At 27.9% G+C, this 219,695-nt stretch overlaps 6 protein-coding genes across 9 annotated transcripts; 3 read left to right on the top strand and 3 right to left on the bottom strand.

Annotated features, from left to right (window-relative positions):
• Positions 1 to 32,495: 32,495 nt before the first annotated feature.
• Positions 32,496 to 51,199, top strand: LOC129968705 (protein bunched, class 2/F/G isoform-like). The gene is made up of 3 exons (XM_056082874.1): positions 32,496 to 35,243; positions 41,033 to 41,087; positions 48,031 to 51,199. Exons 1-3 carry the CDS (start codon positions 32,818 to 32,820, stop codon positions 48,316 to 48,318), a joined length of 2,769 nt encoding a protein of 922 aa, XP_055938849.1. The 5' UTR covers positions 32,496 to 32,817; the 3' UTR covers positions 48,319 to 51,199.
• Positions 51,200 to 55,938: 4,739 nt separating this feature from the next.
• LOC129969475 (regulator of nonsense transcripts 3B-like) lies at positions 55,939 to 69,310 on the top strand. The gene is made up of 10 exons (XM_056084060.1): positions 55,939 to 56,113; positions 56,200 to 56,306; positions 56,820 to 56,926; positions 57,015 to 57,116; positions 57,374 to 57,484; positions 58,669 to 58,739; positions 63,432 to 63,653; positions 64,292 to 64,509; positions 66,986 to 67,370; positions 68,986 to 69,310. Exons 1-10 carry the CDS (start codon positions 56,003 to 56,005, stop codon positions 69,169 to 69,171), a joined length of 1,620 nt encoding a protein of 539 aa, XP_055940035.1. The 5' UTR covers positions 55,939 to 56,002; the 3' UTR covers positions 69,172 to 69,310.
• A 1,243-nt stretch (positions 69,311 to 70,553) lies between these two features.
• LOC129969236 (cyclin-C-like) lies at positions 70,554 to 123,175 on the bottom strand. Of its 2 annotated transcripts, none has more exons than XM_056083697.1 (11): positions 123,048 to 123,175; positions 117,304 to 117,410; positions 111,837 to 111,921; positions 107,819 to 107,888; positions 104,730 to 104,781; positions 103,299 to 103,390; positions 103,114 to 103,205; positions 101,163 to 101,230; positions 100,977 to 101,056; positions 99,199 to 99,317; positions 70,554 to 70,992 (listed from the first exon to the last, which is right to left on the bottom strand). In XM_056083697.1, exons 1-11 carry the CDS (start codon positions 123,077 to 123,079, stop codon positions 70,911 to 70,913), a joined length of 879 nt encoding a protein of 292 aa, XP_055939672.1. In that variant the 5' UTR covers positions 123,080 to 123,175; the 3' UTR covers positions 70,554 to 70,910. The 2 variants fall into 2 exon arrangements, with proteins under 2 accessions (XP_055939672.1, XP_055939673.1); XM_056083698.1 differs by lacking the exon at positions 70,554 to 70,992 and adding an exon at positions 80,612 to 80,813.
• Positions 123,176 to 123,601: 426 nt separating this feature from the next.
• Positions 123,602 to 149,892, top strand: LOC129968264 (major facilitator superfamily domain-containing protein 10-like). The gene is made up of 13 exons (XM_056082120.1): positions 123,602 to 123,729; positions 126,300 to 126,501; positions 130,352 to 130,442; positions 131,907 to 132,010; positions 132,686 to 132,844; positions 135,075 to 135,266; positions 136,332 to 136,428; positions 136,649 to 136,760; positions 138,274 to 138,329; positions 138,837 to 138,889; positions 139,637 to 139,727; positions 143,149 to 143,286; positions 149,771 to 149,892. Exons 2-13 carry the CDS (start codon positions 126,322 to 126,324, stop codon positions 149,890 to 149,892), a joined length of 1,395 nt encoding a protein of 464 aa, XP_055938095.1. The 5' UTR covers positions 123,602 to 123,729; positions 126,300 to 126,321.
• Positions 149,893 to 160,078: 10,186 nt separating this feature from the next.
• On the bottom strand, positions 160,079 to 188,117 carry LOC129968624 (guanidinobutyrase-like). 3 transcript variants are annotated; one of them, XM_056082712.1, is made up of 9 exons: positions 187,969 to 188,096; positions 187,712 to 187,847; positions 175,326 to 175,551; positions 171,401 to 171,526; positions 170,220 to 170,404; positions 169,943 to 170,143; positions 168,551 to 168,695; positions 166,248 to 166,342; positions 160,079 to 160,372 (listed from the first exon to the last, which is right to left on the bottom strand). In XM_056082712.1, exons 3-9 carry the CDS (start codon positions 175,480 to 175,482, stop codon positions 160,280 to 160,282), a joined length of 1,002 nt encoding a protein of 333 aa, XP_055938687.1. In that variant the 5' UTR covers positions 175,483 to 175,551; positions 187,712 to 187,847; positions 187,969 to 188,096; the 3' UTR covers positions 160,079 to 160,279. The 3 variants fall into 3 exon arrangements, with proteins under 3 accessions (XP_055938687.1, XP_055938689.1, XP_055938690.1); XM_056082714.1 differs by lacking the exon at positions 187,712 to 187,847 and having other exon boundaries at positions 187,969 to 188,117; XM_056082715.1 differs by lacking the exon at positions 187,712 to 187,847 and having other exon boundaries at positions 187,878 to 187,985.
• Positions 188,118 to 189,727: 1,610 nt separating this feature from the next.
• LOC129968625 (lysosome-associated membrane glycoprotein 1-like) lies at positions 189,728 to 196,029 on the bottom strand. The gene is made up of 6 exons (XM_056082716.1): positions 195,860 to 196,029; positions 195,640 to 195,702; positions 193,611 to 193,879; positions 192,158 to 192,347; positions 191,064 to 191,222; positions 189,728 to 190,240 (listed from the first exon to the last, which is right to left on the bottom strand). Exons 2-6 carry the CDS (start codon positions 195,683 to 195,685, stop codon positions 190,095 to 190,097), a joined length of 810 nt encoding a protein of 269 aa, XP_055938691.1. The 5' UTR covers positions 195,686 to 195,702; positions 195,860 to 196,029; the 3' UTR covers positions 189,728 to 190,094.
• Positions 196,030 to 219,695: the final 23,666 nt, after the last annotated feature.

Genomic DNA, 219,695 nt, shown 5'->3' with positions numbered 1-219,695 from the left:
AATAGATAGTGCCCTATCACCGAAAATGTAAAAAAAGGAAAATAGAATATAGATTAAAATCTTTGCTTTTACGAATACAAATACTAAGGAAATTAAAATTGAGCTTAAATTAATCTTTTAAAAATTCAGCAATGTTATTTTGATATTAAATAAGGACAATGAAATCAAAGTTTACATTTAAAAAATAAAATTAAGAATTCGATAAATAACATTACATGAAAAAAATTTGTGTCAATAAAATATAATTTATCACTAAGTTTAATGAGATTATGTTTTGAAATTGTTAAATTAATTTTTCAATGCCAAACACTGGGCAGAAATTAGGTGATTATTGGTAGTTTGAACTTCTCACACAGAATTAGTAAGTAAAACAGAGCTGTAACTTTGTGAGTTATTAGTTTTCAAGCGCAGTGCTATATGACATATACAAAACGGTCACAAAACTCTAAGTCCAGCACTAAAATTTTGGTCATAGGGTGAAATGTTTTGCTCATAGGGTTTCTAATATTTAGAGAAAATGGAGATATATCAATTTACGTAATTTCTAAGTTAGATTCTTACTCTATATTTCTAATATATGAAGATAATTCGAGATGTCTATTTGGAATTAAAAAACATAGATACTTTTGATTTCAAAGACCGTGTTGTTGAACCGAATTAGCGACAGATTTAAATGCTATTTGTTTGAAATTTATAACATTATTTATAGTAACAGCATGATACTGAAAAAAAAATTTGGCACGACTGAAAAATATGATTTAAACATATCTCCCATGTCAATTAAATCGATAGCTGAATTTTTATCATTTAATTAAATAGCTTAATTAATTTGACAGTATCACTATTTTCTTATTAACACATCCCAGAATAGTATGAGCATATGTCATTTGTTTAGGTAGAGTTTCTGTGACTAACAAATGTGTGTGTGTGTTTTTTTTTTTATTTATCGGTCAGCAATCATTGATTTTTTTTTTTTTTTGTATTTATTCAGAGAAAAATGTGATTTGATTAAAAAGCTGATGTATGACTATATATATATATATATATATATATTATTGTTTCGTATGGCACTTTACAAGCCCTCTCACAAACTGTCAACAATTTAAGTCGAATGTGCCGTAACTTCTGAGGGCAAAGTCCCTGAGCACCCAAGGGCAGAAGTCTGACTTCTAGCTCATATGAAGATGACACACACACATATTCGCTTGCACAACTTCTTTTTACAGGGTGGCTTTTTTACGCACCTCACAGATAGAGCACAGGGTAGAGAACAACCATGCCCGAACCAGGACGCCTAGATCACGGAGAAGAAGCGCTATCCCTAGGCCAGGACGCCGGCATATATGGAATTGGTAACTAGTGCTATTAAATGCATAAATTTATCAATTAAATTATAGGAAGATCTGGAACTCCCATCTCCGTAGATAAAATATAAATTTTTATGTTAAAATATAATTGCAGCTTGCAAAATTATAATTCTCAAAATTGCAATAGTTCTCAATTGCAAAATTCAAATTAATTTATGCCAATTTTGTTGAAATGACATTTTAATTTTTTAAAGTCATTAATACTATTATTAATTTGCAAAAAATAGTAAAATAATATTAAAGAATTCTGAATACACTTATATTTAGCCTTAACATCTATATCATTGAAATATTTAACTTGATTTAACCACATTATTAAATTAATGATAATTCAAGTATTATCAAACTTTGTTTATGAGATGTTACATAACTTTGTTTATCGTGCGATAAGAATGCATTTCGGTCCAAACATATTTTGCTATACTTTTTTTTATTAACTCTTAAATTTGAAGTTTTAAATTGATGTTTTAGATTGACATGAAGAGATTCTAATTCATGTGTTAATGAAAAAAAGAGTTAACAGTCCCATGTCTAAACGGTCTAAATTTGTATATTATTTAATTTCTGAAAATTATCTAATATGATTACTTATTGAAAATGTTAAGTGTACCTACATTAAAAGAATTTTAAAGGACTAGCAATTTGAAATAATAACATCTATGATTCATAATCAAAAAATGATCCCAGCTTTTTTGAGAAGATTCCATTAAATTTTTGTTATTGTTAGCTCAAAGTCTTTTAAGGGTTCTTTTTTATCTGTTAATGTTTATGATTGAAACAAACAAATATTTACTGATATATATATATATATATATATATATATATATATATATATATATATATATATATATATATAATGTAGAGCTGGTTGTGTGTATTTAAGCCAAGGAAAGATGCTTTCTTGTCTTTTCTTATTTATTTTGCACACACACACATATAACAACACATGGACGATGACTTCACATATGTAAGGTAACACATAATACTATAAACAATTAAAGTAGAAATTGCCGCTAACAAAGAGCGAACGAATAGTTCTTTTTGCCGCTAACAAAAGAGCGAGCGGTGCCTACTTGCACCAGTTTCACACCAACTCTCAGGGAGAAGTGTTTACAAAAACAGCTTAAGTGCGCTTCCCCCACATTCCAAACATACATATGGGTTAGCGCATACTGCGCCATCTATGTTCAGTATTAATCTTTACTGTATGAATACATATACAAAGAAACAAAAATACAAATAAAGTAATTAAATAAAAACAAAATATTATAAATAATAAAATCACATAAACATACTCCCACCCATCAAGAAGTCATTCTTGATGCACAGGTAAGATACACAGTTTAACTATAGGCCTTTTAAAAAGCCCTTTCAAAGTTTTTAATGTAACTACTCTTATGGCCCCATCCTTACCAGGATGTATAGCTACAACCTTACCAAGAGGCCATGTTGCTGGGGGAATATTGTCTTCTTTAATAATTGCAATATCTCCGATTTTTTTTGTTTTGACATATTACTTCTAAATCTACAACATACAACACAATTTAATACACATTTTTTAACTATTCTTTTAACATTTAATATCCAAAATGTTTGGCGTAAAATACCCATTAACAAATTACCACATGCATGCAAATTTAAAATATGAAAATATTGTACAATCAGAATACTTAATTTATGCTGGTTAGGTAATATGATAGGATGTTTTGCATTATACTGCAAAGATGCATTTTGAAGACGCCCTCCCACTCTGAGCAACCCGTCCTTATCAATGAATGGACAAAGTGCTGATAGTGGGCTTTTCTTTGGCATTCGTTGGTTTGACCTTATACAATTGATTTCAGCATCAAAAAATACAGTTTGAACATATTTTACAATAATATTACGAGCAAAAATTCTTTCCTTTGAAGTTATAGGTTCAATTATACCTGTAGAATTATTAACTTTACCAGTTTTACAATTATTTATAAATTTAATACAAAAACATAATACATTAATTAACTTAGTATATGACGAATATTTTTCAATTAATGAATCTATTAAGTCATTTTTCAAAATTGCAGCAAATACACATGCAGTTTTTTTCTTTTCCTTAAGGACAGAGTCATTGTTTTTGAATACTGGTTGCTTTGGCCAGTCAGCCTCTGATGATGTTAGGAAAGTAGGGCCCTCCCACCATAGACGACAGTCTGGCAGATCCTTTGGAGACAAACCTCTGGATCCTATATCTGCTGGATTTTCCTTTGACGGTACATACCTCCATCTATTTTGAGGGATGAGGTCCAAGATCTCTGCCGTCCTGTTGGCAACAAAGGGCTTCCAATTTCGAGGAGGCGAAGACAACCAGGAAAGAACAACTTGAGAATCTGTCCAAGCATATATATTAATAACATGATCATTAAAAGTTTTAATTAGAACAGATAATAATCGGGCTAACAGGAGAGCTCCATTTAACTCTAGCCGTGGAATGGATACAGGCTTTAGCGGAGCTACCTTGCTTTTAGCTGCTAAAATAGTGACTTCAGTAACACCATTATCAGCTCTTTGAACCGCATAAATTACACAGGCATATGCTGATTCCGATGCATCCGAAAATCCATGAAGAGTAATTTCCTTTTCTGTAGTTAGAAGCCATCTCGGAATAAAAATGTGACATATTTGCTGAAATTCCTTTTTGAATTTACGCCACTTAACTGCAAAATGTTCCGGTAAGGCACTGTCCCAATCAAGTTTCAGCAACCATAACTGCTGATAAAAGATTTTTATTAATATTGTGCAGGGTGAAAGAAAACCCAAAGGATCAAACAGCCTTGCTGATTGTGACAGAAAAGATCTTTTGGTGATTTCATTCTCAAAATTAAAGTCAATTTTAAAAACAAAGCAATCAGTAGAAGAGTTCCAAATAAGTCCCAGAGTTTTAGAACAGTTTTCGGGATGAATTTCCACATTAGATTCATTAGCACTCAGGCATTCAGCTAAATTATTTAAGACATGTGGAGAATTAGAACGCCACTTTCTTAAGTGAAATCCTCGGGCATCTAGAATTTCCGACAATTTTTGAATTAACGCGATTGCTTCTTCATTAGATTTTGCTCCAGCCATCAAGTCATCCATATAAAAGGAATTTTGAATTATTTTAGATATTTCAGGATTTATAATTTGAGAATCCAAGCCTATTTGATGTAAACATCTAGTAGCTAAAAATGGAGCGGATGAAGTTCCATAAGTTACAGTAGAAAGTTTGTATTCCTTAATAGTGGAATCAGGTGAATTTCTCCACACTATTTTTTGCAAATTTTGATCTTCTGAATCAATTAAAATTTGTCTATACATTTGCTTTATATCGGAAGTGAAAGCAACTTTATTTAGTCTGAATCTGACAAGAATAGTAAATATATCTGGTTGCAATAATTTTCCTACCCCCAAAACTGAATTCAACGAATTAAAATTAGGCGGTTTGCAGGATCCATCAAACACAACTCGAAATTTGGTTGTAATGCTGTCTTTCTTTTGCACAGCATGATGAGGAAGAAAGCAATCCGGTTTAGAAGAATCAAAATCTTTATTAGGTGACATATGCCCCAATTCTTCATATTCTCTCATAAAACTCTTGTATTCCATTTCAAATTCTGAGTCAAACTTAAATTTCTTTTCCATAGCTAGAAGCCTAGAAATAGCCATTCCCTTTGTATCTCCTAACTGATTAATGTCCTTATAAACAGGTAATCTTACAACAAATCGACCCTGATCATTTATTCTGTAAGTCGATTTAAAATGATTTTCACAAAATTCTTCTTCAACTGACATAAGAAACTTTTTATCCGGCAACTCTTCCATTTGCCAAAACTTTTGCAAAACAGAATCAATGTTACAATCACTTTCAACGGAAATCAGATGCGATTGTGTGTACGATGATGAAATAGAATCTCTTCGAATCTGACCTGCGACAACCCATCCAAATATTGTGCTTTGCGCAATTGGTTGTCCTTCAGACCCACTAATTTTTCCATTACGCAGGATTGAGAAAAAGCAATCAGAACCTAAAATTATATCACATACTGATGGCCTTGAAAAATCTTCATCTGATAGAGGGATCCCCTTCAAATAATCTAACTCTTTAATGTTAATATTCTCAACTGGGATTTGAGAAGTAACCTTATTTAAAATAAAAGCATTAACTGTCAAACATTCTTCACTAAATCTTGACCCAATTTTTAAATTAACTGAGCCACGTGTGGTTCCTGCTTGAACCCCACTTATCCCACTTAGAGACACTCTAGCATTCTTTCTTTTTAGTCCTAAAATATTTATTACATTTTCACTGACAAAACTGGACTCCGAACCACTATCTAGTAAAGCTCTGAATAAGAAAGAATCACCCCCACTATTATACAGTAAAACCTTTGCCGTGGGAAGGAATGTTATAAATTTGGAGTTGTTTAGACATGTGCTAGAACTAACAGGCCTTTGAGGTTCCACTGATTTATTGCGTTGCGTTTCTCCCCCTGGGCGGATGTCGTCTTCGGAGGGGTGTTTTGGGGTTTGATCGTTAGGTTCGGGTTCGGATTCTGAAACACGTGCACTATTTACTACCCTTTTAACATCTTCATGCAAGAGTGAATTATGGTTTCCTTTACATACGGTACACTTTAAATGGCTATTAGTGCAATCCTTAATTTTATGAGAATTCAAACATAAAAAGCAAAGATAGTTTCGCTTTACAAAATTCTTCCGAGCATTCAAATGCATATTTCTAAATTTAATACACTTAAACAATTTATGCATTCCCGAACATTTCAAACAATTTTTATCACTTTTATTTCTTTGAATACTTTCACATGCAACAAAATTAGACTTAGTAGGAATTTTAGCATCAGATTCATTATAAACCATTAATTCAAGAGATGAACATCTGGTATTTAAAAATTCCAAGAATTCTTCCCACGTAGGAAATTCTATTTCTGACGTTTTCACGGACCAAAGTCTTCTTGTTTCAGGATCTAATTTTTGCAATAACAAATTAATCAGCCATGGATCTCTGCTAGATGCCTCTTCTCCTAAAGATTTTAACCCTCTCAAAACCTCATCACTCGTGTCAACTATATTTCGCAAATTCGTTGAATTGGCTTGAGAGATGCCTTTTTGTTCCAAAAATGTTTTGATTAATGCATTAATAATTTTCTTCTTCTTATCATACCTGTCCATTAATTTTCCCCATGCTTCTTCATAGGAATCATTGGACAACGGTATGTGCTTAATTAAAGAAGCGGGTTCATCAGACAACAAACCCTTTAAATACTGAAATTTTTGGCTATTGCTTAGTGAAAGCTGCGAATGAACTGTGGATACAAATAAATCTTTAAAGTTCATCCAATCTTCAAATTTACCAGAAAACACTGGAATAGTAAGTTTTGGTAAACGAAAATTCGAAATAGATTGAACTGAAGAATTTTGTGTTTGAGCAGAAGTAAATTGAGATGTATTAAAGACATCAATTTTATTTTGAAACTTTAATTTCAAGGAAAAATATCTATTTTCGAATTCCTCTATTTCAGAATCCTCAATAGTTAATTCTGAATCTAATTTTTCGAATTCTTTCAAAAGTTCTTCTAACCTCTGCAAACGAATCACTACTTCATTTTTTGATTCTAATTCATCTGCAGAATGTTCTAATCTTGTCAAGGAGGCCTTAACCTTGCCTCTTGCGACTTTAATTTGCGTTATGTGTTCCTTATATCTTTTCGGATCGTCCATGTTGAAAAGAAATTATAGAACAAATCGTTTGCGAACCGACACCAAAACTAAAGAAAATTACGTTCGCTCGCAATTGAAAACTTCTTATTAACTCTTCGGATGTTCTTCTCTTTAAAAACATCAAACTAATAATCAATAATAATAAGAAACAAATGAAAGAAACTTATCTGTTTCTCATGCTGACATCTCGCCGGTGCCTCCAATTTTATTGTAGAGCTGGTTGTGTGTATTTAAGCCAAGGAAAGATGCTTTCTTGTCTTTTCTTATTTATTTTGCACACACACACATATAACAACACATGGACGATGACTTCACATATGTAAGGTAACACATAATACTATAAACAATTAAAGTAGAAATTGCCGCTAACAAAGAGCGAACGAATAGTTCTTTTTGCCGCTAACAAAAGAGCGAGCGGTGCCTACTTGCACCAGTTTCACACCAACTCTCAGGGAGAAGTGTTTACAAAAACAGCTTAAGTGCGCTTCCCCCACATTCCAAACATACATATGGGTTAGCGCATACTGCGCCATCTATGTTCAGTATTAATCTTTACTGTATGAATACATATACAAAGAAACAAAAATACAAATAAAGTAATTAAATAAAAACAAAATATTATAAATAATAAAATCACTTAAACATATAACAGTGAAATTTTATGTTTTGAAAGGGAAATGTTAATTTTTATCAATGATAATAATTTTCAATATTTTTATTTGCTGATGAAATTTATAAATCTGGAAGCTTATGTGATGTTTTAGAATCCTAAAATATTGATAAGAATTTGATTATTATATAATTTAACATATCTATAAATGTTAGCTGAATTGTTTGAAGTCAAAATACAAATGCTAGAAAGAGTAATTTTGTTCATCAATGTTTTAGTACAGAAATATAAAATAAATAAAAAGAGAGTTATGTGTTAAAATTTTAAATTGATCAATTTTATTATTTAATAACCATCTTTGGCAGCCAGCTGATTTGTCAAAATATTGGTTGTAATTAAATTTTAATTAAATTTCTTAGACATAACATTATGTCCATGATTTATGTCATGACAAAATATTTTTAAGCGCCTGATTGTCACAGAATGGGTTCTTCGTGTTCGTGGTGTACATGAACTTCCTGCACGGAGATTAAGCCCAAGACATTATGCTATTAAAACATGGTTTTCTGGGACATGAGGATTACATAGTCAGCAACTGTTTAGAGCGCATATCAGAAATTAGGATTCGGATCAGGAAATAAGAGAAAATTCTTTCCTTCTCTCTCTCTCTCTCACTCACATACACACATACATATATATGCATATAAGGCTTTGCCAATGTTAACTTGTTAAATTAACTCGTTAGTGAGATAAATTTTTATTAAGTGTGTTGTTAAGATGTAAGTCGATCTGCAAAGACTAATGCATTATGTTTGATCAAATTTTGAATGCAATCCATTCAGAGAAAATCTGACAGCTAAGATGTCTAAATATTAGTTAATATGACAGCTAGAAATGAAGAAAGATAGATGGAAAAAATTTGGTACGCAGATTTAGCATATGAAGTATAGATATTGGAGACGAATCGATCTAAGAGTTGATCACTTGTTGGTCTGTACTTTCGCGAGCGTATACTAAGCATAGTAGCTCGACGCTAGAACTCGAAAACGCACTGACTTGATTATATGAAATCTCTCTGTGGTTTTGACTACATTTTAGATGTTATCAGATTGATTTCTATCGATCGAGAGCAAAGATTCACCTCTAAATCCTGACCGTCGAGAACGTTCAAGATGCTTATGCATTTTTAGTATCTCAATCCTTCGTCTCCCTTCTCCCTAAGAATAAGAGGCTCTATACATCCCTGATGTAGATTTCAAATGAGAATGTAATTCTTAGCAGAATATCTTCAATTTTAATTTAATATTATGAGAGGACAAAACGTTAGGATGGTTGTTATCCTCGAAAATGAGAAAGGTCCTCAAGAAACTAAGGTTCTAAGCTGTAGCTTGTGTACCTAACATGTAAATTCAGCCCTGGGAGGTGCCATAGCAACAAGTGGTTAGCGTGATTGTTATTGTATAAAGAGCAATGTCATCTAGGGACAAAACTTGTTATTTTAAGAGAAATATCATTAAGAGATAAATGTTAGTGTCAGTGTGTTTTAACTTTTTTTAAAAAAAGAATTAGCGAATTTGTAATTTTTTTTAAATAAATATTTTGAGAGGACGAATATTTAATTCGATCCTTTCATTACGCCATTGTGTCCGTGTGTATGTGAACACGTCAAGTAAAAATTCCTGTCGGAAAGCCGGAAGGCGGTGTTAGATTCCGTTGGTCTCGAAATAAAAGGAAAAGAAGATTTTATAATTTCCGCCATTTCCTCTTTTAATTTCATAAAAGAGATTTATGAAAATAAAACAGAGTTGCAAGAGAGTGAAAGCATTTACACACAAAATTTGGAAATTTGCAGAACCTAATTTTTGATTCGAAACACTATAGCATGATAATGTCTCATTTGTCTTTATAGTTTTCATATAAATTTGCAATTTATTGAAACAACGATAGTAAACAAAAAGAATTGTGTATAATATCATCCCAAGATGCGGTTATATATACGCAACAAGAAAAACAATGAAAAGTATTGTTGTAAAATATACTTATAGATATTTTTCTAAATTTATTAATATTAGAGAAACATTTATATGGAAATGAAATTGTTATCATGAAAACGCTATTTTTCTTTAAAATGGTATAAAAATTAATAATATACTCTGAAGTTAGTGAGGAAAACGTAAATCGTCCAATAAACTTTTAATAAGAACCATTTAGTTAAGAAATTTTGATAAGAACCTCGGAAGAACTTTTTTTAGTGAGCACCAGTTATTTAAGGAGTAAATACATATCAAATTTAGTAATTGTATATTTAATGGTTTGCTCCATAGAGCTCTAATGTCCAGCATTTACGAAGTGAATGGTAATTCATTGTCTATTTACTTATTCAAAACTATTGTCATTTTAAACTATCGCAAATTTGTTAATGGAATGCAAGCCAATAAAGACGATTAAGACACATTTTTTTGAGTTTATTATATTTGTAGATAATAATGTCTGCTAATAATAAAGATGAATGTGTGTATGTATTTGCGCTGATGTTCAACAGGTCAGATCGTTAGATTTAGTGCTATCAAATTTGGAATAGATATACTTTGGAAAGAGAAATATGTAATTCAAATCGAATTTTTAGTAGCTTTAATTAGTTAATTAAAAATGAAATGAAATTTTGGCGTTTTCCCACTGTAACTATAGAAAATATTACAGCTTAAAAATTATTTTTAAGTAGTCTTAAACTTCAGAAATTATCGTTTAAATGATACTAATTTAGTAAAATTAATTTTTTTTTCTGAATTTCGGCAATTTTTTTTAAATATTTTTTTTTGTTTTAATTCTTATAATAGATTACATAATCAACCTGATATTCAAATCGTTTTCATTGTTTCATAAAATATTTAATAGCATAATTTTTTTCCGTTGTTGAAAATTAAATAAGAAGGATTCTGTTTTTTTATTAAGGAAATTTACAAGACGAATAAAAAAAGTAAAGTTGCTGTACCACGAAGGTTAGAAACGGATGAATCGGACAATTATGTTTTTAAGCATTATGATGCAATGAACTTGATTCTATTAGGATGTTAATTAACAATGTTTAATTTTAAATGCATCAAACACTAAGAAAATAAACAGAATAATCGTTTAAAAAATCTGTCGAAAACAGGTTTAAAAAAAACTACTTAAAAAACGATGTACTTAAAACTATAAGCATATACAAAAACATATGCATCTAACATAACTACAATTTAATCACAAAAGCATACAACTAATCTAAAAACAATTTAAATCAAGTCCACATCCGTTGATAATAGTTGCCAACAATCAGAATTCAATGCGCATGCGTGCATTTTCAAAGCCAGTTATGGTAACGCAAATGCGTGAATTTTTCTACGCCAGTTGGCGTAACGCTAAGCAAATTAAATTTTTTAAATTTTCTTTATTCTGTTTTATTTTAATTTAAAGGTACTTCAGAATGAATCTGAAATTTCGATTAATTAGCAATGTTTAATTTTAAATGCATCAAACCTTTAAAAAACAAACAGAATCGTTTGAAATAATCGGCCGAAAAATTGTAAGCCTAGCTCATTAGCTTGGGAAAAAAACTGAAGCCTTACTCATTTGGCGGTAGGGAAAATGAAAAGATTTTTTTAGCGGGAAAGTTAGTTTTTTAATTAATAATTAAAATTCTAATTAAAAATTCAAAAGAAGGGACCCTAGGTGCACATTCCCGACCTTCAAGGTATACATGTACCAAATTTGGTAGCTGTAGGTCAAACGGTCTGGCCTGCAGAACGCCAACACACACACACACACACACACACACACACACACACTAACACACACACACACACACACACACACACACACACACACATACACACACACACACACACACTGAGCTTTATATAAGTATAGATTACTACCGATTACTACTTGTGGGCTACTGTTTGTTGTAGTGTGCTGCTGTGTGTTGCCCGTGTTAGTCTCGGGTGCGTATTTATTGTATTATTGTCTTCGTGTTTAAAAAAAGTCGTCGTTCATTATTGAGACCTGCTGATTGTTTTTACACCATACACCCATTACAAACGAGCCTGGTGATTTTACGGACTTAGTGGAATTGAAGATCCATAACAATATTTACTTGTAAATAAATCCAACAAAAATTCCGGAAAAACAGATGGTCAATAAAGCTGGCTAGTGAAAAATAAATCTTATAAGAATATATAAATAACTTTAAAGAAATACCTGATAAACTACGCTTACAGTCTTTCCCTTAAGGTTGGGCAAAGACCAAGCAATATACAATTCACTGGAGAAGCTTTTCATCCAAAATCATTTTTAAATTTTATTTTCCGGCGTTGCTTATTGCCATAGCAGATTTTTATTCCCTACTAATGGAAGTGGTATTTTGATGAAATCAGATGGGTTATCTGATAGAAAGCAGTGTTTCTTCTTTATATATTTTGGCTTAGACTCCCGGGGGCACCTCGAAATGAGGATGAGATGCTTCCGGCATGGTGGTTGGATCTCGCCACCCTGGAGGGTACACTACCTGGAAGTGGGGGATCTGACTCCTCCCATCGATGATGGGACGTACTTCCTTCGGGGAGGGTTGTGCCGTGGCCGGTGATGGCCCTTAGGACTCAACCACAGTTCCTTCCAATGTTGCTGTTGCGGTGGTCCGGTCATTCAGTTTTTATGGTTTAAATCCGTGTGCCTTTGTGGCGGGTCGGAGAGTTAGATGGTTGACTTATATTTTAGCTTATAATAGAATTGCAGGCCAAGGCCTGCAATTCTATTATAAGCTAAAATATAAAATTATAAGCTTAACATTCTCTACTATGTTACGCTAACCCTCTGCACCATGTTATAAAAGCTTAATAAACACCATCATATTAAAATACTGTTCTGTCTGATATTCAACCACTTTTGAACAGACGATTTCCTGGAAGGGGGGGGGGGAGGTTATCTTCGTTGTTGGATAATGAGCTTCCAAATCTTATTTTTTAATAAATACCAGACAAATTTCAAACTCTTGATCTTCATAATCGGACAGTTTTTTGATAAACCAATTAGTGAGCTGCATTTGATATTTCTTTATATAACAACTGATGGGGAAAACATTCAGTATTACCGGATGATATATTTAATAAAAATCAATATAAGAGCTTGTATCTCATTCTCACTTAGATGATCTATTGGGGACTTTCCTTATTCTAGTGTCTTGAGAAAGATTTCGAAGCAAGGAAGTTAGAGCTTTAGATTTTGCGATACTCCTGCACCAGTCCAACTATCTGTACTCCCTACCAAAATTTAAGTTTTAAGGCAATAGCGAGCATTATGTAAGATTTAATATCTCATGAAAATAATAGAACAATACTTAAATAATACATGTATAATAATAAAAATAGAATTTCACAGAAATTTTGTTTACAGATTTAATAAACAATCAATTAATTACAATAAGAAAGTAAAATGCGAAACTGGAAGAGTTATGGAAAAATTTTATAAGTTTGATTACATAATACTAAGAAGGAACAAAAACGTTTCGTTTGAAATTTACTATTTAGAATCCGTATTTAGCGAATGAAATTAAGTATCTCCATCACCAATGCAATACTTATATTCAGGCACATTTCTAAAAGCAATAAACTTAGTTTAACTTTAGAGAATGACACTGTCCTATCGGCAAATTCAAGCATTTTCCTCAACCGTAAAATCATTTCTAACCATTAAGTCCTAACATGCTGGTTGCCATTGTGGTTACCGATGACCGACATCTGATTATTTAAGTAGCTCAAAGTAAGGTAAGTAACAGGCAAAGGAGATTGATCTTTGAGCTATCGTTCAGCGCTGTCGGTCCTACTCTAATTTAATGTACTATATAAAGTGAGCGACGTGGCCTTCTGCATATTACTGCAATTTGACCTAAGAATATTATTTGAAAGAAATGTAATATATGCTCGCTCGTTGTAAAATCTTTCCATCAACGGGATGAGAACTGGTGGCCATACATAAAAAAAATTAAATATAACTTGTTTGGAAAAAAGATTGCTAATTATGCGGTGGAAAAGAAGAAACTTCTCACTTTGCTTGAAACTCTCAGGAACAATTAGAAAAATTAAGAATTAAAGGGGACACAAAATGTTTGCTATATCAAAATTGCAATGGAACCAAAAAAAAAAAAAATTGATGCGGGATAAATTATAATCCATTTATATTGTAAAGGCATAGGGATAAAATAAATTTTTTAAACATTCAAGAAATGAGTTATAATTTTAAATAAATTCTTTTTTCTTATAAAAAGAGCATTGGGTAACATACAATTTGAAAGCCTTTTTGAAGGTGTAATTTTAGCTGTGACCGCAACTTTCTGGTTTATTTTTAGCAAAGATTGTTAGCCCAATGAGATTGAGGCAATTATAAATGGAATTTTGAAACAGAAATTTTTCTACCTAACTCTGTATCTTCTTGGGTTAAATGAATTCTCAAATGTTCAAAATATGCAGATGAATTTTATTTCTTTTTCTTCGGATACTGAAAGTAAATGACATTCTGACAAGGAAGACTAGATACTTGACAACTCATTACTTGATGCTAGTCATATCGTTGATATTGTTTACGAGATCACGTTCTGTAGTTGGTGAAAGGGTATGAGACAACTAAACAACCTTAAAAAAATCGATTTACATTTAAATGTTGCATTAAAAAACGATATCTCAGCACGCCCATGGTATCATTCGAATATCACTCGTAGAAGAAATTGTTGAAACGGATGAAGGGTTACAAACGGGTATCGTAAAAAGTTATTTTTCTGAATACATATCTCCAATCCTGTTATTCAAAAAGGATGCTATGGTATATATAGGTTATGCGTAGATTTCAAGCATTAAATAAAAAAAAGCGATGAAAATTTCTTTTCCTATTGCTCTAATGGAACAAGTGCTGGATCGTTTAGAAGAAGCAAGAGTTTTTTCGATTTTAGAGTTTCGCTTTCCAGTCGAAGAAAAATGTTACTATATATTTGGCAGGTATATTTGAAGTTTAAGGACTTTATTTGATTTGTCTGCAAGTATTTTCAGATGTAATAAAAAACAATACATATGTATGATATGTGGAGGGATTTACCAAGTCTTCCCTAATAAAATTGAAGCTTGGAAAAATTTAAAAGTCTTAAAAGTTGATTCAGAATACGGATTGGATATTAATTTTAAAAAGTTCAAACTTCTAAAAAGGGAAATTTAATTTTTGGGTTATGTGTTTGAAAAAAGTACAGATCATCTCTCCCGAAATAAAACTACTGCAGTTAAAAATTTCCCTGAATCTAAAAATATTAAACAAATGCAAATCTTTTTAGGGCTCTCAGGATATTTTTAAATATTTGTACCAGGATATTCAAAACGTTTTATTGGCATGCTTCGTAGTATTGCGAAATTTGAATTTGGTAAAATTTTAAAAGAGCTTACTACTAAACGATTTACATCGTCTAAACAAATTTCTCTGCCGTAGCCCCATATTTCGCATTATCCAGCAATAAAAATCATTCGAAGTACATACGGATACTAATAGCCTACAGGGGGCCGTTGTCTTCTCCCGACTTTGCCAAAAGTTTTTACAACTTTGGAACGGTAGTGAGGCGAGCTGGATAATAACGAACATGATTAAGAAAAACCCATCTTAAAGTTAATATATTGCAAACAATCTTAAAATCAAAGTAAAGGTTTAAGTATCCAGAATAATTACATTTGAAAAAATAACTGACAAGGGACGACAAGTGAATAGGATATCACATTTCGCCTACTATTTTTCGTTTATCGACTAAGAAATCAATGTGACGGAAGTCAATGATATTAAGGAAAATGGACAGATCGTTCGCAATCTGATTCAATTGTCGTTCATTTAGTTTATAGTTTGCACTACAGTTAGAAGAATTAATCGACAAGGTGACAAATGAATATAATGTTGGCTTTTGCCGACTATTTTTGATCAGTCATGTAAGAAATCAATGCAACGGATGTCGATGACGTTATGTCCACAAATTGTCAGACATCTGATACAATTTATCGTTCATTCAGACTGTAATTTACTCTACACTTGACAGAGAAACCGACGAGGTGACGAGTGAAAATATTGTAGCATTTTTTTCATCTGTTATTGGTTTTCCGTTTAAAATATTATCATTGTTTAAGAAAATTGTTTTATTCACTATTTCAATCACCTGCCGGTAAAAAGCTCCTTTCATCTCAAAAATAAATAAAATCTATATGTTCGCAAAAATTAACTTAGTTATATAGATATTAATTGCTTAGACATATTCATAAATATATAATACTACTACTAATAATAATTTAGCAAGTTGTGAAAATATAATACAGACTGTGATCAAATAAGTACAGAACAAGTGTAAACAGTCTACAGAATACGTTATTGGCAGATCTTTCCTCATTTCAGCTGCAAAAGAAACCTCAGAAAACATACATAGTCGTAGATGGAATGTGACTTTTACATCACATGAATTGACCCCAGTATTAGAATTATTAGAGCTTCTATATTATACGACATGAATAGTAAGATAGAATAGTTTTCTTTAATTCAAATTTTACTGAATAGTTCAAATAAGAAACAACATTCTATTCATCATCTTGTTACTTCCTCGGCAATCAATCATAAAAGACCAATCAATCTTTTTTTAACTTGTTATGTTTTATTTCATTACAATGATTCGCTGACTAAAATCTGGTTAATGATTGAATTCATTTAGTAAAAGAAAAAGAAGCTATAGTCGAAATTCTTTTGTAATGAAGAGTGTTTTGCTATAGCCAAATGATGCGATTTCATTAGATTAATGAAACACATTTGCATTCGGTTTGGGTTTTTTTCTTTTCTTTTCGTTTCTTTCCAGTATTTTTTAGGTAAATAATTATGTTGAAATATCATATATTCTACATTTCTGAAAAGAGAGAGAGAGAGAAAAAAAAAACGTTTGAATTTAATTTCTACATTTATTTTACATAGCCTCCATTACAATAGTACATTTCATCATTGGATGTGAAATAATTTTCAGACGCAATCAATATAAAGTTGAATACATTCTATGTAAGGAACGCCTTGACAATTATTGTGCTACATGCGTAAGAGCATTCTGAATTAGGACTATAAATTTAGTTAGCTGCGATATTATGAAAAGGAGTAAAGAATAGCAAAAATTTCTTGGGCTTAAAGACGATGGAAATTTAAATATTCTTCAAAATACTGATGCCAATGGTAAAAGAATTCTTTCCTTCTTTCTGCATTGGAATAGGTTAAACAAGATTTTTTTTTTCCCCCGCTGTTTCTCTTGTGTTGATAGTGTCTTAGATATTAATTCCATTCATGCAATTATATTTTGTAAGTTTTGTTTACTATCAAGATAATTAAATAATCAAGAGAACTTTTAAGTTAATTAACACTTAATTGCGGTTAATTAAATGTCATTTAACTATTATGTGTTATTTTGATGCTAAATTATGCTAGAAAACCTCACAAAATTTTATAAATAGGTTTATTAAACAATGATTCGTTTACTTTCTATTTTCCATACCGGTGTTAGGCATATAAAATATCAATAATTAGAATAAATTAAAATAAAATAATTAGTAATAATTAAAATAGCAATAATTCAATTGTTCATAAATCTATGAAGACTCACTGCAATTTTCAGACGAAAGAAATCATTATTTAATAGGTTGGAGTGCAAGGAAGCACACGCATTACATCCAAAACGAAAAAAGCATAACTGAACGAAAAGTTGATTGGACGTTTTTACATTACAGAGTTTTAAATTGAAGAATGAATAGTATTAAATCAGGTCAGTATAGGAATCAAAAAATTCCTTATGAAAAGTTTCTGTATTCCATTACTTAAGAGAAAAAGAATTTTCGCAAAAAGACAGAAACGAACACCTTCAAAATGCGAGTGGAAAATTGACACCAATTCAAATGACGCCGTGAAACTTTTCCACTCTATAAAATAAATGACTTAGCAGCAATAAAAAGAATCCAGCAAGGAGAAGGTCTAAATATAAAACCAAAGTTCTTGGGATCCTACAAAATGGTGAAGAGGGGCTTTGGAAGATGAAGAATTGAAGTAGAACCAATTTTCGATAGTACCTGATTCCCAGTCAACTTTCATCCAGAATATAAAATAAATATAATTAAAAACACTTTTTAAAATGCAGGCTTAATAGTTAATAAAGAAATAGAAATTTTAAATCTAAATTGTTTTTCATTTTTTAATCATACATTATTATTACATACGTTATGGGATCTTAATGAAACTTTGTTTTTCAAATTCACTCAAGTAGTATCACTAACAAAGAATCATAATTTAAGTCAATTGATTGATCGATTCATAAATAAATTTCGGAAAAACTAAAACTGTACATAATCAGAGAGAATGCAAATTTGTGAACAATATCCATTACAAAGAAACAATTCATTAATTGCACACATTGAAAATTCTGTTACAAAGTACAGTAGAAAAATAAATAAACAATGTGTATTAAATACGTGATTTATAAATGCAAATATTTTGCAAATTTAAATAAAAATTCTTTTTATCTTGATATTAAAAAAAACTATTTCGAAATTCAATTCAACTTGAATTTTTGTTCTTTATTTTTATGTTTATTTCACTGAACGGGAAAAAAATTCTCTTTCTTCTCATCCTAATATTTTAAAAATCTTAATTTTCTTATTTATTAACTAGCCACCTTTGGCGACCAGCCGGTTCATCAATCTTTATGCACATTAAAATTTTAATAATTAAATATTTTATAGAACTAACATTTTAATTACTTCTTCATTAAAATATTTTAAAACTTCAAATATTAATAGTCATATAATTTACTCATAATGTTATAAAGGCCTTCGGCCATAACGTAATATGTATCTCTCTAATTTTCTGTTAGCTCCCGTAGAATTTATGCTTTAAATTAAAGTGGAAATGATTAAACTGCAATAAATATAATAATATATTTTTTTTACTGAAACGAAGCATTTTTTTTTTTAAATATGAGTACTGAAAACAGAGTCTCTGAGTATTTAAACCTTATGGGCACTAAAGAATATTTTTCTTAATTTATATAATATCTCAAGAAGTTTTCAATAAAATTTTCTCAGATTCATCATGAACAGATCGATTCATTAACAATGTTTAGTTTTAAATGCATCAAATACTAAAAAAATAAACAGAATAGTTTGAAATAATCTGTCGAAAACATATTAACCCTTCAAAACCAAGTCCGTATCCGTTGAAAATAATTGTCAACAATCAGAACACAATACGCATGCTTGAATTTTCAACGCCAATTATGGTAACGCAAATGCGTGAATTTTCTACTCCAGTTGGGGTAACGCTATGCAGATTAGAAATTTGTAATTTCCTTTATTTTAATTCAAAAGTACTTCAGAATGAATCTGAAAGATCGATTAATTAACAATGTTGAATTTTAAAGGCATCAAACATTAAGAAAATAAACAGAATCCTTTGAAATAATCTGCCGAAAATTTCTTAAGCCTATCCTCTTTAGCGTGGGAAAAAAAACTGAAGCCTTACTTATTTGGCGGTCGGGAAATGAAAAGATTTTTTTGGCGGGAAAGTTAGTTTTTAATTAATAATTACAATTATAATTAAAAATTCAAAAAAATGGACCCCAGGTGCACATTCCCGACCTCCAAGGTACACACGTACCAAATTTGGTAGCTGTAGGTCAAATGGTCTTTTCTGTATAGTGCCAACACACACACACACATTGAGCGTTATATAAGTATAGATAGATTTTATCATGAATACCCAATGGTAGTTTATATCTATATAAATTGACAAATTTATCAAATCAATAGCGCTTTTGTAAGCAAGTTATACAAATCAGGAGGAGTGGTCTCTCCACAACCTTCCAGCATATTCTATAATAATCCTTCCATGTCAGAGAGCGTGCACTTTTAGCTTGAATTTAGCATTGTTACTGAATCTATTATGTCTTGGGGATTAATCCCTAGTATGCTTTAACAGTCTCCAAAAATCGAATTTGTATTTTATTCACGTTTTGCTCCACGAAATGAAGCAAAAATTTGACACAAAACTGTACTTGTAGTCACAAAATCCCATACAAAATTTTATATATTTAAAGCAGTGCGTTTTTGAATTATCGCGTGTACATGTTTCTGAAAGTAAAGAACCGACATATGGTCAACCTTTCATTGAATTTGATTCAAAATTTGATGGGTGTCTACTCTATAGATGTTAAATTTGTATGCCGAATCTTATCTATCTAGATCTCTTCGTTTTGTAATAATCGTGTTAACTCATATTCGAACAGCCGGACAGACGGACTTCCTCTGATCAGATTTTAATCAACATTTGTCAGAAATCTGCAAATTTGCTGTGAAGACCGCATTACGAATGTCAACCGTCTAGTTCAAAACGTCATTGAGTTATCTTTGTCACAGACATACAGACGGAAATTTTCTGAAAGTGTGTTTTTCGAACTCAAGGACGTCTGAAAGAGGAGATTCGTCAAAATTTCGAGTTCGAATGTTTATTATTATTATTATTATTATTATTTGACGATTACTTTACTTTCTCTATACTACGTGCAAGAGAAAGTAGAAACAATGCAAAATAGCGATACGAGGGGAATTTTAGTAATTTGAAGCTGCCACAAAATCTCGATTTGTCCAAACATTTGAAGTAAAAATAAAAGCTATTAAAAATTCAGCAAAAGAAAACGATGAATTTTAAACTAAAATGGGCAAAAAGTGATGCTTCCATTTTATTGAACAGTATTAATAAATATCACTTAATGATTAATTGAACAATAAAACTTTAAAGAGTAATAAAATAATATTTGTTAATAAAAACCTTGATAATTTTATAATAATTATAATCAACTTATTTAAATCCTTTTTTTAAAAAATAATTCAGAAATGAAGAAAAAACATTTAATTGGATACTTTAAATAGCAATTAAGTAGAATTAAGAGCCTAAAAATTCTTTTATTTATAATCACTGTGAAATAAAGTACGGTTATATTTATCTGTTGAAAATAACTTAATTTTTTTTTAAAATTATAGTTTGAAGGTTTTATTTTAAACTAAGCAAAATTAATTCTTCTCGAAGATTTTATTTTAATATTATATTGATAAGAAATTCTAAGTATCAGGGGGAAAAAAATTCGAATTGCTGATAAATAAGAATTAGAAACTTTCAGAGTAGCCAAGTTGCCTGGTTTGGCCATACATTTTTTTAGGGTCCTTCTACTTCGAACCTCTTTTCAGCAAATGTTGCAATTCAAAGACATCTTCAAATTACGCCTCACTAGTTTACCAGATTTTCTGACTTTCAAATGGGGCCATACACTTAAGCATGCACTTTACAAATAAGACGCTATGGATCATCCCCTTACAGGTCGTGTATGTGTGTGTGAGAGAAAGAAAAAAAGAGAATTTGTTCTTGCAGAGAATTTCTAGAATTTCCTATGCCTTTTCAGAAACAAATAAGCAAATAGTTACAAATTCTATGTTATTGTACAAACAAACAAATTCTTCTATGCAAGGTTCGCCGAGAAAACCATCCAGATTTTTTTATGTCTGCTGAGGCCCGTGAGTAGGTGAAAGAGAAACTATCTATCTATGCAAGAAATGGTGTTCTCTGCAAGAGATAATCAGGCAATTTGCTATTTTTCTTCTCTCTCTCTCTCATTTTTTTGCAATTTTTAAAAATGATAGCTATAAAAAAAGAATAAATTAGTGAGTATATGAATTTAATAACTTGAAAAATCTTACATTTAATTATCTAAAATTAAACTGGTACTGGTTTTGTTTTGAATAAGTTCAAGAACATTTTTTATAGCGCTCTGGACGGGACGCCATATTCGCTGGGCTATGTAGGAAGCAATTGATCCAATGGGCTAAAGGTGTCCTTGTTTTAATTTAGATTACTTAAAGTGTGCTAGTATTTTTTAATACTATTTCGTTTCCTTTTGCATATATGTGAAATTGTTTTGGAATATTTTTATTAAAAAATGCAATTCATTCCGAAAGGGGAGGAGATACTGGTTTTTATAGGCGTTGCAAATATTTGCTGCTGTGTAATTTATGCGCATGCGTGATTTTACTGGAGTCTTATAACTAGCTTAATGTAAGCCCGCATTGACTTTTTGTGAAATCTTATACCTTCGAAACCTTTTCTTTACTCTTGCATCCAAGGTCGGATTCGTAAGCAAACAAAATAGGCAACTACCTGAGGGACTCGCAGCTCTGGGGACTCGAAAGGAGTTATTCTTACAACAATTCTAATTAATTACTTTTTTGCAAGCTTTACATTGCATTTTTTTAAAAATAATTTTAACAAGAAAATTTAGAAATTTTCCGATTCTATTTAGCATTTAAATATTGTTAAGAGAGTTTTATAATTCTTAACTATATTGTTTAAATTACTTATAAATTTTAAATTTGAATTTTTTAAAAATGAAATAATGAATCCAAATTTCTTGAATACAATCTAAAATTAAATGTTTCTCCTTTCAGATTGTCAAATTTACTATTTAAAACTGCTTATATACTAATTAAAATTAATAAAAATATGTCTGGTTTTGGAATTTGGAGAGGGAATAGGTGACCCTGAGACTTGCATTACTTAAGGGCCCTTAGATTGCTTAATCTGGCCCTACCGATGTCTGTGATTTATTGCCTTGAAGCGGGATAGTATAGCTGATTAGGTGATTAGATAATAGCTGAGTAGATGCATATTTATGTGCAAGAAGCGTTCAATCATTTATTAAACACTTTATTTCTAGCAAGTGTTTTTTGGGGGGTCCCCTTCCTTTTTCCAGCGGTCATCGATATTATTATCCAGCAAAGACCGCATCCAAATGTAATTCCTTTACCCTCTGCTTTTTTTTTCCATCTCTCGTTTTAGCTTTAAACAGAGAAATTTAAATTAAGAGGGATAGGTTGACTTTTTCTGTCTTATGCTATGTATAACCAGGAGTTGAGGTCTCCCCAAAACTTTCTCGCTGTCTAATAAATTTTTCATGTTAGAGGAGGCATTACATAGCACTGGCCTATAATAGATACGAAATATCTATTTTATGTTAATGCCTTCTGTTTACTTCTATTAGGCCGCGGTAGCCTGGTGTTAAGGTCTCGGCTTGTGAGCCGTAGGGTTTCAGGTTCGAAACCCGATTCCACCGAAAAACCGTCGTGTAAGGGGGTCTGTTGCACGTTAAATCCATCATGCCAAACATCCTCCCGCTGGTGTGGTGTGGAGAGAGGAGGGCCAGCTCGTCCGCGTCATCTGACCGCGGTTCAAAATTACGAGGTTTGTCCCAAAATAGCCCTAGTGTTGCTTTACAACATGACGTTTTAATGTAACTAAACTAAACTGAACTGTTTACTTCTATTTATTGTATGCCAGTATCTTCTATTAACTTCCGGCATGCATTTTGGGGCTATTACCCCCCTGGCATGCCGTTAATGGTATCCGAAAATCGAATTTATGTTTTAGACATGTTTTTTCTCAATTGATTGAAACAAAAATTTGACGCAACATTATTCTTATTATCCTAAAATCCGGTGCTAAATTTGATATGTTTAAGTGATTGCATTTTTGAAATATCTCGTTTACTTTTTTTCTGAAAGTATAGACAGACAGAGAATCAAATCCTCTTTGGTTTCGGCTCAGAATTTGACAGATGTCTACAATACAGATGCTAAATCTGTGTACCAAATCTTATCCATCCAGCTCTCTTCCTTTTTGTAGTTATTGTGTTAGCTTATATTCAAACAGCTGGGTCGACGAACTTCCTCTGAACATATTTTACTCAAAATTTGACAGAAATCTATAAATTCGGTGTAAGAATTGTATATCAAATTTCGACTTAGCTAAAAGCGTTTCTGAATTGTGTTTGTCATAGAGAGACGGACATTTTCTAAAAATGTATTTTTCAAACTCAAGGAGATCTAAAACGCAAGATTCGTCAAAATCTCGAGTTCGGATTTTTTTAACAATTACAATAATTTCTTTATACTACGTATACGAGAAAGTAAAAAGGACTCAATACATTATTAACTACTCAGAGAGTGCATTGTATCAGGTTTCACAAGTGAGGAATATAATGTCGAGATCCTTTTCTAGATAATGAAAAGAATTTTCATCCGAGAATAGACTGATGGAGACATTTTTAAATTTACAATATCTTATCTTCATTAAAATAATAGAATCTTATCTAAATAATCCTTTATATAAACAATCTATAATAAATCCTGATGGAGAAATTTTCGCCTGCATTGCATCCTTCTGATGTTAGTTTAGTTACATTAACTTCCCGTTTTAAAGCAATACTAGGGTTATTTTGGGACGGACTTCGTAATTTTAAACCGCGGTTAGATAACGAAGATGACACCTGAGCTGGCACCCTCCTCTCCAAGTTTCTACAACACAGCGGTGGGAGACCATTTGGCCGGGCGAATTTGCTTGCATGACGGTTCTTCAGCGGAATCGGGTCTCGAATCTGAAACCCTGCGATTCTGAAACCGAGACCTTACCACCAGACAACCGCAGCCCCTTTCTGTGTAAGAGATGTTCTGAAAAGGTTTGACATTATTTTAAATACGTATATCTTTGGCACTTCAAAACTATTAAGGAGCAAAAATTAAATATCTAAGATTTGTGCAATTAAAAAATAAATTTGAGAGTGGAAAATTAGTACTTTTCAATTTGAAGACAGATTTCCTTTCATAATCTTTGATCTTTCACTTCAGCGACTGAATGAGCAGTTACAGGAAAAAACTTATACTTTTTTAAAGTCTACCCCTGTTATTATTAGTGATGCCTGTAAAAGATTTTATTTGGCTCATTAAATCCACACAGGATGGGACAATGATGGATCTCAGACGCCTTTTGGACTCGTGTGCATTCTGAGTGGAAGGCCTGTTGCTCTTCCCTTTGAGTATGGCTGGGTGGGTTTGGAGATTTTCAGCCTGTTTGGATTAGCCCGCATGCCCCGTTGACTTATACCGCGTTTTATATCCTTTACGATGAAGGTTTTCCTATCTTCTCAGATGGAAAATTGTCATCTTTATATTGAAAGTAGATTACCAAAGCCAAAAGTTACCAAAAAGTTAAAGTTATCATAAATAAGTAGTTTGAGTAAACCAACTATCGAAAAAAAAAATTATTTTTTTTTGACATAAAAAATAAACTAAAAAGGAATTTACAAATGATATAAAAAGAAATAAATTCCGATCTTAAAATTTATTCCCGAATATCTTGAAAATCCTAGTTGACTCATAAAATACTTGGCTATGATTCTAAATCCACTTCTGCTTTCATGGTCTGAGGCTATATATCGCTTATAATGTTCTCAAAATAATCTGATAATACAAATAAGTAGAACAAGTTTTGTTTCTTATTTAGAACATGGGTCCAGTATTCCCTCAAGCCGAAATCATGAAAAGTAACTCTTTAAATTTCTTTAAAGGCAATTCATTGATGACGAAACTGTGAAGAAAATGCAAAAATATTCCAATGACAGAATAAAAAAGAAGAAAATTCTTCCTTAAACTTTTAGAACTCACTTATTTTAACAAACACAATCATGAGCACTTACCAAGCAGAGAATTTCAGAATACTGAATATGTTATTAATATGGAGATCAAAATAATTGTATTTTTGAAGGTGTAAATATAAATCCAAGTTTTAGATCCATGAAATTAAAAAAAAAATATTGCTGGGTTATTGAAGAGGAAATATTTGAGAGAATATAGATACTGTCGTAACTCTCTTTTTCAGTGGGGATAAAATAACGAAACATGCGCTTGGAAAAAAAATATAAGGAGGAGGCAGAAAATGAAAATGAAAACGACTAGCTTAACAAGAAAGTAAAGAGGAAAGAAGAACATATTTCCTTTATATAAGAAATGTTCTTCAGTACTAGTGAACGATGTTATGAAACTTCAGTACATACACAACAAAATGTTTTCACCTTATATTTCTTACAGTATGGTCAAATCTAATTCTTAAGCCATAAAACCCAAATTAAAATCGTCAAAATGTGTCTATTAAATACAAAGTGTTTCCTTGGTTTCTTATAGTCAGATATGAATTTCAAACGAAAAATTTATTAAATGTAGAACTTTTGGAAAAAGCTCTAAAATGTATTATTTTCTTTAAAAAAAAGATTATTTAAAAACTTCACAGAAAATTTGTATTTTTAATGCAAATAAATAATTATTGTAATAATAAAACAGTCTTAAAAATTTTGTCAAAATTTTACTAACAGAAACCAAATTTCAAATAGTAAAAACTTTAATTTTTTTTAAAAGAAATATATCATTTTCTCATTATAAAAAAATTCTAGATTATTTATTAATAATTATATTTTTAATATAAATCATATTTTTTAGACTGTCAGTGAATATATTATCATGAAGTGTGATTCAACTTTTAACTATTCATTTGTATGACAATTTTCAATAATATTTCTTCAAAAAAAAAAAAAACGGTTGAAAAAGTGATAATGAAAAGGAGAATTAAGTAAAAAGTTTTTTCATGTTTTATGTTGGGAAATATTACTGGACATGGTTATAACAGAAGAGCAATTTTTAAGTTTTTTAATTGCGAGATAATAATTTTTTAACTATTATAATTCAACAAGAATCAGGAAATGGATTTAAAGCTATATAAAAATGTTGCTACGTTTATCCTGATCAAAACGGTTACATTAATCGACATATTTAGTAACAATTTATTTAAATTTTATATTCTTTTACATCTTGACTTCTATATTCTTAACAAACAATTATTAATTTTTTTAAAAAATTATATTCTTAATAAACAGTTATTGAACTAAAAAAAATTCTTCTTTACAAGTATGGTTATAATGTATTAAATTCTTTATATGGGAAATAATTGCGTTTCGAAAGCCCATAAAATTATTTCTACTTATTAGCACAAGATATACGATGTCTTCCCGTTACTATTCACTATTCTGAATGCATCAATATTGTATACAGTATTATTAATACTGCTGGATCCGTGTTCCGACTGTGACTATTTGTTTTAAATATATGTGTGTATATAAAAAGTAAACACGTATATTTCTAAATCATGCAGTTTATATTCAGGACATGAAAAGTTTAAACCTCAATTAAGTAATAACAATTCTAACATATTCGGATAAAAAATATTTTTAGTATCAACATTTGACATATACGTGTAATTCCGCATTAGAATTTGACTACATTTAATTGACCGAGGGTTAAACTTGGAGGTTTAGGTTCATTGTGGTGTTTTTATAAGATCAAATGTTATGTTAAAAGATTAACAATATCATGAAAAAACAATCTAAAGATTTTTTTAGTCTTATTTGGTATTAATATTCCTTGTCCTTAATATAAGTACTGTTTGTTTGAGAATAGTCAGCCTAACACTTTTCAATGATTACAGTTCATAAAAGGGAGGTACGCAGAAATATTAGCAGTTATTACTCCTTCTAATTCTAAGAATAATTTGAGCTTACCCTGTTGTTAAATATAAAAGTCTCTTTCTTTCATCTTTCCTCTCGCTCTTTTTTTTTTTTTTTCTTCTTTCTTGACGAAATGAATAAGCAATCTAGCATGTGACACCACCACGATGCCTTCTCATCAATCTTTCATCGAAACATCGCACCTTAAGAGAGCAATTTTTTTAACATTTTAATTTATTCATAATGAGAGGTGCTCGTTAAGTCAGATATGATTGTACTTGCTGTTTTCATAAGTTTTAATATAATACGAAGTGGGAGTTTCTGGTAATTCGTGATAATACCTTCAATGGTAATCCGTTCATAATATCTGTTCGATTCCATGATCATTTTTATAAGGGAATCTATCTTTTCATTTTATTAAATATTTTAATGTCCCGGATAACTTTCTGATATTGAATTGAATATAAGCAAAAATTTGTTCAAATAAGGTTTTTTTTTTTTTTTTTTTTTTTTAGCTATTCTGTGAATCGGAGATTTGATAGATAAACTTTTCAATGCTTAGAGGACCAAAAAAACTATCTGTTAACGAAATTTCTTCTTTCGAAATTATCAATCGCACGATAGATTTCCAAAGCTTCGATTGTAAAAATAAAATTGGTAGAATGAATTCGTTAATCAAAGTATTTAGTGTTTTTCAGACTTGCGATAGAAGAGATAAATTACGATTTAGATGCATCTTTGGTGATGACAAAATAATCTTGAGAATTTTGGAGTTTCTTCAAAGAGAATTTTGGTGATGGAAGGATGTTATGTGTGCCTGATTTTTGGAATTTGAACTCGGAAAGGAATATCTTGCAAATTCCATTCATATTTACATATATTCGACAATCTGTCTATGCTATTAATAAAAATGAATGTGTATGTGTGCGTTAATGCTCTACAAGCCTGATCGTTTGACCTACTGCTACTAAATTTGGCGCATGTGTACCTTAGAAATTAAAAATGTGCACCTCGGAGCGATTTTTTAAAAAATTGTTGATTGGAATTTTAATTAATTAAAAATTAAGATGAACTTTGGCATTTTTCCGCGATTACTACCGAAAATGTTATCGCAAAAAAAGTATATTTTACACCGCTTCAAAATTTTAAAAAATACCCTTTTCATATTACTAATTTAATAATCGTATAAATTTTTGCTAAAATTTTATAATTTAAAAAATATATTTTTTGCTTGATTTTTAACCACAGATTACAGTGTTGTCCTAAAGTTCGAACCGTTTTTATCGTTTCATCAACTGTCTGATCGCATAATTTTCTTCAATTATTGAAATCTAATGAACAAGGTTTCTGTGTAATAACTATGTTTAATAAGTTTAGGAGACGTATAAAAAATGAAGTTACAATATCGCAAATTTAGCAGATAGATGAATCAGAAATTTACGTTTCTAACCAAGCTATAATGTCATAGAACTGATCTATCTCCATTAGAAAGTTTCATGAACACAATAAACTGAGCATATGTAAAATACAATTAAAATAACACGGCATTAATATCTAACAACTTGGAGGAATCATAGATATGAATTTGTATGCGCACGATTTAGAGAAAATTAAATATAACCAATATTCCCAGTGAACCATCTGGTCGCCAAAGGCGAAGACTTTTAAATAAATGAAAGGTCCATTCTATTGTGATTAAAACGGAGTTGACTATGAAATTTTGAATATTATTTTCTTATAAAAACGCTTGATTTTAGACCAATCCCTCAATCAATCGTTTCAAAGAAGATAGGCCAATCAACGTCCAGAGATTTCCCAAAGTTGATTGGCCTAAGATTATGAAAATGCTCATTGTTTTAAAATTGCAATATTTAAAAGTTCATCATTCGATCCGATTTGACCATAAAAAGATAGATTTTTTTTTTTTTTTTAGTTTAAAAGATGGAGTGTTAAGAATATTTTGCAGAAGGTAAATCTTTAGGTCTAAAAAACTGTATAAAATTTAATAACTTCATAATTTTTTGAAGTATATTTATTATTTTCCGAAAAAATAAAATATTATAATTTACGTCATTTAAATCGTTTTGAAAGTAAAACTAAAAATAAATTTTTATTGAATAATTCTTGGATATATTGCGTAAATTACGGAAATTATTCTGTAGTGTGCTTAAGACTTCAATGCTGAAAGATTTTGATTTTTGTACTAGTATTTTTAAGAAAATATGTTTGGTTTCAGCCAAAAATTAACATTGTAAAATTAAGCATTGTATTAACTGTTTAATCACTTCTATTTTAATTTAAAATTATTCAAACTTTATTAGAGTTGACAGAAATCAGAGAGATACATAGTACAGTGAACAGAACGGCCTAAGACTTCTATAATGGTTTTATTATTATAAAATTTGAAGCTTAAAAAGATTTTTGTTAAAGGACTAAGTTATATAAAATATTTGATTGAAAATTTTAGCAAGCATGAACCCCGACGATCGGCCAAGGTAGCTAGTAAGTAAAATAATAGCGATTTTTGTACCACAGTCGTTAGTGTTTTATATAAATATCGATCCTTTTGAATATATATATATATATTTAAAATTCAAAAACGTGACAAAACTCAGAAAAAAATTTGCATTATTATTAAATTTGTATCATTAAAGAGAAATTTTTAAAATTTTGAAACAGTGTAAAATGAATATTTTTGAAAGTTATTATGGAGAAACTCCAAATTTCAGCTTGATTTTCAATTAAATAGAATTATAATTAAAATGGAAAAAAAAATTTCATCGAGTTGTACATTCTCACTCTCCAAATTATCTATGCACCAAATTTGTTAGCTGTAGGTCAAACGGTCTAGTCTATAGAGCGTTGATACGCTAATATTTCGTATCGACTGAGTAATTGAGTTACTTTTTATTATTAGTAGAGATCATGGAAATATTTTTGTCGGTGTAGATTTTATTATTTACATTCAGATGCATTTAAGAATTTTATAAAATGAGCGTATAAAAATTTTAAAGGCACTGAGAGAAATTATATCAAATAATTAAAGAAATAATGTACTTATCTACACTTATATAAAGCTCAATGTGTGTGTGTGTGTGTTGGCGCTCTACAGGCCAGGTCATTTGACATACAGCTATCAAATTTGGTACATGTATACCTTAGAGGTCGGGAATGTGCACCTGGGATCCCTTTTTTTAAAATTTTTAATTAGAATTTTAATTATTAATTAAAAACTAACTATCTCGTCAAAAAATCTTTTCATTTTCCCCACCGCCAAATGAGTAAGGCTTCAGGTTTATTTCCCACGCTAAAGAGGATAGGCTTAACATATTTTTGGCCAAATATTTCAAACGATTCGGTTTATTTTCTTAGTGTTTGATGCATTTAAAATTAAACATTGTTAATTAAGCGATCTTTCAGGTTCATTCTGAAGTACTTTTGAATTAAAATAAAACAGAATAAAGGAAATTTAAAATTTCTAATCTGCGTAGCGTTACCCCAACTGGCGCAGAAAATTCACGCATTTACGTTACGTAGCGATTCTGTTTATTTTCTTAGAGTTTCATGCATTTAAAACCAAACAGTGTCAATTAATTGATTTGTCCATGATGAATCTGAGAAAATTTTGTAGAACACTTCTTGAGATATTACATAAATTAAGAAAGATATTCTTTAGTGACCATAAGGTTTAAATATTCTGCGACTCTGTTTTCAGTTCTCATATTAAAAAAATGCTTCGTTTCAGTAAAAAATGTTCTTATATTAATTGCAATTTAACCATTTCCACTTTAATTTAAAACATGAATTCTACTGGAGCTAACAGAAAATTAGAGAGATACATATTACGTTATGGCTGAAGGCCCTTGTAATATTATGACTGAATTATATGACTATCAAAATTTGAAGCTTTAAAATATTTTGATGAAGGAGCTATTAAAATAGGAGTTACATAAAATATTTAATTATTAAAATTTTAACGATCATTAAGACTGGCGAACCGGTTGGTTGCCAAAGGCGGCTAGTATCAAATAATTGGAATAGAGAACAGTATTGCTGCACGTGCTTATCAACAGAAACTGCGTAAAATAAATTCAACTCAAATTTTAAAAAAAATAAACAACAACAACAACAACAACAACAAAAAAAAAAAACAGCACTATGTAACAAAAGCTAAAGTCAAACGTGTAAAAAGAATAATTTCAATATTGGTAAAAGCGTTTGAGATAGATGTTATTTAACAATAGAATAAGCTTAATATTTTAAAAGGGGAAAGAGCATTATTATAAATTGTGTTCAAATTCATTCTGAGAAATGGCTTAAATTTAGAGAAATGGTTGTGCAGAAATAAAATTTATGTCACTGAAAAACTGATTTTTTAAATTTTAAGATGTTATATAAATAATTTTCAGAGGTGATTTGATTAGAAATTATAGTGAAAATGTGAAATTCTGTAACCCTGATTTTAATCCCTTTCGAAAGTTATAGAAACTTTTTTAATAGAGCAGTATAATTTTTAGGTACTAAAAAGCATGCGCACTAAATATCGTTCGAATTCGCTACAGATTGTGAAATTATATAAGATTCAAACATTAAAACAGATAAATAAAGAGGATTTAAAACTTTATATGTTATATATATATATTAGAGGATATTTTGAACTGATAGAGTTGCAATCAATTTTCAGCCACTTCCTGATGAATTAAAGATCTGAAATTTTTATATTTTTGCCATTTTCTGCTTCTTCGAAATCCGTTTAAAAAAAATTCGAATCATTTAAATAATTGATTTTGCAATATTTTTGCTCCGTTTTTAAAACTATACATTTCTTTTTACTAGCCACTATGCTATTCGGCCTCTTTATGGACAAAATTACGGTATTGATCAGCTCTGCAAAAATTTTTGATAGAGAAACAGAAGTCTTTTAAATTAATTTTCTATATATTCAATGAGAAAACAAATAAAAAATACTCATTATTTTAATTATTAATAACTATAGTTCAGGAAATCTTTTCTATTGGCAAAATTTGTTCCTGGTGGTTCCATGCAATGTTTTCTGATATTTCCGAAATCTGGAATTTACTAAGACTTTTAACTTATTGCATTATTTTCTGAACAATATAATATATTATAATTTGAAACATTTTGTGAATGAATAGGTTTCGTTTTCTATTTAAAATAAATTCAGAATTTTTGTAATAAATGCGATATTGCCATCCCAAAAATGCTTAAAAATAAAACTATTTTTCAGATTTGTGTTGATATAATTTATAACTGCCATAAATGAATCCTGAAAAGATTTTGAGGCTCATTATACTGATTACTTGTGAAAGTAAATTAGAAGAAAATGTCAAGAAGATTGCTCGTTTGAGGAACGGTAGTGACATCTAGCATCGCATTTATTTGTCGGCTGTCAACTGGCTTCCTGTCGTAATGGAGTTGCGTATTAGACAGAAATTGGGCTTCACACATGGTCGCCATTTTCGAGCTGAAAATCGGTGATTGTGTTTGTTGATGCTCTAATTGAGCCGGCATTTCTTTTGCTGATTAAATAAATTTTAATTGTGTGATCTCATTATGATCAACTACATATGTTGCATCACGATAATTATTATATTTTCTTTGTGAATCTAAGAGCACTGGTAGAATTCCACTGTAAAGTGAAGTGTACAAATTGCATACTTTACGTAAAGTGCATTTCTATCATGGCTGAGAGTGACAAGACGTTAATTGATGATGGTAATCTTAGCAACAATAATCGGAAAAATAGTGCTCCAAATATTGTTCCACATACATCGGGAACTGTGCATCCAGATACACACCCTACACATCATGCTGCAGTTAGTGAACCTTCGACATTAAAAAGAAAACAAACTTCTTTTCAAATTACTAGTGTTACCGTAAAAGGATCGCGTTTAAGTACTGATGGTGGTGAGGATAGTGCTGATGATTTAGATGAGAGTCACACGGAAGATGCAAGTTCAGATATTTTGGATTGTTCAAGAACCACCGATGTTGACAATGACCAGTTGTCGGAAGACACTAACAACACCAACAACGATGAAACGTCATCTCATGCTCCATCCATTCCTGTTAAATGTAAAAAAGAACTGCCAGTCAAACAAGATAAACAAAATGATAATGTTGCTAAATTTCCATCCGAAGCTTCCAAAATTGTAAAATCTAATTTGCCATGTGAGAATACTCAGACTGACTGTGTGAAACCTCCTGCCCTTCCAGATCAATGGCAGCACAGGTTTAGAGTTGTAAAAATTGTACGTAGTGAACCGTTTAAGAGAGGCCGTTGGGTGTGTATGGATTTTATGGATCCACCTGCTCCTGTAACAGAAGCTAAAGTTGAAATTGTAGAAACAGCTGTTAGTGCTAATGTTCAGTTAATAGGTTCTTTATCAGATAATATACCTGCTGATAAAATTGCACATATATACGAAATTTCACCCAGTGAAATGTCGGATAGTGTGTCAGTAGCTGCTGGTTCTGATCGGAATCAACAACCAATGTATGGAATATTTCTTCCCCTTAATAATGGCCAGTATCCACTTATTACAGGTATGCATTCAAGAGTTTTACAACCATTGGAAAGAGAAGTAAAGCCTCAAGAATCAGCACAATCTATTGCATCTGGTGATCGAACACTTCACCAGCAACACAGTACGTCTAAATTGTCTCAACCTCAAAATGTCAGTCCTCAACAATCGCAGAACATAGCTGCCAGCTTGCCACAGTCACAAAGTACGACTGCTTATGTACAGCAATCCCAGAATATTTCAACTAATTTACAGCAATCTCAAAATGTTGCCTGTAATACTCAGCAAACACAAAATGTTATGCAGCAACCACCATGTAGTTCAGCAAGTAGACAGCAATCTCAGAATGTTACTATGAATATGCATCAAGCCCAGAATGTTTCAACTAGTATGCAGCAAGTTCAAAACGTTGCAGGTATGCAGCAATCTCAAAATATTTCAACAAATATTCAGCAATCGCAAAATGTAACTACTAATTTACAACAAATGGGAAATTTACAACATTCTCATGTTCCTGCTAGCATGCAGCAGTCTCAAAATACTACATCTAATTTACAACAGCAACAACAGAATATTGCACCTAATTTGCAACAGCAACAACAGAATATTGCACCTAATTTGCAACAGCAACAACAGAATATTGCGCCTAATTTACAACAGAATATAGTATCTAATTTACAGCAACAGAATATCGCATCTAACTTGCAACAGCAACAACCGAATATTGTATCTAATTTACAGCAACAAAATGTACCTTCTGCTATGCAACAACAGAGTATTCCAAGTACTCATTATTCAACTCAAAATGCTGCTCCTTCATCTATAAATGAGAATCAGCAACCTATATCTTGTCAAACTACTCAAGGAATGCAAGGCATTCCTTCTCAAAATCCTCAATTGCCCCTTCAAACTCCTGCAAGCGTACACACTTTACCACAATCTCAAAATATTACAAAAGATCCAGGAAGTGTTACTGTTCAACAAGTTGCTGTTGGAGATTCAAATGTGAAAAATTTACCAAATTATCCTGCAGTTCATTCTCAATCACAAATGACTCCAGAATCTCAATCTCTCATGCAACAAAATGTGCAGAAACAGACTGTAACTGTTACTCCTCCTCAAAGCATTTCTGAAACTTCTATAAAGGCTCCAAATGAAATTTCTTCCACACCTCAAATAGGTGAAGTATCAGTTAATCAGTCTGTTTCCAAACAGTCTCAAATTCCAGTAGTAAGCGTGGCACAAACTTCCATTCCTGCTACCCAAGTATCGTCTTCTGCAAACATTCCAGAGGTTTCACCAATTAGTATCAAAAATCCAGAGGCAGTTGTTCCTAGTCAAATAATTCAAAATCATATAGAAGCAAAGGAAGTGAGAACTCCTCCGTCTACAAATTTACAAGTTTCTCAAGAAGTTTTGGCTGAAATTCCAGCAGTAAAAAATGATATTAATGGTGAAGAATCTGAAAGGTATGCATGTTTTCATTGCATAGTCTTTACTTAAAAAGTATTTTCTTATTTTACTCCAATGAAAATATATAAAATTTAACCTTCCATCTCGATCTTAATTTGTTTGAATTTTAAATTATGATATGCACTTTTTTTAAAAAATTTAATCCTGAGTGTTGAATGGGAAATGGGTAAATGAAATTAAGTATATTTATTTAAGCACTCTGTATGAGAATAAATAACATGAAACCTAATGGTAGAGATTTTTTTTTTCTTTTCCCCTAGTTAAGATAGATAATAATGCAATCTATTTAATCATGAAGTTTAAATATTTATTCAGATATTTAAGGTAGATTATACTATATATATAAATAAGTAAATGCAATTCATGAAATTGTAATGAAAAATGATGCATCTGATTTTTACATCACAATTTACTAAATTTTTCAAAAAAAAAAATTGATTTAAATAGATTATTATTCTGTATTGAAATAATTTGGAACAGCAATTTCTTGTTTAAAATCTATACCCTAAAAATTTCAATGTATTACGATAATTCTGCATTAATTCTCCATTTTAATTTGTTCTTTATAATTATCTACTTAATATATTTAAAAGCTTCTTATTCTTAGATTAATCTTTTATATATTTATTATTATTTTTTAATTTTAAACATCAAATGAAGAAAAATACTTTAATGTGTAACTTGTGTTTTGGAATCTGAACAGAAAAATTGTGCTTTCCTCATTCATGTATCACCATAAAAATTATCATACATAATTTAAATTTGATTGATTTTGTTTTACTTCAAATAAATTAAGATTTTGTGGTTTTTGAATTCTCTATTTATATCTTAATAATACTGTACAAATTTTGGTAAAAAAAAGAAAATTTCAAATTATTTTGTTAAATGAAAATAATTGCAAACTTTGAGTTTAAAAAAATGTGGTTTTTTATTAATTTGTTCTGTAAATTTAACCTTGTATTCAATTTATTGGATTATTACAACAAAAATGTTATGCTATAATATATACATCACTGAAATTTCTATATTGTATCAGTACTATGCATTTCTGTTTTGAAGTTAGAAGAAAAATTCTATTGATTTATCCAGCTTTAAAAAAATATTCATTTGTTTCTTACATTAGAAAATATGTGTACATGCACATGATAATTCCATTATACATTGAAATGGTTTAAATATATGAATACTATTGAAAATATTTTTATTTAGAATATACATATTAATTTTTTCCTTTTTTTAAAAAAAATGGAATGTATGTATTGATTTTGCAGCAAAAATCTGTTTCATTGAAATTTGGAAAATAATTCAACACTTTTTGTTCAAATATACACATATACATCGGTTTCTATTGGAAGAATTTTTTAAAAAGAGAAAACATTTACTGATAAATAATCTACAAGTTTGAATTCTTTTGGAGCATGTTTTGGTGAATTCTTTTTAATCATGTTTTTAAAAAAATCACATTAGAATTAGACAGTTTATATAGGACAGTTAAATAGTATTGAAGTACAGTCAGTAACAAAAGTATTGAATATTAAAATTTAATATTTTATATTGTACTATGAAATTTTACTGATCCTTTTATGTCAGTTTTAAATTCTTTATATATTTAACTATCAAAAATTTATAGTCTGAAATAATATATGTGCAAATAATATAAATACACAAGGACTGGAAAATGAAAAACATAATAGTGTATAAGGCATGAAAAATAAATATGGAAAGAACATAGAAATTTAAAAAAAGAAAGGATTCAAATAATTTCTCCAATAATTATATTTGTTTATAAAGCGAGCTAAATTCTTTTAAAATGTGTTTTAATCTTTTGGATTATCAATGCATGAATATTCCCTGTTTAGGACATGAGCACTGATAATGGTCAATTTTAGATTTTAAAGGAAAAATATTCCCTTGCACTATTGCTCTCTCCTAATATTGATTGCAATTCGCCTATGGGCAATAAATTTCGATTTTGGTGCTGTGAAAAGAAAATTATTGGAAAATTTCATTTTATTATTAAATGGTTACATGAGAAATATGAAAAATATGTCCATTGTTTATAAATTTTGTTTAAAAAGTTTTGCAATTTAACTTGAGTGAGTATGGAAATGAAATATTCTTGTGCTTTAAATACATTTTCTTGACAAATATCAGACAGAATGTCATCATAAATAAGTAAAACACAACTATTAACCAACAGTTAGTATTATATAAGTTTGATTTGCCTTAAAGAGTAAATTCACAATAAAATAAATAGTAGATATCTTTTAATTCTCAGCATCATATTTATAATAAATCTCCATTAGATTCTTAGAAAAATATTAAAGTTTGAAGCATGTATTCAAGATTCAGCTTTATAGAAAGATATTTGAAAATTATATAGAAACTCTAATTTTAATCAAAATAATTCATCAAATATAAAATTATAAATTATGGAGAATTTTCTTAACTTAAAAAAATTTTGGTTGCTTTATTAAATAAATCATGAAAAAGTATCCTTTTCTCTTTATTCGAGTAACATTATAAAAGGGCACTTACAGCATGCTTTGTGGATTAATAGGTTCTCTCTTAACTAAATTTGATTAAATTCGCCATTGGCTGAATACTAAAGTTTGCTAATGGCATATTATTAATATGTAAGTAGCTATAATAGTTTTAATTACAGTTTCAAATGCATTAAAAAGCTTTTCAAAGAAAGAGTACAAAAATTGGAATTTAAATGACTGTAGTATGTATTGAAATGAAATGTGAAGAATTCAAAGATAATGATGTTGATAAATATTGTTAATTTATCTATTAATCAAATTTATTAAAATCATGAAACTAAATAATTTTATTTTTAGTTTGAAAAATATCAGTTTATGAGAAATTTTATATTGTTTGATGATTAATTTTCTTTTTCTTTTTACCTGTATATAGAGTTAATACTAAAGTTTAATGTTAAAAGTTTAAGTTAATGTTAAAGTTTAAAGTTAATACTAAAGTTTAAAGTTAAAGTTAATTTAATGATGATGGGTAATGTTACTTATCAGAATCATATTATTAATGTTCTAAAACTTTTTCTCCTATATATATTTTTCTTTATATATGGTTTAATCTTACCATGTAAAATTTTTAAATACATAAAATATTTTTATAAATTCCATTTAAAAAACTCAATGTAAGAAAAATTTGATGATAGTGAATAAATATAGTATATGAAAGATTCTTTAATATCTTGAAAATTTAAGCTAAAATATAGTTACAAATATATATATTACTGTGATAAAAAAAACTCTCTAGAATGTTTCATCTAAAATGTAGATATGGGCTCCAAAACTTGTTCAAACATTTTTACAACTTTTATAAACATATGGCTACATTTTGGAATTTATTCCATTTTATCATCTGAAATTAAGTTTGTTTTTAATGGTATACAAATTTTAACTTCGTCAATTTTCATAATAGCTGATATACTTATTTGTAAAACTTTAAAATTTGTTTGTTCATACAAAACATTTCCTGCAACAACTATATTTGAAAAGTTACAAAAAGCTTTTAAATGCAACTGCTTATCGGGGGGGGGGGGGGGGACAGTCATTATATGACATATGTGAGTGTAATAAAATGTTTAAAGAAGTTAAAAAATCTGTTGTAGATGAATCATGCTCTGTAAGACTGTCCTCATTGTCTTATCATCAACATCAATCAAATAAAAAAAATATTTATTGATTATCATTTAACTATTAAATATAATATTAAAGAATTTCTATGTAGAAAGCAACAAACTTTGGGGAAATAACTCATGGGTTTTGCAGAACAATAATGCATTTTTTCATAGTGTCATTATTATTTGTGAATTTTCAACAAAGAAAGTCAGATCTCCATTCTACCTGATATGGCAACTTTTTCTTTTTCCTTGGTTGAAATTAGCTCTTCATGATTATGATTTGAGTCTATTAATGATATAAAAGAAAATGTATTACAACTGTAGTGGGGTTTTTACAAAATGAATTTAAGGCCTATTTTGATGATTGGGGGGGGGGTACATTGGCAAAAGTGCATTGTGGTCGAAGGAGGTATCTTTGAAGGAAATGACTTTTTGGCTAATGAATTGATACTTTTTTTGTGCTGTCATTCTTGATACTTTTTGATCACAGTACTACTTGTATAATTATTTTATATTATAGCTCTAAGATCTCATGTTGAGCTATCTGTCTTATATCATGCTGTTAAATTTTCTTCAGCAGTTAGTTATTTTTCTTAACCTATGATAGATGATTAACTAATCAGCCATATATAATTTATCTTTTGTATAAATAAGATAATTGCATAATAATTTCCTTAATTGATATTGAAAAATACTATGACTTTCACATTTTAAATTATGGGGAGGTGATTCTAAAAACTGGTGGGTACATTAATTCTCTGTTTATATTTAAATGTATAAAAAAACAATTTCATAGTTGTAAAAAAATTAAACAGAAGAATTTTACAGTTTTCAAAAATAAATAGAAGCCAAAATATATATATTATTTAAATTAAATCCTTTGATATTATAGGAGAATTTTAATCATGTAAAGGTTTTAACACAACCAGTAGGATTTTTTTTAATTGCATCTAAGTTGCATATTTAATCTGGTGTTTTATGATGCAAGTGTTGTCTATTATTACTATTGATTTTTCACATTTCTTTGCTTTCAGATTCTAATAGTGTTATTTTCCATATTTTTAAATTTGTGTATTTGAGCAAAACTAGAGATTGTATTTAGTCCCTAAAACATCATATATCCAGTAGCAGATTTTTTTTTAGGCATCTAAGACTTCTGGACTAGGGGTGGGGTCTCTAGCAGATCAGTTAAAGAAATACATAAACCTCGTTACTAAAAAAAATTGTAAAAAATACAAATTCTATGAATTATAAAGACCTAAGATAATATTTACAATATGTCATGTATAATTGTCTAGATTCCTATCACTTTCAGTATTGTATTAAAGTATTTATAATTACCTAGCACTTGGTTAATTGTGCGCAAATGTGAATACTGCTCAGTGATAAGTCATATATTCAAATAAATTATTTGCAGATTTCCATGCAGTTTCTAAAATAAAAATAATTAATCTAAAATAAATCATTGCATAGACCCATAAAATTAAACCTGCCCTTGTATATATCCATGAAATTCTGATACTTCATTTAATTCATAAATATTTACTCTTGATATTTAAAATTTTTTGTTTCTGACTTAAAATGCAGTATGTATAAAATATAATTTTTACAATATAAGAATTAAAAAAATTGCTTTACTGTTAATTAATGTTAACGAAATTATCTAATTAGTATATTTTTGGTATAAAATAATCTTTTCTAATTTTTGTAAGTAAATAAGTAAGCTAAAACTTTAATTATTAATACTTATTCAACTTTATTTAGCCAAAAATACAAATAATTAAAAAAAAATTTAATAATGAAAATTTTTATTATTTATTGTGTTATTAAAAAAATTCTATACAATTTGCATTTTATACTCATGAGCTTTCTTTTGAATCAACTGTAATCTTAACTTCAAATAAACAACTGTCCTAATTTATGAAAAGCACAATCACTTCTACTAGCTTCCCTATCAGTAGACTTTGGACAGTCTTGGAAGATGCATGTATTTGCAATGGCTTCTGAATACCGTAAAGTTTATCAACGGTATATATACAATTTTGGGTGCATTTTTTTGTACTAATGTTCAGTATTAATTTCATGTATCATCTTTTTATCCTTATTCTTTTAAATGTGCTTATTTTGTGTTTTCAGTGTTCCTAGTGGGACCAGTACTGTAGCTATTGATAACAAAATAGAACAGGCAATGGTATGTTTTCATTTCTTACTTTCATACTTACTTTTAAGAAAAGCTATTTTTATTTTTAAGATAATTTTGTAGATCTATTTATTAATTGCATATTAATTTAATATAATATTTTTTATACCAAATTTGTAATCAGATTTTTATTTAAAAAAAGTTTATACTAACGTGAAACTTACTGAACTAACCCATATTCTGTAATTAAGGGGATAAATTGTATTACTATAACTGTTTTATTAAGGAAGAAACATAATTAATTTTTCAAAAGTTCAAAAAAAACTTTTGGTGAGATATTTAATTTTACTTGGCAATCTGAATATTTATATAAATAAAAAAAAAAAACTGCCAAATTTTGTTTATTTTATGATTTGACTTGTCAGTTTTTTTTTTTTTAATAAAAGAAAACAGTATTTGATGTCTGATGAAATTTGCTGTTGCAAAATTATGCAAATCAAATTTTATAAATTGTTTTGGAAATGTTTGAAAGTTGAGAGAAATTTCATAATCAGCATAAAAGCATGTGTTGTAGAAATTAGTCTTTTGAATTCTTATATTTTGGAAATAAAATTACTTGATTCATGGCCGAGTATTTTAATTCAATATATTTTATATACTTATTGCATTTTAAACGACATCAGTTAGTTCCTTTAATAAAGTAATTGTAATAAAAGAATTAATTATTTAGCCAAGTGTAGAAACAATTTTGGATTTATCACATTATTATTTGCAAATCTTGTTGGTATCATAAAACATTGAAGAAGAGTGGCTGGGAATTTGCTAACTTTCTTTTGTCTCCATTTTAAAATTATTTTATAAGTTTTAGGTCTTTTTGTTTTGAATTATTAGAATGTGTTCAATTATAAAATAGTCAAATCAAATATAATGTAAATGATCCAAGTATAAAAGGAAGGAGTTGGGGATTGAATTGAGATTTTCAAGAATATATTGTACATTGATTGTGAACCAGTAATTTTCAAGATTTAACCGATTTTCTTTTAAGAAAGCTGTTAAGTCAGCTGAGCAGGAACATATCAACGGCTAGATAACTTGTCATTAGCCACCATGAAAGGTAATTAGAGAATTTACTGTTTTTATTAAGACCTGTTTCTGCAGGTAGGGTCAGGCATTATTTTCCTGAACAGTTATGAATGATTTATTTAAACCTCTCATCCATAAAGTAAATTGTCATCTAACTGGCTGCCTTTAAGATGTGAATAATCTAAAACAAAAGCAGATTAAATATTAGTTTGAGTAATGAAGTAATAAAATTTGATTATAAGCAATTTAGTCTAGAAATTGGTTAGGGCATTGGAAAGGAGTAACATCAGTTTAAGAAGACACAATATCAAATCCCATTAGTAAAATTCCTTTAAATGGTAAAAGACAATATCAGGGAGCAAGCTACCTGTTTGTACTTTTTATAATGGATCAATAGTTAGATAATCTAGATGAATTGTTATTAGCCACTATAAAAAATAATTGGAGAATTACTATTTTATAAATATTTTCCTGATGGAAAGACTCAATTTATACAAGCACAGTCTCCTTGTTAAAGGAATCTATTCTTCATGAAATTTATACTTTAAAAATTTTTGGACTAGATGTAATGAGTGATCAAATGATTATCAATCTTAGTGATTAAGGAAAACATAAACTACTGAATTTTAATAATTACATTTGCCCTGGTAACACGCTTCTAACTGAATGAATGAAAACTTTATTCATATCCATTATATGCCCTAAAAAAATTTTAATCCTAATTCTTGTAATTTTAAAACAGTGATCTTTATATATGAATTATGTAAAGTCCTCTTGATAACAATTATGATTTTATATAATTTATTTAGTTAAATCTTCCAAAAGAGGAATTTGGTTTTTAGAGGTAGATTTAAAATACTGTGGGCATAGTACTTTATTTTAATCAATATTTAAGACACACACAAAAATGAATCCTGCTTATTGTAGCAATTAAAAAAAAAAATCTTTTAAAGATTTTTTGATAAGGTAGAAAAAGTAGACTGTATAATATAATAAGATGAATGAAATATTTTTTATTATTTGTAAGGTATTTCCAGGGATTATTGACTTCTTACAGCATATAACTTTTAAATTTATAGGCAATATCTGCTTTCTGTGATTTTTATTAAGTATGTATTAAAAGTCATTTAAAATTTGACTTTGGGTTGTATTTTGATCTCGTATTCACTGGGCACATTTAATCATTGTCCAGTTTCTTCTCACAATTTTTACTTCTTTGATAATGAGAAAATTCTGTGATATTCCAGGTATGATATTATATTAGTGAAGAGTGTAATATCATATCTGGAATGATATAATAATGTTCACTTGGTTCTGTACTGTATCCGAATAGCCTCAATGCAGTTCTCTACAGCTGGTACTTAAACCTCCTGTTTAACTTAGGAAAATTACATGGCCAACTTCATCCAAATTTCATACAAATCCTCTCCTGAATATCAGTTTTGATTTCTGAAGAAGAAAGAAAGAAAAAAAACGCAGTTAATATTTTGGATGCTAGGAGAGGAAATGCTGCTGTGATATGAGGGATTTGCATATTTCTTAACATGCATAACATTCTCTATCTGTGAAGGAGTTATGAAGTGCTTTTTTTCACTGAATGAAGACTTTGTAATGAAACTGACTTTACTAAATTGCACATTACTAATTGCAAACAGCAATTTTTATTCCCTTAAAGTATTTTAGTGATAAAATTTCTACATTTAAACTCAATGACAAATGCAATTCTTTGAAAAATGATCTCACATTTTGAAAAGATTGGAGCCTTTATTGTTAAATCTGTATGAAGCCTTAAACCATTTTGACTGGAGGTTGAAATATTGCAATTACAATTGTGAAGTAGGGAGCATCAAGAAGGCACATGGTAGTAATATGGCACTTGTGATATGGCAATTGTAAATGTCATCTACAATAGTGTGAAGAGTTATGAAAAATGTCTTGAAGTTTTATCCATTGAAAATACACCATACTCGGGAGTTGCTTTCTGATGATAATGAAGTATGGAAAACATTGATTTGATGTTCATTGCTTAGATAACATTAGATGATGATTAGTATTTGCAGGTACTATGGAATGATGAGGTTTATTTTTTACTTGAATAGCACTGTAAACACATATAACTGCCATATTTATTTGATTTGATAGAAATACTTACATTTATCAATAAATTCCATTGCTTGCTTCAAAGTTGAAAGTTAACATGTTGTCACCTCATCTTTTATCATTGTCTTATTTCTTTGAAGAAAGCATGTCTCAATGCCGATTACAAGTTCTGTAGTACTCTGAAACTTCCTCGCTCCATCACTTCAATAAAGAAATTGTTTACCCATTATAATCTTCATGCAAAATGGCGTACCCTTGCACATTATTATTTTTTTAAATATTATGATAACTTTTTTTTTTATGGCAGAATGAGCTGGTCAATTTCAACATTTCACCTGATCAAAACCCTTATAACTTTTAGTCATGAAAATATTAAAAGAGCTGCATTTATAAAATTAATGTTCTGAGCTTAGCTGTCTTAAAATAAAGAGGTTTGTGATGTGCATTCTACCTTAGTGCAATGAATGGTGTAGGTTCTTTTTGTCAAATGCGATTTCTAGAGTAAAGAGATAGGGATATATTGAACTGTGGTTATAACATATGTGATAACAATAAAGTTATTGTAATAACATTATATTGTTATAACAATAAAGTTATTGTAATAACATTATATTGTTATAACAATAAAGTTATTGTAGTCTTATTATCTAATTTATAGTTGATTTTATGTTATTACAATAAAAGTTATTGCATCTTTCTGTTGTTGATATTAATGATTGTAGTTTGGCATATTAAGAAATCTGTAAATTGCCCGTCGCAACATCATTTCCTCCCTTAGTGACCAAAATATGAGCTAAATTTCACAGGGAACTTGTATACAAAGCTTGGGTAAATTGGCCAAATAATTTTCCCTGCAGAGATCTAAACATCTGCTTAACTTGGTGTACCTTGTATATCTTTGGATGAGACTGGAGTATTATTGCAGTTTTTAAGATAGTATCTTAAAAAATTTATTTTGTAATATTGTCTGCAGATTTTTGTATTGGAATCAAATGTAAAGAAAGTTTATTTGGATGCAGTATGCATTATAATTAATCTTTAGAGAAATTTTCAAAAATTATTGCTCTTTATGAGGTTGATCATAAGACCAGAAGACATACTACCCTTATAAAATATTTAGGGAGAATTATCGTTTTTTGTTGTTAAAATTGCATCGCCAGATTATCTGATAGTCAAAACAATCAAAATTTAAAAAAGATAATATACTTTTGATGCGATTTTTTTTCTCATAATTTTACATAAAAAAAATCCTTTTCAATAAATGGAATTCATGGAATAATTGGCTTAAGAAGTCTTTAATGGAATTCTTGTTGAAAAAAAAATTAAGTTTATGACAGTTATAGTAAAAATGTTATATAGCCATAAGCGTACTTTAATAACTCTTTTTTTAGTATATCATTAAACTCAAAATAAAGAATCTGGATGAGTTTTTTGTTTTTAAATTTGACAATGGATAAGGACCATGCGACTCCCTCCTTTGTTTTTTTGTAAAATTATTGGGATTCAGGGTTAATATGCATTTTGAAAATAGATGAACTGACCATACTAGATAATTTACATTTTCATGTTGCATAAAAAAGTTTCACAGTAATTGTGCTAGACTGTATTCTGTCTTACCTAAAGAATTATGTAAATACAATTATTATAAAGCTTGTGTATTGGTTCTGAGATTTTTTGAGGACATTTGATTTGATAAGCTTAATAATATGTATTTGCCTCATTTGGAAAAGTAAGGATGAATTATCAAGATTTATAGCTTATTGAAATACATTTGGATCATCGAGTTTTTTTCTGATGTTTTAAATTCCTCAGATGTGGCTTTCCAAGCATATTCAATCCAAGCGTATTTACATTTTTTTTTTTTTTAATGAGGCTATACAGTATTTATGTCATTGGCAAACTTTTGGTTGAACTACATGAAACTTCTTGAAATTAGACAAGCATAGTCAACAGATTAATTTAACTCGTTGCACTTGGAAATTTGATGCATTATTATTTACTTAATACATAAACAGAACTCTTTGCACTTGGAAATTTGATGCATAATTATTTACTTAATACATGGACCTGTTTATTGCATCAAAAAATAAATGCATGTAATTATTTTGAGTTGAGTTTCCTTGAAAAATAAATCGACAGCTTTTTAACAATTTGACTTAAAATTTTAATTAATTAAATTTTAAAAATGAAAGTTAAAAAAATAAAATAAAATGTCAGAATGATGCATTGTCTTGAATGGTGACTCAAAGAAGACATTTGAGTTCAAAGTGTTAACATCTTCATGATTTTTTTAGCATTTAATCACTGGCATGCAGTTAATACACAAGTACTAGTTGTTATGAAATACTTCTAAAATTAAAGTTAAAAGATAAATTTATGTATATAGAAGCTTAAATATTATATGCAGATGTAATTATCTATTAATAATGTTATATTAAATTCAGCATAAAGAAAGGCAATAATATGTAGAGAGAATGTAACACATTCGATTTGTTGCATTTTTAGCACTTGGTCTTTTTAATATTCAGAAAACTAAAATACATATTGACCAAAATTAATAATTTTACTTTGAATGCATTTTATATTTATTTTACAAAACCCGGCTTAAATTGGGATATCTGGCATTCACATAAAAGTGCATGCTTGAAATAAAAGTTGGAAAAAGTAAATAAAAAAACCTTCAGTACAGTAATGTTCAAAGATTCTTATAAAAAAACCACCTTCAAATCTATTTTTAAAAAGATTTTTTTAACTCACCGCCTCCCTCTTCCTTAAAAAAAAGAAGAAAAACTGGCATTTTTGTATGTGCATAAAAGTAAGCCAACTAACTTATGAATACAGAAATTACTGTTATTAAATCATAATTATATATAAAGCCACCTATTGTAAATAAAAATTGTTTAAAAACATTTTTTATTGATTTCTTATTTTTAGCCATTTTTTTATCTCAGAACGTACATATCTGTGATAATCTACCAACTTGTACTACAAATTGTCAAGAGTGTGTTTATTTCTTTTTCTGCACTAATCTTATTATATATCTGTGATAGTCTATCAACTTGTGCTACAAATTGTCGAGTGTGCTTATTTCTTTTTTTGCACAAATCTTATATTGTTAGTTATATAATTAAGATTTTTGCTATAGTGTTAGAGTCCTTTCAGAATAATTCAGTATATTCAGGATAAAGTGAATGAGTGGTTGATTATCCAATACCATTCTTTATATTTGATTGCTTTGAGAGGAAGGATATTTAGACCAAATATATATTTTGATCAATTGACGCTCTCACTAAATACTTTCTTATTTAATAATAAAGTTTTGTATGAATATAAACATATTATTTTTTTTAAGACTGTTTTACTTACCTTTTATTTTTGGATGTATCTTTTTATTAGTGACACTTGCAAATAATTCCCCATTAATTTACTTTTAAAGGTGTACTGTATTTTATGAAACACAATTAATTGTTGTTAACTGAAATTGAAAAATTAAAAGGATATATAATATTGAGTTAGGTTCCATTTACAATTTATAAATTATTTTAAGATATTTTTTTTTTTTAAAAATTGATGATTAAATGAATATTAGAAAGTTGTTAGTGAATTAGACATGAAAAGGTGTTCTTAGACATGAATTAGTCAATTAGACTTGAAAAGGTATTCTTAGAAATGAACCTTTGTTTTAGAAATTATCAGATTTTCAACAAAACACTTGCATTATAAAAATCTAAGTATTCTTTATTCTTTTGTAGATTTTTAAAATTTTGTTGTCCTGATATTTTTTTATAATTTATCTTTTTTTAAAAAATAGGATTTGGTGAAGAGTCATTTAATGTTTGCTGTGAGAGAAGAAGTGGATGTTTTGAAAGAAAAAATTACTGAATTGATGGAAAGGATATCGCAACTCGAATATGAAAATAATTACTTAAGAGCAAATGCAACTCAACAAACTCTTGAACAACTTAACCAGTCGCAACTTCTTCAACAGCAGCAACAAAATCAGCCTTCTACAGTTTCTATGAACTCACTTCCTCAAGTTTCGCAACAGACCACTCAGCAACATCAAATGAATATTCAAAATCAACAACCTACTTCATAACAGTCAATAAAATTTTCCGTATTAGTGTACTAATTGTATTGGAAGAAATTTTGGTAGTCCTGCAACTGTGGTCAGTTTTAGAACTACAAAAACGTTAACTTGGAAAATAAGTATTTATTGTATTTGCATTTCGTGCCTATTTCTATTACTTAACAGTTTCCTGCTTTGGAAAGCCTTATGAAACTCAAAATGGTGTAAGGAAAAATTTGGAATTTGTGTAAATATATATATATTCTTTTTCTATCAGTAACATTTTTTTTTGTTGCTAAAATTGAAGCTTGCAGGTACATAAAACTGCTTTTCTCTATATTTGACATGAATGTTTTTAAACAGTTAATTTAATATGTATTAGTCATTAAAAAAAATCATCCTTTTTATTTTTAACATTAACAATTAGCATCCATTATCAACATTGAATAAATAATGTGAAATGTATATTTATGCATACATACATATATATATATATTTACTGTTACTTAATTTCATTTCAAATTTGTTAAGGTGTTTAATTGGATTGGTCATTTGTTCTGTATCATTTAAGAAGTACTTATATAAACTGTCACTATGTGCAGCACTACCAGACAAATTCATTATGCATAGTATGTTCTATAGTAACTGATTGAATTTGATTGATTGTAAAGTAGTTTATTGGATTATGGAAATTAAAATATAATATTAGACTTGCTGCATACAGATTAAGACAATGGAATATTCGCTTGAGTATAAGAAATTTTAGAAATTCCTAATTTATTCCATTTTCTGTATAGTGTGACTTATTTCAGTAGATGAGTTTTTAAAATTAAGGAATATTTTAAAGTCTTTTTAAAATATTTTTAGATTTGCCATTTCTTTTGTATTTTTCTCATCAAAAGATGCTTGTCTCCAATAACTGTAATTCCAACCAGTTTTTAAATTTTGTGTTTCAAGTGCCTGCTCTGGAATTGTTTATAGGATAAATTAATTGTAACTTATTTTACAATCAGTATTAAGTGCTTCAATTTATTATGCTTAAAATATTAGGTGTATGCTTACACAAAGTGCTTCAATGAGATATAAAAAACCATTCCTTAAATGTGAACGAACAATGTGCCACAATTTATGTCTGTGTCATGTCTTTTGAACGAATGCGTGCAAGGGGGAAAATGTGTTGCTTTCGCTGGACCAATGCAAGATGTACAGAAGACTTTTGTATATCTTTGGAAAAAACAAAAAAACTGTGTAGCAAAGTGAAATGTGTCAAATTCTTACACTCTTTGGATTGTTATAATGAGTGCTGTTGGATTTGATGCAATTGATCTGTACAGAAACTTTTTCTCACAAGAAAAACAGTTCTGTCATAATACGCCTTATAGGTTGCAAATTGTGATAAAATTAAATACTGTAGAGGTTGTGGTATTGTATATTGTAACCTTTAAAAAATTGCCAAGGGAAATTCAAAGAGAACCACTTTATAAAATGTGATAAGTGTATTTAATTCTCAGAGACGTTCTTCTCTTTTTCAATTACCTTTCTTTTTTTCTTTTTAGTTTCTTTCTTTCTTCTTTTTTTTTCCCCCCCCTAAGTCACTTAAAAATAGTACATTCCTTACAACTTACGTTGGTGCTCAGTTTATGGGTGCACTTTTTTTTTTTTTTTCTTTCAACCTGTTAGGTGCTATTGTGATCATCAGTTTTACCGTTCCTAATCACAAGTATTTTCTACTGTGATGTATCATATGTAGCTCATGCTTTATGTAGAACTGACGATTGAAAGGGCTTATAATGTATATTAGTATGTAAATTAATATTGCATTGGGGCAAAGGAGCTGGGGCCAGTTGTTTATCTTAGAAAGGGAAGGAAAAAACCAGAAAAACATCTATAGATAAATGATAGACATTTTAGCTTGGAATTTCTGTGGAACTTTGACTCCTCTGCTTCAATGCTTTAACATTGCCACTGTTTATTTCTCTTACAGTGTGATATAGTCATCAGCTTGTATAAAAAAAATTCTGTAATTCTGGCTTAAATACTAAAGTTCATTTTTTAAAGGGAAAAACGACTTTTATGTAAAAAAATTATGTTTTAAACCTTATTTTGCAGCAATGTGATTGTGTTAAAATTTTAAAATTATGTTTAATTGTGAATTCTCTTCTATTGTCTTTATTTTTTTTCTATGCTGAATAATGTTTTTAAAAAAGCTATGAAGTAGATGAATTTTCAAAATTCTTGGCAACAATCCCTATTTTTTTAATTAACTTGCAATATAATTATAACCATTCTATAAACGATGCAATAAATATGCTTTCAAAAATAGTGCAATAATTTATTTAATAAGAATGTGTATTGTATATGAACATAATTAATTTTAATTCATTTATCTTACATTGGCATTTTCATATATAAGATCTTTTTTAAACTATTAGGAACAGAATTAATTATTTAGGAATTTTTTAAAAATGAAAATTGTAATAGGGTAAAATTTTAGAAATTCCATATTTATCATAAGGAAATTAAAAAAAAATTATAGCCCAATTATCCTGATCAATGTGTAAGTTGAACACTTTTTTCCCCACCATTTATACACTAAATTACTTTTTTTAGATTTTAATTTTGTATGCAAGTTGCCAATGAAAAACTATAGGTATAATAAGTAGTTGATTGTGAAAAACAGAAAATAATGAAGGAAAGAAAATCATATTGATTGTAAAAAAAATAATAATAAAATTAGAAATCTGGTATCAATTTAAATGTAATTAATTTTGGAGAAAATAAAAGGTTCTAATATGACTTATACAAAATAATAATAATGGTAGATTGTTTTGAAAAATTGAAGTTATGATTCAAGTTAATTTTTTAAATAAACAAATAAACCTAGTATATTTGAACAAGCAGTAATGTAATTTGTGCATTTGCATTATTCTTATCAGAGAAACAAAATAAAAATTCAGTTATTACTCATTGAAAATGCCTTTTCTCTTTCCACATCATTTTAATCACTCTCTAAAATTTGAAATGCTCTTCATATAATAAGTTCAAATTTGTTATATTTTAATGCTCTAAATTCTCAGTTACTTTATTTTTGATGAAGTTCTGATAAAGAATGCTTTATGAAACCTTGAAAATTATTTAATTTCAACCAACCTTTTTTCATCATTTAATAAAAATTTTAAAAGATTAAGTAAATATCATATAAAAAAAGTCATATTTTTTATACTTGAATTAATTTTTCATTTCACTAATTTTTTGTACTATTCAAGTTTATTGACTTTTGTAAGTGCAGACAAAAGTTTTCATTCAAAGCAGTTATCTGAATTAAATATAAATAATGCTTATTCTCTAACTCTGAAACCTCTTGCTTTTGCACATGCGTCAGGATGTGTTTAACTCAAAATAGGGGTGAAAGAAAAGATGAAAATAGGAGATGTTTACATTTAGCAATAAGGTTAACTCCAATTCTGCATGAGCTTAGAGGTATAACTGCTGATAACTCGTAATATTGCCGGAAAAAGATACTAATTCACTATAAAATACTTTAGAGCAATTTTTATTTACTGTAAGAGATCTAAACATTAAATTATAATGAATAATTAAGATTTCTGTTTTTTAAATTTGACAATTTACTTTTTACAAAATAAAAATTTTTTGGGTTAAAACACTTTTTTTTTGTTGAATTTTTTTTAATATTAACAACAATAGATAATCTTGGTCACATTTAATGATATTATATAAAATATTTTTCATGCCAGCTCTGAACGTTTTGCAATTTGAACTAGTCATATATACAATCAATATGCAGTTTTGAGTTATAAAAAAATAGTGTGATATGATCGGTATTAACAATGAATAAAAAAGATTCGAAATGACATGACATTCACATACATATGGAATAAAACAGAATGAAAAAGTATCTAATGGTGTGAAAATTAAGGGCAAAGTATGAAGAAATCCAGAAATAGGCTCTTCTTTCCGCATCTTAACCCTTAGCGAGATAGAATTATTAGAAAGTGGTAATCTCGAGATGCTGAAATAAACAGTACCTTACATTTTGATCTCTAGACCAGGTCAGTATGCTACCATTATACTGATGAATGTGAAAGTTGTATTCAAAATATCAATGCTTTTTTGGAAGTAGCTGTTCTTAACTCTGCATTTTATCAAGGCACATGTGTAAAGAATCATTCTGAACATTTTCCTTGCATTAATTGATTCATTTGAAGAAAAGAATTGATTTTTCTGGCTACAGTGAATTATTCAATACTCGATGCAGGAAAACCATATCTGATCCCATTTTTAAGAGCTGATAAATAGAAGGATATTAAATTTCTGATCTTAAATTCAATATGGGAAGCTGTTTCAATTGTTGAGGCTTTCCTAGCTTTCAATGCATTATGCATGGTCTTAATCGTAAAAGCATACATATTCTTAATCATAAACGTAAAAATCATCAACTGTTCTATCTTTTTTTTAAAAAAAGGCAATTATATTATAGACATATAAATAATTATTCATTTCAATAACAATGATATATTTCTTTATTTCAGATTACAAAAATGTTAAAAATGAATTTAACTTAAAATAATATGCATTTTAAATCATAAAAGTCAGTTTGCAAAAAAAAAAAAAAAAAAAAAATAGTAACAAGAACAAATTTACAAATTTCATGACAAGTTTTAGAAATTTCTCTTGCAAATATTAAAAATTGGTATTAATTTGGATAGTCTCTTGTCTTAATGCTTTCATTCTCGAATTCCCTTAACTTGGATGGTGAAAAATATTTTCTGATATTCCCCTAGAGCAACTTTACTGAAATAATTCTAATTCTCTAATTTGCTGATCCAGATAGTCTCAAAAATTCCCTTAGTCAATATATATTTTGAACAAGACAATTTCATTATTTTGTTGAAAGCTGTATATGTCTGCTAATATGGAGACACTTTGATTAGCACCATTTTTTGAATTAGCCTAGGTAACTATGTCAGTTCATTATTCTGTTTATTATAACTAAATGGACTTCTCTTGAAGCTACCTTACTTTAACCCTACAACCGTTGCATAACAGTTTCTGTCATATTTATTGATTTATGTTCTGAAATTACTTATCTACATTTGAGCTATACATGTATTATTCTAATCTAAAAAGAAAAAAAAGGCTAGATAGACGTAAGAGTAATGAACGGTCTTCAGAGTTGAATTATTTTGGGATGCTGTCTTTTCAAATGTAATCACAACAATTTTTAATTCAACTTTGAAGGTCACTTGTTACCATTTCTGATGTCCATCAAAGAGGGCAGACTTTTGGCAAGTTTTTGGATATGCTTGGCTAAAAACTGTGCATTTATCGTACCAAGGGAAAAGAAAGAAAAAAAGGACTATTTTTATGTTCTTTTTGATGATCAATTCTTTTTTTACAATTAATATCTTTTACGATCGAGCCCCCCCCCCCCCCCAATAATTCTAAGCTGAACCTATATTTTGTAACACAAGACGAAATGTTTCTGGACAACATGACTTTTCATGTTTTTTACATATGGATGTTAATGTTTGACATGTTGATTTAAGACGTTTCTTTTACTTTTTGTACAAGAATCTGACTTTTTTAGATTGTGCGCCCTTTTTGATTGGTTTCGAATGATCATTTTGGATTTTTTTTTCTTTGCTTACGCAGAATTTCTCCTGGCTATTACATGCATATGATTAGAAATGAGTCATATTAGACTTAGCGTGTCTAATATGACGAGTAATACTATTTATTCTCGTCATATTAGACATACAGTTCGAATTAGTCTTCATACAGTTCTATAATGAATTTATTTTTATAAACATCCGTTTATTTAATTTAATGATTCCCCCCCACCCCAACAACAATATGAGTTGTTCATAGATTTCCTTATAGAATAGGAATTTCAAAGATGTTTGGAGTACAAGTAGCGAATCTGCATTTCCACATCAGAATCTTGAAAGTTTCCTTTTAAGAATGAATGGTCAACGGAGTCAAAGTTTTGGTTTACTACTGATGCAGTGAGAACCAGCGGCAAGTTTAGATATTTTATAACCCTAGGCAGCGTATATTACGAGGACCTTTTGATAAACTGATCAGTTTAATTCACTTTTGCACGCATTTTCAACTTATTAATGATTTATTTTAGATTGATCATTTTTATTTTATTACCTTTGGGAAAAATGTATTGGTTTTTATTAATCTTAAAGGCTTCAGATTGACCAATATCCAAGTTTGTACACAATATTATTGAAGCAGAGTTTCGATGTTTCTAACTATTCTAATAACAAAGTGAACGCATATAAGAACCTGATAAATTGTATTTGATAAAGCATTATCTTAATATTTTATAATTAATAGAATTTGTATTTTTTTAACACATTTATTTATTCGCCAACAAGAAAAAAGAGTTCTTTAATTAATTTCTAGTGGTCTCTTTTCTGTTTAGCGGCTCTATGCAGCTCCCTAGTCAGAAATGCTCTATTATTGGGAACTTTGCTCGGTCGCATTAGAATCAAATGAATAAAAATGCAATTTTTAATTTTACTTTTAAAGAAAACAAAAGGGTATAAGGCTTAAGACAGTGGCTGGCTTCGCGATAAAATCATGCCAACTATTTCAAACCATCATGTATTTCTCACTGGGAAGTGGATTGTGTTATTTCTAAAAAAATGGTAACAAAGGCTTTGGGGGTTGCAGTAAAAAGTCAATTGCCACATATGGCAAGATATCGCCCAAAAATCCTGTTATCTACAGTTCACGACGAACAGTGAAAAGTAATTAAAAATTCGCGTAAATGAATAGGTACACACAACGCAGCGCGTTTTAAGTATGTTGAAAATAATTCAGAAAAATTATAAAAAGCTACTGAGATTTGCAATTCAATTTAGAAAATGTTCAATAACAAGTAAGAGACCGTTTTTGAGAATTTGAAATTGTAGGATTATAAACAGGGAGATCGTGAAAAAGTTAATTAGGAATCTGAGGCTTTTTTTGGGGGAAAAAAAAATGACTGAGGAATCTTTGATATGGTCCAGAAAAGATGTACGTTATGCAAGATCTTTATGTCTAATCTAACACGGGGTATTAATGATTCATTGACGGTTACTTTCATTGCTATTAATTGCTGGTTTTGAAGCATTTGAAATTTCCTTAATTTCATAATGACTTTTGATCCTCTTTTATCATAGTGTAAGATTGATTGAGTGATAGATTTGTAAAAGCTTGTGCTTGATTCCTAGTTTGCTTTTTCAAGCCACGAATTGACTGAAATACTACGTGTTTCCATTCATAAATTTATGAATCAGCATTCTTTACCATCATTAATTTTTTTATCATTTTAAATTGTACATTTGTTATAGCATTAAGGATCATAAAGGTCTAATTCGCAATTTTCTCTAACCAGACATTCCAAATTAAGAGAAAATATGCTTTTTATGAGCAGCGTTCACGGAAGGCCAACTATTGTCCGCAATAGCAGACCACACTTACTTCAGGACAATCACGTGTCTGAACTGGGACAATGGCAGATAGAAAACCAATCGCTATTGTCCCAATAGAGTCACGTGATTTTTCAAAGGTAGGCATGATCTTTTATTGTGCGCAATAGTTGGCGTCGTGTGAAGGCTGCTTTACGATGAACAAATATTAGGCTCCAGTAGGCTGAAAACAACTAAACAGATTATAGAAAGAAAAGAAAGTTAAAATAATGTCAACAATCGGTAATAAAGCGAGGGATAATTCTACTCTGAAAATTAAGTGTTTGTCGTCGGATGACTATAAGTCTAAAATGAAACGCGATAAAACTTTTCAAACAAAAGTAAAATATTTACTAATAATTTTGTCTATTCTTAAATTAAGTTTCATTCCTTAAGATAAACATATTTTTATGTATTTTTTTAATAGGTCGTTATTAGACGTCTTCCTCCAACTATGAGTGAAGAACAATTCCTTGAGCAGATATCCCCAGTTCCAGAACACGATTATATGTATTTCGTGAAGGCAGATATGAGGTGATAATATATTTTAGTATTATTCTTCTGAATATCACCACCTCTATACCCATTCTCTAATTATTATGACGGAAAAGCGCCAACTTTTGTATCATTTAATAAATAAATTGTCAGGAGATTGAGTGAGTATAAATTAGGAGAGTTTTAAAACATTGTCGTGTATATTAAGACAAAATAAATGCACGATAATTTTCAGTCAGTGTAATTTTACATGAAATTATTTTAAGAATCAGCAGACATTGCTTTCAATAACCAAGTATATTCATCTGCATATAAAAATTAATTTTCTATTAATAAATAATCATTTTATGTTTAGTAAAGAACGTTATTTAACTGTGCATTATTTTAAAGCTTGACTCTTGGCATAGTTATATAATTTTAAAACATTAGCTTTATTTGTTTACAGCAATTCCTTTTATTCAATATAGTTTTTATTCTATTTGTTATGTGTTACCAGAACTTACCTCATTATTTATTGTTAAAAACTTTTTTTTTTTTAATTTCCATTTCCAGTTTAGGGCCTCATGCATTTTCAAGGGCATATATTAATTTTCTTATACCTGGAGACATTTTTTTATTCAAAGACAAATTTGATGGATATGTGTTTCTTGATAGCAAAGGTAAAATTATTTGGAATATTAAATGTTTAGAAGTACCATTATATAATTTGCAAATATAAATTAAAATAATTTTATTGAATCATTCCAGGCAATGAATATCCTGCTATTGTTGAATTTGCACCTTTTCAAAAAATTCCCAAGAAAAGAAATCCAAAGAAAAGAGATACTAAATGTGGAACAATTGATAACGGTTTGATTTTTGTTTCTTGGAACTCTGGAATATTTAGAATATTATGCATTCTTTGAAACACTTGGTATTTTTGCACAATTTTCCCCCCAATGTTTTTTAAAATTTTGTTTTACTAACTGGTTTGTTTTATAGTAATACTTTATACTTTGTTGTTGAATAGCAATTTTTAAAAGATAATTGCAGATTTCTTTTTATTAAAAACCATTGCAGAAAGGTTTATTTTATTAATTTGTATATCTTTTAATTTTTTTTATTAGATCCTGACTATCTGAAATTTCTAGAAAGTCTAAAAAATCCAGATGAAGTAGCATTACCTTCTGCTGAAGTTTATTTAGAAGAAATAGAATGTAGAGAAAAAGAATTAAAAGGTATATTTTCTTTCAAACATTCCTAAACAATATAAATTCTACATGGTGATCAAAAATGTTTGTTTGCATTCATAATAAAATGTATGATTTTTTCTTTGGCATTCTCTAACATGACTTGATTAAAAATCAGCAATCTTTAATAACATTCCAATTTTCTATTTCTGAAATTGGTACCGTTTTGAAGTTAAGAAAGCAAATACTTAATTAAAATATGTTTGATTTTTATTAGAAATTAACTTGCATAAATTTGTGAACTGAAGTAAATGTAAAATAATTGTTTAAAAAGTTAGTTTATATATTCTAATTTTCTATTTAGTACATATATTTTCTCAAGGTAATTCCAATTCTTTGAAGTAGTGGAATGATTTATATCAATAATGACCGGTATAATAAAAAAGTTTGGATATATATTTAAAGATATATGTCTAAAGATACAGCTTAAATATCAAAATATTTAATTTGAGTTAAATAAATGTAGGATAGTGTTCTGGCTTTCCAAATGCATCATTGTTAATTAGATTTTAAAAATTATTGTATTGACAATAACTTTGTACTCGCACACAAACAATACACCAACTGAATCACCAATATATTATAAGCAACTTAACATTTAAAAAAAAATAGTTGTGCATTATATTTTAAAAATAATTCTGTTATATTCTTTTTTATAATTCTTTACTATTTTCTTAATTTTTAATTTGTGGAGTAAAAGCTTAAAACATTGACTTTTATTTGCAGTATATTTTTTGTGTGCTAAGAAATCAGTATCATACAAATGTTATGATTTGCTGATGCTGCTTATGTAGGATGTCAGAAATTGTTTATCTTTATAGTTTATAATATCTTAATCTTAATATCTTTATAATATCTTAAAACCTAGTTCTAGTTAAAGTGTAAATAGTATTTATGTTTGCTCATCATTAAAATGTTTTATTTTAACAATTTGTGACTCACATAGGTTTGATTTATTTATCAAATTTAATATAAAAATTTTAAATCTTCTGATGTAAAGATATTTATTAATGACTAATTAATTAATGTTTATTAGTATAATTATGCTATATATATATATATTTCAGTTTTTAAAAACCACTTTGAAATTTTTATCATTAAAATTGATGATAATTCAATCAATTATATACATTGGTGTGAGGTGTGATCTAAACACTGTTTCACTTTTTTAGCTAATAATGGTGTACCAAAAGTTACTACTCCTTTGATTGAATATCTAACAGCTAAGAAAATTGAGCAACAGGTATGTATGCAAGGGGGGGGGGGTATGTATGCATTTTAATTTCTGTAGACATAAAAATTGAGCAAATGTAGTGAAAGTCTCATGGTAATTTTGCTATTGTGATGAATTTGTGATGTATTATCATCAAGTTAAAAGTACAATCATTTCTATTTTGAGAAAGTGAAACTGAAGAAAGATTTTATCAAAACATGTTTAGCCTGTAACAAAGAAAAACCTATTTCTCTGTTTCTCCAATAATTATGAGCAGTTGAACTTTTCAAATGACTTTCAGTAGAGTAAAGTGAAGTGTCCCTTGTTCTCAAGAATGTTCCTCAATAAAATACTTTGATGAGAGCATAGAATTTATTAGACATTTTTATAATTTTTCAAATTATCAATTCTAAAAATTGCTGTATTCTATAAAGTACAGATTTTTGTTATACATTTGACAATACATAGGCAAAAAGAGTAACAGTTCGTAATAAAAAGGAAAAAGAAATAAAAAGCCTTATTATATTTTTAATGATCTTTATAGTATTTTACTCTTATTTTTTTATGAGAAGTCAGTTATAATAAAATTTTTATTGCAATTAAGCATTGTTATTACTATAAGATTTTCTTTGCATACTAAAATAAAGACACATTTCATTGTTTGCTAAAAGAGAACTTGATTATTAAAAAATTATCTATATATTTTTTTGCATTTGGCATTGATAAACAAGATATATTAAGTACAAATCTGTAAAGTGCTGTTATGCATTGTGTACTGAATAGTTTTCTTAAAAATAAATTTTTTTATTTTCCTAAAAAATTATCCAGATCTTTATCTAGATTCCATTATGACGGGAATTAGAATTTAGCATTGAATTACATGAAATGTTTATTAAAACTATCCTAGACTCTTAATTATCTTTGGTTTGTTTACCAATGCTTCTTATTCCAATTTATTAATTATAAAATTGTATGAGATAGTTGGGTTAAAATTGTTAGTATGCAAAGAGCATGCATTGAAGTATTTCATTCCTTAATCTTGGAAACTATCACAGTGCATATAGGCAAATGGGTTTGTTGGTTGTCAATAATAAAGTTAATTTAAGTTACAGCCAATTTAAAATTCAGCAATGAGTCTTTGTAAATAGAAACTAAAATCTAGTTATTGTGAATTGCAAATTTTGCTATATGATTTTGAAGACTTCAATTTGCTAAATAGTGAGCGGATTTCTAGTATGAGTTACTTTAATTTTAGAATTGAATTAAGATAAGTATATTTTAAGTTGCTATTTAATTTTTTTATTTGAAATAATTTTAGTATTCTCTGAAAGGTTTGTTGAGAAATTGAGCCTATCTGCATCAATATATTCTGGAAAAGTTATTTGTCTGTAGAACTTATTTTGTATTGCTAGAAATTATTTTAAATGTTCTTTTTTGTTATTTGTCATGATTTGCCTGAATTAACCTCTTCTGTCCCGAGGTACACATATGTGTACCTGCAATTTTTTTCATTTTCCTTATCCGGTAAAGTTAAATTTTGACGAAATAATGCATGCATTTCAAACTTTATGAATTTAGCTTCCATTTTGCCTCAATAAATAACACTACAGTTCGATATTTTTTTCATATGCATCGCTATTAATTAGAGACATAACGAAAATGGCGTTGAACAGAAAACGCAACAAATATAAGTACATTTTTTAATATTTATTATTAAAATAAACGCTTGTATATTTTTTTTATAAAAACTAAATGCCTGGTTAAAGTCATTACCAAATTATATCTTGTTATCTATAATAGAATCGGTGAAAATACAAATTTAACTAAGGTACACATGTGTACCTCGGGCATTTTCGTGCCCGTTTGCTGACTGCTTGCGATTCATTGCGCTGCTTATCTTTTGAGCTCTTGTTTTCAAATTGTCATTTCTTGCCCTTGAATATATTGTATAACTTTTTATAATAAATAATTCTTATGATCTGTAATGTAAAAAAATATAAATTTAAAAATATTTATTTTTTAACTTTAGTAAGAAATTTAATTTTATAGCTGTCTTGAAGTTAGTAATTGATATTTCAAACTGACATGTATAGAATATACAGAATTTTATAAGCTAATAATATTTTTTTTACGTCAAGTGGCTTTAACTCAACAGGAGGTTTTTGAACTTTTAGGAAAAAGAGATTTTAGGGGAAACAATAGAATTTATCATGTATCAAAAATAATGAAACCTGTCAAATAGGATGAATGGTTTAAGACGATAGTCAAATATGCCTTGTCAAGTAGAAAGATAATAAATCTGTGACTATTATTCACATGTATAGGTAATGAGTCAATTGGAATAGGCAGAAAATAGACAAAATAATTGAAACAAAAAGCTGATATAAAAATAATCTGCTTTTATAAAAACATATAATATTGGAGGCATCGACCATTATTTTGCATATTACTGGTATGCAGTAATTACAAAAAATGACGATTCACACATTTTGTCGATTTAGTAGTTGTCAATTGCTTGATATACTATAAAATGGTGGCAAAGCGACAAGCTGAGCTGTCAGGAATGAAAGTGAAAATCTTATGACCTTATTGCAATTTCAAATGCATATAATTCGGTCCCTGTTGAAATATGAGGGAATTCTCATCATCAGCAAGAAAGGAAGCCAAGAACAAGTAAAAAAATCATCTTTCAATGAAGACAAATTAATAGAAGAAGGGTCATCAAATGATGGAAATGCAACTACAAGACCATTGGAGATTTCATTACCTCCATCTGGTTAAAATACCTCTAAAAGAGCAAGAAAAATTGTCCCTTCCCAATTAAAAAGAAATAAGACTAGATATGTCAAGCCATCTACAACATTACATGGACAATAAGTATGTATCGAAATGCAGGTACCCAGGATGTAACTCTAGGAGAAGAGTCAAGTGCTCAAAATGCAGTATCTACTTATGCAATATATATATATATATATATATATATATATATATATATATATATATATATATATATATATATATATATATATATATATATATATATATATATATAAATAATTCTTTCAAAATAAGGTTTAATAGATTATTAATATAATAGTTTTTGTATTTTTTTCCTTTATAAGGCCTTAGAATAAGAAAAGTATAGCTATTAAGTAACCAGGAAAATTAAATATTTTTTTGTTGAGGATGCTTTGACTTACTTAAGACCCGAGGTACACATATGTGTACCTTAAAATTATGGGACTTAAGATTGTTTGATCAGCAAAATTTTTTTTTCTCCACATACTATTGAGATGTAACAAAGGTAAAAGATCTTGAAATCAAATTTTTAAACCAGTTGAAAAAAAATCAGGACTGAAGAGGTTAATTGTAAGTTACAGTTAAATTTGCAAAATTCAAGTTTGGAATAGTTAAATGCCTTGAAAAGAAATTTGTGTTAATTTAAATTGTAAAATATACTGTCCTTTCAAAGCTATACAGAGATCCTCTATATCATTTATAATGACAACATTTTTTCCCAACCAATATAAAACCAATATCAGCAATGAATAAGGTATTATTAAATAGGAATTTTTATAGACTTTTTACATAACATCTCAATTTATTTTAAATCAAACCAGTTGTTTGAAACTTAACTTAAAAAATATTTTAAAATGTCAATAAACATTTGATTTAATATATAATATCTTGAAACAATCTACATATAAAATGGGGTATAGGTAGAATTAAAATTAAATCTACACTTTTGGAGATCATTATGTTTACTAATTTGATTTGAATATTTTTAGATTATTTTTAAAAGAAAAAAGACATTAATTACACTTCTTATTAAATTTATCATTGGTTAGTTGACATAGTTTACTAATTATTCTTCAAAATAGCAAATATTACTTTGTTTTGTCATTTAAGAATAAAAGTTGAAGTTTTTCTTAAGATACTTATGCATGACTGCTGAATTTTTGGAAAGAATGGATAAAAGTTTATATGAAAATGTAATTTTTATACAGAATTCAGTTAATATGTGAATTATACTTATCTTCATTTTTCTAAAAAATAAATTCAAAATTTTTGCATGATAGAATAAATATCAGTTTTTTGTAGCATATTTGACCTCTTTAGCTTTAAGAATGAATCTTCAGTGGTAAATATTATGAATTATTAGTTATTAGAGATCATAAGACAACTTCTCCATCATCAACTGAACCAGCTGATTAATTTGTTATTTGCAATTATTTATTTTTAGTGTTTAATTGCAATTGAATTTGAACTTTTATTGCCATGAAGTTTTCATATTAAATTATTGATTGCTGAAATTGTTTTTTTGTTATGCAAGCTAGTATTGTATCTTATAAAGGATTTAAAAAAAAAAAATCTTTTTGACAATTAATAATTTTTATGTTTAAACATATCATTCCAAGTTTTATGATACATTCTTATAAATAAGTAAAGTTGAAAAATTAAATAAACTTTTTTTAATTCCTAATTTTAGAATTTTTTTTTAATTAGTATCTTCCAGCTTTGGGATGTTTCATGAGCAAATATTGAATTATAATTTGAATATATATGAATCAAAATTTGAAATTGATATATTTACTAAATAAAAATCATGCCTTAACTTTAAAAAAATTGTTATTAAAAATTATTTTAAGAAATATTATACATAAAATGCAATAGTATTTATGTTGATTACCTAAATATTAAAAAAAAAAAATCTTTTAAAAGAAAATTCGTGAAGAAAAAAGGGAGGAACGTAAACGGAAGGAATTGGAGAAGAAACGCATTAGAGAAGAAGAAAGAAGAAGGCGTAAAGCTGAAAAAGATAAAGAAAGGGTGAAAGAAAAATATAAGGATAAAGAAAGCTTGTCTGAAAAGGAAGCGACTGATGAGCCTGAAGAATCATCACCTGTGCTTGATGCATCTAAACAAGCTGAACCTATAGTGCAGGTATTTAACTCAACTTATTTAAAAAATTAATTATAGTAAACAAGTTAATCATTTATTTTAAAAATTGTTAATATATATATATGTAACAATAATGTAAAATCTAATTTAAATCTTAATTAATTTTCTAATTTTTTTCTTAATTTAGCCCATATTAACTTTATTCTAAAATGTTCTCTTATTTCCTGATCTAATTCCACTTTTATTTATTTAATTAATGCTACATGCACTCTATAAAACTGCTAGTCTCGGCATTTTCTCATGCTCGTGAAGGGATAAAAATCCTTAATGCTTGCAACATTCTTTTAAAGGTACCTAAATTTCCTTTTTTCCAATCCTACATGTGTCGGAGAAATCCCCATGAAAATCTAATAGTAAAACCATTGAAGGAAAAAATGTGGTCTTTTGCACTTGTATTGCAGTGTAAATGGATGTCAGTTTTATTATCGCTTCTTGTACATAATGTGCCTCCTGTGATGAAATAAATTAAAGTTTAAAAATTCCAGAAGTTTCTTCTTAGCCACACATCACATCTACTAATATATATATCTTCATAACATTTTCAAAGTAAAATAAACATTAAATTGAAAAAGTTCTTGGATTAATATTGAAAAATTTATGCAGTTGTGGAAATATTTTAGGTATTGAAAAACCCCGAGAGAGAAAAAGACCAGAAAGAGGTTACTGCAACTACCCCCCAAAAGTCAAAAGAATATTTTGTTTCATCTAGAGTAAGTAAGGATAAAGACAGGAATAAGAAAGAATGGGAAAGAATACGAACAAAAGAGAGGCAGAAAGCATCTGCAAGAAGTTATTTTAGTGACAAAGACAGAAGTCGCAGAGACAAAACTGATTACAAGTTTGTATTTCTATATTTTATCCAATGTTTGAGCAAAAATTTTTTAATTTTTATGTATTTATTATTCTGTGTATATTTTTAGCATGAGGTTTTAAAATCATTTCCTTACTCACCATTTTAAGGATTAAATGATATGAAAGCATGCTTGTAATATCTTAAATTTTCATGAATAATATTTAAAATAGAATATTAAAATTGAAATTGCATTTTTAATATAATTGTAAAATATTTTGTGTACATATAATAGTAATAAAAAAAAATGTATATATTAAAATGATGAAAAATCCTCAAGCTTTTGTTGGTTTTCTGTTGAATATAATCAGAATCAAAATAAATAGTTTATTGTAGTTGTAATTTTTTAAAATGTACAACAGTTACAATAAATTTAAAATGGAGAATATTTAGGAAATCACTCATCTAAAATCATCAATTTCTTTTGACTAGTTGCCCTTATCACTTAAAGTACCTCTTGAAGTATCTGCAAAATTCCAAATTACTCTACATGGCTAAAATAATTAATTACTTGTTTTGTTCCATTAGCTTATTTATAAATTCTTAGAGATGGTCATAAATTTCTTATTAGAGAAATTTTAAATGACATAAAGAACTATATTTATGCATGTTCGAATTAATATACTATTAGTCATATGTAGAATAACACTCTTAACACTAAATTAAATTAAATTAAATGCTAAAGTTAAAATGTTGCACTCTTTAGTGACTGAAATCAATCAAGTTAAGAAGTTTTGAATATGCATTTTAAATGATTATAGACTATCCCACTGGTCATTTCAAAGAAGTTTCTACTACCAGTAAATGATTGTAACTTCAGGTGTTTACGAATTGGTTTAAAATCTTCAAATTCAAAGATTTATTTATCAATTTTAATTGCAGAAAAATTGAACTATTTTTGTCTGATATGATGGTATATCACATACAAATTTTTTTAAATGTGCCTAGTAAGACCAGAAGACTGTATAAAAATATTATTTTTTCAGTTGTATATTTATTTATTTAAATAACACAAAATATAATTCTTTGCATCATTTCAAGATTTCTCCTGTAAGAAGCGCATGCTTATCTTTAACAATTTATAAATTATCTATAGGGCAAAATCAAAATGCACACTGTATATAGTGAAAATAGTTCCTCAAAAAATTATATTTTTGTATATATTCTAAGGATTCACTTATTTAATTTAACGATTTTCACTATCCATATATTTAAATTAGAGTTTTTGGTTTGGATTTCTGTTTTATTTTAGTGAAATTTAAACATTATTTTTATAATATATATTAAGTTATTTACATAAATGCAGAGACTTTACAGTTAATTCTCTGCCATTTTTTTAATGTTCATTATTTTTTAATTAAAAATGAAAAACCTTCACCAAGAAGAATGTTTATTAGGGCCTGAGTATGAATTTGTTTAATACTGAATTGAGGTATTATACTCTCTTAACTCAGATAATGTCTGAGAATAATAATAAAACGGATGCTAATGCCTAACACAAGGAAAAAAATGGCTTTGCATCAAAATAGTTGCAATTTGTAGATTTTTTTTGTCTTAAACATATATTAAATTTCAAAAATTGAAAGAAAGGAATCTCTGTGTTAAAATAAACTTAATACTTTTCTTATTTGACTTTTATAATTTTCGAGCTAATGCAAATGAAAAAGAATTGAGTTTTTCTTGCTTTTGTAAAATGTAATAGTGTTTATTTTTTAAATGGGGAACTAGATGTTCTTGTGTATTTAAAAAGGTTATTTTTGTTTCGGAGCATTAATGAACTTGCTTAAGTGAGACATGACATACAGAGTTTATCTTAAAAGATTCTTTGTCTTTGCAGTTGAACATTAGTTAGTAATTTTTTGAAGGTGCTATTTCAAAAGCTATTAAATAATGATAAAAATAAAGAAATAAAATAAAATACAGTTAGAAACTACACATTTTGTGCTGATTTTATCATAATAAACGTAGATAATAAGTAAAAATGTAATCAAATTTTGCAATTCCAAAAAATTACAATTCTAACAAAAACAAACAAACAACAACAACAAAAAGAACTGAACAAGCATTCATACCTATATATGATTTAATTAAGCCATTTTATGATCTTCTCGAGAAAAAAAAACAAATTTTAAATAATCTTTTTAGAGTAAATTTAGGTATAATGTTAATGGAAGATGGCTATTATATCCTTTTGTTAACAGAAAATACATTTAAAATTAAAAAAAAAAAAAAAAAAGAAACATTTTATAATGTTTTTTGCAGTATATATATTGTTAAAATTTAATTCAATTGCTCCTGATATTATTTTGTAGAAAACAAAATGTATAATTTCATTTTGCTTTATATAATAATTTTTAAAAAGTCCAAAAGTTAAAACAAAAATATATATATTTTTTAGTAAATGTATGAAGTGTTTCAGATTGCTTTACACAACTAAGACAAGTCATATGTTTTTAAATTTTAGATTATATGGCAATAAAAAGTCATCTAGTGATAGCTCTTCTCAGAAACAGAAAGAAGAAACTAAAGAATCAGAACTCAATTCTGAGGAGTTATCAAAATCTGTAGAAGAATCAAAAGAAGATAGCAAAATTGACTTAAATGTTTCCACAAATAGTCAGTGGTCTTCAAAAGATAAGAGAGATAATAGTTGTCCTGGAAATGTTGAAACTCCTGGTAGTCAAAAGGATAAGAGCGAACTATCATGCAAATCATTTAAAAATTCATCAAAAAGTGTATCTGGAGATGAGGTTTCTAATATGAATGAAATCTCAAAAAGTGATAGTAATGCTAGTGATCAGAAAGACCGAGGAAAGGATCCTAGGACAGAAAGACGAATTAGAAATAAGGTAAGTTGATCTGAATTTCGTTTGTAAAAAAACATCCAAATAATTAGTAAAGAATGGCAGGGGGATAGCTATTTTATAATAGTTAAATAATATGTGTTTATATTTGAAAGGTATGAAACAGTAATTGCTCTGGAAATGCTATAAGCAATTCATTTTCTAGTGTGTAAAAAATAGTTTTATTTTTGCATTTTATACAATGAATGCAATTTATTTAGTACTGTTTAAATTAAAAAATATTTTGATAGTTAAAATAGAAAGAACTGCATGAAAATTCCATGCTTTAGAGAAAATGACAATATTATTATAGTATAGTTTACTCATATGTCATGAAAATTCACATTGTAAAAGGTTTACATTATCTGCGATTTGGATGGATGAAAAGAAATTGCCGTTGGAATAACTGATTTAAGCAATATTTTTATTTCAATAATTGTTATTTGCATCCTATTAAAACCTGTAAATCTTCATTTGTATATCCTTTTAATTCATTGACCAAAAACATTCCTCCCCTCACTTTCATTTGGAACTCATTTCTTTTGCAAAAATGACTTCTTTCTGTATGCTTGATCTTTCTTAAGTGATGCAAAAGCCCCATATACTGTAACGGGTTTGTTATACAGAAAATATAGGTACTCATCTACTAAAAGGAAATATTTATAAATATTTTTTCTAGAAGAAATGAAATGCATATTATAAATTATGATTTTCTAATCTAATGACAATCAAGTGATTAGTTTACTGTTTTCTGTTATTATTAACTATTTTGCAGTTTATCTGGTGTTCTTGATATTTTAGATTTTTAAAAGCATTTTTATATTCTTAGTATTTTAAAATTTAAATATAGTGTGATTTTAATTAAATTTGGTTATTTTAGAAATTGTAAAATGAATTTGATGCTAAATCATGATTCTCGCCCATATGAGAATACACTAAATATTATGTAAGAAAATTGTTTATGTTGATAAATGTATTTACAAAAAAAAAAAAAAAAGTGTTATTTCATTAATTGTTTATTTAGTAATTTTTATTACATTAATCAAATATCATAGTGTTTTTTATTTTTTCAAATCCTAAATTAACAATAAAATCATAGAAGAATAAATATTATTGAACATGACTGGGTAGTTAACAGAATAATATTTGACAAATTTAAAATTGATTCAGATTTATTGTTCTAATATGCTTTAGTTATGAAGATATCATAAACTAAACATTATTTAAAATCAGCAAAATTGTAATGCTAGTGTACATAATTTCTTGAACAAACTGATGAAAATTAATTGAAAAAATATATTGTGATTAAAATTCTTAAGTATAATCTTTATTAAAAATGTAAGCAAATGTTTGTCAATCTGCTGGCATGCTACACTGAAGATTGTTTGATATAGAGTTACCAAATTGGATACAAATATTCTTTAAAAATAGGATTATGCACTTCAGGACAATTAATGAAAGACGAAATAAAACTTCTTGAGTATTTTGGCAAAAACTTATAAAAAATGTTATTGCATAAAAATTATTTTAATTGCTCTGCTTAAAATGCAAAAAAAAAAAAAAAAGTTTTTGATACCAATATTTGTACAGTTTTCTGTCGTAAAAGAATTTTGTTTTCTAGGATCGACCATCCATAGAAATATATAGACCTGGGATGCGACGTTTCAGTGCCCAAAGAAGTAGTCCACAAAAAGAGATATCAACATCTGCAAGTAATTCTTCAAGTCCTAGTCCTACACCTCCCTTAATAGGAGCTGTGCAAGGTCAAGTAAAAAAAGAAGCTGATAATAAAACTAGTTCTGCCTAACATCAGTGTTTGAGGTATTGAGACTTAAGTGGTTTATCATACCATCAAACATGGAGGTAATGTTGTGTGCTTGTTTGAGTTTCTCCTGTACCATATTTTTTAAATTTTATTTTTAAAAAATAAAATTTAATCAATTTGATCTATAGTTATTAATTTACTTCAGAATAGAAAAAATATCCAACATGGCACATATTTTATTACATAATATATCTAGTGAATATTTTAAATTGGAATGTGCAATTCAATACAATTTTTTGCTTAATTTTTTTCAGCACTTAATTGATAATATTATAGAAATTATTCACAGTTAAAATATATATTGTATTAATATTTTTGCTTAGTTTAATTTTTGTTTTTTGGAAAATATCTGGTTGAAATTTTTTTCAATGTGCAGATTTTATGTTCATGAAAAAAAAAAAAAAAGAAAAGAGAGGGGAAAAAGAAACAAAAAGTGTATTTCTTTTGATATTCTTTATTTACTGCATGCATGTTGAGTTCTTCATGAGAGAACTCCATAAGAATTGGAATAGTGGTTCAGTTTGGTGTCTTGTTTCAATTTTCATAGCAATACACAATGCAATATCATTTTTATGTAGATGTATGTATTTGAAATACTAGAATACTAGTATTTTTTTCCCCAATGCTTTAATTTTTTTTTAAAAAAAAGGTAAATTGATTCTGGTTATTCATTTGAAATGACATAAACAATTATGAAGTATTATTTAAAAATCCTTTCTTATTGTGGATCCTTTGATATTAAAATTGCTGCAACCATATATATATATATAACAGGTACAGTAGTATGCCAAACAAATTAAGCATATATATATATATATACAAAAAAAAAATTACAAAAAGAAATTACTTTAGTCAGTTCATAAAATATCTATCAAAGGTATTTAAATACCATAGAGCATGCCAAATTTTCAGTGAAAATGAATACTTCAACAATAGTTTTTAAATTCATTCTTTATTGCACATTCTTATTAGTATAGAAAGATGCATATAAATTTGATTTGTAAAATTTGTAATTAAAACATCACCAGTATGACACATGATCAGATAAAAGATGAGCAATTCACCGAGACAAGACATCTATGCAGTGTTCTTAATTGATATTATTTTTTGATAACACTCTACATTTCTATTTATAAAATATATTTTACTTTTTATTAATAAAAAACAGAGTAACAAATTAATTTATGATAAAACAAAAAAGTATGTTTCAGTAGCATTAGTTATGTCTTTAAAATGTATTGATGTTTATTAATATATATATTTGCTAATTCATATAATTCATTTATTAAATAAAATATTTTAAGTATTTTGATTTTTCTAAAATTTTGTTGTTAAATTTCAATAATTTTTATACATTTGATTGTAGTGCTATATTTTTAAAATTCTCCAAGAGCAGATAATTTTATTCATGAGAGATATAGAAACCTAATTTTTAAATTAAATACTTAATTTTTGCAAATATCTTAAATTTTCACATTTTTGTATTATTGAATATGTACCTTAAGCTTGCATTTAATGAGCAAAATATTTCTAAGTTTTGTGATATTAAAAACCTATAAATACACCTTTTAATATAATTTCTGTGATTTGGAGAGAACACTGCTAGAAAAAAAGTATTTTTACTTTAAAATACTGCTTTTCACTTTTACCATCCCATGCTAGTTTAAAACAATATACATATTTACAAAATTCAGTAAAACTGAGACTTCTTCAATGTCAATCTAACCTCTAACTGCAGAAGGCTGGCAAGTAACTGGATTATTTGGGTCATTGGTTGTCCCACCAGGACCTTGAGATGGGGGCCTGAAAAAAAAAAAAAAAAGCATAACTTACTTCAGAACTAGTGTTTATATAAAAAGTAAGGCATAAAAATAAATTAAAAAATAATATAAAAGAATTAAATAAAAATTTATTTATTTGTTGACAAAAAGCTGCGAGTTGTTTAAATTTACTAATTAAAAATTTAATAAGATTAAACATACAAAATTTTTGTAATTTATTCAATATATTGTTCTTTATCTTGTCTGAAACTAATTTTTAATGTGTTAGTTGTATTATATTTTGAAAGTAAAATTCTAATCTTTAACCAAGCTTACTTTTATAAAAAAAATTTTCCCATAAAAGGAAATAAAATAAAAATTTTGTTCTATAAATATTATTTGATGGCATAATTTGGTTAATTTTGAACAACAATAAGAAAAGCATTTTAATGTTGCCTAACTTTATTCTTAACAATCTTTATATTTAAAAAATTAGTATGCTTCATTCAGTATTTCAGAGCTGTAGATTGACTGTTTTTATGATTTGCACTTTTTTACTAAACAAAAATAGATGGGGAAGAAGCCATTCAGAAACATATATATTTATATATATTAATATATTGCAATCAATAACTGTCAACTAAGTTTTTACTACACAATGTATATTGAAAGACTCAGAAAGCAAAAATAACAATTGAATTGCTTTAATTATAAACTATAGTAATCAAATTCTAAAACTGTTTAACATATTAAGTAAACAGTGGAACAGGAAAAGGGTCATACATTTTTATCAGATACTATATATATGAGTTCAAAGCAAGTAAAGAAAGGTACAAATTGAACAAATCTACAGTTAAATTAAATAAATGAGTGCTAGTAATAATAAAAAAAATGCTCTTTTTGAAAGTGAAACTAAATAATTTACTAATTGCACAATTAATTATGCATCTATCTAAGAATGTTACCATTTTATTTTGCATTAATAGAAATTAGTTTCAACTAATAAGGATAGGGCACAGGTTGGGAAATTTAATTTGGGACGAGATGTGTAATATTGTTAATATACTTTCAAGGTATTCACTCATTTAAATCTTCGTAATTCTGGGGGAGGAAGACAATTTTTCTCTTATTTTATATAATGAGATGTTACAGTTATTCAGCAGTGAAACATTGCTAACAGTTCAGGATGATACATTTGAACAGCATGTATAATAAAATACTTGCTTACAGATTGGGAAATCAAGGATGCAATTTCTTAAAATTTTTTATTCAAATTAATAAATAGTTTACAGATACTTTAAAAAAAATGTATTACTCAAGTTTTTTTTTATGTGAAAATAAATGTGTACTCACATGATATCTGAATTATTATTAAAATTTAATTTTTAGGAAGTAATATATATATATATATATATAAACTTTAAAAGTGATAAATATTAATTACAATTATTCATATAATTTTTATTCACTAATTCTAGAATTTATTTTACATTTATTAATTTGCAGTTATATATTAAAATTAGAATAATCATTATTTATCATTACTAAGGTATACTTGTAATTATTTTACTATCTAAGAATTAAATTTTAATTCAAATATTATAGTGATTTTGCATAAAACTGACTACATGTTAATCAAAATATTTGTATATTAATTTTATTGAAAAGGGTTTAGAAAAAAAATCGCATTCAAAATCAAACTTTGGCCTTGTGATATGAAAGAAAATGTTTTACTACCACATTATTTCACTGCTGCACAACTATAACATCTTACTAGTATATAAGTTATTGGGAATGTTAGAATGTTATTTTTTCAGAACTAGTTGGTTATTATGCATTAATTACTTCAATGAGTAAATACCCTGAAGGTATATTATCAACATACCAAATTTCTTCCCGAACTGAATCTTCCAACTAGCATTCACTGCTTTGGATTTGACTAGAAGCTAAGCCAAATTATATAAAATAAAAAATTGTTATAATTCATCAATATTTATAATAAATATTTAAAATGCTTCAAAATGTTGACATTTAACACATCTAAGAGAAAGGAAGTGTAACTCCTCCTGCTGATAATTCTAATGTTAGTTATTTTATGTTATTTAACAAAATAATCATACATCTGTCTTTATTGTTGACATACATTATTTAATATAATCTTATGCGATTTAATTGCAGACACAGAATATTTTTAATTTAAGTAAATTAAATAACATATTAATGATTAATATGTCAATCAAGGTTATTTCTCATCACCTTAGTTTGTTTTAATTATAGATATTACATAAAATTGTTTTTTATGCATTTTTCAAAGACTGAATATTTTTCATTTAATAGTTATAAAATAAGCAAAAGGTTTAATGTTTTTTTCCCTTTAAAAATGTATCATAAAAGCATACTAAGTCTGATTAATTATTAATGATAAACTTATATGGAAATATACTAATTTTAACTTCAAATTTGATGTCAAATAATTAAACCAATCATAATTTCAATAGACTTTGATTTATATCCAAAAATTGTACTTAGAAACTTAACTTTTGAATAAATATATAATAAATATTAGAGTATTTTACTTGATACATATAATTTTGAGCAAAAACATCATACAATAATTTTTAAAAAATTATTTGTCTGTAAAATTCTTTATATAATTGATGGAAAATTTTTTACTCATTGCAAAAGAATTCTCAGTCCTAATATCAAATTCTGTTCCCTGGAATAGATTTACTATGAGCATGGTATTGAATGCGTTTAAAAAATTTAAAATGTAATCACCAAAATAAAACAATTTTTAAAATTAAAGTATTTAAAAGTTGCAGAATTATTAAAATTGTAAATTTTTCAGTTATGGAATCTTTTTCATCGCCCTTTTTGAGGTAATCATTAATGCTCGATATTTAATGTTTTATGCTTCATTTTCAAAAATAATTTATTTATAGTTTTTATAATAAAATGATATTGCAAATATCATTTATAATAATAATTGCAACAACTTTTCTTAATTATTAATTAAGGCTTTCAATTTATTGAATTTGTCCCTAAATTCTGTTTTTATAAAATTATAAGTCATCTAGAAAGATTCCAAAAATTTTTCTTTAGAAAAATTGTTTATGATGAGTGCCAATCAGATACAAATTTTATTAAAAATATTTGCTGATTGCTCTGAAACTGATTCCATATTCTCAACTTTTACAGGAAAAACTCCCAACTAATATTTTTTCTTTTATTAAATTATCAAAAAAAGGGGGGGGGGTGGAGGATATTTGTTTTGAAATTTATTACTTATTAATTTTGGTAATTTCTGCTAGAAAAAAGCCCTATTGAATTTATATAAAAATCAAGAAGTTGCAAGATCAGTAGTGATAATTGTAAATTAAAGCCAACTGCATAATTTAACCTTATTTGAAGGCAACTAATAGCATGCATAGAATTGAAAAATTTGCTATAGTGCAATAATTATATCCAATTGAACAAGACAATAAGTATCGCTATAATATTATAGTTAATAATATATCTTGATTTATTAGTTGGAAGTTATAAGATCTCAGTTGGGAGGAAACTTCCAAGTTCAATTAAGGGAGGGGGAAAAAAAAAAGAAAAAAAAAGAGAACTTGGAAAAGGGAACTTGATGAATATAAACTCCAAAAAGGATTGACAGAACATTGTCCCTGTATGTGAACATCAAATAGGAAAAATCTAGGTTATTCTTTAGGTTTTTATTTGACAATTGACAATTCAAGAATGTCATTAAGGAACCTCACTATCCGCTTAAACATTCACATAGACTAATTGCAGGAATACAATACAAAATTTTGATAAGATATTGCTCTATTAAATTCTATTAGTGAGTAAAATCAATTACCCCATTGCCAGGCAAATTCAAAGCGTCTTGTTCTGGGTGCCGTCAAACTAAAATTGCAGCATACACGCTTACTATCAGATATCTTGTAGTTGACAATTAATGGGTTAAAAATATATATGTTATGAGACATTTTATTAAAAATAGCCAAATAACTGAATTTTATTTTAATTAATATAATTTAGTTGAGATACATTTAATATTGCCAAGAGGAAAGTTTGAAATTCTGAGATGAAATATATTTGTCATTTTTAGAGATAATTGTTTATACTATATGAATTTGTATGGGAAAGATAATTCTTTATGAAATTTATTATTTAGTATAATTTATACTATTTTTATTATAATGCAGTTGATACTTGCCGTGGGCTGTGAATCGCCATTTATTGAATTAATTTATGTGTTACAAAATGCAGAATAATTTTATCATGCAAATTGTGAGAAGAATAGCAATAATAAAAAGTTCATTATTTAATTAAATATCTTGTTTTAATGGGCTATCATTACAGAATCATTGAATTGGGACCACATTTTAAGATAACTAGCTGAGTGCAAGGAATTAATCATATTAAATCCATCTGGATCAAATGACCTCTCGCGTATGATGTGGAACTTTGAAGGGCACGCTCTTTTAGATGATACTCCTGCCATCTAATCAAAGTTTGTAAGATTTATCTTAAAATGCCCTAATTGAACCTATATAGGAATCGATTTACGTAATATTTTTCAAAAAATCACGTGTAAAAATTTTATATTATGTATTTTACCTCTACCTTTTATATATTGTTTTTAAAAGCCTATTTTTGCAAATTTAATGCAATGTAATGTAGTTTCTTAGAGATGCATAATTATTTATTTTTATGTGTTATGTTATAGGAAGTTAGAATAGGCGTATATTTATTTCATTATATATTTCAATAGTTTATTAAATTGTTAAACAGGATAGCAGAGGATAAAAGCATCAGAAATTCTGAAGAAAGAAAGAATTATAAATCTTATAATTGAGAAAACTGAACATCACAGAGTAAAAATTGTGTATTATTAAAGAAGAGAGAGAAAAAAAAAATTACTATAATATTAGATATTTTAGTTTTTTTAAAAAAATTTCCAAATTAAGTTTTTAAGGTTGTACAATTCTTAATTAAATGCTAAGAAAACTCATTTTTAAATTATTCTATTATAACAGATTCTATAAAACAATTATAATAGATATTAAAAAACCTCTATTACAAACAGAAAATACTTTTTAAAGTATACTGTTTTAAAATACACTGTAAGTAAATATAAAGTAAGATAAAAATATCAAATCAAAAAGTTTTAAAACATAAATAAATGTGGAATAGATTAAAAGTTTAAATAATTATACACAGAGTAGAAAGTACAGAAAACAATACAATGCTGAATTTGCCTTAAAATTTTTTTTATCAAATTCTATTAATAGATAAAACATTAAAAAAAAACCCCACAAGAATTTAAAATTTAGTTAAATAAGAATAACATCCGATTCTGTAGTTTGTAAATATTAATTTTGTAGCAATTCATGAGAATAATAAATAAGATACAATGATGATAGTACTGAAAAGTTATGTGGAAGGGCATATTATATAATTATTTAATTATGACATCTGGCATAAAACATTGTTCAGTGAGAAATTAAATATTTTAATCATTGAAGTGTATAATATAAAATTAAAAACATTCTATAAAGCCAATTTAGAGTTCACATGCTGAATTTTATATTCCTTTATAAAGAAAATTCCAGGAAAAGCATCTTAACCTAAATGAAAATAGAACTTTTATATAAAAAATATTCTTTGTATTTACTTTTATTTTGTGAAAGTAAACTGTATTTCAAACAAGATTTGACGAAAGAAAGATGTTTGATAAATGAAATAAAATGATTGCAAGAATTCAAATTATGTGTACCTTAAAGCATTAACTTGGAAGCTTAGATCAAGAGGATAGTCTTTGGATGTTTCAAAATATCTCTGATGTTAGATTTTTTGATACTGTATCTTTTAAAATAACATTTGTTGCAATTTTTCAGTTTCAGTTTTTTGCAGTTTGTCATTTTCTAAAATTCTTTTTGTTTACTGTTCACTAAAGTGAAATTTGTTATGATCTTTAATTGAACCTTACTTTTTATATTAAAGGGCTGAAAAGTATAAAAGCCAGAATTATATTTGAATGCTTCACATCATTTGAGAAGTACAAATTAAAAATATTTATACTTTGTTCTTAACCTCAGTTTTACTTACAAACCATCTCTGATATAATTATTTTGGTATGAAAAGTCTTTCCCAAAATTTTAAATATTTATTTTATAAAAATAATCTATGATGTATTTAATTAAGTATTCATCTTATTTTCTAATAACAATGCTATAACCGAACTTTATTTTTGTACATCAAGAAGCATCATCTGAAGAATTTTTTTTTCTTCCCTCAAAATATAATTCATTTTAAGTAATAATCATAATATTATTTTTTCATAGAAATCAACTAATTATTTATTTTAAATTCTTACAGCAATTTTCAACTCTCACTTAAAAACTAAAGCTTCTATTTTTTTACTTATTTAAATGCATTATGTGTTTTAAATCATATGTAATAAATCTTCCCCAAACTGGAAATATTGTAATTGTTCTCATTTTTGAAACATTAATTAAATATTTGCCACAATGGTAGGACTGGATACATTTTGAAATTCCCACTTGAAAAATATTAAAAAATAAGTTAATTGGTAAATTATTCAGAATTTTTTAGAAAAAAAACTAGCTTTTTTAAGAAGTTTTGAATTATTAGTGATTCATTTATTTATTTATTTGAAGGAAATATTAAAAATCACAACTAAAACAATTCTGAGCTTTTTTTAATAAAAACTGTTGAAATGCATTTCATGTTTACTTAATTATTTTATTGAATAACTCATGTCTATAATTATCTTTTGTGACATGTTAAATTGAATAAAATAGTGCAGGAATCTTAATTATCCCTTTTAGATTAATTGTTCCTTGTGAACTTTTCCCTCTGCCGTACCAACAATCTGATTATTTTACTGAGCTTTAAATGTAGATAAATTATAAATACAATGCACATATATTTTTTTTCAGTATATGTTTATATCTATATTAACAATGAAGATGAATGTGTGTGTGTTGCCATAACTCTACAGGTCTGATCGTTGGACCTGCAGCTACAAAATTTGGTGTATGCATACCTTAGAAGGTGGCAATTATAACTCAAAGTGAATTTTTAAAGATTTTAATTAATTAAAAATTTATCCGGATTTTGGCATTCTCCTTCAACGACTTCAAAAAATATTACTGCACAAAAATAAATTTTACACCGTCTCAAAATTTAAAAAATTGTCGTTGTAATGAAATTGCCGTCCCCCCCCCCTAATTTTCAACGATATATTTCATTGTTATTCTAAAGTTGAAACTATTCTCATTGTTTCATCAAATATTTAACTGTGTGATTTTCTTCCATTGTTGAAAGCTAAAGAAGAAGTATTCTACTTAAATCTATATAGTTTGCTGCAGGACAAAAAAAAGTGGAGCTACAACATAGCAAAATTTAAAAAATAGATGAACCAGATATTTATGCTTTTCATAGTGCTATGATGTTAATGAAAGTATTTTGATTAGAAAAGTTCATGCACATGAGAAACGGAACTCATCTAAAGATAATTAAAATAACATAGCTTTAACGTCAGACAATCTGGCGGAATCGCAAACAAAAAATAATTTTTGAAGTGAAATATAATCAATATTCATGTCGAACCAGTCATCTGAGGTGACTAGTATACAGTATAATTTTTTTTTTGTAGCATATACATGTGAAATTAACATTTTAAAGTAAATTAAAAAAAGCTAAGAATTAATTGTGCTTTTATATGTTGAGTCTTATTTTAACATGAAAGATAAAATTTCTCATATAAACTACAGTTTTACTAATGAAAAATCTGTAGAATGTTACTAGCTATTTCTAAATATTAAAGAGAGAATTTTCATCATATTAGAAAATTCTGAACAAAACATATGGTGCTGAATTTTTAAAACTAATTAAGATATATTATGTAGATAAATAAATGATTGACTGAATTTTCAGATCAAAGCACTCTTTCTTTTGTTCAGTTTTCCATTCACAATATAAATTATTCCTTCTTATTTTTATAATTAATTTTTAGCCTTCATTTCTTTTAAACTGCTAATTTATTTTTATTCATAACTGTAGCTTTTATGAATTGCAAAGTCTTACATACAAGAACCTCATTTTAAGGTAAATGCTTTTTTTTTTTTGTATTACTACTCAATCTTGATCTGAAAAGTTAATGACAGAGTAAGCTAATTGCAAAGAGACTATTAGCATCTTTATAAAAATGTTAATATTTTTTCATTACATAATGGGGGGGAAAACAATAACTATGATTAAGATATTGTACCACAATATATATCTTTATAAAAATTCCCATGTGAAAAAATTAATGGATTTTGATGGGTGCCGATCTAACTAAATGTGTATGGCCAGATATAAAAGTGCACCTCTATCTTATTGCTGCTTATTTACGTATTACTGATATGCACAAACTTGTGATAAAATTTCATATTTTGATAGCCACATTTCTTTAGAACGTTATTATTATTTTTTAAATTTTGAAATGCACTAATGTACTAAAACAAGATTCCAGCAGTAAAGTTTTATTTACTTAATTTTATTATTTAATTATCAGCCAATAAATTTTACTTTTTTCTTAAATGACTGATGAAAGATTTCCCCCCCCCCATTTGATAGAGAGTATAAAATGAATACGCTGTTGCATTTAAATTCAAAATTTGGATCTGAGAATAGATAATGCTGTATTCATTTTCATTTGTGTGGGTTCTTAGTACTGACATCAGACCCATAGAATACTTTAATTAATTTTTCAACAATTTAATATAATTTAGAATTATAATTATTAAATTTAAAATTATTTAAATTAATGTATTATTCTTTAAATAGTTGATGCTTTAGATACTTTTATTTGGCAAAGTTCTAAAAAAATATTATATAAGTTAAAAAAAAATGAAGTATTTTTTTATAGTAATTCTTATAATGATAAGAATAAAATTGCAGAATGGTCTTAGTTCTCTGTAGGTTTTCTTTTTCATCGAATTGCTGATAATTCAAATATCATTGGTAAAGTTAAATGGCATCAACAAAAATATGATTCAAATATAAATCCAATATAAACAGCTTTATATGTATAAATGTCTATAAAGGTTTGAGGATTTAAAATGTAAATCAAAACTATTACACATGCAGCTATTAAACCATATTATTTAGTTTAACTTACTATATATTGCATATTTTTTGATTTTGACATTAAAGTATTATATTGTTTAGGATTGAGGTAAATTTTTTTCTTTGCAATATATAATTCTTTTAAGATAATTTTTTGTGGCTTTTTCGAATAACAACTACTCCTAAAGACAGGCACTGCCTGAATTTTCTTCCAGATAAAGGTAAAATACTATTACGCTTTTTTTTTTTTTTTTTTTTTTTGCAGTAATGCAAAATAAACTGAACATATATTGTTCAACATTAAGAAGAACATAATCATTCTAAAATATATGATCTGCTACTAATATATGCATATCACTAAGATAAAAATCCACAATGTTTAAAATTAAGGGAAGTAAACTACATAAGTAGCACCTTAATAAGTATTTCAAATCAACATTAACGCTTCTAACTGAAGCTGCAACTGTGCCTATGGAATAAAAAGTACACGGATTTCAAAGAGCATGACAAACTAGTGTAAATAATACTTTATTGTTCACAAATATGGCACAGCTGAATGGAAATTCTGTATCACAGAACATGTGGAAATAAAGTGACTACAAACAAGCACCAGTTTAAGGCTGTTGAGACGCAGATGATTTCTTACTGCTTTCTGCAAGGATGGCAACTTTGATAATTGGACAAATTACTTAAGATGGGGCAAGTTAAGCATACCTGTAACATTTTTTTAAATTACAAAATATATAATAATCTACTATCAATAAATATTAGTGGGTATAAAATAACATTTTTTTTTGCATAAAATATGTTTCCATTCTTTGAATATAGATAGCATAAATTTTAGCAGGGAAAAGGTACTTATGTTCTAATTTTATTTAAATGAAAAAAAATTCAAAGTACTTATAAATTATATAAAAATATTAGATTTGTCATTCTGTATCGTGGCTGACATTTATGTTAGATGTGCAATTTTTTTCAATTTTTATGAAGCTCTGCAATTTAAATTTTTGTTTCTTAAAAATTAAATCAAAATATTTTTATTTTAAAATTTAATAGCTTTTTATCACAATCATAGAAATAAAATAACATATATCAAAACTATTTTAATATTATATAACATTATGTATTTTTCAACAATAAATAAATTAGGTAATGAAGATTTCTTAAAATAGTGTAGAATAAAGACAATAAAGCATCTTTGAAGACAGATGTATTGTCCCATATTATAAGATTTTTCAGACACAACAGAAAAAAAAAAAATGCAAAAATTAGATATATTTATACATATGCTTCATCTGTTCAGATTCAGAAATTTTCTAATTAGTTGAAATAGATACAATATACAATTAAAAATACATACATGTGTATAAAGCATAAGCGGTGACAAAACATATCTTTGGTCAATGATAAATTAAACTGACAATACACAGAAAGTTAAGAGTAATTATAATTGGTGAATAACATGTTTCTACACATTCTCGTACAATAGAGTCCCTTGAGTTTAAACAACATTCATGTTACAAAAGTTTTAATCTATAGGATATTGATCATCAATGTATCAAAAAAATTCTGTCCAACTGTAGGTGGATAATATTTAGAAGTATTAAAACAAGTACAATCGTGCATCCTGTAGCTTTCAATCTCTCATAGAAAAAACTGTTACCATCAGCAAACAATGCATGGTAGCAATTTGAGAGGTAAAATGCTAGGGATAATAAATGCCTTAATGATGCATTGAAATACAAAGACAAAATAAAATATGTCTTATGATAAATTTGAAAAGCATCTACAAAAGGTGTCTAATGCTATCAACCTTGGGATTGATTTGTATAGAGTGAGATGGAAGTGGAATTTTATGAACAGTATCTGCTAATGTGAAAATCTGGCAACAAAAGTCTTATAAGAATAAAGCATGGCTGTCATTTTTTGTTTAAGTTCATTCCATGGGAAAAAGTCATGATTTTTGCCACCTTGTCTCCATATCCATCTACATAAGTGAGTAAATTGAAATCTTTTTGTTTTATTTTTATACAAATGTGAAGAATATCAAATATAAAAATAGTATTCATGATATTAATGGATTTTGTTCCGAATTTAATAGTCTAGAAATTCTGTAAATACCTCATGCTAAATTTTATCTATTTAGTTTATTATATTTTTTAAAATTATGTTCATGTGTACTTAAAGGTAGAGAAGCTTTTGGATAAATACCAAAAGATGTGAACTCTATTCGTAAAATTACTAAACTCTAAGATTAATAGCTAAATAAAGTAAATCATATTTTTTGTACACAGCTCATAGTCCTTTTTCTATTCTGCACCATGATGAAATATAGATTTATTAGCTCTTATGGTATTCCAAAAGATCAGTCTTTAAAGTAAAGACTAAATTTCATCTATATATGTCATCTAGTTTTTGAGATCATATTCATGTATGGAATATACGGTATGAATGGAATGTATGGAATATACGGACTTGAAGGTCTAAAATTTGAAGATCCATAAAAATCGCAAGTTCAAACTTTTTGAAGATAAAACTTTACTTTTGTATACGAGAAAATAAAAATCAAGGCATGAAATATTGTTATTCTGATTAATCTAATCCATGCTATAATAAAGTGACGCATGTTCAGATTTATATTTAACAAAGCTCAATAATACTAATAAGATTTCTTTTAAAGAGGGAATGGAAGGGGGTAGCTATTGCATCCATGCATCTTGGTAGAAGGATATGATCAAATGGACACTCATATTTCTGGCCCAATTAATTACTTAAAAATGTTGTTTGTATGAATGTGGATTACTGGGTGTGCAGAATGTTCAAATATGATAATTGAAAATATTAAAAAAATCCACTCTGGGTAAAGATGCATTTGCTAGTGAAAAAGATACCAAAATCAAGCTGCATTGTAATTTGTTGAAAATATCACTGTTCAAATTCAACACAAAGCTAATAATTTGCAAATGCAAAGTCTTCAAACTTTCTGCTCATTAAATGTGCAATCTTTTGCCCTGAAGAGCTTGCCAACTAATGAATGTGAAATGTTGACAATGTGGAAAGTTATTGCATGATAAATTCAAAACAATTTTAGATCATCCTCATAATTTAATCTGTGTTAACAAATCTTATATCAAGCAAAAGACTTACAAATAAAATGAATATTTTACAGACATACAGTACAAATGCTAGAATGTTCCACAATCTGGTAGACATCCATGGCATATATTTTTGGATTATTTTGCATTTCTTTGTAATGTGGATTAATCTTTTCTTTAGGTTTGAATCTTTATGCTTTATCTTCATTAATGCATAGTCAGGCTAGTAGTGGACAATTTACTAACGTTTTTATTACATTCACTGCTTGAGTTAATATTTTAATTGGTAAAGTTGTAGTAAAAATATTTTGGATGCACATACTACATAGGAATTGAATAATTTATTTTATTAGTTCTTAGAAATTTAATTTAGTTATTATTCGGAAATAAACTATGTAAGAACGTATGCTTACAATACTAACATAAAATGTTTGGATTTGTAGATCTCTCTTAAGAGCCAACAAAAACATATTGCTTCTGAGCAACCAAGCCAAATAAAGGTTAAAACACTGGTATAAGGTGATTTGAAATATTTGCATTGATAATTTACTGTACAAATAAGAGCTCTTACATTTCCAAGAAAAATTAACATCTACAGTAATCTTGTCAGAGAATCTTCATGCAACTTAGTATTTAATGATTATGAATTTGAGATTTAATACCATAAAGGTATTAAATCTCATATAATGATATAATGAAAGGTATAAAATGATTTCACTATGTGTTTAACCTAGAGAAAGTTACATCTCCTATAGGTCAAATGATATTCTATTGGTATGGCATGGGATATTTATTGAACATAGAAAGCAATTTTCATCATCTAACCTCAAAACATATGTAGTTTCAAAAGGAGTCAATAATAAATTAAATTCCTGTAGTAGATATAGTTACAAAACTTATAAATGTATAAATCTAAATTTTTTGCTTAGAATGATTATTATTATTTTTTTTTTTTTTTTTTTTTTTTTTTTACGAAATCACAGATTATGTGAGATTATTGGTTTTACTAATGTTATTCAAACGGTATATTGTTACATAATATAGAACTGCTAAGGAACAACAACTTAATACTAAGTGAATGCTTGTAGCCAAATTATCAAATGCTTACCCCCCCCTCCCCCCAAGCCTTTTTTCCCCAAGAGTTTCAAAAAACAGAATTCAGACTGTGTTAAAAAGGTTTGGTCATTTTTTTTAAAAAAAAACTAAAATCACTTAAACATTTTTTTTTAATGCACAATGAAAAGAGAACCCCGAGATTTCCATTTGATAAAGGCTGGTAGAAGTATTTATCTAGCTCTGCATTGTTGTTAAAAAAATTTGTAATTTAATTATGCCATTTAATAATGAAGTAGAATTTTATAAAAAGATGCCAATGAAAATCATGGGGTTTCTGGAACACAAAAGTGAAAAAAAAAATAATGAATAAATAAAAACAAAAGGATGTAATTTAATACAAAGCACATAGAAGTCAAGATTTAAATTATTTGTTTTAATTTTTTTAATATGGATCCATTTTAAATACTTAAATATTTTTTACTAATATTTCATTTATTTGTGAAACTTTTTGTAGCCTGCATTCTATTTCATTTAACTTTGAAAATAAATTCTGTCTAAATTCTTTTAAATTATGATTATGATCAAATCGGATATGATTGACAGAAATAAAATAATATAAATATTTATTATTTTTAATGTACTCCCTCCCCCCCCATCTTTTGGAAATACGATGCTTCAACATCCTAGGTAATTTATCATCCAAATAAATTATATTCCGCAATTACATTCAATCATTAGTAGCAAAAATTATGTGAAGTAATAATTTCTTTACACATATATTTTGCTTCCTGAATTTAACTCTAAAATCTTTTCAAAATACAGAATAATATCTTGCGACATTTCCGATAAAAAGCGAAATTTTCAATGCTTATTGAATAATTATAAAACCAGTGGGAGTAGGGAGTCTTTGACAAATTTTATTTCATACACTCTAATAAAGGTTTTATTACCTCCTCCTACATAAAATTGTGGACTTTGGTTTGAGACTGCGAATGTCTTGCAGGGCATTGGTTTACAATAGTTAAATAAGGATCTTTGGCATGAATGTAGTATTTTCATTGAATCTGAAGTGTGATCTTTGGCATATAACTGTAGGTATCAATTTCATTTTGTAGTTTTAACTTAGGTTAGGACAACCGGCCTTCCTAAAAATGGACTTTGCACAAAATTTGATAGAAATCTATAAATTCAGTGTAAAAGACCATATACCAAATTTTATTAATCTTGCCCGAAGGCTTTTTGAGTTATCTTTGTCACAGGCAGATAGGCAGACATAATATCAAACCAGCGGGACTGATCTCAAAATTTTCCCGCGTACTCTCTAATGAGCATGTTATCCCAAAGAACACCTTGTAAGGCATTGGCGTACAGTAGTTAACTTTGGCGCAAATTTAGCAATTTGAGATTCTATCATGTTCTTTTTGGTGATTAATCGTAGCATGGAGTTAATATAATCCAAAATTTGAATTTGTGCTTTTCTCAATCAATTGTACCTAAATTTTTACACAGAATGCATTTATAACCAAATCGCATATCAAATCTAATACAGACCGACAGAAGGTCAACCCCTTGTTGGATTTGGCTCAAAATTTGATAGATATCTATTCTATAGATGTTAAATCTGTGTGCCGAATTTTATCTGTCTAGCTTTCTTTGTTTTGTAGTTATCGTGTTAACGTATATTCAGTCAGCCGGTGACAGACTTCCGCTGGACGAATTTTATTCAAAATTTCATAGAAATCTACAAATTTGGTGTAAAGACCATATATTAAATGTCATCCATCCAATTCAAAACATTTTTGAATTATTATATTTACAGATAGACATTTTCCAAAAACGGTTTTTCGAACTGTGGGAGGTCTGCAACACGAAGAATCGTCAAAATTTCTAGACGATTACAATGTTTTCTCCATATTTCGTATAATAAAAAGTAAAAATGTATAGCAACTTTACTTATTGTCTGACTAATTTAGCAAACTTTTGTAGTTAAGGAATTTTTACCATTCAAAATTCGCCAAAGTTCTGTAAAAAAGCATTCAAGGTGCAACCTAAGTTTTCTGCTGTTGTAGTACGACGATATGTAATAATCTGGTGCAAGATCCTTTCGTAAGATAAACTGCGCCGAGCTTAAGCCATTATTGTAATTTTATTCAGAATATAAAATTAGGAATAGGTAGAAGTTAAAAATGTATAAATGATTAAAATCAAATAACATGTAAAATACCCATTTCCTTTCTAAAATGCAAAGACACTGATATGTGATTTTTGTTCAATTAAAAATGATAAATCACAATGATGGAATCAAAAGTTTGAATCGTAACGAAGTCAGGGTTGAACTATCCATTAAAACATAACTTAAGAGTTAAAATGGTCTCGCAAAGACTGCCAGTTGGTGGAGGTTCTGAAAAAAGTAAATATTTGCGAATAAGTCATGAACGACCAATCCTTAACTGGCTTAAGACGATATTATATCTGCAGTTGAGAGAAGAAATTCTTGGTGTTTCAGATAGTTAACATTGTACAATTTATTTTCTATGCTTAAATTCTGTTAATTTTTGAATACATGCCTGTACCTCAATATGAGGAAGAAGGTTTTGATACATTTGGCTGTACGTCAACAAGCATGCAAATGCGATAACTCAAAAGTGCAATGATTTAAATATATGAAATTTTTATGCGATTTTGTAATTGTAATTGATTGTCAAATTTTTTTCATCTATCGGTTGAAAAGCAACACAGCTAAAACACAAATTTGATTTTCGATTCCTATTGTTAAATGCCAGGGATTAATCCCCAAGATCACACGACAATTTCAATAAAAATGTTAAATTCACGTTAAGGTTAATATTTTGTAACTGTTATTCGCCAATGCCATGGAATGCATATGCGGCTTTATCAAAAATTCAAAATTTCATGACGATTAGGAGGATAACACCTTAATGGAAAGACCACACATGTTGGTTTTAGTATAAGGTATATTTTTAATAAAATTCTTGAAATTTTGTTGTTTTTGCAATTTGTCCAAGATTTAATTTCAGAATGGCAATTTTTTTAAGCGCTCCCATATGTATGCACTGCTACTCCTTCTTGTGATATAATTAAATGTATAAAAGTATGAGTAAAAAATTAGGGAAATGCATAGCACTATGAACAGAACGGTGTAAGACTTCTAAAATAGTGCGAGTTTCATGTCTATAAAAATGTGAAATATTTTTCAGAGGAAGACAATAATACACTATCTGGTCAAAAGTATCTGGACATCCAGTGATATGGACCTAGAGCGTACTGAGGCATATATTAATATGATGTTGATTCTCCTTTTGCGTCGATGACAGTCTGCACACGTCTGGGAAGACTTTCCAACAGTTTTTGATAGATGGCTATAGGAATTGACTTCCAGGTGTCCATCAGAGCTGAAGTGAGTGCTTGCAGTGAGGTTGGTCGATTAGTCTGGCTACGTAATCTGCACTCTAATTCGTCCCAAAGGTGTTCTATGGGATTTAGATCGGGGCTCTGAGAAGGCCAGTCCAGTTTTTGAATACCCATTTCGTCAAACCACGTCTGTGCAAGCCTCGAGTGAGAATGGAGCAGTTATCCTGCTGGAAGAGAAATGGGCATTCCCCAAAATATTGCCATACAATTGGGAGTGCAGAATTATCCACATAGATCTCAGAGTTCATGTTTCCAACCACAGGAACTAACGGACCCAGGCCAAACCACGAGAAACATCCCCACACCATTATGCTTCCAAGACCAAACTTAACAGTTGGTACAATGCAGTCGCCAAAGAAACGTTCGCCGGGCATTCGCCAGACCCAGACGAGTCCATCCGACTGCCAGACTGTAAAGCGAGGTTCATTACTCCAAAGAACAGTTTTTCACGTGTCAACAGTCCAATGACGGTGAGCTCTGCACCATTCCAATCGATGCTACGCATTCTGTGGTGTGATGTTCGGCTTGTGCACGGCTGCACGACCATGAAATCCCAAGTTTCTTTAACTCTCGATGAACAGTCCTACTCTAACCCTAACGCCTGAGGAGCTTTGGAACTTCTGAGAAATTGCGATTTTTTTTATCACTACCCTTTTCAGAGTTCTGCGGCTGCGTTCAGCAAGTTTTTTCTGCCTACCAGTTCGTTTTTCTGCAGTTTCACTGCCTCGAAGTTTCCACTTCACAATTGCATCATTCACAGTAGATTTAGGCTTCTGTCGAATATCTGCAATCTCACGAACTGATTTCCCATAAAGGTGGCATCTCACTATACTGCCACGATCAAACTCACTAAGCTCCTTTGACTTACTCATTGCCTCACAAACGCATAAATAGAACCTGACAAACCACTACTAACGCTTTTATAGCTTTCGATTACGCATCAAATTGCGTCACCCGCCAGAACCACTTTTTTAAGGGGTGTTCGGATACTTTTGGCCAGATAGTGTACCAAGTTACACAAAATATTTAATTTAAATTTTTAACAATTATTCATTCTAGCGAATCAAATGACCGTCAAGGATAGCTAGTTATAAATGTAAATTTCATGATGAAAAATATTAATAACTCACTCTAAAAATATTTCTGATTACTTTTAGAAATTTATTCTGCGTTTATTAATTTTGAATTACATACGAGAACTAGAATAATAATTACCCTAAAAATATTGGAAACAAAATATTTTGACATTTTGCACTATTAAACCAGCGGCAATGGTCTCCTTAAAATTTTCCCGCATACTCTCATATAAAGGTATTATCCCATAGAATGCCTTGCATGGAATTAATAGTTACGAAATATTAATCTTTCACGTGAATTTTGCATTTTTACTGTATCTATCGGATGATATTTGTCGATTAATCCTTGGCATGCGATTACTAATATCCGAACATAGAATTTATGTTTTAGATGCATTTCCCCCCAATCGACAGAAAAAAAAAAAAAAATTGACACAAAATGACTCTTGCAGTCACAAAGTCCCATATAAAATTTAATACATTTAAGTTATTGCATTTATATGTTTCTGATAGTGCAGACCAACAAACGATCAACTCTTCAATAAATTTGGCTCAAAATTTAAAAGGTATCTAAACTATAGATGTTAAATATAAGAAGCAAATTTTATACATCTAGCTTTCTTCATTTTGTACTTATCATATTAACATATATTTGAACCCCGCACAGACAGACTTCCTCAAAATTTGACAGAAATCTATAAATTTGGTGTAAAGGATTGCATACAAAATTGCACCCGTTTAGCTTAGCGTTTTTTACTTATCTTTGTCACAGACAGATGGTCATTTTCCAAAAATATGTTTTTTGAATTCAGAAAAGTCTAAAACGTGAAGATTAATCAAAATCTCAAGTTCGTGTTTTTTGACGATTTCCATGCTTTCTGTAAAAATTATAATTATTCATAAGAGCAAAGTTTCTTTAGGAGATATATTGAAAAAAAAAATCACTTATAATCAAAATATTTCTTTTGCATTCAGAAAATAGGAACAGAACATCATGCTTTTTCGGATTATCTTATTAAAATTTCGCAATAACATACGATGAACATTATATTTTAATGCTGTCTTCGCGAGAATTTATGTTCATTCAAATAAAAATTCGAGATAAAGATTTTTTTTTTAATCTGTCTATAAAAAAATAAACATTTTGAAGTTATTAAAAAAAGTTTCTAAAAAAGCATGCAAATAAGTTTCTATTGCAAAATGGTGCTGGATTGTATTCCCAGAATTAGAATACAAATTAGTGAGGGAAACTTAGGCAAGAAAAATTAAATAATGCATACTAATTCAATTAAAAAAAAAAAGAATAGTACACTAGGAATTCACATGTTTTAATGTCTATTTGCTAACAGATGTAAATTATTCAATCCATTTTAAAAATTAATATAAAAGTTTCATAATTTGATTTATAATAATAACAAAGCATTTCCCCCTATCATAATATACAAATGTGCAAAATTTAAGCATTTATATTCAGCAGATAAATTTTTTAAGTAATTCTACAAATTACCTAACAGACATGAAAATCTGTAATACAAATATAAATCAGAGCTATTTATATTAAAGACACAAGAGTAAAAATAAGCTTTATTGAAGGAGTGGCATTGGTACAAATGAATATCTGTCCAGAGAAAAAGTGGAATTCCTGATATTTTGGCCACTTTTAGTAAAAATATCTCTTATACTGTAATAGTAAGCTCCATCATTAAATTACTGGAGTCTTGTTGAAATTAAAAGTTCTCATTTTTCATTGAGTGTCCTTTCTTTCTTCTCAAGTAGATTTGATACCCTCCCAAAACATGTAATATCTGTTTTACGAAATTCTCAGATAACATGCTCTTCTGAAAAAAATGACCCATTCTTTTCAGTAGCTCCAATATAATCCAAGTTCAATATGGTCAAGCAAGGAAAAAATCTACATAAATTGCATCTCAGAATACATGCATGTGGTCAATGACTGTTTTGGTGAAAGCAATCTTTGTGAACGAGGCATTAATCAAAAATGTTAAGCTTAGTTGACCCTCTCCAGATTGTCCTTTGACACGGACATTCTATGATCCCTGTCAAGTCTGTTTCCTAAATTTTACAGGAAAGAAATAACCTATCCCACTCTTTGTATCATCTTGCATTCTGTATTATTTATGAAACCAAAATCATGCACTTAAAAGGACTTTGTGATCCTAATTTTATATTTACATAAGACAGAATGACACCATCAACAACAATGGCAAAATTCAGTATGATGGATCAATAAATCATTTCAATGAATACATTTGATTGCTGTGAACTATAAAATGGCATGATATTAAGCTATAAGGTAAAATTCCTACATGAAGGGTGGGTGTTATTCTCTTTCCTATAACAGGTTGATAGTTAATATGTCCTATAATTTTTCTTGATCACTCACTATCAACTTTGTTAACCTAATGAAATGACATTGATCAATACTTAAGTCTTGACAACATTCAACCTTTCATCAATATTTCTAATCACTTTTCAAATACAATTTTTTCCCCTTCCAAATTGTCTTACTCATATTACTTGTTTGTACTTGCAACACAAGTCTTTAAAATAGCTTGTCATTGTTCTTATGCCACTCTTTCCATAAAGTTTTTTTTTCCCCTTTCTATTTTCTAAACTATAAGTATCCCATTCATTTTTCTCCCTGTAATATAACAATGCAAAGACAAAGGTATATATAAATGCCCTGCATGTTATAACAAAACATTAGCATGTTTGTGTAACTTTTCAAAAACCAAATATGATAAGGAGGCAAAAAATAATAGCATACACTAAGTTCTATTTACATTTGTTATGCCACTGATTTTAAAAAAATAAATAATAAAAAAAAGCCCTAGTAGCCATTGTTTTTTCCCATTTCTGAAGAACAAAAAATATTTCTAAATTCTAAATTTTATAACTCCTCAGCAATTTTTCATAGAATTTTAGAAAAAAATTGAGTTTTGTTCACCAAAGTATTATTTAATTCATGTTACAAATCTATACAAATGCATGCTTTTTCTTAAAAAAGAACAAAACTATTTTTAATTAATATTAAAAAAATTTTTGAGTTCATGAGGAAATTGGTTGATTTTTAATTTAGAATTAAATTATGAATAAAGAATAATGTATATAAATGAATTCATCAATATTTATAGTTATATGAAAGACCACAAAATGGCAAGTAAACAGAATTATTAGTGCTTTCAGAAAATGCATGAAATAGACTTTTCATATGAATTTAGCATATCAGTACTCAAAATTTTATTTAATTCAGCTTGAAAATTAAAATTAGATGTATGTAAAGATATTTGACACTTTTTAATTTTAATTGTAGCAAATCATATTTAACTGAAGAAATAATTTTTCATTTTTTTTATTTGAGATCTAATGTATTACAATTACTTGTTGTATTGTACTTTAAAGAATTTAGGTGCATTTCTAATAAATGTTTGAATCACAAATAAATTTAAATCAATAATGCCTTTTCTTAATGAGAAAATAAATATAAGAGACATTTTTAGCTAAATATACAATTTTAGTTTGGTTATAAAATTATACAGCTAATTGCCATAGTAAGTGATTAAAGAATTTTAATTACTATCATATAAAATATTGGGTTGACAAATAATCTCAGTATTTTATATTTATAAAATGTTAATATTTAATTATCTTGAAAGATCCGAGATTTAATTTTCACTAAATAAAATAAAACTGGATGAATTTTTTAAAAAAAGTAGATAGTGCAATTATATGATTTTCATAATTCCCAGGAGGGGGGGGGAATCTGATTTAGAAGATTTAGACAGATGCAGATAATAAATATATTAAACTCTAAAAATACTATGGTAAACCATGGAGAAAAGGAGTTACTATGGGTGACTACTTAACATTTTAAACTGATTGACATATTGCCTTTTTTTAATTGGAATATCATTCAGATGTTAGAGTTACATTTTAGTTATTAGTTCTACAAAAGATAAAAGCCTTCTTAAAATTATTTTAATGCTTCTAAAAAAATTTGTGGTACTTTTCAAAGACTTATATATATTGAAATATTTCCAGTTCCAAGTTAGATCATTGAATAATTCAGAATTTATTTCTCAGAATATTAAAATTATAGATTTGAATGAATTATTTAAAAGATGAGGAAGGGGGAAAAAAACACTTCATTTGTATATTATTCTGCTATATTTAATAAAAATCTCTAATTTTTATTGTGGTTCACCATATTATATCGTTTAAATAAGCAGTTAAGGTCTGCACAATTATTTTAGATGTTGTTACAATTAATATTTTAAATTAAATTTTATTTTTGTGGCACAAAATTCTTTAATGGACAGATTGGTCCCAAATTAAGAATATGCATTAGAACTAAGTGTACGAATGTACTAATAATTAAAACTGAAACAAACAGTACAAAAAATAAAACTATAATAATGTTATTAAATTTTGACATCCCTTTCTATATTTGGTATACTCCGCATTTCATTAATTCATCATATGTTTTGTCATATTTAGAATTATGCTTACATTGGATAATTTTTAAATATTCATTATTTAAATATTCAAAAAATATACACAGAATTAAAAAAAAATTGTTTGGCATATATATTTTACAAAAGTAAATCGCTTTCTTAACTGAGATATAGTTCAAATTCATGTAAGGCACAAATAATTGCTATTTTATATCACTAATAAAGGGCTGATTTTTCCGGTGGTGTTAACACATGCAATTTTTAATATTTAAGAAGGAATAATATTTGATTTTTGTAATTATGGTATGGACAATGACTTCCATTAGACCACCAACTAAATAACATTTAAGACGATATGCAACCCACAATCTCAAAACTTCCATATCACATTAAAATGGTAGGACTATAACCAGATTTACTAATAAAACTGATCCTTGTAATCATACATTTCCCTCATTAGCTTATTCTTTAAAATTTATTTTGGAATAAAAAAAATGGGTAGGGTAAATTACAAGTTCTCTGAATGAGTGTTGGTTTGTTTTATAGTTGAAAGAATCAGTTGAGAAGAAAAAGAAAAGAAAAAATTATCCATCTCCATCCCCCTAAAAAAGAATGTTGTAGCAGCATAACCATAGCAGAGCATGTAATGATAGCATTCTCTCATTTACTATAAAAATGGCATTTCATCAACAGTGATGCATACTAAATGTTACAGCCATAAATGGCGAAATAACTACAATTTCTAATTTCTTGCACCGATTGACCTGTTCATGATTATATTCAAGACACGTCTCAATTGCAAATATGTTTATAACAACTAATTCCAAATTTTCCTCATGCATGTAATCAAGAACATTTGAGCAAAGACCACATTATTGTATACCAACTCCTTAAACATGAAAGTCTTTTCTGAGAAACCAAGATTCAAACTCATTTAGTTTGGTTATATTTACAACCTATTTTAAAACAACAAAACGGATTACTGTTTGGGACAGATCTTGTAATTTTGAATTGTGGTCAGATGACAAGGGTAACTGAGATAGCACTCCCTCCAAATTTCCATGTCACATCAGAGACAAACTATTTGCCCTCAACGGCTCTCTTGCACATCAATTCTTTAAAGGAATCGGATTTCAAATTTGGAACCCTTTAACTCTGAAGCCAAGAACTTGGCATTGTGGCACCAATTTAAACTTACAATCTACTATTTATATTTTTGAAATAATATGATTTATATATGTAAATTGATTAAATACATATGACAAAGTTTGAATAATTAAAATTTGAATAATTTAATAAAAATAAAATATTAGAGATACGAAAAACTACTTTATATAAGACTATCTCAAGTCCTCATTCTTTACACATAAGAAACTGATTTTTGTTGTTTTCTGAAATTTTAACTACAATCACATTGTTTGGCTTTCAAATAATTTCAAAAACTTAAAATACTGAGCTCAAGAATGGCATATTCTAACAAAGGACAACAAATATACATTGTGAGAAATATTGCAACAGTCGGAAAAATTTACCATATTTGGGATACATTAAAATACACTTCTATTTTGCAAACCATATTTAAACAGAATCAGAATCTACACTTCTCTGAATATTAATAGCATCTTTTTGTTACATTTACTAAAATTAAAATTGCTGTTCTTGCTTTGCAGAAATACTAAAAACATAAATTCATTCATCTCAGAAATACAAAACAAACAAGATTCTTTTTTTTTATTAAAATTTATTTTTATCCCCCAGTCATACACATAAGGGAAATAGAAAATTTTCATATTTAAAAAATATACAGCCACTTACAACTTTTGGCATATTATAACAATAATAATAAATAATTATTTTTAAGTCAGCATCATTTAAATAAAAATAATAATAAATTTGCCTTACTTTTTATAAAAAAATGTAAAATAAAATTATGGATATGGGAATATGAATATTAAAACTGGAAAAGATTTTGTCACGATTTTATACTATATAACTATTTTAACTTTTATACTATAGGTTCAACTAATTGTAGCAAAAATGAAATGCATTTTTTTTTTAAAGTTTAGTTTAGTTCAAATTTCAGTTAGTGTATTCTAAAAATAATGAATGCATATTAAAAAAAAACTTTTATTATGCTGCATGCATTCACTAAATTTTTAAAGCTATTTTAAATTAATGTGATAAAATACATTAATTTAAGATGGCTTTAAAAGCATAGCCCATGAAAACATTCTTTATCACTGCAATGACTTATTAAAAATGTAATTGAAATGAAGCTAACATTCATATTCTTTTAAGAACAAATTAAAAAATATCATGTAACCGATTAAGAAATGATTTCACTTGACTTGAATACCCTTTTCTAATAAAACATTGATAAAAGAAATTATAAGAATGTTGAAATCTAGAATTCAATGCTCTCTCTCTGGGGAGTGTTTCACAAATTGTCTCACTGAGAGCACAATTACATTAGTAACCATTTGGTTTCTTTGCACTGCAGTAACAATGAGCCACTTTAACAATCCTGAACACAGTAAATGTGTGAAATTCTAGATTTCAATTAACAACCTTCACTATTGTAGCATCTTGAAACTGTTTTCATTAGTAATGCTTATATCTTTCATATTACTGTTTACCAATTTCAAGATATCTACAATATAGGATGTTCCAAAAAGTATAGCCCAAATATGAATAAGATGTCAGAATACTCAGTGTCTAAAAATATTCTACATAAAATATGCTAACAATATGAAGTCAGAAATCAGATGCAATCACAGTGTAATGTTAATTGCAATGTGTTATAACAATAAATCAAGAAACAGCATTTTAAAAGTCATATGGGTAGTGCAATTGCAAAGTAAAGATTAATAACTAATAAGCTAAAAAAATGTTGAGCGTGCCAAGCTCAAGACAATTCTATAAATCTCTTCAGAAGGCTCCAGAGAAAAACTTAGGCAAAAATGTTTAGCTAGTTTTAGGAAAAAATTGTTCATTCAACTTGCGTATATAAGTTTGTATTAAAAGCATATGCACAGCTGTGCTGAAATAAGCAAGCATCCTATGATTCTATAATTACACACAGGCATGGTTTGTAGCTAGTTCTGCAAAACTGATGAAAATATAACACATGCTTCTCCAGGCAATATATAGGATTCGGTTTGGTAGTAATAGATAATAATCTTCATCTATATATTTCGAAAAAAGAGATGCTGGTACATATATGAAAAGATATCGAGCAAGGTCTGCTCATCAATGTCTCCATATGTAAATGTAGCTTCATCTATAAATAGCAGAAGTGTTTGAAAATCGCACGTGGATGCAGACTTCCCTCACCAAATTGTTTAGATGCACTTACAGGTACCAGCCAACAACTAGTATTAATTTGTAACACTCCACATATGACAAACTACCCATCTCAGGTCTCCTGATGCAGAAAAGACCTATTCTTAGCAACTGATGCACAGTCATTTGTGAGGCAGTATAAGGTGCATTGGAAGGAACTTGGAAGTTAATACATTACACCTCTCTTCAATTGTACATAGATATGCTATATATCAGATATCTATAGTTTTTTCAGAGCTTGTTAATTAACTTTATATATTATTAAGATTACAAATACTGGGCTTTGAAGCACTCAAGCATTATTAATCTATTTAAAACTAGTCCCTATAGTAGTATCAGTTAATTTTTGTGACCATATATTTTAGACAGTACCTTCTTTGTTGTTTTATACAATTTCCTCACATTTGGGTCTTAAATTCTGAGACAAACAGTAATATACATTAAAAAAAAAAAAATCAGCCATCAAGTTGAAATAAATGTATGCAAAAGGTAATTTCAATATTTTAAAAATAATTTATTTTGTATTTCAGTTTAAAAAAAAATTGTATTTTCTTTATCTAATATTTATATTGTAGTTTCTTAATGCTAAAAATAAAGCAAATATCAACTGACTTAAAAGTTCTAGATTAATATCATTAGTAGCTATTTCCACGTCATTATTATTTTGATAGAAAACTTCATAGATCACATTAAAGGAATTTCACATAGTTAGGTTTATTAAACCACTTTTTAATACTTTTGATAACTTTGCCATGTTTCGCTTTCTAATGTTTCTATTTTCTATTTGCTTGAAAGATTTTTACCCATTAAGATATTAGTAGGTGTTCTAATTTTTTTATAGATAGCTAGTGATAATATGGGAGTTCATTTTTGTCTTTTCTAACCACCATTTTTGAGTGACATATTTTATTTATAAAATAATACTAAATACTTAAAATTTTTTTACTAATAACTAGTATTTTAAAATCAAACATTCAAATGTTGCCATTGTTCCTAAAATGTTTCTTTATAATTCCCTCTAACACATCAATTATTTACTCCCAAAAAATCTGTGTAAAACATTAAATCCAATTCGCTTAAATTAAAAAACTTTATACAGGGATGTGTTTGATCGTTACACTAAAATTAGTGCCAATATTAAACTCCATCACTATGAATTAAATTCCAATTTTTTATTTTAAAAGGATGGTTTCACTCTTTCCTTTAAAAATTGACTTGAGATCTTTCTTAGCTATATTGAAAAACAGATTAGTCTAATTCAATACAGGAAAGGGAATTTGCCATTTTAAAATGCCTAATTTGAAAACGAGTGTGAAAGAATGAAACAAATTTAATCTGAAGTGAATAAAATATTGTATTTTAAATAATGTTATAATGCTAATTATATTCTTCTCATCAACACAGAACATGTAAGAAGTTTTATAATCTCGGTTCAAATAGACTTTGCCAAGCTATACATGTCCATTAATTCAGAAGACTTGCTACCGATTCATAATGTGTTTAATAATATTGAGTACTGAAAGTCTAATTTTTGCAAAGATTTGATTTCCCCAGATTCTAGATAATTAATATAAATAGAAGTACACAAAGTTGAGAATGTATTTTCCATCGAGCTCCTCTCATTTATATAAATCATAAAATAAATTCTTGACTGTTTGTCAGAAAGAATAGAAATAGTAATTTTTTTTTTAACTAATTTTTCTTAAAGCAGTTTCAAGGAAATATATCAAACACATATTAAAAGAGTTTTGAGTAAAACATGGCCAACATCCTCTCTAAAATTATGTATGTCTGAATTGGCAGAATTATAAAGTGTGCAACTTTGTTTTTTTGCTGCTTTTTTTTAATAATATTATGTCAGAATCTGTAGTCAGACCTTTAACTTACCACAAGACATCATGAAAATTACATATACAAATCACAGTTATAAATATATGAATTCCTAGTTCTTTTGTAGATATTTACTCAAATTAAGCGCTTAAAACTTTGATACGAATTACTTCAATGAAAAATTATAAAATTATGCATCTAGTATAATATAGCAGAAGCAATTCCTTAAAAAAAATTAAATGGAGAATTTTTTTTAATGAAACTGCCATATTAAAATTTAAAAATGTCTAGTTTAAAATCAAGTTTTTTTTTTAACTAATATGTTAGAAGTGAATATAGAAATTTCATCAAATTGTGACATAACAAACATATACCAAATTTGTGAGTTTAAAATCAGTAGAGTAGAAGCAGAGCACAGTTAAAACCCATGTGAAATATTCAATGTGTTAATTGCTAATCATTCTCAAATTCATATTTGGATTGAAAAAGCAAGTATACTTAAAAAAATATATTTCCAAAATATTAAAAGCAAACAGAAATGAATATTTTTAAAATAGAATAGTTTTTGTTTGGTAACTTGAATTTTATTCCTGTTTAAAAAAATACTGAGAAAATCACTGAAACTAATTTAGTTTTTCCATATCACAAATAATTGATTTAATTCAATACTAAAGTAATCAAAATGCTTTTGAACAATAAAATTTAATTCCTAAATTACATTTAATTTCTAAATTAGCGTATAACTAGAGTTGGGAAATAAGGTCTTGTTTCAACAATATGGTTGTTTAAGTACCTGGTAGGTTGAGTTTTGGGCTTTGGTACTTTAGCTAATAGGGCTGGTACTTCCTTTTTTTCATCAAACTGCTTCCATGCTTCATAGAGTGAAAGTATTTGACGTGTTATTTCCAGAATCTGAAAAAAGAATATAACACAATATATTTTTAATTGTTCATATTTTTGAATTAAGAACGAAAAATAAGTTAATAAAAAAATTTTGCTTTAAAGAAGCTTGGTATAATAACATTTTTAAAGAATATTTTTTTAAACATTATTAAGAACTGATCATCTTAGCAACCAGCAGGTTCAACAAAGATACAGGTTATATTCAATCTCTGATAAACAGTTTAGATACATCTTCATATCCATGACACCATGAAATTGCCAGGAATTAAAGCCTGTTACTTTGTCTTATATTGTCTGATCATTGAGTACATGAATCTTTTTAATGGAGAGACTATTCTTATGACATTATAGTGCTTTAAAAATGTAAATTTTTATTCGTCTATTTTCTAACTTTCACAATATTGTAATTTCATGCTTTTATTCAGCTTATAAACTACATAGATATTTAACAGAATCCTTGTGAAGGGAAGAAAATCACAAGATTAAATATTTGATGAAACAATGAAAGTGGTTGGAATTTCAAGACAACAAATTAATCTATTGTAGGATATTAAAAAAAATTTTTTGTAAAAAACTTCAGAAAATGTTTTTATGATGTTTAAATTAGTACAATAAAGAAAAAAATTTAAATTTTGAAAGAGTGTAAAATTTATTATTGTGCAATAGCATCTTCAGAAATTATTAAAGAAACATGCCAAAATTGAGCTTAATTTTTAATTACTTAAAAACTTAAAAAAAAAAAAAATCCTCTGAGCTGCACATTCCCACTTTCTAAAGTATAAATGTGCCATATTTGGTAGCTATAGTTTAGATGGTCTGGTCTGAAGAGAGCATGGCATGTACACACTCATTTTCATCATTAGAATAGATGCAGAAACATTAGAATATATTTTTGATTAACAACATCACAGACTAATCAAATTTTATTCTCTTTATATTATAGGAGTTCTTTAAATTTTAATTTCAGACAAATTCCTTACAAATAATTTCAGCAGGACGTTTTTTTCCTTTAACATATTCAAAATATAATATAAAAATATTGATTTCTATAAATGGAGAATATTTTTCATAGTTAAAAAAAAAAGTTTTCCCTCAATTCAAATAACTAATTAAAAAATTTTCAACAAAATTAATGTTTTAAATCGAGAAAACATGCATATGTTTATGTAGCATTTTTATGAAAGTATAATTAAAAGGCATTTTTTATTTTTTAAATCTCAAAATTTCATTGCTGAGTTAGAGAGTCGGCAAGTATAATGAAAGCACACTTGATAAAAAAACTCTTTTAAAGTCTGTCTAAATAATTTTTAATTAATTTATTTCATCAAAGCATACTTCAAACTAAGGTTTATATTAATTAAAATTAAATGACACATACAAATATAATGCTTCAACATCTGAAACTTTTCACTCAATCCACATTCCATTTATACTTTTCATATATTCTTTCACATTAATTGAAAATTATGTGATATAATTTTAAAATACTTTATAAGCTCAAACAGAAAAAAGTTAAGAAAGCAAAGTTGCTTGCAAAATCTTAAAAAAATATTAAACTTTTTTTGGAAGGAGTTTTAAAATGTTTTTGAATTTCGACTTGGAATACTCGTCTTTTTATTTTTTAAAAAAGTTTTTAAATTATGGAAATTAAGGAGGAAAAAAAAGTACCTTTTCCATATCAACATTGAGTTCAGCAAACCATTGTTTACAGTCTCTTCCAAGTATCACACAGGCCATATGAAGACATGCTATAAGTAGTAAAAAGTGAGTTAATATCAATTTATCTCAGAACATTAAATATTTTAAAGAATATGCAATGTAAAATAAAATTAATTAATTAAGAAAATGCAATACCTAAGGCTATTTGATGAGGAGGATATAATAAACAGACATCAGTTCGCAAACTGTCATTGATGACTTTCCTAAAAAAAGAAATTTGCTACAATTCAGATGCATGATACTAATTTTAAATTTATTACTTACAAAATAGTGCATGACACTAAAATTAAATTTTTACTTTACAAAAAAAAACAAAAAAAAAAACACTTGGCAACATAAAAGAAATATAAAAGATGAACTTAACATCCACTTAAAATATAATTAGATAAAGCTACAAAAAGTTCAAATGCTTGACAGTATACAATGGGTGGTAGGTTAATTAACATAATCTTCCCAAAGACAATACATGTTGCTTTAATTGTATGTAAACTAATAATAAATAGGAATATTTAATATGCCTGAAAAGAGTAGAATGCTTAAGATTCCATTCTTTTCAAGCTCCAATATTATATATATATATATATATATATATATATATATATATATATATATATATATATATATATATATATATATTCATGTCTCTTTTATGTAATAGTATTAATTATAATTCTCTTAAACTCCTTCCCAAACAATTTGTTTAGTTTCAATTCCAGTGTCACTCCCAAGAAAGGAGAACTCTTTTAAACTGTCAAAAAGTAATAAATTTGCTCTTTTACTCTCTAACAGTCATGATTCAGATTTGCTGACAATAATATCAAAATCTACCTTTAAGTTTTTTTTTTTAAATTTAGTTCTGGAAGTTTAATAATTTAAAAAAAAGTCAGAAAAGCCTTTACAAATACTAAGAGAAACAGAAATTAATGGAAAACAATAGATTATATATGTATCTGTCAGAATTTCAATCTATGAATTTTCCATTGCTTTACAGAAGTTTCACACTGAACACTTTCATTTTAGTTTAATATCTATTTGGTAAGTAAGTTCTATATTACTCCTTACAACATTTCAGGCTTCCCTTCAGTCAGTTTAATCTTGCAATAGCAGTACTACCAAACACATGGCCAGATGCAATTGTACAAAATCTTGCATAGGATGCCACTTTTTAATTTTATTCAAAAGTGTTCTTTGCATAGGATTTTATTTCCAAAATAAAAATAAAACCGGCCCACAGTTTTTCCTTAACCAATCACTCATTGCATATATCTTTTAATGATAAAGATGAATATGTATGTGAGTATTACTACTCAATAGGCAGATAGTTTGACCTTGAGCTCACAAATGTCTACTTTAAAGGGTAGATATGTGCATCTCAAAGTGTTTTTCTTTTTTTGCAATCTCAGTTTCAATTAATTAAAAATTAAGCAAAATACACTACTGTCGTAACCTTTAAAATTATAACCAAACAAAAATTATTTTTACACTCTCTTAAAATTCAAAATATTATTTTCCCAATCATATTAATTTAATAGCTGTGCAAACCTTTTCTGAAGTTTTAGCAATTTTTTTAATGGCTAATTTCCAACATCAGATTACATTAGTCTGAAATTCAAACCGTTTCCATTATTTCATCTCCTATTTAATCATGTTTTTTCTTCCGTCATCAAAAATTACAGAGGGATTAATTTTAATATTTGAGTAATTTACAAAAAAAAAAAAAAAAAAAACAGCAAAAATTGGAAGAAATGGATAATTATATTTTTAATAATGATGTGATATCTTAAGACTGGTTTACTTTAAGAAGGTTCATTTACACAATGAATAGAATGTACATACTATTTAAATAACACAGGTTTAATATTTGACAAGTAGAATCATTGACAAAGTTATGTCTAAATGATTTAACTTTAATTTTGTTATAATAAATAATAAAGGGAAAATATACTTAAATTAGTCCAATCTTGCAAAATCTAATTTTACTAATTCTTCCATTTGTTACTGATGTTAAATATAAAAGCTGTACATAAAATTAAAAAAAAATTAAATATATAAAGATAATACAAATAAAAGTTTTTATATAAATTACCAGGCCATTGGTAGTAACGTTTCTTCCTGGCCAATATCTTGAATATAATATACTAATGGTCTATATGGATGGTACAGAACTAAACAGCAATCCTAGGAAAATTAAAATGAAAGAAATTATGAACAGGAAGGATTTAAGAATTAAAAAGGTTATTTGAAAAAAAAAAATCTTATTGTTTTACTAACCATCATTTCCAAAAGATAAAATTCACATTCAAGAACGTGATTCATACGATATGGGAACTCTTGAGCATATGCATAGGAGAACTTGTTTTTCACTAAAATACAGAAATCCAATCTTTATAAACAAAACGAAAACAGCATACATAAAAAGTTTTATGCCAAACTATAAACATAGAAGACATACATACATGAGACATTTTTAATTATGAATTTAATGATTTCACTTATATTAAGCTGTTAAGAAAAATGCAAGATAGTAGGGAGGATTTATAATAACATAAATAAAACAGAACATCAATTTACATTTACACTAACAAAAAAAATTAAAGAATTAAACGTAAAAAACCCTGTGTTAATTTTACTACCAACATCCAATTAAATGGAAACTTCTTGGAAATTAAAACATTATCACGTGGTATAACAAGATTTATTTTTTTTGTACACAGAATTTCCTATATACAATATCTTAAAATATAACAGTGCACACTCATATTGTGAATAAATTTTATTCCCAAACAAATACCAAAATTTTAATCAATATATTAACTTAGTAATAACTATCTCTAGTTTAAAAGAATTTTTAAAACTATTAAATTCATGCATTTGCATTAGCATAATTGGCGTTGAAAATTCACGCATGCGCATTGTGTTCTGATTGTTGACAACTATTTTCAATGGATACGGACTTCGTTTTGAAGGCATAACATGTTTTCGACAGTTTATTTCAAATGATTCTGTTTATTTTCGTAGTGCTTGATGCATTTAAAACTGAAACATTGTTAATTAATCCATCTGTTCATGATGAATCTGAGAAAATTTTGTTGAAAACTTCTTGAGGATATTATATAAATAAAGAAAGATATTCTATAGTGCCCATAAGGTTTAAATACTTAGTGACTCTGTTTTCAGTACTCATATTAAAAAAAAAAATGCTTCATTTCAGTAAATAAAATGTCCTGATATCAATTGCATTTTAATCATTTCCACTTTAACTTAAAGCATAAATTCTATGGGAATTAACAGAAAATTAGAGAGATTCATATTACGTTATGGCTGAAGGCCTATATAATATTATGAGTTAATTATATGACTACCAAAATTTGAAGCTTTAAAACATTTTGATGAAGAAGCTATTAAAATAGAAGTTAAATAAAATATTTAATTATTAAAATTTTAATGAGCATTAAGATTGGCGAACCGGCTAGTTACCAAAGGTGGTTAGTAAATAATAAATTATTTTATTAGTAAGTATTCTTTCTGAACTGTTAATTAAGTTTAAGTATTCTTTTCGTAATAAGAATCGTTAAGTATTCTTTTCGTAATAAGAATCGTTAAGTATTCTTTTCGTAATAATCATAAAACATCCAAAAGAACAACATGAATAGAGCAAACATGAAAAAGATAATGAGAAAATGGAGAAATGAAATTACTCACCAACAGTTTGGCAGGTTGTAATTAGTCTACTATTGGAAATGACTCCAAATTCCTATGAATTAGAAACAAGGATAATTATTTTTATAAAAAAGGTTATTATAAGTGTATAAGATCACAAAAGAGAAGAAAATTAATAATAAGCCTATAATTTTCAAATTATTTTCCAGTGGTAGAAATAAACATATGATAAGCCTTTTTGCTAGTGTAACTTTATAAGTACTACTTTGATTTCCTTTCTGTTTTGACAATCTGAGAATGAGGTTTGAAAAATTGATTCGATCAATTAGGATTCTATTCAATTTTATTTCCAAGAAATTGTATATGGGAATCTTCCCTCATGCTTAGTTTTAATAATGGACTAGATACAAACACACACATACGCATATTATGTTAAAGATTGAGTATAGGGAAATATTCAAAATATTTTTTGATACTTAAATTGGGAATTCAGCTATCTCTAGAAAGCAAACTTTTCACAGAGTAAAATAATAGCATAGGGACATTGTCTGGTGAATATAAAGTTTAGGACAACATATCCCAGTGAAATGATCCTACAGTTTTTTTCATTCATTTAGCAATATGTGGACAAGCATGTGTGCTGAAAAATAAGCTTGTCAACTCTTTTGACATATTTTGCACTTTTTTCCTTTAATGTTTCATTCAAATTCATCAAATGTTGCTTGTATTGTTCACTTTTGATAGTCGGAACAGGTTGCAAGAGTTCAAAATAAACTTTTGCACTTTGTCATGTGTTCTGAAATCATTATTTTTAAATCATCAAAACCACACTTTGAAAATTGCATTTCATGACCAGGTTCAACATAAACACCCAATTTCTACTGCAGTTTTTTTTGTAATGAAATAATATAATTTCTTGCAGATGCAGTTTGTTTAGCATAAAACTGAAAATGTTTTCTGGGGGGGGAGGAGAATAGAGACTTTATCCTAATTTTTAAAGGCTATTTGTTATCAAACCTTTTAAATATAACTTTCTTGATTTATTTTTAGGCAATCGGTATTATTAATACAATCTATTAAAAAAAGAGTGTAAAGTCTTATTTATAGATCCCAAAATAGAAATATAAAATATTCTTAATTGCAGAATGACACAGACATGAAACAAAAGAGCCGAAGTTCATAAAATAATGAATTGTGAAACATATACACCAAAAAGTAAAATAATATGATTAACTGAATAATAAAATGAACAAATTTATAATAAAAGTACTTAATATATTAAAAAATATAGTACAATGATTTTATAAAATTAGTTGAATTTAAAAACGATAAAATTAGAACCCGAAAACAATGAAAATTTCATTTTTGTGGAAATGTGTATAGTAAGTTATTAAGAATCTTTTTAAGATGAAAAACATCATCTCCTGCAAGCTCGAACAAGATAAAAAAATTTCTCAGAAATTAATTTTAAACAAATAATTAGAGTGTTTCCGTTTTTTTTTTTTTTTTTTTTTTTTTAATAGCTGACAAATGAGTTATATTAACATAAGAAGGGGGGAAAAATAAAAACAATACGTTGAAGTTTTGATAACCTCTTAATATATGAAGCAATTAACTGCTGTGCAAACTGTTTATTAAGATATCTTAGACTATATATTCATAAAAAAAAATACTTAAATAAACTACTTTTGATAGGAGCCTAATAGCAAAATGCATACTGATTTCAAATGTAATATGCTATCTCACATATTTCTTTGAAATATACATATATATAGTAGTTACAATAAAATATTGATTTTAAAAATTAATATATATTATAAAAAATCAGATATTATATTGTATTTGTAATTTAAATAAAAATTCTATTTTTGTTATCTATACTTTAAAAAAAAAAAAAAAAAGATATTCCCTTTTTTTTTTTTTTTTTTTTTTTTGCACAAAGTGCTAACAATTTTGAGACACTTAAATAATTAGAATATATTACAAATCTTAAGAATAAATTAATGCTCAAAGATGAATAAATGCACATTATGCAATTAACAATTGTCTTTCTATGATGCTGTTTTATGAAACTCCAATCTTCAGCTTAATTGCACTTCTAAATGAGCCTCATTCAGTGCAATTTTTTCTTCCATTTATTTATGTATTTTTAACTAAAAATATCAGTTCTGATATCTTACATTTTTAATCAAACAACAGAAAGAATCTTAACCCCCATAAATTTTGTTCCATGTGGCTCATGCATCAAACTGTTATGTTTTTTAATATTATAATTTATACAAGGCATTACAATGCTTTTAAAAATAAGAAAGAATGATAAAAAGCATAGTGTAAAAACATCTCAAATAATCTACGGAAATTAAATTGAATACATACAACAATTCATTTCCATAACAAAAGATGTCATCTAATTAAATAGTAGATACAACAATATAGTCAAGGGGTTAAAAAAGATCTCAGATTAAGCAATGCCGTACAAAATTGTTTGGTCCATTGAATAAAATTGGAATTTTAGTTTAGTGCCATAGAAAGGACAGTTGTTAATTTGTATGGCATGGTATGAATGGTAATTAGGGGATAATAGCTATTATTGTTGTATATCTCATGCTCATTTTCTTCACGTTCAAAATAGTATGAGAAATAGAATGCAAATGTCATAAGAGTATCATAAAAAAAAAAGTTAATAGTTGTATTCATCCAATTTTAGATTAAACAGCAAATGAAATTTCTAGAATTATAAAGGGAACATGAATATACAAATTTCAATTGATAATATAAAAATGGTATATATTTAACACATTCATTGCCATAGTTGATACCTGTGATTCAGACCACTTTTTTTTTTTTTTTTTTTCATTTCTTTTAGTTATAGTAAAGAAAAAATATCTAATTAGATAGTATTATTAAGATTCACATGCTCAGCAGCATGTTAAGATATAAATTAAATGTATTCTTGCTTTACTCACATCAAATTTTACATTGACTGAGAACTTTTGCAGTCACATAAATGTAAATGACACAGCAGAAAATATGTTAACTGCAGTAAATTTCAAAATTTTTAAATACATATATATAAGAAAAATAAACAGTAAAGTAACTAGTAATTTAAAATAATAAATATGAAAACTTACTTCTACTTTTGAGGCTAAAAATATGCAGGTTGGAGCCATTAAAAGAGGATCTATACATCTTAGACTATTTCTAAAATATCATGGGGAAAAAAAGGAATTAGTTAATAAATATAAACAGATTTAAAGATAAAAACAGATACAAAGGGAGGAAAGAAACAAAGAAAAAGAACGCACTAGTGTAGCAACTGATTTATGGATGAAAACATTATATAGAAATAAAATCTGCATTGCAATGAAAACACTATTTTTAAAGTGATTCTTTTAATAACTTTTACACAGATAAAATTTTAAAGTGTTAACCTATATCTAACTACTTATTCAGTTTTAGATATTGTGTGTACATACATACAAAATTCTTTCAAATTCAGATTGAACTCACTCTGCTTTAATTCAATCATGTGACTGGGAATATTCCACTGAGTGAGGGTTTACAGTGATCTATCTAAAATAGCTGAATCAACTAAATGTATTACAATTTGGGGACCTCCAAGTTTTCATTCTATATGAGTTTGTTTTAACAAGACTTTTGTGCTTTAGGGTGTTTCCCTTTCCAGAGAAGAATGTTAGAGATAATTCTTGTTTAATAAAAACTTAACTTCAAGAGATTGCAACATTTAATCTATCAATAAACAATTTATATAATGTATAAAAATCTTTCTAATGAAAGAAAAGAAAAAAAACTATAAGCATAGAGAATGAATCTATATTATAATGAAACAATGTTCCAGAAGTAGACCAAAAACAATTAATTAATTTATACCACAGCTATATTAGAAAACTAATGGCACTCTACTAAAAGATGGAAGGACCCCCATTTTCAATTCCATCTAAAGAACTATAGGCAGGCCATAACTTCTTGCCACTCTCTATACCATCAGGCAGAGATTTGCTCAAATCGTTGAAGCAATTTTGATTGGAAAAAGAAAGAATTATATATGTTTTAATATACTCAATTTTTATTCCTGCATGGAAAGAGTAGATTTACTTATTTTGTGTTATTGATTTTTACTAAAGAAGGAAGGAAAACTAGATGTCCTGTTGAAGCAAATTCTTTTGAGTAAGAATTACAGTGGTTCTTTAGTTTGAATCATTGCCAGAAAAGTAAGACCAACCAATAGTCATTGAAGGTTGCATTCCTTTCTTTAAGATTTATGAAATAAGAATAATTATCACTAAAGAAAGAAGATCAATCAGTAGTCATTGAAGTTCTGGAAATAATTGTTGATATAGATAAATAAAAATGAATTCTGGAAAAGTTTGAAAGTTATCTATTGGTCCTTTGATGGCCCAATTTTGAAATGAACTCAACAAATCTGTAATCACCAAAAATTTTTTTAAAACTGTATTTGTAAATTACATACAGTTACAATAATCAAGATTTAATTACTTCCATAGTGTTTTTTCTTAAATATGATTAGCTGTTAAATAAAAATAAAAAAAATCAGGAAGGAAAAAGTTTGTCAGAATTTATTTGAAATTGTTCAATTATGAATGTCACAATGCTACAATACATTAAAAAAATTCTGTCTTATTCTTTAAACAAATTCACAATTTTTATGTAATCTTAATGTAAATTTGTGCGGGTGTGCAATAAAACAAGAGAAAAATCCCTAACAATTTATAATAACCAAAAGCTAATTAAGGTATCAGTTAACTAAAAATAAACAAGATATAGACATTTTTCACTTCAAAATTATTATCTCACAAAAATGATGTTTACATCATTTTAAAATTTAAAATACTCAGTTTTCAGTGACACTGAAATTAATCTTATATACATTTTGTAACAATATTTTTTATTGTAAGAAATTTAAATCATTATTTTTTTTCACATCAAATATTCAATCACATGCTTTTGCAAATGGTAAATTTATGATTTAAAAAAATTTCTTTCTTTGGACATTATGTCTAAAGTAAAATTTTCATTTCATGATATATGAAACAATTTTGTACTTCTAATTTTTGATATATGCAGTCAGTGTAAATTTTTGAAGCCTATTTTCTTAGACTGACTTTATTGAATAAAATTTTATTCCATTTCATGATTTTTTTAAAATTGTTATGATACTCTGCTAAATTTTTTCTAATGAATTCTTTTTAGTTTTGCATTCTACCTAAGAAATTAATCTCTTTTTAATTTATGAGCATCTATTATCCTAGCACCCCCCCCCACCCCTTTTAAATAATTACAATGATTTCTGCTGTTTTTAAAAATTAGAATATTAAAATCTAAAGTAATTACCATTATAACTTAATTTCGGACATATGAAAATTATAAGATCAAGTTTTCATTGCTTTATCAGCTTTATGTCCTACTTTTCAAGTGTAATTTTCCAATTATGTCAAGAATCAATAATTTATTATAACAAAGAAACCTATCCAGTACAAACACTATTGTATTGTTTTTATGAACAAGTTTCATCTCAGCAAACACAAATTGAATTTTTTTTTTTTTTTTAAATCTTTGAGTTAAAATTCAAATTGTTGGTGTAATGAATGAACTATAATGAGTGCAAGGAAGTGAACTGGTAAGGCTCTTAAATCAGTATTCAGTTATGCAAATCCAAATAACATATTATTAAATTTCAGCTCTGACATAAAGCATAACCAACCTCGATGGGTACTGGAACAAAGATTGTTCCAACCAAGTCATCCAGATGTGAATTTCAATCATGTGTTTGATAAAATGTATATCATCTTAATTATCTAGATTGAAATATGAATAAATTTTTTTAAAAAAATTTAATTTGAAAGAACTAGAATCCTCTAGATTGGCAACAGTGTAGTTAATATGTGGCCTTTTTAAAGATGAGAAATTAATATATACGTTCACAACTGCAACTCTAAAATCTTTTTCTAAAGCTGGGAACAGCTGGATCATAAAGCTACTCATTACAGATAATACTGGATCATAAGGATCTTTAAGGCAACTCGTTGGAAATGTAGGATAATTTTTCAAAGAACTTATCGGACATTCTTTTAATAAATTCTGAAACAGGTAGTCAAAGATATGAAAAGCAGCCTAAGTCAATAAATTTACCTTTTAATATCTTCATTAATTTTATAGATAGAAGGGTAAAACATGAACATACATAAATGAATATAAGGGAGATATTTTATTAATTGACCATTTTACACTATGGAGGCTGCATAAAAAATATTTTTTAAGTTTCTTATTATAACCTCATAGAATTAAAAGCATATTCAAACAATTGCCTACCTTACTTAATAAAATGTTGTAACAAAGAATATGTCTAGGAGTAATATTTAAGGAAATAAAGGCTCCTTCACTTTTTTGGGACATTCTATATGTACTATATTCAGCCACCTCTCAAGCAAAGACATTTTTATTTTTAATAGACACCTAATTCAAATACTTTTTATTTTTAATAGACTTCTAATTCAAAAACTTTTTTTATTTTTAATATATTTTCAGCATGATTTACACCTATTTCAATCAATGCATAGTATAATCATTAGTTAATCAGACAAACACCCAAGGAATTACTCTTATTCTATTATATTGCTCACAAATTTATTCAGTACTAGTTCATTTATACTAGCTTCACAAATTTATTCAGTCTTTCTATGAGAAGAGTGTATAAATGAATTAAATTAGCAATCAATATTTATAATCACATTACATATATGTGAATATTCAAATATGAATCTTTTGAAAAAAAAAATATTTGTATTCATTAAATTGATTGAAAACTCTTACAATGCACAAAATATAGTAGCATATTTACAATACAGTAGTAATTTGCAAAGTAAAAATTCAATATATTATTTTCATTTTAAAATGAACTTTTATTAGTAATAATTTAAATGGTATTTCTTTAGCTATTTTCTAGAAAGGCATGTCAATGATGATCATTCAGAGAAGGTAAACAAACAAGACATATACAAATAAAATACACATATTTATTTTCAAGTGACGTTCTAAGAATTTTAATGGTATTATATTTAAAAGTATCATTTCTAGACAAGAAAACAGACCAGACATAAAGAAACTTACCTAACAAAAAATCTTTTAAAATACACTGTGGCTGTTGCAATAACTTGTTGCTTTACTTTTAATTGTTCTCCTAAGGCTTGAATAACTAAAAAATAGGATTATTAAAAATATAATATTTAAACATAATTTGTATTTAAAATTTAACTAATATTTAAAACAATTTATTAAATGATAATTTTTTTATAATTTTATTCTATAAATGCATTTTTTATCATATATTATAGTAGAAAGAAAAAGCGACAGATAGGGAGAGAGAAAGAAAAAAAGCTGAACAACTCAATCTTATTTTGCTACTGTTCACAGCATATGGAAACGAAAAGATTTTGTATTTAAAATGTTCATAAGGGATCATCTACCCATTTAAAATCGTATAACATTTGAAATTTTATCTACACCATCCTTTCTTAATGTCACAAGTAGAGTCTTCATAGATAAATATTAGTAATATACCACTAAGAGATACTCAACATTATTATTATTATTATTATTATTATTAAAGGATCATTTCCACATTTAAATATTTAAATTCTTTACTCTTTTCTAGATATCTGCAATACCTTTATTTTTTATGGCATTTTAAAACATTTTTTAAAATTTATAATTTAATTGTTATAATTGATTATTACTTGAATCAGACTTTTTTAAAGCATTATTGTTTTGAGAAAAGTTTGATTCTTTCTTGCAAAAAAATACTCACCAACAGTGAAAGTTTTGTCAAAATTGTTATTACACTCAAAGTAAAAATAAATTTGTCTTTCTTTTTCTTTCATTTTTTTTTTGGAGATGATAAAAGGAGGAAATAAAATAGGGCTGATGTTACTTTAATAAAATATTAACAAAAGTGATAAGATTAATAGCTTGCCGATACATGGATAAAAACTGCTGATTCCCCCCTTCCCCTAGATTTATATCAATATAACTGTATATTATTTCCATTATCTTCACTAATACTGATTTATTAATGCTTATGAAAAGGAAAAATTACTATATTTTACAAACATATAAATATAGCGGTGCATTTATTTCACTGGTAAATACAAAGCTTTCATTCACTTTTTACGGCAACTTATTCTCAACAAGTGCTTTATAAGAACAAAGTTTCATAATATTAAGACACAGATATGTGTATTACAAAAGTGGAATGCTAAGTAAAGAGCATCTTTCTGAATATTCATTCATTTACTCTATAGATGTTCAATTTCTATTACTGAAGTAATTTTTAAAAAGTCAAGCTAGTGAATTGATTATTATTATTGCTTTCAATGAATAAATGAATTGCATTATTGGATATTCAAATATAAAAAGAAATTTGAAATCATGTATAATTATAGAAAAATTATTCCAAATGATGTCTTTACAATGTAACCAACTTAATAATCAACGTATTAGATTTTTTTTTGTATGAACACAAAATGAATTAAATTATATGGACATAGAAGAAGAAAAAGCATTTATCAACCAAATATAGAATTGTTTATTTATAATAAAATTAATAAATAAGCATTTAAAAATCACAAGAGTATATCTAAATCTAATTTCCTACAGAAAAAATGAATTATTACTTAAAAGTTCAAGAATACACATAGGTGTAATTTTTTTATTCCTTCTTAAAAGTTTAAAATTTATTTCATAAAGATGTAAGAACTAAATTTTAATTCATAGAATTATTTGATAAATCACGATTCTCCATTCAAATGTAATCAATTCAAAAACACCCATATATATTTATATATATTAAACATTTACAACTTCTAATCTTTATTGTAATTTTTTTTTTTAAATAGCAATAACAAAATGAATTATATTATTTGAAATTCTTTCTGATTGCAATTGATATTTTTACCTACATCATGAAATTTTTCTAAGAAATCTCTTTTTCTATGAAATTTTCTCATCTTTACATTCAAATAAATAGGATTTAATTTTTAAAAATTTATTTCACCCATCTCTGAGACTCACTCGAATACAAAATAAGAAATGCAAAATAATGGTAATTTGTAACAGTAATCACTATTTCATGAATCATTAAATTATTTTAAATTATTCTATTCCGTATATATATAGAATCAATATGAGGCTTATTATGTAGAAAAAAATGTTAAATCCAAATCTGATATTGTCTTAATGACACAAATTAATTTTGTTTCTGAATATATTTAATGTTATAATAACTCTGGTTAAGGTGGACTTTTAAAATAATATTTGAGATTTCTGCAAGTCCTAAAATAAATAAATACTAAATTAATAAATAAAAAAATAGGTCTTATTACAAATATGGAGTTTGTTTTGGGTAAATTATAAATAAAAACAATCTGACCTCATAAGTATACATGTAAAATTATATACTTAAATCCTAAAAAGTATTTAGTATGAAATATAATTCATATATTTCATTGACTTACTATATTCTGTGAATGGACGAGTAAAAATTCTAACTTGCCACCAGAACAGAAATTTGTCCAATTAAAAAGGCAATGATAATTAATAAAATATTATGAAATGGGAAATTTTTTTTTGCATCAATGAAACTTTTTATATATCTTATAGAATAGAAAAGAGGAAAATATTGCTTGACACACGAAATATATAATCAATAATATTTGAATGACAAATTTTAAAAAATGCTGTCAATGTTTTGAAATTTGTGAATGCACCTCTAAATGCAACATTTTAGAGGAAATGTACAAAATAAATTGTAATATGTTAAAATTTTCCTTTACAATATAAAATGACTTTATCCACCAATTTATGTCATAATTTAGATATGATATCAATATTTTTAAATGACAGACATGCGTGCCAAAATATGTATTTCAGCAATAAAAATTTTGAAATAAATCTTATTATTCTTAGTTATGACCAAAAGTTCATTACTTTATTATAATATTAGCTGATCAAAATTTTGTTAGCTCATAATTACTATATAAAAGCACCTAGATTAATGAAATTTGGCTTGGAAAATGAGCGTTAGTATACAGGCAGCTCCTTAAGAATTTTTAGACATTAAAGCTTTGAATGTATTAAGTACCTTTTAAATGATGCAATGAACGAGGCCACAGTAGAGCTGGATGGCTTTCCCCCCCCCCCATGATTTAACAGCATATACTACAGAATTAATTTTAAAATCTCACTAGCAAATGTTAGATGAATATTAAATGACATATCTTATAAATAAATATTAAAACTGATATTTATTTAACCTTTTAATTTTTTTACTTTTATCTAAATATATTATATCTTTTGTTTCAGGAATGCACCATTTATTCAACAATGAATTCATAAGATGTTTGTGATGTTTGCAGATGCATATTTTTTGTATTGAATTATAGTATATGTGAATAATATATTTTATTTTAACATTGGTTAAAAATAAATGATATTCATGAGTTTATAAATTTGAGGAATGATAATTCAATACTCAAATGAGCACTAATGGCATATTTAGAAGCCACATGATTCATATGAATTAAAAACTAATGAAATTGCAACATCGTGTGGTTCTTTGTTACTTATGTGAATGCAAGAGCTAATTTACTTAATTCAAAATATTTTATGGTGAAAATATTTTATTTAATGTTAAAGAGATTAATTCCTAGATGTTAAGAGTTGTTAACTAGATGTTAAAGAGTTATTATATGTGTCAGACAAATGTGATTTGTTTTCATGAAAGGAAGGGGAAAAGACTTTTATTCTTTGGCAAAAAAGTATATATATATATATATAGTTTTAATCAATCTCTCAAATATCTTACAAAGCTGTTTCAATTTAGTAATCCTAGTTTTAAAAGCATTTATGAATCTGTAACAGGCACTATCTCAAAAGATCAGAAATAATTAGCCCAAGTCACAAAATTTAATCCACAATTAATAATTTTCATTAAATTTATCAAAAGCATCATGAAAAATTTACAAATGAAACATGTTCAAAATTTAACAATAAGGGAGGAGATCTAACAGACCTTGTCAAAAGATGCAGATATTCTAGAATTCAGCTAGAAGAAAAAAATTAGTTTTGGAGTTACAGTAAGAGTTTCGTAAAACCTTCAACTGCTCTATATTATATTGAGTTAATACAATGCAAAATTGTAAAAGGTACAAGGAAGACATAAAGTTCATTAGAATTTTAGAAACGCAGGGTAGGTCAATATACATCAGCAACTGTAAAAAAGAGTTAAAAGATGAAAACATCTAAAAAATTAATGGGCCAAACAAAACATTTTATGTTTTAATGCCCTAATTATCCTTAAAAGAATTCATTTTATATATTATATCAAGAAAAGAGGAATAATAATATTCTGCTAAATGCCCCTATAATATTGTGCAGCAATTATCTTGTCTTTTGACAAATAAATGGTTTCAGGAAATAAGACAACTAAGAATATTCCTGTAAACTTAATGAAAATATTTTTGGAAAAAAGATTAAAATATATAAGCTGGCAATAGCATAGATTTTCCATGATTCAGATGTAGCTATTTTTAATTCAGATAATTCCAGAAGCATATTCTTACATCATTCTGCAAGAAGTTCCTGCATGCATGCATGCAAAAATAAATAAATAAATAAATAAAATAAAGCATTGTAATCCTTCATGGATATCTGTGCCAGAAATCTACAGTGCTTCACAAAGAAGTATCCTATGAACTTCTAAAGTTGCTGAAAAAGCTACCATATTGTTACAATGGCTTTGTGACATCTTGCAAGCTTTAAGCATAATTCTGATTTGAAATCAGAAATTCCCAGTCTCCTCAGAAAGTTGAATAACTTTGCACACAATAGTTTCAAGCATCTATAATCAAAAAAGTACCAGCAAACTTCCATTTACAAAAGAACTTTAATAATAAAGCATGGCCAAATAAATCCCAATGTTAACATCATATGCTTCTTCAAAGATTTTTAACATACTTTTATTGAAATTTGGACAATTTACATAAAGTCTTTTGTTAATGCTATAAGTATCATCCATTAAAATGTATAATTAAATGTCATATTTCACTACAAACTTTGCATTGGCATTTATTTCTTTATCATTAGTTATGAAGTACTTCTTTATATTATTTGTTTTGTTCTACTATGATATAAATACTATGCAATTCGGCATTTTTACAATCAAGTGAGTTCTTTGCAAAATTCTGGAAAAGGGATGCTTTAATTACAACAATGTGATATGCAAATTTTGAGCTTCTTTCTTATATCATTTCATCACTGAAAGCAATCACCGATAACCACTTCCACATACAATGGGTGATGACCAACTGCACTAATTGGATAATTTTGCAACTAAATAAAAGCTATGAATGCTCAGAGCCCTATATTACAACAACCATGCATTTGTGACCACAATTTCCTGAAAGAAATTGTGTGTGTGTGTGTGTTTTTTTAATTCCTCATATTTTTACCAAATTTGAAAAATCAATAATTTATTAACAGTATTTAAAATTAATAGAAAAATAATAATTGAAACACTTACAATTTGCAAAAAAGATCATAACTTTTTGATATTCTTCTTCAGGAAATATTTGAAGATCTTGATGTCTTTCTCGAAGCAAATCTTGTCTGTCTAGAAGCCATTGTTGGCTAAATAAGAAAGAAAAAGGTGCATTAATTATGAGAAACATATTTTTAAATTATTATTATCATTAACAAAAATCTGACACTTTTTTCTTTTTTAATATGGCAAAAATCTCCATTAATGATTATTAACTTTTAACTTTCATAGCTCCTTTAATTTTTTATAGCTTCTTTAAACAGCTATAAAATTAAATAAAATGTTTAACTTTCCAAGCAATCAATTATTTTGAACAAATAATTTTAAAGATATTAACTTTTTGAAGTAGATAAAGGAAACAAAACTAAACAAAACAAAAAAATAATAATAACGATTAAAGAAAAATTTCCAGCAAGTTATACGTCAAATTAGTGTGTGTGCGTGTTGAAATAAATAAGGATTAGATGCTTTTAAATACAAAATGAAAAATGCAGAAAAATGGATTCACCATTTAGAAAGTTAAATAAAATCCTGAAAAAAATTATTTAAATAAAAAAAAAAGATTAATCTAAATAAAAATCATCACATTTTGAAATCTTTAGGTCAGGATCAATATGCCATTATAAGTTTTCATTAAAAAGTTTAATTTATGTCTTTTTTTTTTTTTTAGTATAACTAAGAAAGCAGTAATTCTTTAAATTAAAATACTACGCTATACAACAAAACAAGTTATAAAGAAATTAATAAATCAGATATAGTAGTAATAGAAATCCTATCCATTAGTGTACATAGAAAACAGACAATAGAACATGCCTGGAAATTCTATATTTTGTTTTATGAACCACTCATGATATTTTTTTAATAACAAAATATGCTACGAGTTGCTGATTATGGGGGAAATAAATTTTAAACATTAAGTTTTAAGAAATTGAAAATCTTCAGAATTTTGTAAATAAAGGAATATATTTTTATGATATTACAAAATGAAAGTGAAAAATACACTGCTTCTGGAAGTAACACCAATGAATTGCACTTTATTTTTAAATGTACTAAGTAAAAGTTATAGAAGCTCAAAATAGCATAAATTTCAGAAAAATGTATATCAGCTCTACATATTTGGCTAAGAAGTCATTCTATAACTAGGCGGACATATCAAAACTATTTGCATCCAATAACTTTGAATAATATGCATATATATATATATAATTATAAAGAAAAACAATTAAAAAAATTCTTCTTCTTGACACTAAATATGTAACACTATTACAAAGAATTTATTGAATATAGCCAATATAAGGAATCTTTTAAATTTTCTGCTACTCATAGCTAGAAACAAGGATAACTGGCACCTGGGGCAAAACACAATTTTGTTTGATCTGCTTCTGTTTGTAATACTTTATTTAATAAAATTTTTGCATTTCTAATTTACAGTTTTAAATTTTTTTGTCATCACAGTGTTTGAAGGTAAGTGAAAATAAAAGATTATTACTGATAAATTAATTTTGTTTTTTAATTCTGAAGAATGAGAAAAAGCAAAGTAATAATTTTCAGGACCCCCAACATATTACTACATTATTCATAATAGAATTACAACCTACAGTTTAAAAGAAAATATTTTATTAATCTTTACTGTTTCATATAAAGTTAAAAAAATAATAGGAAAAGTATAGAATAAGCAAGCTTGCATTTAACAAACTTGCACAACTAAGGGGGAAAAAATGATAATTTATAAATGCATATTAACATTATAAAATTATTTTATTTTAACATATAATGCTTAAATTTTCTTATTTTTAAATAAAAAGATTCACAGATCAAAGATTCATATAAACAAATTAAGAAAATGCAAATTTTATGTATTAATGAAATGTTACTGGTTGCCCTTTTATACAGAATTTTATTAAAAATCTGACTCGTTTAAGTCTTACCCCCCCCCTCTCCAAATTAAGGAAGGGGTAAATTATTTATCTTTATTTCATAAGCTTTTCTCCTTTAAATTATTAGAAAAATCTTTATTTCTCACATATATTAATACTATTCTAAAATAATAAAAGGCAATATGTGTGACTTTGTGCTGTACATGATGGACTGCATGGTCTAGAGTTAGCAAATTTAGCATAACTACTTTAGAAGATGAATATTTCAGAATTTCTTCAAAAATTTTAATTACAATTTTTTTTAGACAATAGCTGTTAAAAATATTATTGAATTAAATTAATTTTTCACACTATTTTAAAGCTTAAAAAATGATCTTTTTAATAACACCAATCACCATAAAAATTTTCCTTCAATACTGATATTATAAAAATATTAATAATTTTTAATAATACAAATATTAATAACATAATAAATATTTTTTAAAATGTTGTATCATCTTCATCAAGAGATTTCAATATTGCAATGAAATGCAAGTTGTTTTCATTATTTTATCAAATATTTAATTGCATGATTTCTTCCTCTGCTTGATAGTTGAGTTAGGAACATATGTTATTATCTGTGCAGTTTTCTAAAGGAATCAAAAATGAAATTATGTTTTTACAAAAGACAACAAGTAATTTGAAATAGATTAATCAGGTACTTAAGTTTTTAATAGCATATTGATGTCATGGATATTGACTCGTTTAAAAAGATTCAAATACATAAGAAACAAAATGCATAAAGCTTTTAAAATAGCATAGCTTTAAGATCTGTTAAAATTTGAAGCTTAAAAATACTTTGTCGAGGGAATCTTGAACATCATGCGTAAGGAAATAAATTAAACGAAATCAATATTCATGGCAAATAAATCGTTTGTCAAACGTTAGTTCATTATTAATAATGAAGTCTGTAAAATACAATCAAATAATAAAATGTAGAGCTTAAATTTTTGCCAGTTATTTTCGGTAAAATCTAGATTATATAGCTAGACAAAAAATTTAAAATATAAATAAAATTCATAATAAGAAGAGAGATGAAAGCAAGATAATGAAAGATTATTATTATTGATTTCTTGATTTAATTATATAACTATTTTATTGTTTCTAAATTTTTCCAATTTTTATATACAAGCATTTTTGACTTGGGCCCATTCAAAAGCCAGATTTTGGTAGCATACTTATGTTGTATGGTTAAGTTTCAAAAAATTTGGCTTCTTCTGAATATGGGAGCACTTTTTACATTTCCAAAATTTGTTTTAAATTTTAATGCCAATATAAAAGGATCATAAGATAATAAATTTGTTAAATTATAGATTAATATATATCTTTTGATTAATTAATTCATGAGAGTTTATGGCACAAAAAGCATTATTGATGAAACTGTATTAAATCTTAGAAAATAAAATCAAAATTTCAACTAACATGTTGCTTATATTAGTCTAATAAATACTTAAAATTAATAAATTTGCAATCACACATATGTATCTATTTAATAAAGAGTGCAATATAAAATATTAAAAATAAACTGAAATTTATTTTCCTCTATTTCTTGAATAATGTTATCTATTTCAAGGAAAATTTGAAAAACTTCATTTCTGAATAGAAAAGGGAACATGATTGTTTTCACTTGTTTTATTCCTCACTGTGAATTGATTAATGTATAAATTGTTGCGTAATTGATTATGTTTATTTGGTGAAATTGGGGCAGGGTTAGCACACTTAACTCTCTACGAACCCAGCTCAACCTACCCAAATAATTTCTATACAGAATGGCGAGAATTGGCTGGTTTCTATTGTAAATGAAGGGTACAGATCGAAAATTAGATTAAGAGTGTCTTTGGGGTAAGGTTATTATTATTGCTACCAGCGGGATATTTTCAAAAGATTACAGAGAGAATTAGTAGTTAATTTTATGAATGTTAATCAAGTTAAGTTTCAAAATAAGAAATGCTATTATAAAACAAGCTATTATTTTAATCCACTAACTGGCCATTAAATCTACTTAAAATGATGATAAATGTGCAGAGAACAACTTCCTACATTCCAGTAATTATTGGGAGAACTCATTAGGACAATTTTCTACATTTCAGCTTGTTGAAGAGTTAAAAAAATTATATTTTCCTTAATTAGTTTCTCCATTGATTTGAATACAAATCGCATTAAAGAGCAAAAATACTGTGAAAAATTTAAATTGTAGAGAAAATTATTTGTTAAACTTTATTTTGCAAAAATGTTATATTCAAGATAAATATTTGTAACAATATTTGTGCAATACTTTTTGTTAGCTAGATTAATATTTACACCAGAAAATTAAAAATACTTTATTCAGAAATTTAAGATTTTTAGGAAGGATTGGATTTAATTAAGGGAATCAAATTTTAAAAATAAAATAACTCCTATTAAATTTATTAGTAACATTGTAGAGTTGTGAAATTTTGTGCACTTTTATTTTCTCAATACAATGCACAATTTTAATATTTTTATAAATAATAATATCTTATTCATCAATTAATGAATTAACTGATTTATATTTCAAATGTGAGGGATTTCATAGTTGCAAATTTGATAGCAAAAATGATTAAGATTCTACGATACTAAATTTCAAATACAGACAAATAAGCAAGAAAAAATTAAAATTAAATTAGATTTCTTTTCAGTACATTAAAGAAATTCTATCTTTAAATTCTTTTTAAAACATCAATTTGTTTTCTTTCAAAATTAACAAACCACATAGTTAAGACAAAAACATGTAAAACACAAGACATTAATTCTTATTTTAAAGGTTTGGAAATGCATTAATAAAACAAATAGCAGTGATATTCTTTTAGTTCTTAAAACTATGATTTAAAATCTTCAATGTAGATTTTGAGAAACCTATAATTAAAACATGTTCATTCTAAAAAAAATTCTTAACTTTTAAAGAACTGTAATTTAACATTCAACTATATTTTAATGATTTGGCTAGACAGTAAGGAAAATCAATATTAATGGAAAGATCAATAACCTTTCACATTTTTACAAGTCTAATAAAAAAAACCTTGGATAAAAAATACTTTGATTAAAGCACTTTACCAGAGCATTTCCAAATACATATGTAGAAAGGTATAATATCACCAAATCTATAATATGCAATAATTTATTCTTTCATGCATTTAAAGCATATTTGTATAGCAAAATATAGTGAACCTAAAATTTCAACCAATTAATAATCCCTCACCACTTTACGAACAAATTAAGATTAATGCCCTGGGAAGCTGTTCCTGAATGACAATGTGCAATTTTTAACTATTCTCTACAAAAAAAACCTAAATAAATTTATAGAAGTAAAAATTAATCATTTTCTTACAATAGGAATAAACATTTTACTACATTGTTAATAATATACAGTTTTTCGGATTAAAAAAAATTATTCAACTTTCATTTAATAAAAAAAAAAAGAAAAAAGAAATTTTGTCTCATCTTTTAAAATGTAAGGCATATTATCTGTAAAATACTGATTATCTGTAAATTTTTCATTTTTTTTTTTCTCAAATGAAATCTTTATGATTTTCTCTCCACCAAACACATCCTACAGCATTTTTTCTAGTGTCCTTCCCAGCTTCACTTACTTATCAATAATTTCATAGCGTAAATTTATTAACGGAATCCAGAATCATTAAGATGCTTTCTAGAAACATTGTCAAGAAATTTTATTAAAGACAGTGAATGTTCATTTAAAAGTTTTAGTATTTTTTTTCCATATTATAAATAAGATAGAAATTACATCGCTTAATTTTAAAAATAACAAAGAATTGGAAAAGAATTACTTACAAATGAGAACTTTGCCAAAAATTTCCAGCCATTTCCAAATATTATTTACAAAACTAAAAACAAAAAATACACCGCTGATCGCCTAGTTGTCAACCGATATTGTGTAGAGATAAACAATTCATAATTTTCCAAAACAATCTGCAGTTCAAAAATTTGACATCAGATGACGCTGTTGAATTTTAACTAGAGCTTCAAGTATATCGTTTATATTTCTTATTTATTTATCATTCTTAAATAATATCTTAAAATATGAAATGGACCACTTGTTTACAATTTCATGTCATGACTTGAGACAAAAATATTAAATATCTAAGTTTGGCTAATTTGAATTTGTCGACATGTATGATGTTTAATAATATGAAATAAAATTATTTCAAATTACGATAAAACTCATGCTGAAAATGGTTTGTGTGAATTATGGGAAGTAAAATAAACTTTTTTCGAGGAAAAGTATATAGAGCTGAGAAAAATTTACAGATTTCTTAAAATTAAACTTAACAGGTTTTTTTTCTAATTATGTTTGGCAACAGGTATTTGAAATCAGTTTTCATCTAGTTTTGCTTTTGAAATGTTCTGTTTCCCGAAACGGTATATAATATTGATAAGTTGGAATCAAATATCTCAGATTTAAAGATTAATAAAAAGTTGCTGAGAAAAAAATACCTGGCAATTTTAGATACAAGTAAGTGATTAATTGTGGTGTTTAAAACTGCACATTTTAGTAAAAACAGAGTAAATATTTATTGATATTTTGTTTGAATTATTATCTACAGTTACTCACAATACAAGCACCATAAAAATCGCATACGTTTCTTAAATTTTTTACAGCCTTCCTTTTTTTCCCCAACTATTATTTAATTTCTAAGTAAAAAATTATTCTAGATTAAAGGGCCGATAATTAAAACATACATTATTGAGCGATATATAATTATTTTTATTTTGAAAAGTTTGATTCATATTTCTTCAAAAAATTCTTATGTTGTTATAGATGGCACAAACAATTAATCTATATGAAATACGTAAGCTCTTCATTGTGTAAAATAATCAAGTTGTCTAGGTCAGTTCAATTCTGATTTTAAATATAAATAATTGTGTTTCTAATAGTTGAGAAATTACTATGTAATCCCACATATAAATTGAGAGTAAATGTCTCATTTGTAAGTTTACTCAAAATTCAAAACCTATATATATAAGCCAAGAGAAAAAAAATCCACTGACTTTTAAGCATATCATCAAAAGGATAAAAAGAAAAAAAAAAGATAAAATGAGTGAAATATTTTCCAATCAAGTTACTATAAGGTAAAATGACAAATTCGAACTATGATACTTTGGTAATTATTTCAAGCTAGCATATTTCCCCCCCCCCCCCCGTTCATTTGCTGTCTTGTATATGATCCATTATATATGCACTAGTTTTATTTTCTGTGTAATTTTTTTTTTTTTTTTTCAAAAGATGGTGGGGAAAAAATGCAGTTATTTACAGTTTGAAAAAATGCAGTTTGCATGCAGTTATTTACTTTAATAAATGCTTTTTTTTTGCAAATGCAATAAAGAAGTGTTCACAATAAATGTTAAATGTTTTCTAAATTAACACATAGTTTCATTGACTTATGAAGTTATAAAATCTGCAAACTAGATTATTAGTAAAATATTTTTTTGATTCTATGCTAATTTCAAGGTTTGAAATTTGGACATACAATAAACGCTTCTGAAAGCAAGAATTACATCATAATTATATTGTATGTTCTGTAAAGTCATCTTTCTATGAAAAAAAATGGGTTTTATATATTTTTTCTTTAAAAAATACTAATTAAATCCAAATTTTATTGTAATTAAAATGAAAAAAATAAATAAACAGTTTTATTTCTTCTTATTAAGCAGATGCATGATGCATTTTTTTAAAAGCTGGTGATTTGAACAATGACCTTAAAAGGATTTACAATAAAGATCATAGGGTGTTTCAATATTTCTCATAAAATGTTCTCTATCTCAATGTTTTTTTTTCATTTGGATAATTTTCTATTGTAAAATCTGACAGCTTCCATGCTTTTTATATTATCTTTGTTGAAGTATATTGGTTGGAGTTTTGACATTAGACAGAATTTTTTTCTGCTATCTTCCTTATTGCTCATATGTTTGATTTATTTTTAGTTAACTTTCTTGCTAATGATGAAATGCATATCTTCATACATAATATTAATTTTCTTAGATATTGATAAATTTTTATATCCTCCCCCTTCCCTTTTTTAAATATATTTATCAGCTCTATCTTTTTTAAGCATAGGTCAATTGTTCAATCAATTCATAATTATTATGTCAAAATAAAGAGTAAATGTAAAATATCAGACAATGAAATGTTCCATTAAATATTCAGCTTTTCCCAGAATTTCATCATTTTCTTCATTTGGAGTGGATGTTGCCAGCCTATAAATGCAGATATACAGCCTATATATGCAGGAGTAGATAAACAAAAACCTTGGTTTGGTGGTGGCACTCGTGAAACATTCACCAAGGAAATTGGAATAACTAGGTATAGATGGGTTTGCATGCCATGAAATAATTGTTAATGGCCATCCTTAAATGTCATTTGAAATTTAAAGAATTATAGTAATGTAGCCACTGCTGTATACTATATTACATCAGAAGAAAATTTTAGCATTAATCAAATGGGGACAACATAATGTTTATAAGTAAACTGGGTTTGTATTTTATACTGATTTACTGTATGCTATATTTTCAAAAGCAATATATATCATTTTTTGATTAAGAAATGTCTGAAATTAGAAATTAATTTATATATATATATATATGCACACACACACACACACATAGAGAGAGAGAAAGGTGTTAATAAATTTTTATATTTTATGTTTTGTTTATTAAGTATTTATACTAAGGAAATATTGCCTTATGGTTTTTTTCATAAGTGCTTCGAATTATTAAATTAACAGTAATATCTGCAACAAATATTTTAATATATATTACTGTTTAATTTAAATGGATAAGCTTATTTTGGACATTACTGTAGATTGATTCTGTTTGAATGTATATTTTCAAATTTTCTCTCATTATGATTTTTACAAATTTATTTAATTTCCTTGTATTAAATTTTGGTGTCATTCTGACATGTTAATTTATTTTATAAAGGAATTTTTTGATAGTTTAGGAATTATTTTTTTAAAGTTGTTTGTATTTGAATTATATGTTGTTTCTGCAATTTATTTTTATTTATGATTGTCTTGTTATGATTAGGAAATAAAGAAAGGATCAAATAATGCTTGAATCAGGTGACATGCAAGATTCGAAGATGCCAGCTTCCAAGAAAGAAACTCAAGACAAACTGTCTTCATCAGTGTATATAATATTTTTGGTAGTAATTGGGGATTTGTTGGGATTTACAGTAATTCAAACTCTTATGCCCTACATTTTTGAGTATTATGATGCAAATGAAAAGGTAATTATTTCTAAGGACAATTTTCTGAGAAATTTAATGGAATATTCATTGTTATATTTAAATTAGTTGTTCTTAGGAATGAAACTTATTTAAAAATTTGTCAGATTTTTTTACTATGTAAATTAAAAATAATTCTTTTAATTTTTACTTTTTTTATATTTACTTTCTCTTGTAATACTTTGTTGCATAATCTAAAAAAAGAAATTCAGTGGCTTGAATTTTTTTTTTATTATAAAAATGTAAATTAAAAGAAAAACAAATTTTTCATGTAAATAAGCCATTGACAAATGAATTATATGCTTTATATGGAGCAATATAGTCTGTTAATTAACACTTCTTTACAAATTGCAATGAACTCAATGTTTTTTAAACTAGTTGATATATTTTGAATTAATATCTTTTAGGTTAGTTAGAAATTGTAATTTTTTTTTCATAAAAAGGCACTTGGCTTTTTTTAAAAAAATAGCTTCAAACTCATGAAATTGTTATCCTATATAATAGCCTCCAAAAGTTAGCCTTTAAGCATCAAGTTCTTAGTTGTTTTTCTAAGCTCAGCATTAAAAAAATGACAATAGCATTAAAAGTCACAGCTTATATGCATAATAGTAACACACTTTAAGAAAACTTTAGAAAAACGATAAGACACTTTTAATTTAAAAAACTGAATTCTTATATAGGAATGGGAGAAATGTGCAAAAATCTGATCTTCATAATTTTGAGGGAAAATTTTGTATGGTTGTTGAGCTTTAATTATTATTTGTAGTTTTGTTGCGAATATCCAGGAGAGTCTAGCAATGTCTATGAGAAGTCGTTTGTGTGATTTTTTTAATGTAGTAGGTGACCAGATGAATGGAATTGGGTTGTTCCTACCTGATGCTGCTAAACATCTTGTACTGTATTCAAACAATTATGAGATCAGTTTCAATTAAGAGATTCTGATTCTAAAAGACATGGTTCAGGCTGACCATGAGTTATAATATCTGCATGGAGCTGTTACTTAACGCTTTTGGCCTGAAGAGGAGAAACACTAATATGACAGAGCTCATGGTAGATAATTTTGTGGCAGTAAGGCTAAGAATCTGCACTTTTATAATTTGTAGATGCATTTGCAATGCAGATCTATATACAAGACAATCAATTGTGGTCTCCCCTTAAAGACAGATCAGAGAGCTGCCAGTTTACTTTGGGAAAGGGAGCATGTTACCTGGACCTATCAGAGGGCGAGTTAAGATTTAAACTGGAAAGTGATTCAGGATGTTAGATAATCTGGAGAGAACAATATACAGATACAATCAATCCAACATTGTTGAAAATCTTAATTATAAAGGCAATGGAAGAAAGATTTAAGCAAGGAATTTTCCATGGCAGAACTTTTGAATAGTGTGAAATATCAAAATGAGAATCTTAATCTACAAGTCTACCAATATGCCATTAATATTGGTTTACGATTTTCTTTTGATGGATGGCAATTTGCAACTGCACTGAGCTTGGCTTATTGAGGATTATCTTAAGGATCTCAGTATGGAGTAAATGGAATGGGTAGCTTGATCCCCAAATCTAAATCTGATAGAGCTCCTTTAGGACTACCTTGGAAAACAGAATGTTGCTTTAAGCCCTCCCCCAAGATCATTAAATCAGCTGAAATAAGGATTGCTGCATGTCTAGTCTTCTCTTCCTATTTCAGTGGCTGCCAATTAAATTCTCAGTATGGTAAGTCAATACAGTTAGTGCATTGCAATTAGGGGTTGATACATTCCTTATTAAAACCCACTTTTATAAATGTTTCCAAGACATTTTTCCTTATTAAACAGTGAAGCTCTGCTTTTTCTAAGAACGGGTGTCCATTGCCCATGTTTGTGTTGAAATTAAGATAATTTCTATATTGCATTCATTAAAGATCTGTTTAGTGTACATTTGTCCCCAGTCTATTGTATCTATGTCTATTAATTTTCAAATTAGAAACTAAAACAAATTGCACCTTAACTTATGAAAACTAGTATATTTTTTGGATGATGGGAAGTTTGGAGTTGTTTATTCACAAAATTAATAAAAAAAATAATCTAAAATAAATCATTAACATGTTAAAAATGTGCTGAAATGTGAAACTAAATTGACCATCTTATTAAAAGAGAGACTTTCTAATGTACACTGCTTAGGGTTAGCAATTTACCACTGAGCTTAAACAATTAGAAATATATTTCTTAGAACATTTCTATTATGGAAATAATGAGATAATTATGGGAATAATATGCAACTCTGATAGTTTAGTTATTAGGCTGCGATTAGAGTGACAACCCTTACATCTAAAAATTCTAAAATTACTTAGTAAAAATCAACAATTTATTAATAATTCAATAGATGTAGGATCATTTATCTCAGATATGAAAACATACATTTTAAATACTACAAGTCTGAAAAATTCTGCTGTGTGAAGAAAAAAGAAACACAGTGGAAAGATTGAGATGGTTCCAAATAAAATGTTAAAACACTTAATCATAAGAATCATTTGGATTATGATGCACATTCTCTGAATTCTTTTTATAATTTAATGAAATTGTTTTGGGGAGAACTGATATTTTTAATGAGTTAAATTATCTGCATAAAAAGAGAGATTTATTTATTCTAATTTGTCTTAAAGGCCAAGTCATTGGCATCACGTGAAATACTCCACAGAAACATTTTCATTTTGACTTGAACGAATTCATTTGAAGATGTTTTATCAAAATAGATAATTTTTTTTCACTATGTCATTTAAAAAATATATGGCTTCAACTCTTCGAAAGATATTCTTGAATATTCTGTGACTCTATATTTTCGATTCAAAGTTTTGTAGGGTATTTTCTTTTTTTGGTATAAACAAACTGTATTTATAAGATATCAATTAGCTCAAAGTCAAACAACATTGCATGTTAAGAATGAGAAATTTGAAGAGATTTTCAAAATTAAAAATTACTAAAGTAGCTACATAACTTGATCTAATAAAAGAAAACTCTTTGAAATTTCTGGAATAAACAAACAATGGAATAAGAAGTATGAAAACATATTTTAGAATGCTGATATGTCCTTAAAAAAAGCCATGCTGATTCACTTCTTGAAAGTTTGATTGTGATTTATTTTGCAATATGATATTTCTAAATTATAACTGATGCTTGGTGATGAATATAATAATGTGTGTCCAATAACAATCAAATCTTTTTTTTTTTAACATTTCATTTAATAAAGGTAGCAATATAGAACATAATTTTTTAATATTTTTTTTCTTTTCTGATCTTTTAAATTAAAAATCAGCTCTATAGATAAGAAAAACTATAACATTCCTCTTTACTTAAGAAATTCATACTGTTAAGCTTTAATTATGTATTGTTTACATAAAAAATTTTAAAAAGAAAGCTATGCTACAATAATATACTAAAACAGTGAAACAAATTAAAAATAAATGTTGTTCTTCACATAAACAAGCTATTAAAACAAAAATTAAGATGCAATCATAAGATTGAAAAAACCCGTCTGTAATTTTTACATAAATATAGTAATTACAGTTTCCAATTAATTGTAGATATCAAATTTTTTACTTGCTGAATAATCTTTTTTTTTCATTTATTATCCTTAATGAACTTTTAAGATTCTTCTGTGAACTCTCTGTATCTTCTAACATGTGCCATTTTTTAAAAAATTAGATTTTGAATTTTTTTACTGACACCTCAGACAATTTTGATTCATTTATGAATAAATTACTTAATTTATATTTTATATACACTGTAATACATTTTGAAACTTGTGATAAACAAAATTTATTATTAATAAGGCTTTTGAATTTATTTTATTAAAATAATTTATCAGCATCTTATAGGATTATCTTTATCATTGGATGAAAGGCAAAATTCATCACTTTCAGGATTTGTTTGGAGTGCCTGATGAATTTAATAAAGTTCTGTTTGGAAGTATGTTTATTCATATACGTTATTTAACAAGCAATACCACCTATCTCAATTTTTTTCTAATTTTGCCTCATAAAAAAAGTGACTGAATTTATTTTTTACAAATGGTAAGGAATATTTTTGGTTTTCTTTCATATTTGATATGAATATAAGACTGTAAATTTATAGCAGATGTGGAAAAAAAATTAGGAATATTCTTTATTGTTTATAAAAAATTCAGTTCTTTTGCTCAAACATCAAGTAATTAAATTTGTATTGATAGGGATTCATGGTACATTATAATTTTAGAAAATAAATTTATTTCTTATAATATATTTGATGATCGTCATTTATTAAGATCATTACAATATTTATTTGTAAGCAAAACAGTAGTTTCAAGTAGCCAATACTTGAAGTTTGGAAATTTTGCTGTATCTGAATTATTTTTATTTTGCTTTTTCTAATATGTGTAAACCAAATAATAAAAATTTTCTTAAGTAAGCAAGAATTAAAAAAAATATTTTTGAAAGTCATTTTATTAAATGAAGACAATGATAATTTAAGTACAAAGTTGAAAATTTTTCAAAAATGAGTTCTTTGATCAATGGGGAGTTTGTAAAAATCTATTCATTTATTCATCTTCGTTTATCATCTGTAGCATTCATTATTCATTTTTTTTTGGTCAACAATGTCATACTTTTCTTAATTCTTTTTCCTTATTCATGTAAGAATAACCTAATATCCTTTGTAAGAATATCTTTTTTTTTCCAAGAAAAGCAACACATATTTTATGAAAATGTTTATTTTTCCTAAAATGTTATCTATTATCACTGCCTTTTCTATCTACTGATCATTGCCTTCTCTATGTACTGATCATTGCCTTCTCTATCTACTGATCATTGCCTTCTCTATCTACTGATCATTACCTTCTCTATCTACTGATCATTACCTTCCCTATCTATTGACCACTTTTTTCAATTCTCTTCCCATTTTGTTCTTCACTTTATGTGCATCAATCTCTGTATATATTTTATCAATCTCCATATATATTTATTCCATATTATAAATTTTTACATTTCTATTATTTAAATAACTGAGACATCATTATATGATGATTCGTTTTGCTGATAATTAGTTGAGGGAAGAAGGAAGAAATATGACGTGTTTTAAAACAATTCATTACAAATGCAGAATATTGCTACCTGCTTAATATTCTAATTATGAATATTTTTAATTCATATGACCTCTCACTCCCTTTCATTGTTTTTTTTAAAATGCAGCAAACATATGATTAAAATTTTTAACCTGATCTCCTAATAATCTAATTTATTACTTTTTGTATTGCAAAAATATAAATTTAAAAAAGAGAAATAATTCATTATGAAAAAATGGTAGATATAATAGAGTTGGAGTTTTCTGTTTTTGGTTTGTATTATTTTGTATAATTCTTTATCTCAATATAAATCTTTTTTTTTTTTATTATTTTAGCATTTATTGCTTCAGTTTTTTCTGCTCTACAATTCCTAGTTTCTCCCATTTTTGGATTTTTATCAGATGTTTATGGACGCAAAACTATGCTAATTGTATCTATGGTAATTATATTTATTTTATATTCTAATTAATGTACATACATAGTATATAATACAGATATTTTATATTCTTAATGCACGATTTTTTTTATAATGCATATAATGTACCTATATTCTTTGAAAGTTATTCTTATATAATTAAATACTTCAGAAAATTGTTTTCTGCTTAACTACTTAATTGATGTGCTAGTATAACACAATAACACAATTATTTAAAAATATTTTGTTAATAACACAATTATTCTACTTTTAAACTAAAGTTAAAATTTAATCATTCAAAGATGTTAATTCGATTCCATAAATTATTAATATTCTGTAGAATATATAATGACTCAAAGTAACACATTTCAAAATCAGAAGTGTTAACTAATTAAATAGAAGAGGCAGTTAAATGGTTAAAAACATTTTAAGTTTTTATTTCTAAAATTCAATGTAAATAAAATGTCGTTTACAAGAAATTTGTCTCTTCATGGTATCTATATTATGCTGTGTCAGTATTCTGTACACTGTTTATCATTGTGTAGATGGTAAACAATATTAATGAACATTAAATTTTGCTTTTTTAATTTTTAATTTTATTTTAATTTTACTGTAAGCTTTAAAATAGTGAAAAACATATTTATTATATTAAATCTTTTATATTTTATTTAACAATTCTAAGCACATTATATTTGATAGATCGGAATCGCTATTTCCTATGTAATTGGCAGTATTTCTGTCTATTTCTACTTATTTATTATTGCAAGAATAACTGGTGGCTTAAGCCAAGCAAGCATCTCATTGTCTGCTGCAATTATAACTGATTTGTATTCAGAGAAAAATCGAAGCAAAGGCATGGTAAGTCTTTTCTAACAACAAAAAATAAATAAATAAAATAATGGGACATATTTATGTAAGATGGTGCTCAGGACAATTATAAAAACTACACCCCCACTTCTTTTTTAAATGCAGTCTGGATTTCTTTTTTTATGAAATGTTACACTTGAGAGTATAAAGATTGCAAATGCATCTATACCTAAATAATAAAATTTATGTCATTTTTGAACTAATATGATTTATATATTACAAAGTAGCTACTTTGGTGGCCAGCTGCTTTGTTCATCATGCTAATAGTATTGATTTAGAAGAATCAATTGAATTAAAGTTTTTCAACTTATTTCATGTTTTGTAAATTAAAGGCATTAATTGCTGCCAGAAAATTTAAAAAATAAATTGAAAAAAAAAACCCTTAAAGAAGATGAATCAATATTTGAACCAACTTTTGATTCATTAACTAATTTAGAATGCATTGAATATTTTGAATTTAATCAAACTGGTGATTTAACCATTATAATCAGTTGTTAAAAAAGCATTAAACAGATTGATTTTCTAAAAACACTATAAAATTTATTAAAGATTATTTTTTTTAATTTGATCATACATAAGCTTAAGTTAAATTTCAATAAAAATGAAAATTTATTAGTCATCTTTGATGACCAACTGTTCATTAACAAAATCTTTATATTTAAAATAATTGATAAAACCAAAGAGCCAGTTCTCAGGCAGAACCACTTCACCAATTTTGAGAATTTTTATTTCAAGCAGAAGTTGAATGACATCTAGATACATCATCAATGATCCCCTGCTCTCAACCACCGTGCTTTTCTGAAGAAAATATAAGACACTACTTTACTGTCCATACTTTTTGAGGGATAGCTTCAATCTTCTTCAAAGTTCTTCAATCATAATCATTAAATAAAATTTTTAATGTTCTGATTTCATCAATTTTTATTTCATACAAAAGCTCATGATCCTTAATTTGTCATCAAGGGCCATTTGTTCCCTAAATTTCAACTTTTGAGAGATTTTGTATTATAAAAATTTGAGAGTTTCCAAACTCAACTACTAAACAGTTTTACAAATTTACTCTTCCAATTTATTTCAATTCTTTGGAATTGTAGTTAACTGATAAGAATGCTCTATTATTATTATGCAACCAAATTTTGAAGTAGTACTGTATTTTGTTGCGATGAGATTTTTTTTTGTATCAAATTTGGTTGATATGATATATTAATGTCATTGATGTAAACACCAAGATAACAAACATTAATAAATGATTAATGTAGTTATATCAATAAATTTTGATAAATTATTATCTTATTACAATAAAAAAGTAATAGAAGTATTAGTATATTTTTAAATTTTACAACCATATTATTATTAGAGCATTCTGTTTGATTAGCTATATTTCAAAGTGGCAAAATTGCCGCTTTTACAACAAAAATTGGCAAAATCTGTTCAGTTATTGAGGTTGAAGGATCTTTTAAAATTTTATTTTGCAGTATTTCTTAAAGCAGAGAGATAAAGGATAGTTGATCATTTAGGAGTAATGAGCTTTCATACGAAATAAAAAAGTTTTTTGTGATCTATACTACATCTGGGAACTCTATTGTGGTTTTTCCCTCCTACAAAAATGTACAGTGAAGTAGTGTTTTTTGATTTCTCTCAAAAATGGAGGATGGTGAATGATGAGAAATCATTGATTGTATACTTAGAATTCATGAGCACTTGTATAAAATAAAAAGTGTAAAAACTAGTTTGGTGGTTGGAATCAAAAACTCCCTGCTAGTGTGGTGCAGAAGTTGGACTGGAGGGACTTCTAACCCAAATATGGTACCTCTTCCATCATCTGGTTGAAAATTATGAGAACCTTTTTAGAATAATCCTGTTCAAATGTTTTTTTAAAATAGTAAAATCTAAAACAAACAAAAACAATCTTTATAGTCAGTATACATTAAAGTAATATTTTTTTTTCTCAATTATCCTCAAAAGTTAAGAAAGATGGAGAGCAGGCAATCAACAATGAACATCATCTAGAGGTCATAAACTTACATTTGGACCAAGAAATTGCAAAATTAAACCAGAGATTGTGCTTGATATTTGTTTGTTTTTTCTTATTATTTGAAATGCATAAATTTGATTTTTAAAAATTTACATTACAGCAGGTTTTTTTTTTTTTTTTTTTTTTTTTTTTGTATAATGATATTTGGCATTGTTAAATTTCTTATGATGTTTTTTTCATTTTTAGGCACTTTTTGGAATAGTTTATACAGTTGGTTTCAACATTGGACCTGTCATAGGTGCTGTCTTTGTTTCACAAGGAGTAAAATGTTCACAAAATTTTTATTTTCTTCCAACAATATTTGCTCTGATTATGACCATCATAGATATATTCTTATTAGTCTTCTGTTTTAAGGAGTCTCTTCCAAAAGAGAAACGAGTAAGTTTAAAAATTTGTTCCATTTATTATCTAAATATGCATTCAGTGTATGGTAATAGTAAAAACATAATGTATTGAAAATGAGAGGCTTTTGACCTCAAAAAATGTGCCAACTGAATTGGTGGGAAAAAAAATAAAACACACAAAAAAATTTTTTTTAAATTCCAGTTTTTTTAATGATTTTATTTGATCAATGTTAATCTAAACATTTGGATGCAAGAGTTCCCTTCATTAGTAAGCATACTTTAAATTTGAATGAGTAAACTAAATGATAATACTTAAAACTGTATTATCTTAAATTGAGAATTTTCACCAATTCAGTTTAAAGTAAAGATAGGTAAATTGTGAGAATATCTATTCGATAATTGAAAAATATTTTCTATTTCAAAATTTTTTTTAAATAATTTAAATTGAAATTTACAATGGATATAATATATTTATTGAATAGAAACTATAAAGAAGTTTCCTAAATATTTTCTAAAATAAGTGTAATTTCAGTTTTAAATGGAAATTGTTCTAAAACTTTAGGAAGAAATTGCTTTTTATTTCAATGACAGCCATTGCCAATTTAATCCATGACAGCCTTTTAAGAGCCATTGCATTAAAGTTTAATGTAAAAATTTATAGGTTGCTCTTTGTAGATATTTTGCTATCATTGAGCTTAAGATTCAGTTTTTTACAATGATATTTTATAAAGGTAAGTAGAAATGCTTCAACATTTAACTTAATTTTTAATTAAGATTCTATTTAATTTTTTAAAAAAAATCTCTCAAATTTTATAACTCTAATATTTTTCACTATAGAGCACTAACACATTCCTGTAAAAATTTCTTTGCTTTATTATTATTATTACTTGATTTTATAGAAATTGCCATTATTACTAATTAATTATCAAGATTTTCAAGGTAAATTATCAAGATTAAATTTGATATTTATTTAAAATGCAGTTATGCCAATTAAAAATACATCTTAAGTATATTTAGAAGTATATATATTTAAAAAGATGCATCAAAAACTGTCATTATCAATTTTTTTTAATCATTTCATTGTCTGTATATTTTCTAGGCTTTGTTTGTTGGACAAGGTCTGCCAAAAGCATTTCAATTTATAAATCCTTTTTCATTATTTTCTTTTAATCCTGTTATAAACATCAGACCTTCAGGTATTTATTTATTATTATTTTTTATTATAAGCAATCAAAAAGTGTCCTTAAATTATTTAATAAAATTTTCAAAATAATAATTAGTATCTGTATTAAAATGCCATGAAAAAATTCATTGAATAAACCTGTTGTATAAAGTTTTGCTTACAGTTAATTTGTATCATTACTTTACAGTTATGTTTTAAATGCTGTTTTCTTTTCTTTTCTTTTTTTTTCCCAGAGAAATGGACTTTGAAGAAACTTGGATTAACATATTTCTCATTTCTGTTTATTTATTCTGGGTTAAAATATTCTTTAACTTTTTTAATACATGCACATTTCAAATTAACAAGGTAAGTTTGAAACTTTTGCTTCAATTTAAAGCATTTCATTATTTTTTCTCCTTCAAATTTGTATTTAATCACATTTTGCTTCTAAGCTTCTGTAATCATTTTTAGAATTATTTAGATTACTGTGATAAAATGATACATTACAACAAATGCTACTTAAAAACTTGCAATTAATGTAAAGTAATAGTTTCATCTAGAAAATACAATATTACTATTTATTCACCAAACCATAAACTTTACAAACTAATGTGAATAGTGACTGACATATAATGGAGTATTTCATTTCATTATGAAGGTTTCCACCAGTTTTTCATTGAACACAAAGGGGTTTGCAGTTCAGAAATGAAAATTTTTTGCATGTAGTTTGTTGTTCCTCACAAATTTCCAACAACACTGCAAACCAAGATTTATTGGCCAATCAATACGTAAAGAGCTTTACATTTAAGTGTTACTAAAAACCTCCTTTCCTCTTCTATCAGTAGCTTATAAGGATTATTGATAATTTGCATTGTATTCGCTTAGCTCTCAAAGCTCATACTGGGTTATCTGTGAAAATAATTTCTTCAAATGACTGTCATGCAGTTCTTAGATCATTTCTTCAAATCTTACATGTACACTATTTTGAGCTGGCATGTTGCTAGAATCAATGTCATTTTGTAATTAGTTTAAATCCTGGATTAAGATGAAAAATGCATATTTGTTGTGAAGATATTTAAAAAAGTATATAAATTTTTATATGTTCTCATAGTGTTTATCAATATCATTGTAATCTGTTGTATCAATACCTTGTGCTTTTTACAAAAAATGGTCGAAGTACAGTTTGAGTGTAATAAATACACAAACACACGAGTTTTCTTTAAAGACTTTTTGAGGATCAGTTTTAAATGTCCTACAGAATAACAAATTCTTTTTCCATAATAAAAACAAAAATTTCATAATAACTAATTATGATTTATAATTCAGATCACATTAATTGATTGTTTGTTGTGAGAGTTTGAGCAAATAAAATATAATCAAGATATAAAGAAGAGTCAATATGAATGCATCAGCTCATAGTTTGGATAGCCTTTTTTTTATTGTATTATTATTAGTTTATTATTAAAAAATGGGAAGGAACAAATGAAAAACTATACTTAATGATTATGTATGTATAGTTATTATATATTTTAAGCTTAAAATATTATTTTCTTAACAAATAATTATTATAATTTGTGAAAAAAAACTTAAATATTGATTTTTATCAATTTGAAAATTTATAATTAAATATCTTACAGTTAAATATATTATGATAATTATAATCAACCTTTTAAAATATTTAAACAAATTCGTTTTTAAAAAATTAAATGATATTCATTGAATTTTTAGATATGATAAGATTTATTGATGATTTTATCAAAATTTAAAAATTTTTCTTTGTGAGAAAATTTGTGGCCATTTTGCTATAAATAAAGTGCTTTCTTAATTATCTACATTGCCTATTTTTAGATTTTAATTTCTTTTTCCTTTTCTTTTTTAGCATTCAGCAAGGGAAAATGTATTTATTTAGTGCTTTGATAATGATCTTGATTCAGTGTGAGTTATAAAGACTAATAATCACTAACTTTCTAATAAAATCTTAAGATAATATTGTTTAAAATATATTGTTAATCTTTAAGTGACTTCTTTTCTTGATATTGTTTTGTATTTGTTAGTTGAAAAGTAATTTATGTTAGAGTTTAATAATTAAAACATGAAACTAAGAACATATTTGATTTCAGATATTCCACAAATCAATGCATCTATATAATATCCTATGCCCATGTTTTATACCCTGTAAGTCATTGTATGTAATATGTATGAACATAATGTATTGATGCATAATGTAATTTTCCTAGTATAAGTCAGTATTTTTATGAAATACCAGTGAAGAAGGTGGACAAAAGCTATATTTCATTTAATGTCCTTGATTTTTGTTAGCGTATTTTAATATTGAAATTAATACATTTTAATTGCAAAGAATATTTAGATCAAAGAGAAATAAATATTCAACAGTACTTCAACAACAATTTGCAATATTTTCTTTTAAAAATTGTTTTCTAGGTTTTTATGTCAGAAGAATTCCTCCTGGTAAAGAAATAAAATCTGCTACTGTTGTAAGTATGACTCTTTACAAATTTAAATATGGGAAATGAAGTGTGCAAGTATATTATGAAATAAATTAATACAAAAATCGAATCCTTATTCCTGATCCATTTGAAAACTGGCATTTGGATCCTTTCTATCAAAGCTAAATCCATTCAGTACTCATAATTCGAATTGCAAGTTATTTAAGAATTAACTTCTCTTGGAAACATATAAATTTGCCTCAGCACTGTTGAATAATTTAAGTAAGTAATTTCACCTTGCTAACTCAATTAATTTAATTTGATTTGAAATAGAATAGCATTAACTGTAGGTAAAATTAATCTTTTTTCTTTAAATAATTGATGATATTTATTAAGGAATTACAGTAGAAAGCTAAAAGAAATATTGTATTCCTTCCACAGAAATTCTTAACTTTCTTATATATGTACTATTTATCTTTTATATATTTTGAATTTCTGATAATTTTGAAGATATTATATGCACTCATCATTTATTGGGGGTTAAAAATGGGTCACTTATTGGGGGTTAAAATTAAATTTATTTCTTTACTAATTTTGTAATAAATTTATTTGTTATTGGAATGCAGACACAGTTCTTTTGAATTCTTGTTAGTATTTCATTACTTTTTATTTAAAGTCTAACAAATTTTTGATATTTTCATTGATTAATTTACAGTGATTTATTCATCAATTAATTCACAAAAAATGGATACATATTTCATATTGATTTGCCATTTTAATATATCATAATTTCAGGGAGTCTTTCTGACCATCCCTGCATTTGTACTTATTGCCATTTCAAGCAGTGTTGAAATTTTATACATAGGACTTGCTTTACATGCTTATTGTAAGTACCACTTGCTTGTGAATTATGATGGTTTATCTGGAAAAGTATTTTGCTTTCTCTTTGCATTTCATTTCCTCTGTTATCACATTTAAAAATTACTAAGGATTAAATTTCTTCTTTAGTGGTATACTTCATCATCTTTACCTACATGTATGCTATCATTTCAAGCAAACCATTGGGAGTTATCTGAAATTTTCGTGCATATTTTCTAATATAGGTGTTTCTCCCTTTTCCTGCTTAAAATTGTGGATCTTGACAAGACCATTAATGCAAAGATAGCACAAATTTTTAATTTCACACATGAGAGCTCTGTGCTGAAGCATAGCTGTGTGCTTAATATAGCAAAGAAAACCGACTTTCTTTTCTATAAACTGCATGCTATGGGCAAACAATAGTTATGAGAGATTGATCTTTGACGCAGTCTAGCATTTTTTACTGAATCTAACATTTATCTTTGGCGATTAATTGCTGCTATAGGTACCAGAAGATTGAATATGTATTTGTGAAGACAATTTTTTCCAGGCCAATTAAAATCAAATTTTGACACAGAACTACAACTGTATCCATGAAATTACATACCAAATACCATTTAAATAAGGCTTTGCCTTTTTGAGTTATCACGTTTGCATGAACGAGAATGAACAGACTCATAGATGATGAATTCCTTTGATGTATTTAGTTCCAAATTGAATCTATATTTAGATGTTTATGTACCAAATACATCAATTTTGTGTATTAACTCTTATCCATCTAGTTCTCTTCATTTTATAGATTTTATATTAACTTGTTCTTAGACTCCTTCTAATGGATTTCTTTCAAAATTTTATAAAATTTACAAACTTGATGTAAAAACCGTATAACAAATTTCATCCGTCTAGCTCAAAGGGTTTTAGCTATCGTATTTATAAACTGACATAAATCCAAAAATGCATTTTTCTGTCTCAGGTTTTTTTTAACGATTACTATACTTTTCCTATGTATACTGTGTATATGAGAAGGTAAAAGCTGCTAGATTTATATTTAAAATTATTAGTAAACCCAAAGAACCTGTCACCAATTTCAACTACTGATCCGGTTTCACTAATTTTTGTTTCATATGAATATTCATGATTTCGAAATGTTTTATAAATTACCTTCCCCTTTCTCCCTTCAATTTTGCAAAATAAATAAATAAAAAAAAATCGAAATAATTCTACTTCACTGTACATTCTCTGTGGAGAATACCCGCGTCAGAGTTCTCCTAAAAAATCACTTAAACTATTTTGAAAATTGTTATTTCATAGAAAAGCTCATTATACGTAAATATATCTCTAATAGTCGCCTTCCACACCTTTCCCTCTCTTTTGTTCATTTTCGGAAGAAAAAAAAAAAAAATATTTCACAACGAAAATGTATTATTTCGAAAAATTTTGTTCCATATGAAGGATTGTCTAACTCTTTTTCCTACATTTCTATAAATATGCAAGAATACAATTTTAGATAGAGTTCTTAATCTCCGCAACTAGATCAGTTTCTTCAATTTTTGTCGCTACTTTGATGTCTAGTTTAACAATATTACTTTATCTAGCTGTAATGAAATATTCATCAAGATTAATAGATTTGACTAAATTATACTATTTAAATAAATATATTATAAAAATAAAATTTAGTTTTAATTTAGTAATTTTGTCTTGCGAACTCAACTTGACTGTCCCTTTGATCTCACCCATTACTTTAAATGCAGGATTAATAAGAAATAAGTTTTCCACTTCAAAGAATTCTAGAATGCTTTCCATTGTCCAAATGATATAAAATTTGAACTGCAGATAATTCAAAGGATGATCGGGACATTTATTAAATAATATATATATAATAGCGCTATAATACACATAAAATATTTATTGCCTTTCATAAATGTAATTAATATAACAAAAGTAGTATTAAAATTGCTCCGTATTCTCCCTTTCGTGTTCAACAATGCGCTCTAACCGCAGAACCAAATTTGACCGGAATTAGTCTGCCGAATATTAAGAACATGGCGTCAAGTAGTGTCCTTCAGATCTGGCGAAAATGCTGGCCTTTGACGATTGACATTGCCCTTCAAGTAATCCTAGAACCAAAAGTCGCTGAGCTGATATTCGGCGAACAAGAAAGCCATGCTATTGGAAAATGATGAGTAATCATCTATGTACTACTATCTTAGCAGTTTCTTTACTTGACGATCAATATGATGAAGTGAGCCATCCTGCATGAAAATGATGTCCTCTAGGCATTCACGCTGCTGAAGTTCCGGGATGGCAAAATCCCGCAGCATATCGAGGTACCATTGTCCTGTGACAGAAAAAGTTTGGATTCTATTTGCAGTTATTTTTTCAAAAAATACTGTCCAATGATAAAATAGCCGTAAAACCACACCATGCTGTAACTTTTTCCGGATGGTTTTCCACTGCCCAAATCCTACAGTTGTGGGTGTTAACTTGCTCATTGAGGCAAAAGTTAACTTCATCTCTTCACAGAATGCTGCATGACCAAAGGACGTCAACTACTATGCCAGCAAGAAACTGAAGGGCTCTGAGTCCGCATCAATCGTTCAAGGCTGTGCAACAGGTGATTTCAAAACCATTTTTCGATGTAGGTATTTGCTTTCATCTTCTACTTGGAAGAATGTCAGGTTACCCAATTGTTTCAAATTTCTATACTTTACGACAGGCATATGGAAACATTAGACCTCTTCGTACACACTTCATACGATGGAATTCTTTTATAGCTGCTGCGGAGTTCTTCTAATTCTTGTAGAACAATGTTACCAGTAGTGTGTGTTTTTTTCTTTGTGTGTGTGTGTGTGTATAAAATTGGTATGATTTGCATAGAAGTAATTAATGCTTATGCAGAATCCATCTTGTTTTTATCCAAAAAGTAAGACTAATAGCTATGCGCTGTAGGGCAAATGATGTTTCAAATTTTCAATGTATACAAATAAATACCATTTGTGCTATTGTGCCTGATGAATTTTGGTACGGTTTTTTTGAATTTAATAAATATCTAGCGCATCATTTGAATTATCTATAGTTCAAATTTTTTCTCATTTGGATCAACAGAACTCATTCTAAAGCCCTCTGAAGTGGGAAACTTATTTCTTGCTAAACCTTTATATATATGGTGGGCTAACGAACGGACACTGAAAGGGACTAGTCAAATTTTAATGTGTATGAAACATATAAAGACAAAAAACCTTCTCAATTTGCAGGTAATATTAGATTTATTGTTACATTATTTAAGCTTAATTAAAACTTTAAATTTTTTTGAAGTAACCTCTGTTAGCAAAAGTGTATAATATTTCCGTGGTTTTATTCGATATTCTTAATGCTGTTTATTATCTTGAAGATATCGTATTAATATTATTTGGCATTTTGTGCAAATAGAGACTGTTATTCATTTTCAGCCTCTGCTACAGTTGTGCCATGTCTCACAACTATTGCTTCAAAATTTGGTTCTACAAACCAGAAAGGTACTGTTTTAGGTATTTTTAGATCTTTAGGATCCTTGGCAAGAACTTTCGGCCCTCTTGTGTCTATTATTGGTGAGTATATATGTATATATGAAGTAACACAAGTCATAATAATCAATTTAGGATTTTAAAAAGTTTTGTTACCTTTATCACATGTACAGTATATCTTTAAAGTTTATGCATTTGTGAAAAACGGTATTAGATTATTATTTTCGTTAAGATGCTTTCTGATATTTGGAAAACAACTTAATTAAATTCTTCTAATTGCTAATCTTGATTTAGGTATATTTTTCGGCATTTTTTATAACATTGATAAAAAATATCATATCGTAAAGTAATTGAAAATGGAATAAAAGGTAATTATTAAGAACATTTCTTTAAATACAAATTTTTTCTATAAGATAATTTTAATCTGTGTTAATTAACTTTGGTTTCCAATTTATTCTATTATTAATCATTTTTGCTGTTTCATTTTTATAGTATGTAATCTAAGCCTATTGACTCTACCAGAAGATAAGTGAATAAATTGACTGATGAGTGATTTTATTTTATTATGGATTTATTACTTAAATGAGGCATGATTTTAATAATTTTTAGATCACGTTTATTAATTACTTTGATAAATGAAAATATTAAATAAAATTATTTCAAAGACTACTTTTTTCTAATTTTTTTTATGTTATCAGGTTAGTGTTCTGACCATCAAATATTTAAAATTATAACTTTTGATAGAATTATATTTTAAAATCGGTGAACTTTCACAGTTTATATATTTATTATTTTAATATTAGTTTAGCATCTCTTCAAAAGATTTTTTATTTCACATATTTTTCGTATGTGATATAACTCTTATGCATAAATTTTTAATATTTAAACATTGAGAATTATTACATTTGAAATTTGTGAACTCTAATTTTATTAGTGTTACTATTGTTACGTCATGGCATGCAAGAGCGCCACCTACAACAAATGTGATCTTGTACATTCGAATGCTGTAACCCGTTGAAAGCGGTTGCACAAAATAAAGCCTGAATAACTACATAACGTCATCCGTATTTTCTTCTAATACATCCATTTTTAATCGACGATAACATTGGTCAAAAGCGAGCCGGAGCAAATACCATGGATAAAAAAGTTGAAAAAAGCGATGACCGAGAAGCGGTTTCAGAAAAGAAACTAAATAAACTGAAAGGCTCGATAAAAACTACTTTGAAAAGAATCGAAAGTTTTAGTGCCGAAAAGTCAGCTTCGAAAGACATTAACGCAATGGAATTAGAAGTGAAATTAAGGAAACTTGGACAATTGCAAGCACAGTTGGACAAGATATCCGAACAATATTGCGGTATTGAAACGTCGGAAGATATAGAAACCATCCTAGAAGATATTGATCAAATAAATATACGGATTGAAGAAACAGAGGTAGGTCTGAAATTGCTATTAAATTCAATTAAAGATGAATTTAAAATTAACCCTGTTTCAAAGGATAATGCAGTAACTAAAATCCGACTACCGGAAATTCCATTACCAGAATTTTCTGGAAAAATAGCTGATTTTGCAAATTTTAAAAATTTATTTGTTAATTTAATTAGCAACAATGAGCAATTAAATGATTCTCAAAAGCTGTATTATCTCCGTGCATGTTTAAGAGGAGAAGCTAAATTATTAGAATCGTCTAGTGATAACTTTCAATCACTCTTTAAAGCATTATCAGATCGTTATGAAAATCAACGTCAATTGATAGAATCTCATATATTAGAAATAATAAATTTTGAGAAAATTCGTAGCGAATCTGCTAAAGAACTGTGTGCCTTAATAGACTGCGTTAATAAAAACATCAGAGCGTTAAAGGTTCTTACATTCGAACAAAATAAGCTATCTGATTTAATGCTTGTAAACATCATTCTACAGAAAGTAGATAAAGAGACAAGGAAGCAATTCGAGCTTTCTCTAAATACGGCAGAAATTCCTACATTTGAAAATTTGATGAAATTTCTAGAAAAGCGAAGTTCTTTGTTAGAAAGTATTAACCGTATTCCTAGTAAATACGAACGTCCACAAAATACGAGCATATTTAAAAGAGCGAAAACACTTATAATTAATAATAAAAATTCCAATGCTAAAGCTTGTATTTTATGCAAAAACTATCACGCACTATTTAGATGCGTTACTTTTCAAAATATGTCTATCGATGACAGAAAGAACTTTGTTAGGAATAACAAATTATGCATTAACTGTCTTAAACCTCACCCGGGGATCTGCAAATCAAAATATTCTTGCAACATTCCAAGTTGCGGTAAAAGGCATAACTCGCTCATACATGATGAGTCAGCTGAAAATCGCGCTACCACTTCAGATTCAAGGGCACGGGCGAGCGAAAGCCAAACAGCTGCAGAAACGAAACCGAAACTAAACGTACTAACCGAAGTATCTGCTTTGACATTGAATCCGATAGAAGGGAATAAATCAGTTATATTAAACACTTCTTATTTATGTAAAAACTGCAGATGGTCGCAGAGTTCAATTAAGAGGGCTCTTAGACAATGCTTCGACTTTATGTATTCTTCGAGAAGATGTAGCTAGAAAATTGGGAATCAAACTAAAATCAATAAAACAAGGCATAACTGGTATAAATGGAATTACGCAGTTTATTAAACACGCTGCTAACATTGAAGTATCAAATCGAGATTATTCATTTTCACACATGGTGAAATGTTCTATTCTTCCTAAAATAACCGATGAGATTCCTGTATCGAAATTAAATATATCTGCATTAAATATTCCCTGTTCAATTGAACTAGCTGATTTCAATTTCCACACACCAGGTCAAATTGATATACTATTAGGAAGTGAGCTATTTTTTGAGATTTTAAAACCTGAGCAACTTCGTCTGCAAAATGGAGATGTAATATTACAAAATACTAAGTTTGGTTATTTAGTTACAGGCATTCTTCCCCAGTTACCTCAAAAAGCCAATTGTTATCTCGTAAGTGAACCAAATTTAGATGAGGCAGTTAAACAATTTTTTGAATTGGAATCATTGCCGGATAATGTTAAAGAAATAACAAAGAGTGAAGAAGAAATTTATTGTGAGGAGCATTTTGTTAAAACCTATAAAAGAGATAAAACGGGAAGATTTATAGTTCAATTACCCATAAAGGAAAATGCCGAATCATTACTAGGAAATTCCAAAGGAAATGCAATCAAGCGCCTAAATGGTATCTGGAATAAATTAAACAAAAATAATACTATGGAAATCTTATATAAAGAATTTATGCGAGAATATGAGAGTTTAGAACACATGGAGGAGATAAAAATTGAAGATGATAGCAATGTGAACTATTACATTCCCCACCATGCGATATATAAACCTGAGAAAACGTCAACTCCCTTAAGAGTGGTTTTTGATGCAAGTGCAAAAACAACAAGTGGATATTCTCTGAATTCCATTTTACTAAATGGAGGTATTATTCAGCAAGATCTTTTTTCCATAGTAAGTAGATTCAGAAAGCACAGATATGCATTTAGTGCAGATATTAAAAAAATGTACAGACAAATACTGATCGATCCCACTCAAAGAGACTTACAGCGTATTGTCTGGAAATCAAGTGCTGATGGTCCAGTGAAGATTTACAAACTGTCTACAGTAACCTATGGAACAGTTTCTGCGCCATTTTTGGCTACCAGGACCTTAAGAGCTTTAGCAGATGAGGAAAAAAAGGACTTTCCTAAGGCTGCAGATGTGATTTGTTCTGATTTCTACATGGATGACATTCTGTCAGGTGATGCAACGCTAGAAGATACTAAAAATCTTCAAACCCAGATTTCTGAACTCCTCGGAAGAGCTGGATTTGAGCTTCACAAATGGGTCGCTAATAACTCTAATTTACTACAAAACCTGTCTACCACATCCTATTCATTTTCGAAAGAACAAGGTGTTAGTTCTGTAAAAACATTAGGTATGTTTTGGGATCCAAAAGAAGATTGCTTTACATATAAGGTAAAGATCAAGCCTAAGGACTCTTTTTCAAAAAGGGAAGTGCTGTCAGAAATAGCGAGTCTTTATGATCCACTTGGACTTTTAGGCCCTCTCATTACAAAGGCAAAAATATTTATCCAAGGACTTTGGAAGATAAAATTGGACTGGAATGAAAAATTACCATCTGATGCAATGACAGAATGGAAAAGGTTCTACATAAAACTCTCGGAAGTAAACAACTTCAGAATTCAAAGGTTTATTCTACTTCCTGATGCAATTCGCATTGAGATTCATGGATTTTCTGACGCATCAGAACGTGCCTATGCTGCTGTTGTCTATTTAAAGTGCTTCACCCAATCTGGACAGTTTAAAACTAGTCTAGTGTGCAGCAAATCCAGAGTGGCTCCATTAAAGTCACTTACCATTCCCCGACTTGAACTGTGTGCTGCGTTGCTGTTATCTAGATTAGTGAAAAAGATAGTTCCAATTCTGCAATTACCCATTGATGTTATCTCATTGTGGACAGACTCTACTATTGTTTTGGCGTGGATCGAGACTGAGCCCTATAAGCTAAAAACATTCGTCAGCAATAGGGTTGCGGAGATCCAAACGCTCACATCAGATTGTCATTGGAAACATGTAAGTAGCAAAAACAATCCTGCTGACATTATTTCTAAAGGATGCAGTGCAGATGAACTCATAAGAAATAAAATGTGGTTTGCTGGTCCAGATGAACTTACTGATGAACCAGTAGACAATCAATCCATGCAGGATTTTGCTTTTGTTGATGAACTAAAATGTGTTGTGACTCTGAATATTAATGACTCTAATTCAAATTTTTATGATGAACTGTTTAATCTTACAAATAATTTCATAAAATTAATTAGAATAGTTAGCTTTATTTTCAGGTTTATTAACAACACTAAAGCTAAGGAGTCTCGTAATAAGATAAGTAAATATTTAACTACTGAGGAGCTGCAAAAAAGTACTGAATATTTAGCTAGTGTAGCTCAGTTGAGTGAATTTAAATCAGAAATAGATGCACTAAATAAAGGTAAAAATATTTCTAAAACAAGTAAGTTAAGATCTTTAGATCCATTCCTAGATGAAAAGGGATTACTTAGAGTTGGCGGTAGACTTAAAAATTCTGACTTGCCATTTGAATCTAAACATCAAATAATTTTACCCAGTAAGCATACATTCACTAAGTTACTTTTTGAGCATGTACATAAAAGATGTCTACATATTGGTGCACAAGGTTTGTTACATCAAATTAGACTACAATACTGGCCCTTAAATGGTAAAGGTATTGCAAGAAAAATTGTCCATGATTGTATTAGATGTTTTAGGCAAAGGCCTAGGGTGTTAGACCAGTTAATGGGAAATTTACCTTCAGAAAGAGTAACTCCTAGTTCTCCATTTTTAAATTCTGGGGTAGATTTTTGTGGCCCTTTTCAAATAAAGTTTAAAAACCAAAGAAAGGGAATATATTCAAAGGTTTATGTAGCGATTTTTGTATGTTTGTCAGACTAATGAGACTTTAGCCAATTACCTATCCGCAGAATCAATCCAATGGAAATTTATTCCCCCTTCTTCTCCCAATTTCGGAGGCTTATGGGAAGCAGGAGTAAAATCATTTAAACACCATCTTTATAGAACTTTAGCTAACAGTAAAATAACTATTGAAGAATTTGAAACAATAGTAATTCAGATTGAAGGTATACTTAACTCACGTCCCTTAATTCCATTAGCAGATAATATTAATGAATATGAAGTTTTAACTCCTGGACACTTTATCATTGGACGCCCAATAACTTCAATACCTGAACCGGAAATTGTAGACATTTCTGACAATAGGTTGTCGCGCTGGCAATATACTACCAAATGTGTTCAAACAATTTGGAAACGCTGAAAAATTGACTATTTGAACCACTTACAGCAAAGAAATAAGTGGCAATTCAAAAAAATAATGTTAAGGTCGAATGTTTAGTATTGTTAAAGGAAAATGATTTGCCTCCTTGCAAATGGGCAATGGCTAGAATTTTAGAGATAATTTATGGAAATGAAGGCAGAGTAAGAGTTGTTAAATTAAAAACTAACACAGGTATTTTTACACGCGCTATTTCAAAAATTTGTCTCTTACCAATAAGGGATAACTTTGAAAATTAAAATAGTTAAGATAATTGTATATATTGTACGTACATAATAATTTTATTTATATCATGTTTAATATATAAATTTAATATATATAAATTAATTAATATATATTTTGCAATTTTGTTGTTCACTTGTAAATATTTCATCTGAATAGTTTATTTATTTGGTTTTAGAAAATGTAAGCTAATTGTATAATTAAAGGTGTTTTGAAATCTTGCATATTTCAACGCCGGGCGGAATGTTACGTCATGGCATGCAAGAGCGCCACCTACAACAAATGTGATCTTGTACATTCGAATGCTGTAACCCGTTGAAAGCGGTTGCACAAAATAAAGCCTGAATAACTACATAACGTCATCCGTATTTTCTTCTAATACATCCATTTTTAATCGACGATAACAACTATTTTATATTTCTTTTCAGCATACTGGAGCTTAATACCAACTTTTTCTTATTGTATTGGCGGTTTGTTGCTTATTGTTCCATTAATTTTGATACTGAACTTGAGCAAGGAACTTCCAACTATTGCTGAGAAAGGAAATTAACATTTTTTAAGTACAAAATTTACATTGGTTTCACACAAATATATACAATTTTTATTTTTACATATCTCCTTTTTTACTTCTTATTTATGCATTAATTAATAAATATATTTGCATGTTGTTAATGCTTGTTTATCTTTTGAGTTACCATTTACTTTTAGTTCAAGCGTTTTCTCAAATTTCAACACAAGCAATTATTTATTTATTTGTTATATCATTTAATGTATTGCCTATTCTTGAAACAATTCTTATTTCAAACTATACTGTTAATTTATTGATAATTAATTTTAAAATTCAGTATTCCTTAAGATGTTAATGTCTGAAAAGTGTTTCTTGATTGATTTCACTTTCTTACTTTCGCGTATTCGAATTACAGAGAAAGTATAGTAATCGTCGAAAAATTCATACTCAAAATTTTGACGAATCTCCACGTTTTAGACTTTCCTGAATTCGAAAAACACTTAAAAAAAATAATAAATAAAAACTCTTTTTATGACAAAGATAGTCCAAAAACTTTGAGCTAGACGAATAAAATTTGATATACAAGCTTAAAACCAAATTTATAGATTTCTATCAAAAAACTATTGAGAGGAAGTCTGTCAGTCTAGTTTTCGAATATAAGGTAGCACGATAACTACAAAATGAAGAGAGCTAGATAGATGAAATTCGGTATTCAGATTTAACTTCCACAGCATAGACGCCCATCAAATTTTGAGCGAAATCCAACAAGGAGGTTGACCATCTGTCAGTCTGTACTTTCAGAAACATGTAAACGCGCTAACTCAATGATCTAAACATATCAAATTTGGTGCGTGATTTTGTGATTGTTCGTACTTTTATGTCAAATTTTTTGTTTCAATCGGTTGGGAAGAACGCGTCTCAAACCAAAATTCGATTTTTGGATACTTTTGACCATGTGCCAGGGATTAATCGTCAAAACACTCGCCAAACATCACACGATAGATTCGGTAATAATGCTACATCCATGCCAAAGGTTAAAATTTCGTAACTATTGTACGCCAATGCTATGCAAGGTGTTCACTGTGATAACATTTTTGTTAGAGAGACCACTCCCGCTGATTCCACATTAAAGAAAATACTTGTTTCTGTTTTTACAAGTAGATCTATCTTTATGAAAACTAGTTTTAAAAGAGAATTAAAATTTTGTTGAACCTCAAAATGTAGAAAATGCTTTCTTCAATTTATCATTTTTTAAATAACTTTCCTATATAGTAATTGAATGAAGCAACAAGTTGGTATTTGAAGGAGTTGTAAAATCGTTACCTAATTTAAGAAAGCATATGATGATACTCTGCTACCTCGTAGTAAGAAAGTAGCTCTCAATCCAGATTGTATTATAGAATTAGAGCAAATTATTTGGGAATAATGTGTGCTTAAATGACGCATGATCTGGGGGCACGGCAGTGCCCCCGCCAAGTCGAGCAAAAACAAGCGGCACGACCGTACCATCCTTTTCTTGAAGCAGTTCAGGCCATTTTCGACCCCCTATAACTTCGTTGTAAATAAAACTAGAAGCCTGAATTTTCAGTAACCAAGCAGGCATGATATAAACACGGTATATTTCAAATTTCATTAAATTTGAACCAGTAGTTTAAGAATTATAACTAGTCAAAGTTTGTGAATTTTGTCACTGATTGACCGATCATCAAAACTCTAAGGCACTTCTAGCAGACATAGAAGCTTGAAATTTAGCATGCAATTAGTATTTAATGTATAAATCAAGGAAAAACTAAAATATGCGTGTAATAATGGACGAATCGATAAATTTCTCGAAGTTTCGAGCATTATCCATTTTGTCGGCAAAGTCGTCGCCAAGTTTGTCATCAAGCTCTGGGATTACTGGCTCGGCATCTGACAGCATCCAATACAGATTACTGTAAAACGATCTTTCTTATGATGACACTATTCGCGCTGGGAAGCAAAATTACAGGTTTGTAACAATATCTAATTTGAAATAATTCAATTTGAAGCTGCAAATGCAATGGTTGACTTTCAGAGAATCAATCTGGTAGAAGAAGAGCAAACTGATCTTCAAAGTATGATCGCAAAACTTAATGCCGATCAAAAAAGAGTCTTCGATGTGATCACAAATAAAATGGAGACAATTGATAATAACGCTGACGTTTTACTCTGTTTTGTGAGTGGAACTGGTGGCACTGGAAAGAGCTTTTTAATAAAAACTCTGAAAGTTTGGGTTAAGACGTATTTAAACAAAAAAGTGGCAGTTAGTGCTCCAACAGGAATAGCTGCATTTAATGTGAATAGATTGACTATACATAGACTATTGCAACTGCCTGTAGAACACAAGAAAACACCGAAGTACAAGCCACTTTCTGATGAAGTGCTCCAAGTTCTGAGATCGGATTTGAAAGAAGTAGTGTTGTTTATCATAGACGAAGTCTCGATGAGAAAAACTGTAGCTGAAGCTCAAGAAGTAGTACCGGAAAAGAAAAAGAAGAAGACTACATACAAAAATAAGAAAAGGACTATCTACAAAAAGAAATGAGATGCAATCAAAAACATAACTCGTAAAAAAAAACAAGTCTCGCAACTCAGCTCTTCTGTCGTAAAAAGTTGTGAGATCCATGTAATACCAAGTCGGTCCATTTATTCAGTCCCTACTTAAGGGTCCTTCTGTCTTAAGTTATTACGTAATTAGCTAACCTAACAACATCTTATAATGACCGTATCAATATTAAAAATCTTTTATAGTTTAAATAAATAGACCGACTTGGCCATCGCTTGAAAACACAATGTATCTTTACATTAAATTAGATTACATTAACATATTATATTAAATTAGATTGTTTAGTGCGATTGCCAAGTCAATCTATTTATTTAAACCATAAAAGATTTTTAATATTGATACGGTCATTATAAGATGTTGTTAGGTTAGCTAATTACGTAATAACTTAAGACAGAAGGACCCTTAAGTAGGGACTGAATAAATGGACCGACTTGGTATTACATGGATCTCACAACTTTTTACGACAGAAGAGCTGAGTTGCGAGACTTGGTTTTTTTTACAAGTTATGTTTTTGATTGCATATAACATTATCAGAAGCAAGGTATGATTTGTGAACTTTATTTTAGAAGAAAATTGCTGTTATGAAAGGGAAGACTGAGAGAAGAAGTTTAATTTCTTTTTCTAATTTTTTTACACTAATTTATGAAATTAGGTCTGTGATTTTGCAGACATATTATCTCAAGTTAAGATTACCTACAGTATTTTTTTAAAAAAGAAATATTTTGACTGATAACACATAAGCAATTTGTATGGTTAGGTTACATGTAAAAATAAGGCATATAATTTTGGAGTTTGGCAGTTATTTGGAAATTTAGAATTTGATTCAGTCCAATCAGTAAATTGAGATGTTAACATACATAAGGCAATCATTATCTTGTATGTTATTTCCACATTTCAGTACTGCGTCAGAATTATATTGCTCTTTTTGTTTTGCTTTACAGTGCAGTATAATTTTTGAAACAAGAAATTTTAGAAAAGTTTGATATTACTTTGTAATGGAAATGAGTTCTATCTATCTAGAATTAGTTGCTATGAAGAAAGGTTCGTCCTAAAATTGAAAGATTTATTCTAAGCTATTCCCATCTATGGAGTGCGTCTTTTTCAAAATTTGTAAAATTATTACTTTTTTTCCGCGTCACTTAAAATTTCACTTCATCACTGTTTAACTAAAAAAAACTATATGATAATACCGAAGAATACATTTTCCAATTATATTACAAATTCTTTTTCTTGATTTCAAATGGAAGTATCTCCAATAATTTTACAGATAACATCACGAAATTTTTTTATTATGCTTGAGCATAATAAAATCTTTTAACCGATCTTTGTTATATTTTGAGTTATTTTTTGTAACCTTCTTATTTCGTAGCTAGAGGCGTTGTAATCTATCTCAATAAATTCAGCACCGTTTTTATTTATTTTTTATTGTAAGTACGTGTTACTTTCTTGGCTATAAAGACACTGTTTTGAATTCGACGGGCTTAAAAGGATTTTATTGAATCTTGTATATATACTGGTTGACCCAAAAAAGTTGGAGCAAGACTTTATTTCCCTTAATATTATCCCTAAGTATATATTACGAGTTACAAAATTTCGTTAAATAAAGTAGGCAGTAGTATGAAAATACTTTGGTTTCAGTGGAATTTGGTAAATACAACGGTAAAAAAAATTGATTTTTTGTATCCATCTCTTATAGTGTAAAAATATTAATTTGCATAATATTTTTCTTACTTTCATTTTGGCAGATACAAAAATTCGCGCTTTTATCTATAAAATTTGTAGAATTATGTTTATTTCTAAATTTAAGGGACTTATATATTTAGATGGAAGCGTTTACTTTAGAAATGTAAATTTATTCAGTGCAGAAAAACAGTCATGTGAAAATACTTTTCTAATTATACATCATTCAATAATCATGAAATTATGCTTATTATGCATAATGTTGTTCATTTTAAATAGATGTCAGCTGTAAATTCCTCTTGATAAATTGAACATTTAAGGTATCTCAGAAAAATGATGAACTTACGAACAAAAAAAATCTTTAGTAACAATCATGCGGGTATTATTAAGATTTCCTAAACGAGATATTTTGGTAACAAAGACAATATGAAATGCTAATCATTGATGCTGCATGCATTCATAATGTGTGAAGATTAATAATAGACGAAGAATACAATTTTATTTATAGATAAAGAAAATGTTCATTTTGAACAAGTTCAGTTAAGTATTGTTTTATTTTATTCATTTGCAATTTAGTAAGCGTTAATAAATGCCTTATTTTTTTATTCCACCCTTTTTGCTTATGATACATGTATTCCCCATCAGCACAAAATGCCTATGATCATCATATGGTACGATGCGACGTTATTCCACATTCGAATGTCGGACAATTTCATGAAGATAGTGCTATAATGTTGTTGGGCATTTTGTGCTAATAGGGTTTTCTCAAAAATTTATAACGAAACACTCGTTCAAACACTAATCTGGAGTATGAAAAAAGTATTAAATTTAATAAATTTTCTTTTTAATATCTCTGAAAATTTTGCAGATAAAATCTTGTTACTTTGTTTGTACACAGATGAATGTAAGAAAAACATTTTACTAATTGGCACTTTTTCATTATGGGGGCCGTATAACTTTTATTATTATTACCATAGAAGTCAACATTTCTCATATAATTGTCCACCTTATTTAATGAAACTTTGTAATTAGATGTATATTTTCTAAGGAAAATAGGGAAATAAACGATTGTTCTACTTTTGGAAACTCTCTGTATAAAACAAATTCATAAAAATTAAGCATTTTCCATATAAAGTAACAATCTCTGTTTATTTTATTTTTAGTCATATTAGTATTGCTGTAAAAGTTAATTTTGAAAGTGCTATTATTGTAATTATTTTTAATCATGTGCAATTATAAAATTCTTTCGGTAATAAGAAAAAAAAAAAGAAAAGAGAAAGCGAAGAAAATTATTGTTAAACTTTTTAATTAATTAGAAACTTTTCGTTTATCGTTTTATGTCCAATTTCCTCGTTTGAAATATATAATTTGAAATTTTAATTTTAGTGTATTAATAAGATGAAAATAATTTTGAGAATTTCTTCCAGAATTGTGTTTTAAAATAATACTACTAAATTTACTATTTATAAATCAAAAAATAGAGTTATAGCTTTTTCCCTATAAAATCTGGAGTATTGTAGTTTTTTTTCCTTGTTATTATCAAATAAACTTGTGTGCTGAAATAGATTTTTGATATTGAAAACACACTCGCACGCACGCACGCACGCACGCACATACACACACACAAATGAACAAAGGAACTTTTTCACATTTGTTCCGAGCTTTTGCATTATGATGGATTTTTTTAAAATGGCAGTCATTTCTTCAAAACATGATTAACAATTATATTAATACCGGACATGTCAACAAAAGTTATCACTTAACATATAGCATTTGCACCAACTTTTTTCAAGTTAATTTTTAATTGTTATATTCTTTTTTTACTTGGCCTGCAGTTTTTCTTTTCGCCATTAGTAGAGCAATAAGTTATTTTTTGTATATTTTTATTTCTTATGAAAGCTTAAAACCTCTTAGATAGTCGTAATTAGGGATTGCAATACCGGGATACCGAATACCGGTATTTTGAGCCATTTGTACAATTTCGTAATACCGGTATTCACAAGTTTAAATACTGGTTTTTCGGTATTTACTAGAAATTTTTAAAATTGTCTCCACTATATGTTCAGGTATCGCGAACATAGCAGTATAGTATACGTTTTTGTTTTTATGTCTCCCTAGCGGGCGAAATTAATTAGCTAATTAATGGCTTAATTAATTGCTTAAACCTAAATTAACGAAATATGGATTATCCCTGAAAGAAAATATTGTATCCATAACGACTGATGGAGCAACAATTATGAAAAAAGTTGGAAAGTTGATTGGTGCAAATCAGCAGTTGTGCTATGCACATGGAATTCAATTAGGAGTAATAGATATATTATACCAAAAATATAAAGAACAGAAGAATCCAAATACTGTGGATATAGAAACTTCGGATTCCAACTTTGAAAAGAGTAAGAGTGAGAGTGATATTGACAATGAAGATAATGACAATGTCATTGTTGAAGAAGATATTGCTAATGAGGATGAAATATTAACCTATCAAGAATTGCTTCCTATAATTTATAAAGTTCGAAAAATTGTTAAAATATTTAAACGTTCCCCTATAAAAAGGATATATTACTAAAATATATACTAACTGAAAATAGAACAGAATATATGTTAATATTAGATTTAAAAAACACGTTGGAACAGTTTACTCCTAATGATGGAACGATTTTTGAAACTGAGAAATCCAATCCAAAAAGCAATAATCGACTTAAACCTGAAAATTAATTTTTCAGATAGTGAATTCGACTTAATATCCAGAACTATATCATCTCTACTTCTAATAAAACTGACTATTGGGGAATTATGTCGGAGAGATTCTAATTTATTAACAGCTAATGCAACAATAAATTTCATGTTGCAGTCACTGAAAGAACAGCACACATTAGTATCTGAAGAATTATATATTACATTGAAAAATCGCAGTCAAGAAAGGCATACCGAAATAGAAAATGTCTTATTGTATTTACATAATTCTAATGATTTTAAAACTGAAAATGAAAAGAAGAAAAGAAAATAACCAATTCAAATCTGATTAAGTTAGAGTAAAGTTTCTTAAATTTTTTTTTTCCCGCAAACCTATCCACATTCAGAATTCAATTATCGAAGATTATGATGTCACTACTGTCGATAGTGAAAAGAAATTGTCTCTTGAACAAAAATTAGAATTAGTGATAATATAATAATAATAGAATAGAAGTTTTGAATTTTAAAAAAATTCAACGAACCAAAATACAATACAGAAATCAGCTATATCCAAAACCATCCGACGAGAAATCGATTTATTTGAAGATGAGGGATTTAGAGGTAAATACTTGGAAAAAGTATATCGCGCATTGCTAACAGTACCACCCACTAGCGTAGATGCCGAAAGAGCGTTTTCGACAGCTGGTCATTTTTACACAAAATTATATTTCAGGCTTAATGACAGTACAATAGACGCATTATGTTTTTTAAGATCACATTTCAAAAATTTGTAATAGTACCACAAACTGAATAGTGATATTTACACTTTTTTGTGATTTAAATAAATAAGATGTTTCTTTACTTTTTTTGTGATTATATACTTTCTTTTTCCAAAATTTCTAATACCGGTATTAAAACCGGTATCCCGGTATTAAGATTCAAAAAATACCGAATACCGGTATTGAAATTTTGGTCCGGTATTGCAATCCCTAGTCGTAATCAATATTCGCTTTTCCATCCTACATTTCTCCATTTTTGACAAATATATCAAAACAAATTTTGACCGGATGTTCTGAAGCATCAACTGTGTCAAATTCGTTCATCTAAGTATTTAAAATAATTAAGTAAATCAAAGAATGAATCTCTCGTCCAGAATCACTGATTTTATTTCACCGGCTTTTATTTTATACTAGCCGCCTTTGGCAACCAGCTGGTTCGCCAATCTTAATGTTCGTTTAAATTTTAATAATTAAATATTTTACGCAATTCCTACTTTAATAGATTCTTCATCAAAATATTTTAAAACTTCAAATTTTGTTAGTCATATAATTCACTCATAATATTATAAAGGCCTTCAGTCATAACGTAATATGTATCTCTCTCATTTTCTGTTAGCTCCCGGAGAATTTATGCTTTAAATTAAAGTGGAAAGAATTAATCTGCAATTAATATTTTTTACTGAAACAAAGCATTTTTTTATAATGTGATTACTGATAACAGAGTCACTGAGCGTTTAAACTTTATGGGCACTAAAGAATATCTTTCTTAATTTATGTAATATCTCAAGAATTTGTCAACAAAATTTTCTCAGATTCATCATGAACAGATCGATTAATTAACAATGTTTAATTTTAAATGCATCAAACACTAAGAAAACAAAATGAATCGTTTAATATAATCGGTCGAAAACAGGTTTAAAAAAACTACTTAAAAAACGATGTACTTAAAACTATAAGCATATACAAAAAATATATAACTAACATAAATACAATTTAATTACAAAAGCATGCAACTAACCCAAAAATAATTTAAATCAAGAATTATCCGTTGATAATATTGTCAGCAATGAGAACACAATGCGCATGCGTGAATTGTCAACGCCAGTTACGGTAACGCAAATGCGTGAATTTTTCTACGCCAGTTGGGTTAACGCTATGCAGATTAGACATTTTTAATTTCCTTTATTCTGTGTTATTTTTAATTCAAAAGTAAATAAAAGTTTTAAAGGGGAAAAAATAGTTTTTATCTTTTTATTTAACTTGCATGAATTTTATCCTTGTTCCACTTTTACTGGTTTAAAAAAACTATTTCAAATTCGTCTGACATCACTCGTTTAACTTGATGCTTTTTTGTATATCAGCAAATGTTGATACCAACCATATGATTGGCGCAATATAGCCAGACATGGTTCTTGCGCCAAAAAAACTCCAACTAGCTTGTTTACCTCCATCCGTCATTTTCAAAAGAAATCTCAAAAATACTATTTCATTGCATGTTCTCATGGATAAAGTTAACAATTCAAACAATTTCCTCACCCACTACATTGATATCGCCACTTTTTAAATTAAAGCTCATGACATCTAAATATACCATCAATCGCTTACCCGCTACCACCTTCCACTTTTGAAATACAATGTGAAATCTCAATTTTAACAACTACATGAATTTCTTTAACTTTATTAGCCAATTAATTTCAACACTTTCTAAACATACTGAGAATTCTCTATTTGTATTATGCAAGCATAATTTAAATTAAGGCATTCTTCGGTTGTGATAAAATGTAGCTCACAAAATTGGTTGACATCGCTGAATTATTACAACTGATATAGTTCACTAACAGATGGTTGCCTGAAGCGGCTGGTTACATTTAAATGAATTTGCATTTAGTAGCATTACATTTTCAGTATCAAACTTGCTTATTAAAATTTCAAATACAGTGTTTTTATTCATATATCGTTTTATGTTATAAATATTTTATAATATTAATAATATATAACATTTTTTTCGTAAAGGAAGGAAATTTATTCATATATTTATTTTTAAGCGTTGGCATTTTAAAATTCATTTTTCGATTCGTTAACAAATATCTGGCTTTGCTTTAGACTTCTGATGTAACCTAGAGCAAATGGAATTATTTTAGGAAACAAATATGCCGTAAAATAATGATGATGAAAGCATGGTGTATTTTTATTGAAAATAAAATATGAAATTTTAGTATGCTTCATGCTTTTCAGAACAAATGGTACCCTAGGACTACCAAATTTGGTAGACCCTAGATTTTTTTTTAATGGTTTTCATTATCATCGACGAAAATTATTCACCTAGAAATTTAACACTCTGTTCATTAATGAATTTCTCATCTATAAAAACCCATTTTCTTTTTATTTGGTATTTAAAAAAAAGAGTTTGAAAAGCAACGAAATACTTATCTAACACTAATATTTGATAATTTCTTAGCACACAGAGTAAACAAACTATAAAAAAAAATGTAAAATTTTAATAACAGAATTTCAGATTAAATTTCTTTTTATTATAGATAGACTTTTTCCCGGAAACAGACGAACGATTGCGTTTCCCACATAATTGGTAAATTGAATTCCTGCTCATGAAGGGAAATTCTCGATCGTTTCCCATTTCTTGAAAAATATTCCTTATCTTAATTTTTCTTTACCTTCCTCTGCTTTATATAAGATGTCTCTTCAAAATATCTTATCTATTTTTTGATAAAGTGCACAGAAGTTCAAACACCATGTTTGCAGCAGTCAGAGCGGTATTCCCACTTGGATCATATGGTGGGGAGACCTAGAAAAAAATATAACATTTTTATTATGAGAAATAAAATCTGATATAAAATAGAAAATGTTTTTTGTCTTTCTTATAAGACTATATTCTCCTCCTAAACAGTCAACAGTAGAGTTACAAAATTTGCTTATGGCAATCAGGTCAAATGTACTATTTACCATTTTCACAATTAATCAGTTCTGAAGAATATTTAATAAAATAACAAAAATTAAACCAGATTTCGAGTCTAATAATTCTATGCCTTTTCACCCGTAACTTCTGCAATAATTTTATAACACATTAAATAAGAAATAATTATGTTTTTAATAATTTCAAATTAATTTCCATATAAACTTTTATTTAATTTGTAGAAATTTTTCAAAATTTTATTTAAACACAATTTGTAACAATATTATTTTGTTGATGCCTGTTTTATTAATTTATAAAATCATTCACCCAGCCTTTTCCCCCACTATTTAAGGTTATAATAAAAATAACTTCGAGCATAAATACACTGAAGTGCCAGCAAAACTGGTATACCAATCTAATATTGTGTAGAACCCCCACGTGCACGCAGAAATGTCCCAATACGGAATGGCATGGATTCAACTAATTTGTGAAGTTATTCTGTAGACAGTTCGCATCATGATTCCTGCAGGGCAGTCCATAAAGCCATGAGAGTGTGAGGTGGTGAAGATCTCCTAAGTACAGCACGTTGCAAAATATTCCAGATATGTTCGATAATATTCATGTCAATGGAATTAGGTGGCCAAGAGAGGGAACGAAATTCAGAAGAGTGCTTCTCAAGCCATTCGATCGCTACTGTAGACCGGTTTGGTGGCGCATTATTCTGTTGGAATTGTCCACTTCGTCGGAATGTATACTGGACATGAACAGATGCAGGTAGTCAGAAGTGACGTTAACGTACCGCTGATCTGTCACGGTCGAGTCTAGACGTATCAATGGTCCCATTTCATGCCAACTGCACACGCTTCATACCATCACAGAGCCTCCACCAGTTTGAACAGTTCTTTGTAGGCAACAGGGATCCATGGATTCATGGGGTTTTCTCCATACCCATACACGGCCATCCGCTCGATACAACTGGAAACGTGACTCGTCAGACAAGACAACGTTTTTCCAATCAATAAGAGTCCAATGACGGGGTTAGCGAGCCCAGACAAGCGCTCAGAGCTCCGTGCCGCTGAGTCAACAATAGCACGAGATGATCTGCGGTTGCGAAAGCCCATATCAATTAGCGTACGTTGCCCAATGCGTACGCTGATACTTTTTGATCAAAAATCAAATCCGCAGCAATTCGAAGAAGTGTTGAACGTCTATCTCGTGTAACGATTCTTTTCAGCCGTCGATGATCCCGTTCTGTCAGGGTCTTTTTCCGGCCGCACCGCTGTCGGAGATTTAAAGTTTTACTGGAAACCCGATATTCGCGATACACCCTTGAAACGTTCGTATGCGTAAATCCAAATTTCATTGCTACTTCGGAAATGCTATGCCCTATCTCTCTTGGGCCGACGATTAGTCCTTGTTGAAAATTACTTAAATCTTGATAATCTGCTATTATAACAGCAAGAATTGATACAATAGCCTCCTCAAACACCTGTTGTCTTAAATAAGCACTGTCGACCGCTTTTCGTTACGCTGATTGGTTGATCATTATTGCATACGACCTGCTATACCAGTTTTTCTGACTCTTCAGTGTAGAAGCAGAATTTTCACATCGTTTTTTTTATTTGTTTTTTTATTTGTTTTATTTTATTTGTGTTTCGCAGCTTGTACATCATTAATTTGCATAGCCAGCAAGATTTGTTAACTCAGTTGGTATTACTTTAATTACTCTTTACACGATGTTTCATTTCATTTTTACAACTTTTTTAATGATCTGATGAGTGTGTAAAGTCATTCAAAGTTAGTTAATCCCAATTCCTATCAAAGAGAAAGACGCAAGAAAAGGACGGTACATATGTGATTCTTCTCTGGTATGGCACACTAATACCAAAAAGAAGAGAATAGTATTTCGAGTCAATGGAAGAATCCATGATATGAAGGAACTTTTACCGTTGTAACAATAATAGAAAGTACAAAAGTGGGACCTATTCAATTTCTCCTCCCTCTATTGATTGATTGACTCATAATGTAAGAGTGTTGGCAAGCTTTCTATTTGTATATTCAGATTGTATTAAAAAATTCATGAATAATTTTTAAAAATTCATTATTAGCAAGAAATGACAGCATTTCACCGCAAATCACTTTAAAAAACAATTGGTTTTATCACTGCTTATATAGAAACCAAATTAAAATCAATAAAAAATATTTGATTTTGCAAATTTAGAAGGAAAATGAAATTTCATCCAACTTAAGCAGAATTCTTAATAATTCTTTACAAATCTTAGATCATTAATTTTAAAAGTATTAGTTATTTTTTATAAAAAACATTCCTTTTACAAGTATATTTATCAATCACTTTCGTTTACATCGACTTGTTCTTTTCCTCGACTTTCGTTTACCGAACCCTTGTTTCAACCATTTTCAATGAGTAATAGATTGCTCCAAACGTTTTTGATCTATTCGTTGAGGTTTGTACTCTTATATTTTGGAAGAAATTCAGCGAAAGTATGAATCAAATTTCTGTATTTTTCTTTCATGATATCATTCATTGAAGATACATATTTTCATTCAAGGTAGAAAAATAAAACCGTACCACCAGTGCTTTGTTGAAACTCTAAAAGTTGGCAAAGCAATTAATTTAAGACAAATTTATATAAAAAAATTTTTTTTAGGGTCATATAGGAAAACGGCTGCATTTAATGCATAGTGAAAAAAATAACCCTCGTGAAAAGATTTTTTTTTTCTGCGAGCTTTCCACAAGCGAGAGTTCAAGAGTTCTCCTGAGTGAGACCCACTTTTGAGTCACGTGTCAATTTTTGATCCGTCACGACAATATAACGATTTATATAAATCTTACCACATTTACAAAAATGTGATGTAGGCTTAAGATCTTCAGCAAATCACATGGTTTGTAATAAAGAGAAGTTCAATGTGCAAACAAGCTATTCAGATGTCGCCCAAATCCTTTTTACTATGAAAGTTCAATTCTGTTTGTTTGAGCATTAATATCGAAGCAGTTTTATTTATTACACGACAATATAACGATTTATATAAATCTTACCACATTTACAAAAATGTGATGTAGGCTTAAGATCTTCAGCAAATCACATGGTTTGTAATAAAGAGAAGTTCAATGTGCAAACAAGCTATTCAGATGTCGCCCAAATCCTTTTTACTATGAAAGTTCAATTCTGTTTGTTTGAGCATTAATATCGAAGCAGTTTTATTTATTACACGACAATATAACGATTTATATAAATCTTACCACATTTACAAAAATGTGATGTAGGCTTAAGATCTTCAGCAAATCACATGGTTTGTAATAAAGAGAAGTCCAATGTGCAAACAAGCTATTCAGATGTCGCCCAAATTCTTTTTACTATGAAAGTTCAATTCTGTTTGTTTAAGCATTAATATCGAAGCAGTTTTATTTTAATATAATAAATATTTCAATGTTTTTTTAAATAGAAGTTCCATCTTGGTTCATAAAATCTCTTTTGGAAAAAGTATGTACTTATCCTCTAAAAAAAAAAAAAAGATTCAATGCGCAAAGGGTGAAGCAGGTCGCTATAGATCTCATTTTAAAACGAAGGCCGCATTGTTTAAAAGTTTAGAAACCCCCTACTCTAGTGTGCCTGTTTTACCTCTAATTTGTTGCTATCTCTGATGGTAATTATTGATTTATTCCTGAATATCTCTACTATTTTACGGAACGAAGAGAATTTATTTCGAAAACATTAATTATTAAAAATTTAATAGAAGCAGAAAGAAAATATATGTTATGTAAATACAAAAATAAAATGTCGAATGATTGTATTTAAAGAATGCAAAAAATATTAATTATTTTATTAACTCCACATGCATAATACAGTTATACCTCTCAAAACGAGTGATTCGCATAATAAGTTTAAAAAAAAAAATGTTAACAAAAATGACTCTCATAACTAGCAGTGTTTCAGAATGATTGTCAAACAGACATGCAAGATTGACCAGTATCTCGTGTAACAACCAATTTTGAGCACTTGTTTAGAGAGATTCCTAATTTTGGATGGAAGAAGCTTTGGCCAAATAGCGTTGTTGAACGCGACTCCAAGGAATTTGAGCAAGTGATTTTTTGGAACCTTAATAGCTGAGATTGTGTTTCTGATCAAGATTTTGGGGTAGACAGGGATAGGAATGACATCGATGAGTTGATGGAGCTTCCGAAGAGCTTATGGAGCTGTATTCCGTGTCACAGCAAAAGGATATTTGGTGAGGCGAAATAAGGAAGATGCTAAAAGCATGGGAAATTATTGCATCATACGTTTAGAAGCATCACTATAATCAGACAGTAAATATGCGCGTTATAAATTAATTTAACGATAAAACTGTCTCATTTTCGTCAAGTTTTGAAACATATTCAAAGACAAGTGTCTTTAAACAACTTTCTTGTGAAAAAAAAAATGTATTATAAACAATAAATTGCATTATTATAAATCTGTTTGAATATATATATTTTTTCTTTTGGAAAGGAACGCATTGTTCTATTTTGTGTAGATTTCTATGTAAATAGTTGTTCCGCTTAACGTTTTTTTCGCATTATGAGTCAGATCCAGGAACAAATTATGCTAGTTAAATGAGGTTCAATTGTATTGTTTGCCTTAACTTTGTACATGTAAGTTTTCAATAAAAAAATGTTACATTTGAAATTTATGTTCTCTATGTTTTTCTCTTTTTTTGTGTTATAGCCGTAAACTATTTTCTCTTTTTGTGTGACGTTTTTAAAGCAACTACTATGGAAAATCCAACTTCACAAAAATAATATGTAAGAAAAGACAAGGAAAAATCTGAATGTATATATTGTTAGCCAACGGATTCTAAAACCCTCCTCGTTTTTGCGCATGCGTTAGGATGGGTTTAATTCTTCAAAATAGGGGTGAGAGAAAAGATGAAAGGAAATGTTTACATTTAACAATAATGTAAACTCGGATTACTCGCAGACTGAATTAAAATAAAATAATAAAGTCAGAAACAACATGATACTCACGTACACGTGAAAAAAATTGAACGAAAGAATATCTAATAGCGCAGGAATCAAGGTCAAAGAAGGACGAAGAATTCCGGAAATGCGCTCATCCTTCCGCGTCTCACCCCTTAGTGAGATAGTCGTCGGAAAGTGGTCGTCTCAGGATAGTGAAATGAACAGTATATACAGTACACTCGCGATTATCCGCGGAATTGGGTGGCGTGGCCGCCGCGGATAATCCGAAAAAAGCTAAAAACGGGTATAGCAAAAGAGAAAACAGTCATTCCAATTTTGAAAAATTATTTTATATTCAATAAAACGTAAAATAAACAGCAGGAAATGTTTAACTAACGCTTAATATTTTAGTATATCACTCAAAACTAGCCTAAAATGCATTTTGTTAATGAAAACAGAAAATGCTTTGTACTTACGAGAGGCGTCAAGGATACACAGAAAAATTAAAACATATGTACTGTTTTAATACTGTAATGTATTATGTAATTACAAAAGCATAACTGTAAAATTACACCTTTTTGAAGAAATCAGTCATTTGTGTTTGCTTCTTGCTTTGGAAGCATTTTCTCTTTGCTTAGAGGCAAAAAAAAAAAAACTTAGTGCGGCAGGCGCGGATAATCGGGAGTCTACTGTATAATATTTTCAGTGACTGTTAATTATCATTTTACTAAAGTATTCACAAAGAAAAATTGGCAAAGAGGAAAGGAAGGATTGGTTAGGTTTTCATTAATCATGCAGTGATAATCTTACTTCTACTAAATCCCCTCCTACAATGTTGACTCCTTTCAACCCTCTTATTATTTCCATCATTTGAATTGTTGTCAATCCTCCTATTTCAGGCGTACCTGAAAGAAGATAATCTGCATGATAAAAGGGGAAAATACAAACAATTTATATACTATTGATCCAAACTACTAAACAAATTTTCAATTAATCAGATTCGCAGATATTTTAAAGTAAAAGGAAGAACAGAATTCTTTAACAGAATTATGAAATGATTTTTTGACAATTAATTAAATAATTAATCTTTTCATTGATTAAAAGTTATATTTCCATATATAGAAACAAATTCTATATATTGTCTTTAGTGTTATTATTATTGTTGTGAAAATATAACTATTTCAAATCATTTCTTTGCCAAGAATTGCTACGTACTAGAGTAACTTAATTTTGTATTATTCCTTACAAGTTATTAATAACTTGGGCAAAAAAATTGTTATTCGGTGATGTTTTTAAAGGTTGTTTGTTAGTCTACAATTCTTCAAGAAGTGAAAAATTTGAAAATCATTTGATAGAAATGATATTATGCATCCCATCGAATACAGTCAAATCTGTTTTTATGCACTCCTTTTTTTTTGTGCAGTATGTCATCAAAATGCATATTTTGAAAAAAAGTATTTTAAAAAGAAAAATACAAATAGTCGATCTGATGATACATCATATTATATGTATATATAGTATCAATAATTAATAATTTTATTACATTTATACGAATAATAATTTTTATACTTACATTCTGAAATTTTCGTATGTGGAATATTTAATATATAAACAAATAAAACCTTTGAAAATGTTCCCTTTTTCAAATTAATTTTTGCCTTTAGAAAATTTATTTCTACCTACATTGACTAGTTCTGAATTATTTTCTATGTCGTACTTTTTTTATACAGAATTATTACATTACTTTTACAATTTTTTTCAATGGGTTAAAAATGGTATATTTTATAGTTACTTATAAAGTTACAGAATGAATTTTGTGCGTTTTCTTTTAAGCTATCTCTATACTCCGCGCAAAAACAGATAATATATTGCTACTTTCCTGTATGTGAAGTTTATATCACAGCCATCACAAATGATTTTATATGTGATTGTTTTAACCTCTGCTGTATTAATACATATTTGGTACACATACTTGAAAGTTCTCCAACAAATGTTATAGCATAAGGCAGATTTTAGAGTTTCAAGATTAGGAATTAAACAGTCAATTTTTATATATAAAAGACATGAAAATATTTCCATCTTGAACAAAGCATGTATTTTAGCAAAAATATCATAGTAAAAAAAAAGCAAGAATTTTTAATTAAAATTGTAATGGTTCTGATAAAGTAAAAAAAAAAAAAAATATTTGTAGCGGTCTATCCTATTTAAGTTTAGGAATTTTTGTATTTACTTTTGATTTTCAAATTTTTCGAAGTGCCTTTTTTTAATTCTCCTATACGAAGTATATAAAGAAAAAGTATAGCAAACATAAAAAAATAATAATAAAAAAAATTGAACTCGCGATTTTATCGAATCTGCATGTTGACTCAAGCTTTCCCGAGTTCGAAAAACATATTTTGGGAATTATTTGTCTGTCTGTCTGGTTTTTAAAGGCAGTAGGTTAGTATATGCAAGAATTCGTAGTTACATCCTTCCTGCCGAAGGTATGCAGATTTGATTAATGATCTGGATGCTGCGAAGGGTCTGGATCCTGCAATGGTCGTTGTATAATCTCTTCCGTAAAAGGCACGTCTCGTCATCGGCGGTAGGATAATTTCGCTGTAATCTTTGCTGTGTTTATCAGAGAGATGAGGAACAATCATCATTTTTGAAGCTTTTCATCACCATATCCATGATATGCCTCGGTGGTGGTGGGGAGCCTACATGGCGATTCGGCTACTATTCTGCATTTCTGAATAAATCTATTTCTACTGAGTATTGTTTCACTTAATAAAAAAAATAATACAAAGGCACAATTTTATTTATTTTTCTGAATTTAACATTTTTTTTTCTATTCGAAAGAATCTGAATAATGTAAATAAAAATAATTCATGAAAAAAGTGTCGAAGTTGTGATGAATGATCAAAATGTTTATTCTTAACAAATTCCTGAAAAACTTTGCAGATTCATCGCAATTTGGGCATATACAAAAGTTTTATATGGCTTTGAAGAAACTCATATTAATTAAAACTTTCTAAAATTCAATTTCTTTTTTATAATCTTTAAAACCATGACTTAAATAATAACAAGAGTATAAATTTTTAAAAGAGAATAAAAGGGATTCAAGGTCCTACCTGTTCCAGGAGCAAAGCAGGGATCTAGCGCATCAATATCAAGGCTGACGTAAACGGGACCACTTCCCATTTGTTTTCGTATCTCAGCCATTAATGGAGTTAGAGATGTGTACCAACATTCATCAGCTAATACTAACCGAAAACCCTAATCAGAAGTATATTAAAAAAATATCGAGTTATTATTTATTTAAGATACTAAGTTCCAGTTTCATATGCTATAGGCTTTACGAATAATATAGTACACATGAATTAAAATAATAACGAATAAGAAACATTAAAACAAGAAGAACGCTTATTGGTAGAAAATGCATTATAAATAGAAAATCAGATTTTTCATAGAATGTATTATACGAAATATCTGTATATATTTGGCATACGAAGCTATACAGAGAAAGTTTTGCTGAGCTGCTGGATGCAATATTTTCAATGAATATTGAATGGATACCAAGTCAATGATCCCGACTTTGGCGATAAACTTGGTGATTTTGTGACGGACCCGGCAGTAAAAATTGTTCTAGAAAGCATTATGTCGATATCTCTGTGAAGAGTTGAGATCCAGAGATCTTTCTAGTGAATTCTATGTTGAGAAGCTATAAAAACGAAGCGCTCACGCGAGATGTGAATTCTCTTTTTGGAGTGTTGATCGCAGAGTGAGCTAGCTCTCTCATTGTTTGTGTTCAATTGTTTTCTACTTAGCTCTGTGTGTGTTATTAGTGACCACAAGTCTAGTTCTACTCTGCTTGTGTTATTAGTGTCCACAAGTCTAGTTCTTTGTGTAAGCCTAGATTGTAGTTTTGCTTCCTCTACGTTTCACGAAACAAAGTATCATTATCTGTTACACAGTACACCTACCAAGAGATTTCCGCAAAATATTTAAAATTTTAATGAAAGAACGGAACATAGTCAGCATGGCTAGTAAGAATTAAAAAGAAATATCTTTCTGAAAGCGTAATCTGTGTAACTAGTTATAATTCTTCTTCTAGGTTTTCTTTCTGACCATTAAACTAAAGCTATTGCATTATTAATTTTTCAATACTCTTTTGTAACAGAAAGATGATTTTGTAATTAAACCCTCTAGCCGAAGAATTATTTTATCGCCATTTAATACAACGTTTATAAACAAATTCAAATATTTTCTCAAAGAAAATAAACAACTATTTACTTTAAAGAGTATAAACTAAGCTCACCAGTCCGTTAAAATAATTGAACAAGAATTGAACTAATAAATCTTTCAACTCGTTTCTATCTAACTGGAAGATTTAAATTCTTGAAATGCATGTGTTAAAGGCATAATAAAACAGCAATAAAAAAGGGTCTCGAATGTGGTAGTCTCATCTGATATGATGGAAATAATAATCGCATGATTTCTTTAAAGATTATTTCATATTTTACCTGATCTCTGCTCCATTGATAATCTTCTGGTGTGTAACATGTTCCTCTCAGACCTATTTGCACAACTCTCTTTGAATCTAAGGCTCCTTCTTCGAACGCTCGTCTGAAAGGAGTTCCATGCGCTATTTTGCAATCCATCATTGTGTCACTTACGTCAGCATGGGCATCCACATGAACCAATCCAACAGGACCGTATTTTTCCTGGAATGAAATTCTTTAGATGTTTGAAAAGAAATACATTTATAATGGAAGTTTCTGTTTGTGGAAAGTCAAGTACCTTCATGGCTTGTAAAATAGGATAGGTAATAGTATGATCGCCACCTAATGTCACTGGTGTGCAGTTTTTCTCTAAAACTTTTGATATGAAATTTTTTATATCCTTGATAGCTTCACGAATATCATACATTGTGTACGGTATATCTCCTAAATCAGCAATTTGTAAAAAGGAGAAAGGTTGATCACCTGTAAAATAAAATTTAAAGTAAGAATTTTGTATGTTTATTCATAAACAACGATCAATTGTGGAAACATTTCATAAATAATATATGCTGTAGTGAAATCTAGAAATCTATCAAAACCCGAATTAACTATGTTACAGCTTCACGCCGATAGATGGCGTATCTGTCGAGTACAAAGTTTTTGTTAATTCTTTTTTGTATCAGAACGTAGAGTGTGTAAGAACGATTCTGTGAGCTAGACGTGGCATCCAACTGTGAGAGGTGTCCTAATCTGTAATAGTCTACATGAAGTGGCACAAAAAAAATGTGTCCGAAAATAAAATGTTCACCAGAAAGAAAGGAGTAATTATCTGAAGAGAATTACAAACTAGGTGATGCAAGCAGTATTCCAACCTAACCAGAAGCCATGTGGGAAACTTGATGGGGCCGCCGAAGAGCAACCTCAATTCGCACGAAGGAACAAACGACACTTGATGAAACTGGACATTTGCAAACAACAAAGGACCCTCCAGAAAAAACGTATATTGGTACACGAAAAAAGAACAGAAAAAAATTATATTTTACATTACATATTAAATTGTGAAACAAAAAGCTAAGAAAATTGCCAGTAGAGCACGAATTAACTATGTAAAACGGGTTTTAACTAACAGTGCTAGGGAGAACCCGAATTAACTAGGGAAAATGCATTCTAACGGACAGATATAAGAGGTATTGGATGCATTTATGGCTAAAATCTTTCTGTATAATTTATATTTCACTCAACTGCACTCTAAATTAACTAAGGTCATTAGTACTGTTTTAGGCGCTAGTACTGTTTTAAGGTTTCCTGTTTTATGCACTGATTTCTATTTATGACGAATAAAAATCAGATAAAAGAATATAATACAAAAAGTGCAAGTGCGATCTATGTCTATCAACATTAATTCCAAGGTATTTTTTTAAAAATGTGAAATACATGAATAAAAATCAATGTCCAAAAATCAGATGTTCATTACCGTACCTGTACTAGAATTGCAGGGTCTTAAAAGAGATGATTCGGTTCTTATTTGTCGAGGACCAAAGCGAGTACCAGGTCGATTTGATGTTCCAATGTCCATCGGAATTCCTATGATTCCCACATCTAAACCTAAAAAATGTAATTTCTGTTATGAAGAAGTATTCTTTATGATCGTTTACGAACTACAAATATTTTGTCTCTGGGGAAACGGTAACAGTGAGAGTAGGTAAACAATGGGGGCCTGTAACAATTGTTAAAAAAGATTCAACTCTAGATCTTATCTGATTAGGAAGAAAAACGTACCAGTTGATACAATTAATTAGATTTATTTTATCTAAAGATTAAATAACATAAAGGGAAATCCCCGTTTAATGGGATATAACGGGTAGCAGTTTTCTTAGTTAATGCTTTAACTGTTTCTGCATTTTTAGAAGAATCAGACGGCCGAAATTGAGGTAGTTATTATTTAAAGAAACTGAATCAAGTGGAATTGTTAACAGTAGACATCCCAGCAGGAAAAAAAAAAAGATTTGCCGGAGTATTTATAATTTTTGTTTTAAATAATTCTTAATAATCCAGAGTTGTAAATAATCGGTAATGGAATTGATTCTTAGATAATTTTTAAATTTCAAGTATTTCCTGCAAACTTTATTTTAGAAAACAATCTTGCAAAAAGAGAAGAAGTCCTTTCTTCAATCTGTAAGGCAAAAGTAAATTCCCTATTATCTACGTTAATATTTTCAAATTTCTTCCAATCCTTACACAAAAACAATGAGATATTGTGTATTGAAGCAACTATAAATAATGACTTAATTGATATCGCATAGTTCATCATTTATTGAAAAATAAATATTTAGCATGATTTGCATTGCCACATTTAAATAAATAAGTAATATAGTCAAACACACTCAAAAGAACTAAAGCACGTTCAGGTCTTGACATTTTCTAAAGTTGATAATTTTTACATAATGTGGCCAGTAAATATTTCTGCTCTTTATTTTTATTTAATTAGTTTTCTTCGAGCTATTGAATTCTAGTCCAAGTACATTCAAATAATTTCAAATTCGGTAAATCATTTGAGAATTTTAAATGCGGCCGTATAATCATATTGAAAATAGTCGAAACTATTGATTGAAAATCATTTTTCAACCTATAACTTCTAAATAATTGGAGCTATCGAAATACTTTTTAATACAAAAGTTGTTTATCTTAATGAGATGCTAATTCGCCTTATTTGAATTTAATTTCCGATCTTTAATCATAAAGAAGTTATAGGAAAATGAAAATTCCCACCCGCTTTGAAGTAGATGACCAATCTACGAACTCATCAATAATTTTAATGTCCTTACAACATATCCCAGAGTATATAATTTTTGAACAAAGTGTGGTTTTGATTTCTAGGGACCATAATCGTCGAAGATCTACTGAAATTTTCTGTAGAAAGTCGTATCATGACAGTCACTACAATAGATAGTCTTCCTATGAGAAATTTTATCTAAAAAAGCAACTAAGTGTAATTTAACGTGATGTTAGATTTCATATAAAATATACAATTATGTTATTTTGCAAATCTATTATGCAAACTTTATATTGTTTTCAAAAGTTCAAGGTTGCGACTTATTTATTTCATTATAATTTTTAATATTTATATTCATTTTTCTACTAAGCTTTTACACCTTAGAACATTTTATGATTTTTCTATTAAAACCAAAGATTTTAATCATGTTCATATCCCGTAAAGCTACCTTAAGCTCTCAGAGATTTGATGACGAAAATAAATCTTCGGCATTTGTCATTATTTATTATCTATCTTAACATATTATCAAAATAAAAACTTTATAGAAAAATTCAACATATTAGTGCATGTTAATACTATATTTTTACTGTCTTCATGACTTCTGATTTGATTGCAAAATGAATAATTTCTGTGATAATACATCCAATTTCAGAATGTAATTAAGTAGTAAATAAGTGTAATATAATTATTCTTTTAACTTTTTTTCTTACTTTTGTATATGAAGAATACAAATAAAATCGTCAAAAAAATTCGAACTCGAATTAGAAAGATGTCCCCATTTCAGACCCTCCCTTAAACCCGAAAAAAAAAACATTTTTGGAATTATATTTGCTGTGACCAGGATCTTTGAGTTAAAAGGATGAAATTGGTATACGGTCTTTAGAACACATTTGTAGATTTCTTTCAAATTTAGAACGAAGTCTATTTAAATAAAGCCTAAAAATAAGTTAACCTAAGTTAAAAATAAGTTAAGCCTAAGTAATAAAATAAGTTAAGCCTAAGTAATAAAATAAGTTAAGCCTAAAAATAAGCTAAGCCTAAGTAATAAAATAAGTTAAGCCTAAAAATAAGCTAAGCCTAAGTAATAAAATAAGTTAAGCCTAAAAATAAGTTAACACGATAACTATAAAGCGAGGAGAGCTCGATGGGTGAAATTTGATGCTCAAATTTAGGATCAAAAGTATTGTTGCCAACCAAATTTCGAAAAAAATCTGTCAGAAGATCGACAGTCTGTCGGTCTGTACTTCCTCATACATGTAATGTGATAACAAAGGAGCCGAAATAAAAGAAATTCGGTGTGTAATCTGTTGACTACAACAGTACTATATCAAATCGGTCGGAAGAAGGGCGTCTAAAATATATATTTTATTTTCTGGTACTTGCGTATTAACTGCATGCAAGTGATTTATTGTCAAAAAAAATACAGCCAAAGATCGAAGACTAGACTCAGGAAAAATGCAAAATCCACGCCAAAGGTTGATATTTCCTAACAATTATTTTCCAAAGATTCTTAATTGATACACAAGTACCGGTTTTCTTTACTATATTTTATAAAACACACAACTCTCACGTATAGGATTCTGAAATAAAAATGTGAATGAATAAAGGCACCATGGCTTTGCTTAAGATCCACCATTTTATATGGGAGGCGAGGACAACATTTATGTTAATATGCGAGAAAGTTTCTTTGAGACCACTCCCACTTATTACATAACAGTATGACGCTATTACCTAACACTGATTAAAGTTTTCTACATATTTTTGAAAATTTGCCTTAAAACTAACCCATAAAATAAATATTTGTTTATTTATTTTTAAATTAAAGGTTATATAAAATAATCAAAGTGTTTCTTTTTCCTTTAAAAAAGAAATTGTTTAACATTAAATTAACTAAATAATGAAGTTTTATACCATTTAAATAACTACCAAATAAAAATATTAAATGCCAAAATAAAAAGAAGCTTTAAATTTGAGAGATATATAATTATTAAAAATATCCCAGCTTTCTAATTATATACGAGTCCATTGAAAATTTAAAATAATAAGAGAAGTACTTTATTGAGAAACTTGACTAAAATTTTAATACGATTTCGTTTGTTTAAAAAATGATAGCAGATCATTTATAGATATATGAAGAGAACATATTTAATAAATTTTGCTTGAATTTCATTTGCTATTATTATTTCCCACCTCTTTATTAAAAAATAAGCTCTACATTTAGAAAATATTTCCCTGTCCATGTCATGTCATTGTTTAATCTCCACATTTTAAAATTTAAAATTATAAACATCATTGTGATTTAACCAAATATTCTTTTAAATGTACCAGTTTATTTAAACTGAAAATTTCAGAAACTTATGAAGCTTTTACAAAATTATACGACATCATAAATTCCAAATGGCAACTGACAATTTTCAGACGATTTTTGTTATCGCTATTTTCAAAATAATATAAATAAAAGTATGTATTTAATGTGAAGAACTTTTATTAATCGAGATATTTTTAACTTACAATAAACTATAAGCACCTGCTATAAAATACTTCAAAGATTAAAGAATTTTCCAGTGTTATATCATTTATTTCAAACCATCAATTAATATGCTTCGAATAGTAAATGCACTATCTGCTTACCATCTGCTGTCGTCTGATATGGTAATCTCATGAAAGTTGCAATTCCACCAGGCCTTGGCATGACATTGGCCGACATAGGCTGATTAAATTTCGTAGAATATTTTCGAAAAGTTGTCTGACAGAAGCCATTTCGAAGCACACGTCCAGCAGCGAGCATTTTGAGTTGTTACTTTCTTCGGTATGCCTCCAGGTTCAAGGCTGCGATAAACTCGTTCTTCAGCTGGCTCTAATCAAGGAAATAAATAATAAGGACAGATAAAATTAGACAACGACACTTTTTATCTTTCTAGACTACCAGACAATAAAATTCTATTTTATCACATTCTAGTTTATATTATTTGCTTTCTGTGTGTTTTTTCTTACATTCCCATGTTTTCGTGCTCTATTAGTCTGACTAATTTCGTTAAAAATCAGTTATTTCATGATTTTATTTTGAAATGAAAAGAAGGCATCGCATTTTATACTGACCTAGATTAGATCACTTGCTGAATTTTATTTAAAGAAGTATCATTAAACAAATGAAATTTGCTGATATGTTCACTGTCAGGACTTAACAATTCATACTTCCTACATCAGAGGTTCCCAAATTTTTAAGTATCGCAACCTACTTTTTAGAAACAGAATCTACAGCACACTGAACAGTAAACATTCTTTCCGAAATAGGTTTTAGGGCTATAAAAGAACTTTTATGAAGAAAAAAAACATTTATTATTGAATTATTAAATTTGCAAAAAAGATATATCTAATGTCAGGCCTAATGAAGATTTTAAGTTCACAACATATTTTTGCAAACTGTGCGAAGATGCATACGCATTCAAGATCTTTTTGTGCTCCGCTAAAAATTGACCTACTAGTAGGTCATGAAGCATAATTTGGGGACTGCTGTTCTATTTAATTAAATTATCTTTTCTCTTAACTTTAGAGAGAAGGTATTTCATCTAATTAGACATATGCTGTAAATCCCAGGCGTGATATATTAATAGGCTACATGTTAATGAATTATATTAAATAAAATGCCAATTTGTATCAAACAAATTAGAAAATAAATTTGGAAATTTAACTATTTGTATTCAGTATGACAATAAGATATATAATCATTAATTGAAAGCGAGAATCGAAATCAACAAACATCAAGATAATACTCCATCTAGAAAGACGCCTTTGGAGTGCAAAGAATTAAAACTTGCTTTAAGCAAAATCGCAAAACTAATTTCAAACCCGATTCCATCGAAGAACCGTTGTGTAAGGAGGTCTGTTGCACGTTAAATCCGTCATGACCAAACTCCTCCCGCTGGTGTGGTGCGATGTGGAAAGAGGGGTGCCAGCTCAGGTGTCGTCCTCGTTATCTGACCGTGGTTCAAAATTACGAGGTCCGTCCCAAAACAGCCCTAGTGTTGCTTTAAACGGGGCGTTAATATAACTAAACAAATTTCAAAATTTGCTTGAAATAAATGAAAAAATCGCTTGCAAAATTTAGGGAAAAAAAAGAAGAAGAAAGATCAACATAAATTTTGTTCCTTATTGATAGGGTTGCCATAATTGACAAGCATTCATGCAACACATTTAGATGTGTTAAGCATGAAAAAGTGCTATAATTTAGTAGGAATGGTTTAGTTTCTCTTTATAAAGTTAATGAAGTTTAAACAATCTAATAAAATGAATCTATAAAATAACAATGAAAAAGATGCAGAGCTAATCTTTTGTAGTACATTCATATTTTAAAACTTATTTACTTTCTTAATAACATTATTTCCTTTTTTATATATAATTATAACATTGAGCAGACGCAGGTAACTCAAAAATTATAAAAAGCAATCAAAATTGCTTCATTAACTTCTGCTGAAAACCAGTTTCTTTCGCCGTCTGTCTCATGCAGAATTTAAAATAGATAAAACTGGGTATAAAGTAATGCATATTGAGTAGTGAAATAACAGTGACAGTCCCAGATGTACGGGAAGGATGACAACCTTACTTATTGAACTATTTAAACTGAAATGCTTTAAAAATTATTGTTCATAAAAAATAAAATACAAATAGCTAAAAAAAATTTTTAGATGTGTATTTTTCTATTCATATAAATTTTTAAATAGTTATTTCTTATTATTTAAGTTTGCCATGTTTCCTGTTTTCAGTTCTTTCATGATTTTTGTCTATTGACATGCTTTTCGTTTAACTTTCCTGTGCACAAATTATAGAGAAAGCACTGTAATCCTTAAAAAATTCGAACTCAAAATTTTGTCAAATAGTCACGTTTTAGACTTCCCCGAGTTCGAAAAACACATTTTTGATATTATGTCTCTCTGTGATAAAGATAACTCAAAAATGTTTTAATCTAATCTGATGAAATTTGGTATACGGTCTTTGCACCAAATTTGCATATTTCTACCAAATTTTAAACGAAATTCATTCGGAGGAAGTCTGTATACCCGCTAGTGTGAATATAAGTTAACATGATAACTACAAAACGAAGAGAGCTAGATGTATAAAATTGGGTGCTCAGATTTAACGTTTAAAATGTAGATACTAATCAAATTCGAACCAAACGAGTTCATTTTCTGTCGATCCATACTTTCACAAGCATAAAAACGAGGTAACTCAAAAATACAATTGTAAATATTTGAAAATTGGTATGCGTTTTTTTGACAGCAATTGCAGTTATGTGTCAAATTGCTAATGATATCTCTAAAACATAAATTCGATTTTGGGGTACCTATTGCTAAATGCCAAGGATTAATTTCTAAAAAAATCGCCAATGATCACACGATAGATTCAATAAAGATGCTAAATTCACACCAAAGATCAATATTTCTTAATTATTGTTCGCCAATGCCATGTAAGGCATTTGTAGCCTTAACACCTTTATTAGACAATATTCGAAAAAGTCTTAGGGTGACCATCCCCCACCTTTTTTTTTTTTTTTTTTTTTTTGTCATGCATCAATTTTTGAGAGTAGCTCAATTTAAAAATTTTCTGAATTATCAGAAAACTTTATCGAGTATATCGTCAAAAAATATTCTTGAATGATTTTGTAAAAATAAATATTCTGTTTACGAAAGAAGAGGATAAGGAACTTGCCACGGTTTTGCGATACCTTGAAATAAAAGACTTCTATTAAAAAAAATGTTCCTTGAAATAGAAGACTACTATAAAAAAAACACCCTCGTCCTTCGGACCCTGTTATGGACTTCAAGATATGGCCTCGCCACCGAGATTCAAAATGACATGTTTCAATAACAATAAAATCAAAATGCTGAAAAAGCAGTTGCTTGAGAAAAAATTTCCACTTTTTTCTCCTTTCCCTTTTTTAATATTATTTTAAAAAATAATATAAAATTTAGATAAAAATTGTGAGAAGCATCCTAAATATGTATTTGCAACATGAAATAAGGCAGCCGATTTCAACAGTGAATTTCAATCTCCATTCACCATTATAAATAAAAATTCAAGTTTTGAATTAATTTTTTAAGTACCTGAAAAGGTTTTCAAGTTAAAGAACATTTTTTTAGAAATAATAAGGTAAAATAAATTGCATCTAACAATCTTTTTTGTCTATGCATTAACTATTTTTAATTTAGACTACTAAACATATTTTAAGTGCCGCTGTGTTGATTGCTTTCACAATAAAGATATATATTTTTTATTAATAAGAAATTAGCTATTTAATAAATTGTCACAAAAATTCACTAAAATGTTCTTAGTACTTCACAGTTTTTGTGGCAAAAAATTGAAGTAAATTTATTTAGTTATTTAGATTTTTATAGAGGCAAAAAAACCCGCATTTCAGTTTTATTTTATAGACGAAAATATTTTTATATTAACAATATTAGACAAGAAATAATTACAATCTAAACAACGTTATGAATATTAGATTGCAAAGAACAAAGCAATAATTATTAGAGGTAAAAGAAACTCCTGTTTTAAACTTCGCATATGATTCGTTTATTTTTATTTTATTTTAAAATTTGCTCTTAACTATACGGAAGCAATGCAATGCTCAAAACAAAAATGATTTTAATATCATTATAATGCATTGTATCATGAATTTTAATCCAGTAACCAAGACAATACACTGCCGCAAAATATATACTAAAGATATTTTTAAAAATTTAATAAAATCAGAGAAAATATTTGTACGAAAATGAATTGGCGTGAATATGATTTTTGGACAATAATATGATCCTACGTAATTAAAAACATTACAATTTGATAATTTTTTAATTAAAAGGGAATAATAATAGGGCTACTAAATAACAACTGATAGAGATTTGAATCTCTAATTCGAAAAACATCGTACGTAGCATGATTGAACTTCATGACTGATCTTCTTTATCTTATGAAATTTTTCTCTTAATTTTAGCAATGATAACTTATACACAAAACTTGCATTCGTTGCAAATTATGCATGTGTAACGTGGTAATTCTAAGGATTAAAAGTATTGTTCTAAAACATACGTCAAAATATTTTGAATTAAAAAAAAAGATTAGAAAAGAAAACTGTACAGAAATAAAATTGGCGTCAATGAATTTTCTTCTTTTTTTTAAATATGAAAGTAATATAAAAATGATTTTTATGTATTAATAGGTTTTGATGTTATTGAGAAAAACGTTGAATACTTTGATGAATTCTGTAGTAAAATTCGAATAAGAATTTTTGATAAACATTTTATTTAATGGGATACTACTACTTAAGTAGTAATTACGCGTCAAATTTGATCTGCTTTGGTCTACGAGTCAATTTTTTTAACGCTTAGCAAAGCAGAAACATTTCAGTTTTTCCATCACGCGCGTTGCAATTTACAGATAATATGTCAATTAAAAATTGCGTTATTATCTATTCTAGACAATTTTTCAACAATGCAAATTTGTTAAAATCGCTCTATTTAAATTAACTTATTTAAAATCATCATAATGCATCAAAATATTTCATTTCTAATTATCTTGCCTTAATATTCTATTAAAAACTGTAGTTGATGAATCCAAAATCAATATAAAAGATGACGTGACTATCATTTGCCAATTTATGCATTTGATATTTTAATAAATAATAAAAAAATGTACTTAAAATATTAATGAGTCACTAAATCCTTAATATTTCATTCATCTGTTCTATGGTATTACTTTATGCAGTAACAGTAATACAAAACAGTAATGAGATCTACTAATAATATGCCGAGAAATTCAAATTAGCTGTTTGAAATTCCAAAGTTCAAATTTCTACCCCATGTGACATTTCTTTTGTTGATAAATTTCCTTAATTGTTCTTACATATTAGGAAAGTATTTTTACTCAAAAATTTATTTTTCAAATAGTGTGGCCCATAAATGATTGTTTGAGCGATCTGTTTTTTTGTTAGAAAAATTCATTTTCTATTTCCAGAATAAGTTTTTACAGAAAAAAGAATCAATCATCATAATTATAAAATATTTTGTCTGATCACGCATTTAAAATGGCGCAGCTGTCGCTGACGTAGCATTACATGTGACGTCAAGAGCGAAGATCATGTATGGACTTGAGTCTGGAGCGAGACTGCAGAGTAACGGTGAAGAGATGTGCAGAAATTATTGTCCGCTTTTGAATATTTTATTAATTATGATATCGAGGTATCATACAGAGCTTTGTGAATAGGGTAAACTCAAATGACCTACTTTTAGAGTAAAGCAATAAAATTTCATTTGCAGAAAACCTTAACTGAAATACAGTATAGATTTTAGCTTTCCAAATAGAAAATTACATTGTTTAAACATCATATTCTCTATCAGTAACATCTGGTGCATTAGGTGCTTTATCTAGTTGTAGCCCATTTTAAAATTTCGTTATCTTTCGGTTACATGCCTTTGCGGACTAGTTTCATTTTATATTTGCAATTTGCAATCTTCATTGGTTCATCTGAAGAGTATATTGAAAGTTGTTTAACATAAAAAAAAAATGGATTTCCAAATGGAAGTGAACAAAAAGTCCAAAAGCTACTTCTATTTTTTGACAAAATGATGGAACAGGCAGCTCCGTTTCTTGAGTAACAGGAAAATCAAAAATTGGAATTAAAATGTTCTTGGAACAAACGAAAGAGTTTATTTTTTACCAGATGATAATAAATGTAATTGAAAATTTCTCCAGAATGGAAATTATCTCATTTTTCGCCAAACCCTACAATAATTTAACACCTCGCATTCCCCATACCGCCAAATAATTCCATCGCTGTCCCAGAATCGTAGAATATGAAAAGAAAAAAAGTATTAATTATTGATTAGTAAAAAATAAGCTTCAATGAATTTTAATAAAATATTTGAATGTCGCGATTGTTTTAAAAGTGTTTTTAAATGCATATCAATGATGAGTCTAAAAGGAGTTACTGTAATAGCCATAGTGTTCATAGTTTTTTAAGAAACCCTGGTCTACATGAAAATCAGAATGACTAAATAAATCCAACTTTTTATAGACAAGATTCAATTTTCATATAAAATAAGTTAAAAATGTGATAGATCTGTGTTTTCTCCATTTTCTATAAAATAATTTCTGTTATGACTAGAGGACTTCTATCTCTTTCCTTATTTGGGCATTTATGCTCTGTTTATCAAGAAACATAGAAAAAAGACTGTTTTAAAAAATCATTATGTTTTTGTACACTTTGATTTCCAAATATGTATCTGTTAAACCTTTAATTAAGGGTTTTTGGTATTTTAAAAATGGAACGGGAAAAGCAATCTAGGACAAGAGACACACAATCTAGGACAAGAGAGCCTGAGTTCTGTGAAATTCCTGCCTTCTAATCGTTACTGTAGTTAGACAGACCTCATCAATAAATTTCACTGCACAGAATTCTTAGTTTATGTTTAATATCAATTAATCTTATAGCTCTTGGCAACCGTAACAGTAACACTGGGTGTTGTCAGAGGTTTTCAAAAGTAGGTAAAATCAATAAATAAGTAGGGCATAGACATGTTCATCTCTGGAACCTCAGAATTTTTTTTTTTGTCTAAGTTTTTATAATACACTACTTTTTGGGGTTCATTTATTTTTTTGCTTTTAATAATTATATTTATATATGTAATGGATATTTTAAAATCTAATTTAAACTTGAAGAATTTCCTAATTTTTAGCTTAATTTAGCCCATATTAATTTCATTCTAAAATGTTCTCTTATTTTCTGATCCAATTCCACCTTTTTTTATTAAATTAATTCAACATGAGTTCTAAAATTCCTGAAGTCGATAAGTTTCCACACTCAGAGTGAAGGGATAAAAAATTGTCAAGCCAAGCACATTCTGTTAAAAGATCCCTATAATTCCCTTACCTATATCGACACGTATAAAGAAATCTCTATCAGAATCTCACAGTGCATAATAATGCGGATAAATATTTCGTTCGCTCTTGTGTTGTGATATAGATGTACCTTGTCGCTTCTTGCTTGCACATAGGTTATGCCTCTCTGGATGGAATCAAAGCAAAGTTTTGAAAATTCAAAAGTCCAAAATGGTCGCCAAGTTTGTCGCCAAATTCTGAGATCACTGATGCAGCACCTGATCAGCACCCAATACAGATGATTGTAAATCGGTCTTTCCGGTGATAGAGCTAACCGTACTGGGAAGCAGCATTACAGGTTTGTAACAATATTTATGGAATTAAAAACCTATTCCACTTTTTAACGTCAGTCACCCTGTATATTTACATAATTTTCAACACCAGTTTTCATTGATGAAATTCCTATCATATTTATTCAATAATAATATAATATTTCAATATATAAATTTTGTATAATATTAAAATACTTTTTAAAGGAAATCAAAAAGTTCACCCGCAAAAGACTTCATACCCTTTTAAGTATTAATAAATTCCATGATTTTTTGGTCAATAAATATTTAGTAGAATATCCTGCTAACATTCACAGTAGCTTTTAAATGTCTCGGCATAGAATGTTGTAGATGTATTAATTTATGCATAAATGTTCCTTTTTTCTTTCGCCATTACTTTTTTTTTAATTCGATTTTCATATTAACACTTTGTCTTCATACCCTAACTTCTATCAAATATGTTCTGTTGGGTTTAAATCCAACATTTAAATCCACCCAATCCGATGATTAACACGTGTTTTCAGATTTTGTGGTCAATTATAAAAACGTCAGAGGATATCAGTGCTTTAAGTATTATCCTGATAGAAATAAAGTTATTTCCAATATCCAAATTGTCTTTTAAAATATTTAAATAAAATGTTTGATTCATTATTCCATCAATACATCCCAATTACGTAATTCTGATTCTAAAATACACCTCAACATACGAACAAGTCCACTGCCATGCTTTTTTATTCCAATAGAATTTTCGGATTGGATTCCTCATTATTTTTTCTTCTCCATGGACTTTTATCTACAAACATGACATAATTCCAAAACGTTTCGAGCTTATTTATCTTTGATTTCGAGAAGAAAGGCGTAAGTTTTCTATTATTTGCACTAGAATTTTTTTTTTCTTCTGGGGATTAAATATCCTTGTAATCCAGATGATTTGAGAATTTATTGAATAGTTTCAACTGAAACTGAAGTAGAAACCATTTTTCTAAACTCAATAGAAATCTTTAATAGTACTGAGGATGGATTTTTCACAATTTATTAAAAACTCTAATTTCTTATTCATTTTGCTGGATGACCTTTTCTTACCTTATTTCTCATTCGATTTTCTTCTTTAAAATATTCTATTACATACTCTACTATAGATTGAGACACATTTAGCAATTTAGCGGTATGCCGAATTGATTTACTATTACTATAATGATAACTAATCAATTTCCAAATTCTGACTTAGTTTCCTTGCGATTCCGAACCATTTTAAAATAATAATTAGAGCACAGGGAAGTAAAAAAGGAAAAATTAAAGCCAACCAATATTTTAAATGTCACCTGAATGCAAAAATGTAAAGAAAAAATTACTGGAGATAATTTTAATTTTTAATGAGTCCAAAAACTTTTCGATGTATGATTACTGCACTGATTCATTTTATTTCTGATTTCTATCATTTTAATTTTCGTTTAAAAAATACAAATCTGCTTTCACAAATTTCCAAGTTATTATGTGCGAATATTTTTATTTTGCAATATAAAATTTGATTGCAGAGTTGCATTTTTAAATCAAAGTTGGTTACATTAAATGCAATCAAGAATCATATCATCCGAAGTATTTTGAAAATTACTTTCATATCATAATCTTTTTATAGAGGTATTTTCAATAATATAATTAGAAAACGAAAAGTAGATGGCTGCAATTTAGAATCAAAAGTCAAATGTTTTGAATTTGGAAATTTTCTTGATATTTAATGTTTTCTACAATTTTAATTCCTATAATCATTAATCTGCAACGACCCATTGTCTTTATATCTGACTAATTTTTTTTAACATTACAAACCTCAATTTCAAAAGAACATCATGCTCTCATGTGATAATAAAATTAATTTTTTTTTCACAATCACGTAAAGATGATATGGGAAAAAAAAAAAAAAACGGATTTCATATTTGAAATCCATTCTAAACCACGACACATTTTAAATTTAAACATTTAGGAGCCACTTGTGTACTTTGGAGTGTAAAAAGAAAGAACCTAGGAGCGATTTTTAAATTTTTTTAATTAAATTATTATTTCAATAAATTTTGAAAAAAAGCTAATTGACGTTTCCTTACGATTATTTCCGAAAATGTTATAACACAAAAATAATTTATACATCATCTTAAAATTCAGAAAAATATCTTTTCCATTGTACTAATTTATTTGCAATAACATTTTTTAAATTTAAAAAAATATTTTAAGTGCATTTTCTTATAGGCAACCAGTGAGAAATAAGAAACTGAAATTACAATACACAAAAAGTTGGAAAATATATTATCTGGGCAGGTTTTTTTTTCAATAATACTATAATATTATGTCATTTAAGCTATCCGAACACGTTCGGTGTACTTTTTTAGAAAAACACGGTGTAGGCATACTTTAACCATATTTCTGGGTTCAAGACTATTCAAAATTAGTAATAAAATTTCAATATTTAAAATAAACATTACAACTTTTTGAAAATTGGCATTAAATAGCATAAATTTAAGCAAATTCTTAAAGGACTTCAAATTGGATACACTAAAAACTATTATCTTCATCCGAACAAAACTTATACCAAAATAAACTACATAGTTTTTTCTAGGGAATGAACTACAAGCGTATGGTTATAATAATAAATGAAAATTTTACAACCAGTCGAAAATTTATCATGAAATTTTTAGTAAATTTATGACGTTATTATTCAAAGAATAAGCTGTAAATTAAAAAAATAATTCACTCGATCTAAATTCTTTTAGTTCATCCCCTAGAAAAAAGAATGAAGACAAAGTCCACCAAATTTCATAATAATATGATAATTATATTTTGAGTTATTTGATTTGAAGTGAGCAACAAATAAATAAAAATCATTTTTGAGAAAAATGCATTTAAAGAATATAGTAACATATTTTAATAATAAATTATGGGCGCACATACTTAAAATTTACCACATTTATAGGTTATGCCTTCTTCTTTCTAATATTTTAATAATTTTTCTTTGGTCATTTAAATTTTTTTTCTAGCAATTTTTGCATCTGGCAGTGAATTTGGCTTAGATTCATTTATTCTCAATTTGTCGAGATCAGTAAATGCTTAACTGAATTTGTACCAGGATACACTTCAACAACCTTAAGGATATTTATTAATTTTATAAAACCTACGTTAAAATGTATTACAGGCTATAAAAGCCCCTAATCTGAGGATTCTTAACTCAACAAAGGCATCTTTAAGTACAAATTTCCACAAAACACCGTTGAAACTCTCATTGGCCTTTTGTGTTTTTCTGTGCAAAAAAAATTTCAGTATTTTAAAACTAAATTTGTGTTTATACAAATTTTAAACATGTTTTTGGCCCTTTAAATCAGTACATCCGGTTATTTAAATTTCCACTTCCAGTTTGCCGATCATTACAAAAATATTAATATCTTGACTTCTAATTAACGTAGAGACGAAAGTAAACCTGTTTTGGATAGCTCAAAGACTGGTCTGTTCAATAAAAAAGACTTTTTTTTTAAAAAAAAAAATGTCGTTCTTAGCGAAAATCAACTTTTTTAACGTGTTCGGATACCTTAATTAGGATGGTTCATATATTAATTGAATTTATAATTTAATATAATTTTGATGCACAATCTTGTTTTTTCTTTATTTTTAACGATAAATAATTCTTAAACAAGATTTTTTCATGTTTTAGGTATATAATCTTAATATTTGTAAAAAAAATAGAAAGAAGTTTTGGTAAAAGAGTTTCATCATTATCATTTTATTTTAGTCATTGTATACTTGTACATCACACTTACACAGTATGCAACCTTTATAACACTACAAATTAAGACAAATAACAATTGATTGTGGGAATCGCATGTATATCGTGTTTATACGTAATTTCCAAAAATCGTTCATCAAATCAAAAAATCATTAATATCAAGCTTCGCAAAAGAAATTTAAAACAAAGCAAACATAAGTAATATAGCCGCCGAATCAATTGCTCATGAAAGGTGTTTAACCCCTATGTCCACTCTGATAATAGCGAAAACTTTCATATTAATTTTTAGGAATTACAGCAAACCTACAACTAAGATGCAAACCGGAATTGAAATTCCTAAGTACTAAAAGGAATCTTTATACTCACATATGTATAGTAATGAATCTCGTTTATTTTCGGTGAATGATGGGTTAATAATTAATATTTATGTTAAGTTCTTCGAACCATACTCTGTAACATTAAACGGATGTTCGCGAAAAAAATAAAATAAATAAAGGTTGATATAGGGAGCTGTCTTTTTTTTTTTTTTTTCACCTTTTGTAAAACTTACTGGAAAATACCAAAAAAATTTGATTAGAAATCTGTTTATGTAATTTAATATTAAATATGCTATGCTATGAAATAAACTAATAATAAGTGTAGTTTAAAATATTGATTTCAAACTATATAAGGGCTATTTAAGGGAAGTACTACTCAAATTACTTAATTATTAATTAAAATGAATTATGAATTATTTAATTTAAAATGTAATAAGATGAGATGGGCTGGTACCAGACTTCCGCAGTACAAAAATGGATGCACATTTGACTCCGAAGAAATTAATATGTTCTAGGGCCTTTGAAATCGGGTCTCCGATTAAAGATTTAATCACAAAATGTTATTAAAAGCAATTTAAAATTACATATAAATATTTAAAAAAAACTATAATTTGTTACATTGACATTCTTAATATTCTTTTTTATATTTTCATGCACTTAGAAATGCGTCTTAGTAATTGCCTTTTATGAAATAAATTTTCAAAATCCACGATGCGCACTTTATTGTTCTAAGCCTACCTTTCAAAACGAATGACTATTCAGCTACTTTTGTCTGTAAGCATCTGAAGTCGCTCTCATTCAGTTTCATTCGCGATTGTTTCGTTTTTGTTGAGAACATCGCAACAGTCCTTACTATCATATTCATGACAGTTTACTAAAAAAAAAAATGAGGTTTTTTTAATACCTTTAGACTGAAAACATAGCCGCATTAGAACCAAGTGTTTTCATCACAAATTTAACCTGATGAAAGAAAAAAAAAATAAACGATTATTTACCTTACTGCTACTTCAATACTTATCTCCCGCAGCGTGCAATACTCTTACACAAACATAAGCGGCATTTGGCACAGTTCCAACGGTTTACTGACAGCAGCTGCTTCGGCAAAACACCACCGTATTTCTGATCCGTTCAAATTCAAACTAGTCTGTTTATCACTCCCTTCACAAATCTCCCCATTAAAATTAAAAATACCTCAACTTTTATGAATCATAGTGGAAAATAGCATATTATCTCATAATAAGTAAATTAATCATTATTTAATTTTTGTAATAGAATTATATATGTAGATATTTCAAATTTATGTAAATATATTGATGTTTACTGCTGAATCAGATTTTGGACGAACATATATTATTAAAGGTGTGAGCGAGATTAAAATTCAACAGCTATTTTTAAATGGTATTTCAATATTTGCTTATAGAGTGAATTGGTCTGAAAATTTTGAACTACAAAGCAAATTAAAAGTTCTCCCGACTTCAAAATTAAAAATCTTTTTGTAGCTTTAACTTTTTCAGATGACAAACCCACACTTACCCGGCAAGTCTAATCCCAACCGAGTTCCTTTTTGATCTAAAACCATTTATGATGCATCTTTGGAATCAAAACTAATCTTGAAACCGCAACTTTCAGACACTGAAAAGCCTGTTACGCCCTTTTGCAATGAACAAAAATACGTCTCGAAATTACAGATTCTCAAATTAATACATTTCTTTTAGTTCCAAAATATCATTTTTTAAAAATTAAAAATGAGAATTCCTTTAATATGGTTTTCAATATTAATTTAGAAAAATATAAACTTTAGATAAAGGATTTATGGGCTTTTGAGCTCAGCTTAGTAAGAAAATGGTTGTAATAGGGGGGTACAATTTTCATTTCGCTATAAATTCTCAATTAAAAAAAAAGATTCAAGTAAAATAAATTAATAACTGCTGCATCATGTATTAAAAGTTTTTTTTTTTGTAGCTATTTTTCCTCAAAAGTAAAGAATTGATAACCTTACTCCTAAATAAGAAAACTGAATATACATTTCAGTTCGCCGACAGTACAATGGTCGCGTAGGATTTCCGAACGCAAGATTCGATTCTATAGAAGATCCATCATACATAAAATATGTCCAAGTTCAAACGTCTTTCTACTAATGAAGTTTGGGGAGAAAGTGGCGGTTTAGGTATCGTCACCTGACTATGGTTTAAAAGTACGGAATTCCTGTAAAAATAGTTCCATTTCAAAAGCAGAAATGTTAATGCAACTCAACTAGCTCACCAAGATACTGTAATATTTATTTGCGACTGTCTTATAAGAGTAACTAACGTATTTAACCTTAACTTAGACAAGGAAAAATATTTTTCAGTTCCAAGATTTCCAACGGGAATGTTTAATTAAACATAGTCCTTTACAGAAAGTGTATTCATATTAATGAAGATTAACTTCATAATTTTACCTTCCATTTATCACCCGACTGTAAGAAAAATATCAGCTGCAAAAAATGTCCACGTTTCATTGAGCAAATAAGTAATTTGTAGTCGGATTTTTTTAAATTGCATTTCTTAAAATTCTTACAGATGGGATATTAAAGCAGTTTAATTTCAAACATATATTATCTACTAGACATTTGACAAAAATAAATTTATTCTTTTAGATTTTAAACAATTTGTGCAATAGAATATTGATATTTGATTAAGAAATTAGAATAAGTTGGTCATAAAAATTTAAAATAGGAATTGCATAATATTTTTAAAATGCCAATTACTACAGTACAATTTAAAAAAATTCTTTATTGAAGTAAATAAAACATTTGGCAGACAAATCTTATAGAATTCATTTTAACACAAGTAAAACAAATATCAATACAAACTTACACGTGCACTTAAAACAATATAACATGAGCTTTCCAATCCAGTTAACATTAAAAGAAACAATTCGCATTTTACATCAATACTTTCAATATTGTCTATTTGATGAGTAGTTCTGGATTTCATCAAGAAGGCACTGTTTCAGCATTCACAACCAAATAAAAAACCTTTGCGAGAAATTAAAAATTAATACATTAAGAATTAGTAACCAAAAAGATTTAGATGCTGTGCTATTGCATGCAGTTGCTGCAACTGCATTTATGAGCAAATTATACAGATGTGTAACCCTTCTGACGGCTTCTTCGTCGTCCAACAAGATACGCAATCAAGACTATTATAATCAAGGCTGCTAAAGCACAGCCAACAGCAATCGGTATAATATCGCTCACTTTATCATCTGCTTCGCATTCTTCAGCTGTAATAAAGATAAATCAAAAATTTTATTTATATTAAATAACTTTAAAAAATGCGATTTCTGAAGAACAGAATGAATAAAAACCTTGGCATCTTTTACTGAAGTTTTTTTAAATAAGTTGCAAAATTAAGAACACGTTAGTTTACATATAAAAAGTTTGAAGCATTTTAAATATTTACACTAAGAATTTCTTAATGTATGAATTGTAAATTCTAATGACTCTTTTATTGTCAGTCATATTTGCATGTATATATGGAAATTCAAGAAGTAGCTCTGTAGAATACAAATAAATTGCAGTCTAAATTTTACTTGTAATCTTAATAAAACTGAATACCAAGAAATACTAAAATCATTATGCAATAATCAATAATGAGATAACTTCAATAATAATAACTTCAATAATGAGAGCAAGCTATTCTTATTTCATTATCAATCATTTAACTCTTACAGATTTTTTTCTTTAAGAAAATCAAAATACATGATAATAGATAAAATGGTTATTGCTTTTCATGACTCATTTGATCTTGGCAGCCTGCATTTTAAACGGTAGCGAGAATTAAGTACATTAATGAACAAAGTATTTATTAAAAAAAATTTTCAACAGATTTAGAAGTAAATTAATCGGGGAACTAATCAATATCCCATGGAACTTGGGATTGTAATTAAATGAACTATACATGGCAAAAATTCTTTAATATGGGAAAAACCATACCTAGAAAATCTAAATTTTGTATTAAACTTTCAAAAGAAAATTAAAGTCTTGCTATTTAAAACTAGGCCTAATTTAATCATTTAAAAAAATGCTTATTCTAACATTTTTTACCTGTATTAAAACCATTATCTTCAGCAGTTCCAAAGGCTTGAATATGAATATAATAGACTTGCATGGTGGCATTTCCCATAAGAATAGTATCAGTTGTTTTACATCGAAATGAATTTCCAACTTTCGCCTTAAACAGCTGGGAAGAATTATAGAAGATTTCTATAAAATAAATAAATTGGATACAATGACAGCCATCCTATATATGAACACAAGACTGTTTGGTCATGGCAGTTATTAAATTATATAACAAGTTAAATGCTTAATTTAAGATAAGGGAGGGGGAAAAAAAAAGGATAGTTTTAATGAAATATATTAACTAAATTTATAATTCAAATATATCAATAGATAATCGATTACATAAAAATTATATGATTGTAAAAAGAAATAACTTCATTTCACATTAAAAATACATATATGAACAGAATATTAAATCTACATTTTAGGAAATAAACAAAATTGATTTATCTATATTTAATGCAACTGTACATTATATAATTTTAATTTATGCAGCAAAATTGATGTATATGGTTGTAATAAAAGTTCAAATAAAAAAAAAGGCAAGAGATGGGGCCGGTAGATACAATACGAGTTGTAAAAGAGCAAATAAATATCCTCAACAGAAATATAATACCAAGCTTGGTGCCAGATTTAAACTTGACAAGTCTCTAAAAAACTATTCAAGATGTAGGATATAAGTACATTTAATAATATACAACACCATCCCACCTTCCTCCAAGCTAGAGCTAATGTAAATCTGGCAGTGCCTTATATAAGACATTTGTGTATCATTATATAGCTAGGAATGAAATAAAAAATTTAAATTTGCAGAAATTCCCAAGATTTGGAAAAAATTAATTTACTACCAATAAGTAAAATAGAAGCATAGAAGAAAAAATTTTATATTGAATTTTTCTAAAAAGGTAATTATACAGAAAATATTATTTAAAAAGATTCTTAGAAAAATCAATCTTTAAAATAAACAAACATTTCTATACTCCTAACAAGAAATTGAATAGACATGCATTCTTTCCCTTCTTAGGAAACATTAAACGATTATATTTCAGTTTCACAAAGATATTGAATAAACATCTTACCTGCTCCCTGTGGAGTAATATAATCAAGTGCTATATGCTGTACGAAAGCATTAGAAGAATCTTTTGCAAAGATGAAAGTCAATGCATAGTTTTTGTAAGTTAATGCTAATACTTGGGTTCCATTTGGAGCTTTGCATTCACTTCCAGAATCGGATGCATTTGGAGACAAGACAAAACTTTCCTCAACTCCCTACAAAAAGAAAATATTCTAAATGTCGAGTATAACAAAGAAATACTTTAAATAAAGTAATTGAAGAGTGAAAAAATTTAATATAGTTACGCATCTCTTACAGGCTTTCAAAATATTGTTAATCAGCTATAAGTGAATACCTTATTCCAATTAAATCAAAATATTTACAATTGATTTTTTTAAACAAAAAATTAAAAATATTTCCTTTCTATATATTTTATATATTCAGTTAGTTGCAGTTTTAAAACATCATAATAACCTCTAACATATCAATCGATGAAAAAGTCTTTACTTCATCAAGAATTAGAAGTTAAGTAGACTTTAAAATAAATTCCTTCTTTGCCGATTTTATTACTAGAATATTCTTTATATTATCTTTTAAAAAAATTGTCGAAATTTAATCGTTTTTTTTTTAAATATTCATTTTATCTAGTCTATTCTAAAAATACGTTTAACAGAATTAGTTATTTTTATATAAAACTAAAAGGATAAAAATTTATAATGTTCAACACAATACATTTTTCATCTCTCTATAATGATGTGTAGTTTATATATTGTAAAAATTGCTTGTATATTGTATAAATTCCTCAATATCAGAAATTTTAAAGTAAAAATAAGTTATTTATTGAATCTCAAACTAGCATAATTATCTAAAGGATAAATCGACAATTAAATGAATTTAAAGATGCATGTTCAAGATTAAACAAATGTAATTTTTAAGAACTAAAAACCTTGCCCCCCCCCCTTACCATTTAGAGTTTAATCTTAATTTTAAAATCGCATAAAAATCTTTACAGAATAAAAATGTCAGGATTAAAATAAGACAGCAGAACAGAGAGAAAAATTATAGGCCTGAAAATTTATATTACTAGTAATTTAACTTTATTAAATATATAATTTGAAATATTTTCTATTTAGTTTTTCTGAACTTCAAATGTACATTTCAAATACTATTCAATGAAATAAACAATTGAGATAAAATATTAAGATTAATATGAATATTTCTCCTCCCCCTTCTCAAAAGTTGAGATGCTATTAAGTCGATTGTTATTTTAAGAAATATAAAAAGAACTTTCATAATGTTATAATTCATCTGATTTCCTTTCTACTTATTCAGGATATACATGAAGCAACAATTATCTAGCTAGTCAATAAAAAAGAGCAATTTGTTCTTTTTATTTAAGGATTTTTTTTTCTCCTAACGAAAGATTAAAGTTATTAGAATATAATAACACAAAATACTACAATTTCATGACGACTTACTCCAAGAATTATATTAAAACCGATTTGTAGCTCGGCTCTTATGCAAGTTACATTTCCATCGGAAATATTCCAAGAGCCTACTTCAGGAAGTGGTGGTTTAGGAGTAGTTGATGCAGGAACAGTAGTAGTCGATGGCGGTAGTGTAGTAGGAGGATCTGTAGGTTTGGATGTTGTTTCAGAAGTTGGAGTTTCTGTGGTTGTCGATGCAATAGTACTAGTAGTTATAGGTGGTTCCGAAGTTGTCTCTTGTAAAATTACAGACCCAAAGGCTAGAATAAAAAGTTAAAGCAACTTAATTTTATCTATGTTTTATATAATGCATGTCCAATAGATTAACTTATACTTGCGACGAAAAGAAATTCTTCCCAATATGCTTATAAACATAATTAAATGCTTTTCTATGAATATGTCAACTTAAATTATTTACACAAGTAAAAAAAAAAAAAAACATTTATACAAATAAGAAACTTAATATTTATTTCATACTAAACAACTTCTTTTATAGTGATCCAAGAAGTTTGAAAATAATTGCATTACACTAAAAAAAAAAAAAAAAAAAAAAAGACTAGGGTCAGGAGAAGTTTCATTTAAAGTTATTTTTACTACGACATTAAGACATTAAGTCGCTTTGATACAATTATGGTAAGGGAGGGGGAAACCCGATACAAGATGAATTTTAACCATTAATCCAAAATTACTTAAGCACAATAAGATCATAGTTACTAAAACTACCTTCCATAAAAAGGCAGTCTATATTCAAACTAAAGCAAGAGAATATATTAACTGCAATATGAATCCAATGTAAAATGATTAGCAAAAATATCCAGACCCTAATAACTTAATGGGTTTAAGTTATGTAGTCTTAAAAAAGTATTAAGATAATTTTTGTTAGGTATTAATGTAATTTTAAAAAAAATTATACAAAATCAATTCAAGGAAAAATTTTTTTAAAGAGTAGGAAGTCACCTAGATTCAGAATTTAATACAGATGTTGAAATCCAATTCATAAAATGGTCACAATTTTAAATTAAACAATATTACAAACTTAAAACTTGCACTATTTCAACCCAAGTAAATCTGAATACATTTAATAACATTCTCATAAACCTGATCTGAAAATTTAAATATTTTAGCCAATGCTATAAAGTTATTTTAAAATTCTTTTGTAAGCTATATTAACAATTTTGTACCATTTATTTTCCTACTAAATAGAAGTTCAAAAGATACACTGAAGTATAGTTCATAAAATCGTTTATAAATAAAGATTGCAGACATGTCAAATTAGAATTGAAACAACTTATTTCAAGAGCTTTCTAGTTAATAAGGAATCATACAAGATGGGGGAGGGAAAATAAATATTATTTAAATATTAAGCTGGAACATAAACTTCTCTTTATTTCAATGTCAAGATCGAATTAAAAAAAAATTACAATAAGATTTAAAATTTCGAATTAACGATTCGGTTCAGACATGATTGATTTCAGACATGAAAATTATGGTCATATTTGTCAAATCATTAAAGATATTACAAACACCATTACCAAATTACACTACCATTTATATGCATAAGTACCATTTAAATGCGTTTAGATGAAAGACCATGTTCTGCTGTTTTATTCTAAATATTATCAAAAATCAACACATCGTGAAAGGCCAGAAACATTCTTTTACAGATAATGCAAAAACCATTAATATGTTGAAATGCATATACAAGAAAAATGCAAGTAACAATAATGCATTTCTTTTATACACGTTTCGAAAATTGCATGCGAAAGAGGAAACTACATAATACACGATTTGCAGAAACAAATACGACAGTTCCTTGCAAGTTCAAAAAAAAAAAAGTGCTGTAATGAAGTAAAATAGTATTATTTAACACAGAACTAATTTGTATATTAAGTCAGAACAACTCCAAATATCATTAAACCAATATGGATACAGAACAGGTTCTAAAAATCTACGAACTTCTAAGAACGTAATAAGAAGATTATTTAATATTATTATAAATTAAAATAAGATGTTAACTTACCACACAGAAGAACTAAACCGAAAAATGTTGATTGAATAAAACCCATTTTGGAAGTTTTCAATTCTGAAAGGAATAATTAAATAGGTTATGTCAAAAAATAAAAATTGTGCATCGAATTCGTTTGTTATATATTATGCTAGCTTTTGTTACGCATCCAACACCTATGGGAACATTAGTAACGTACCTGAAAGGAAGGAGCAATGTACTTAAAAAAAATTACTTTTAATAACTTCCAGACAGCATGAGAATAGTCTTTTATAGGGCAATCGAAACTGACCACAGACTGCTAATGTAACACATGAATTGCCATTACTATGGTTCTTGATAGAAAATACACATGCAAACAATACTTGAATGACGTAACTGTCACAAGGAAAAGCGATTGACAAACATTTCTGTTTTTATTTCCTATTCTAACATGAAAAATTGAAGAAATGATTAGAAACTTTTTTGAATGTGTTTCATCTGCTATTTTTTTCAATAAGAAGAATTGTAAGATATAGAAAATACTTCTTTAAAAAGAAAAGTGAATCAGATGAACAGAAAAAACTCCGGGTGCAAAGAAATTCAATGAAGATTAAAAGCTACGAACAATATAATATTAGTGTTTCATACTTTTTTCATTTACTCTACAAAGCAGTAAATGCTTTTCTCTAACAAGAATAAGTATTGCTCAAAACTCAATTTCATAATAAAAAGTTGAAAAGTAATGTCTTCGAATCCTTATTGTGTAACTAGTAACAAGCTTAAAGGGATCTATTATCCGAAAGATTAAGAAAATTGATGAAAATATGTTGATTAAGTTTGTTGATATGAGGTTTTTTTAAATGGCAGTTATTTACTGTATATGTAAATAATGTTTTTTTTTTTTTTTTTTTTTTTTTTTTTTTTTGAGGATTACAATGAAATACGAGAAAAGCTAACATCTTGTTTTCATCTGCCACAGAATCGGCACGATGAAAAGATGGTATATTCACATACGATTAATACGATCAAAAACCAAACTAACTAGTTGATGAATGTAATATCCATCAAATATAATGATGTTCAGAGCCATGTTTTGCCAATCTTGGAAAACGTCCTTATATATAAGAGGCCACCCACAACAATAAATAAGCTCTGCGTGGGACCGTAGGTGATTTGTCTTAAAGAAAAATTGTGCCATAATGCGTGATTTATGGCATTCCAAGCATGCAGTCTTTTAATCAAATGTTTTAGTAATGTTCAATATTTTGCGTCTACGGTCTTTGTTATTGTAAAACGAGCACGAAAACAAAATTTTAAGCCTGCCTTTTTTTTTTTTTTTTTTTCCTGTGAATTTTACTAATGAATTAAACAAACTCTTTACCAATTCGTTGAATGTGTATTTTCTTTTCATTACAAAAATTTTTTCATTTTTTTCTTCTTTTTTTTTTTTAGCATTAATGAAACTTTGGAACTTTTTTTATTTTTATTTTGAAATACTTTCGTTTAAATAAAGAACGAAAATATTTTTTAAAAGTTTCTCAAACTATGTTATATGAACCATAGATTATTTCTGAATGCATAATTTTGAATCCTCAGATTTAAATAAATATAAAATTGCACCATGTCTATTTTTAAGTCTTCCTCTTTATTATATGTAATAAAGGGGTAATATAGGACACGAAAGAGACTTGAATCTAATTTGCTCTTGAAATAAATGAAAATAAAACGGAGAAAAAGGAAAATGAATGCAGTGAAACATTCATTTGTCACATAAATCCTACTCAAATACTTCATAATTTTTACTGTTTTTGCTATTTTTAATTATCTACTATGTACTACAATATATATATTATATTTGTATTCTATTCTTTAATAATGTAAACATTTCATTTATAAAAAATATAATATAAATTATTTATTCTTTGATTACAAAATTTTTTAGGATATTTATTTAGCGAGTGTTTATTTTTTTATAGCATTGTCCTTACATACATATATATATATATACATACATATATCTATGCTGTAACTCTTTGCACTGTCTACTTAACTATCCACTGAAATTTTATATCAATTTATTATTGCATAGAAATCATCTAAAATGCCAGGATTATATAAAATAAATCGTACGTAACCACTATCTTGAATAACACTTCTACGTATATTGTAACCATGGGTTTACGCCTAAAAATATAATTAAAAAAATTAAAGCAACGTATGAGACGATTTATGTATAATTAAGATAGCATCACTAGACTCAAATTAACATCTACGAAATAGCAACTTTTGTCGATGATCAGGTATTTGTAGAGACGCAATGAGTTAAGAGCCATGTTGGTGCTCTTAATACACAAGCTTTCTAAAATTTTAGGAAAATGGATTTAGTTCACTCAATCAATTTAACAACAATATTCTCATAATAAGTTCTTCATTATTCATTAGATTTTGAAACACTAAATCGTTTCAACGTTTTACAATATAAGCTCCATAACTAGAGATGAAAGTGTTGAATGAAACAGGATATTTTCATGTTCTCTAAGCAACTGGGAGTAAAAATATTGTTTGTTTTTTTCGATGAGAATGTAGTAAAACATTGCCCTGAAGGTAATTTTAAAATTTCATTTTTAATCAGTTCTTTAATATGTAAAGTAGAATTGAGATAGCCGACAACCTGGCCTAGGGGGGGGGGCGTCTTCCTCGTGATCTGGGCGTTCGGAGTTCGAGTCTTACTTCGGGCATGGTTGTTCTCTACCCTGTTTTCTATCTGTGAAGTGTGTGAAAGAACCCCCACCCCTGCAAAAAAGGGTTTTGTAAGCGAATGTGTGTTGTGTCATCTTCATGTGAGTTAGAGGTCAAACTTCTGCCCTCGGGTGCTCAGGGGCATTTACTCTCAGAAGCTACTGTACACTTGGCTTAAATCGCTGTCAGTTCGTCGGCAGGCTTGCAAAGTGTCATAAGTAACAACAACAACGAAGAATTACTTATTCCACACTTAAAATAACTATTTTCTTGCTTGCACTTACCTTTCATAATAATAGTGTTGTAACTACACTTAACCACAAAAGTAAAAATGCAACTTATATCTCAATCTATAAATTTTTTATTTTTCAGATAAATGCAGCACAAAAATAGTTATGGAAGATATTATTCATGGTGTTTATCTTATAATATTGAATTAGTAGAAATTGGGGAAGTTTTAATTTATTTTCTTTCTTATTATTAAAATTTGTGTCACAAATATAATGGACATACCGATATGGGTAGTTTTAAAAAATGTTGAAAATTTTATGCTAATTTTACAAAATTGAACATTTAATTTTGTTATTGTTTTATCAATTTTATCTCAAGAAACTGATCTATTCTTGGCCTGGGAGATTTAAATATAAAACTACATAAAGAGAGCAAATATCAATTACAAATAGTTAAAATAGTAGGATTAAATTTTGAGACAATGAAAAAAAAATTTCAAAAAGAGGGATTTATCGAAAAAAAAAAGCCAAAAATAGACCGTTCGTCTATATTGATTCGAATAAAACACAGTTACACAAAAAAAAAGCAAAAGAAAGTCCACAAATCAGAACGCCAAAGTTAATATCTGTCCGTTGAAAAAAAAAAAAAAAATCTAGAAAATAATGAAAACTTGAGACAATTCGTCGTGTACTATGGAAGGCAAGATAATCATAAGTCAAAAATATGAGAGAGAAAAAAAAAACCCATTCATAATGAAAGTTAATCGAAAAAAAAAAGGTGATTTTCCAAAAATATATGAAAAGGATTTCCTGCTTTGATGTTTTGTTATTTTTTTTTGGGGGGGACGAATGGTCTTTTTTGCACGGACAGACTTTAGAGGAATCTTTATTCTTTTAGATGACTATCTCTATGAGATGAATTTTAAAAAAAAATGAGAAAAGCAAGTAAAGACAGAATTCAAGCCAAAATATGAGATGATAATGTTAAGAAGGTGGAAGGGGGGATCAGTTACGATTTGGATGGCACAGCAGCTTCTGGAAAAGGTAATTTAGTTGTAACAGATGGAACAATGAAAAGATATAGCTGCTTGGATACTTTGAAGAAATGCAAAGGTGTTGAAAGCTATAGAGCTTTTATATTATTAATATACAAATAAAATAATGATCAAAAATATACCGTTTCGAATTTTACTGGACTAGCTGCTTTATAATGTATGCAAACGAGTTAAATTATGCTCTGACTTCCAGATTTTTCTCCATTGACAGTTTGAATAATTACTGTTATAGGCAAATTAAAAATTTAAATATCAAAATTAAATTTAATTGCAATATAATCATCTCAGAGGAATAGAAAAATATACCATTTTCTAATCCTCAAAATTTAATGAATTTAACTATGTCTAAGTTGAAATTGTGAATAAATAAAATCAGAAGATGCTTAAACATTATTAAATTTTAGCACTTTAAAAAGTAGTGTGTTGAATTTGACATTTTTTTTCCGGTTGCATAACTAAATTTTATGATACATTGATATCTAAATACCTGATAATTTAATACTTTTCTTTGTAATATATTAATAATGCGTGATATTTTCAGTTAAATTCCTTTTCAAAATTAAACTTCTATATTTTGTTATACTGAAATAATTTATTATTAATGAAATAAACATTGAATTTTTATTCAGTATATGCACTACAGTCGCTGGAATAACAATATTTCACTATTTTAAAATTATAATGGAAGTAGTTTTTAATAATTGATATATAAATTTGCTCGGAAAAAACTCTACCCCTTTATGATATTCCACAAGCTGTTAAATCGATTATTTTCAGTTTTTAACGACAAAGATGCAAATAGCTCATATTCAAAACCGGAAACATGGTCTTTTCAAATTTAGAATTTTTGCCTGAGCATTTATTTTTTAAAATTTTATTTATTTATTTATTTGCCTAAGGATAATCATAAATCGTTTGCTTCAACTGTTGATAATCCATTAGAAGCACAAAACAACACTTTCTATATGTAGCAACCAGATTTGTTTCATTCCAAACAGATCCAGAAGTATTGGGCACCTCAGCTCTTCAAAATATAGTTCAACAGCAGAATTTAACAGCACATTTGAAACTATGAGACCTTTACAAAAAATTTTGCATTCAGGGAAGAAGAAAACAATAAGGAAGTTGAGAAAAGAAAGATTCTATACCGTTCCAAACCGATAAAAGAAAGAAAGAAAGAAAAAAAAAAAGAACCTTAAAATAGATATAGATTTGACAGTATAGTTGGACTGAATTTGAGACTAACGATCATCATCTGATTAGTCATAATTTATTCAGTCCAATGCTGATGCTTTTCTAATAACATTTTGCTGTCTCACTAGGCAATACCAATGATCTCAAGATCTCAAATGGCGACTTTGTTGAGTCTGAAAAAAAAAAAAAAAAAGGTTAAATATTTTGTTATGCAAATAGTTTCTAAATACGTTTATTCTAAGGAGTTATTTTCTTATTTAAAAAATAAATAATTTGGCTCATTTATATTTTCAAATACCAGCGACGAGCAATCATTTCATATTTACACTTTTTACCTAAGTTGCCAATGCTAACAATTATCAAAGGGACTAGCAGGACGATATCCTTTTCTAATTTCGAAGTTAATTTTTCTACCTATGGTTTGCAGAATTAATATAATTGTGATATTATGATTGCTCTTTACTTTATTGTGTCCCTAAATATTTGTAATGATAAAAAGAAAACATAAATGATAAAATTCTAGTCTTGTGTTTAGTTTATATCGAATTTGAGGGTTTTATTTATTACGTATATATCATTTTCTAATAAATTACTCTTTCCTTTTTCTAGTCTCAATAAAAAATTTGGATTTTAATTAAATTAAGAGAATATTATATCGTTTGATTAGTACATATCAGAATTCAGAATTTAAATAATGTTCAAAAGTTAAACAATATGAATAAAATTAATATTGCTACGATTTCACACCTACACATCATTATTTCGCATATTTCCTTGAAAAAATTAGTATATGCCTGAGGTTATCGATTTTCCATTAATATTTGGCAAATCAGTACAAATTCATTCAAAATTGTAATAAATAATTTATTATTCTATTTATGACCACAATTCAACTAAAAATATTATAGTAGATTAACAAAGAGAGTATATTAATCTTAATTATTATTTCTGTTAATAATGATGGATGTGTGTGTGTGTGTGTGTATTGGTACGCTGCATGCCAGGCCATTTGCCATAGAGCTATTAAATTTCGTGCATAAATTCTTAGAAAGGTGTGAATACGCAATTTGGAGCGAGGTTTTGAAATTATAACTATAACTTTAATTATTACAAAAAATATTGGATTTTTTTGTGATAATTTCTGGACATTTTAGAGCACACACACACAAAAGGTTTTTATTTTAAAATTTAAAAAATTAGCATTTCAAAAATATTAATTTTTTTTTTGCCTTATGATCTACCCCCATTTGTAATCAATTTTTAAAAGATATTTTAAGTATATTTTATAAAAATATATGTCATTATTTAAGTGAAACTGATATCGTTTCCATTATTGGTACTATTATTTAAACTTGGTCTTTTTTCCATTATTTATTATGAAAATATAAAGTTACAGATTATTTTCCCAAAAATAATAGGTTTTTATTTAAAGAATATTTTTAATATATTTTCCAAAATTTCTTATGTTTGCTAAGAATTGTTTTTTAATTTTACGGATAAGCAGCAATGAAAGTTCTTTAAAGTACATCTGTTTATAAACATTCTACTCTTTAACATAATATAATCAGATGCATATATTATCTTTCATACAGCTTGAAATTTGTTTCCTTATTTTAGAGCACGGGCATTTTTTTGTTGTTGAATCAGAGAAATTTTTCTCATTAATTCTCTGAGTTATTACACAAATCATGAATATTCTGTAATACATATCAAACTCCAATGTTGAACTATTCTATTTTGTGTCGTTGTTGTTTCTAATCCCAGGTGTTAAAGCTCCGCTATACCACCTCCATGAAACCAAAGATCTCTAAAAAGTCTAAAAACAATAGCGGATCCCTTAAAATCTCAAAAATCGTAACATTTAAACATTTAAAAATGTGATTGGAGGAGGCTTGATCTGACTTGCACCAAGGACATTCAGCAAAGATCCCCCGTCCGTTTGGAAGGTGAGGGATTTGGTGTGTCCATTCAAAAAACGAGAGCCGTTTGCTGTTTGCTAGAGATATTCAGGCGGTGACACCAACCAGGACTCTTACCAAAGTACCAAGGGTGAGCAGGTGGAGCTCTCCAAAGTGCACTCGCCTCCATCTTTTTGATAGAAGAGATTTCAGAATAAGTTAGTGTTGCATCACCACGAAATAGGTCAGCTGAGGCAGTCTTAGCTAAGTTATCCGCTATCTCATTACCATTTAAACCAACATGTGAAGGGACCCATTGAAAGTGTATAGAGTGTTCGGCGGAGAGCCTGGCAATAAGGTATAAGATATTCATGCTAATCTTGTCCCCCACTTTCATCAAATGAGAAAGGTGCTGTATAGAGGCACTACTATCCGTTAAAATCCAAACCTCTCCGAAGATAATTTCAGAGGACGTGACCTGCTCTCATAAAAACTGAATTAATGTTCCATTTTAAAGCAATTAGAGTTTAGTTTAGCTATATTAACTTCCCATTTTAAAGCAACGCTAGGAATATTTGAAGCAACTTGAAAACTGTTTTGCAGTGGTGTAGTGAGAATAAGTTGGAGCATAATATTGTTACGGATCACCGGGTTCGTCTATAGTGAGTGTTTTGTTTATAAACAATCAGCAGGCTTCAATAGAAAACAACAACGACATTTATTAAACACAAAGATACAGACGACGAATACAAAGATGACAAATATGTACAGCCGAGACGAACACAGGACAGCACACAATAGCCCACAAGTAGTAATCGATCACAACACACAAAGCGGCCAGACAGAATGCAGCAGGAGAGGGGATCCTCGGAGCTTCACTCTACGGCCTCTCCAAACGGCTGAAGTTCTCACTGTCTCCTCGCTTTAACTGTGTCCAACTGTCGACTCACTACTAAACGACTGGCTACTCCGCTATCTTCTCGAAGACACGCCTATGACTCCGGTTCAATTCACTATTGCAGCTTGAGACTGCCAGCCTTTTATAGTTCCTTATAGAAGGTTCTGGGCGTATCTCAGCTCCTATTGGATGGATCGTTAAAATTCTCGAAGTTTCCAGCATTATCCATTTAATCGCCAAATTCGTTGCCAAGTCGTCAAATGGTCGCCAAGCTCTGGGATCACTGGCTCGGCACCCGAGCAGCATCTAATACAGATAATTGTAAATCGATCTTTCCGGTGATAGAACCAATTATGCTGGGAAGTAGCATCACAGGTTTGTAACACTATAATTATTTCTTTCCGCATCGCTATCAGTAGTTTAGCTAGGGGAAAATGTTGCCTTTTAAACATTAGGTAAATGTCCTTGCTAAACATTCATTTGAAAAAATATATGGAGAGTTTATTTGTTGTTCGCTTGACCATTGTTAAATTTTTATGCTATAGAGGGCATTGCTTCGGCTACTAGGGTTCATGTCTGGCAGTTAATGTCATCGGGGTGATTTCCAAACACCCTTTGACTATAGTATATGACTTTTGTGGATTGAGGGGTAAAATCGTCCGCACTGCTTTTGTTTATTATCTTATTTAGCTTATTCTTCCTGTAAATAAAGACACAACTATGGGATTTAACAGTATTTCCCTTGACAGCAAAATTGGTTTAACATGCTAAAAGTAAAACCTTGGAAGAAAAATTTCATCTCTACATAACGCTATAAAACCATGGTAAGTAATGACGCTACTTTTAAAACGCAGAAAGTGCGTAATTTATTAATTAGATCGATTAATATTTATCCCCAACTGATGAAGAACTTCCTCATATTTGTTAGCCCCAAAAGTGAAATATTAACATTAATTCATTTTTATCTCCAAATTTTAAAAAGAAATTAAGCACTAAAATTGGATTAATCCGAATGCTTTGGACATCCACAATTATATTAAAAACATGTAAATAAATTTATATAAATAATTATTTGCAAAGAATGTGATAAACTTAAAAAAAAAAAAAAAAAAAAAAAAAAAAAAAAACATTCATATGTTGTTGTATTGAAATGAATTGAAAATTGAAAGATCTTTTTCCTTGCTATTTAATAAAATTCGGTTGTAATTCATTTCGGTTTCAAATGTATCATCCGAACTGGAAAAGGGGACAAGTGATATGTAGTTCTGGAAGCCAGAAGAAAAAATATATTTTATCTTTTGAAGCTAAATTTGTGGCGTAAGAAATAAACAACCATCATGATTGGGTATCACTTACTCTTGCTATGGCAAGACTATCCGAGCATATGTACTAAGAATAAAAATTTTGCTGCAACACTAGTGACACAAGGAAAGACCTCAACATAAGTAAATTCCTTAATTTCTTTATAAAATTTAAAATAGATTATTAGTGAGCAAATCTGTAGTTAGATAACATATTTTCATTCATTCGAAGTTAAATGAAACAGTACTTGAGGTATTACACACCCTGCTCGCTCCGTTATCAATCCACAAGAATCACGCTGTGTTCCTTTTGTATTTTGGGATTGTGATCCCAGCTCGATTCGCTCGCTCATCATGCAAATACTTATTTTTACTAGTAATAAGAAACTATAAATACTTACATTACAAAAAGTAAATTTAAATTATTTCAGATTGCATGAATTGCTAACATTAATTTTTCGTCTATTAAATAAATAATTAAATTATATGTTTCTAAAGTTAAATTTTTGGTAACAGAGAGACATACATGTAAATGGTAGAAAATAAAAATATGTAATTCTTAGATGTTTCAAAATTAAAACTGAATTTACTTCCTTTTCACTATTTTGATTTGATGTTTTTCATCAAAATGGGCGAACATAATATTAATAACATTGAAATAATTCTTCCTCTCTTTCTTTCAGGGCTCACGTTCGGTCTTTTAATCTTTTTCTTTCTTTCTTTTTTTCCCCTCTTGGCTCTAGTTTAGAGTATCATATAGAATATAGAGTATCATTTCTTATGTTTTAAAATATATTCGATAAATAAATCATTTATCGAAAATGATACATTGATAATTATTTAAAATACAATTCAGATAATTATATCAAACAAAATTTCTCGATTTGGAATAAAGATGTCGCTTTGCGAATTTTAATTATGTAGAATAAAGATGTCGCTTTGCTCCTGTAAAACATTTTTGCAGCAATGCTCATTTCTGAACTTACGAATCACCATTGAATCATAGCAATACAACAATAAAGTACATATTTGTCTGAAATTCATTAATTTCATTATATGATTTTACCGATGCGACAAGACTGGTATTTTATTGGGTTGACTGCAAAAAAATATTAAGTATTACATAAGACAGTAGTGAGTTTCGGAGACATTGATATGCTTTTTGGGAAGCTTAAAAAAATTAAAGGTTATCAACCAGTTGTTTTAAGGGATAAATGGTAGCTAAAATTTTCAATAAAATATTTAATGCTCTTAATGGCTTTTTCAACAAAGTACTTTTAAACTTAAAATTTAATAGATATACATTATGTCCCAAAAAGATTGAAACACAGTTTAATTATCTACCATTAGATATAAATGAGCAATGTAAATTACAAAATAGTTCAAAGTTAGTTACAAAGTAAGAAACTATCAATCCATAAATAAACAATGTGCAAAAACACCTATATAAATTTTCTGAATCTATATAATAAAATGTAAAATATACATTGTATTTAGAGAGCGCTAATGCTGCTGCAACTAAAACACAAATGAACTTAACCAAATTAAAATTAGAAATAAATATTAAGTTAACAGCCAAAGAATCAAAAAGAAAGATTAAATGAATCCGGCCCGAAGACTTTCTCAAGGGTCACCCTCAGGCAAGGATTCAAACCAGGGATTTTTTCTGTGAGGGGTCTGACTTTCGTCCAACAAACTGATCCCTCGTGACCCGAAAATCCCAGAAAATTGAGGTTTTGTAGATAAAATTAGTATCACAAGATTAAAACAAGTAAAAACATTTGCAAAAAAACAAACCAAATAATACCACAGCAAATCAAACCACAAAATACATGAAAATAGAACCAAAAAATATTATATTTTAGCAACAAACAATCTCATAAAAAACTTAACTATTAACGAATTTCCCCAAAACTTTTGCAATATAGAAGTTTTGATAAGAGAGGGTCTGTTTAATTTCTGACTTCCTCCAGTTTGATAGCTTTGAGTTTTAACTCAATAGATGGCGCTTCAAGTTTGATGATGATGCATTATGACGAAACGTAGTAGGCGTATATAGCTTTAAACGTGGAAAAATTAAAATTTATTTTAGTTTAACGAAGTGCATTTAAAATAACAAGTTTTAACCTCAAGTAGTTTTCTTCGGAATTGTACTTTCAATTTGTAAGTATTTTACCTTTTGTTTATATTACTTTTTTGGTTCTATTTTCATGTATTTTGTGGTCTGATTTGGATTGTTTTTTTGCAAATGTTTTTACTTGTTTTAATCTTGTGATACTAATTTTATCTCCAAAACCTCAATTTTTTGGGATTTTCGGGTCACGAGGGGTCAGTTTGTTGGACGAAAGTCAGACCCCTCACAAAAAAAATCCCTGGTTTGAATCCTTGCCTGAGGGTGACCCTTGAGAAAGTTTTCGGGCCGGATTCATTTAATCTTTCTTTTTGATTCTTTGGCTGTTAACTTAATATTTATTTCTAATTTTAATTTGGTTACAAAATAAGAACATGTTAATATTAAAAATTTTCCAGTTAATTTTCAAAGAGTTACATTTTTAAAATTTTTCTACGACATCTCTAGACAAATTCAGTCAATTAGAAAAATCTTCTTTTATATCTAACAATATCATTAGGAAAAACCGCATAACTGTATCTTTAAAACCAAGTGAATTTTGATACATTATAAAAAATGACTTATGCCAGTTTTTGTTGCCACTTAAAATGCAGTTTCTTCGACGAGAATAGGGGCCAGAGTGCTTTAAAAAAATCCCAGATTCTCTTAAATAAAACTTTAACTTACTCTATTTTACTTACTTTTCGAATGTTAGTCCGGAGGTTGGCAGAAAAATATGCGATAATGTCAGTTTCTTCATATTTAACGTACAATCGATTACTCCCAGGGCCAGATCTCGCATAAAATAAATCGGTAATTCCTAATCGTCTCGTCTTCCGATAAACAAATTTAAGTGAAATTTCAGGCAAATACGGATATCACCAAATTCCTTAGAAGTTTCTTCATTATTTTTATTGCAAATAAAATTAACCATTGCTACAGTGGCTCCCAAAAGTGTTCGTACACCAACAAGAATCAATTAAAAACCTCATTATTTAACCTTATATATTCTTATTTTTACATGAAAATTTTTTCATAGCATATTTTTACAGTTCTTAATAAAGCAGTGAAGAATAAATTTTAATTACGATGCAAATTATTTTTTTAAAAATGACAATAAATAAAATTGCACAAAAATAGGGCACAAAAGTGATCATACACTTTAAAAAAACATCACTAAATATGAAATTTTCTGAATTTTTATAAATGTTTAGTATTTAGTAGGATATCCTTTATTCTTTATAACAGCTTTTAAACGTTTGGGCATAGATTTGACTAAACGGTCGGTTACTTCTGCACCGATCTTATTCCATTCTTCGATCATTACTGCTTTCAGTTGAATTTTCGATTTAATGTCGTGACCTCTTATTCGCACCTAGTAATTCTTTCCAAATATGTTCTGTAGGGTTTAAATCCGGTGATTGAGCTGGTGTTTTAAGGGTTTGAGGGCAATGATAGAGGCAAAAGAGTCGAACATTTATGGCCGTGTGCTTAGGATCGTTGTCTTGCTAATACACAAAGTTGTTTAAAATGCCCAATTTTTGTGCTGACACTTTTAAATTATTATTGAGAATATTTATATAAACTCTATGATCCATTATACCATCAATGAATACTAAATTGCCTACTCCAGCCGCTGACATACACCCCCAAACCATGACACCTCCACCGCCATGTTTTACTGTTCCAACTAAATTCTTGGGATTAAGTTCTTCGTTTTTTTTTTTTTTTCTCCATACAATGTTTCTCCCATCCGACCCAAAGATGTTATACTTACTTTCATCTGCAAATAAGACACGATTCCAATAGCTCTCTGGCTGATTTATCATAGATTTGGCAAATTTAAGCCTAGCAATTCTGTTCTTCTGACTTACAAAGAATTTTCTTCGTGCAAAGCGGCCATGTATACCAGCATTCCGAAAAATTCTACGAATAGTTTCACAGGAAATAGAAGTTCCATTTGATTCATTATATTGTGAAGTAAACTTTATTGCACTCAGACGTGGATTTTTTTAGAAATTTACTCACAATATTTCTTTGACTTCTAGCTGACAGAATTTGAGGGCGACCATTACGAGGCTTGTTTGCAATCCTTTGTCCGTCTCTGTAACGTTTTATTATGCTTTGCACCGTTGAATGAGGTAGATTAGTTATAGTTGCAATGCCTCTAATTGATTTTCCATCTTTAAAATGAAATATAATTAATTTTCGTACGTCTAAACTCGTTTCTTTACGAATGCGCGTCATATCTAAGAATAAAGCAAATAGAATAAATAATTGTGATATTAAATACTGAAATCAAACGATTTTAGTGTATTTTTCAATTAGAAGAAAAATAATCCTCAAAAGATATTTTTATGATGAATTTAAATAAATAATGTTTGGATGTACGAAGACTTTTGTGTTTTAATTTTGTGACATTTTTTTATTTAATTATTTTTTAGAACAATACTACTTGATTTTTCATAAAAATATTTGTTCAGTTTTATTAAGAACTATTTAAAGATGCTAATTAAAAAAAACCCAACTAATAAAATGCTTTATTAAAAAGTATAGAACACAATTTCTGCAAATTTCTTTAGTGTACGAACACTTTTGGGAGCCACTGTATTTCAAATAGCTTGTCATTTGTTAAAAATACCATAATGCACAACTTATGTTCTTCCTATGTTCCTATGTTCTTCCTATGTTAATTCCCTATGTTCTTAATTCGACAATATATGGAACTAAACATTACTGAGTTATTTCCAATCATTATTTTGATATGTACAGGAAAAGTTTCATTAAATTGTATTGAAAAGAAGTAAATCTGAAAATAAATAAATAAATTGGGAAAGAAATCGTCTGCATTTCACTATGCCGTTATTTTTTTTTAACATAAATATTTGAAACGGCAAAATTACGGTTAAACGAAAGAAAATAAATCGTTTGTGAGTAAATTTGTTAGAATGTCGTTTTAAAAATTATGATAAATGTGACAAATTACTTTCATGTATTTATTTTCTATTTTAATTATCTATATCTATCTATATCTATCTATACTTATAATAAAGCTCAATGTGTGTGTGTGTGTGTGTGTGTGTGTGTTGGCGCTCTACAGGCCAGACCGTTTGACATACAGCTACCAAATTTGGTACATGTATACCTTGGAGGTTGGGAATGTGCACCTGGGGTTTCTTTTTTCGAATTTTTAATTAGAATTTTAATTATTAATTAAAAACTAACTTTCCCGCCAAAAAAATCTTCCATTTTCTCCACCGCCAACTTTTCCGCCAAAAAAATCTTCCATTATCCCCAGCGCCAAACAAGAAAGGCTTCAGTTTTTTTTTTCTCCCAACAGTAATGAGGCTAGGGTTAAAATTTTTCGGCGGATTATTTCAATCGGTTCTGTTTATTTTCTTAATGTTTGATGCATTTAAAATTAAACATTGTTAATGAATCAATCTTTCAGATTCATTCTGAAGTACTTTTGAATTAAAATAAAACAGAATAAAGAAAATTAAAAATTTCTAATCCGCATAGCGTTACCCCAACTGGCGTAGAAAAAATCACGTATTTGCGTTACGTAACCGGCGAAGAAAATTCACGCATGCGCATTCTGTTCTGATTGTTGCCATGACAACGTTATCAATGGATGATTTAAATTATCTTTGGGTTAGTTGCATGTTTTTGTAAGTAAATTGTATTTGTGTTAGTTATATATTTTTTGTATATGCTTATAGTTTTAAGTACATCGTTTTTTAAGTAGTTTTTTTAAAACCTGTTTTCAACCGTTTATTTTAAACGATTCGTTTTATTTTCTTAGTGTTTGATGCATTTAAATTTAAACATTGTTAATGAATCGATCTGCTCATAATGAATCTAAGAAAACTTTGTTGACCAACTCTTGAGATATTCCATAAATTTAAAAAGATATTCTTTAGTGCCCATAAAGTTTAAACGCTGAGTGACTCTATTTTCAGTAATCAGATTATAAAAAAATGCTTTGTTTCAGTAAAAAATGTTATTATATTAATTGAAGATAAATTCTTTCCACTTTAATTTAAAGCATAAATTCAACGGGTGCTAACAGAAAATGAGAGAGATACATATTACGTTATGACTGAAGGCCTTTATAATATTATGAATGAATTATATGATAATCAATTTGAAGTTTTAAAATATTTTGATGAAGAAGCTATTAAAGTAGAAATTGCATAAAATATTTAATTATTAAATTTTTAACGAACATTAAGATTGGCGAACCGGCTGGTCGCCAAAGGCGGCTAGTACTTATAATAAAGCTCAATGTGTGTGTGTGTGTGTGTGTTGGCGCTCTACAGGCCAGGTCATTTGACATACAGCTATCAAATTTGGTACATGTATACCTTAGAGGTCGGGAATGTGCACCTGGGGTCCCTTTTTTTGAAATTTTAATTAGAATTTTAATTATTAATTAAAAACTAACTTTCCCGCCAAAAGAATCTTCCATTTTTCCCACCGCCAACTTTTCCGCCAAAAAAATCTTCCATTATCCCCAGCGCCAAACGAGAAAGGCTTCCGTTGTTTTTTTCTCCCAACAGTAATGAGGCTAGGGTTAAAATTTTTCGGCGGATTATTTCAATCGGTTCTGCTTATTTTCTTAATGTTTGATGCATTTAAAATTAAACATTGTTAATGAATCAATCTTTCAGATTCATTCTGAAGTACTTTTGAATTAAAATAAAACAGAATAAAGGAAATTAAAAATTTCTAATCCGCATAGCGTTACCCCAACTGGCGTAGAAAAAATCACGTATTTGCGTTACGTAACCGGCGAAGAAAATTCACGCATGCGCATTCTGTTCTGATTGTTGCCATGACAACATGTATATGCTTATAGTTTTAAGTACAACGTTTTTTAAGTAGTTTTTTTAAAACCTGTTTTCAACCGTTTATTTTAAACGATTCGTTTAATTTTCTTAGTGTTTGATGCATTTAAATTTAAACATTGTTAATGAATCGATCTGCTCATAATGAATCTAAGAAAATTTTGTTGACCAACTCTTGAGATATTACATAAATTTAAAAAAATATTCTTTAGTGCCCAGAAAGTTTAAACGCTGAGTGACTCTATTTTCAGTAATCAGATTATAAAAAAATGCTTTGTTTCAGTAAAAAATATTATTATATTAATTGAAGATAAATTCTTTCCACTTTAATTTAAAGCATAAATTCTACGGGTGCTAACAGAAAATGAGAGAGATACATATTACGTTATGACTGAAGGCCTTTATAATATTATGAATGAATTATATGATAATCAAAATTTGAAGTTTTAAAATATTTTGATGAAGAAGCTATTAAAGTAGAAATTGCATAAAATATTTAATTATTAAAATTTTAACGAAAATTAAGATTGGCGAACCGGCTGGTCGCCAAAGGCGGCTAGTTTCAAATAAAAATGGCAGTCTTATTAAAAAAACCCTTAAGAGTGCGGTATGATGCCGTGAATCTGCTTTAAACAGACAAAAAGAGATTTAATGTAAACATTATAATAATTTTATATTTTAATAATATGTCACAAATTTTATTCATATTTTGGTATATGGTCCCTATGTGGTACGTTTATTTTTCAGTTAAGCATAATTTACTCAGTTTTAAAGATAACGGTATGTGACATTTTTTTGTAATACTGTTATTGCATCAAAAATTAAAGCTTTCTAATTGACTAAATTTATTTATAGGAGTCGTATAAAATTTTTAAAAATGTAACTTTTAAAAAAAATAAAGGGAATTTTTTTATTGGCATGGTTTTATTTCATACCTTATTTTGAACTATTTTACCATTTACATTGCCCTCATATCACTATTAGGTAAAGAAATAAATCGCGTTTCAATCTTTTTGGGACACTCTATATGATGCATACTTTTTTGAAAACTTTCTTCTGTTCCATTCAATGTGATATGCATTTCCTCGATTTTCTGTCATCTCATTAAAATGTAACAATTTAATTTAAAATTTAAATTTTTATTTGAAAAATAGAAGTTTTTAAACTTTAACTAATATAAAAACTTACTATATGAAACTAAACATTTTTATTTGAAATATATGAACAGAAAATAGAATAAATATTACAACAAGCTCTTTAGCTACAATGATCAGCACAAACTTCTGCTTATCTTCATTCATGGCATAATAATAAGCGTTTAAAGAAACACAGCGCTTTATCCTTCGCAAAAGAGATGGTCACCTTCTGGTGATGTGGAATCATTCCTTAAAGCCTTCTTAGAATTTTAAGATTGAACCTTATCGAATTGATTTTCATACTGATCTCTTGGCCAAGATTAGCAAAAAGTCAGAGTTACCTGAATTTACTAGACAAATGTCTCTGGAAACAATTCATAGCATTCCATCTTCGGCTCTGAAAATGTATACTGATGGCAGTAAAGGAGATGGTGGCGTTTCTGGTAATGGCGTGCATATTGATACACCTGAAGGAACAACTGATATTTTGTTTAGTAATCCTGTCGACTGTTCTGTATTCAGGTTCGAACTTATTGCAATCTATAAGGGACTTCAATATATCGATAATAACTTTTTAACGTCTGCCGAAAATGACTATAGATTTCTGTATATGATGTTCTTTCAACGATATAACATTTATAAGTTTTTGACTTTTTATGTATTTTAAACATTTGGAATTCAATATATACATAAATTGCTTACTATTCGTACTGATAATTAAGATAAATTGAAAAAATTTAGTCATGCATTTAGAAACAGATAATTTTAGATGTATTGTGAGCAAATTGAAAAAGAAATGTGTATATCTTTTATAAGGTATTTTTGCTCTATCTTATTTGTTAACTTTTATTTGGGCTCAATGAACACATCAAGAATATTTCGTTAAATAGATCCTTTGTTAAAACAGAAACTATCTTGCTTACAAAATAATTTTTTGGTTAAGATTAAAATAAATTAATATTACTATTTGACACAAATGAATAACTTTTTGTTTGTTTGATTGTTTTTTTATAGCGCAAGGGCCAATACTGGCCAATCTGTGCCAAACTCGAGTTAACTTAAAATTCAAAAAATATACTCATGACAGTAAGGGGATGTAAAGTTAAAATAACAAAGTGAAAATAGAATTTTAGATAATTATGCATGAAATTGATGTCAAGTAAGAAAGAAAATACATTAATATGGAAAGGTTCGCCAATTATATCTTTCAAATTTGGATAATCACTGCCGAAATATTTTACTCTTAGAAAGCAGTATTTAGGGCATTCACATATGATAAGCCGAAATGAAATTATAGTATTACATTTTGAATAATTTTTAATCATTTACAAAGAATATGTTAATATCGAAGACTGAATTAAAAAAAAAAAATTAAAAATACATCAAACAATTACTAAAAGCAATTTTCCAAGAATATATAATTAAAAAAAAAAATTTTTTCATAGAAAGCAAAGTTCTGCCAATTAAACAACAAATTTAAGATTGGAGAATAAAAAGAAAGCAAAAATTATTCAGTCCAATATAATAAAGGAATTGCAATAGCATAAATCATTTTTTGGCAAAATAAATAAATAGCGAAATTAATTAATTAAATGAGGATTTTCCTTTTTCATTACAATAGATACATTCATCCTGTCAATCTTTTTTGCATAAAATAAATTACATTATTAAATTTAGCTCTACTAACAATATAAAGAAGAACGTGCACCTTTTTATCATTGGACTCTTTACAGACTTGGTCAAATTTGACCTAGAGCTACCAAATCTGGAATAAATACATTTTGAGATTATGAATGGAGTTGTTTATTTAAAATTATAATGAATTAAAAGTTAAGTTTGATGATGATGTTTTCCCATGTTGACTTCTAAAAATATTATTGCATAAAAGTAAGTTTAAAGCCATTTTAAAACAAAAAGAGATGTCTTTTTAGTAACACTCACTTATTTTTATGCATTTTTTTTAATCTGAATTTGAATAATTTTTTTAAAAAAATATTTCTATGCATGCGATAAAATTTGTCAATTTTACAAAGGAAATCAAACCATTTATATTTTTTTTCGTCAAAATTTGATTGCGTAATTTTCTTCCATTGTTGAAAGCTAAGGAAGAAAGATTTTCTTTATTATTTGTGCTTACAATGCTTGATGATACAATTAAAATTTAAATTAGAGAACAAAATTCTTAATGTAACACATAAAACTTACATCAGGAATAAGGAATTAAAGCGCCGGCATCCTGGCATAGGGGTAGCGCGTCTTTCCCGTGATCTGGCCGTCCTGTGTTCGAGTCCCGGTTTGAGCACAGTTGTTTTTCCGTTGTTCTATCTGTGAGATGTGTGAATGTGCCCAACTGTAAAAAGGGGTCTTGCAAGCTGATGCGTGAGAGGCGAAATCGTACTTTTAGCCCTAGTTGGTGCTACTATAAAAACAAGGAACGATCCCCCACTGGCTTAAATCGTTGTCTTCGTAACAGCGGTCTTGTCCATGGCAAGTGCCATAAGAAACAACAAGAAATTAAAGCAAGAGTATCGCTAAACACGATGTGCACTAGAGGGATAATTTTTATTTTTTGTGGCTCTATGATATTATGGGACTTAACTCCATTAGGGATGTTCATCTATATAATGAACAGAACAGATGTAAAGCTATTTAAATTGATCGCTAATATCTATCACAATTTTTTACTTAGAAATACTTTGCTGATGGAATCATGAACTTCACTTTCTTCCTATGTTTGATAACAAACTCTTTTCAGTTTCTACAGTAATTCTATGGGCATACTAATAGTTCCGTATTTCTTTTTTTTATTTCTTCATCAACAAATTTTACTGACTTAATAGAAATTCATAAAATCGGACGCAATGAGAATGATGTAACTTCCACAGAAAATAATTTAAAGCATGTTTGTCGATACGTGGTCACATACACTAAATAAGAAAACAGATGTTAGGAAGAAAACGAAAGAAAATAAGAAAGAATATATATAAATAAAATTGAAGATTCATAAATAATTTGTGTGATGTCGAAATCTTAATTACACATTAGTTTTCTAGTGAGTAATTAATAAGCCTCATCTTCAAATTTTGATCAATAATACTAGGTGCTTAAGACAGTTTTTAGTAAAAGTATTTGAGAATTAATTATAACGTTTATTGTTTATTTATTAATAATTATGTTTCTATGCATAAAAAGGTTATTTAATGTTTCTATTGAATTGCTATTTCGTCTTTTTATAAAAATGAGGCTATTTCTATTGAATGAAATGAAAAAAAATTTAATAATATTTTTATGTATTTGAATCCGAGTTATTAATTGCGAATTTTTCCTATTAATTCTAGTGGCTGATTTTGATAAAACAATGGTACAGAAGTAAAATTATTTTGAAGGTTCTCCCATTACCAGTATCGTAAATTCTTTGCCGCCTTGGTACTGTGATTTATGCCGAATAGATTTTGAAGTTCCCCTAGATCTTGAAATATGAGGTGAGCGTGTCTACCCTCTGTATTAGAAACCGCCACTGATTAATTATACCAGTAGCGAATGAGACAAGGTTTAATCCATTGTGCCAATAATTTCTAAACTTCATTTAAAAAAAAAACGTGTTCTACTGCAAATAATTTATTCGTACAGTGAAATATCTTATTAGGATCATTAGCAAGAAACTTTTTTACCAATATTGATACTTGTCCTGCCGAGATATGTTTGTATAATTGCACGTTCTGCAAACACAATTTTGTTATTGTTTGATAACACTTTTGTTTATTTCGTGTAAAATATTGTAAATCTGAAATTTTATTTTTTAAACCTTTTCTTTAATTTAGTTTCATACAAATAGCAAAGATGGATATTCAGCAAACCATTCTTCCGTTTCTTTAAAATTTCAGTTTGAGTTAACTAGAATCCGTGATTTAGCGACAAAATAATAATAATAATAATAAATAGTTTCAATAGTACACATTTCATTTTAAATTTGTAGCAGTTGCATTACTCTATCTTCTCTTTCGGATAATAGATGACAATGCCTGATTAGGTATGCATCCCATAGTGCATTGCGATTGTAATGAAAATGAAATGTTATGCTGTTCTGTTAAGTTGCGCGCATGAATGTTTAGTCTTGTGTTTGTGTTTGTTTTGTGTGAAATGAGATCATTAAAGAAATGTTCTGGAAAACATACGTCCTGTTGCTTCCACTGCACGGATTTTAATGATCTACATTCCACCACAAATTTGCTTTTAGTTTAGTTTAGTTTAAATTAAATATAATTAAAATTTTTTATAATGATTAATTTAAAATTTAGTTTTAAAAATTAAATTAATTTGAAAATTAAAGCTTTATTTTATCTTACATTTTCAAGGCGAACGATGTAATAAAAGTTACACAAAAACTTTAATAAAATACTGATTAAAATTTTTTTTAAAAAGAAAATAAATCACGATACGACTTTTTTTTCTTTGCATTATTTCGTCATTACAAACATCCAGATATCAGACTGAAATACTTTCTACTGTTGTTATAGTAGTAGATGTAAACGCTAGATATCATGAGTTGAAATAAATAAACCATAGCATCAACAAATGAATGAAGTCGATTCAAAATACTAGGATATTTTTCATTATAAGATTTTATTTTTTGTGCTTAGAAAAAGAATTTTATCGTTCTGCATCAAAATTTTCATTATTATTTGTTTATCATATGGAAGATAACATCATTTCCAACGACTAGATATTCTTTTTTCCCGATTATGAAATTCTTACTAAAAACTAAGAAAGAATATTTATTATGTTTCACATTCGTCTAAAAAAGGTAGAATAAACAAAATTAAAGACTAAAATTTTTGTGTGTGATTTTTTTAAACATTAGTGTAATATCTTTTATTATTTTTTCTAACTAATTTTAAGTATGCTTTCTATTAATTTTTAAAATGAATTACTCTGAAATTCGAACCTTAATTTAATATATTATTCAATTAAATAAGAACGTTTTATTGAAGTCTCGAAATTTCCCTTTTCAATCATTAGAAGATATATTTTAAAATATTGTTCAAGAATAAGAATTAAATCAGCGGGAGTGATTTCCCTGAAAATTTCTCGAATACTTTCCAAAAAAGGTAACATCTTTTCCCCCTTCCCCCTGAATAAAATTGTGAAATTTGAATAAATAGAGTACTTTGCATGACATTGTTGAACAGTAATAGAGAAATACAGATCTTTGGCTTAATTCAGCATTTTTATTGAATTTTTAAGGCGCATATATATTTTGGATGCCATTTTTTTGGAAGAATATGGAATTCGATTTGACAGAAAAAATGACAAAATTTTTAAACCATTGTTACTATAAAGAATTTTTTTTCTTGCCTTCAGATCTTGATGTCAGTAGTGAAATATGAATTAATTTAATATATTTTTTAAAAATCATTAAAATGAGAATAGTGTATCCTCATTGCATGCAAGATAAAAAAAATAAAAATTTTAATTATATAATCGAAAGCAGAATGAAATTCCGTTGCAAATTATATTTTCAAGAACTGAGTCGACAGCCACGAACTGTTGATGAAGTCCCTTGTTCTATCAGGATTGAACTTAAAAAAAATATTTAAACCGAAAGCTCGATAACAAAATTAGGATTTTAAGAAGAACTGATCCTTGATATACGAAATTAGAAGATAAAAGCATTTCGCACAGACGATATGCAAATATCGTTTTTGAGTTTTTTAAACTCTTTCTTTTAATTCGGCATTTTCTTTTCTTTAAGGCATTTAAAATTTAGCGATTTGATTGTATAAAAGTAAATATACATTTCTACGAAATAATCAAATCATAATATGCTCAGTAGAAAAACATTAATTTTATTAAGTAAATTATTGAGTATGCTGGCAGATTTCTGATTAGCACCTATCTAGTGCCGCTAGGCTTATGGGAAGCTCAGGAAGGTCGATGATAAAAATATTATTGACCTATTTAAGAAATGCATAAAATTATACCGACAACAAATTATTTCAATTCTAAAATAGAAGGACTTCAATGTGCATTTACAATGAATTATTTATAGCATTATTAAATGAATTAAAGACTAATTATTTACTTATTTATAAAATATTTGAATAATATTCTTTTATCTGGTGATGTTTATATCCCACCTGACAAGTCCTATAAAATAATTTTTAATATTTGCTTGAAGTTTATTATAAACTATGACAAAAGTGAGATTCTCTTACTTATAAATAAGAAAATTATTAACTAATAATTATTCTAATTTTTCAAGAATTTTACTATCTTAATCAATTTTTATGATATACATATTAAAGAATTAAATAAACACTTACATCTTTTCACAAAGTTGCTAATATAACGAATTAATGTAAAATATTATTAGCATGCTGTTTAATTAAAAAATGTGTTGAAATATGTAACTAAATTGATAATGTTGGCTGACTAAGACCATCATATCTAAATCAGAAAAAGTGTGAATATCTTATCATACAGTAGAAAAACTTTTTTTAAAATTTTTATTTGTTGATTTACTTTTTAAAAATATAAAGATAATTAATCTTTAATTATTAAAATATTATATAAAAGATAAACATCTATGGAAAATGTTTTGAAAGAAGTATCGTTAATTTTAAATAATAAATGTACTAATTTTGCTTATTTTAAAGAATAACATGATTATCTTCAAAT

The sequence above is a fragment of the Argiope bruennichi genome, chromosome 5 (assembly GCF_947563725.1).
Source record: "Argiope bruennichi chromosome 5, qqArgBrue1.1, whole genome shotgun sequence".
Classification (NCBI taxonomy): domain Eukaryota; kingdom Metazoa; phylum Arthropoda; class Arachnida; order Araneae; family Araneidae; genus Argiope; species Argiope bruennichi.
The sequence above is the reverse complement of the archived record's forward strand: the minus strand, read 5'-3'. Positions and strand labels throughout refer to the sequence as shown.

Coding starts and splice junctions, on each gene's coding strand:
- LOC129968705 (XM_056082874.1), top strand. CDS start 32,818: ATGTTGCATCACGATAATTATTATATTTTCTTTGTGAATCTAAGAGCA. Junction 35,244..41,032: donor AATGGTGAAGAATCTGAAAG/GTATGCATGTTT, acceptor TTGTGTTTTCAG/TGTTCCTAGTGGGACCAGTA. Junction 41,088..48,030: donor ACAAAATAGAACAGGCAATG/GTATGTTTTCAT, acceptor TTTAAAAAATAG/GATTTGGTGAAGAGTCATTT.
- LOC129969475 (XM_056084060.1), top strand. CDS start 56,003: ATGTCAACAATCGGTAATAAAGCGAGGGATAATTCTACTCTGAAAATT. Junction 57,117..57,373: donor ATGTGGAACAATTGATAACG/GTTTGATTTTTG, acceptor TTTTTTTATTAG/ATCCTGACTATCTGAAATTT. Junction 67,371..68,985: donor AAAGACGAATTAGAAATAAG/GTAAGTTGATCT, acceptor TTTGTTTTCTAG/GATCGACCATCCATAGAAAT.
- LOC129969236 (XM_056083697.1), bottom strand. CDS start 123,079: ATGGCTGGAAATTTTTGGCAAAGTTCTCATTT. Junction 111,922..117,303: donor TATGATCTTTTTTGCAAATT/GTAAGTGTTTCA, acceptor CCTATTTTTTAG/TTATTCAAGCCTTAGGAGAA. Junction 103,391..104,729: donor TACAACCTGCCAAACTGTTG/GTGAGTAATTTC, acceptor TCTGTATTTTAG/TGAAAAACAAGTTCTCCTAT.
- LOC129968264 (XM_056082120.1), top strand. CDS start 126,322: ATGCTTGAATCAGGTGACATGCAAGATTCGAAGATGCCAGCTTCCAAG. Junction 126,502..130,351: donor ATTATGATGCAAATGAAAAG/GTAATTATTTCT, acceptor AGCATCTTATAG/GATTATCTTTATCATTGGAT. Junction 135,267..136,331: donor CTCTTCCAAAAGAGAAACGA/GTAAGTTTAAAA, acceptor TATATTTTCTAG/GCTTTGTTTGTTGGACAAGG.
- LOC129968624 (XM_056082714.1), bottom strand. CDS start 175,482: ATGCTCGCTGCTGGACGTGTGCTTCGAAATGGCTTCTGTCAGACAACT. Junction 170,405..171,400: donor ACCCTGCAATTCTAGTACAG/GTACGGTAATGA, acceptor TTTATTTTACAG/GTGATCAACCTTTCTCCTTT. Junction 168,696..169,942: donor ATCAATGGAGCAGAGATCAG/GTAAAATATGAA, acceptor ACTTCTGATTAG/GGTTTTCGGTTAGTATTAGC.
- LOC129968625 (XM_056082716.1), bottom strand. CDS start 195,685: ATGGGTTTTATTCAATCAACATTTTTCGGTTTAGTTCTTCTGTGTG. Junction 192,348..193,610: donor GTTTTAATATAATTCTTGGA/GTAAGTCGTCAT, acceptor TTCTTTTTGTAG/GGAGTTGAGGAAAGTTTTGT. Junction 191,223..192,157: donor TATTACTCCACAGGGAGCAG/GTAAGATGTTTA, acceptor TTTATTTTATAG/AAATCTTCTATAATTCTTCC.